The sequence below is a fragment of the Lissotriton vulgaris genome, chromosome 12 (genome assembly GCF_964263255.1).
Source record: "Lissotriton vulgaris chromosome 12, aLisVul1.2, whole genome shotgun sequence".
Classification (NCBI taxonomy): Eukaryota; Metazoa; Chordata; class Amphibia; order Caudata; family Salamandridae; genus Lissotriton; species Lissotriton vulgaris.
Window position 1 is genome coordinate 173,245,645 of NC_141700.1, and position 288,358 is coordinate 173,534,002.

Here is a 288,358-nt window from a genome sequence, read left to right on the forward strand (position 1 = left end):
TAATTCAGAGACTCTGTCCCTCACCACCCCTTGTTGTAAATATTTTTGTCCACCCTAAGCGTGGAAGGGTATTCTCAGATGTGAGACCCTTGCTCATTGCACCATCAGGATTCAAGCAAACCGGGCCGAAGACGGCTGTAATGCCAGAAACCGGTCCCCGGGAGCTTGTTTCCTTCCCAGTGTAAGAATTGGCTTTTGTAGTTTGGTTTGCCCTGTTCCCATCATGCACTGGGACAGGAACAGACTAATTTGCATACAGCCAGGTTCTGAAACTGGGATGGTGCAGTGAGCTAAAAAACGGTGTTGGATCTAGCCCTGATCTCTTGACTGGGTGAGAGCTTTCTGCTTAATTCAGAGACTCTGTCCCTCACCACCCCTTGTTGTAAATATTTTTGTCCACCCTAAGCGTGGAAGGGTATTCTCAGATGTGAGACCCTTGCTCATTGCACCATCAGGATTCAAGCAAACCGGGCCGAAGACGGCTGTAATGCCAGAAACCGGTCCCCGGGAGCTTGTTTCCTTCCCAGTGTAAGAATTGGCTTTTGTAGTTTGGTTTGCCCTGTTCCCATCATGCACTGGGACAGGAACAGACTAATTTGCATACAGCCAGGTTCTGAAACTGGGATGGTGCAGTGAGCTAAAAAACGGTGTTGGATCTAGCCCTGATCTCTTGACTGGGTGAGAGCTTTCTGCTTAATTCAGAGACTCTGTCCCTCACCACCCCTTGTTGTAAATATTTTTGTCCACCCTAAGCGTGGAAGGGTATTCTCAGATGTGAGACCCTTGCTCATTGCACCATCAGGATTCAAGCAAACCGGGCCGAAGACGGCTGTAATGCCAGAAACCGGTCCCCGGGAGCTTGTTTCCTTCCCAGTGTAAGAATTGGCTTTTGTAGTTTGGTTTGCTCTGTTCCCATCATGCACTGGGACAGGAACAGACTAATTTGCATACAGCCAGGTTCTGAAACTGGGATGGTGCAGTGAGCTAAAAAACGGTGTTGGATCTAGCCCTGATCTCTTGACTGGGTGAGAGCTTTCTGCTTAATTCAGAGACTCTGTCCCTCACCACCCCTTGTTGTAAATATTTTTGTCCACCCTAAGCGTGGAAGGGTATTCTCAGATGTGAGACCCTTGCTCATTGCACCATCAGGATTCAAGCAAACCGGGCCGAAGACGGCTGTAATGCCAGAAACCGGTCCCCGGGAGCTTGTTTCCTTCCCAGTGTAAGAATTGGCTTTTGTAGTTTGGTTTGCCCTGTTCCCATCATGCACTGGGACAGGAACAGACTAATTTGCATACAGCCAGGTTCTGAAACTGGGATGGTGCAGTGAGCTAAAAAACGGTGTTGGATCTAGCCCTGATCTCTTGACTGGGTGAGAGCTTTCTGCTTAATTCAGAGACTCTGTCCCTCACCACCCCTTGTTGTAAATATTTTTGTCCACCCTAAGCGTGGAAGGGTATTCTCAGATGTGAGACCCTTGCTCATTGCACCATCAGGATTCAAGCAAACCGGGCCGAAGACGGCTGTAATGCCAGAAACCGGTCCCCGGGAGCTTGTTTCCTTCCCAGTGTAAGAATTGGCTTTTGTAGTTTGGTTTGCCCTGTTCCCATCATGCACTGGGACAGGAACAGACTAATTTGCATACAGCCAGGTTCTGAAACTGGGATGGTGCAGTGAGCTAAAAAACGGTGTTGGATCTAGCCCTGATCTCTTGACTGGGTGAGAGCTTTCTGCTTAATTCAGAGACTCTGTCCCTCACCACCCCTTGTTGTAAATATTTTTGTCCACCCTAAGCGTGGAAGGGTATTCTCAGATGTGAGACCCTTGCTCATTGCACCATCAGGATTCAAGCAAACCGGGCCGAAGACGGCTGTAATGCCAGAAACCGGTCCCCGGGAGCTTGTTTCCTTCCCAGTGTAAGAATTGGCTTTTGTAGTTTGGTTTGCCCTGTTCCCATCATGCACTGGGACAGGAACAGACTAATTTGCATACAGCCAGGTTCTGAAACTGGGATGGTGCAGTGAGCTAAAAAACGGTGTTGGATCTAGCCCTGATCTCTTGACTGGGTGAGAGCTTTCTGCTTAATTCAGAGACTCTGTCCCTCACCACCCCTTGTTGTAAATATTTGTATCCACCCTAAGCGTGGAAGGGTATTCTCAGATGTGAGACCCTTGCTCATTGCACCATCAGGATTCAAGCAAACCGGGCCGAAGACGGCTGTAATGCCAGAAACCGGTCCCCGGGAGCTTGTTTCCTTCCCAGTGTAAGAATTGGCTTTTGTAGTTTGGTTTGCCCTGTTCCCATCATGCACTGGGACAGGAACAGACTAATTTGCATACAGCCAGGTTCTGAAACTGGGATGGTGCAGTGAGCTAAAAAACGGTGTTGGATCTAGCCCTGATCTCTTGACTGGGTGAGAGCTTTCTGCTTAATTCAGAGACTCTGTCCCTCACCACCCCTTGTTGTAAATATTTTTGTCCACCCTAAGCGTGGAAGGGTATTCTCAGATGTGAGACCCTTGCTCATTGCACCATCAGGATTCAAGCAAACCGGGCCGAAGACGGCTGTAATGCCAGAAACCGGTCCCCGGGAGCTTGTTTCCTTCCCAGTGTAAGAATTGGCTTTTGTAGTTTGGTTTGCCCTGTTCCCATCATGCACTGGGACAGGAACAGACTAATTTGCATACAGCCAGGTTCTGAAACTGGGATGGTGCAGTGAGCTAAAAAACGGTGTTGGATCTAGCCCTGATCTCTTGACTGGGTGAGAGCTTTCTGCTTAATTCAGAGACTCTGTCCCTCACCACCCCTTGTTGTAAATATTTTTGTCCACCCTAAGCGTGGAAGGGTATTCTCAGATGTGAGACCCTTGCTCATTGCACCATCAGGATTCAAGCAAACCGGGCCGAAGACGGCTGTAATGCCAGAAACCGGTCCCCGGGAGCTTGTTTCCTTCCCAGTGTAAGAATTGGCTTTTGTAGTTTGGTTTGCCCTGTTCCCATCATGCACTGGGACAGGAACAGACTAATTTGCATACAGCCAGGTTCTGAAACTGGGATGGTGCAGTGAGCTAAAAAACGGTGTTGGATCTAGCCCTGATCTCTTGACTGGGTGAGAGCTTTCTGCTTAATTCAGAGACTCTGTCCCTCACCACCCCTTGTTGTAAATATTTTTGTCCACCCTAAGCGTGGAAGGGTATTCTCAGATGTGAGACCCTTGCTCATTGCACCATCAGGATTCAAGCAAACCGGGCCGAAGACGGCTGTAATGCCAGAAACCGGTCCCCGGGAGCTTGTTTCCTTCCCAGTGTAAGAATTGGCTTTTGTAGTTTGGTTTGCCCTGTTCCCATCATGCACTGGGACAGGAACAGACTAATTTGCATACAGCCAGGTTCTGAAACTGGGATGGTGCAGTGAGCTAAAAAACGGTGTTGGATCTAGCCCTGATCTCTTGACTGGGTGAGAGCTTTCTGCTTAATTCAGAGACTCTGTCCCTCACCACCCCTTGTTGTAAATATTTTTGTCCACCCTAAGCGTGGAAGGGTATTCTCAGATGTGAGACCCTTGCTCATTGCACCATCAGGATTCAAGCAAACCGGGCCGAAGACGGCTGTAATGCCAGAAACCGGTCCCCGGGAGCTTGTTTCCTTCCCAGTGTAAGAATTGGCTTTTGTAGTTTGGTTTGCCCTGTTCCCATCATGCACTGGGACAGGAACAGACTAATTTGCATACAGCCAGGTTCTGAAACTGGGATGGTGCAGTGAGCTAAAAAACGGTGTTGGATCTAGCCCTGATCTCTTGACTGGGTGAGAGCTTTCTGCTTAATTCAGAGACTCTGTCCCTCACCACCCCTTGTTGTAAATATTTTTGTCCACCCTAAGCGTGGAAGGGTATTCTCAGATGTGAGACCCTTGCTCATTGCACCATCAGGATTCAAGCAAACCGGGCCGAAGACGGCTGTAATGCCAGAAACCGGTCCCCGGGAGCTTGTTTCCTTCCCAGTGTAAGAATTGGCTTTTGTAGTTTGGTTTGCCCTGTTCCCATCATGCACTGGGACAGGAACAGACTAATTTGCATACAGCCAGGTTCTGAAACTGGGATGGTGCAGTGAGCTAAAAAACGGTGTTGGATCTAGCCCTGATCTCTTGACTGGGTGAGAGCTTTCTGCTTAATTCAGAGACTCTGTCCCTCACCACCCCTTGTTGTAAATATTTTTGTCCACCCTAAGCGTGGAAGGGTATTCTCAGATGTGAGACCCTTGCTCATTGCACCATCAGGATTCAAGCAAACCGGGCCGAAGACGGCTGTAATGCCAGAAACCGGTCCCCGGGAGCTTGTTTCCTTCCCAGTGTAAGAATTGGCTTTTGTAGTTTGGTTTGCCCTGTTCCCATCATGCACTGGGACAGGAACAGACTAATTTGCATACAGCCAGGTTCTGAAACTGGGATGGTGCAGTGAGCTAAAAAACGGTGTTGGATCTAGCCCTGATCTCTTGACTGGGTGAGAGCTTTCTGCTTAATTCAGAGACTCTGTCCCTCACCACCCCTTGTTGTAAATATGTCCGGTTAGAAAAACACATTTTATACCCTGAGGGTACTGCCAGCGCGATGGCGGTCATATTGTCCTCATTGAGCCAAGTTTCTGTTAGAAACAGAGCATCCCACTCATGACCTTTCAGTAGCAGCCAGATGTCATCTGCATGCTTGGCTAGAGATCTACAATTCAGAAGGCCAGCTCTGAGACCTCTGCTAATAGGTGGCTTGGGTTTAGATTACCCCTCAACCCTCACATCGTCCATTGCTCCCAATGATATCCCGCAAGCCCCACATGCCTGAGGGAGGGCGGTAGTCCATAGGTCTGTCCTATGGGCGCAGCAATCAGCCGCGATGTTGAGAGCCCAAAGGTCTTCCCGCGACCACACAATCCTACCCTTAGAAGCACCCTCGCCGACAGCATGCCTGGTCGCGCACAGGCGCAGACATGCTTGCCTTAGGTGCGCCTTCGGCGAGCAAATGGCGCGCCCGCTGCGCTCGTCCGCTGCGCGTCCGGTAGATGCACATGTTAAATAGGAAGTAGGGAGGGGGGTGTGGCCTATGTGTCCCGCGGAATGGCGGCAACAAGAGAAAGTATCCCGCGGCAACGTTCGAAACGCTGCGCGGGGGTGCCCAGGGGAGAGTGAAGGTAAGTATTGTTTTAAAATCACAGCAAAATTACACTCAAAGTTTTAAAAATAGCAATGCGTCTCTCCCGGCTTCTGCCTCAGGAGGTCAAAGGTCTTCTGTTCGCGCTATTGCTCAACGCGCTTTAAATACCTTGAACAGGGGGGCGTGGCCTGATGGTAGTGGGCGTGGCCTATGTGTCTGATCTTCAATTGGCTTTGTGCTTAAATGTCTCTTCGTAACCAGTTAGTTGAACTCTACATCATAGCACATCAGATTACAGTTTAACTTGCACTGAATTGTCACAATACACTGTTTTACAAGACTTGGTTGCATCCACCTTTAACATTATCACTCTGTAGGACTTGTGTAGTAGCGCGGTTCCTCTGTTGGCACCCATTTTAATTCAAATCTCAGGCACCAATATAGGGATTTTCAATTATGGTTTCTCTGTTCACAAAGGCTGTACACAGACTGGAGTTTTGCTGAGACTCTGAGGTGCCGGCTTTGATTTTGCACTTTGATTATGTCACACGTGGCATGCACAAGCAGTTTGCTGGACCACAGTAAACACTCTGGGAGAGCGCTGTTTATCTACTGGTTATTTTTCCCCTCCTTGGCCGGTTATAGCATACTACCCAGCCCGGGTACTCACCTATGATGACCCACACACAGAGACTAGTAATAAACATCTTAATTCTTCAGCGTGTAAGCAAGAACTCAGTGTGTTCCAAACCTACAGTCACTTCGTTACCCTCCAACACTTATGTCACAGGTCTACGGAGTCCATCAGGAACTATAAGAGTTCTGTTATTTTTATTTACACAACACTAACACATGCACCCTGAGGGCTGGGCATGGCCGAGGGGATAAATAAATGGGGCATGACCACTAGGGTTTTTCTCCCATATGCAATCTTGTGAGCGGTGACTCCTTCTGTGCTGCTATATGTGGGTATTGGTGTGCGGTTCTACACTGTAGAAGGGAATGCTGTCAAAGGAGAAGAGGTTATGTGTTGATGACAAAAAATTAACAAACTCGAGTAGGTAAAGGAGTAAGTAAAGGGTTGATCTAACACCATGATATTCAAACCACTTAGCCAGCAAGGCCAGTGGAGAATAATGCAAAAGCAGCCAATATATGTCAAAGTTGTGTTTAGAAATTTGCTTAAACAAACAGATTCTGAGTGGCATCGGGGTTTAGGAGGATCACAATACAGAGAAGGTGATTTTGGTTAGCTGATGTGCTAAAGTTTGAAACTGGGGAGAGCCAGTTTCGGTGAAGAAGTATTTTGGAACCCAGTTTAGAGTATGTTTCTAGAGTTGGTTGAGTGAGTAGGATAAATATGTTTGGGGGAACAATGGTAGTCATGAATTTATTTGTGAGGGTCAGAGTAGTGTCAAAAGGGGCATGGCCTCAGATCACCTCTCTGCAATGCAACTCTGTGGCGCAAACTGGAGGTACCTGGTGGGCTAGTTGGCCCCCAGGGGCCCTCAGTATTCAAGGGAATTTAATTCACCAACAAACAACGCACCAGGAGGAGTGTTCGCAGTGTGGTGGAGAAAGGGGGCGTGGCCTTTGACTAGATTCCGGCTTTTATAAAAATATTTTTTCTTACAAAGTGGGCTCTGCTGCCCCCCCCCTTTTTTTCAGTTTTGGGACCCTGGGGACCCCATCGCCCAGGGCCTCACCCCTTTTTATTCATTAAAAAGAATATCGGGAAGGGAGCTGTGTGGCCCCCCTCCAGAGGCCAATTTCACCCTGGGGACCCCTTCCCCTGGGGCCTGGGCTGTCATTTAAAAACAAAATTATTTATTTGGAGGGGTGCCGCAAGTCCCCTCTCTTCAGGCCAATTATGGCTCCAAGGACCCCATCCTTACCTTTTTTTTTGTTTACTTTTTTTTCCACAGGGGAGGAGGCTGCTTGGCTCCCCCTACCGGGCCACTTCTGGCCCGGGGCCTCGCCACTCTGTTAGTTACTGTGGGGGAAGCACCAATGTCCCCACAGTCCCAGCTGGCTCCCTGCCTCATGCAGGAGCAGGCATTGCTTTTGCACAAGGGGGGCTGCTGACATGCAGCTCCCCTTGTGCAAAAGCATTTCTGCTTCGGTTTTTGGAAGCGAGAGCAGGAGCAGAGTTTGCTAGGTCAGGGCGGGAAGCATGCTCCCGCCCTGCCATAGCAAACAGCAATGTCACGGGGGTAGGCACCCCGGGACATTGCAGGAGCTGGTCCTGGGGGCGTGGCGGTCCCCAGGGCCATCAGGGGCTACTGAAGGGGGGCCATGCAGCTCCCTCCATTAGTTTTCTCTGCCCCGGGGAGGTAGTGGGCCCGGGGCGGGGGGTCCGTAAGGGACTCCCAAATTTGAATAAAGAGTGCTCATACATACAATAAAACAGTGCCCCGGGGAGGTGGCGGTCCCTGGGGCGGTGTGGGGGGTGGTTGAGGCCCCACACACATTCACTTTAAAGGAAGACCCGATGAGATGGTGGTCCCCGGTACTGCGGGGGCTGCATGCCCCCTGCACATAATTAGCATAGCCCTGGGGAGTTGACGGTCCCCAGGGCTGTGAAGGGCTCCTGCAGGCCCCTGATATTTCATTTAGATATTGCCCCCGGGACCTTGCCCACCCAGGGGCCTCATTAAAATGAAGCGCAGGGGCCCGCATTTTTTTTTGCAGGATCAGTGCACCCAGGTTGAATTCTGCGGCTTTTGTTTTTAAAAAAAAATGCTTTATTTTGGCCCTGGCGTTCTTGTGGGACCCCTTGAACAGGCCTCGGGGGTCAGGGTATTTCTACCCCTCCCCTTTTCTTGTTTTCACCTTTTCTTTAACTCTTTTCTTGTGACTCGGTTACCGAGTCACAACATGGCTGCCAACACATTCTGGATTAGAGTGTTAGTAGCCAATCAGAGTGTAGCTTGTGCCTGGGAGGGTACTCGAACCCTCCTCGGGCCTCAGATATTGAAACTGTTCATTTTCTAATTTCTCAAGAAGTACTGAATGGGTTTACACCATTTAAAAAAAAAAAGTCTCTCTCTGAACCAAGGGCTACCTTTTTGCCAAATGTGGTGTAATTCCATTCAGCAGTTTGGACTGCAGTCCGTTCCAATTTTTTCTATGGAAATTAACGTGGGGAAAATGTGTTTTGAGACCCCCCTTTATTCTCAGCCCCCGTTTGACAAATTACCCCATATTGACGAATATATATATATTCGGTACGTTGTCGTCTCAACAGCCAGTAACTCGGTAAAAAGACGAGGCAAACCCAGTATCTAGTGCGTGTTATTTATTTTTCAATCCAACACCGCTCTGTCATGACGCGTTTCGGCCTGATGGGGCCTTGATCACATGACATATATATATATATATATATATATATATATATATATATATATATATATATATATATATATATATATATTTATATATGTATATATATATATATATATATATATATATATATATATATATATTGAATCCACAAATGTCCGCCAGTCTCCCGGCCACACACGGCGGCGGGCTCGAGTGAGGAGGCGACCCTCGTAATATTCAAGGAAGCAACTTATAAATCACAAAGTTGACTCGAGCCCAGGTCCTTTTAGCGTGTTATTTATTCACACACAGAATGCCAAACAACACCCGGGTGTTGTTTGGCATTCTGTGTGTGAATAAATAACACGCTAAAAGGACCTGGGCTCGAGTCAACTTTGTGATTTATAAGTTGCTTCCTTGAATATATATATATATATATATATATATATATCTGGAACTTCGAAATTCGGCAAAAAGCCACATGAAGCCAAAAACGAAATGGACCCTTGTAGGTTGATTTAAACGCTTTTTATTCTGTTCTGTGCACCCTCTCGATCGCCATGACGCGTTTCGGGCCCTGGAGCCCTTGATCACATGACATGGTCAAATTACACCCAGTGATTTGTAGTGCTGGACTAGTCACATGGTTCCAAGCCTATAGAAATAAAAAAAATACTTCAGCCTGGACCGGACTGTTTGACAGACGACTTTTTCATTACATTTACATTTTAAAATCCTCATTTTCATATCAAGATGTAGATTAATCCCATGGAATGTGCAACATTTCGCAATACATATACTAAATATTTAAAATAAATATTTACACATGTGCAAAATAGCAATACACCTATATACAAGAAATCACTGCGGATCAAATATACAAAACTTTCTGTGCAATATTAGCAGAAAATAAAGTGCATCGTGCAAATTTTCCAAAGGGATCTATTGTATTATAAGGATTTAGATAATATTGCCCTAGTGGGCATTGTCAACATGATTCCGGACCACTGCTTCTACATTGCTTGGTTTTTTTCTGTTTTATCCAGACACCACGAAAAGAAATAGTGTGATTTATCCCCAATTGTGTGTTCTATACTATTGTTTTAAAATCTGGCAGTACTTGATAACATAGCATGTTTTGATGGCCCTATGCCCCTAATTCATTTGAACAATTTCACTGTCTGATCCATATACCCCGCTTCTGCTGTCATTCCAAATGTAAGCAGGTATATAGATCCTCAGTCACGTTGAGGCCATATGGTGTCTTAGTGTCTAGTTCAAGGATATAACGGGTTTCTAGTACTCGTAAGCGTGCTTCTCTATTTCCACCTCTGCGTAATGGCTGCACCAAACCTATACAACAACAATTAGTAGGGGAGGGTCCGAGGGAAAAGTTTAACGACCTTACAGGTAAATACCCCCAGTGCAGCAACCTAAAGAACAGAAGTACCTGTCAGTCGAGTGACGCCGAGGGGCTTAAACTCACGCTGGAAGAAGTGCACAGAAAAACCAGATAGGTCAGGGACTAATCATTACATTGACTATCAACAATTGGTGTTTAGAGTCCTATCAGACCACCCAGCTGGCGGAGCCTCATATTGTAGGACACTCAAACCATGATCAGTCTGCAGGCGCCCAGATGTATATTGGCAATGCATGACTTGGTCATGGTCAGAACACCGCAAATGTTAATACAAGAGGTGGTACTGGTATGTGCAGTGCAAAAAATATATAACAAGTGAAGTGACTAAAATGGCTGCCGAGGCAAACAAAGACCTTTATTAGTGGTTGCCTGGACGTCAGATTAGCACTGAATGAAGATGATTTGGAGAAAAAGTTAAGAGAGACTATGATGGCAAGACTCTCAAAAGAAGAGGATATTATCATGAAAAGAAAGGCCTTTAAGTTTCAAAGGGACAAACTTGATTATTTAAATGGCCGTATCTACACTTTCTCGAGGAAATTTGATCCTCCAACATTGAAGAAAACTCCAAAACAACCTCAGGCGAGCACAGGACAGAAAACGCCTTCAATTTCATCAACAGATGTAAGTACGATTCCGAGTAGTGACTCCGAGTTTGAACAAGGTTCGACTGCGGCGGAGGCGGGTTTTACAAAGCGGTCGTTGGGACAGGAGGTTGAGTGCCTCCAGAACGACCACTCTTATTCTACCAGTAATTTTGTTGTTTGATTGAATTCTTTTCATTTCATTTCCACACCTATATACAAGAAATCACTGCGGATCAAATATACAAAACTTTCTGTGCAATATTAGCAGAAAATAAAGTGCATCGTGCAAATTTTCCAAAGGGATCTATAATATATATATATATATATATATATATATATATATATATATATATATATATATATATATATATATATATATATATATATATATATACTGAAAAAACCATAGGTTTCAGACATGGTATAGTTAGGAATTAACATTTAAAAAACCTTAGAAATTTACTGAAAAAAAACATAGGTTTCAGGGGTGTTATAGTTAGCTGTACATTTCACTCATACAAAACCATTGAAATGGGATGTATGCTGGTGTGTAATGTTGATGTGGGTGTATAAGTATATTTGATAGTTGTCTATTGATCTTTGTCAGTATGTATGAGAGAATCTATAGGCAAGTGTTTAGATGTGTGTGTAGATCTTGGAATCACTGAGTGGGTTTTTAGAAACTTGTAATGGTGTGTCAATGTTTTCAAATATGGTATTCTATATTTTATAGTGAGTGATGAAAGGTTAAACTAGTGTATGATGAGGTGTATCAGATTGTCACATGGATGATGTCATCAGTGGTGTCATTTGAGATGTCATCAGTGATGTCACTGACCATGTCATGAATGATGTAATATATGACATCATCAGCAGTGGATTGCGAGCGCGCAAGTTATAGTTAGTAGAACTAACTATAACGGAGGAATTTCAATGGTTTTGTACGAGTGAAATGTATAGCTAACTATAACACCCCTGAAATCTATGTTTTTTTCAGTGAATTTCTAAGGTTTTTTAAAAGCTAATTCCTAACTATAACATGTCTGAAACCTTTGGTTTTTTTCAGTGAATTTCAAAGGTTTTTTTAATGACAATTTTTAAATGCAATATTAGCTATATTAATTTTTTTGATACTGATTTTCCCATTTTTTAAAAATATTTTCATATTTTATTTTTAAATTATATTATATATTTTTAATATAAATAGAAAAGAAATTAAACATTGAAACTAATGCTTTTTTATGTTTTATATATTTTGTGTGAATACATTTATATTATTTACTTTATTGTTTTTTTTTTCATTTTTTTTGGAGTCGCGCACCCAAAGCGTACCTTTCTCGATCACTGCGCGGAACCTAACTGACATTTTAGGGTTGTTGTCTAGGATCCGTGTAGGATGTGTAATGGGTGCGTGTTTTCCTGCGCAAATGCTATGCGGCCGGTACGCGACTCCAGGTGCATACGCGACACATATGTATTACTTTGCGCGGCGCTCGCTCGCTTGCGTGTGACGTCATATATGTGTTCAACGCGGTGGGTGCGCGACCCCGCAACATTTTTTAAATGTCTACAGTTATATATATATGTATTTAATTTACATTTAGGACAAGTTAAAATTGGTTGCATTAAATGCAACAAACTGCTCTGCTATGGAGAGCAGTCCATTGACCTTATCTGCAGAGCGCAGAAAAATCATCGGTGTTAAACTTTTTTTCCCCCTGAATTTCATTGTTTTGTTGCTCCAGTTCTCTTTTTTCTTTTAAAAAAAAAACAACAAAATCACAAAATCATTAAAAAAAATACAAAAATATATAAAACAAAAAAAAAGTTCTTTTCAGAACAAACTTCTCCGGTTCAAAAAGCTATATTTGTTTGATAGTGTGTGAACGTTTGGTTGAATGTATGTGTAGTGAATAATTGACTGAAATAATGCATTAGTAGTGTTTGTTGTATGTATAAGTGCAGAACTATAAGGAAGTGCTGCAGCATGACACTGTAACCTCTTTAGCTGCAGTGTGCTGTGGTACTTCCTAAGCACAGGGATGCAACATATGTCCATAAATATGCTGAAAGTCTATGCTTCCCTCTGCACTGCTACTTAAACTGCACCATGGTGCAAGGATATCTGTGTCGTGTGGAGTTTGTTTTTGTGCAGGAAGACTCACCTTTCTCCACAAAAACATTTTTCTCCTTCAATGTATGATGTGCAATGCAGCATATATTGAAAGAGAAAAAATGTGGAGAAATGAAAACAATTCTCCTTGTTGAGCCTTGTTTCACCAATTGGAGAATGGTACAGCATTCACACACATGTTCAGATTTATGTTTTCCGATAAATCAGGAGCTGTGTCTTGTTCTATGATTGTTCTGTGCAAACACGTACAGCAACACCTATAGAACACACCTTCAACGCAAAGTGGTGTGTATGATGAGGTAGTATTTACATGGAGAAGAAAAGCTACACAGAGTGCCTTTTCCTCTCCTTGTAAATATGAAAGAGTGTCTTGTGCCATCCCTATGTTACAAAAAATGACATATTGTTGGCACAGAATGCTTCTAAATTTCCCCATAAGTGCCTAATTATTATTATTATTAATTATTTTTAATAGGAAATACACATTTTAATGCCACACATAACTTCCAACCCTACCCCCATTCTGCTTAATGCCTGTTTCCATAGTAAAAGTTCATGGAACACTCAACTGAACACGCAGGTCACACGTTCAGCATACAATGTTGCAAATTCAAACAAAGTGTGCTTGACTTTTCAAAATATCAGCTTAGCCTATCTAATGTACCTGTCAAACAGTTTTTACTAACCAATAAGAAACATGCTTTGTAAACACAGAAACATCCACCCTATTGTTCAGTCTATAATTTTCTTAAACAGCCAATCATTTCTCTTCTTTTTTCAAAACTGCATCTTAGCCACCATTTTAGAAAAACCTTAGTTGTCAAACTACCTTTTTAAATGCAGACACCTTCTGAGTGCATCCAGACCTCCCTTCAAGATGCTTAGAGTGTGGAATGTGTATTTTCTGGAGCCAAAGGTATGCAGAAAACAGTTGCATTGACAGAGACCTAGCTTTGCCAAATTTAGACAATAAAATAAATGGATTGGACAGAGAGGATTAAAGTGGCACCAATTGATTCCATTGGTCAAATCTTTTTTGCAATTCCAACACCCTGACCCCATAATTGTGCACTGTGGTGGCAATGACCTAGGCACTTTGACTGGGGTAGGTCTGGAAATGCTTATGAAGGACACCTTTGGAGTATTTATGTCACTTTTCCACCAAACTGCCTTTGTCTATTCTAAATTAGGCATGCGCGGATTTTTTTTTTTATGTTTGCACGGGTTTCTGCAAGTTCACGAGGGTTTTGTACAATTTCGCAAATTGCGAAATTGTACAAAACGCGTGCGAACAGGCTGGAACGCCAGAGGGGAAAACATGGCGGCAGTCGGCTGACTGCAGCAGTGCTCTGCTCCGTCCCGGTCCCGTGAGCCTGACTTCACGTCTTCTCATTTGACTCGGCGAGTTATGCGTTGAGCAGCTTTTTTTTTCTTTTTCGTTTTACAAAAACAAACATTCTTATTTTTTGTCCGGAATATCGCCTAAACAAGCTGTTTTTTTTTTCTTACCTCGATGTGCCTGCATCAAACTACGATCTTCGGTGCTCAGGAGGGAGGGCCCGGCTGCTCCGCGGAATTGACCAGCTGTAACGGCGGAGGTGAACGCCCTTCCCGAGCAGAGCTCACACCTGTTTTGCTGCGGTGGGGGAGAGCCGCCCTGGAGCTCCGCAGAGCGAGGAGAATTCGAAGCCTCCGCAGAGACACATACACAAGCAGCTTGTGTGAAATTAACGAGTCGGCATTTGGAGCTAGTGTTTTTTCACCCATTAAGCCTGGCAGTGGTTTTCCTTTACTGCCCACAGAAGCCTTAGATGAACGTGAGGCTAACAATTCGGCTAATCGGGATGAATACCTTGATAAAGAGGTGAGAAATACCAGTAATTACCAAAAATCCTCAAGCTCAACTTTGGCACACATGAGCTCTGCAGAATCTACAAGGAGGTTAAGAGGTAAGAGCGCCCAAAGGGCTTGTTGGGGACCTGTATATCCTAAAAAAAGAGAGCTAAAAGTGCGCTTCAAGCTACTGAGGAAGGGGCTGGTAGGCAGGTTTCTGAGTTAGCTAAAAGCCCTCAAGACGGGGCAAAACTAAATTCAGATCAGGAAACGTCCTCTTACCTATCAACTGAAGTTAAAGCGAAAAGGGGGAGGAAACGGGGCAAGGCAAAGCCCCCTACAACTTCTATTCCTAAAATCACTCCATCTTTACGCTCATATTTCAAGGTAATTCCCCAAGTCCTGAAAATTGGGAAAGATCACCAGCAGGGCTCTAATACAGTCACAAGTCTTGACCCAGGTTCACAGATCATGTCTACTAATGGGCAGGTTTTGTCCCCAGCAACAGAGGCATTAGTAGCTACATCAGCTAACCCTCTAGGAAATCAGCCACAAATAGTCAATACTGACTCCTCTCATATACTACAGCTAGCAGAGAAGTCTTCCACAGTGGGAGATTGAGATGGGGATGGATTACTGGTTAAAAATCCGGCAGATCTTGGTATAAAAAACTCTGAGGAAACAAGGACAGTTGACGAAACGGCACTATTATCAGTACCGGATGGTGGTGTTAGTGACCCCACCAGCGATTCTATCAGTGTAACTACAGTTAACATGGAAGACAATTTTGAAGCTGGAATTTTTTCTGAACCCCCTTTAATAACACCCCAAGAATCAAATGGCGCTGCAGGATCATGTCCAGAAATTATCTCCGTAGCTTCGATACAACTAATGTTTGCAGCTTTATCCACTGAGATTAAGCAAGGCTTTGCTGAGTCAGCCTCTAACCTGAGGGAGATAAGGAGTTTCTGCGAGTCTCTCGATGAGAGAATAGGCCCTTTGACGCTGAGAACCCAAGCACTGGAGGAGACTGTGGGGCAAATATCGATGAGGGCGGAGGGCACCCAGGAAGACATCACAAGATTAAGAAAAGAAGATCAAGCCCTATCGGAGAGAATGGAGCTCTTAGAAAACAATGCAAGGCGTAGCAATATACGTATTCTGAATGTTCCTGAAGGAAGCGAAGGTACGGATATTAAGAGCTACATAATCACTCTACTAAAAGAAACCTTAAATCGTTCCCATTCTATTGAGGAGCTAGCAACTGATATTCAACGTATACATAGGGATCCCTTTAGGCGCAACCCACAACGGACCAAACCCAGAAAAATCCTTGTAAATTTCCATACCTACTCCTTGAAGGAGCATATCCTAAATCAAGCGCTTAAGCTTAAGTCACAATCATTTAAAGGCTTTAATTTTCAGATTCGCTCGGACCTGACCCGGTTCACCTTAGACAAACAATGGGAGTTGGGCCAGAGGATGGACGATTTCCGGAAATTTGGCGCTACTGTACAGATGGGTTTCCCCGCATCTCTTAAGATTATGCTAGACAACAAAATGCATAACATAAGATCAGTGCAGGCTGCTGATGACCTACTACTCTCTTTCGGTAGCAGGAAACAGAGAGTCTAGAGTTCAGATGTGTTGAAAACACAGTAAATAAAAAGCGCCTCTCAACTGTTCAAAAAGCCTTAAATTACCAAAATTTCCATTATTCAGTAGGGAGGATAAAAACACAACATAAGCAAATTATGAAGTGAAATCAACTCGAAAAAAAAAAAAACGGAGAAAGTTAGAGGGAAAAAGAAAAGGAAAAGAAGAAAGGGGTAAAAAGGAAAATAAAAAAAGAGGAAAGGAGAAAGGAAAAAAAAAACAAAAAAACAGAGGGCGAGTCACACTATAAATATAAGAGGCACACGGGGTCGAGATGGGAAAGAGCTAGGGGCACTTACTTCCAGAAAATCTTCCGGTTGGTGAGTACAGGGTTTTCCCAGGGTAGGAGGGGGGGGGGTGGGGAGGGCACGGGGGGGTGTGGGGGCACAATTATACTTTAAAGAACGAGCTCCAATCTTTTTATGTAATTAAGTTTTTGAATACAAGGTTTTTTACTCATCTCAAGCAAAATAACATGAACTCACATAATTTGTCACCTAAATTACTAGTCTTACTGCCAGTATCACCAAACAACCCAAACCAACATTACAATGAGTAAACTCAAATTATTATCCTGGAATGTTAATGGTCTCCGAACCAGGCCTCGTGCTAATAAAATCATGCAATATCTTCAAGATATCGAGGCGGGGATCTTTATCCTCCAGGAGACACATTTAATCGAGAGCGAGACTTTCGAGTTGGTTCGAAGGAATAGATGGATAGAATCCTCGGTTTCAACAACACAAGGATTTAATACACGGGGGGTCTCGATTCTTTTTAAGAAATCCCTAAGGGTTAATATAACACAACAGAAGGTGAATGCTGGAGGGAGATGGGTTATTGTAGCAGTAGAGTTAAGAGGAATGAAGTTAACACTAGTGGGCTATTATGGCCCAAATATTGACGATCCCTCAGTACTGAAAACCCTGTTTAACCATTTGTTAAGCTTCCCAGACCCGGTGATTATAGCCGGGGATTTCAATATAACTTTGAACCCACTTTTGGACAAATCCCCTAACAGTAGACAAAAGATTATTTCTAAATCTACAAACTGTCTTTTAGGTCTAATGAACCAGCATGGATATATTGACATCTGGAGGATCAGATAGGGTCAAAGGCAAGACTTTTCATTTAGAAATTCTAAATATAGACATAAATCTAGAATTGATTTTATTCTTACTGGTAGAGCTTTGGCCGATGACATTGCCTAAATACACTACATTCCAATACATCTTTCTGATCATTCAGCAATCGAGTTAGAATTAAAATTGGGTATGACACTGCCTACAAGAATGTGGTCCTTTGATAGGTCCTTACTCTCATCAACTGAAGATACCAAATTTTTACAGTCAGAAACACGCTACTTCTTCAACACTAACAATGGAACAGCCTCAACAGGAATTATATGGGATGCATTTAAATGTACACTAAGAGGCCTGATTAAAAACAAAGTAGCTTATAGAAGAAGGAAGTATACAGAGGAAGTAACTTCAATTGAAGAAAACATTTTGACAGTTCAGTCTGACATCGATAATACTGGTTTATTAGACAATCAGGTCATTGTCGAAAAACACGCTGAGCTAGATAGGTTAAAGAACGCATTATCGGCAATTCTAGAGAAACGTGTCTTGCAAAGATGGGAGGCAAACAAGCTCTCACATTTTCAATATGGCGAGGGGGCAGGGAAATTACTTGCCTGGAAGACAAAATCTGATTTGGTCCGAAACAACATCTCCTCTGTTACATCAGCGAGGGGTACCTTTTCCAGGGACGAAGAAATTAGAGTAGCCTTCAGAACTTTTTTTCAAGCTATATATCAAGACGATCTGGATGTAACCCAGAATGACATCACAAGTTGGTTAGGAGGTATCTCTCTGCCATCATTAACATCAGATCAGAGCCGTTCCTTGGATGAGGAAATAACCATTACAGAGGTAGAGGAGGCTATAAGGAGAGCAAAGGGTGGAAAGGGTGCAGGCACTGATGGTTTGCCGTGTGAAATATATAAAAAATTGATCACAGAGGTCTCTCCAGTGTTAGTCACCCTATTTAATCAAATTCTGAGAGACGGCGAATTTCCACCTGTATCATGGGATAATGCCTCCATAACCCTCATTTTGAAGCCTGGCAAACCCTCTTCAGATTGTAGCTCATATCGGCCTATTTCTATTCTAAATGCTGACTATAAAATCTTTGCCACTATATTGGCCAATCGGTTGGGCCGGGTAGCCCCAGATATTATAGCTTCGAACCAAAAGGGGTTTATAAAGGGGCGACAGCTGTCGGAGCTCACTTATGAACTCCTAGGCTCTATAGATATCGCTATAAAAGAGGCGATCCCCTTGGCTGTCCTTACGTTGGATGCAACCAAGGCCTTCGACAGGGTGAATTGGCTATACCTGTCGGAGGCCTTGAGGAAGTTCAACGTGGGTGATAGATTTCGAAGAACGATAAACTTGTTATATCGGTGTCCATCTGCTTCACTTTTGATAAATGGCGGTTTGACAGAGCCATTCCGGGTCACGAGAGGAACTAGGCAGGGTTGTCCCCTGTCCCCCCTCCTTTTTGATGTATACATCGAACCCTTTGCTCAAACTTTAAGAGAGAGTACACTCATTAAACCTTTTACTTTTGGTGGTTGGGAGAAAAAGGTGGCACTTTATGCGGATGACATTATGATTTTTACTTCTAGTTATGATGAGGCTTACCCAGAGATAGTCGATCTGGCTCTCAAATTTGGTAAAGTCTCAGGGTATGAGATTAATGCCTCAAAGACAGAGTCAATGTCCTGGAATATTAATATAACTGACAATAATGGGACATCCAAAACTCAAATTCGCTACTTGGGGATAAACATAATTAAAGACATCAACGCAATTGCTTCTCTAAACTTTACCAAGGTAGCTGCAGAATGCCGGAAGCTCATGAGAGACTGGTCACATCTCCCGCTCACTGTTTTGGGTAAGGTTAATCTGGTGAAGATGAGTATTTTACCGAAAATTTCTTTTCTGTTTAACTCAATTCCACTTTCTTTTGAAGTAAAATTAATTTCAAAGCTGCAGAGCGCAATTACTAGCTTTATTTGGAATAGTAAAAGTCCCAGAATCTCATGGAAAAAAATCAGAAGCCGTAGGGAGAAGGGAGGGCTGGCTGGTCCAGACCTTCAAATCTATGCATGGGCTTTCCAGCTTTCGCACACTCGTATGTTACTTAAAACTCCTACATCTACAGGGATGGGCCTTCTTTTTTCTACACTATTGGAATGCGAAAGAGTAGACCAATCTGGTTTCTTTTTTTTTTTAAAACCTTTATTTCACAGTTTCAGCAAACAGTTACGGGCCTACAACCACCTGGCCGGCCTCGGCTATGACTTAGAGAACATTAGCAAATTTACGCCCACTCAATAGCACATTGATCTAATCAGCAAGCATAGCAAGTTACACCATTACCAGAGCGTCTATTGAGTGACAGAAGGAATGAAGGTTAATTTTAAAATATATAGAATGTGAAGGATCAAAAGCCGAACAGTCTAGCAAGGGTACCGAGTGGGCAAGGCATATAACAAAGCAATCGGATAGCGAGCGTTTCCATGTTATTGGTCTAAAAGCAATCATTAGGTAGGCAAAATACTATACAAGCAACACACCAGCCCTCGCCCATCCGGCACCATAGGCAACCCCGGTACTTCCCACAGGACCGCCTGAAGCGGAGAACAGCGAGAGAGTCCCACTAACCCAGCACTTCGATCCAAGGAAACAAGAAAGAAAAGACAAAGAAAGAAGACACAAAAGAGAGAAAGGAAGAGAAAAGGTCCATAGTAACTAAGGAAAACAAAACAAGAACCCCAACCCCCCACCCTGCACCCCTGCAGAGGCTACGGCCTATCCCCCCCTAGCAGCGTGCCTGTCGCCCTCAAAACGAACCCGAAATGTAGGAAGAAGACATAAACAAGATAAGGCCATAGATCAAAGATAAAGTAAGCCCAGAAACCCCACCTCACCAACCCCCCACCCTGCACGTTCTAAGAGGCTACGGCCCCCCCCCTACTAACGTGCCTATCCCCCCAAAGAGCCCCAATGAAAGGGGAAAAAACCGGGGGGAAATCATAAATATCAATTGCCCACCCTCCCCCCCTTTCACAAAGTAGCTCAGGCTCGAAACGCAAAAAGACCCATAGATCACCAAGTAGTAAATGCGGCATATCGCAGACCAGGGAAGCATCCTTAGTTCAATAGCAGACCGGGTATCCATCATGCAATCCAAAGAAGAAAAGTTAAATTCACCCCTGGCCCACCTTGACCCTGCCATCAATGCGCAGCCCCAGACAGTTAACAACGCAGTCCAGCACCAGACAGTCAGGATAGTTAGGCAAACAAAGCAGAGCCGATGTCTTGTGAAACACCACAAGCAGGGGGCCGAGAAGACCACCATTCCAAACACGGAGGCGCTGCAGGAAGGAATCGAGCCCAGCTCCCAAGTCACGGCACAGTACAAGCAGCGTGGAGTGGACGGGCAAAGAAGCAGCACGAAGAGGACAGTCCTTCTGCTCACCAGTGTCGGGCTCCAAAGTCTCATACACACAGGCAGTCGGCTCTAGCGCGTCTCCAACACTAAGCAGGGCCTCCCGCGGAGCCATCTGTAAGCATTCGTCAGGGACATCCAGTGGCAGTGGGAAATCATGAATAGCAGCACTCTCCCTTGGACCGTCGAAGTCCTCAGTAGTCAGTAGAGCATGAATGGCGTCCAGTTTACATCCGAGCTCCCTGCCTTCCCTCATCCAGGCAAGGCGAAGAGAACCCAGGGCAGCAACAATGTCCCGAACCGTGGGTTCCATAGCGCACGGCCAGCACAGATCCACCAGTACTCAATATAGCGCCCGACCCAGCCGGTGGCAGTAGCTCACGCAATCGCGCCCGGGCAAGGAGCTGGCGGTAAAGGTAGCATACGGGTGTCAGCCACACTGTATAAACACTGGTGATCTACTGTACCGCAATGGCCGCACTCGTGTCAGTTTGTCCGTGGGCACCTGGTAGGAAGCGTATGCAGCAGACACACTGGGCTGTGCGGAATCACAGCACCACGGGCAATTCCGCCAGACACATACCAGTATTCCGAGAAGCCTGGCACCGGGGTCCGCAAAGGAAACACAGATCTGCTCCAGCGTGTGCAGCGTCTCAACCGACCCAAAATGGCGCCCCTCCGTCCTTCCAGCCGGCACAAACAAGCAGCCGAGAACAAAGGAAAAGTCTCACCGATCAATGACACAAAGTCCCCCAATGCGGCCGTTTCCTCAGCAGCGCGGGTCGATTAAAGCAACCTGTGCAGCGGTAATGCTGCCTCCCGCGAAGATGAACAACGGTTGTCCCGGCCTGCAGAGCAGCCCACTCGAGTGATCCCGGCCACCGGCAACAACTTCCGTCCCCTCGGGCAGCAGACGGGCTCAGTCTCGGTCTGGGCAAAGCGGATCGGGAAGGAGGGTTACCGGACCCATCCAGACTTGGGAGTCGCTGTAAACGGATCCCCTGGTCTTCCGACGCCGCAGCAAGTCGGCCCGAGCTTGTGCAAGCAGGGGAAGGCAGGATAGTAGCAGGATTCCCAATCTGGTTTCTTGTTTAAATTTGGAGACCCCAAATTCTTTAAGAAAATAAAATTAAAAGTGTTACAAGGGATAGCATCTACTTGGTATAAAGTGAGGCAAGCGACTAAAGTTGGCTACTATTCTGGGAGGGCTCCTATATGGAACTTGCCTGTTCCCCCTGCATGGACAACGGATGTGCTTACCATTCCGTTAATAGAAGCTGGTATCAATAGTTGGGATGACTTGTTTATGGACGGGTCCTTCCTTCCATGGGACTATTTAATTTACAAAGTAGGCCCAAGTCTTTCGAGATTTAAATATATTCAGATCTCTAGCTGGGCACAGTCATATAAGGAGCAGCCAGCACGGTTTAGTAAGCTACCTATAGGTGGTTATAGTGAATTGGTAACTTGCCTTATAGACAGCCCAGTGGCAAAGAAAGAAATTTCACTTTGGTACAATAAAATAATAGATGAAATAGATTCCAACTCCCATTTACCAACATCACTATGGGCTGAATCAATACAAGGATCGGATGTTGAAGAGCTTTGGACGGCCTCTTGTTTAACACTCTGGGACCTAGTTAAATCTGCGTGGCTTCGTAGGAACCACCTTTTTACTATACATAGGGCATACTATTCCCCGCATAGGTTGACTAAGTTTTCTCTAACAGGTCCGGTGGCATGCCCCAGATGTGGGTTAATTTCAGCAACAGACATTCATATGTTCTTCAACTGTCCTAATATATCCGCTTATTGGGAAGCCATTAGCAGCAAGTTATCACAATCTTTGGGAGAACACATCTCTATAGACCTTGCTCTTGTTATCTTTGGTCTTAAGAGTAAAGTTCGTAATGCCTCAACTAACTTGCTATTCTATGCCATTCTAGCGGCTCGTAGGGAGATATGTAGACACTGGAAAGATGCTCAACCACCCACAGTGCATGAATGGTGAGTCTCACTTCTTCAAATTTCTAAATTGGACCTCGCCAGGGCAGGAAATTCCAATAGGAGAGCTTTTTGGGCCATGCTTGGATAGAAACGATAAGCCTGGGTTTTTTTTTTTTTTCCCCCAGGTCCTATGATTAAAGCGTGCATTGCCTACCTTTGCTTCCATCACTAAGTGTCTTGGAGGTATGGGGGTCTCGATAATTCGGGCCCTATCTACTAAGGCTCACCCTTAAGCAAGATCTTGGCTGGCCTGTGTGAATGGTGCTGATGGGAATTGGTCTTCCTCCCTTCCCAATGAATTCTCCCTCCAGCTATACGCTGAGACAGCACAGAACACGACCTTACGCCTTATTGCTCTGTGGCGGTCTTTGAGTTTGATAGATTGGAGCCGTGCATGTACATGAGGATAAAAAAAAACCCCAAAAAAACCAAAAAAAACGCCTGTGAACTTGCAGAAACCCGTGCGAACACAATGTGCCCAGTAGGGTATGTGCCTCTTGTGTGAATAAAAGGTCAGAGAAAGATCAGTTCAGCAGATGAAGAGAAAGAAGCTCCTGGTCACAGGAACAGCACGGGTATTGCGCTCATGAAAGTCAAGGATGCAAAGCCTATCCAGCATCACAGCTGATTTTCCACGGTAGATTTGGGAAGAAGGCACACCTGTCCAGCCTCGACGATGCTCACGATTGTTTTTGGGCTAATGAATGAGTCACTGAATTTGAGCATCAACTAGTTCGAGCGACCATGTGTGTGTTACTATGCAATCGCCCCGAAGAGCGCAGGGGTCCCTTGAGTGAGCTGCAGACCTGTGCCCAGCCATGCAACTATTTTACAATGGCGCCAGCAAGCTGCCAGCGCCGTTGTAAAATAGTTACAAAGTTAGCTTGCACAGGAAACACTTAGATAAAATAATGCAGCACCTGCTTCGTTTTATCTAGTGGTTCCTGTGCAAGCTAACTTTGTAACTATTTTACAACGGCGCTGGCAGCTTGCTGGCGCCATTGTAAAATAGTTGCATGAGTGGGGGTTCAACTTTTGAACCCGTTACGTTTGCGGATTTTTTTTTGCGGATTTTGCTGGAAATCCGCAAAATTCGCGGATTGCGGATTTTTGGGAAATCCGCAATCCGCGAGCGTAATGGATTTCCCGCTCACCCTTATTCTAAATATGTCAAAGACAGAAATGGAACTGATCCAATCAATTTTGTCCACAAATTGAGAAAGCTAGGAAACATGTCAATAAAGCTGTTTCTGCTTATCTCAGACATTATAGAATGGGGTCCATTTACAGCAACAATCTGCGTTTTAATATGGACGGCATCTATAGGAAAGATGGTGTACATTTTACAGATGAGGGTAACAGAGTCTTCCTCAACAACTTTTGACCCTGCATTGATACATACTTGTAGGTACAAAAATCTCCCAATAAACACAACAGCTTTTTTAGAGCCACCCAAGATCTAAACACATAAGCTTGATATATATCTGAAAAATATTACTTTATTTTTTTCGAGTCGCGCCCCCAATGTGTTAGGAGTCTCGCACCCAACGCGCTAGGAGTCCTGCACCTGATGCCTTAGGAGTCGCGCACCCAACGCGTGCACACCAGGGGGCTGCGCTGAGCGCCACGCTGGATGCGTGACTCGTAATTTTACTGATTTTTTTTTAGCACCTACATCAAATTTTTATTCTCCCCTGGGGCCCCTTCCTCTGGGCCTATATACAAAGTTGGGGACCGTGGGGGGAGCCCCAATGCCCCCACAGTCCAAGCCAGTGCCCTGATTCCTTCGGGAGCCGGCATTGCTTTTCCACATGGAGAGCTGCTAACATGCAGCTCCCATGTGGAAAAGCAATCTGGTTTGCATTTTGAAAGAGAGAGCAGGTTTCCCTGCTCTCTCTTTCAAAATCCAAACCAAGTTTTCTTTGATAGGACAGGAGCCTCGGCTCCCACCGTGCCATACCAGACAGCAGTGTCCCGGGGGTGGGAACCCCACACAGGTTTTTTTGTTTAAAATAAAGCCCCGGGTGGCGTCTCTGGGACTGCTGGGGGCAGTGAGCCCCTTTGCATATATTCGAAAGAAGCCTCAGGGGGTGCCGGTCCCTGGGACTAGGCTGCCTTTGAGCCCCCCCCACCCATGAATTTTGAAGCCCTGGGCGGTGTCAGTCCCCAGGGCTGGGGGCCCCTCTGGGCCCCCATTCACATAATAATATTGCCCCGGGTGCTAATTACCAAATAATTGCGGGAGCCCGAGCTTTGTTTTTTTTATGGGCTGGATCCGCAAACCCTTTGTGCATCTTCCCGTTTAAAAAAAAATAGTGAAAAAATATTTTGGGCCAAGGGGGTCCTTGTGGGACCCCGTAAGCAGGCCGAGGGGGTCAGGAAGTTTCCACCCTTCCCCCTATTTGCATTTTGCGCACTTTTTTCAAGGATTTGGTTCTAACGAGGCACAAAATGGCTGCCAGAACTTCCTGATTTGGAGTGTTGACAGCCAATTAGCATGCAGCTCATGATCGGGAGGGTGCACGCAGGGTGCGCAGATCCACAGCGCCCATAGATATATATGTGATTTTACTTTTGATTGTCTCAGCAACTACAGAACGGATTTACACCATTTAACCAAAAAGCACAACTCTGAACCAAGGGCTACCTCTTTGCCAAATTTGGTGTAATTCCGTTCAGCAGTTCCGGCTGTAGCTGCGACTAAAGGTTCCTATGGAAAATTGCATGGGGAAAACACGTTTTGGGAACCCCTTTTTTCTCGGCCCCCACTGGATGAATCACCCCAAAACTTTCAGGATATGATCGGACCGGAGCTGGGCAAAAGTTTTGAAAGTTTCGCAAACATTCGTCAACCGGCGCCAAATTGGGAATAGAATGTTGTGGATTTCCTACGGAAAATAAGTCCTAACTATAACTACCTACTGGCGACCGCTAGTATATATGTATATATATATATATATATATATATATATATATATATATATATATATATATATATATATATATAAACCTGCATAGTTAATACATTTTGGTGGCATCATCCACTGAAGGATTGAAAATTGAAAAGGGAAAGTAAACCACAAGTACCACAGTGCAATTCGTTAACCATCAGGGCGTCCACCAGGGGACGAATATTTAAAAGGACGGTAATTGACTTGGGGTTTGCTGACCCCCATCTGATGTCATAATGGCTTACTTCCGAAGGCGGTGTATGGAGACTGAAACATGTAAGGACTGCCGAGAATTGCAATAAATGGGAATTAATCGTTGTGGAGTGTGGCTGCCTTTCTTTCATAAGGAGAGGCTCGTGGAGATGTAACACGGCGCTGGTTCAGCCGTCAGCCTGCATCACCAGCAAGTGTGCTTGTCAAATGCCCAAAAACGAACCAGCCTTGTGAAACGCCGAAAGCGAAAGGGCATAGGCACCTCCGAAGACTGTCTTCGTGCATGGTTCTCAGACTACCTTGAAAATGGGTGGCTAGAGGCGCAACAAACCCGCATAATGAAATAATTATTGTTGGTGGCATCATCCACTGGAGGATTGAAAATTGAAAAGGTAAAGTAAAACGCAAGCACCACAGTGTAATACGTTAACCATCAGGGCGTTCACCAGGGGACAAATATTTAAAAGGACGGTAATTGACTTGTGGTTTGCTGACCCCCAACTGATGTCACAACGGATTACCTCCGAAGAAGGTCTATGGAGACTGAAACATGTAAGGACTGCCGAGAATTGCAATAAATGGGAATTAATCGTTGTGGAGTGTGACTGCCTTTCATTGTTAAGGAGAGGCTTGTGGATATATATATATATTCACTGAAAAAACCATAGGTTTCACACCAGTTGTAGTTAGCTGGAAATTTTACTGACATAAAACCATTGAAATTCCCCACGTTATAGTTAGTTGGACTTACTATAACTTGCGTGCCTGCAATGCACTGCTGATGATGTCACATATGACATCACTCATGACATGGTCAGTGACATCACTCATGACATCACTGATGACACCATCCTTGTGACAGAGTGACAGACCTCCTTTCAGTGTAATGTAATGTACTATAACTGGTGTGAAACCTATGGTTTTTTCAGTGAATTTATTAGGTTTTTTAAATGCTAATTCCTAACTGTCTATAACTGGTGTGAAACCTATGTTTTTTTCAGTGAATTTCATAGGTTTTTTAAATGCTAATTCCTAACTATAACTAGTGTGAAACCTTTGTTTTTTTCAGTGAATTTCAAAGGTTTTTTAATTGCAAATTTCTATAGGTATGAAATGTAATATTTTTTATAATAAATCCTATATTGTATATTTATGTAATTCTATTTTTTTTATGTATATTGTTCATGTTTTTTTTTTTTGCCCTGGAGCGCTCCCGGTGCGCGTCCCGGTGAGCGCACCGGTAAGCGCATTCTTTCTGCTACCCATCCGACGTGCTTATGCGACGCGCGCCCGGGGCGTGTAGCGTAAGCGCGTCGGGTCATGTGACCTAAAAATAACACTTTTTATTGGCTCAGGACAGTTTTGGTTTCCAAATGATGAAAGCCCTGGTCATGTGACCTGAAAATAACACTTTTCATTGGTTCAGGACAGTTTTTATTTCCTAATGATGAAAGCCCCCACCTTTTTTCCTCATTCTCACTTTGTTCTTTGAGTGAGGAAGACCTGTTTTCATTAATTGAGAAATGACTACGGTAGCAGCAGCAGCAGGAGCATCTGCACCACCACCACCACCACCACAAGGACCACCACAACACCACATTGGTGGTCAAGAATAGGAGGAGGAGGAGGAAGAGGAGGAGGAGAGGACGTTCCTTCCTGAAGACAATCCCCCTTACAAACCAAGAGAGCACATTGTGTGGGAGTTTTTTAAATACCCAAAAGGCCAGAAGAAAGTCAATGCAGCAAAAGTGACTTGTCTTATCTGTGGCTGTGAACTTTCTAGAAGGAACCCTACAAAAAAATATTCTTTTGGTAATCACACCATGATTCGCCATATGCAACGCAAGCACCCTAACAACTATGCTGCGGGAGAGGTGAGAGAACTGGCCAGTAACCCTCCCCAATCTTCACCCAGCACCTCAAAAAGAAAGCAACCCGCTCCATCGGGACCAGAGACAAGGGAGATGGTCCCAAACATTCAACCCCAGTTTGGGCAATACAAGATCACTTGTATATTTTGTGGGAAAACCATTACCTATGGTGAGCAAAGCATAAAGCTCATCAACCGTGCTGGTGACAACTACAATTGCCCCCAAAATCCATAATTTTTTCCTGTTTTTTTTTTTGCTCCAGGTGAGCCATTTTCAATTCCTTGTTTTTTGTTTCTCCCCATAAAAATAACAAATTTTTTTTTTAATAAAAGCCCAAAAAAGTACAAAATGTTCAAAAAAACATTAAAAAAATATAAAACAACAAAAAGAAGAAAAAAGCAGTTCTCTTTAGAACGACCTCAAATTTATAAAAAAAGGCTAAATTTTTTTAAAACTCTGTCATTCTTTTTCCCCCATTGTACGATCCCTGGTCCCCTCCCCGGTGGACGTACCGGGCGCTCCCCCCGCGCAAATCGAATGTATGTGTGTATCACTACATATGATGTGTGAGTATATGTATGAGTGACTATATAGAGCTGTTGCTGAATGAGTGGATGTGTATATAGATGGTGGAATTACTGAATTGGTTGTTGTAACTAGTATGGGTATCTCCATATTTTGGAAAATGTTAGTTTCTATTTTTGAATATGTGTTTCAAGGGTTACATTACACTGAAAGGAGGTCTGTCACTCTGTCACAAGGATGGTGTCATCAGTGATGTCATGAGTGATGTCACTGACCATGTCATGAGTGATGTAATATGTGACGTCATCAGCAGTGCATTGCAGGCGCGCAAGTTATAGTGAGTCCAACTAACTATAACTTGGGAATTTCAATGGTTTTATGTCAGTAGAATTTCCAGCTAACTATAACTGGTGTGAAACCTATGGTTTTTTCAGTGAATTTAATAGGTTTTTTAAATGCTAATTTCTAACTGTCTATAACTGGTGTGAAACCTATGGTTTTTTCAGTGAATTTCATAGTTTTTTTAAATGCTAATCCCTTACTATAACTAGTGTGAAACCTTTGGTTTTTACAGTGAATTTCAAAGGTTTTTTAAAAGCAAATTTCTATAGGTATGAAATTTAATATTTTTTTATAATGAATCCTATATTGTATATTTATGTAATACTATTTTTTTTATGTATATTGTTCATGTTTTTTTTTGCCCTGGAGCGCTCCCGGTGCGCGTCCCGGTGAGCGCACCGGTAAGCGCATTCTTTCTGTGCACCCCAGGGCGCGTACCGGTGAGCGTCCCGTTAGCGCTTTTGCCGCGAATGAAAACATTATCGAGACGTATCGCGTAGCCGCGTCCGCGTGATACGCACGGCGTAAGCGCACCCGGAAGCACTCGAGCGCATACGATCGTGCTACGTACCCATCCTACGCGCTTACGCGACGTGCCTCTGGGCGCCCCCCAGGGTGCGTAGCGTAAGCGCGTCGGGTCATGTGGCCTAAAAATAACACTTTTTATTGGTTCAGGACAGTTTTGGTTTCCAAATGATGAAAGCCCTGGCCATATGACCTGAAAATAACACTTTTCATTGGTTCAGGACAGTTTTCATTTCCTAATGATGAAAGCCCCCACCTTTTTTCCTCATTCTCACTTTGTTCTTTGAGTGAGGAAGACCTGTTTTCATTCATTGAGAAATGGCTACAGTAGCAGCAGCAGCAGGAGCATCTGCACCACCACCACCACAAGGACCACCACAACACCACATTGGTGGTCAAGAAGAGGAGGAGGAGGAGGAGGAGGAGGAAGAGGAGGAGGACAGGACGTTCCTTCCTGAAGACAATCCCCCTTACAAACCAAGAGAGCACATTGTGTGGGAGTTTTTTAAATACCCAAAAGGGCAGAAGAAAGTCAATGCAGCAAAAGTGACTTGTCTGATCTGTATATATATAAAGAAAGTGGTCCTAGACACAGATTTTAAACACGGCTAGTGATGTGAGTATTACTTCTTCACAGTCAACAAATAGTCAGACTAAATCTGAACATACAAACACATGGAGATGTATTATTAGCTTAATTCAGCTCAAATTGCAACAAAAAAGCAAAAAATGCAAGAAACCCAACACATCAGTATTGCAACAAATTCTACTGCAGTTTATTTACAAATTCATAAAATTTCGGCAAAAAGAGAGAGGAAAGGAAAGGGTGGTGCTCGAGTAAAGGAAGGTGTAAGTATAGATTTAAAGTGATTCAGTGCAACAAAGAAATTATTTGTACATTGCACATATAAAGCCTACCCATTCACAATTTATATACAATATTATACAGGGGGACAGGGAGGGGCAGGTGTAGGCTTAAAAAAACAACGGGGGGATCGTCGACGTTTCGACCCAGGCGCAATAAGGGAAAGTCACGACCTCTGCTGCGGGTCTTCTTCAGGACGGTGGTGGGGACAAGGGGCGGGGAAGCACCTGTAATGGTAAGTATAAATATTTTACAATTTTTAATGTAGGGTTCCAATCTAAAAGAAGTTAAAAAAGAGGTGTTGGGTACATTACCAAATGAGCATGAAAAGGCGTCGCAATTCCAGATCAGTTGGTCGATGCACCTATGCAAGGTAAAGACAGACCCGGAAACTGTTAGCCCATCTCCAAAGGCACAGTCATCCCAAGTTGTCAAAAAAGAGGTGTTCAGCAAAATTAAGACTCACCTCTGGCTGAGAAATTTGGCACAGACTAAGGGTTCAGTCGAGTACCAGTATGTACACAATGGGCAGTCAATTCAATCGTGCTGCATAAAGGAAAAAGGAACCAATCAGTCCCATAGTACACTTAATTGCACAGCAAGTAAGTTCCATACGTAGAAAAACACACACTCACCCTAGTCCAGTAGCACGATGGACATTGTACCGGCAGTTGAGGGCGAGAGGGAACTAAGTTAAGTTCAAATGAATCCTGTGTAGGAAAAAACCAGGTATGAACCCATGTGGTAAATTCCCACCAATACACAGGTACAATGCTAGACAGTGACCGTTCAAAAGATACCCATACAATCAGTAGTTAGGGAGGGGCATCAGCATTAAGTGTAACACAAAATGACCTGTATAACAACAAATGTCCAGGTCGGAGTACACCGTTAAACAATTCCGCCTGTGCAGGATGACCTGTGTTACTTCAACCATCCAGGTCAGAGTCCAATATTGGAATTTATGTGTTTGTATGTTCAGATTTAGTTTGACTATTTGTTGACTGTGAAGAAGTAATACTCACATCACTAGCCGTGTTTAAAATCTGGGTCTAGGACCACTTTCTTTATATATATACAGTTACCCAGGTCCTATTGATTTCTTGGGTTCACCCCATTGTTTTCAATGTTGTCTGATCTGTGGCTGTGAACTCTCTAGGGGGAACCCTGCAAAAAAATATTCTTTTGGTAATCACACCATGATTCGCCATATGCAACGCAAGCACCCTAACAACTATGCTGCGGCAGAGGTGAGAGAACTGGCCAGTAACCCTCCCCAATCTTCACCCAGCACCTCAAAAAGAAAGCAACCCACTCCATCGGGACCAGAGACAAGGGAGATGGTCCCAAACATTCAACCCCAGTTTGGGCAATACAAGATCACTTGTATATTTTGTGGGAAAACCATCACCTATGGTGAGCAAAGCATAAAGCTCATCAACCGTGCTGGTGACAACCACAATTGTCCCAAAAATCCATAAGTTTTTCCTGTTTTTTTTTGCTCCAGTTGAGCCATTTTCAATTCCTTGTTTTTTGTTTCTCCCCATAAAAATAAATAAAATAGTTCATAAAAGCCAAAAAAAGTACAAAATGTTTAAAAAAACATTAAAAAAAAACAAAAAGAAAAAAAACCAATTCTCTTTAGAACTACCTCCAATTTATTAAAAAGGCAAATTTTTTTCCCCTATGGTACGCTCCCCGGTCCGCGTACCGGGTGGCCCCCACATCAAACCTATGGGGTGGAGGGGGGGTCTACTCTGCCCCCTTTTGGTCATTTCCCCCTTTGTTTTTGGAACCTCTTGTGTCTCGATCCTACCGAGACACAAGATGGATGCCGCTCCGGACTGTTTGGAATGTTAACAGACACCTAAGAGCCAATCAGGTTTCCGCGCGCGAACTCGTGTAGCGCGCTGGTTCGTGCCCCGGTGCGCGTACCAGAGCGCGCTTATAGATATATATATATTTTTTTACCTAAATTACTCAAAATCCACTGTTGCACATATCTTGAGACATAGCAAAGGCACATCAGGCTACCAGTCCCTACAATTTTGCCAAGTTTGGTGGAAATCCATTCAGCCGTTCGCGCTAAAAGTGAGGTCGACCGCCCTATGGAAATTAACATGGGGAAAACATGTTTTGGGACCCCCCTTTTTTCTCGGCCCCCGCTTGACGAATCCCCCCCAAACTTTCAGGGAAGGACCGGAGCGCTGCCAGGCAAATGTGAGTAAATGTTCAGGCAGATTCCTCAACTGGCGCCAAAGGTATTCACAAATCTTCACGTAAATCTTCTGTGGTGTTAAGCCCATTAGGATATTTACTATCCAGCTCAACAATGTATTGTGTTTCCTTCTTTCTTAGGAGTTTTTATCAGTCTCCTCCTCGCTTGAGGGGGGCCACTGCATCAATGACAAAATATGTCAGATTACTCAGATCATTATTGTGAGTAAATCTGAAGTGGCGAGCTACGGGGTATGTGCTATCATTGTTGACTATTGCTCGAAGATGCAGTAAAATTCTGACGTGCACCTGTAATTTGGTACTGCCTATGTATCGTAGGCCACCGGTGCACGTCAGAACATACACGGCAAAGTCGCTATGGCTCTGCTCTCGCTATGCTCTGATAGCTTTGCTGACTTGACTGAAGGCAGTGTTGTAATGCGTGGTATTGATACCAAATTTACACGCTCGACAAGTTGAGCATTTGAAAAAAATATTTTTCTGTTTGAGCCAGGTGCTGCCACCACCTAGCTCAGGGCTTGATTTAATTAAGCTGTTGTGCATACATCTAGCTCTTTTGGATGTTATTATTGGCATTTCTGGAAGTGTGTCACTTAGGAACCCATCAGTCATGAGAATTGCCCAATGTCTCTTGACAATCGATTTGATTTGCCTTTCTTGTTTGCTGTATGATAAGATTAAGCGAGGAGTAGCATTGTCGTTGTGGGTCTGTTGAACCTCAGATTTTAGCAGAGACTCTCTAGATCTTTCCCGACTTTGTCTCAGAGCCCTTTGTAATGTTGCATTGCTATATCCTCTAGCTTTTAGTCTAGTTATCATTACATCTGCTTCTTGTTCAAATATTTCACGAGTGCTGCTTATTCTTTTCAATCGTAACAGCTCTCCAAATGGAATATTTGCAACAACATGCTTCGGGTGTTTGCTGCTGGCATGCAATATGCTATTGCCAGCAGTGGGTTTGCGGGAAAAGTGATGTTACTATATTGTTGTTATTCACTGTGATGTGTACATCCAAAAAGTTTGCCTGCACTTTACTGATATTGGAGGTAAAGAAAAGATTCTCTTTGTTACAATTTAAGGCATTGACGAATTCTAAGGCACTTTGTTCGTCACCCTCCCATATACAGAACACATCATCTATAAATCGCATCCAGTGTTTAACACCATTAAAACCGGGTGTGCTGATGAGACCACGCTCCTCCCACCAGCCCACGTGTAAACACGCGTAGCTGGGAGAGAAGCATGATCCCATCGCAACACCCCTGACCTGTTTCCAGACCTCTTTCCCAAACATGAAGTAGTTATTATGTAAGCATCAATGTACCAACTCACACAACATCTTATTGTGACTGTAATACTCACACATTCTTCAACCCAAATAATATTGAACTGCTTCAATACCTTTGGCATGATCTATGCAAGTATATAACGACTCAATATCAAGAGTCACTAAGCACCAATTCTCCTGCCATTGAATCAAATTCAACTTATTCAAAAAGTCACCAGTGTCTTTCAAATAACTTGCTAAGCTTTTAACAATGTCTTGAAGGAAAAAGTCAATGTAACGGGAAATATTTTCCCCAATGCTGTTAATGGCCGATATAATTGATCGACCTGGTGTTGGAACTTTCATTTTATGCACCTTGGGAATCAGGTATAGTATCGGTATTACAGGATGTTCCAGGTGCAAAAAGTCAAATTCAGTTGATGAAATAGAATTCTGTCTTTTGTATGATAGTAACATTTTTTTAAGTTCCTCTTTAGCTTTTTTGTAGGCCAAGCCATTAGATCTTACATAGCAGTTGGTGTCATTTAATTGTCTCATGGCTTCTGTAATGTAGTCTTTTTTTTGCCACAAGACAATATTTCCGCCTTTACCAGACTTATTGATTACTACTTCCTGATTTTTACTTAATTTTTTCATTAACATCATGTATTGATTTAGTTCAACATTGTGCTTGTAATTTTGTGCCTGTACCTTGCGGTGTAGTTTTTTAAAATCTTCTACTACGCATTCATGATAAATGTCTACCGCGTCTTTAGGCATAACAGGCAAAAATGTGCTTACCGGCTTGAATGGACTATCGCCGGTTCCCTTCTACCGAATATCGACATCCTGTAGTTCACGCTGTGTACTTGGAATTTCTCTAGTGGTTGTATTTCTTGTGGGATTCCCAGATTCCCCTAGGTCACAAAGTGTTAATAACAATCTGGCATCTTGTGCAGCTGGGATTGTGTAATACGGCTTGTAGATGGCTCCTGGTTATTGATGCGCTCCATATATATATATATATATATATATATATATATATATATATATATATATATATATATATATATATATATATATATATATATATATATATATATATATATATATATATATATATATATATATATATATATATATATATATATGTATATATATATATATATATATATATATATATATATATATATATATATTTATTTTTTTTCATCAGGGGAAATAGTCAACATCTTTCAAAAACACTGGCACATACTCACTGCAGACAAAGTAAGAGAAACCTCTAATAACCTATAAAATATGTCCGTCTTTGGCAGATCATTTGGTCCATAGCCATTTTAAATCACTGGCTAAACCCATCAAATTGTCACAGTCAACAGGGTTCTTTCCTTGTCCTAAATGCAAGGCATGTAAATTCAGCCACAAAACAACAGAATACCCTAATCGCACAGGCGATAACAAACCCAATGTAAAAATCAAGCAGTTGCTAAATTGCAACTCAGAGTATACGGTGTATTGTCTCACCTGTCCATGTAAGCTGCGATACATCGGCAGCACCATCAAACCTGTGAAACTTAGAATTCTCGAACACATGCGGGCTATTACCAACAACGACAAATCATATCCAGTAGCCCGCCACTTTGCACAAGAACATCAGAGCAAGTGGGAGAAACTAAGTTTCTACTGCATAGACCAGGCCCCTAAACAAGAACGAGGAGGGGACAGAGACAAGTCTCTACGGATTCTAGAGTCCAAACACATCATTGGCCTTAAAACCATTACTCCTTGGGGGTTAAATAATAATGAAGAACTCTGGGTTCATTTGTGAATAGCTGAGTAATTGGGGAAGTATAGTAGACCAGAAAACTGAACAAAAGAACACTCATACTTCCCCAAGCATTCTCCATGCCTATCATCTCTTTTCTGTCGTTTTTGTCTTGCACTAGGTAAAGATTGCCCATTCAGGGCTAAATAATGAACTTTAAATGAGCTAATGTAAATACCTCATTTGTTCGGTTATAATTTTTTCATACTGTGAATATGTAAATGATGAAATATATAAAATGTGTAATAACGTTACCTGTTTTTAAATGAGCACTATGCACTTTCACGTTACCACCTTCTTTAGAGTCATTGTACTATTGGCATTCGCACGTTACAAGATGGCGCCCAAAATATTGTGGAGGAAATGTCCCTCTTCTATATCAATTGTATGTGATTAACCAATGGCTTTAAAATGGTGATTTCAATTTGACACAAACGTTACACTGACGAAGCCTGCCAAGGCGAAACGCGTCTGTAAGGGGTGAGAGCGGTTCTGGTGATTAAATTCTTGAAATCGGATACCAGTGTGCCAGCCGTCTTTTTCTGGAAACCGTATGGATGCAGAAAACGTGCAGCAATATATATATATATATATATATATATATATATATATATATATATATATATATATATATATATATATATATATATATATATATATATGTATGTATGTATGTATGTATGTATGTATGTATGTATGTATATATATATATATATATATATATATATATATATATATATACAGCACACTGGGTCCTTCCCTTCTGGGTACCTCCTCCCGTGGTCAGGTGGCACGGAATATCGGCAAACCCAAAAATGAAAATTCCCAAGTATGCCCTTAAGCAAAGCCGCGCACTCAAGGAGATTCAGTCAGGAAAGATTTATTTCCGGATAACGCTACGCGTTTAGACACCCCACGGTGTCTTGATCACATGATAACCTCTCCTAGTTTCCCAGCATGTTAAATACACAGCGAGGTTCTTAAGCAGTAAACATAGATGAGGTATGCATGAGTGGAATAATCCATGAAAAACAGTCGGCCATATTGGAATAGTACTTTTTTCTAAATACATGCCTGTGTATTAAATGACCATACAACTGTACACAAAATTGTGTTGCAAATATATAAATCAATGTACCAGGGAAATAACCCTTAAGGTGTAAGTAATATATCTCCAGCTTGTCACATAATTATACGAACAATTTAGAACCCTAGTCATGTCAATCTAGGTTACCACAGTTCATAAATAATAGCTGCGAAAATAACTTGTTGTGTTACAAGACGCTATTGCTCAAAATATAAAAGGTGTGTGGTACATAGATTCTGGGCCAAATTAAATATACAAGTAAATGAGCTCCATGAGCATCCATGCCAGATAGGCATAGAAAGAGACTATTACGTAAGAAATAAATATATTAGCGGTCTAGTGCCCAGCTATACTCTCTGTCGGCAGGTCATGTGGTGATACATACCACAATTAAACAATACATAAGGTCTAGTGCCCAATTATTGCAAGTGTTTGGTTTTACCCATAAACAAAAATTGTTCTCTCTAAAAAGTAAAGGATTAACTCCCATTGTATGGAAATACCCTCCTCAGTCATGCAAGATGGGGTAAAAAACGACTGCAAAGAAAATACTATGTATCCAACTGCTATATGATATACAGGGAGGCAGTGCCCAAAAGTGAAAGTCTTATCTTAACGAAAGTGAAGTGAATTCTTCCATCCAAATGGAGAAAGGAGGGGCCGTGGTGAAGTGTTCAAAAAGTGTGCCGTCCCCCATCCTTATATCCTGAAAGGAATATATAACAACAAACAATTAAAATGAGTTAAAACATATACTGACAGTATATCTGTACACAATTAAACTATGCAAGATTATGAAACAACTGTTCACTGTGGAGAGAATCATGGAATTGTAATATACACTTTCCACAAGTAGAAGAGACATAAGAATTCCTCATGCAACACTATTCAGTATGGAGATGAGTTGCCAGCTCTTCGTCCAGGTTGTGACCTCCGGGAATCTGGTCTCGAGCTCCATTATCCATCTGGATTCCCTCTTCCTAAGAGCCAGTTCCCTGTTGCCGCCCGTCTTCCTATATTGACTTGTTGTACTGCATAATATCTCAAAAGAGAGTTGTTAGATTGGTGGAACTCTTGGAAGTGTCTGGCAATGGGGTAGTTGGCATCTATATTGGTTATAGCTCTAAGAGGTTCTTGCACCCGTTTTTTAGCCATGCAGGTGGTGCTTCCCACATACCTGGTTTTGCAAGGGCATTCTAGAATATACACCACATAATTGGTGTTGCATGTCAGGAATTGCTTAATTTTTCTACGTTCCTGGGTACCTGGGATTACAATATCTTTGACCATAAGTCTATCTAGGTGGAAAAAGAGATGGTACCACGCGTTCTGAGAATATACATAACACCCTCCCAGGAATCCCCCAATGCCAAAATGTTGGAAGAGTGGGCACAGGACATTGAAGATGTGTTGCCCTTAAGTGCCGCCACATACCTGTTTTTCCCATACTGTTATTTCTTGCTAACTCTGTTAAATTCCTTTTAGCACAATTTCACTTACTTTGCAGGCACTTTCTTCTCTCCAAGAGCCATCTCAAAGAATTGCGATGCAATAGATTCCTTTGGTTGCTTAGAAGATGGAGTTGGTAAAGCTGATGCTTGTTCATCACTATCAGATAAAGACATGTTTCATCTGCACCAAAGGTCTGCAAATTGCAACATAAGATTATCCTAGGCATCTTTAGATGTTTCCACATTAAAGAACTGTTCTTAAACAAGGAAAGAAGACTGACCACTCCCTTCAATAATTCATAGCAATATTGTGAACCAATGAAATCTTTTAGGCTGGGTGTGTCTCGACTCTGAGGGAAGCTTGTGAACCTCACATGCGATGCTTGCGGGATCATACACTTAATAATTCACTTATATTGTTTTATATAGAGGTTATTCATTAGTTGTACGTGTATTTAATGCAAATAGTCAAGAAAGGTGTGATTGATTTATCTTTATTGTTTTTATTTCCATCTCATTGTCATTGACTGATCTCGCTAGAGGCCTTGAGAGCACATGATCCACTACTTGAAGTCTGAGAGGGCAGAACTTCCTGTTTTACCCGCACAGACCTCTTGTGAGACTGTACGTTTGTAGTGGAGTTTTTAATAGTATGTAATAGAAACACTGAAGGAAGTTTCATATAACTGTTTATATGAGAGAGACAAAAAGAAAGTGTACAAGGCAATTTTAGAAACCTACAATAACCTTTCCTACATATTTATGATCCCATGAGTATCTCGTGAGATTCTGGCCAGGAAGAGCAGAGATATTCTATATAAGACGCTTGTTTGGTTAATTTTATTGTCTTACATTGTTGTATGATGTTTAGAGTCTACTTTCTTCATTTTATGAACATATTTTATGTTTATTAACATGTACTGCTTGTTTTAGTGTATCATTTTATTATTTACAGGATAGTATTTTTTCCCACTTGAAAACTGTCCAAATTTTGCCTTCTCTTACTGACACTCATGAGACAATATATCTAACTGATTTGAGCTTTCAAATAATACCAAAAGTATTTGGTATAGGATTTGTTTGCAATTCTGAAAGAAGCTAAAAAAGTCTGAAGGACAGTGACTCGTATCTTGTATCACAATGAATTTTCACATGGCACACACAGACACTATTGTTTTTGCACCACTGGAATCTGCTGCCTTGTGTGTTCAATGCACCCAGTAAGTTGGCTACAGCAAAGTTACAGAAACATGTGGAGTTATTGTCTGGCACAAGTGGTACTGTGAAAGGTGCAGGTAGGGACTGGCTTGTGTGCTTAGACCTCTACCTTGCAAGATTGTGATAGATACATTGTTTTCTTATCCATATGTTTTCCACAGTTGACACTAGTGTGTTCTTCTGTGTATAGGGAGGGAGAACACTTTTCGTTGAGATATGTACCCAGAGTAACACTCATAGTAGGGTATCAGGAGAGACTGACTCTACTGCTGACATCTCTCAGTAAATTATCAATTTATTGTTTAAGTGAATTTGTAGAATTATTTTATACATAATTTAAAAATGTGTTTTCAAAGCAAACATAGTATGATGTGGAAATTAGGAATCTTGTTTACACTCATTTCTTCCAAAGACAATGGGGGATATGTATAATGAAGTGGCAGAGCGTGTTGTTAGCCTCCTTGGCTTAACAAATGCTCCACCATTTCGGAAACGCAAGGCTGCACCATATTTACAAGAATGTGGTGCAGCCTTGCGTTTCCCTCTGTGAGGGTTCTACGTTTAACAGCTTAGCGCCAACGCAGGCACCCTTGCACTAGAGTGCAAGGGTGTCTGTGTGCAGGGGAGGATTGGATATGTGTAGGAAGGTATCCTCTCCTGCACATACACAATCCTAAAATGCCCTTTTGTAACTTTCATGTGTACTGCTTCATTTAGCACTCATGAAAGTAAAAAATTGGCATTTTTAAAAAAGATTTGTTCATGTACAGGAAGGGACACCTTCCTGTACAGGAACAAACCATGGCATTTTGCTTTTTCCATGTGTGCTGCACAAGGCAGCACAAATGGAAAAAAGCAAAAAGGAGTAGAAATATTGCATTTCTCCTCCTTTCACCAAATAAAGCATAGGAAATTCCCAGTCTTAATTGTGGCGTTGCCTCCTATATATGCCACCCTTGTACATAGGGGGGAGCGTCAAATACAATGGGTGTAGTGGTGGAACACCCACCACAACACCCACTGCCCGCCCCTTTCATGCTAACCATAGCGTGAAAGGGGCCCTTAAGTACAAGGCAGCGTTAAGCCACGTTAAGTGGCTTAACACTGCTTGTACATAAGGTGCAGCTCCTATCACCACCAAAACATCAGCAAAAGTGACGTTGTGGTGGCAATAGGGGGTTGTACATATGCCCCAATGTGTTTTACATGACAGTGCACAAGAAAAGACTGCACTGCCAGCTAAAACATCCCTATTCAGAGATATTTAAGCATAATAGCATGTAATGATAGATCATGTAATGATGGATCTGCTTATAATATTTCCTTGTTTGATGGGTGTATATAGTTCAATGTCAACAAGTGGTGCTTTATAGTAAAATGTCAGCCTTATGAAATGACTGTTATATTGCAGTATAGAAAGCACCTTTCCTGTATACAAACTGGTAAATGTTATAAGATTACTGTCTCTTTTAGATTGTTGAGAAGAATTGCTTTATATGTTAAGGCCTTTCAGTTGGCTGTTTAGGAAGAGATGTATTTATTCACTCTCTGGTTTCTACCCACTACTGAGGACTATACCAGTTGTCTAGGCCTCGAAATACTTTAACACACCTGACTGAACACAATGTGCTATAAGAAACAAGAGACCTTTTTTGAAGTAGTGCAGATTGAGGAAGAACATCTGTAAGTATATTAAAAGATAGCACTAGAATATGTTAGAATGTTCTGAATGCAAAAGAAATATACAGAAACACAAACATTAGAATATACTAACCAAAACTGTGTACCAGCTATTACAAATGCAAGGTATTTATTCTCTTTATTGTGGGGCGGGACTGTCCTATACAATAAAGTGTTTTATTTTGATAATGGGTATGTATGGTATGGTATTGGAAGGCGCTTATCTTTGCGCTCACTGGTTTACAATGCTCTGCCGAGAACTATATCAGGTATTGTAGGTCCTCAACCGGTATTATTCTACTGAGTCACACCTATAAGAAAGGAGAGGCCTTTGAATATATACTGTACTCCAAGGCAGAACAGCTTCAGAGCCACATGTCTTATTTGATGATCATTCACAAAGAGTTCTGAAAGGCTACTATCCTGCAGTACACTTTTGATTATAAATAGTGGAGTATGTAGAAATAGTGATATCTCCTATAAAAACCTCTTAATACTGTAACAATTGTATATAGTACAGTCCACCTAATAATTCATATTTCTGTTGAAAACTCTGATCAATCATAGATGTACAACAAAGTATGGAGATAGATAGTTCTGTGTCTTATAAGAAATCTCCTCAGTATATTACAAATATGTGGAAGGATATGCACAGGCAATTTGTTGTGAATGACACCTTCTCTCACGATGATGAGAAACCATACTAGCAAGCGTAATTATTCATGTTCTCATATCTTTTCATTTATTGCCATACTCCACGTCTGCCGTCTGTCTCATATTTTGTGTCAACTCAGCTTACTGACGATGTAACCATATGTTAACATTTCCAATATTCCCTTAGTTCTTTTTAGTTTGTTCTTGAAAAATGTTCTGGAAAATTGGTTTAATTTTAACAGGAATCAACTGTAGAAGGTTCCCAAAAAATATGACCTGTTTACCACCAAACAGAACATCATAGTTAGTTCAATAATAAGAACCCTACATATTTTCAGAATTCTGGAGACTTCAAGGCAAGCATTACCAGATACATTCAGGCAACCTAATTTGTTGTCATGTTCTACAGGCAACATAAGGAGTCTGTGCAATGTGATTTGTTTAATATTGTGAACAGCTAGTCTAGTAGGTGCAGTCACAACACATGATAGATCACAACTGGTCTTCCTGTGAACAAATGCAGTTAGCACTTTAATTAGAAAACAATTTCCTGTACCTGCCTGACCACTAAAATAAAGAAGGGTAGATGTTAATCTTCTACAAGGACATTGAGACTTATCATGTAATAGTCCTAGCTCTACAGATTCTCTTTTTTGCTCAAAAAGTTGTAGCTGTTCTTCATTCAGTTGGGAGATCAAACTTTCTAAATCAATGCTCTCACTCCTTACTTGGCCCATCACATTTTCTACTTCATTTTTAGCTATGGATTGCTCATGTTCAATGATGGGCTGGCCAAGGAGATCTTGACATTTAGGCTCTGAGCTCTGGTTATCTTATTAACTATCCTTTGCAACTTCTATAACAATTGTTTCCTCATGTTGAATTTCATCATGTAACATTGTCTGATATGTGGGGAACACTTCATATTGAATACTATCTTTGACTGAATTGAATGCATCTCTGTACAGCCATGGTCACCTAGCAGTCCATTTCTGAATGCCATGGTTTAACCTTTTCGATGCGTCGGACAGCGGTGGGCATGTGTGTCAGATGGCCAGGGGCCGTCGGAACTGCGCATGCGTTGCATTCGGCCACACCCCGGCGGAATGTTCGCAGCGGAGAAAAGGTTAAAAAGTTGCAGAAGAGCTTCGTAAAAAAATGACCTTTTCTCACCTGTTTTACAGCTCAGTTTCAATGATTAATGAGACTTGATTTCGAATGTCTCACTAAACATTTGTTACAGCCAGTCAACCCAAACTTTACTTGTTCAATATTTGTATTTATGTTATTTCTGTATGTATAGTTCTGCAGTAATTCATACAAACAGATGTTTTGTAGATGGACACTCCAGTCTGTGAAACAAGTGTCCATCATATTTGTTTTAAGAAGCTTAGTGCTTTTTGGATCAAACTGAGCAAGATACTCAATTTCAGGAAATGGTTTCAACAAACGTTCCATCTTGATGCCATGCCTAAACTAGCCCTAATTATTGATTTGGACTTCCGTATAAGCTAGAAGAACTGAGCTTCAGATGATCCAATTTTTCAGTGTGAGAGCATCTTTAAACTGAAACTATAAAGCTTTTTACTTAAAGACCTTTGCTGCTGTCTCTTCCCATACATCCTTCATTTCTGTCTTTTCTAACTTTGTTATATATGTATTGACATATCGAGATACAGCATTAGAATGGCCTGCTACAAAATGAATGTCCATGTTGGCATTCCACATGTCCTGGATTGTAATCACTGATAAGCTTTGAAGCCTCAATTCATTTTAGGTTATAAGTGTTTTTAGGTAATTTCGCAGTAAGAGTGTGTCAGACTTCAGTGACACAACTGTTCACTCTTCCTTTTGAGATTACAGGGCTATAGAATCCAAACAACCCTAAGGGGCTGATGTCGACTTTGGTGTTCAAACCACCAGCCCACTGTGGTGGCGCTCGAGAGAATGCAGCCAAGCCGGTGGCATTCAGCCTGCCGCATTATGATATTCCCTTTTCACGACAATATCCCCACCATGAAAAGTTTAGCAGAAAGGCAGTTGTAATGAGGATGGAGGTGCAGGAGCGGGGATCACCTATATTGGCTGCCTCCTCCTCTCTTGCCACTAGAAGAGGAATGTTGGTGCATGAGACAGTTTGGAAGCGGTTTTCCTGCCAGCAGCGTAATCCGGTGGTCAGATCCACCAGGTAAGCAGGCCTTCAAACTGCCAAAAAATAACTGCAGTTTCCAGACCACCAGGGTCATAAACAGGCCCTTAGCGTACTATTTCCCTTTTGCTCTGTATCTTCATTGATGATATTTTCCAGATTTATGGTCTTGAAGTTGCAATACTTGTTTGCCTGAGAGTTCTGTTCTGAGGCTGTTCTGGAATGTCACAAGTTACACATTGCTCAATGAATGACAACACTGACTCATCAGTATCTTGACCTGACTTTGGTGCATCGTTCACACACAATAATATATGTATATGTGGTGCACCTCTACCTTGTATCATTCCCTCCAGAAAAATTCTACAACCTCACCTAGTGATGGGTTCTTTTTTTATAACAGATAAAATGAGCATGGCTTCAAATCTGTGTTTAAAGGTTCTACAAACATTTACAGATCAATAGAACACAATCCACCAGAAGTCATGAAATTAATCCCAGCATTAGCTTGCCTGAGAAAGTCATGAAGATCATCCCAAGCATACTCTGCACAGCTCAAAGTGACAAACCAAGTAGGTGCGCCTAGATTGCATAACATACACTTTAGCTCACCATGGTGATACACCAACATTAATTTGTACCTAGTTGGCAAGCAATGATATTCAGCAAATTACTTTCTAGTACCTCATCTTTACCATGATCTCTGTACACAAAATGTCTCTCAGTGATGTCATTACAAGTTTGTCCCTGTTCTCGTTACATGACCCACAGCATTAGATAGCACGGACAGGTCCATTTCAAACAAACTGTGGAAAATGTGTTACAGGTTTTGTCTACAGTGGGGATCTTCAGAATATAATCTACTGGATCTATATTCTGCTGCAAGAAACCATCTTCTCCTGTAAGAAACAAAATTGGAAAATGCCATACTTCTAAGCTCCTTCCAAGACACTTAACAGTTCTTTTTTTGCTTGCTTCATTTTGTCCAATTCTAAAGCCTCACCCATCATGTCTCTTGAATGTAGGGGGTGAATGCTGTAATGTTCATACATATCTTTTGCTTTACCTAAATCAACATTTTCAACCTGAACAGAATGAGCTGAGGTTGAACTTCCTTTTCTAAGGCAGGTGACATGTTCCTGTATATTATCATCCTTACAAGTCCCTCCCAATTACTAGAATTAGTGTTTCTTGTTCTTCTTGATCTACACTTATAGTGTCAATATTCTTCTTTCATATTCAAAGGCACATACACAACTTTACCTTTTAGACCTTTTAATAATTCAGTAGGAGGTAGATTATTAGTTTTGGTCTTCATTCTAGAAATGCTTGGAAGGGATGCAGTGTCTTAATCAGACTACTTTCATATGCATTCAGGTTTTGAAGTTCAGGAGGAATTGGAAAAACGTCCAATTTATTATGAACACAGCTAGCAGGCATTATATTATCATCCTGTTTGTTAATACAATACTTACAGACAATCTGCATTATGTACAAGTCAAATGAATCTTCAAAGATCAAATAAAGATCAAGTTTAAACCATTGTACTAGATCACTCTTCTGTTTTTTCGCAAATATCCATTTTTGGGGTTTGTGATTTGTAGTGAGTTTGTCTCCAACAAAACAGACTTTGTCAGGGATTTCTGCAGCTGTTGTTGCATATGCATCAATTGCCTACTTACATTTTTCTAAAACTTTTCTTGTATTTGAAGTATCAGTGTTGGTCTCTACAACCATCTCATTCTCTTCAGCTGGACTTTCCGGCCCAACGTCTGCCATTTGAATATCATCTATAACAGAACTGACTTCTGAATGACTAACTCTTAATTGCATATCATGACATTTTTTTAAGCTAAAGAGCTGGACTTTTCCCAAAATACAATCTTCTTATTAGATGACGCATTTTAGTGTGGTATACAGACAGCATACATATGTAATGAAAAGCACTCTCACAAATCTGTTGTGACAAGCAAGCCAATGAATGTCCTTGAAGGTTTGCCAGTCTCCTAACTCGACAAGGAGCAAGCCATTGCAGTTGTTTCATTTTTGTTTCACAGTTCCTGTGCTGTATTTGTTTAATAATAGGCTAAGTTTGTCAATGGACTGTTGTCTTATGTTGCATAGATTTGTACACTTCCACTCAAAAACTGGTTGTTGAGGACGTTGACCTAATACTGCTTTTGTTATTTCTTCTTCAACCTCTCTAGGCACTAATTTTTCTTTTTCTATTGGTGTAACATTATTGTTTTCATATGCACAAGCACCTTTTTTCAATTACAAACACAGTTATTTTCCTGTAAATAGCTTTCCTCATCAAAAAATGGCTCACAACTGGAAGTGGGCTTCCACTCTCCTTGAAAAATAGTGCAAAGGCTTCCACTCTCGTTGAAAAATAGTGCAAATGTTTGCTTTAGTAACTTGAACCTTTTGACAAATTTTATTTTAAGTGAATTAACCAGTTTATTTAAACATCTCATTCTCTTCAAAATGCCTTATCTGCTAAAGACTCAACACATTTTTCTGCTCTTGCAATGCTTTTCTACTTCTTACTATCTTCATGTTCCTCATTATATTTGGCATTGGTCTTCTATGGAAGAACTTTGATGGACTTATTTGAATTTCTTCTTCTTTAATCTATCCGGTTGGTCCCTTTTTTTTCTGGCATTATCTTTCTTTGAAAAAGAATACGATTTTTCTTAGATGTCCACAGATATTCGGACACCAAACCAAATCAAAAGAAGGTTGCCAAGTAAGCATGGAAGTCATAGCTACAGTAAATGAGGCAGTGGCTCCTGAACAACCCTTACTTTTGTATGAAAGACTGGGTGCTCCTTCTTGATTTGAATCTTTTTACCATATTTCTCTTCCTGCGGGTGTGTTCCATGTTTGAAGTCTTGTTTGTATTAGATTTGTTTTCTCCTCTTGTTTTTCTGCTCTAAGGTTGGCATCTTTAATCGACTTCAACACCTACACCGAAAATAAAAGAAATATGATATTCATTTCTATTTCTCAAAGAGTTTTTATTACAAAATCAAATTTTTGCAACAGCCTCCTCAGTGACAGATTCTGAAGAGGATATAGGATTTGTATTGAAGGATCCATGGAAACTTTATGCCTGGTATTATCACATTTTAGCAGGGCGCAAATTCTGTATGGTTGAGTTTAATGAGAGGGGCTCCCTTTCTTATAAGTATATACAGGGTAAATGTTTCTTTTTTTCTTACAACATAACCCCTCTTTTGAGATACGGTGAAGACTGGGTATGAAAGGCTTTACTGAGAACTCATCGCCTTCTAAAAATATTTTCTCTGAGCGAATGGAGTGTTTACTTGATTACAGTAAGGCCACTATCTGTAATGATTCCTCTGAGCAGAATAGCCAGTTTATGTAGAAGGATTGAGAGAATAGGTAGGCCCTAGAAGACCTGAGAGAGTTAGTACCCTTCTCTTTTATATCACTTTATAAACCGAAGCTGTCTATTGACATCTCTGAACAAAGCAAAGTTGTGTGTTTGGAAGGTCACAGACAAACATGGAAAGGGGCGACCATTCGGTCCCCCCAAACGTATGGTGGAGTACCCCGATCCCCCCGGGAAGCCATCTTGGGCGGGAGGCGAGTCTCGGCTGGTATGCCCGAAGCGGCGTAGCCGGGGCGCGCCTTTTCCCGCCCTGGAGTGGGTTGTCCTAGACACTGACGCGGCCGGCCACGCCCTCGGAGGCAGGCGGAGGCGGGTTTACGCCCGCCCGAAGACGGATAAAAGGAGCAACAAGCCAAGAAAGCATCCACTTGTTCCTGTGCTCTGAAGCTGCACCTCCCCGCTGCACGTGAGCTCGAGACGGAACGAAGAGCCAATTTTGAGCGTTGTAATTTTGTTCTTGTTCTTTCAGATATCTTCGTTGGAGAATGCCGGGCAAGAAGCTCGGAAAACGGGTCGGGACCGATCAGATGCTCCGCATGCTCATAAAGGAGGTAGCCGATCTGAAAAAGCAGATGGCGGTAAAGAACGGGGAGGGAGGACCGAAGCGAATCGTCGGACCAGCATTGCCGGGAGTAGTCCCTAGCGGGAGAGGCAAGAGGTCCAAGAGGGGGGCACCTGGGGGGGAGGCCCCGGTTCCCGATACACCGATAGAGGAGCCAACCCCGGTTCCGAAGGAGGTCCCCCCCGTGAACGGGGAAGATATGCCTCCCGAGTTGGCGGCACAACTGGCAGCGTGGTTAGGAAAAGAGAGTGAGGGCACCACGGCTGACGACGCCAGGGCAATAATGAGACAACTGCGGGAATCTAGAGAGGCCGCGAAAGCACCATCTTCTGTTCCCCCACAGGTTCCGGTGGGTGAGACCGCAGCGGGCACGAGTTCGGCAGCAATTACAGCACCGAGTTCAGGTAAGCGGCTACTGCCGATTGCGGGGGAGGGGTCTGTACCCTCACGAAGGGAAAAAGTGGCCCAGCATGTTCCACTTGAAATTAAGGAAAAGATTTGGGCCGATAAGTATGTGAATATGTTTTCTTTGCTTACTGACCATTACGAGATGGAGCATGTGAAGGGCCAAAAAGAGCTTATGCATCCGAGTGTTTGGCGCGCAAAAATGGCCGCCTTTAAGGTCGACGAAAACATAGATACTTGGGGCAGAGCGTTTGGCATTTTTACCTCCATTATGGGTGAGCGAAGGCCTGAGTTGTTGACGGAGTTGCCCATTTACCAAACACGTATCATGGAGTATGCTCTAGCGTACGAGGGCAATCAGTGGTTTTTTTATGACAATATTTTTCGGAAGGCTAAGGAGCACGACCCAGCTCTAACATGGGATTGTTATGACTCCATTTCTTGGCAAAAATGGAGAATTCAGGCATGTTAAAAGTACCATTGTCAGGGAGTAACGGGGGTGAGTCTTCCCGCCAATCCTCTGGGATGCCCTTTCGGACGGGGGCAGGTAACGAGCACCACTCGAAGTCGAGTGGCAACACAGGTAAAAGGGGGATTTGTTGGAATTTTAACAGGGGAAAATGTACGAGGCCCCAAAGGTCATGCAAGTTTAGACATGAATGTGGGGGGTGTGGACAGTCTTCCCATCCTGAGACCATGTGCAGAGCCAAAATGGGTGATAACGGTGGTAGGGGAAGCGCCAAACAGGTCTAAAATAGTCCGAGGGGCGCCTTTACCTACCCCGATTGATACCATGGCAATGATTCCTTGGCTCAACGAATACCCGGATCATGTCTCCGCTGGGGTGTTGTGAGACGGGTTTTCATATGGTTTCCGCATTCCAGTGGGGGATTTTCGGGGTGAAGCAAGTTGTAAGAACCAACTGTCGGTCCTGCAGCATACGGCGGTGGTACAGGTAAAAATTGGGAAAGAGGTGACTCGAGGGCGTGTTGCTGGCCCATTCGATTTTCCACCGGTTGCTAACTTTGTTTGTTCCCCATTAGGGGTGGTCCCCAAGAAGGACCCGGGTGAGTTTAGGCTAATACATAACTTGTCAGCCCCACGAGGTCTTTCCGTGAATGATGCGATAGACCCGGAAGTGTGTTCGGTGCGGTACGCATCTTTCGATGAGGCCGTCGCCATGTTGAATCGCTTGGGGCCCGGGGCGCTGATGGCAAAATCAGACATCGAGTCAGCGTTCCGGTTGCTCCCGGTACACCCAGACGATCAGCGTCTTCTTGGTTTCATATTTCAGGGTCGCTATTACATGGATAGATGTATGCCAATGGGTTGCTCTATATCTTGTGCTGGTAACTGGACATAATATCGACTACATAATATCGAATGGACAAAATATCGACGGAAAAATATCGACATTAACAAAATATCGACTATAGGAATATCGTTGAAAAAAATATCGACTGCAAAAATGACCCAAAAATATCGAATACAAAAATATCGACTCAAAAATATCGACTAGACAAAATATCGAAATATAGTGAAAGTAAAAAATATCGAGAAAATGTTAGAAAATATTAATTTTATAAAATAATATATATATTATATAAATAAATAGTACCTAATGTTTAGGAGCGGGTTGTGGGTTTATAGGGGAATAGGGTGGGAAGTAATTTAATAATAATTAATTAGTTAATATATGTTTGGTAATTGTTTTAATTAGATTTTAATTGGTAATTAATTAATATTAATTAGTTAATTGTTTAATTGATTAATTTGAATATAATTTAAATGATTAATTGATTAATTGATTATTAATAATCAATATTTTTTTAAATTATTTTGTATATGATTTTAATTGATACATTGGTTATTATTAATACTAATTAGTTATTTATTGTATTAAGAATTAGTATATTATTTACATTTATTAATTGCTAACACATTAATTATAATTAGTTAATGATGTAATTAATATATTGCATATCATTTAAATAAATTAATTGGTAATTAATTTATAATAATGACTTAATTACATTAATTGTATACATTTAAATGTAATGTGTTAATTAATGTTGATGTTAATTAATTAATTGGAATTAAACAATATTAATTAATCTAAATTATTATTATAGCTAATGTGATAATATATTTTATAATAGTTTTTAAAAAAATATTTGTTTTTTTATATATTTATGTTTAATGTTTTGTTCATTATTATTTATAGTGTTCTGGCTTTGTTTCATAGTTTTTGTTATAGGTTTATTTTTTAGGGTTCTGGGTCATTTTTCTAGTCGTGAGTAAAGGTGTATTTAGTGGGATTTGAAATTTTTTTACGTTTGTGGGTAAATGGGTATTTTTAAGGTTGAGGGTCAGTTTTCAGTTTGTGGGTAAAGGGGTATTTGTAGGGGTCAGGGTCAGTTTTCAGTTTGTGGGTAAAGGAGTTTTTGGGAGGTTCAGGGTTAGTTTTCAGGTTGTGGGTGTAGGGGTATTTGTAGGGTTCAGGGTCAGTTTTCAGTTTGTGGGTAAAGGGGTATTTGTAGGGTTCAGGGTCAGTTTTCAGTTTGTGGGAAAAGGAGTATTTGTAGGGTTCAGGGTCAGTTTTCAGTTTGTGGGTGAAGGGCTATTTGTAGGGTTCAGGGTCAGTTTTCAGTTTGTGGGTAAAGGGGTATTTGTAGGGTTCAGGGTCAGTTTTCAGTTTGTTGGGAAAGGAGTATTTGTAGGGTTCAGGGTCAGTTTTCAGTTTGTGGGTGTAGGGGTATTTGTAGGGTTCAGGGTCAGTTTTCAGTTTGTTGGGAAAGGAGTATTTGTAGGGTTCAGGGTCAGTTTTCAGTTTGTGGGAAAAGGAGTATTTGTAGGGTTCAGGGTCAGTTTTCAGTTTGTGGGTGAAGGGCTATTTGTAGGGTACAGGGTCAGTTTTCAGTTTGTGGGTAAAGGGGTATTTGTAGAGTTCAGGGTCAGTTTTCAGTTTGTTGGGAAAGGAGTATTTGTAGGGTTCAGGGTCAGTTTTCAGTTTGTGGGTGTAGGGGTATTTGTAGGGTTCAGGGTCAGTTTTCAGTTTGTTGGGAAAGGAGTATTTGTAGGGTTCAGGGTCAGTTTTCAGGTTGTGGGTGTAGGGGTATTTGTAGGGTTCAGGGTCAGTTTTCAGTTTGTGGGTAAAGGGGTATTTGTAGGGTTCAGGGTCAGTTTTCTGTTGTTGGGAAAGGAGTATTTGTAGGGTTCAGGGTCAGTTTTCAGTTTGTGGGTGTAGGGGTATTTGTAGGGTTAAGGGTCAGTTTTCAGTTTGTGGGTAAAGGGGTATTTGTAGGGTTCAGGGTCAGTTTTTAGTTTGTTGGGAAAGGAGTATTTGTAATGTTCAGGGTCAGTTTTCAGTTTGTTGGGAAAGGAGTATTTGTAGGGTTCAGGGTCAGTTTTCAGTTTGTGGGTAAAGGGGTATTTGTAGGGTTCAGGGTCAGTTTTCAGTTTGTGGGTAAAGGAGTATTTGTAGGGTTCTGGGTCAGTTTTTAGTTTGTGGGTAAAGGGGTATTTGTAGGGTTCAGGGTCAGTTTTCAGTTTGTGGGTAAAGGGGTATTTGTAGGGTTCAGGGTCAGTTTTCAGTTTGTGGGTAAGGGGTATTTGTAGGGTTCAGGGTCAGTTTTCAGTTTGTTGATAAAGGGGTATTTGTAGGGTTCTGGGTCAGTTTTGGCCTTTAGGGTGAAGGGGTCTTTTTAGTGTTTTGGGACAGTTTTGGGTATTTTAGAGTGCTGATGTATAGTTTAACTTAACAGTGAAACATTAAATTTATTACACGAAAATAGCTATTATTATAACTTTACATTAGTACCCTTTATTTAGATAAAAACAATTTATGTATTAGCATGTTTCCAGACAGTAGCTATAGTGGAGTTGGAATTCTAATTATTAATTGGTTGGTGTCCAGCATCATCAGTAATATTATCAACACTGGAGTTGGATTAATAAAAATACATTGGTTAGTCTCTACCACATTTTATGGTATTACCTTGAGTGTAGTAGGAATAGTAAAATAATTTTTGCTACTGTCCTGCAGCTTCTATCATTTTAGATTGACTGGAGTAGTAATAATACATATAAAATTGGTCAGTGTGCAGCACATTTGTATACATTTGTTCATTACTGTATTTTAATAATAAAAAAGAATGCAACATAGATGTTTTCAAATTAGTTTATTAAACAATTTTTAATTTTTTTATTGTGTACTACAATAAAATCAAACACAAATATAACATCACATTTTTTTTAACTTTTATTATTCACACAATACCATCTTTACATTTATATACATGTGGTCAATGTAAAAAATTATTTGGATTACTAGATTCTTTCAGAAAATTTTACATATTCCCATCAGTCATTTACAATTTAAAGTATTTATATAGAAATACATTAAACAATGATTTGTTATATATTTCTTACATTAATATTTAATAATGTTAATATTAAATATTAATATAATAAAATATATAATACATTTTTCTTTTTAACAAGTAACATGACTATTATTACATTTCTTAGGATAAATTGAAATACAAAAATAAATTTTCTTGGTGTATAATTCACACAATGTTGTTTTTACATAAAACATATAAATCGCTTTGGTTGTAAAGTTTATAATTGTATAGGGAAACAATATGTTTAATTATAATATCTGGTATTTATTAAATTGTAGTAAAGCAATTATATAATTTTGTTATAATTAGAAAAAATTATATAATCTTTTTTTACTAATTAATAAAAATAATAATTATTTTATTAATTATTATTATTATTAATTAATAAACATAAACATTCATTTATTATTAACAAAAATATATACATTCACAGATAAAATAGAGAATTTTTTCAGGCAATTCTTTATATACTAAATGGTTCTACTTGTTATATTAATAACAATAAATAAGTTATATTATTTATCATTATTAATTATTCCCATAAACATTTATAATGTTTTATTAAAATTATACACAAAATTATTCATATAAATATACAGAATAACTAAATATTTACATCTTTTATTCAAAGTTTTACATAATTATTTAATATTATTAATATATAATACATATTATATATTAATTTATATTAAATATATTATTTTTTTTAAATAAAGGAAAATTGTCATGAGTATAGTGCATTAATTTGTTACATTATACATGTGTATGTATTATATATTTTATATTTCACATTGTTTATTCTATTATCCCTTTACACAAATGGGTTAAGGGGACTACTTTTTTACCGCGTAAGGTTATTGCGCTCCATTCAGGACTGGAGAAGCTCGCGGTTGGGAGTTGCTTCGCGTGGAGAGAGGTAAGGTTATTTTTAACTATAAATTATAAGTAAGTGGTCATGTTTGAGGGTGTAATCAAACTCTGTAGTGTTTTTTGGTGTATGTATTATTAGTTTAAGTAGCGTTTGGGTGAAAAGTCTCCGTTATAGATGTGTCGTGCTTTTTTTCCTTCACGTCTAATTTTAAGTGTTCGGAAATGTCTTCTTACATGGTTAATGTTAATTGTTAGTATATTTACAAATGTGAAGGGGGTATTTGTGGGTGGCTTTCGTTATGTATGTTATTTTACAGGTTTCGGTTCCTCGCATGAAAACTACATGGAAGGAAGCGTGTTTTTTAACGGAGAAACAAATGTTTAAGTTATTATGCTTATATTTTGACTTTTATCTCCTATTTTTCGGGTTTGCCAGGACCGGTTTTTTAACTTTTTAAACCTTTTTCGGGTTTTTTGGAGGGTTTCGAATCGGATTGATACATTGATATGTGTGACCGTTTTTTTTAAATAGTGTGTATATAACTTTAAATCCTAACGTGTACACACTACTGTTTTCGGAATTTCCTGGAGCGTTTTTTTACGTTTTACAATTTATTTTCGGGTTTTTGAGGGTTATCCCATATTGGAATAGTAAGATATTGGATTGGATTGTATGGATTGATTTTTCCTTGATTGCGTCTCTCAAGTCCAAAAATTGTAAGTATTTATTTTACAATTTTGATTGGGTGGGAAATGTCGATTTCTAATGTTATGTGTATGATATAAAAAATTATAAACATTGCATATTTGTTACAAATTTTTTTACATAACTTTTAAAAGTTTGTCAAACAAATATGTTTTATTTATAATTCATTATATATGTTTATGACATGTGAATTTTATTAGTATTGTAAGAAGACATTCGTATATTTACTTGACATTTTTATAGAAGACTTTTTGCTATTATTGCCAGGTATTCTAAACCTCTAGTTGTAGGGTATAATGTGACTTGACTTTGAAGTAGTCGGAACATTTGTTGGGTTTGTTTAGTGAGTTTGGGCCCTATTTGTGACACTGATTGTTCCATTCTTAGTTCCTGATAGCTTTGTTCTTTTTTCAAAGCTTCAAGAAGGTTGTGGAAAGTGGGTTTGCCTCTGTTTGTAGTTGCTTGGAAAGCATTATGCCACCCTTCAACACTATTGTTGGTTTTCGCCTCTTGGTTTAAAGTACTGAGATAGACATTCCACCAAGGGATTTGGAATTTGGGCTGGCGTCGATGTCCTGATCTGTGCAACCTTCCCACCCAAGTGTCTTCAAAATAGTCTAGCAATGGTGTTAGCTTATCCTCATTCCTCTTATAATATGCGCTGTCAATTAATAAATTGTAATGTTCAGCAACATCTGTAACAGGGACGTAGGCCAGGGCTATTAACTTTTTAACTTGATAGGCAAAGGTGCTATCTGTAGAGTATAGTACACTTAAAGTAGATTTTTGGAGATGCCTCCATATACTCTGATTAAAATGATAATAGCAACCCTGGATTGCTGTGTGTGGAAATGTTCTCAAAATGCTATTTATCATAGCTAATTCGAAATCAATAATTATTTTTTCGGGAAAATAATTATTGATTTCCGTTTTGAGAACATTTAAAATTTCGGTGTAGGTTGTTTGCTGTTTGTTGGGTAGCAAACAGTAAATGAAAGGTATGTTAGAATGATGGTATAAACCGTGGATGGAATACAGTTGGTAAAAAGGTTTTGGGCAGGGTTTAAATGTTCCATCCATCATCCATTGGGGACACTGTTGGATTTTTCGTAAATTACTTGCAGTAGCAAACATTATTATTCTGTTTGTACTGCTTTCATTATCAAAAAGAATACATTTATCTTTATTGTGTGTGATGGCCATTTCGGGTGAAATAATAATTTCTTCAAAACAAGTTGGGTTGGGTTGGGTTGGGTTGTGCTAGTGAGTCGTTTGGTGCGTGCAATAGTGCGTTTCAGGGAGTCAATAGAGGGTAGTTGCCCTGAAGCATGGGCAGGGATTTTTACCAGTTCTTCTTTAAGTATTTGGGTGGTGGGTTTGTCACTTTGTGTGCTAGCACTTTTAATACTTTCTAAGGCATCTCTAATTTCAATTTCGGTGACATTTGGGGGATGATTATGTTCTCTAGTAAATAGCACATTAGTTTCCTCGGTAGTGGCCCTCCCATAACATTTGTTGGAGTAGTATTTTGTACACTTCCAAAAAACCTTTCTACCACTTTGTCTCTCCTGATTATACACATAACCCATGTAGCATAATAGCAATTTATTTTTCTGAGACATGACAAATTCTGCACCTTCAGTCATTTTGATTTACTTGTTCTAGGAAAGAGTAGAAAGAAACAAAATCAGTACACATTTTTTTACTTATGTGGTGCTAACATCATTAGTGATGCATTTATACTTACAGTTAATCAAAGTAGTAGTCACAGAAGCAGAAATGTCTTTTGAATGATGGTCTTGTATGTATGTCTTTATTTGCTGTTGGTATGAAAATATAGAAAAACAACGTTAATGTTTATATATAACAAACGTATTTCCTACTCAAAAGCAGTTGTCATTTTTGTCTACTAGTGCATTTGATGTAAGCATTACATATACTTACTTGTTTAAATAGTAGAATAGTAGTAATTGGTGGAGTTCATCAATTTAGTACAGGTATGATCTGTAGAGTAGATAGAAGAAATAAAAGCAAAATATTATAATTTTAATACTGAACCGTTTGGAAATGTAACAGATTTAAACGTATACTAACTTCTACATATGTCGTTTTATTTGTTGTAGGTAGAATAGCTGTATGATGTATTCAGAATATCTGTAGAGGAAATATAAAATAGATAAGATGTTGTTAAGAACATAGACTGTGTTATTTTCGGCAGTTTTAGAGAAATTATAAATATACTTACATTTTTTACAAGGCTATTCTTCTATATTGGTATATTTTGTGTAGGATGTTTTCATATGATATGTAGAATAGATGTATGATGTTTTCTGAATATCTGTAGAGGCAATTCAAAATAAATAACATGGTGTTAAGAATATAGTTAGCGTTTTTTGTGCCCACATTTTAGCAAATAACAATTATACTTACATTTTTCTGAAGGGTATTCTTGTGTTTTGCTATAGTTGATCTTGGATCTTTCAAATGATCTATAGGGAAGATGTAAAAAGCAAGATATGTTGTTTAAAAATGTGCATTAATGAAATTTGCCGTTTTATAACAAACACATCTATACTTACATGTGTAATTAGGGTAGTTTTATCGTTTTTGCTGTAGAAATAGCACAATTTCTGTATATCTGTAAATATAGTGTTAATGAAAAATAAATACTTTTGTAAATTAGTGTTTAAAAAAAGCAGTTGCTGTGTAACAGAGAATTATAATATACTTACTATCTGATTTTGCACATGAAGAAATATGACCATGTAATAGGAATTGTGTTGGAGTAGTTTCTATCAGAAAAGTAGGAAGACATGAAAATAAAATAAGTGTAAGACTTAAGAGATGTAAGGAAAATAGTGCACTTCTAATTTAGTTTTCTACAAAAATGCTGTGTTACTTACTTGATTAATTAGCTAGTAAGCTGGATCTTTAAAGATGTTTATTCTGCAACAAAATCTTCAAAGTGTTGGCATCTACTTTCCAGAGAGGTAGCAGCAACAAATGGTAGAATGCATGTAGCCCTTTTATAGTATATGTGTTATGTGTGCTTTGATTTGATTGGTTGTAGGATGTAAGGAAGCATAGTATAGGCTAGTTTGAATTTTTTTAAGTTAATTGGAGTGTTTGTTGATGTGAGAATGGTGGTATGTGGTTGTTCCCGCATTATAGCAGGTTCGTGTTTAAATGAAATATATTTATATGTCAAAATAAGTAATGAAAATGTTAGTTAAATGCAAAGAATAATAGAAAATGATAAAATGCATGTAATAGAATGTATAGTAAATGTGGTTTAATAGTAATTTTATGTAAGAAACAGGTATTTTATGTGAAACGTTTTTTTAGTGAGAAATGACTTTTATTGATGATAAAGATGGTATTTTAGAAAGAAAAGTGTGTAAACATGAACTCGATATTTTTTTTTTAACGATATTGTGGTAGTCTATATTTTTGTAGTCGATATTTTTGTAGTGTTAGGGCTAATTTCATGTCCAACGATATAATTGTAGTCGATATTTTTTTAAGCGATATTTATGTATTCGATATAGTTAGTACTCGATATTTTTTACTCGATATTTTTGTAGTTTGTGTAATAGGTATAGTAAGTCGATATTTTTGTCGTCGATAATTTGTCAACGATATTTTGGTAAGTCGATAATGTGTCCGTCGATAATATTTCAGTGATCCTCTTGTGCTTATTTTGAAAAGTTCAGCTGTTTTCAACAATGGGTATTCACGAGAAAGACGGGTTTTCAGCATGTTATGCATTATCTCAATGACTTTCTGTTCCTGGGGCAGCCGGAGATCCAGAATGTGGACAGGCTTTAAAGGAATTTTGTGTTCTAATGAATCATTTTGGTGTGCCATTGGCACCAGGTAAGACTGTGGGTCCCTCGACTTCACTCGAATTTCTGGGGATCGAGCTCGACTCGGTGGAAGGTTGTTTTCGGTTGCCCAAAGAAAAAGTGTTGAAATTCAGGGCATCACTTGAAACTTGTATTCGAGAGTCTAAGGTAAACCTGCATCAATTGCAACAAACGGTGGGCCAGTTGAATTTTGCCCTCACAGTAATACCAATGGCCCGCCCCTTTTCCCGCTCGATCGCACAAGCCATGGTCGGCCTTAAGGAGGGACATCACCGCACAAGGCTTTCGGCAGAGATTCGCCAGGACATGCGCATTTGGTTGGCATTCCTGGCGGATTTCAATGGTCGAATTGTCTGGAACAAGCCGGCGGTGTCCTCCGAGGAGCTGGGGCTGTGGACAGATTCGGCGGGGAGTATAGGTTTTGGCGCCATATTCGGTACGCAGTGGTCGGCTCAGAAATGGCCGTCATGGTGGCACGAGTGCGGGCTGACGAGTAACATTGCCTTCCTCGAGCTCTTCCCTATTTTGGTGGCCCTGAAAACATGGCCTGAGGGGTTCCGAGATCACTCTGTGGTATTCTGGTCGGATAACATGACCGTGGTTGAGTGTATCAATAGTCAGGCAGCACGTTGTAAATGGATTCTGAGACTGCTTAAAGAAATTGTATTGTTGAGTATGCAGTTGAATGTGCTCTTTAGGGCGCGACATGTCCCGGGGGTGCTGAACCAAGCGGCTGATGCGCTTTCTCGTTTCCGTATGCAGGCCTTCTGGGGTTTTCTGCCCACAGCGGACCCAGTGGCGGCACCCTTTCCCGAAGCTCTCTGGTCTCTCGGTGCCCCGAACTACAAAACCTCGTGGGAGAGAGTTTAGCACCCAGGACAAGGAAGGCATATGAAGGGGCGTTTCGTTCCTATCGGTCCTTTTTGGGTTCAGCTAGGTGGGAACTTTGGGGCCAGGAAGAGCTTGTCGTAAAATTTTTGCTGTCTTTACATCAGGCAGGCAAATCAGTAGCTATGGCCCAGAGGCATCGGGCCGCCATTTCCTTTATGGCAAGGGCTCATGGGATCCAGGACCCGACAGCGTCTTTCGTAGTACAGAAAGCGCTACGTGGGTGGCAACGCCTGGAGGGTCGCAGAGTAGATGAGAGACACCTGATAGGTCTGGATAGATTGGCCCTGTTATTTGCTGTACTCCCTGCGACATGTTCATCCCAGTATGAAACAGTGTTATTCCAAGCCGCTTTTGCGCTAGCATTCCATGGGGCTATGCGGGTAAGCAAACTGGTGGCGAAGAACAAGCAGGATACGGTGGGGGGACTGTGCCGTGAGCACATCCAGGTTAAGGGGGAGACGATGACTGTCTCGTTTGTCAGATCCAAGACTGATCAGGGTGCGATTGGGGACTGCACAGTCATACATAGGATTCCCGGGTCTCCCATGTGCCCTGTTGTTTGCGTAGAGGAATATTTGGCGCAGAGGGTGGCATCATGGGGGGGGACCTTGTTGAGACACGCTGACGCCACCCCACTGACGAGGTTTCAGTTCCAGCGGGTGCTTGCGATGTCAATTTCGGCCGCGGGCTTGAACCCCGGCGAGTTCGGGACCCATTCCTTTCGGATAGGGGCTGCTACTGAGGCTACAGCCAGGGGTCTGAGTGTGGAAAAAGTAAAACGTTTGGGGCGTTGGTCCTCGAATTGTTACAAAAGGTATGTGCGGTTGCACATGTTGTGAAGCTGTAATGATGTACTCACGCTTCTTGTTTTTGTTTGGTTTACAGTTTCGCAAGCTTACGAGGCGGGGCGGACTGTGCAGTCGACCCGACACCTGGGAAGCAGCGGTCAGACATCACCGGCTGCGGAAAGAGAGGTGTGGGTCGTGGGCCACTCATACGTGAGGCGTGCCGCGGACGTATTCAAAGCAGGTGACATGATTCACATGGCTGGGGAATACGGGTACAGGGTGACCTTCTACGGAAGGGGCGGGCTCTGTATTGACCAGTTTCAATCCTTTTTCGAGGGTTTGTTAGGGCGGACAAGGTCACCGCCGTCTATAATCATAGTCCATCTTGGGGGCAACGATTTGGTGGCCACTGGTAGACGACTTCTTCTCGAGGCAATACTTTCCACAGTAAGTTGGTTGGCGAGAAGAGTTCCAGGGTGCACAATTGCATGGTCCCATATGATTCCACGGAAAATGTGGCGGGGGGCGAATTCGGTTTCTGCTCTGAATCACTCAGTGAAGAAAGTAAATAACAAATTGGGTAGATTGTTTCGTTCAAGTACACTGCATTCTATTCCGCATGGTTGTATCAAGGGGGACAGTATGTACCTGGGAGATGGGGTCCACTTGTCCCGGGTGGGGAATGAGTTACTCATAGGAGACCTCATAGCTTGGCTAAAGGGTTTAAAACATGACCTTTAGGCAGGAGTTGTTGTGGGGGGTCCGGATAGCCGGTCAACTATCCGGCCTGTGGCGGTACGGTCATGATCGGTGAGCAGTAATTGGAAGATCCCTATGGGGGGGCGTCACCCATTACGGATGGGAGCGCTCGGGGGAGGTGGCCATTGGCCCCTCAACGGGGAGGCGGTCCCTTCTAAGGATGGGCCGCCGAAAGGAAAGGAAAGGCGGTCAAGGCCCCTTCCTGGATAGGAGGGGCTACGGGCCCCTCCTGGGGAATTTCCCGGGGCCAGGACACCTGCGACGGCAGGTGTGGTAAGTTGTGTGGGGTGGGGAGGGGGTTTACGCTACCTTCTAGACACCTCACACGAGTCCTCGGACGACCTTTAAATGGCGACGAGTTCATTGGGGCCCCCGTCAAGTCAAGGGAAATTGGTAGATGCACTTGAGGTACGCCTCTGTGCGGCCACCCCTCCCAAGTGGGGGGGGTATTTCTGGTTAGGGATCTGACACCGGTTACGACCTTGCCGTTGGCCCTTAAAAGTTAGGATGTACAATTTCAAGTTAAATGTTTTGTAGGATGTTAGTTCGGCTAGGAGAACCTTTGTATTAGAAATATGTTAAGGTTAGCCAAACATCGTAATGTGGAAATGAAATTGTACATAATATGAAACTGTTATTTTAATGTTTTGATTTTGTTTCATATTTTAATAAATACGGCCGGGAGGGTCACTCCCTCCCGCCTTCCAAAAGCTCAGAACCGTTTCCGGTTTCCCATCCTTGGGGATTGTGTTGAGAGGGGGTGGCGGGTATCTCAGCCATACTAGCCCCATGCTGCTAAATTTTATCAGAGTGCAGATTGAGTGTAGTAAAGTTTGATGTAAAAGTATACCTTTCTAATAGAATCATATATAGAGTGAATGGTTCACTTCTATCACAACATTCCGTCTCTACTAATAGCTCTGTACAGGTTAAAGGCTGGGTGTAAAATGTTTGAGTGAGTAATGCAGGCTTCTAAAAAATGTTCTCCGAAAGTATATGCTCTATTAATGGGTTTACAGACAGTAAGGTCTCTAATGATACTCTGAACGGAGTAAAGGGTTACTGTACAAGGTTTGAGAAAAACAGTTGGCCCTCAGCTAGCACATTTAAACATGGTAGAGATTGTCCTGTGGTAGAGTTTCATGAAATAGTAACGCTTTCTCACACAAGTCCATACCAATTGAATAATTCAGTTTTATAACAACACACCATCTCTGCTGACACCTCTGTAAACGTTAAATCATGAGTGTGAAGGGCCTCAGTGAGTAATATGTGCTGGTGCATGGAAACGCTAGGCATAGTATTGGCATATTTTAACAGGGCACATATTGTGTATGGTTTACTTTGGTGAGAGAGGAGCTCCTTTTCTTATAAGTGTAAGTATGGTAAATACTTTTTTTTAATAATGGCATAGCCTCTCTGTTGAGCCGTCTTCAAATTGAAGGCAAGGTGTGAAAGTCTTTACTAAGAAAGCCATCCCTCTCTAAAGATGTTGTGTCTGAGTGAATGGGGTGTTGTCACCGGGTAGGGGACTGTAGGTCAAAAGGAAACATTGTGATACTTTGCTTTGCTCTAGTCTCATTTATTTTATACGAACAAGGGCTATATAAGTCTTAGTGAATTCCAGGTTCTTCCTTCCTTGGGCTCTGGCTTCTTGTTGTGAGGTCTTCTTCTGGTCCTCCAAAGGCTGGGTCTCCACCCCAGGTTCACCGGTCGGCTTATGCCCCTCGGAGGAAGAGAAACCAAAGGTAACCATCTGGAAGTCGGCATAAATACAACGAGATACAGAGTCTTTGGGGGGAGGTATCAGGCAAGCAAAAAAAATAGAACTAATCAGGAGGAAAGAAACTCCTAGACCCACCACTGAGTGAACTCCTGTTAAGTCACCAGCCTTGCTAATAGGTTTTCCTTTTTAATCAGGATAAAAAATTCGGGTTCCTCCCCTTACTTCTTTCGCTCTCCCCAACTCCCTGTGATCCCTTGCATGCAAACTCGTACCTTGGTTAGCCACTCTCCTCTGGGTGCGTGGTGGGGCAAGTCGTAGGATCAGTGGCCTCCTGGTGTCTCCTCTATGTCAGGGTTCTCCGCCGGATTGAGTATCCCGGCTGGACACCGTATGTTGCCCCCCACTTGCGTCTCTCTACTCCGTCCAGGTCCCTCCTCGGCTTCAGGGCCACCCACTGCTTGCTTTTCCGGGCTCTCGAGCAGCAAAACGTATGCTGATTGGACAGGGGTCGTGTCTGTCAGAAGGGCTTGTGGACCACCTTCTTTCTGGTTGCCACACTCCGTTTTCTTAAAAGTACCGGCAGGAAATGGGGTCGGTGCAGGAAGGAACAGGGCTTCAGTCGGCATGTACCTTGGGGAGTAAGGAACCTCTTCCCTTATGTCTCCCTCCCCAGTATTTTCTTCTACCCTGTGAAAGGTCCATAGTGTACAGTAGGACCACCCTTTGTAAATATTCCTTTGAACAGAATAGACCAGAGTTTTCCAACCTTTTCTGTTGTAAGAGCTACTTTTGTTCAATGAAAATCATATTACCTTAATGGCCACTCTCTACAAGATTATCAGCAGTGATCGCCTGCTGCATTAGGAGGGTTGCCAGCAGTAATGTAAAAAAGTCTTTGCAAATTTGCAATGCATAACAACCGTAGCTGTAATGCCAGAGCATTAAGGTAACATGGTTAGTAATAAGCCTCTTGATCACCAAATGATTTATCACTCAAACGTCAACTTTAGAAACTCAACCATTGCTCTTCAAATATCAGCTCATGAGTTCTGAAAAAAAACATATTTTTGTCTCAAATACATACTTTTTAATTTTGGTTACCATATATTTATTCAACTAAAGAAAAGCTTTACATTTAATCGGTGGGACTGCACACAGGAGAGATTCCAGTAGCTCACAAGCTACTTGTTGGAGAAGCCTGGAATAGGTAGTCGATGTAGAAGGATTGAGAGAATATGTAGGCCATGTGCTAGTATATTTAAACATGCTATTCGTTCTGCATGGTAGAGCTTGTTGAAACAGTGATACTATCTCATACTACCTTGTAACAGCAGTTTCTATAAGTGACAGCCCAACAGAGAGCTAATACTTTGTATAGAAGAGCATCAAGGACTAGTACCTCCTGTGTTACATGGCTTTAAAAACAGCAAGCTGTCTGCTGATATCACTGAACAAAGTAAAGGGTGTGTGACATTCTCAGACAAACACTAGCCCCTGTGCTACTATATTTTATCAAAGGGGAGATAGGGGATAGTAATGTTTCATGTTAAAGCAAAGGTTTGTAATACAATTGTATACACAATGATTGGATCACTTCTATTAGAACATCCCCTTTCTACTGATAAGTCTATAGAGGTTAAAGGTTGGGTGTAAAAGGCTTTAGTGAGTAATCCAGCCCTGTACAAATGTGTCTCCTCTGAGAGAACATGGTGTATGAATGTGTTTACAGACATCAAAGTCTCTACTCATACCTCTAAAGAGAGTACATGTTAGTGTACATGCTTTTAGGCACACACTGGGCCCTCTCCTACTATATTTAAACAGCCACCCGTCTACAAAAACCTTTTACCTGAGTGAACCACATGTACAATTGCTTTAAGAAGCAGTACCCTTTCTAACGACAGCACTGAAGAAAACAAATTTTAACAGGCTTCAGATTAAATAAGGTACAATTTGATAGATGTTGAGTCTCTCTCATACAACTTTATGTAGCATGAATGCTTCAGTTTAATGTCATCTTGCATGCCCTATAAAACACCTCTCTCCGGGATGATACCAGAGTGTAAAACAGTTTAGTAAGAAACTCATTCCTTAAATGAAAATGTTTACTCAAATTCAGCTGCATCTATCATTCAATTAAGTTAGTACACAGTCTCTAGTGTGAAAATGTATATGTCTAACAACGCTTACTGAGCAGTAAGCTCTCTCCACACACCTTATTTCAGTACATGGTGGTAATAATGGAGTTTGAAAAATCGTCTTTTACAGAAACACATCACTACAATGTAAACCTCTATGTAAATTGTATAACAGAACCACTATGCCCTGTTTTTCCAATTATAACAGGGTATGCAATGTCTACCGGTTATTTCCATACGTTTGATTCTTATCTAAGTAGTCTATACAGGATGAATACCTAATTTTCAAAAGAACATATCCTCTTACCTGACACCTCTTTACTAACTGATACCTAGATACTATAACCTTGATTGAGAAAGTCTCTCCCTCCCTTTCAACCATCCTTTATGTTTGTGAACACACTTTCTGGCTATATTTAGGACACCCACTGTCCAAAAGTATATATAGGAAGTGCAATAATTGGATTATAGTGCAACCACTCTTTAGAGAGATACCTATATCTTAAAACAAAAGCATCTCCATAGCCACCTATGAACTTAACAATATAACAAAGATTGAATCAGCTAAGGTTCAATACCAAGCACTTAAAATGTATATATAGGTATAAAAAAAACATGTTTCAAAATTAACTAACACACTAAAATAAATAGACAGCAAATGCAAAATAATTGTTAAAATCAAAAAAAACAATAATACTATATAATTATCACAATTAATTTTTGTTATCATTTGTTCAAAATCTTTCAATACTAGAGACTTATACAAGCATATTTTAATTATCCAAATTATTTGTACGATAATAATAAGCTAATATCTTGAAAATATAAGTATCTGAACTCTCAAGCCTTGCAGTCAATCACATTGTTTTTTTAAAATATGTAGTGGGAATGTCAACTATTGGTTGACCCTAATATAACCTCACTCTTGCATTCTTCACAAAAGAAATGTATCTCTTTCATAGTACATGTGCTACATGTACCATAATCCCTTTTAATGGTCTTTGTAAGCTTTTTTTATCTTAATTATTGACATTGGCAACCTGTACTTTATTTGTATTGCATTATGGTTAACCAGTTAATGACACTTGTACTGTGGTAATATACACTCTTTTCTCTCCCTGTACTATCAAGCTTGCAAGACTCATGCGTGATAGAAAAAAGACCTCGAGCAGGGTCACTGCAAATTTTCCATGAGACTGTTGCAAGAGTCTCATGGGATCATACGAGGCTCCTACAGCCAGCTTCATCTGCAGAAGCTTGTAAATGACCTTCACAAGATTCTCGCCGGATGTCAGCAAAATTTCAAAATTATCCAATAGAAAAGCTCATACTGTTTAACAAGGGCACCATACAAACAGCAGTTGGTCACAACCTAACCTTCTTTTGTAACAGCCAAAAAGCTACCAATTACATTCAGCATTTTGCCACCCTCCCATTTTTTCTCTCCTCATATGGCACTATATTGCTCCTGAAGCTTATTAATTCTGCTGATCACTCCTCTTGTGACTGAGATTTCCATACTGCACCATGGTTTGTTTCTGGATTTTGGGACACAACTTCATCCACTGAACTAGAGAATATGTCATTAATTGCCGGATTGATAAAAATCTTGGATTTCTAAATTTGGACATTACTTGGATTACCATAGCGGTATGAAATGGCACCAATTGTTACTAATTGTTGAGAGCATTTTGGATTGCAAACACCCAGACCTGATGATAGTGCTGTGTTGTAGCAATTACCTAGACACAACCACAGGGATTGCACTTGAAATCCAAATGAAGGAGACAATATCACAATTAATGTCTCCATTTCTTCACACAGCCTTTGTCAAAGGCAAAAATGGCAGTGGTTAAAAGAGTTTGGTCCTAACATTGAGTAGTCCCCGAAGCATGTTAATAAAATGATTTCAGCATTTCTTCATGACCATGGCATGGACTCTATATATCATAACAATATCTGTTATGATATGCCAGGTGTCTGTAGGTGAGATGGAGTGCATTTCACTGCAGAAGGGAGCCAGCAATTCTTTAATAACATCAAGGAATGCATCAAGTTCTATTTGTAACTAAACACTATACATTATAAACACAAAGGCTCTTGTCAGAGCAACCCTATTCTTACATTATATGATTCATTCATGTTACAACTCCTTTTTTGTGGGATACCGACACCCACAAGACTCTCGCGAGAGCAGGAGAATCAAACGCCTGCCTCCACCCGAATATTTGTCAGACTCTCCCAAGACTCTTGCAAGCTCCAACATTTAGAGTATATCTCATGGATAACAGTTCTGTATCCTTGGGTGTAGGTAGCAGAGTGTGCAAACACATAAGCCTCTGCTCTGATACCTCTTTCTTCACCCAGGTATTCCCTACTGCTCCATACTTTTTTACGATCCAGCTAAAATCTCACACAAGCATTGGCACTCTCCTTCATTACAGTACTTATACTGTATAGTTCCCAGTAGTAGGATATGGGGAGAAAGGGGCCTCTCCACTCGGACCGTGCTTTCCACAGTATGGTAGGAGTGTATAGTAGGGTGTGAGGAGAGACTAGGCTCTTAACTGGCTCTTCTTCCCAGGGTAACAACTGTGTTTAGGAGGGTGTGAGGAGGATTGGCCTCTCTGCTGAGACCTCTACTCAAGGTGACCAGTGTGCACAGTATGTGTAAGGGGAGACTGGCCTCTCTGCTGACATCCCTCCCCAGGGTAACAAGTGTGCATAGTAGGGTGTGGGAGGGATTGGCCTCTCTGCTGAGACCTCTACCCAGGGCAACAACAATGTGTATTAGGGTGTTGGGAGGGATTCACCAGTTCACTGATACTTCTCCCCAGGGTGATAGACATGTACAGTAAGCTGTAAGTAAAGATTGTCCCCTCCGCTGAGGGTGAACAGACAAAATATCGACTCCAAAATATCGACTGGACATAATATCGACTTTTAAATATAGACAGGACAAAATATCGACTGGACAGAATAGCGACTACAAAAATATCGTTTTTAAGGTAAGTGAAGTAATATCGACTGTATAAAATATTGATAGCAAAAATATCGAATTTTTAATAATATATAATACTTTATAGTGTATTTTTATGTAATAATATGTGTGAAAAGTGTGTATTAATGTTATAAAATATTTTATTAAATGAATTTTGTTTCTATAATAATTGCGTAATGTAATTCTGTAGCGGGTTGTGGGTTTATAGGGGAATAGGGTGGGAAGTAATTTAATAATAATTAATTAATTAATATATGTTTGTAAATAGTTTTAATTAATAATTAATTGATAATTAATTAATATTAATTAGTTAATTAATTAATATAATTTAGTACATATTTTTTATTAGTAATTAATTGGTAATTAATTAATTGTAATTCGTTAATTACATTAATTAGAGTAAATTTTACATATATATAATTTTGTGTTATTGTAAAGTAATTAATTGGGGTAAAATAATATTAATTATTAAATTAATTACAGCTAATGTGCTAATATATTTACTTTATTGTTATTGTTAATTAATAATTAATTGGTAATTAAATAATATTGATTAATTTTGGGTAAAGGAGTATTTTTAGGGTTCAGGGTCAGTTTTCAGTTTTTGGGTAAAGGGGTATTTTTAGGGTTCAGGGTCAGTTTTCAGTTTTTGGGTAAAGGGGTATTTTTAGGGTTCAGGGTCAGTTTTCAGTTTTAGGGTAAAGGGGTATTTTTATGGTTCAGGGTCAGTTTTCAGTTTTAGGGTAAAGGGGTATTTTTAGGGTTCAGGGTTAGTTTTCAGTTTTTGGGTAAAGGGGTATTTTTAGGGTTCAGGGTCAGTTTTCAGTTTTTGGGTAAAGGGGTATTTTTAGGGTTTAGGGTCAGTTTTTAGTTTTTGGGTAAAGGGGTATTTTTAGGGTTCAGGGTCAGTTTTGGGTTTTTGGGTAAAGGGGTATTTTTAGGGTTTAGGGTCAGTTTTGGGTTTTTGGGTAAAGGGGTATTTTTAGGGTTCAGGGTCAGTTTTTAGTATCTTATTTAATTATAGTATGTTAATATATATATATATGTTTTAACAAATAATATTGTAAACATTTTTTTTATTACTTTCATTTATTATTTAATTATTATAAGTTAATGTAAGTATTTTTAAGTATATTTTAGTAATTACATTTTAATATTAATTTAATTTAACACTGTTTTTTATAAAGTCAATATTTTTTACAACTATATTATTGTAAACGATATTTTGTACTCGATATTTTTGTACTTACCTGTTTGTAGATACAAACTCGATATTTTGACTGTCGATATTTTGTCCACGATATTTTTGCTAGTCGATATTTTGACCCACGATATTATTTCAGTGATCCTCCGCTGAGACCTCTCTCCAGGGTGACAAGTTGTACAGTAGAGTGTGGGGAGAGAGCGGCCTCTCCACTAAGACCTCTCCCTTGGGCAAGGGATGTTCAATAGGGTATGGGGAGCTAGTGGCCTGCTCACTGACACATCTCCCCAGGGTGACGGAATGCATAGCAGGTTATGGGGAGACAATGACATCTCTGCTCATACCTCTCCTCACAGTGAGGGGTATGCACAATACAGTGTGGGGAGGAACTGGCCCCTCTGCTGACACCCCAGTCTTGTATGATGAGTGCGCGCAGTAGGGTGTGAGGAGGAACTGGCCCCTAAGTTGAGCTCTCTCTTTTGGATGATGAGTGTGCATAGAGTATGAGAACAGGATTACCTCTCTGCTCACACCTCTCCCCATGGTGGCATATGTACAACTAGGGTGTGGGGAAGAATTTACGCTATGCTGAGAAGTCTGACTTGGATGCCAAACATAGAGACAAGGGTATGGAGAGAGTCTGCCCTGTCAGCACAGACCTCTCCCCTAAGTAACATGTGCGTAGTTAACTATGGATTGAGACTGCTCTCTCTGCTCATGGATGTTTCACTGTAGAAACACCTATCTATCTGATTAACTCTGATAAGGGTAAACGATGTGTGTAGTAGAGTTTAGGAAAACAATATACCTTGAATTAACACACTCGAGATTATTTGCTTTATAATTTGAAAAACACTGCCTTCTTTACTTACAGTGTGCGAGGGACCCTCCTTTATGGAGACAGCTTTCCCCAGGGTGTAGGGTGTACATAGTAGGGGATAGGGAGAGACTAATTTCTCCACTAATACCACCCCCCACAGAATGGTAATTATGCATAGTAGCCTATGGAAAGGAACTAAACTCTCCACTGACACCCCTCTCTTGGATGACAGGTGTGCATAGTAGGATGTGTGGAGGGACTGGCCACTCCACTCAGACCTCTCCCTGAAATGACAGGTGTTCATAGTAGGGTGTAAACATATACTAACCTCTTCACTAAGACGTTTCTCTAAGATGATGGGTGTGCATAGTAGGGTGTGTGGGGGACTGGCTCTTTCCTCAGGGTATCAAGTGTACATAGTAGTGTATAGGGAGGGACTAACCCCTCACCAACAACCTCTGCAATGTAATATGCATCTATAGTTGTGTATGGAGAGGGACTAGCCTCTCAGCTGACACCCCTCTCTTGGATGGTAGGTGTGCATAGTGGGGTGTGAGGTGGAACTGGCCTCTCCTATGACACCTCTCTCTCGAGTGATGGGTGTGCATATAAGGTGTGTGGAGGGACTGGGCTCTCTGTTCAGACCCCTTTCTTAAATGACAGGTCTCTATAGTAGGGTTGGGGAGGTACTGGCCTGTCTGCTGATACCTTTCTTTCAGATGATGGATGTGTATTTTAGCATTTGTTGTGAGACTGGTGTCTCTGCTGGGACATCTCTCTGGAATGACAGGTGTGCTGGTAGAGTGAGGGGAGAAACTAGCCTCTCCAATAACACCCCTCTCTTGGATGACGTGTGCATAGTAGGGTGTAGGGAGGGACTGGCCTCTCCTTTGAAACCTCTCTCCGAGATGACAATTAAGCATACTAGGGTGTGAGGAGGGACAGGCCTCTCTGCAGAGACCCTTCACTTGGATGATGAGTGTGCGTAGTAGTGTATGTAGAAGCACTGGCCTCTCCACTGAGACCCTTCTCTTGGATCACAGGTGTGCATAATAGGGTGTGGGGATGGACTAGCTTCCCTTTCAGTCATCTCTTCTGAATAACAGTGTAAGTAGTAGAATATATGTGGAGAGATTGGCCTCCCTGCTGTAACCTCACTCTCAGATAACAAGCATAGGGTTTGCAGAGGAACTGCCCTCTCTACTGAGACCCCTCTATTGCAGGATGGCTGTGCATAGTAGGGTGTGGAGAGTCTTAACTCTCTACTCAGATCTCTCCACAAGCCAATGGGCATAAATAGACGACTCCTCTGAGAAACACATTAGTAAGACACCTTCCTAAAGTAACAAGTGTGCATTCTAGAGTGTATTCAAAGATCACCTACTCCTTTCTATTTTTCACGATCCCACAACAGTCACTCGAGATTGCAACATTTAAAAAACATAATAAACATTCTATTCATCACAGTACTTATGTCTTACACACCTCCTCTCAATAATAAGGGGCACAATGTGCATTTCTCCTAATAGAGTGTATTGACAACTCCCCTCCTCCTTTTTACTTTTCACAAACCCGTGGGAGGCCTGCGAGATCATCATTGTTTTTCTAGTATACTTTTACTTTCATCACAGCACTTACATCTTGGACACCTCCTCTCAAAATGTAGGAGGGACAAAATCCTTTTCTGCTGCCTCCTAATGTAGCTTTTATACTACATTTACACAACACTTGCAACTTTTCACAGTTAACAGGAATGGCAGCCATTTCCTCTCTAAACATCCAACAGCCAGCCAATCAGAGCTCTGTCTCCCCCAAGACCCATGGGAGCCTTTTGCTCCAGCAGAGGTGTGAAGGCTCACGGAAAAAACGGACTTCTCGACCAATCACAGGATTTTTTTTTTAATTTGTGCTATCGCAGGACTCTCGCAAGATTCTCGGGAACCTAACCGTCCAGATATATTATTATTTTTTAACCTTAATTTCTCAAAAACTACTGAACGGATTTATACCAAATCACAAAACACACAATCTGTGGGCCAATATCTAGATTCCTGCCCAATTTGGTGAAATTCCATTCAGAGGTTTTGCTGAAGCCTTGTCTAAAGAAGTATTTGAAAAATGCATGGAGATTTTGCGTTTTGGGACACTCTTTTTGTCTCGGCCCCCACTTGATGGATCACTCCGAACTTTCTATGCACACTTTAGTAAAAAAGTAGCATCTTTCAATACAGAGACGGAGCCAGCACCCCAAGGGTTTTCACTCTAGTTCATTTCAATTTGAGTGTTGCATTCATCTACGCGTTTTTGCTACTGCTCGCAGCCTTGTTCACGATAACGAACCTCATTTTATTTCACGTTTAAATACATACATATCTCCACAATACATCATCATAGAGAAAGGACAATTTGTGTTCTAAAGTAAGACAAAACATTTTAGGTAATAGGGGCGCCATCTTGGAACATTTTTTTTTTTGCACTAGTTACTCCTTAATTTAGTTGTCAATGCATTTTATCCTCATTTAAAATACATTTTACCCGGACAGTTCCATGCCAATGCACAAATAAAATCAGCAAAATGTCTTAAAAGGAAAGTCCCTATTTTTTAAAGTGCTCCTGTGCTTATTGTTCCATAGCTGCCAATTTACACCTAGAATTTCTAAGTGCACCTTATAGTACTTGTCTCTTTTACCTAAATTGCCAATGCTGATATGATTTCAATTTTTTTTTATTTAGTTTCATAATTAAAAAAAAAATGATTTCTTTAAGTGCTAGTAGTAATTCTATTTCATGTTGATTTAAAATGCTCTCTTTCTATAAAGTGCTAGTGCCTATTGGCATTCTCCTCTTTAAAATCTAACTGGCTCTCTGTAATGGCCTCCCCCATCGTGTGCCCTGGGCGATGTCACTGTATTGTGTTGGCCTCGCGCCGCCTGCTTGCGGACTTCAGGCGTTCTGTTGACAGTTGCCTATTGACAGTTATTTTGATCCCTTTCTGTGAGCTGTGGTCACACTTCTGTTGCTCCTGTGGGAACCTAATAAAATACTTCTTCTTAAATACTTATCTTGCCTCGGAGTTACTACACTCGATATTGGCGACGAGGATGGGATCCAAACCCACGCGTGAATCGGGAAAAATTAAAGGGTTCAGACACAAAATAAAAATAAGGGATGATGCTGTTCCTGTCAAACATAACATCCAAAGTGTACCCTTCAGTATTAGAGATGATTTGGAAAAAGAGCTCAAGTCTATGCATAAGAGGGGTGTGATTGAACCCATTGAATCCTCAGATTGGGCTTCATCTTTAGTGATAGCAAGGAAAAATAATAATGAACTGAGAATCTGCATTGACCTACGCAGCCTTAATAAGGTGATTTGGGTAGACTCACACCCCTTACCCAACATTACTGAAATGCTTGGTGTAGCTGCAGGGGCAAAGGTGTTCACTAAGTTAGACTTAGCCTCTGCCTACCACCAAATAGAGTTGGATAAGGATTCACTGCATTTCACAGCCTTCAACTCACCGTTGGGTATGTTTCAATTCTGTCGTATGAAAATTAGTAATGGGAGAGGCACTCCTGACAGTTTACATAGTAGACACTTCTTTATACAAATGATAAACATCAATTAATCACGCGTGCTGAGAAGGGAGACACACTGTCCAATGTGTGCCGGTGTATGAACATGAGAAATAGTCAAGCGGAATCCGAGCATAAAAGTACAATACGAAACAAGAACACCAAGAGCAGTTTAGCGGTACATTGGGAAAAAAACAGGCATACCATAGCTCAATTGAAGTTCCAGATTCTAGAAGTGGTTGCCCCATCTCCTGGCAAAACCCTTACAAAAACTCTGTTACAAAGAGAGATCTTCTGGATAAAAAAACTGCAGACTCAAGATCCCAAAGGGATCAATGATCGAGTTGATCTAACTTGTTTTCTTTGATATTTTGCGCATTTGAATACGCTGGAGGATTGTTTCTATAGCTTACTTCATTTCATTTGATTTATTGCACAGTTTTTATGATTGCTCCCATGACCTTATCAAATATAGTATTTTCACGACATTCATTTTTGTATTCACAATGTTGCACTTTCCATGTGTACTACTTCCAGTCACTACATCATAGCAACATGGCGCCTATGAGCCGTCTTTCACATCTACTTCGGTTTCGAAGTCCGTTTTCTATGATCATAAACTCACGCGTCATAAAGTACAGACAGGCGCCGTTAGATTGGTGCTCGTTTCCGGCCAAACACCGGACTCAGTGACCGGTCGAGAAGGAGAAAGAATTTCGTGTATCAAACCCCTTCAGGATTACATCAGGTATTTACGTTATACGAGGTCGCGTAGTGCATGCAGTTAGAATAGAACGCAGTAGTACTGATATCAGTTGTTCGTGTTTTGTTTTCAGCGCTACATGAGGTCAGTTAGAGTGAATTGTGAACCTTTCCGCATCACGCCGTATCAAGGAAGTGCTAGCCGGTTAGCAGGGATATAACGCTTTCACGTAAGTTAACCAGTGAACTGCACAAGTCGGTCAGTTTAAGTCTTACTAGATTTATTAACTATTTGTGCACTGAGGCTAGACTGTTACGTCTTTTCAGGTTACACCCAGGCAGTTTTTAAAGACCCGATCAGACGCAAGGGTATGTTAGTACCTCACCGATTTCGTCAGCTGTTATAACCGCATCACGCCGTGGTCTATAGCAGTAAGTGTCATCTCTGGCTCAAAAGTGTTTGCCATTCCTGTGTCTTCGCTTTAATAATCTTTTAATTAGAGCGCTTGTTTTTCCAGGCACGCTTGTATACAATTCTCACTTTCTTCGCGTTTCACGAGGTCACACCGTCTTTAAATCACGCCTTTCACGAACACAAGTGAGTGTGCAACCATGTATTGATTATGTTTGCTTTGTGATTTTATTTTGTAGGACACACAGACATTGGATAAACTTGTGTACCTGATAATTTATGTATTCAATACAGTGACATTCTATATACTCTGTACCTGGAGAGCCAGATGAAATTCATGTTACTTAGTTTTGTATCTTTTCCTTGCAGGTTTTTGTCCCTGAGGAAGGGCCTTACAAGCCCGAAATGCATTGGGCATGGCTAAAAGCGTGGACAAGAAATCTTTATTGTTCATGATGTGAAATGAACATTGATTTGTATATTCATTATCTAAAATCCATGAATCTGTGGTATTTACTGATTTTCAAGTGAATTTCATGTTTCTTGAATTTGAAATACAAGTAAAAAAATCTAATACTTGCAAACAAAAAGATTTATGAGTTTTTATGTGTTTTTCAAAAAAAGTGTGTTGAAACTATCCAACCTTTTCAGGTTGAAATCGCAACAGTGCGTAGAGGGCAAGCGGTTTCCGCTTGACTATTTCTCAATTCTGTCGTATGCCTTTCGGTCTGGCATCAGCTGCCTCAGTCTTCGAAAGAGTAATGGTCAATTTACTCAAAAACATAAAAAATTTAGTGATATTTCAGGATGATGTCCTGATATTTGCCAAAGATCAAGCTGAACATGATGTGATTTTAAACAAAATTCTCTCCATTTTTCAAGAGCCCGGAGTGGTTCTTAAATGTGAAAAATGTGTGTTCTCTAAAGACAAAGTGGAGTATTCAGGTCACACCATTTCAAGTGCCGGGGTCACACCTAAACCCAGTCTGGTAAAAGCCATTCTTGATGCGTCTTCTCCAAAAGATAAAGCGGGCGTCAAATCCTTGCTTGGTTTGACCGAATTTTATGCCCGGTTCATTCAAGATTATGCCACTAAAGTACGTCCCATCTCAAAATTACTGAAGGAGAAAAATGAGTTTGTGTGGGACACTGAGTGTGAACAAGCGTTTGTATGGCTCAAGGAACAACTGAGCACGGTCATAGCTCTGAAACCGTTTGAACCTTCTCTTCCATGTACACTGACAGTGGACGCTAGCAGTTATGGGCTGGGAGCAGTCTTGACTCAGGAAGTGGGTAATCAAGAACATACCATAGGCTTTGCATCAAGGGTACTGAGGGATGCAGAAATGCATTACTCTGTTATAGAAAAAGAACTTTTGGCATGTTGGTGGGGCATTGAAAAGTTCAGGAATTATCTGTGGGGCAAGAAATTCACTTTGCAAACCGCCCATAAACCTTTGGTTACCATTTTAGGTAATGTAAACAATAACAATGCTACGCCACGTATAGCTCGCTTGGCGTCTAAACTTCTGCAATTCAATTTTGAAATCGTACATATAGCAGGGGGGGAAAATGTGAGAGCTGATGCTTTGTCCCGCTTATCTCCTATTCCAAGTAAGTCTGTACAGGGGGATAATGATATTGAGTATGATGACAAAGAGGACTGTATAATAGCTAGTATTGAGTTGAAAAATGTGTGTTCAGTGATGGAAGGCAGATGGTATGTGGCTATGGACAGTGATGTAATTTTAAATTATGTAAAGAAATACATATTACAGGGATGGCCTAAAGAAAGGAATGTTGATGTCGAATTACAACCTTTTGCAAAGATCAATGATGAACTGACTTTAGAGGATGGGTTAGTGTTCAGATCAGACAAGTTAATACCACCTGAAGGCATTAGAGCCTCCATTCTTAATAAAGCACATGAGGGACACTTGGGAACCACTCTCACCAAACGCAGAGTGTGAGAATACTTTTGGTGGCCACATATGGACAGGGACATGGAGGTCCTTGTGTTGGAGTGCCCTATTTGTGCAACCAGTGACAAGTGCCTCCGCACATCTGTTCCTCCTCTCACCCCCATACCTCTTCCTGAAGCCCCTTGGGAAAAACTAGGGCTTGATATTCTAGGACCCTTCCACACCTTGCCTCATCAGTGCAAATTTGCCATAGTAATGATCGATTACTACACAAAATGGCCGGAAGAAAGGTTTGTAGCCAGAGCTGGCTCACAAGAGATTCTGGACTTCTTGAAAGAAGTATTCATGAGAGACGGTTTCCCCAAATCCATCGAGCACACAGGCAGCGTGTTACTCTGCTGCTTAGTACAACGCTGAGAAGATATTTACAAGCTGTATTTTGTCGAACTTGATTATTTTTAAAATTGAATTTGTATTTTAATACTCTGTACTTGCATCATTTTAAAACTCACAAAATTGCAGACAGCATACTTGTCGCTGACCCGCAATCACTTCCAGAACATTTTCGCTCTGTACCTGCCGATCTAGGGCAAGGCACCGAGCACCAGGGACTTTAGTGGCGGCCATCTTAGGTCGGGACAGAGCGGTGTGAGCGCTCTAGTCTCCGGCATAAAAGGAGCCCCCAGACAGTGTTTGCGAGCTTAGCGCGCACACAGGCAGCGTGTTACTCTGCTGCTTAGCACAACGCTTAGAAGATATTTACAAGCTGTATTTTGTCGAACGTGATTATTTTTAAAATTGAATTTGTATTTTAATACTCTGTACTTGCATCATTTTAAAACTCACGAAATTGCAGACAGCATACTTGTCGCTGACCCGCAATCACTTCCAGCACATTTTCGCTCGGTACCTGCCGATCTAGGGCAAGGCACAGAGCACCAGGGACTTTAGTGGCGGCCATCTTAGGTCGGGACAGAGCGGTGAGAGCGCTCTAGTCTCCGGCATAAAAAGAACCAGTCCCTCTCCGCGCTAGCGGACGCGCTTTGTGGACGCGCCTCGTCTGCGCCGGAGTCCAGCCTGAGTCGGCCCGTCTGTGCCCGTCCGGGCCAGGCCAGGACACAGGGCACAGATCTCTGCCCCACCCATTTCAGGTATGCTAACATGTGAGCAACTTCAGCCATGATAAATGCATAACACTGAACCCGCTATTAGCTGGAACACAAACTTGTCCCAAGTGTACTCTCTCTTTGACAAATCATCAGCCTTATCCTGATACTCCCCACGGTACCACTCACAAACCTCACTGTCTGGGAAAGAGTCCCGGTGATTTTACATTCTACCTGGTAAATTGTCGTTCTTTACCACAACATAAACTAGACATCTTCCATCTTTTAATGGAGGAAAAGCCCAGCGCGATATTTTTAACGGAGACTTGGCTACATGATGGTGCAGGTCCAGATGTTGCAACTGCCCTCACCCCGAGTTACGCTATTGCAAGGAGGGACCGTGCTGACCAACTAGGAGGGGGCATTGCTATTATCCACAGTAGAGATCTTGTGTGTAATTTTGAACCTGCAGACATTCCTAGCTGCGAAGCGGCATCATTTAAAATTACCCTCAGTCCCAACTTTACTTTCTCTGGCCTACTTATCTACAGTCCGCCAGGAAGTAATCCCTCATGGTCAGAAAACTTGGTAAACTACATCTTACCCCACCATTTGAACGCCCAAAATTTTACAGTACTTGGAGATCTAAATCTTCATTTAGAAGGCGACAATAACAAGACCTGTAAAAATCTAATTGATGACTTTATAGCCTTAGACATGACACTACGCAATAAGGGCCCCACCCACAAAGCTGGACATTTGTTAGACCCTATCATATCTAACATGAAAGAACTATTATGGCTGAACACCACTCCCATTTGCTGGTCAGACCATTTCCTCACACTTTTCTCTATCTCACTTAAACCTGCCAAACGCCCTTCCACGACTCCCTCTGAAACATTGAGGAGAAATTGGAAAACCCTAAACATGGATGATCTCAATAATGCATTGAGGAAAGACCACCCATGTTTAGATGAGGATATGGAAAGCATATCAGATGCCACACAGAAATGGCTAAACGGCGCAGTGGATGCCTGCTTGCCCCTATCCCGCTGCAAAGGGAAAGTGCACCGCCCCCCCGCCCCCTGGTATACAGAGGCCCTTAAGAAAGAAAAATCTTCATGTAAGGCCCTGGAGAGGCAGTGGCGTAAGAAATATGAACTGCATCAAAAAGAGGTTTATGGCAAGGCAAGAAATAGCTACCACTCGGCCTGCATGAAAGCCAAAGCGTGCTATGTCACTGCTACTATTAACACAGCCGTAAATAAATCCCAGACCCTCTTTAACACCGTAAAAGAGCTGGCTGGAGAGAATTCAAGGGCGGTGGTTAACCCTCTCAGTACTCAGCAGTGCCAGGATCTGGCGTCTTTTTTCGTTGAAAAGATTGAGACTATTGTCTGTAACATCAACGGAAACCGTATCAACACACACAAGCAAGACAACACCCCCCAAGTCCCCAGAGGAAGTTGTCGCCTTGAAGCTTGGCCCCCCATTACCTTGGACAAACTGAAGGAATTGCTAAAATCTATCAAATGGGGTTCCCCATGTGACCCCATTCCTATCAGTATCATTTGTCAGCTGGAGGACCCCGCCATGACCTCCATAGCAGAGATACTTAACGCCTCCATAGAACAGGCCACAGTTCCTGCTTTATGGAAACATGCTATGGTCAGTCCACTGCTCAAAAAGCCGGCCGCCGACCCCACGATATTGGCCAACTATCGCCCAATATCGTTACTTCCTGCTTTTTCCAAAATCTTGGAGAGGCACATTCATAAGGCTCTTTCAACTTATGTGGAAAACAATGACTTACTTCATTCGTCCCAATCTGGTTTCAGGAGTGGTTACTCCACCGAGACTGCCCTGCTCGGGGTCACAGAAAAGATCAGGGAGCTTATGGATGATGGCCAAACGGTAGCATTGGTCCTGTTAGACCTCAGTGCGGCCTTTGACACCATTTCTCACTCCAGACTGCTTGCCAGGTTGGAGGAGAATGGTGTCGAGGGCAGGGCACTAGAGTGGATTAGATCATACTTATCCCTCCGCACCTTTCAGATCGCCTCTTCCTCGGCATGTTCCGATGTATTCTACTCCCCCCATGGTGTACCACAGGGATCTATCCTGAGCCCACTATTTTTCAACTTGTACCTACGTCCACTTGCCGACCTTGCAGAAAATTATGGTCTTACCTTAATGACCTATGCAGACGACTCTCAAATTTTGTTTTCACTCTCTAAATCTTACCCGGCTGCTCCATCTGCACTAAAAATAGGCCTGCACGAAGTGTTTAGTTGGATGTCGGCTAACCAACTTAAACTAAATGGGGAGAAAACCGAGATCCTCCTCCTAGGGAATAGTAAAGATCTTTGGAGTGATCCTCACTGGCCAGCGTCATTAGGTAAGCTCCCGCCACCAGCTTCCCAGGTTAGAAATCTCGGGGTCATCATAGATGACAGTTTATCTATGACACAGCAAGCCAACAAAGTGGCAGGCATGTGCTTCACCATTCTTAGATGGCTACGCAAAATTGTCTGGATGTTACCACCCACCACCCAGAAGACCGTAGACAATGCCTTAGTTACATCTCGGCTTGACTACGGTAACATCCTGTACCTGGGTTCAAACAAAGCAGTAATAAGACGCTTGCAACTCGTGCAAAACGCTGCTGCCAGATTGCTTTGCAGAATTCCTAGATCTGCTAGGATCACAAAACATCTTAGGGACCTGCACTGGCTCAGGGTAGAAAATCGGATTCGCTTTAAAACCCTGAACTATCTGTTTAAAATCAAAGCTGGTACTGCCCCCAGGTACCTACAAGATCTTGCTAAGCCTTATCTCCCAAATCGCAGCCTCCGTTCATGTACAGCAGCGAACTTCGCGGTGCCTAGGTACAAAAGGGCTAGAATGGGCGGGAGATCCTTCTCATATCTGGGTCCAACTCTCTGGAACACACTGCCCGTCCATATACGCAAGGAAGAAAACCATATGAGATTCAGGAAAAGCGTAAAAACTTGGTTGTTCGACAAATAATTGCCTGCTGATTGCTTTCTCTCTAGTTGTGTCATGTGCTTTGCTATTGCCGGCGCCGGGAAACCCTTTGTGGGTAGCTGCGCGCCTTATAAGTGCTATAAAATAAATAAATAAAATAAATGAATAAATCGTTTCGGATAATGGGGTTCAATTTATCTCTGTTGAAGTGGAAGAATTCCTTAGAAAATCTTCTGTCACCCACCTCAGAAGCTCCCTGTGCCATCCCCAAACCAATGGGTTAGTTGAAAGGCTTAATAGGGTTGTGGGAGATTGTGTAAAATGGGCCATTCAACACAACAGGATGATACCCCCTACAGTAAGGACCATGTTATGGTTTTATGGACAACCCCTCACTCATCCACAGGTATTTCTCCATTTTATCTTCTCAGAGGCAGAAAACCTTGCACAGAATTTAGGCCTGCTTGGATGTCAAAATGGTTTAGATCCAACAGTACTCCCCAAGATCTGGATGAAAGAGTAAGACACAAGGTTGGTGAAACGCTGTCCAAGCAAAAAGAATATTTTGATGAAAGGAAGAGGGTTGTCAGCAGAGAATTTGCAGTAGGTGATCTTGTTCAAATAAAGAAACAGGGCCCCGCGTGATGTCACTGTATTGTGTTGGCCTCGCGCCGCCTGCACGCAGACATCAGGGGTTCTGTTGACAGTTGCGTATTGACAGTTATTTTGATCCCTTTCTGTGAGCTGTGGTCGCACTTCTGTTGCTTCTGTGGGAACCTAATAAAATACTTCTTCTTAAATACTTATCTTACCTCAGAGTTACTACACTCTCTTAAGTGTGCAGGCTCTAAAACAATTTTCAATACAGTCATGTGAGCAAAGCCTCATCCACATTAAACCCATTCGGTTCTTTGCTGTCTAGTTCAAGGATATAGTATGTTTCTAACTTTCGTACTTCCTTTTCCCTGCTCCCACCCCTCCTTTTTCTTGGTACCTGTGCTATGCAGCCTTACTGCATCAATGATGAGTCACTTTGATGTTCCTTCTCAAAGTGTCTAGCCACAGGGTAACTTCAGTCTTTGTTGATTATGGCTCTTCTATGTTGCAAGATCCTCTTGTAGCTGGCAATGTGGTACTGCCCACATAGATCTTATCATAGGGACATTTTAAAATGTACACTACAAAGCTTGTTTTACAAGTTAAAAAAACTCTTATTCCGACAGTTTTGTTAAAATCCATTTTAAGGGGGCCTCTCCAAGATGGTGACGTGAGCAGACGTGCCTGCCACGAGCTCTGTCCCTGCCTTCACAAATGCACTTGAAATAGCATCCCCCTGATCTTCATCATGCTCAAAGGGGGTCTCGCAGCACCGGTAGGCAGGCAGTGCAGGAAGGTGGGATGGATAACGCAAACCTACCAGTAATCAGCACAGCCCAGGCGGAGCGGGTGCTGGGGTATACCGCATGGGATTTGTGCGTGGCTGCTACAACATCTATTGCCTTTCCTGCGATCCCCCAGGGGCACAAGCGGAGGCGATCACGATGTGGCCTGGGGACCGGCTCCGCCTGTGGTCCGCTCTCAGGCCAAGGAGTGAGCAAGACAAAGGGGGAGTGTTGCACCCCGAGCACAAGGCCTATCTGCGGTGGCCCTGCACTGGAGCAGGGCCAAGAGCGATCCAACAGAGGAGGCCCTGTGAATTTCAAAGCCGTGGAGACTCCGACCCATGCTGTGATGAGTGAGCAGCCCCCCTGCTGCCTCCCTGTGCTTTTGCTATCCTCCTGCAGTGGCAGCTGGATCATTGACGCCCTTGAGCCTTATGGAGGGAGCATCCGATGTGGCTGCGGGCTCCGGCTCCGTGGGGTGTGAGAGCCCAGGCCAGGACCTGTCGCTCTTCAATGAGGGGGTATGCGGCAAACACTCAGAGAATCTGCAGCGCCCTCGTGCCTCAGGGCTTTCCGACCAGGGAGCCCCTGCCATATTGCCTTGCGGGGAGCTCTCCTGCACTCCAGTGACGCTGCCCTGGGCACTGGTGTTGCCTGGCCACCCCCTTGCGAGCTCTTTAGCACCTTGTCAGCACACCAGGGGCTCCCGTGGATCGGGCGTGAGACCATCCCTTGAACTGGCTTTTTGCACCTTATGAGACTCCCTGTTCTGTTCACGTCCGGCCCAGCATCCCAAGGTGGCACATCCATCCTCGTATATAGAGCCCCCCTCATGGCTAGAGGCCTACAGAGTGGAAGATAGTGAGGCCTACTTGGCCTAGGGCAGACTATCCTCCTTTTGAGCCCACTGAGACCTCTCCCTGCGGCCAGCGATCCGCCTCGGCTGGACAGCCCCATAGTTTTGGGTTTTGAAAGACCCCGGAGCTCTGCACATTACAGCGCTCTCCCCAGCATCTTCCACCGGTTGCCACTCAACATGATGTGTTAAAACAGAGATTGATAAATTGGTGTAAAGCCTTTTACAAACCGAGTATTGTCTTGTAGCCGGTACAATGAATCGAGCTTTATTGAATTCATGGTTTTAAATGAACTATTTATATCAATTGGTATAACAATAATTAATGATATATGTAATATCAACCATTGAAACCTGTAGCATAAGATCTAACGCAAGGACTAGAAGATGTCATACAGTTAAAAACAAAGATGCATTGTGTATTTATATATGTTTTAAGATGGACACCCCAGTGGTCTTGGAGCCCTAGATTGCCCCGGGGATCGCCACCCCCCTGGGCCAGCTCCAGCAATGTTCCGGGGTGCCCAGCACGGGTAGCATGACTGTTTCCATGCCCGTTGTCAAGCGAGCAGTGAAACAAACACATTCCTTTCAGATACAGGGAGCTGCTGGGTCTTAAAGCAATGCCGGCTCCCGCCAAAGGCGGGTAGCTGTCAAGGACCACTGGGCCTTCAGGCTCCCAGTATGCTCCCTGATGTTGAAAATGTGGGGGCCCTGGGTGGGACCAGGGCAGCCACACTATAGACCGGGATCAGGGGGATGGGGTCCACAGGACCGAAATAGGCCTGGGAGGGGAGCCACACGGCCCCCATCCCTTTCAATTATATAGAAAAAATTAAAGGCCAGGCCCTAGGGGATGGGGTCACCAAGGCCAAAATCGGCCCCGGTGGGGTGCTGCACAGCCCCCTTCCCTTTTCTTTATACATTTTTATAAAAAAGAGGCCGGCCCAGGGGGATGGGGGCACCAAGAACAAAATCGGCCCAGAAGGGGGACGGCACAGCCCCCCTCCCTTTTTTTATACATTTTTTTTTTTAAAGAGGCAGGCCCCTGGGGAAGGAGTCCCCGGCGCCCAAAATGATCCGGGGAAGGGGGGCTACATGGCCCCCTTACTAAAAAATAAAAAATAAATTAAAAAAAGCTGTCAACTCCCCAGATGCCCTACCCCCTTTCTCCATCCCTCCGCAAACATGCCTCCTGGCCTACTGCTGGTTGGGGGATAAAGTCTCTTCTCCGCTGATGGTCTTTAGGTGCCAATAAGATCTGTTACCTTCAGTAAGCCCTTTTCTTTATACATTTTGTTTTAAAAAGAGGCAGGTCCCGGGGGATGGAGTACCCAGCGCCCAAAATAATCCAGGGAAGGGGGGATACATGGCCCCCTTACTAAAAAAATAAAAAAAATATGAAAAAGCTGGCAACCCCCTAGAGGCCCTACCCCCTTTCTCCATCACTCTTCAAACATGCCTCTTGGCACACTGAGGTAGGGGGATAAATTATCTTCTCCGCTGAGGGTCCTTGGGTGACAACAAGATCTCCTGTTACCTCCAGTTAGCCCCACACAGTGAGAATGCTGAGAAGGGGTCGGAGGCCGCCCCCTTTCTCCACCAGTCTGCGAACGCGCCTCTCCGCACACTGCTGGTGGGAGGACGAGGTACCCTGCCTCCTGAGGACCTCAGAACTGAAGTGGACTTCCCCCAAGCAGCAGTGCACCAGGTGGGGCATTTGCAGAGGGGTGGAGAAAGGGGGCGTTTCCTCTGACAACCTCATTGCCAGTGAGGAGCTGTTTCCAGTGTCCCCCTCTGCGTGAGACAGGTCTGCGAGTATTGTGTCCCAGAATTGCGCAAAAAGGTATTTACGTAACCCGGCTACTGCCTCCCTGTGCAGTGACATGCTGTCGGCCGTGCCCATACGAGGAGTGATTTTTTTCCAGCTGGCAATAGTGGGAGGGTCGACATGTTTTCATCTTTTAGCGATCAGCCTTTTCGCTACTATGAGGCCAAGGTCGATAAATCTGGATGTCGCCTTATGTTTCTTCGGCCTAGGGTAGAAGCCCAGGATGCATGCCTCCCATCACACACGGTACACAACGTTAATGCCGAATTTTTCTTCCCGCATGGAATCACAACACGGTCATTATCACAACCGCGTTGTGATTCCGCATACAATTACTCCGCAAGCGGGAACAACGACTTGCGGAGGGGATGAGGTGCTGGATTTAAAAACCAACACCTTCTCTAGTGTCCGCACAGACTGGAGTTGGAATAGTAAATTATACTATTCCAACATCCAGCGCCCCCCCTCCGCAAGTCATTGTTCCGACTTGCGGAGTAATGGTATGCGGAATCACAACGCAAAATGAGACCTCAAATCCCAGCGTGCATTTAAAAATGAACTGCCACCAAAGGAGGAGCACTGAAAGCCCCCTATTACGGAAACACGAAGGGGAGATGCGGTAGCCACTAATCACCTCCGCTGACACGGCCTCTGAGGAGATGCAAACAGCGGCATTGAAACGCGTCAGGCCATGGACTTCAAAGGGATGTTAAGCTGCCTGCTTGGTTTGAATAGAGGTGTTACTCACCTGCAGTGCTGTGCGGCCTCAAGCTTCTGGGCATTTTTGGTTATATGTTATGCGGCTGTTCCAGGCCGCAGAGGGATCGCACTGCCCGCAACCAATGGGCATTAGGAGAGAGGAAGCTTCCTCTTTCTGAAGCTGCAGGAAACCTTTAATGAAGCTGGCAGAGTCTCATCCAAGGCTCAATAGGGGGCCGAGAAAAATTGTCCATAATTAGCTGCAGCGGAGGTAACCCACTAGAGGGCGTTAATTGGCAAAATGAGACTACAAATCCCAGCGTGCATTTAAAAATGAACTGCCACCAAAGGAGGAGCACTAAAAGCCCCCTATTACGGAAACAAGCAGGGGAGATGAGGTAGCCACTAATCACCTCCGCTGACACGGCCTCCGAGGAGATGCAAACAGCGGCATTGAAACGCGTCAGGCCATGGACTTCAAAGGAATGTTAAGCTGCCTGCTTGGTTTAAATAGAGTTGTTACTTACCTGCAGTGCTATGCGGCCTCAAGCTTCTGGGCGTTTTTGGTTACATGTTATGCGGCGGATCCAGGCCGCAGAGGGATCGCACTACCCGCAACCAATGGGCATTAGGAGAGAGGAAGTTTCCTCTTTCTGAAGCTGCAGGGAACCTTTAATGAAGCCGACAGAGTCTCATCCAAGGCTCAATAGGGGGCCGAGAAAAATTGTCCATAATTAGCTGCAGCGGAGGTAACCCACTAGAGGGCGTTAATTGGCAAAATGAGACCTCAAATCCCAGCGTGCATTTAAAAATGAACTGCCACCAAAGGAGGAGCACTGAAAGCCCCCTATTACGGAAACACGCAAGGGAGATGGGGTAGCCACTAATCACCTCCGCTGACACGGCCTCTGAGGAGATGCAAACAGCGGCATCAAAACGCGTCAGGCCATGGACTTCAAAGGGATGTTAAGCTGCCTGCTTGGTTTAAATAGAGTTGTTACTCACCTGCAGTGCTGTACGGCCTCAAGCTTCTGGGCGTTTTTAGTTACATGTTATGCGGCAGTTCCAGGCCGCAGAGGGATCGTACTGCCCGCACCCAATGGGCATTAGGAGACAGGAAGCTTCCTCTTTCTGAAGCTGCAGGGACCCTTTAATGAAGCCGGCAGAGTCTCATCCAAGGCTCAATAGGGGCCGAGAAAAATTAAATTGTCCATAATTAGCTGCAGCGGAGGTAACCCACTAGAGGGCGTTAATTGGCAAAATGAGACCTCAAATCCCAGCGTGCATTTAAAAATGAACTGCCACCAAGGGAGGAGCACTGAAAGCCCCCTTTACGGACACACGCAGGGGAGATGCGGTAGCCACTAATCACCTCCGCTGACACGGCCTCTGAGGAGATGCAAACAGCAGCATCGAAACGCGTCAGGCCATGGACTTCAAAGGGATGTAAAGCTGCCTGCTTGGTTTAAATAGAGTTGTTACTCACCTGCAGTGCTGTGCAGCCTCAAGCTTCTGGGCTTTTTTGGTTACATGTTATGCGGCGGTTGCAGGCCGCAGAGGGATCGCACTGCCCGCAACCAATGGGCATTAGGAGAGAGGAAGCTTCCTCTTTCTGAAGCTGCAGGGAACCTTTAACTACTTTACTGCTGCCGCTATTTTACCGCTGTGCGGTAAACAAAAGAACAGGGCGGGGCCGTGACGAACCCCAGCCGTCATCAGTACACGCCCACCGCGGGGCATGACGGCTGGGGTTCATCACCAGCATGGGAAGGGTTAATGAAGCCGGCAGAGTCTCAGCCAAGGCTCAATAGGGGGCTGAGAAAAATTGTCCACTATTAGCTGCAGCGGAGGTAACCCACTAGAGGGCGTTAATTGGCAAAATGAGACCTCAAATCCCAGCGTGCATTTAAAAATGAACTGCCACCAAAGGAGGAGCACTGAAAGCCCCCTATTACAGAAACACGCAGAGGAGATGCGGTAGCCACTAATCACCTCCGCTGACACGGCCTCTGAGGAGATGCAAACAGTGGCATTGAAACGCGCCAGGCCATGGACTTCAAAGGGATGTTAAGCTGCCTGCTTGGTTTAAATAGAGTTGTTACCCACCTGCAGTGCTGTGCGGCCTCAAGCTTCTGGGCGTTTTTGGTTACATATATATATATATATGAAAGAACCTTCTCCACTGGCAAGAAGAAGAGACCACAGCAGGGGAGGCAGTGGAGGCGTCCTTTATTGCAGGTAAAACCAATTACATCTCCGAGGCGAATGCATTTCGGCGATCTCTGTCGCCTTCTTCAGCGCCAAATGGTTTGAGCAGGAGCTGGGCGTTAGTCAAGGTTTTAATGCCGCTGGCCCCTCCTGCCTGATGTCAGTAACCTCCGCCCCCTCAAACAGCAATAGTTCATGTTCTTGCTTGATTGACAAGGAGGACGCCCAGTGCATCTGTACTCCAAGTCCCAGAATGCTGTGGACTGCTCTGGGAATGTTTGCGGGGTACTGGCATCAATTAGTTGCAATGCCGGCGTCTCCTCAGCTCCCCAATCCGCACCCCCACCGAGTCACAGCAAAGCATTAATATATATTATATATATATATATATATATATATATATATATATATATATATATATATATATATATACAAACACACACACGCACACATACATAAAGCGGCATGAAGTTCCAGTAATAGTGCATTGTATAAGTAAATGGTAACATAACTGTATGAAGAATTCAGTAACTGCCCAATATATACACCATGTTGTAATAACTGTCTCAAAAATGCTTTGGTGCAGAGCCCCAACACACACAGTAAATTGGTCTTTAAATCGTGCTGAGTGCAGAAAGTCTTACTGACCATAAGTGTTGAAATGTTTTCTATTTCTCCGTCCCACATCCACCACAAGCATATACGGATACAATACTTTTTGGTGAACACACTGTTGGGTTGATTGAACGTTTCCTTATAGTAGTTTGGCAGAGGAGCTGTGTAGTTTAGGGGAAACAAAAGGTTCAATTTGCCCCACCACGTGCGGCAGGAACCTCAACATTTAATTGCATCCAAACATAGGCTGCTCTGGAACAGCCTTGTTTTTCCGGCCCAACTGTGTGGAGAGGTGTAGATATCAATTTTGCAGCAAGTACAATGGCACCGATGCCCCCTGGTGTGCGGCGCCCCCTGCATCCAAATCACAACGATGCTTAATTGAAGTAATTATACAAATGGGGACAAGGGGCCCTTTCCCCTGCTTCTATTGGGGTTCATGACATCCCTGACCGTCTTTGGGCACTTTGTAGAAAACAGGAAGTTGGCAAATAGTTGGAACTGGGCACCGTTTTTCCGATGTGCTCAATTCATTCGAAAATACAGACACCAGCGCTTAGATATTGCTTGGAGCTGCTACTCAAGGGCGGTCATTGACGCCCCCTGACTGGAAATGCTGAAGATGGGAAAACCTCCGCTGTATGTTTGAGGACAGAGATGTGTGAAAGCTCAGTCTGTAAATGCAATTCTAAAGGTATAAGTGACAAATTGACAGATGACCGACCTCCATCTCCGCCTTCACAGCCATCGAGGATTTTTTTTTTTGCTGAAGTGAAATTGTACATAAATAAGTGCTGGCTGTAAATCTGCATCTTCCAATCATTCTACCCCATTAAAGCCGTAGGAATGCACGCTGCTGCACCTAAAGTGTTTGTTTTAATAAAGCTTCTGTCCAGAATAAACATGAACAATGTCTTTAATTTCTATTGTGTGGGGGGGAAAGTGATTTTGTCAGCAATAAAAATGTAACTATATTCTTAATGCTGCACTATCATATTTTAAATATCGGCTCCGTAAAAACAGACACACATCAGCCTCATTTATCTTTAGATTTTTCCTTCTGAATTTTCATAATAAATGTTTGTACTAAAACCATTTTGTTATACTTTTTTCTTGCACACACACTCACACACACACACACACACAAACATACACTCTATCTCTCTCTCTCATGGATACACACAATCCCTGTCTTTACTTTTTGACACCAAAACATCCCTGATATGAGGTTTCATCACTTAAAGCAGGACTAGAAGGATCAGCCTAGCACCAAATTTGGAACCTTCAAAAAGGCTGCCTCTGAAATACCATTCTTGTGCAACAAAAAAAACAGGTCGAGTTCGATAATCATTAGGACCAGTACAGGAGCAGGCTATAAAACACACAGGAATAAAACAGGAAATGTTACTTAAAAAAACAATGTATAATTTAGCATGACAAAGAGCAAATATTAGATAACAAAAATGTAGGTAAGCTACCGATGAAGAATGCAGGAATTTAGGGGCCAGATGTATCAAGGCTTTTGCGACTCGCAAACGGCCTTTTTGCATTTTTTCTTATGTATGAAAAAATCGCAATTTAAGGAATCGCAATAATTTGCGATTCCTTATTTTGCCATAGCATTTAAGGAATCGCAAATTTTGCGATTTCTTAAATGATATGTATGAAACATTTTTAAATTGCGAATTTGTGTTAAGAAATCGCAATTTACCACCAACTTGTAGTTGGTGGTAATTTGCGATTTCTTTTAAAAATGCCCTATTTGGCATTTGTGAGGGTGGCATGTGACACACATACATGCCCATAGGGCATGTATGTGAGCCACATGCACACACATGTAGATTTCAGGGGTGCAGCAGGGTGTCTTTGAGACACCCCTGCACCCTTGAAATAATTCTCAAATTGCGTTTAGCAAATTGCGAATTCGCAATTTGAGAATTATTGCACTATCATTCCTATGGGCCTCCTGGCCCATAGGAATGCATTGGGAATTATTCTTTATTTGCGAATTCGCAAATTGCGAATTCGCAAATAAAGAATAATAAGGAATCGCTAAAAAATAGCGATTTTGTACATACATACCGTTTTGCGAATTCTAAATAGCGATTCGCAAAAAATCGCTATTTAGGATTCGCACAACGGAATCTTGATACATCTGGCCCGAAGTGTGGAAAAATTCCCACGTGCCGACAATAGTAATGTATTGTTTTTTCAAAACATAGAATATTGTGACGACACAGTATTTATTGTTGTGATAAATGAAGTACAAAATATTTACATTTGTATAGTAGAAGAATCTTTTAAACACTAGGCTGCGTGGGCTAAGAGAAATTATAAGTCATCAATGTGTGTCACAGGGCACTCAGAAATATGCTCTATATTGAATAGTAAAGCAGCCCAGATTGTAAAGGAAAATTGTCATCATTTTGACCCTAATGAGTTATTTAACCACGGTCATCATCTGAATAGGGTCATAAGACAATCAAATGAAAGGAATCTAAAGAAAAGAAAAATAGACAACTGGTGGTCCAGATTTGGGAGGAAATTAGTAAGGAAAAGTGAAGAGTAAGTAAGGTGGGCTTGACTGTGGAACGCTTGAAAGAGACCATGGCATTCAAAAACATCCAAAGCCTATATGGCACAGTGATAAGGCAGGCCTGAGAAAAATGTGCATCAGATGCAGCCAGATACAACAAAGAAATGGCACTTAGTTCTGGAGTGAGTAAAGAACGACCTCGATTCAGGCAGGAGAGGGGCTTGTTGAGTAAATGCAAAAACTAGGCAGTAAATAATGATGATGAAAATGTAGACTAAGGAGTTTGGAATAACTGAATAGAACGTGACCAAAGCTGGGAGGGAACATACCTGTCAAGGAAATCTCCAAATCCATTTCTCCTATTTTTAGCATTACATTTGTGCAGTTTAAAAATACCATGTGGAAACTTGCCCTTCTGCAAGGTACGCTGAAATCTTCCAGCTGAACGTACCAGCTGACCTATCCTTCTGTTATTGTCCTTGTCCTCAGAAGATATAAGGATTTTTCCACTTCTAGGCTATGTTTGAGGGGGTCCTACTTAACGGAATCATCAAAAGGTAAATCTGGAGCTCCTCTTGCCCAATGCTGGTCACCTCTGGGGAAGAGGAGAACCTTGCCTAGACTTCCACTCTCATTGCTTGCCCATCCAATCCCATGCTGATCCCATGCCTTGGCTGGTAGAAGCATACATGTAGTTCTAGGATGCAGTAGAAGCACTAAGGGGTGATGTTCACCTAGCCCTGGTGTAAATTAAGTTCAGTGACCACCGGAAACAAGGTGGGGAGTTTTTGTTCATTATCATTAGCTCGATTGTGGTCACAGTAATAATTGCAAGCCATTCAATGTAACCCTCTTCAGTAGACCTGTTATGAGTACCACGCACAATCCTCTGTCTTCCAACAAACATATATAATCTTCCCACAAGTGCGTAAAAGTTTGACCTGAGATTCTGGATTGTTGAATTCCAAAGCGGTTGTGTCCACGTGGCAGAGGGCTGATATTTAACTGCCATAATCGGTGCATAAAATTCCTGAGTTGCTCAGTATGTTGTTGAAGACTCTTGCCTTAACCAGACCTGCATGAACCTTGCCCCAAAGCCTTCTAGGACAAGAAGGTCAGTGATGCATGTTTCCTCTAGCATGTGCTCAAACTTTTGCCCAGCTGAAGCTTTTCTGATTTGTCCTGTTGGTTCTGCCTTTTCGTATACAGTTGTTCTCATGAGCACAGTAAATTAGGATGCACCCTTTAAAGACGAGAAGAGAGCTTCACAGGAGAAATAGGTTCTGGTGAGTTGATTTTTGGAACAAGACCACCTACCTGGTCAGTGTGAATGCTTTCCCCAGCGCTGCTCTACCACTAAGTGCTGCCCCCTGAGCTCTGTTACAGGGTGTTTGAGGCCCTCCTCCCCCAGCAGGGGGAGATTACTCAGCCTTTCTGCTGCTCTGCCTCTCTTGCCTCTTTCCTTTTGTGCCCCTTTCCTGCTTTGCTTTGTTCTGCCCTTCTGTCACTTTTCTCCTTTTCTCCTTTTCACTTCTCACCCAGCCTTCGTTTTCACTTTTCACTTCTCACTCTTTCCTTTGATTTCCCTCGCCACTGCTGCCCCCACAGCCCCTCCCCCTTGCAGTGTGTCCTTGCCTCTCCCACCTCCCATCTGACCCGCCCCCGAGCCAAAGGCAAACACGTCTGCATCTGTCTCAACACTAGACGCAACAACATCTGCCAGCTCTCATCAACATCCAACACCCACGGCCCTCTCTCCTGTCTACACTGCTGTCACACCTTCACCCACCTCCGTACCCCAGCAGCATCTCCCAGCCTACTGGACATCATTGCTCACAAACCACTCAATTATATCCTCCTCAAAGTTTGTTCCCTACACAAACACACCATAGAAACCAGGAACCTCCTCAACAACTACTTGCACGACGTCGCCTTCCTCACCGAAACTTGGACTAACACCAACTCTGCACCCGAAATCGCCACCGTCATTCCTGATGGTTACAAGATCTGGCACAAGGACCCCCCAATCTGTCTAGAAGGAGGCATCGCTCTCATTCCCAAAAACAACCTCCGGGTGACACAACGATCCTCATGGAGCACCTCTACTTCCAGATCCAGACCAACCCCAAAACAATTCTCTGCTGAACCCTTGTCTACAGGCCACCCAGCCCGGTGCTCCATTTACCAACGCCATCACCGATCTCATCGCACCCCACGTGCTAGTATCCACAGACTATATCCTGCATGGAGAACTAAACTTCCACCTGGTTAACCACAACTCAAACCTGCCTCCCTCCTAGAGAATTTTGCCAACATAGGACTAAAACAACTAGTCACTGACCCCTGCACACAGCAGGACACAGACTCAACCCAATCTTCACCGAAGGAAACAGGGTCTCATACAGCCACACCACGGAACTCCTCTGGACAGATCACCACTGCATCCACTTCTCCTTCAAAAACACACCGTACACAAGCATGCCCACCGCCTCCCCTGCAGAAGCTGAAACAAAATCACCAATCCCCAGCTCACCTTTGCCCTTGTCAGCACCCCACCACTGACTATGTCAGACGCAAACTCAGGCACATGCAACCTCCACTTCTGGATCACGAACTGCTGTGACACACTCGCCCCAAGAAAGCCACCGGAAGACACATCAAGAAAGCAAGCTCCAAAAAATCAGACGCTCCTGCAGACAACTCGAAAAGACATGGAAGAACAACAAAACAACTGAAACATGTGCCGCCTTCAAAGTAGCTACCACTGCACACCATGAACTCATCAAATCTACAAGAAAGAAATCCCTCCAAGACAGAATCCTCACCAATGCACACAACACCAAAGAGCTCATCTCCATCATCAAGGAATTCACCAAACTCAACAGTGAAACAACAGACGTTTCACCCTCCCAAGACCTCTGCAACAGACTCAGCACATTTTTCCATCACAAGATTAAGATGATCCACAACAACTTCGACAACCGAGACCACCTCATTGCTCCAGCTCCCCTCTCATGTGACTCCACCCAACAGACCCTGCTCATATGGATCCCGCTCATGACAGAAAAAACCTTAAAGGCCATGAAAAGCATCCACTCCGGAGCATCCTCAAACCCCTGCCCACACCTCAACTTCCACAGAGCCTCCTCTGCAATCGCACCCGCACTACATCGGGCGACCAACTGCTCCTTCAAGACCGCCAACTTCCCGGATGTCTGGAAACACGCCGAAGTCAACCCCCTCCTGAAGAAACTCTTAGTGGACCCAAAGGACCTCAAGAACGTAAGGCCCATCTCCCTCCTTCCATTCGCCACCAAGATCATTGAAAAGGTCGTCAACACCCAGATACCAAACTTCATCGAAGCTATCAATGTCCTGGAAAGCTCCCAATCTGGATTCTGAAGCAACCACAGCACCAAGATTGCCCTACTTGCTACCACCAATGGCATCTGCTCCCTCCTTGATCCAGGGCGAAATAACACCCCTCATCCTCCAGGACCTCTCGGCTGCATTTGACACTGTCTCCCACTGCATCCTAGTAACCAGACTCCATGACACCGCCATTACGGCATGGCCCTCAACTGGATACAATCCTTCCCTTCCGGCAGAGTTAAGTGGGTCAGACTCCCTCCCTCCCTACCTCTCGCAACTGACAGAAAAGAACTGTGTAGTGCACCAGGGGTCATCCCTCAGCCCCACCCTCTTCAATGTCTACATTGTCCCCCTCACAATCATTGCCAGGAACCACGGGCTCAACATCGTCTCTTACGCCGATGACACCCAGCTGATGCTCTCCCTCATCAACAAACCCAACATCACCAAACACAACTTCCAAGAAGGGATTAAAGCCATCACCACAATGGATGAAGATCAGCTGCCTAAAACTCAACTCAGAAAAGACAGAAGTCCTCCTCCTTGGCTTCACCCCTCCACATGGAACAGCTCCTGGTGGCCCTCCACCCTCGGGAATCCCCCAACAGACCATGTACGTAACCTCTGCATCATAATTGACTCATCACTCACAATGAACCGCCAGATCAACGCTGTATCCTCGACCTGCTTTAACACCCTCTGCATGTTTCAAAAAACTTTCAGATGGATCCCAACCGAATCCAGAAAAATGGTCACAACCGCACTTATCAGCATCAGACTGGACCACGCCATTGCTCTCTACACCAGAATCAACAAGAAACTCCTTTGCAAACTCCAGACTGCCCAGAAAACTGATCCTGAACATCCCCATCACAGTCACATCACCCAACACCTCCCCTGGCTTCCAGCCGAAAGAAGAATAACCGTCCAACTATTCACCCACACGTACAAGGACCTTCACAACACCAGACCCGCATACCTGCACAGCCGCCTCTCCTTCCGCGCACCCAAAAGACACCTCCGATCAACCCAGCTCCCTCTGGCCACCGTCCTTTGTCTCAACAAGACCAGAACAGGAAAAAGTCCTTCTCCTACCCCACCGCCAAAGCCTGAACACCCTCACCCCCTCCAGCAATCTCCCACATTGCCCCAGTTCAGGAAGGACCTCAAGACCTGGCTCTTCAGGTGACCCCAGCACTCAATGGAGCTTTCCCCCAGCACCTTGAGACCCTCATGGGTAAGTATTTGGAAGTCAGCAGTGTAGCGGTGTGCAAAATTTGCATAATTTGCTTTGCCTAATTATGTAAAACTTTGTAATCATGTTGTGGAATGATGTGTAATTACACTATCTTTTAGCGAGAATTGCAACCTCTGTACATTTTGTATGTGAGGTTCCCCTAAAAAGTAGTGCAGAAATCACAAGCATGGCAAACAGCAGTTGCTCATGTTGTGGCCTTTTGTGTTGTTTCCATGCGCTCATGCTAAATTTTAGCTGTGAACAGCGCAGAATTACACAACATGGCATAATATAGGGGCATATTACCAAGGGCCCTTATTGCTGCTTTAGCGGGACTTTTTCCCGCTAAAGCGGCAATAATTTTATCTCCCAATTATCAAGCTGTCGCTAACACCAGTTAGCAACAGCTTGAAGGCGATAGCGAGCATTTTGGGGCCCGCTTTGCATGTCTGCGATATTTATCGCTAATGACATGCAAAGTGGGCGTGCCAAAATGTTAGCGACTGAAAACAGTCGGTAACATCGCTATCGTCTATGATCAACACAGCTAAGCGCGAATATCTCCAAAAGCTAACGCCTGACCAGACCAGTTCTTAGCCATGTTATCCAATGGGAGGTGGATAACATGGCTAAGAGCTTTGTCACGCTAATGCGTGACTATCGCTGTATTGACAGCGATAATCACGCACTTCGCCTGATTTTTATCGCTTTTGAGATAAACCTTGCTAATAGCAAGTTATCTCAGCGCTAAAAACAGGTGAAGGGCGGCAATAAAAATGTCACCGCTAACCCTACTTAGCGATAAATATCGCTGTAGGTTGGTAATATGCCCCATAGTGATTTTGCCTAACAAGCGTAATGCAAATGTACTACATTTATGTAAGATTACGTCATCGTAAGGAGAATTTTGCCTGGGCTTAATCCAAGTACAAAGAAGGTCCTTTATGCAGCTCTTGACCCACATTCCAATTTCCCCACAACAAGCAGAATAGAAACTGGCCCCTTCCTCTAGCAATATCTTTCTTTCCTGAAGCCGAAGGCACTGACCCAGTGCTTCTAGCACCTCAGTCACACGATGTGAGACTTCTTACCACTGGAAACTATTTCACCGGAAACCTCGACTTGCCTAACATTTTGTTGAAGAACCTGAAATATGGACTCTGAATAAATACATTCCAATATTTTAAAGCTTTATTGAGATTTTCTGTAGGTTGCACCATCTCTATTGTTTCGACTTTAATATTACTAGTCATGGAAAGCAGTTAATGATCACAACCAGTTCAGTAGTAATCCGTTTTAACAGTCATGCCATTTATTCACCACTCCAATGAGACAGCATTAGCTTTTATAGTTCTTTTTTTAATATATGCATTGGTTTTGCAATATAAAGTTTCATTTGAATTCTAATCTTATCTGCTTCACATCTTACATTTCCTAAGTATCACATTCAGCCTTATTCGATTCCATCTTTGCATATAGTGCAAAACTTCGAAACCAGTCCTGGCAAACCAACTATAAACAATATTAATAAAAATAATCATTCCTTAGAGTTTTGATGCTCATCTGCACAGAATGATCTGGTGCACTGTCTCTTTCAGAAACTGATCATTCTATTGGGAACAGTTTGGCTGTTTTTTTACATAGAGATTTGGGATAACTATACACCCTCAGTAACTGGCTCTTTCCTTATGTATGAGAGTCTTTTAGGCTGTGTACACTATAATTTCCTGTGCGCATTCTAACATATCAGCACCATCATTTACCCTTCTATCTACAAAAGCAACCAGTACCCCATTCCATAACTGGGCCACTAGTTGTCTTTGCAACCCTGTTCTTTTTATTTCATGCAGGGCAATACTCTAACTCCTTGGCCGTGTCTATAGCGCATATTTCTTTTTACTTTACGGTGGAAGATTTGTCATTTTCCTGTGCATGACTGTAATTGGTCTAGCCAATTCAAGGACCGGATTACGGAATCTGTTACCTGCTGTCATGCGTTTGCGGTGCGCAAACAGTCCTGGTAAGCAGCTCCCAGGCTCTAGGAGTTGTTCCATTTTGTAGGTCTGTTGTATGTGTGAGATAACCCAATTCCAGGATTACCCAATTACTCATGGGCAGTTCCAAACCATATGGAAAGAGTCTGCATCTGGCACCGACCAGGCTCTTTGTTCCTGTTTCCCTTTGAGCTCTTTTGGGAGTCAAACATGTTTCATGTAAGTTGTTGAACTGTTTGTCCTTGACCCTCATATTACGTGTCACTTTATGAGCATATTCGAAGGGCCTCTACCAATCTTGGTGGTTTAGTTGCCTGCATAATGTGCTTTCTCCTTCATCTTCACAGTTTACACTTGGTCATTGAGAGAGGTACATACAGTTCACAAGTATGTCTATTCCCTATTTAAAAGAGGAGTTGCATTACTATAAGAAATTGGGTTAATATAATGGTTGAGGGGGTGTAACCCTACTCAAGCAGGAACCACAATCCTTGTCGAGGTGAAGTCAAAAGCAAACCCTAAATTAACCAGTAATACAGTGAAAACACACCACAAAAGGAGCGTTTTTAAATAAATAGAACAAGACCAAAATGACAAAAATTAAATTCGAAGAACCGGAAATATGCAATTTAAAGTTTTTCCATGAAAATAATGCCAAAATGCACAAAGTGCCAAGTGTGGATATCTGGTCATGCCAGACCAGTACAGAGTCACAAGTTTAGGCTGACTGCGATGAAACATGGGTCGGCTACAGGGACTCAGGCCTGATGAATAAAACCTTAAGTACTAGTTGCTGAGCATTGCAAGGTCCAGCATCAAGGATGCGCCGTGCAGCAGAGGCAATGTTTTGGTTCCGAAGAATTGTGAGGCTGCAATGCATAAATCTGCTTTGTCATCAAGACGGCCGTCGACAAGGAATTTGATTTGCGAAGTTGATGCAAAGTCCTTGCATGGAGAGAACCCTTCCAGCAGCAGGGGTTATCCATCGGTTCTGCCCAGGATTGCACCGTGCAGCAGAGGAAATGTGTCAGTCGTGCTTGGTCCACAAATGGGTTGGTAGAGCACCTTTAAGCCCACTTCCGATAGCCAGGACTGAGGTGGCAGTACTTGGCATGGTAGGACTCACAGATGGCATAGTCCAGATGCTGAGTTCAGGTTCTTGTAGCCTTTTGTCTCTTAGGCTCTAGTTAGGGGGCCTCCCAACTAGCCCGTGAAGTCACTCTAGGTTCCTGGGTTCAACAGATGCAAGTCCAGTCCTTCTAACCTAAGCAAAAGGGTAGCAGGCAGCAGGTAGCAGGCAGGCCAGCACAGCAAGGCAGCTGCGCAGCAAGGTATAAGTTTAGCAGAGCAGCAGTCCAGCAGAATGGGATTCCTTTCAGCAGCACAGAGGTCTTTCGTCCTGGCAGGGTATCCACAGGTCCAGAAGTGTACTGAAGAGTTGATGTCTGAGTTCCGGTATTTATAATCAGTTCTGTCTTTGAAGTGAGAGAAGCTCCTAGATGTTTTCCTTTGAAGCCCACATGCTTTCTGCCTTCACTTCCCTAGCTCCATAGTAAATACAGGGGGGTTCCTGCACTTTGTCTGGAGGCAGGACATAGCCTATTCAAGTGTAAGTAGGGCTGTGCCCAACTCCTCCCTCCCATTATGCCAGCAATGGGCTTCCAGGCACACCTAGCCTTTCTATTGTGTGTGGCTGTTTAAGAGTAATAAACAAAACCCAACTGTTAACTACACTGAGTCATGTGGCCCAGAGGCAGGCTACAGACACTAAATGGCTAACACAGGAAAATGGCAACTATCCTAAAATGACATTTTCAATTTTCTTATTTGAAATCCAACTTTACCATAAAAGAGGATTTATTGTGCAGGCTTCTATTGCTTAGGCGTTCCTCCATGTGATAAGTCCTTATGCTTATATAGCAGAGTGTGTATTGTTCCCAGATGACATTGTGGTTGTTGAACTGTCGGCATGCAATCCGCTCTGCTAATAGCGGGAAGGCACGCATCTTTGAAAAGTTCACCTTAAAAACATATATATTTCTGAAGTATTCCAGATGCACTACTGCCATCAAATCTGTTTTCCCATTTCTCAACAGAAGCATGTCATCGGCATACAAGGAGAAAATGTGTGTCCCTTCCATTTGAGGTAAGCTTCCTGCTTTCCTCTCCTTCCTGAGGATTTCTACAAATAGCTACACAGCAATCACCAACAGCATAGGTAACTGTGGGAAGCCCTGACTGGTTCCACTTTAGACCCTGTATGCACTATATATAATCCAACCAGTCCTCACCTCGGCTGTTGTCTCTGCATACAAGCGAGACATCTATCTTATGTAATCCCCACCTATATTCAAGTTGTGGTAAGCTTTAGCAGTGTCAAAAGAACTGGAGAATGTGTTTGGCACATTACATTTGAGGTATCTATTGGCAGTGATGGACTATATGAATATAGGTGGAGGATAAGTAAGGTGGATTTCTCTCGTGTATGTAGAAAAATGTCTGGGTGGCCCATAGGGCACCCTTTCTCTCTTCTAGAGGGCTGCTTTTAGGAGGAGCACTGAAAATGTTCCGGCATTTTATGGCGCACTTTCAGTGCACCTGCTACTGGTATGTTTGCCTGTGCGCCGTGTCTATAATACAGTGCTGGTGATGCCTTCATGCAAATGAGAGAACGCCCCTTTCATGGTAGTGCTGGTGCAACTTGTACACCAGTGGTATCAGTATTAAGTATGGGCTGAAAATCCGTTCCGTTTGCGGAACTTGCAGATTTTTGGCAAACTCACGGTCCTCGAATCGCGCAAATTTGCCCAAAAATCCGCAATTCGCAAGCTGGCAGATTTTTTTGCTTGGTAGCGCTTGAAAAATACAATATCGCGCGCGGCGTTCACTTACCGTGATTCTGAGTTCGTCGAGTTGTTTTTCCTCCCGGTTTGCGTGTGCTGCGCCATTTTGAATCTTGCTGCGTGATCGCGCGAGAGATTTTCGACCGCGAGGACGTCATCGCGGCCTGCCATCTTGCACAGCGAGAGTTTCACAACGCGAGTATGTCACAAGGGCCCGCGATCACGAATCCCGGGATTAAACAATTGCGAACACGTAGATGCGGCGAGCAGATGACTTCCGGGGGGAGATTAGAACAGCTCGCATTCCCGAACTTGCAAAAATTGCAATTCTGCACAATAAATCCACTGCAGGCAGCATAAACCTTCTGAAAATGATGATTTTGATCAGAATAACTCCTCAGATTGACATTTGGCTGCACTTTTTTGGGCAAGGAGCACATTTGTGGGGGGGGGGTGGGAGGAAGGAAGTGCCCCAGAGTCTCCAACTTCCTGTTCCTGTCCAGCAGGCTCCTCCCAGTGCTTTGTCCATGTCCTGGTTACTTTTCATTTGGATCTGGAGCTGGAAGGATTACTTTTTGAGGCTGCGGCTGGATATTTGTATTTGAGGACTTTTTGGACTTTGGATCACTTTTGGATTTGAGATTTTACAAGTAAGTTGGTGTTGTTTGTTTGGGGCATTGCAGTTGCTGCAACTACAATTTTAAAACTTTTTCACAACTTTAAAAAAAATATATTGTGGGTAGCCACAGTATCCAGTAGGCCCAGGGTTAGTCGTGGGTGCATGATACAACTGTTTCTGTGACTTTTGTTGAACTTAAATCTCATTAATGTCATTGAATTTTAGCTCACTATATGTGGATTTTTATTTTTTTTATTTTGGGTCGCCTGTAAAGACACACTAGCCAGTAGGCCCAGGGGTAGTGAGTGGTGCATGGACCAAGTCTTTCTGTGGGGTGTCTTGAATTTAAACATCATTAAGGGCATGGATGGCATTGGATTGCGGTGATTTTTGTGTGTTTTTCGACTTTTTGGGGCGTTGTTGGGGCCTGGCCATGTGGATGGGGGCCATTTTGAGGCCTGCTCCAGGCAGGGCCTGGCCATGTGGCTGGGGGTCAAGGGGCCATTTTGAAGCCAGGCAGTGTGCTCAGGCCTGCACCCAGTTTGTCTTGCTTTCATCCATTATGCCCAGGGGTACTCAGTGGTGCATGAAACAACTCTCTCTGTGTGGTCTCTCTTCTATTAATGTAACCATCCATTTTTAAAAATTTTTTTTTATTAGAATTGCAATTTTTATTTTGGTTCCTTGGGTTTGTTGTAATAATAATAAATGCCTAGTTGCAAATATTAATTGAAGCACAACATATGTAACATTTATTTAACTGATGTTCCTCTGGCTTCCTTTGCTTTTAGGTGCACAAGAGAACCACATCAGTCATCGTTCATCATCAGTGCCAGGAAGAAGTCCTGCAGCTGTGTGTGCAGCACAACGTCACGTCACGCGTGGCCACAGACAACTCTGTAACTCTGCAACTCGTGCAACTGCGGCTTGCTGTTCTGACATCTGAAGAAGATGGGCCACAAGAAAGGTGTCCGTAGCTCCTCTACCAAGAAAGTTGCCCATGCCACTGCCAGTAAGAAGTAGCAGAAGAAGCAAGTTGTGCCACTTACCAAGGAGACTGGTGTGCCCACAGACACCTTTTTTGGGAGAAAAACTATGCCTGCAGCAGCGGGGTCCGCCGGGGACCAAGCTGGGAGCAGCACCTCCGCTTTTTTGGGCTCAGTGCCACCACGCCAAGTTAGGTCCAAGGTCATGAGTGCTGCAGAGGGAGCCACTTTAATTGCTCAATCACCATCGACCAGTGATGATCTTGGCTCATTGCAAGAAATTAGCATCCAATCAACGCAGGGTGTAACTCATCTGACGAGTGTTCAACACCCACAGCTGCAACGACAACCACAGGTGCAACTAGTACAAGCGCAAGTACATGCGCAAGGGGAGGCACAAGTAGACGCGCAAGTAGAGGTGCAAAGAGAGGCGCAAGGAGAGGCGCAAGGAGAGGCGCAAGGAGAGGAGCATGGAGAGGTGCATGGAGAGGCGCAACTAGAGGCGCAACTAGAGGCACATGGAGTGGCACAACTGCCCACAATGCTTGTTCTTCCAGAACATCAGGAACTCGAGATTGAAGCGGAGGTATCATCCGAGGAAGCCACTCCTCCTGATGATGATCCCTTGTCTTCCAGATCTCAAGCAAGAAAAAGGTCAAGGAGGGCTACTACAAGTTCCTCTTCAAGCCCCCTTCCTTCTGATGATCTTGATGTTGATTGGATCCCACCAATGCAGTCTCAGAGTGAGGCACGCAATGAGCCGACAAAGGTAGCTAAGCCTAAAAGCAAGGTCCCCGCAAGGCTTTCACTTATGGGTGATGACGACGAACAAGAAGTGGTGTATTCTGCTGCTGATGAACAGTCTGACGATGACCTAGTCATCACAGTCGTCACTCTAGCCCCAGCGGGCATGCAGCAGACAGACATTTTTACCCTATCCCGAATTGCTGCTGAGCGGGATGTGGGCGGCGTAGCACTGGTACCACCACCAACGCAGTTAACTACTACACCAACACAATCTACAGCTTCCATATTTTCTCGTCAGAAGGGCTGGCAGGGACCTCCATCCAGCTCAACCTCCATTACCTCAAGTAGTGGTGCTGTAAGTGCACAACAGATTCAAATTCAGCCACGCCCATCCTCCACTTCATCTGGCATTAAAACTGAAAGTAGCGGACATCTCCAGTCCCCAGTTTGGGACTTCTTTAGTGTTAGCAAAAAGGTGGAAAACATGGTCGTTTATTCGATTTGTAAAAGTGTGGTTAGTCGGGGTAAGCTTGGTGCGAACTATGGTACCGGAGGCCAGAGAGGACATCTCCAAAAACACCACACTATCATTTGGGAGGTGCACCTAAGGAAGATCCGGGAAGCCAAAAGTACAACAAATCCAAATGTATCCATTCATATTTCATCTGATGATGACGAGGTGCTGATTGTGCAGGGGGGAAGTGAAGAAGCGACAGACATTTTTTCTGGAACACCCAGTACCCCTGGCAGCAGCACACTCTACCCCTGCAACATGTATGAGGCACACTAAGAGTCTGGGAGAGACACCAATGCGAAAAAGTACATCAATGAGCCTAACTGGGTTGAAGAAGTCTGCATCATCATCATCACGTATGAAAACGGTCCAGACCACCATTAAAAGCATGTTTTGGTCAGTTGCGCCATTTGAACGCAACCACCCTACGGCACGTCTTTATTATGCAATGCTGGCTAAAATGTTAGCGCTGGACCTTCTCCCTTTTTCTTTCGTGGAAGGGGTGGGTTTTCTAGAATTTGTGGCAACAGTCATCCCTAAATGGAAGGTTCCGAGCCGGTCCTATTTTGCCAGAGTTGCGGTTCCAGCACTACATCAAGATGTGCTGGAGGTGCTTGGGGCAGCTTTGCAGAAGAGTGCTGTTCACACTATCCACCTGACAACAGACATGTGGATCAGTTGCCAAGCCCTTGATTACTTGTGCATCACTGCACACTGGGTCTCTTTTGCAGGGGTTAGAGAGAAGTTACATGCAGGTGTTGACACAGACACAGTTTTTCAAGCTTCTCGGAAACATGCAACATTAGCCATGTTTGCCATGGAGAAAACTCATACTGCACTAAACCTTTTGGATGAGTTTCAGAGTAAGGTCTATGAATGGCTGCATCCAAGAAAGCGCATGATTGGTTATGTTTCCATGGATAATGGCAGTAATATAGTTAAGGTCATGCATGAGGGTGGCTATTTCAGAGTGCAAGTCAGCAGGGAGGACTGTATTTTGGGCAAAGCTATCCCATTGTTGCGCATGCTAGAGCACCAACTGAAGGCGGTGTCTTCAACGTTCCGAGATGATACTGAAAAGCAAGACGCATATCAGTTGGTGGTGAGATTATTAAGCTGCCTAGTTAACAATGAAAGGCTTAAAAAATACATACAGAACAACATTACATTTGTGCCACTATTCTGGATCCACGGGTACAAAAAGGCCGTGGCCAGCAAAGCATTCATTCCTTTTAATGAAGCAGATGTTTTAAAGTGCAAACATTGGCTAGCTCTGTCAGCCACTCAGTTAAAAAAAGAGCAGCAGAAAATTGAAGGAACCCGCAGAAGTACTATTGAATCAGCAGGCCATCCAGCATCAAGGTCCACTTCTGAATCTGTGGCCGAAGACAGTCACTTTCTCTCACAGCCGTTAACGACACCAGCAACCGTATAATCATCCTCACCTGCACCAGGCCCAGCCATAATATTGTCGGAAGCGGATTGGCTAACTCATCAAGGGTTTGCTCGTTCCAGTGATGCAAAGGCCACAGATGGTACACAACCCTGGAGAACCTTGAGTCGATGGTGCAGGCCTATCTGGATGACCCAACAGAGGTCTTTGTTAATCAGAACCCATTGCTGTATTGGTATGGGAAAAGGCCTCTATGGCGACTGATCACCAACCTGGCTCTAAATTATTTGTCTTGCCCACTCGCAAGCATGTCTTCTGAACGTGTTTTCAGTAATGCTGGTGCCATGGAGAAGTGTGGCTCAATGGCTTGAGCGGCAGACCCTGATGCAGAGGTCTGGCCCGGGACCAGGGTTCAATTCCCGCCTCGGCGGGTCTTGGGCTCAATTTCCTCAGACCTGATAATTCTCGCATCAGGGCCTATTCTAATCATGGGCCCCACTCCGCAACTCTGGGCAATAGCTTGCTTAATCTCCACATCGGCCCCAACAGCGCTAGGATGCCTGGCTGCACCTTGGGGGTGACCAGGAGTGGGTACCTCACAGGGAAAAAGCCAGGAAGGGTTCCACAGAGGTATTCGTACAAGTGCCGGAGAGACCCCATGTGGGGTGATTCAGGCGCTATACAAGTAATACAACATTTACAACATTTACATTGTAACTTCAAAAAGGACCTGCCTCTCACCCAAAAATGTGGAGAGGTTAACAATTATCAAGATGAATCAGCACTTCATACCACCAGATTACAAAATACGTGAATGTACGCTGGAAGAAGAGGACACCGACTTAGGTGACGGAAGTTCTTCTCTGCTAGCTGACCTACTCCCGTCTCAATTCACAGAGTTTGAGGACGAGCTCTACTTCCCTGACACCGAGGCCTGAAAATGACTTCCTTTTTTTCCGTCCTGACTCCTTATTCACTTTTACTCCTGTGAGTCTTTCTTTGTTTTGCAACATTTACCACAACAAAACTCTCATCACAACAAATCCATCAGCAGCACTATCTTTGTCTTATTTCCTTATTGAAGGTGCTGCTGTCTGCAATCCTCAAGTTCACAGGTTCACAACTCAGTCATGCTCCTCTATCCTCCCCCTCCAGACTCCCCCTATCCATTTCCCTCAAGGCAGGTGGCTGGGTTACGCAGAATGAAGAAACTGTTGCTTCGTAGACGAGTCCCCTCAAAAGAAGTGGGACTGGAATTACTGACTATATGCTGATTGCTGACAGTTACTTCTGACATTGATTGACACACACGAGAGGCTGCCCTGTGGGCCTCCACTTTAAGAACAACAAGATGCGGACAAAAAGTGGAACAGGCAATGAATATTGAGATGGCATGCACTGCAGTGGACAGCAGCACTGGCTGTATGGCTCTGATAAAAGCAATTGCTGTTTGTTTGTTGTGCATGAAATGAATCATCATATGTCTTCTGTTATTATTCAATCTTTTACACACTAAATGTAACTCAAGTCTACTCTGTTTTTTTTTTACCTTGTTTAATTAAAATTCTTCTACTGCAGGGGCCACTATGTTGCATTTTTTAATATGCAAAATGTCCTTGGACTCACTGTGTGAGTAGACTGCGACTGCATGAACAACATTGAGTTTGCAAATATACCATGATGATGATGAGTCTTGATGATCAAAGTTACATAATATCTTTTTTCTTTACAGTCACTCACTGGGATGGATGGATCATCATCGTCGGTTTACGGAATAACTATGGCCATTTCATGAGTGGCAAACAGGTAAACCAGTCAACAAAAACTACAGCAGAACTACATGTCTGTCTAGTTGTGGTATGGAGTGGTCGAGCCAGTGCAGTGTTGTTATGCCAGAGTCCAGACAGCAGTTCATGTAAAATTGTGGCTATGTGGCTTGCTGCATACAATTAGATATGCTGTGTCTGTCTGTGTCAAAGAGGTATGCTACATCAGGTTGCTTCACTCAGTGGTGCCTGCCTTGACCAACTGCATGGCCCTGGCCTGCTGTCTGCTAATTACTATCCTTGAAAACTAGGAGACTAAGAGTACGCACTTTAGAAATGATGATACTTGTATGTAATACTGTCGCCTCTGAAACTGAAAGTGTTATTTTTGCACTACAGCACAACGTACCTTATATTTTTTTCTCTGTGGTGTTTTAATTTCACTTCATGTTTTTCCATCAACAATTACAGGCCGGGTTTTACCAAGTGTGATGGGAAAAACGATTAACTCAGGCTTACCATTAGTGATCCGCAACTCCGCATCCGCCAGGCAGGCAGTGTGTTGTAAGCAAACCTCAGTTAGGCCTACTTAGTGCAAGGGGTTCGCCCTTCTCTGCACAGAGTCCCCAGACCATAGGAAGAAGTTGGCAATGAAACTGGAAAATACAAAAGCAAAGTTTATTAAACCTTTAAAGGTGGTACTACAGTCCACACAACACCCTTCAGTATTGTATCGAGTAGCACACCGAACCTAAGCACATGGCCCCTTTTATACACAATAAGGGGGCTCAAAAGAAGGCGGTACAGAATACAAGAGCAGTTTCATGACTATACAAGGACATATTGGAAGGCACAATCGATAGATGGGCGGAGTTAACAGTCTTCAGTAACTGGTAAACACATTCCTATCTGGAACCAATTAGTAACGGTCGTTGACCCTACTGAGCATGTCTGGACATGCTGGAAACGGGGATTACTAAATATAGCCTGTTGCTGGGCAGACTTCAGGCGTAGTTAACAAGAAGGTAGGACATAGCACATGACGAGCACATGGCAATGTATGGTATCCAAAATGGCTGTTACAAATACAAAATGGAGTTGGCACATTTGTTACGATAATAGTCAAACAAAGCATGTCTTCTGCTAATGCTTAACCTAATCACCGTTGATTTACAACAAGTGGACAGTGTGTCTGGTCACCAAGATTGATTGACGGAGCCTCAGATGGAATGGAGGAGTACAGCGAAGAAGAGGAATGGCTGGATGCATGCAACCTCCCAAATTGAACAGGACAACTACAACATACAGTTACAGTATCCTCTTCACTTCTCCTTATCTTTTAATTAATGTTATTGTTGTTAACTTCTATGAGTTTGACTCTGTGCATTTGTTTGCTCTCTGCTTCAAATTCATCCCTCCAGCTATTTGATAAGTTTTTATTTGCTATTTTGAAGACTAATTTAATGTACTACTAAGTGTTTATTCTCTCTGAGGGCACATAGGCAAGTGAAATTGTGTAATTAATGTACTGTCACATTGTTTCTTCATAGTTAGTAAGTTGTAGTACTACTTTTCAGTAATCTAACCATCCATTTAGCAAACAACTTCATGCATGCAGTAGTGCATGCACTTCCTTTATGTCCCTTAAAAGATTTATGGATATCTTTGTATCCAAAGATTTCTTTTTTCTTCATTTGTTGTTTGTACAGCCATGCTGTGTTTTTTTCCTCTCTCCACAAAACCTTCCCAAAAACCCCCATTCCCATCCAATTTTCAAACCCTAAACCTCTTCCCCCGGGCTGTGTGGTTTTCATTGAGGTGTGACTAAATGAAAACAATAATTCCACACACTTGCTGGGGAGAATAAGGACAAAGCAACAGAAAATACATTTCAAGGATGGTGAATGAATCCGAGGATATGTTCTTACTGTGTACTGTACTATCTATCGTACAGTTCTAAAGCTACGCTTGGGCCACTCAATGTTTCATTTCCTTTTTTTTCATATGCTGCTTCTGCCAGTGTTTAGTGTACCACTACTACTACCACCACCGCAACAATGACATTTCATCTGTCCCGGATTCAACCTTAATCGCCATTTGCCATGCACCCAGCTCTGTGCCTTGCCCTATTCTCAAACATGAATCACAGGTAAGATAAGCATTTTGGGGGAGGAAGAATAAAGGAGTAGGAGGAGAGGAGAGACTGACTAGTTCTTAGTAAAGTACTAGGAACACTGAATTCACTAACTCTGTCAGTGGCATTAAAAATATGGGCGATTAGACGATTTGAATCAACCAGCCAGTTAAGTTTCAGGGAAACAAACGTACAGTTGAGTTACCCCCCCCCCGCCTCCCCCACAAAACAGTATAACGTGTATGCTATGCTTAAGTTGAAAAAAAAAACTATTTACACCCTAACAAAAATAAACTAACCCACAAGACACGACCCACCCCCTCCCTAACCCCAACCAATGTCCATGAAATGTCCTGAAGAAAAGTTCCAAAACTCCAACGCCCAATTCCCACCCCCCCCCCCCCAAAGTCTTTAAAAAAGGGGCAAGGGACAGTGTCCTTTGGCAAGGTGGTCCCGACACTCCCTGCGGAGGTCCTTGAGCAGGGTTTTCAGTCTCTCCACCTCCTGCTCAAGGTTGGACACCCTGAGGGTCAAGCAGACGAGCCTTGCACCTGCTGTGGGGGGCAGCTGATTTTTTTTGCTGCTTGGCGGTGGCGGGTGGCTGCAGTACCACCGCTTCATACTGCTGAAGGCTTGCGCTGACTGGATGCCCAGGGTGAGCGGAGGAGGATGCAGCTGTCGTGGATGTTGTAGATATCGACTGAGACTGCATGTCCTCCTCCTCCTGGGCCACCAGCCACCGATATTCGGCGATAATCGCCTCCAGCTTCCGTTGCCGTGCCCGTCTAGCCAGCTCCTTCCGTGTTAGTTTGGAAGGAGCATCTATATGAAGAAAGAAAAACGTACTGTAACCAATGCTCTTTAAGATGAACACAAAATAATTTGGCAGAAAGTTGTGTCACAGTAGCACTAGCAACTTGCAATCACAGTACATAACATTTGTGGCCTGTATCTATCTAACCTCCCACTTCGTCGGCCTCTGCTCTAACATTAGTGGCAGTTTCAGGAATTCTACTAGCACTATATGGACTCACTACATTAGACTCAGACAGTGCACCAGTCTTCTTCTTCTCTCTTGTTTAGCAAAATTGGTACGTAAACTTGTGGAAGCCGGCATAATTCCAGCGCAGTCAACTTGCACCCGAGTACGAGTACCATGATCCAGGCATCCATCCATTCAAAGTAAATGTCAATCATTCTTCTTAATGTCTCAACTGGACAAACCTTACTTTTCTCAAGGAAAAACAACCTTTTTATTTTATTTAGGAAACCGCCAGCTATGCATCCATTTTTTTTTTTTAAATCTGTTTTATTGAAACTCTTGGTATACAGGTACATTTCTTTATGTGCATAATTCAAAGGGGAAACAACAATTGGAGTGGTTCGTACAGTATCAGAGCGAATGCAGTCGACGGTTGAAATTCCAATAATTGCACATATATATAAAGAACTCCACCTGCCGTCTTATGGGTGGACACTGCATGCATCAGACCATTCATTCCATTGTCTTACCACAGTGTAACTCACAGTGCCGTTCCTACCAGGACATCCAACCTTGCCCGCCCAGATGGGTAGCCTGGTGACCAGCCGTCCCCCCGGCGTCCGCAGCCTTCTGGTCAGCAATGAAGTGTGATGTCCCCCAACAGTATGAATAACCATCCAGGCCCGGCTCCGGGCGGCATGTGCGTGTGCTGTGGACGACTAGATTGTTCAGGATGTCGGTGCCATGGGGTGGAAGGTTGCGGCAGTGGCATGCACATGTGCTGCACTCCTGTGTTTAGTCTCTGTATGCTAGAAGTGAAGGTGCGAGTAGGAAAGGCAGATCTGGTGTGGTCAACTGGGGGGCGACCTCTGCCGTGGGTGTCGCTGTTCCGATCTAGGGAAGAACAGGAAAGAAAGCGTGGGTGTAATGAACCCAAACTCGGGGAGGGGGTGCTGCAGTGTGGGCCCTGTCTCGTTGGTTTCGGGCGGAGTGGTCTCGTAGGGTGCCGCCCAGTGGTGCTCACGGGAAGGTGTTACTAGTGGTGCGTGATAACTCTGAATCCCGGGGTGTGAGTGCATCAGCGGAGTCGCCTGTGTGTGTAGCCCCTGTTGACCGGCGGGGGGGGGGGGGGGGGTAAGAGTGGAGCGGGCGGGGAAGCGGGGGGGGGGAACAAGGGAGGAGGGAGGGGGCGAGCGGGGGGGGAGGGGGAGGGCGGTGGGTCACGGGGGTGGTATTTCTTGTTTGTCTGCGCGTGGCCCTTGTTTCTCCCCTTTCTCACTACTCTCCCTCTACATCACCCCTTTATCATGGCAGGCCCTGGTGAAAGCTCGAAGGAAACCCTCCCATATCTGGGCTATCGGTATGGCCCTCCGCCCCGCCGTCTCCTCCCTACGTAGTACCGTGCCCTCTGCAGTCGCCCAGTAGGTGAGGGAGGCACTCCAGTGTTTTGTCAGCGGTGGTGCTGCGGTTTACCGCCAGCTATGCATCCATGCTTGACTCGCATTTGAATTTGAACCAAAGGATATATTGCGCACACATACAGTTTCTGTTTCACCCACCCAGGCAGTCTTCTTTCCTTTCTCCTTCCACCCATCCTTGCTTCAGCTTTCAACCGGCCATGCATAATATTCCCAGCTACCTCGGCAGCATTCAAAAACACGTATAATTCTTTGCCAGTCATGACTTTTAACTCGCTTGTCCTTCCTTACACCCTTCTTTCCCTTTTCGTTCATCCCATTCATCAAGTTAATCTCTGATCTGACTTGGCTTCTCGATAAAACTTTCACAGCTGAGTGGAAGTCAAATTTAGAGGAGGCCATTGGTTACTCGTCAACTCCCGCCGCTTATGCTATTGCTAATGAGAAGTCAAGGGTGAATGTCTCCTACCTGGTTGAGAAAACCTTAGGGGCATATTATCAAGGACCGGCGTTAAAATTATCGCCATTTTATCGGCAGGAAACTGCTGATAAAATGGCGATAATTGGCTTGATTATACACCCTTGTTAATTCCCATAGAAGCCCATGTTAACACAAGAACAAGAGCTCCGATGGGAATTAACAAGGGCATATTATCAACCCTATTATCTCCGTTTATCAGCAGTTTCCCACCGATAAAACGGAAATCAAATATTTAAAAAAAACAATAACAAATTATTTCAGGAAAATAGACAACAATTGCACTAAATTTATTGACCCATATCTGATGTGGTCCACTAGGATATAGTATTGCTGGATTCGCAGACCGTCTACTTGGAAAGTTATGTAACTCACTAAACCAATCACATAAAGGTTCTACTAGGACTGGCAGGCAGCACTCGGCAGCACGCGAAGTGACAGACACAGTCCATCATGATCACCACCACTATCTCTTCTTAGTGGTAGGAGTACAAAGGAAGGACTGGACTTCAGTCTCTAATGTCTAGCATTACGCAGTTCTGTAAAGTACACTGATACATAATCATCACCCAGGCCAAATGAGCACAAAATTGAAAACAAGTAAGCATAGTAGCACCGCCAGTGAGCAGGCGAGCACCTGCAATCACAGAAGCTTTTGAAACATAATTTACCTGCAATGTAATCTCTAGTGTCTAGCATTTCACAGTTTTGTAAAGTACACTCATACATAATCACTGAGGCCAAATGAGCATAAAATTGAAAACAAGTAAGCATAGTAGCACCGCCACTGAGCAGGCGAGCAGTGCACCTGCAATCACAGAAGCTTTTGATACATAATTTACCTGCAATGTAATCGGTAGCATTCTTGCTCTTCAGAAAAAACAAACTTTTGCAATATGATAACATAGAGCAGGAGAAAGTAGTGATTAAATAGCTACTACTACTCACCAAGCCCAGGGATCTTGACGCTTAGCAGGTTGAGCAGGTCATGTTCCCGGTCCAGGACGTCGGACCACCGGTGCGTCGCCTTGTTGTAGGTATGCCGGACCCCAGACTCCCGATACATGGCCCGGCACACCTTGCCCCATAGCTTGCTACGCTCCCTGAGCCCTTACCTAGCACCGGGCCTGCCGCCTGCCGCAACGCTCTTGGGGAGGTGGCGCTGGATATAGAAAATCAGTGCAGCCACCTCCACCGCGCAGAAGATCTCCTGGGCTACTACTTGCTCCCCCCTTAATCGCTCGCAAGAGAGCCGGGTATAGGGTGCGGGACCCTTCCCCTTGATGTTCCTCCGGCTCCCTTTGCCATGGTCCTGGACAGGAAAGTTAAATAAAAAATAAGAAAGAATAGGGAAAAAGTAAATAAAATAAAAGAGGTAAAAAAAGTAGTTTCTAAAGTAACGAAAAGTTGAAAAAAACATAAAATATAGATGTAGAAAAATAGAGGTATAGACAATGAGTAAAAAAGATTTTAAAAAGTTCAAAGAAACAAAGGATTGCAAAGATTAGGAGAGGATTGAAAAAGCATACCTAGAACCATAGCAATGAATGAAAAACAAGATGGCCGCTCCCATTGAGGACCGCGTGGGTAAGTTTGCGTGATATTTCCCCCGCGAGCACGCAAAAACAGACACGAACACGCAATCACGCCCCGCGCACAAGGCGGTTCAGAAAAGGGGGTGGTGATGGACAGAGTATCTGAATTAAACAGAACACTCGTACCCAGTCAACAGATCAGGGCTTGATCCATCACCGTTTTTTAGCTCACTGCACCATGCCAGCTCAGAACCTGGCTATATGCAAATTAGTCTGTCCCTGGCCCAGTGCATCATGGGAACATTGCAGACCAAACTACCAAGCCAATTCTTATACTGGAAAGGAAACAAGCTTCCGGGGACCGGTTTCTGGCATTACAGCCGTCTTCGGCCCGGCTTGCTTGAATCCTGATGGTGCAATGAGCAAGGGACTCACATCTGAGTATACCCTTCCACGCTTATGGTGGACAAAACAATTCAGAAAAGGGGGTGGTGATGGACAGAGTATCTGAATTAAACAGAACCCTCGTACCCAGTCAACAGATCAGGGCTTGATCCATCACCGTTTTTAGCTCACTGCACCATCCCAGCTCAGAACCTGGCTATATGCAAATTAGTCTGTCCCTCGCCCAGTGCATCATGGGAACAGGGCAAACAAACTACCAAGCCAATTCTTATACTGGAAAGGAAACAAGCTTCCGGGGAACGGTTTCTGGCATTACAGCCGTCTTCGGCCTGGCTTACTTGAATCCTGATGGTGCAGTGAGCAAGGGACTCACATCTGAGTATACCCTTCCACGCTTATGGTGGACAAAACGATTCAGAAAAGGGGGTGGTGATGGACAGAGTATCTTAATTAAACAGAACACTCGTACCCAGTCAACAGATCAGGGCTTGATCCATCACTGTTTGTTAGCTCACTGCACCATAACAGCTCAGAACCTGGCTATATTCAAATTAGTCTGTCCCTGGCCCAGTGCATCATGGGAACAGGGCAGACCAAACTACCAAGCCAATTCTTATACTGGAAAGGAAACAAGCTTCCGGGGACCGGTTTCTGGCATTACAGCAGTCTTCGGCCCGGCTTGCTTGAATCCTGATGGTGCAGTGAGCAAGGGACTCACATCTGAGTATACCCTTCCACGCTTATGGTGGACAAAACGATTCAGAAAAGGGGGTGGTGATGGACAGAGTATCTGAATTAAACAGAACACTCGTACCCAGTCAACAGATCAGGGCTTGATCCATCACCGTTTTTTAGCTCACTGCACCATCCCAGCTCAGAACCTGGCTATATGCAAATTAGTCTGTCCCTGGCTCAGTGCATCATGGGAACAGGGCAGACCAAACTACCAAGCCAATTCTTATACTGGAAAGGAAACAAGCTTCCGGGGACTGGTTTCTGGCATTACAGCCGTCTTCGGCCCGGCTTGCTTGAATCCTGATGGTGCAGTGAGCAAGGGACTCGCATCTGAGTATACCCTTCCACGCTTATGGTGGACAAAACGATTCAGAAAAGGGGGTGGTGATGGACAGAGTATCTGAATTAAACAAAACACGCGTACCCAGTCAACAGATCAGGGCTTGATCCATCACCGTTTTTTAGCTCACTGCACCATCCCAGCTCAGAACCTGGCTATATGCAAATTAGTCTGTCCCTGGCCCAGTGCATCATGGGAACAGGGCACACCAAACTACCAAGCCAATTCTTATACTTGAAAGGAAACAAGCTTCCGGGGACCGGTTTCTGGCATTACAGCCGTCTTCGGCCCGGCTTGCTTGAATCCTGATGGTGCAGTGAGCAAGGGACTCACATCTGAGTATACCCTTCCACGCTTATGGTGGACAAAACGATTCAGAAAAAGGGGTGGTGATGGACAGAGTATCTGAATTAAACAGAACACTCGTACCCAGTCAACAGATCAGGGCTTGATCCATCACCGCTTTTTAGCTCAATGCACCATCCCAGCTCAGAACTTGGCTATATGCAAATTAGTCTGTCCCTGGCCCAGTGCATCATGGGAACAGGGCAGACCAAACTACCAAGCCAATTCTTATACTGGAAAGGAAACAAGCTTCCGGGGACCAGGTTGCACAAGGCGAGCATGCAACTAGCGCTCGGAAACGGTAATAAGCAACGCGAACACTGAAAACAAGATGGCGGCGCCCATGTACGACCGCATGGGTAACTTCACGGTCGGCACGCTGAAAAACCCCAGGCGAACACCATAGCACCCCACAAACACTCAAAAATAATAAAATCTGCAAATTCGCACAAATTCGCAGATTTGGAGGACCGCCAATTTGCTTTCATGATAATTCGCGTACCGCGAATTTGAAAATTTCGCCCATACTTAATCAGTATTACAGAAGGTGACGCAAAAGCGTCTGCTGCATCTTCTGTAATATCATTGTACTCGGGAGGTGCACAAAGTGGGCCCACATGCCTGTTGCCCTTCTGGGACACATTGTATAATATGGCCCCAGGAAGTGTGCTAGAACTGAAGATGGTCTGGCAGACTCAGCAAAAGTATTTACAACAAGTGATCTAGTAACGTTTGTGCCCTGATTACCCTAATATTCAATTTCTACATTGTAGACCTACCGATAGACCTAAATAAAATAAATGGTCATCTACTGGTGCAAGGTGGAAAACAACTATTGAGTCTTCTTTGTGCAGATGATGTAGTTCTGATTAGTAAAACTCAAATTGCCTGCAAAGATTATTGACTGTTCTACTTGATTATATCGAAACAAATGAGATGAAAATCAACCTGAACAAGACAAAGGGCATCTTTGGTAAAAAAATTAAGGACAATTTGGCTCATGGTTACCTGGGTATTTTATTTGGTAACTGTGGCAGCTTTTTGGCACATAATTTGCTCAAAGAGGTAGCATGTATCAAAAGTATACTAAAATGTATTTCAAACTTAGTAGACCTAAGGAAAAAAACTCTTGCTATTTGATTTGGTCATAAATAGCAAAAAATATTTCAAGAAAGCTTTGCAAAACTTGCAAATTATGAAACTTTGGTTGTGACCTGTAACTTTTAATGAATGAAAAAAACTACTAAATAAAAACCTATTAGTGTCATCTCATCCCAAATATAAATAAACTTTTTGTATGCGGTCTCAGGATTGGATGATCCTCAGTAGTTATCATTTACCAATCTGGCAGAATTACCATTATAAACGTTTTTCAACATTTCTCAAATACAAGTTGATAAATCAATCAGGATTTATAAAGCGTGACTAATCACTCATGTGGGTATCTCGGCACTTAGGCGATTGCTGCAGGGGGCTCAGTTGCACAGCCAGGTCTTCAGTCCTATTCTGAATTCCAACAGAGATGATTAGGTCTGTAAGTGAAGAGGGAGGTTGTTCCCGGGCTTTGCCACTAAGTAGGAGCGGAGTGTCCTCCACTGCTGCTGCTGGGTGGAGTTAGAGTTGGAGGGTGGATTTGGAGTTGGAGGTTGGAGTTGGAGGGTGGAGTTGGAGTGTAGAGTTGGAGTTGGAGGATGGATTTGGAGTTGGAGGGTGGATTTGGAGTTGGAGGGTATATTTGGAATTGGAGGGTGGATTCAAGGTAGAGGGAGATGGAGCGTAACTGTCTGGAGGGAAGGTGGAAGTTCAGTTGATAATTGATGTAAGCTGTTCCCTGGTTGTGGTGGGCTTTGAAGGTGTGGATCAACATCTTGAACTGGCATCTCTTCTAAATGGGGAGCCAGTGGAGCCTCTTGAAGTGGCATGAGTCTGCATAGGGAGGGCTACGATGAATCTGGCTGGGGATTTTTTTATTGTTTGCAGTCTTCTGAGAAGGTGAGTGGGGATTCCTACGTAGAGTGTGTTGCCGTAGTGCAGTCGACTGGTGACCAGAGGTTATATGACGGTATGCCTGGTGTCGATGGCGAGCCACTTGAAAATCTTTTGGAACATGTGAATGGTGAGAAAGCAGGTGGATGAGACTGCATTGATCTGTCTATTCATGGGGAGCTTGCTGTCCGGGATGATGTCAAGAGTGCAGGCACAGTCAATCGGAATGGGTGAGGGTCCTAGTTTAGGGGGCCACCAGGCATCATTTCTTGGGGAGGTCTTGTTCCCAAAGATAAGCACTTCTGTCTGTGTTGAGTTGTAGGCAGTAGTTTCTCATCCAGTTGGTGATGCTCGTCATTCATCTGTGGAAGTTGGTTAGCGTGGCAGAGGAGTCTTCTGATAGTGAGAGGATGAGATGGGTATCATCATCAAAGTCTTTGTTTCGGTTTTGCAATACCATAAAAGAGACAAACACATGAATCTCGGATGACGATGTTCAGGATAAAAAAGAACTATAAAATGCTCCCTGTACCATCTTTGGGACTAAAAAGAGGAATACAAATTAACACATTCTTAATACAAATAAACATGCACAAAAAAAAAAACATACACAAATTTCAATGTTAGATAAATGTTACCTATCAGTACAGGGCTAAAGTGCGAGTGCGTTACTAAACATAATTAATGTCTTATTTTGCTGAGGAGTGCTACCCGTTTACACAACTATAAAATGATATAAGATGGACTGTGATCAGCCAAGTGTCCTTACCACCAAGAGGGGGTGACCTCTCGAAACTACTAAACAAAGAGGAACTTAAATGGATTTTGCGTACTCACAGTCTGAATTCAGGACTGAACCAGCAGGAGGATTGGACTAATCTGACATAATCTGTTAAATAATTGTGTTAATTATGTCCCTCAATCTGTATATTTTGTGGGTTAATTATGTCCATAAATCTGAATATTTTGTGGGTTTTAAAATCCTATTGCTTATCTTCCAAACTACCTCTATTCTTTCTCAATCTCCATGTTGCCTAGCTCCCTAGGTGCATACTGACCCACTCCCAATATGGCCGCTGCTTAGTCCTACAACTATTTTTTTGATGGCATGTGACTCAAACATTAGCCAATCACGTGCAATAATATAACAAGGTCTTCCGGGTCTGTAACTGAAACGGCCAGGGAAGTTATTCGAGTCCATTGAGAAGGTGAGCTTTTTGCACTTGCCAGGCTTTATAGACGTACTGAACCCAAGTGGGTTTAGCTTCTAATCCCCCATGTCTTGTTGCAGGCTCCTTCCCCCACGCGACCGAGCAACCAGCTGGCGCGCCGCTAAGCACTACCTGCCGTTCCGCGGGTAAGCTTGTGTTTCCTTTTATAACAATAATGCCATGCATGTTCCTTCACTGTACTGATAGATTTTCGTGCATGTTTCCTTTTTAGGAGACTGATCCCCTTTCATTTTACCCCACGGAACTCTACACCTTGCTAGTTCCACCTTGGGTAAGATACCAACTTTTGCCACAGCGTAACTCGCTGTAACCGAGCGGTAATTACAATTTTTAACGGACTGCCTTTGTTATCCCTTGGTGCTTATTCTACGCCCTTACAAACCTGGCCCATACCCTTTGTGGCCAGCCCTTGGTAAGCCCCTAGTATCTGCAGCATGCTCGTACTTCTCACCTTGCGGTCACGGGCATCGATCACCATTAACTTCACCATTATTTCATAGTGTTTGTGGCATGTACGTATCGCGTTCATGGGACTCGGCCATTCCACCTCTAGTCTTACCTTGGTCGCACAATGCGTCGTTATAACCGCAACAACGTTCAGTACTGTACCATTCAATACACCATTAGACTTCACCAAGTGTTGCACTATTCCCGCAGGTTATCATGGTATATAGCACTGTACCTGCCCGCACATGTGCCCGATTCCGGTAATTTTTCACCATTAGTCTCACCATCACTTCAATGTGTTTTGTGGCATGCACGTATCGCCTTCACGGGACCCGGTCGTACTACCATCATTCCATCAGTCCTTCTACCATTGCGTCGTTTATCGTCTGCAATTACGATTATAAAATCACGAAATCATCATCACCATCATGGCTTCTAATAGCAACAGTCCTTTCACTGTCTTGTGAAAGATAATGATGGCACTTTTAAGTTCTCTCACAAATGCGCCTCCTTTACTCTATACTGTACTGTGTTTGATTTCTCCATTTTCTTTGTCCTCTTTAGGCTATCATGGCTTGTATAAATTTAGGCAATATCTTGTCCTGATGATGATCCCTGTGATTCAGTAAATGGGATCGAAACGCCGTCGACTTTTAAAACACCATATACTGTAAAATGTACAAATTGCCATGTTCGGCAAGTAATGGTGTTTAATGGAATTTCTGTCATTGAGAATTTTACAGGAAATAACAGCTTTTGCCTAAGAAATCTGTCCTATTCTCTGACTATCTTCCTCTCTATGCCAAATTGTATATGTTTGCGTACAGGCGTATGCCCCTCTCTATTGAAATGTTGAAGGTATCCCTTCAGAATATTCATTGTTAAAAGTAAAAATTGGACCTCTGTCCGGCTGGACAAGTCACTATTTAATATAGTTTCCATTGTGTCTATATTCATTGCGTTCTACTATTTTTCTTGTGCTTGGGACCACTGTTGCTTTCATAAATATGTTCTCCGAGGTCCTGTGCTGACTCGAAGGGGTGCCCTTGTTGTTATATATAACCCGTTTACACAACAACAGACATTTTGAAAACCTGTGCCCCAAATGACCAATAAAAAGTGGATACAAATTTAAAATAGTGACATAAAAACCAATTTCTACAAGACAACATACCCGACTGGACTGATCTATATGATATCAATTTGATTTTTTTGTGCCAGTCGGGGAGGTAGATACAATCCTCCTTCTAATGGCCCAAAACTGGCCCAGGAATTTTGCCGTTGCACAAGCATAGAATGGTCTTGCATCTGTCTTTAAAATGTGTAGGTGTCTTTGTGGCTATATGTCCCAAGTTGTCTACATACCGGTGTTAGCCATTTCCTTCTAGGTCTGGCATAGGTGGCACAAGCAAAAAAGACATGGCCTATTGATTGGTAAGGGCATGGACAGGAGAGACAACCCTTGGGCTGTGATGAATATGTCAGCCAGGAATTCATAAAAGCATTAATGGGTAAACAGCCATGTCTGAACTCGGTGTACAATTTCCTGTCTGCCGGTACTTTGATAAAATCAAGATAGCTTTCTAGCCGGCTGATGGATTTTATGTTGGTAAAAGCATCAGTTAAACAGCCATGCTGAATTTTTAGAAAGTTCTTCTGTTCTAACCATGCCCAATACTGAGATTTAAGTTGATCCCTGGAAAATGTAGGCGAGAGACCTTCTTGCTCCTTAGGCAGGCATATGCCTGCCCGGATGGTATCTATATGTTTAATCCATCCAATGTTATGGTATTTATCCAAAGCAGAAACTTCAGTAAAAGCGTCGGCATAGGACGCCAGAACTGGGGTTGTAACCATTCTATGCCAAAAGAGCAATGGGCGTAGGCTCACTTGGTCACTTATAGACTTGATACCCAAGTCAAGGTTCAAGGGAAGAAGAGGAGTGCTTTGGGGGAGTGATACCAAGCTCCTAAGGAACTTGTTTTCCACTGATGAAAGAGTATTAACATTAACCCCTTCGATGCTGGTGACAGAACCATTCCGTCATCAGCCACGGTTGAGCTGTGCTGATGACGGAATGGTTCCATCACGACCGCACCCTTTTCTGGAATGTCCAGTACCGGGGAAGAATCTGCGCCGCACAGAAGCGGTTAATGAAACCCCACAGTTCTGCCCTGTATAGCACACTACTTACTACCTTGCAACTATACAACTTGAGTGCGGGGACTACAGGCTTGGTCTAGGAGAGGCAATGGTCCAGCCGCAAAGCAGCCCCAGTTTACTGGTAAAATTTCAGGGACACCTTCCCTAGGTGTTTCCTCCAGGCCATTCCCTCAGACAACTGGATTCCCTAGTAGTCAAATGAACCAACTCACTCAAGCGGAACATTATCTAGGAGCAAGTTACCTTTAAAGGATATGTGGGGATTTAGCATTGTCCGCTTAGTTTTAGTAGTGTTGATGACCAAACCCCTCGCATCACAAAAGGCCTTAAAATGATTCAAAGGTTTTTGTAGGCCCATGGGGGTTTTGGACACCAAGGGGCAGATTTCCGAGTTCTGGCGCATCTCTGTAAATCTAGCAAAAAAGGGGAGTTAGGCCCAAGGGACCAAGAGTAAGCAGGGCCAAATAGAATTTAAACACAAAAAATTAGCCTACCCTTAATATATTTTGGTTCTTGCAATTACTAAAGGCAAAAATGATAAACACGTTTCTTCTGTTTACCATGGAAATGTAATTAGCAATCCATTCATTATTATTATTTTTTGAAAATTTATTCATATGTGGAAACGGTTAACATTGTCATTTCAACTTTAACCCACATAGCAAAATACTGTGATTAATTAAGGACAAACTATATCATTAAAGGACATAAATGATAATCCTAAACAATTTTCATACAAAAGTGAAGTGATATTTGTCAAAACAAATGTACAAATTGATCAAAAAGTTAATTCAACATGACATGGAAGAATAATTTTCAACATCATTCGTCACATCAATACATTTTAAACAGTAAAGTTTTTCGAACAAAACAAGACCAGTTTGTCGGTTTCATGTAAGTATAAATCTCTGCGCCTCGGTGTACTACGAGGCTTGTGCCGACGCGTTTCGAGTCCAGGTATTAAATCACCAAACTCTCTTCAGGGTTTTATTATTCTGGTCTATAAATAAAATGTTTTGACAACATTGTGAGTTTTAAAAGAATAACCTCTCTCTATTTAAAATAACTGCACTTTATTCCCTCATGTCTCATTGTACCTGAATGACTGGTTTGCCATATCTCGTCTTTTTAAATGTTCCGCTGTTTTTCTAATGTATTTTGTAGCGCAGGGGCCATCCACCCGTCGCCTGCAGGGGAACACATTTTACTGGTGTCAATGTGTCATCAAAGACTGTATCCTTCGGTTGTAACTTGTAAAACCTAGTCATCTAGACCAATGCAAGACTCTCAGTAAAAGAGGCCACATACCTAGGGAGGGGCGGAGTTCGTGTAGTCAGGTTTGATTTCGTTTTGCTAGCGCTGGGGAACGTGGACTTTCAGGGGGCTTCTATTTCTGAAATAAAGCGTGTAACACTCACCGAAATTTGATGATTATGTTCCCAAAAATTAATCCCCACTCGCAGACGCCATGTCTCCCTCACTCACTACTTTCTCCTTTCTCTGGCGTCATGTGACCCATCTAGTGGCCTAATCCCGCCCCAATGTATTGTGGGTTATGTAGTCCCTCATTATACTAGCATGACTGTGTTTGCACGCACTGGTCGATTAAAAACACAGGGTAGGACTGGTTAATGTGGCTAAATCAGCCTGGAGCCAAAATGTTATTCTGAGATCAGGCCGCATGGTTTTTAATTTACAAAACTTTATGCTGGAAACACATCTCATTATAATGAGATGTGTTTCCAGCATAATGAGATGTGTTTCCAGCATAAAGTTTTGTAAAGTAAAAACCATGCGACCTGATCTCAGAATAACATTTTGGCTCCAGGCCGATTTAGCCACATTAACCAGTCCTACCCTGTGTTTTTAATCGACCAGTGCGTGCAAACACAGTCATGCTAGTCGCCTGGTATAATGAGGGACTAGATAACCCACAATACATTGGGGCGGGATTAGGCCACTAGATGGGTCACATGACGCCAGAGAAAGGAGAAAGTAGCGAGTGAGGGAGACATGGCGTCTGCGAGAGGGGATTAATTTTTGGGAACATAATCATCAAATTTCGGTGAGTGTTACACGCTCGACAGTAGTTTAAATAAGTGAAATGTCTGAGCGAGGGGAGATTTATGGCCACCCTGTTACTTTGTTACAGAACGCTATTGATGGATAGTTTGTGCGTTTAAATCGCACTGCACCGTAAAGCTGGTGGGATTCAACGAGCAACTAATAGCTCATCAAGGTAGTGTTTAACTTTATTTTCAACTCATACACTATTGTTTCATGATTGTAATCAGTCCCTGTAGGTAAACTAAAAACGCTTTATTTCAGAAAGAGAAGCCCCCTGAAAGTTAACGTTCCCCAGCGCTAACAAAACGAAATCAAACCTGACTACACGAACTCCGCCCCACCCTAGGTATGTGGCCTCTTTTACTGAGTCTTGCATTGGTCTAGATGACTAGGTTTTACAAGTTACAACCGAAGGATACAGTCTTTGATGACACATTGACACCAGTAAAATGTGTTCCCCTGCAGGTGCCGGGCGGATGGCCCCTGCGCTCCAAAATACATTAGAAAAACAGCGGAACATTTAAAAAGACGAGATATGGCAAACCAGTCATTCAGGTACAATGAGACATGAGGGAATAAAGTGCAGTTAATTTAAATAGAGAGAGGTTATTCTTTTAAAACTCACAATGTTGTCAAAACATTTCATTTATAGATCAGAATAATAAAGCCCTGAAGAGAGTTTGGTGATTTAATACCTGGACTCGAAACGCGTCGGCACAAGCCTCGTAGTACACCGAGGCGCAGAGATTTATACTCACATGAAACCGACAAACTGGTCTTGTTTTGTTCGAAAAACTTTACTGTTTAAAATGTATTGATGTGACGAATGATGTTGAAAATGATTCTTCCATGTCATGTTGAATTACCTTTTTGATCAATTTGTACATTTGTTTTGACAAATATCACTTCACTTTTGTATGAAAATTGTTTATGATTATGATTTATGTCCTTTAATGATATAATTTGTCCTTAATTAATCACAGTATTTTGCTATGTGGGTTAAAGTTGAAATGACAATGTTAACCTTTTTCCACATATGAATACATTTTCAAAAAATAATAATAATGAATGGATTGATAATTAAATTTCCATGGTAAACAGAAGAAACGTGCATCTCTGTAAATCAGCAGGGATGCGCCAGAACAGATGCGACACGCAAAACCACCCGTGCGCCACCACTGATGTGCCGCATTTACAATGCAGCGCGTCGTGGTGCATGGATGGTCAGATTTGTGTCGCATCCCCCGGTGTAAAGGGGGCGCATTGCTGGAGTCGCATCGCAAGCGCAATGCGGCACCAGCAAGGTTTGTTGGCGCCCTATGCCTAACATGCTGTGTCACTCCTTATGCCTGCTTCAAGCAGGTGCCGGGGTTTGACCCAGCATGGCCGTAAAAGTGATTCATGAACCTAACGCAGGTTTCTTGTGGCGCAGGGCTTTACAACATGACGCATCTCCCTAGATGCCTCACGTTGTAAATATGGCGCAACATGGCGCATGGTTTATGCCGCCTCTGCGTCACAGAGGTGACACAACGGCGGCCTAAATGTGTCACAAGGGTCTTGTAAATCTGCCCGCAAAAAGGGTGTTGTCTGCAAACAATAAGATATCTATTTTGTGGTTTGCCAACGAGGGAGCATTGGCCGGGATGGAACACAGGAGATCGGCCCCCTGGTTTACATATAGGGAAAAGAGAGTGTGGGCCAGGACACAGCCTTGGCGTACCTCCGCCAGATCCTAAATGGCCCCGTGGTTTGGCCCTGGTTTCCCCACCTTACACAGGCAAAATTATCCTCATGCAGTCTGGTAAGTGGTTCTAAAATTTCCAGAGGCATACCCATGTCCCAGAGAACTTGCCACAGTAAATTCCTGGGGACTAGGTCGAAAGCTGTTTTAAGATCTATAAAGGCAAGATATAAGCTGCCTTTACCCAGCACAACTACCTTCCAATACAGCAAGACCAGGTGAAAAGCCTGATCGATGGTGCAGGTCTTCCGCCTGAAGCCCACCTGGAAGGGAGAGCAGATGTCATTCTCATCCATCCAGGTCTGGATTTTAGCAAGGGGCAACCAGCAGAAGACCTTCTGGGCACAATCTATCAGGCTAATTGGGAGTTAGTTGTCGGGCTTCGACCTGTCCCCTTTCTTAAAAATGGGTATTGCCTCTGCCCCCTTCCAGATGTCTGGGATGCCCCCCCCGCCAGCAATATCATTGGCCAATTTCGTGAAATAAGTTGCCCAGTTGTCTCTATCAGCTCATAAGAGGTCACCAGGGATGCCAGCTAGACCTGGTGCTTTTGCAGGGATAATAACATTTAAAGAGCGCATTATCTCTTCCCTAGTGAATGTAAGGGTACATGTAGGAATACCTATATCGTGGAACATCTGGGGACTGTCATTGGTGAAACCATGAAAGTATAACTCGCTAAAATGAATATGCCATTCTGTAGCCGGAATGTTGTTAGCCAAAGGAGGTGAGCATTCGAAATTGATTTTAGACACAAGGGACTAAAACTTCCGACTGTCAGGATGCCCACTCACCTCTCCTAGCTCTTTCCATCTCTTCTCATCCCACTCTTTTTTGGCTTTACCCTGCGCCTGTTTATACTCCTTCCTGGCATTACAAATGCTATTTGGCTCTCTATTCTTAATAGCAACAGTAAGTCTCCCTCTCAAGACCCTGCACTCTTTATTATACCATGAATATCTTCCCAATGCCCTTCCCTGTGATAACCTGGTCTTATTAATCGGGGCATGGAAAAAGCAGGCCAGACAATCAAAGAATTCCCGAGGGAGATAGGTATCATCCACATAGGATTTAATGTCAGTCCATGTAGTGTGAGGACATTGACCAAGGGAGTCATATAGGTGTTAAATAGGGTATGGTTGAGAGACAAACCTTGAAGGATGCCACAGATGGTGTTCTTGGTTTCCGAGTTTAAGGGAGGGAGGTGGATCCTCTGGGTTCTTAAGGTGAGGACGGAGGCGATCCACTTGAGGGCATCTCCTTGGATTCCAATATTGTTAAGCCTTTTGATCAGGGTGTGCTGTGATACTGTATTGAATGCTGTTGAGAGGTTGAGAAGGATCAGATCTGCCATTTTTCCTTGGTTGAAGAGGTATTTTATGTCATCTGTGGCTATGATCAGAGTGGGTTTGGTGCTGTGGATGGTGCGGAATTCAGATTGGGATATTTCCAGAAGACTGTTTTTATCCAGGTGTTCTGTGAGTTGGCGGTTGATGGCCTTTTCCAGGACTTTGGCACGAAAGGGGAGCAGAGAGATGGGGCGGTCGTTCTTAAGGTCGTTGATGTTGGTGAATGGTTTCTTTAGTAGGGTCTTGTCTTCTACATGTTTCCATGCTACAGGGAAGGTGGTGTAGAGATGGATGCATTGAAGATGTCGGTGATCTCGCTGCTCATCATCTTACTTCTGAGGTTGAAGATGTGGTAGGTGCAGGGGCCCATGGGGGCTACTGTATGGACGGAGTACATGATAGCTGTGGTGTCTTGTCCCAGGTGGTAAGCCTGTAGCTTTGTTTCTCATTTGTGAAGGGGAAATGGCTGAGGACATCAGTGGGTTGGGGTTCAAGGTTTCTGTAGATGGTGGAGATCTTGTCATGGAAGAAGTCTGAAAGGGAGTCGCAGAGTTCCTGTGTAGGGATGATGAAAGTTTTGGTGGCTGTGGGGCAGGAGTACTTTGTGATGTTGTTGCTGTGGTTGAAGCTTGCTTCAATGTTAACAGCCAGGGTGCTTTTGTTGTCTTTTTCAGGAGTTGGTGGGATTGTTTGATGGATGTTTTGAATGTTTCTCAGTCTGTTGGCTCCCTGCTGGAGCACCATTTACTTTCGTGCTGTTTGCATGTGCACTTCATGGTTCTTAGTTCTGCTTGCCTGGAGGAATTTTTGAGCTTGGCAGGTCTGCTGGGGTGACTCTGTTTCAGAGGTTTCTCTAAATCTGACTTGAACCCCCCCTCCTGTGGAATAAACCCTTTGATTACACAAATTGCAGTCTGGGGCAACCAAAGTATAGAAAGCATCTTACATATTATTTGTGTATGTCCAGCCTCTGCAACCTAACCGAAAAGTTTGCTGTGACCAAAATTCAATCAGAGAGGAATCTGAACCTGTTGAGAAATGGGATTTGATTAATTAAATGGAGAGAACATGCAATTAAATGTAAGCTTTGTAAAATCCATGACCCTATTGGTTATTGTGCCCTTTCCTCATTAGTTATAAATGTTTATGCAGCTTATTCATATGGTTTAATGTTTAAATTGCTCCTGCTCTTCTCCATAGTGTGCATCCCCTGATATTTACTCATACCGTCCTGCACCACCCTTTTTCTCTTTCCAGCATGAACATTCCATTACCAGCACCTCGTTGTACCCAATTAAACATTTTCCAACTTCCACTCCCCAGGACAGGTAAACAAGGGCTTTGCATCCAATGAGCTTCAAACTGGTTTTATAAATCATAACATCACTCATCAACTTCTAAAGAGAAGTAGCTGGTTCAGGGGTAGGCAGGACCTCCTTCTTGCTCAGGGACGCTTTCATCCAACTTAGCTGATTCTCACATTTTGATAGCCGGTGTACATATCACAATTAACAGGCAATTGAGTTGAAACGTCCTTTTGAGCCAATGCCCCAATTTATGTCATTCAGAGTATACCTTTCTACAGTTTCAGGTCTTCACAGGTCCTCTGCTAATCTTGGTGTGACTTTGGGGACCTCGGTCTCTTCCGCCACAGAAATGACAACATCAGAACCATTGACTATTAGGTCAGTGGGTGAACTGACCACACCAATATTCACTCCATTTGTCTTCAGGGCAGTTTTTGCCTTCACCATTAACCACATGCGCGCTGCTCTTATTCTGCTGGTATGCTGACTTTTTAAAAAACCCATTGTTCATGACGAGCTGGGCTCGTCATCAGTGTTTGAGGAGGCTACACCATGACGAGCCCAGCTCGTCATCAGCCTCGAAGGGGTTAATGCTCTTTCTGCTAATTTCCTCTTGAGCATCTCTGGGCTACCTCTCATTTGCTGCCCTGCTGCCTCTACTTTGGGGCTGGGGTTTACTCCAGGTTCCAGTGATACTGAACAGCACAGTGGGAGTCATTATTTTTGGCAGGACAATTATTAGTCTTACCTCTCATATAGAATAAAGTTGGTTTTTATTTTCTATGTTGGATGTTTTGCAAAATTTCTATTCTGTAGTCTTCTGATGATGGAAAGCACATTAGTGCAATCATCGCAATAATCCCAAATAGCAGTTCAAAATACTAAACACCAACTCACTTTAACCATTTTCCCACATTGTATGTGTGCTGTTAAGTGCAGCACACATGCAAAGACGGAAAAGGAAGGAGAAATGAAAGCATTTCTCCGTCCTTGTGCCTACTTGAAAAGGGCGCAGTTTTCTGACGCTAAACCCAATGTAGTTTATTTAGTAAATTGGGCTTTGTGTTAGAACCCATGGTGGTTGCATGGGAACTGATAATTAAACAAGAAGAATCCTACTCGGGGTGTACACCTCAGGAAGTGGGGGACACCCAGTGTTGTGTTTAATACCCCTCACACACCAACAGGCCCCTTGGTGTCATGCTTCATCATCGGGGTCTTCGCACCCCGCTAGAGGGATGCGGCGTGCTACGACCAGCGACTGCGCGGGAGCACTAGAGTGGTTGACTATGTGTGGTGTGTGTTATGTGCTTGTGCTGGGGTATATGGGAGAATGTGAGTGAAGGGTGTGGTGAGGATTAAAAAGACACCTGGCCAGTAGGTTTGTGAGAAAAATTTTTATTCGAAAACTCTGGCTGGTGCTATTAAAAAGGTGCAAGGCGAGGTTAGTAGTCTTGATTATGGACTCTACCTCTGGTGTGCGTCAACATGTTTCGGAACTCAGTGTTCCTTCTTCAGGACGGGTGCACAACTTCCCAACCCTACTCACGTGTTTTTTAATAAAAAATGTTGTTTTCTAAACTTTAGAAAAAAGTGAAAATTATTTACAGTGAGAAACTAGGCTATGGTGTGCCTACAGCGGTTTGTCCGGATCATGCAGTTGCATGCCTCATTTACTGTCATGTTTTGCCTCACGAGCATGTCCAGAACGCCAATTTAGGTAGGTGGACTCCTAATAAAGTCCGCCAAAATAGGCCTCTTTCCTCCCTGCAATACTCCGCTGACCAGCGGAGTATTGCAGGGAGGAAAGAGGCCTATTTTGGCGGACTTTATTAGGAGTCCACCTACCTACCCTGGCGTTCTGGACATGCTTGTGAGGCAAAACATGACAGTCTAAATGAGACATGCAACTGCATGATCCGGACAAACCGCTGTAGGCACACCATAGCCTAGTTTCTCACTGTAAATAATTTTCACTTTTTTCTAAAGTTTAGAAAACAACATTTTTTATTAAAAAACACGTGAGTAGGGTTGGGAAGTTGTGCACCCGTCCTGAAGAAGGAACACTGAGTTCCGAAACATGTTGACGCACACCAGAGGTAGAGTCCATAATCAAGACTACTAACCTCGCCTTGCACCTTTTTAATAGCACCAGCCAGAGTTTTCGAATAAAATTTTTTCTCACAAACCTACTGGCCAGGTGTCTTTTTAATCCTCACCACACCCTTCACTCACATTCTCCCATATACCCCAGCACAAGCACATAACACACACCACACATAGTCAACCACTCTAGTGCTCCCGCGCAGTCGCTGGTCGTAGCACGCCGCATCCCTCTAGCGGGGTGCGAAGACCCCGATGATGAAGCATGACACCAAGGGGCCTGTTGGTGTGTGAGGGGTATTAAACACAACACTGGGTGTCCCCCACTTCCTGAGGTGTACACCCCGAGTAGGATTCTTCTTGTTTAATTATCAGTGCCCGTGGAGTGAGAATCCTATCTCTATACTCTACCTCCCTCTGTTGATATTTGTGGTTGCATGGGAACGCCTAAGCACCAGCCTTGGTATGTGTCCATGGCGCAAAGTAATGCAAAGCAGCGCTGTGCACTGCTTTGCATTACTTTTACATTATTTTCACGGCTGAACAAGTTTAGCGCTGGAATGTAAATTGGGAAAGAAAGTTTTTGCGCCGATTTGCGTTACTTTTGTGATGCAAACACGGTCCAAAACGTAGTAAATCTACCCCTAAGTATCAGCGCTTGGCCACAGGTGTTAGTGTGAAGCGTGTGCAGTTTCGCCTTTGATCCTGCAAGGTGGTTCCTACAACCTTGCGGTTCTTAGAAAAACCTTTACTTCCTTACAGAAGAAAAGAAGGTATGAAAGAAGAAGAAAGCAAGAAAGAAGGAATGAATGAAAGAATGTAAGAAAAAATTAAAAGCAAGAATGAAAGAAAAAAGATATGAAAGAAAAAAGGAAAGTGATAAAGAATGAGTGAAAAAGGAAAGAAAGGAATGAATGACTATAAGAAAAAAGTAAAGAAGGAATTTATTTATTTTATTTTTGCAATTTTTAAAGCGCACAAATACCCATACGGGTGTCTCGGCGCTGGTGATCTCAGAACTCACTGCAGAATGACGGAGAGTTAGGAGGAAGAGAAGAGCCATGTTTTAAGGCTTTTTCGAAATTTAAGAAGCGTGGGAGCGGATTTGATATGGAGTGGGAGAGTGTTCCACAGTTTAGCTGTAGCTGTGGTGAAGCATCTGTCTCCCCAGGTGGCCTTTCTTGTGCGTGGTACGTTCAGCAAGAGGGCTGCAGAGGATCGTAGCGTCCTGCGTTGCTCCACTGGGCGAAGAGCTTCTTTTAGGAACTGTGGTCCTGTATTATTTAGGGTCTTATAGGCTATACATAGGGCCTTAAATTTGATTCTACTCCTGATTGGAAGCCAATGGAGCTTTTTGATGTGGTGGGAAGTGGAAGTGAATTTAGGAATAGAGAGTACGGTTCTAGCCGCCGTGTTTTGCACGGTCTGCAACTTGTTAAGAACCCCTTCCTGAGCATTCAGAAGGAGTGAGTTGCAGTAGTCTGTTCTTGAAAAGACTAATGTGCTGATGAGTGTTTTGCCGGCTGATTGGGGTAGGTAAGGCAGAAGTTTTTTGATTTTTTTTGAGGGTGAAAAAGGCGGAAGATACGACAGCATTAGCATGATGGTGAAAAGTCAGCTTATTGTCGAAGATGACTCCTAGGTTACGGACTTTTACCACAGGTTGGGGGGGGGAGCCCAACTCAGGTGGCCACCACTGCGGGGACCATGCTGGCTGCAAGCTCCCGAATGTCATCACCTCCGTTTTATCGGAGTTAAGTTTGAGGCAGTTTGATGACATCCAGGAGCTTATCGCCTTCATTCCCTCCTGAAAGTTGGATGCGACGCTGGCTCCGTTGTTGTGCACCGATAGAACTAGTTGCGTGTCATCGTCGTACGTGGTAAGGGCTATTCCAAAGGTTTTTATTACTCTCGCTAAGTCCGATACGTAGATATTGAAAAGCGTCGGACTTAGCGAGGAGCCCTGAGGAACACCACAGGGGAGAGAGAAAGTCAGAGAAGTGAAATTGCCTACCTTAACAGTCTGAGGACGATTGGCAAGGAATGAGGCAATTAGATCTTTGGCTGTGCCTCCTATTCCCAGGGCCGAGACACGGTCGATCAGAGTGACATGATCGACCGTGTCAAATGCGGCGGAGAGATCTAGGAGTATCAGGACAGCCGCCCCTCCCGTGTCCATGGTTGTTCTGATTTCGTCTGCAGCTTTCAGGAGTGCTGTTTCCGTCCCATGTCCTTGTCTAAAACCAAACTGGGTGTCATCAAGCAAGTTGTTGTCATTAATGAATTTCGAGAGTTGGATGTTCATGGACTTCTCGAAAATCTTTGCTGGGAATGGGAGGCAGGCGATGGGTCTGTAGCTTGCAGGGAGGAGTGGGTCCAGAGTATGTTTTTTCAATAGTGGCTTAATTATAGCTTCTTTCCAGACTGCTGGATATATGCCTGTTGAGAACATGGCATTGCAAATGGTAGACAATGCGGGGGAGATTGCTTCAGGGATGAGATTCAGAATGGAAGGAGGGCAGGGATCAAGAGGAGATCCGGATTTAGTGCTAGCTGCCAGGCGTTGAATGTGATCCTGGTCTACGGAAGTGAAAGATGATAAGTAGGCCGAGTATCCGTGAGGAATGCCACTGGGGAGGCTGGGGGGGCGGAGTGGGAAAAAGTGTAAAAAATGGAACTGACTTTTTCCTTGAAAAAACTGGCCGAGGCATCTGCCAGTGACTGAGAGCCTTCTATGCGAGGCGTGGGAGGATTAGATAGAGTATTGACTACCCGAAATAGTTCTCCTGTCGAATTTTTTGCCTGATCGATTTGAGTGGTAAAATAGTGACTTTTCTCGGTGGTTATCAGTCTTTTATAGGTGGAGAGGGCATTTTTATAGTTCAGTTTGTCTGCAATACTATAATTGCGACGCCAGTGTCTTTCAAGGTTCCTGCAGTATTGTTTTTGCATGCGTAGGGCTTCAGTGAACCATGGGGCTGAAGATATTTTCCTGTTCCGGTGTGAACTTTTAGTCGGAGCTAGCTTATTACATGCCATGTCTAAGTTTGTCAGGTAGTTGGAGGATGCTTTAGTAGGATCTTGCTCGTTGGGAATATGGTTATCCTGCATTATTTCAGCTAGTAGAGTTAGATTGATATTTTTCCAATCTCTGTAAGATGAAGGAGATGGTGAAGTAGAATTTGGTTTAACAGGGTTTGTTTGAACTGTGAAGCAGATGGCTGAGTGGTCAGTCCAGATGAGTGGAATTATTTGAGTGACATTTATAAGGGGACTGTTGGTGAAGATGCCGTCTAATGTATGACCTGCCTGGTGTGTAGGGGAGGTTATTATTTGTTTTAGGCCTGCAGCTGAAAGGTCTGTGAGAAGCTGTGTAGTATCATGGTTGTTCAGAGTCTCTAGGTGAAAATTAAAGTCACCTAGTAGCGTAAAATGCGGGGTGTCTGCAGCCGCTTCAATTAGACTGCCTATATTGGCTAAAAACTTTGCTCTTGACCCTGGAGGGCGATAAATCAGCATGCCCTTGAAAGAAGATTTAGCCGAGAGGCCTAGTGTAAAGATCAGGGACTCGTATTCTGGGCAGGTAAATGGTTTCGTAGTGAGTTTAAAGAGGTCTTTGTAAATTATGGCAATAGGGAGAGAACACCCCTGAGCACAACGTTGTAAGGACCAAAAGGTCTGATTCAATAAACATAAAGTAATCAATAGTTCATGTTGAGGATAAAGCTCCAGTTATCCATATTTATTTGTACATGTGGATGAGAAGAACTCTTTTTGAAGCAAGTATCAACGAATGTAATCCACATGAATGAATTAAGGTATGTTCAATTTCACACCTCCCAATGCATTTCAGGCGGAGCCCATCGTCAGGGGATTACCCTTTCATTGGTTTACTGTCTCCCAATGCATTTCGGGCAGAGCCCATCGTCAGGGGATTACTCTTTCATTGGTTTACTGTCTCTCTGTAAATTAACTGCCCCGCGGGGCATGTAATTTACAGAGAGACAGTAAACCAATGAAAGAGTAATCCCCTGACGATGGGCTCCGCCCGAAATGCATTGGGAGGTGTGAAATTGAACATACCTTAATTCATTCATGTGGATTACATTCGTTGATACTTGCTTCAAAAAGAGTTCTTCTCATCTACATGTACAAATAAATATGGATAACTGGAGCCTTATCCTCAACATGAACTATTGATTACTTTATGTTTATTGAATCAGACCTTTTGGTCCTTACAACGTTGTGCTCAGGGGTGTTCTCTCCCTAGGCGGGGGAGCCTTCTCTCAGCTATTCCCTTTACACTGCCTGGCCAGACAGTGGTTCCCCTAGCAGCACACGACAATTCTTCATAATCCTCCAGCTTGGATCACTTTTTGCTGTGCGAGATCCTTTCTCAATTTAAATTATGGCAATGCCACCACCTCTTTTTTTTGGCCTATCTAATCTGCATACATTGTAGTTGGTGGGGGTGGCTTCTCTAAAGTCGGGTCCCGAGGCATCATCGCCCCAAGTCTCAGTAATGAACAGGAGGTCCAGTTTGTGCGCGTCAATAAAGTCGGCAATTTCTAATTTATGTTTGGGGAGAGATCTGGCGTTTATTAGCGCTGCTTGGATCAATAAAGGGTAATTTGTAGATGATTTCGCAGTAGGTTTATTGCAAGTGGGACACCGAAGTGGGCCGAAGATGTGGTTGGAATAGGCTAAGTTCGGTGGTACGTGGGGTTGATTAGCAAAGTGCCTAAGTTTTAGTAGGTCGGCAGAAGAATAGGTCAATCTCACCGCTTTAGAGGGTGGCCGTGATGTTGAACCTGCATGGGGGTTGGCCGTTGGCCCGTCCTCGGCGCGGACGAGCGCAGATGAGCTTGCCTTATGCGCGCCTTCCGCGCGCAATCGTCGCGCCCGCTGCGCTCGTCCGCTGCGCTTCCGGTTGCAGCACATGATTTATTGGACTGCAAATGACATTGGAGGGGGTGTGGTCAGCGCGAGTGGGCGTGTCCGCCGAATGGGAAGGCGGCGTTGCCCTGGCAGCAGTGTGCCGCGTCAGCCCAGAATCGGCTTGGCGGTGTGCTGCTCAATCAAGGTAAACACAGGGAATTTAGCAGTTAAAAACAAATTATACACAGCTAAGAATGCTAACTCCCGGCTTTCCGCCTCAGGAGTGGAGTTCTGAGAACGCTCGCTCGTATTCAGCGTGCGTTCTATATAGAGGCAGGGGGCGTGGTCAGCGCGAGTGGGCGTGTCCGCCGGATGGGAAGGCGGCGTTGCCCTGGCAGCAGTGTGCCGCGTCAGCCCAGAATCGGCTTGGCGGTGTGCTGCTCAATCAAGGTAAACACAGGGAATTTAGCAGTTAAAAACAAATTATACACAGCTAAGAATGCTAACTCCCGGCTTTCCGCCTCAGGAGTGGAGTTCTGAGAACGCTCGTAAAAGAATGAAAGGAAAGAAAGAAACAAAGAAACAAAGAATCAAAGGAGGACGGAAAGAAAGAAAGAACAAAAGAAAGAAGGCAATAAAAAGTGTCACACGTGCTGCAAATTAAACACTATTAAGGCTGGTTTCCTTCCTTGACAAAGTTTATTAAAGAACCATTTGTGAAATTGAGTCTAGAATAAATGTGTTCTGATGTATTTTCCCCTTGTGAATTCTCATGTATAATATTGAAGCTTTTGATAACTAAACACAGAATAGTTTCAAATGGATGCATTCTTTTTTTTTTTATGTTCAGAAAGGTTTTATTAAGTTTTAAGACAAAATGAAAATAACAAGTACAATACAAAAAAGAGGAAGGAATTTACAAGCGTAAGCGATCAATAATGAATATGAAATGCATTAAACCAAAATACGCAATATAAATATATAATAATAAAAGAACAAGGGAGAGGAGGAAGGGAGGGAGAGGGGAAGGAGAGCACATATCATAGGGTCATAAAGTCAAAAACTACAGAGTTACAATTCAGCTGTAATGTAAAAATAGAACATAAGAAAATATTTACCAATATCATTGCAAAACATATGAATCAATAGGAGACCAAAACGACTGAAATGATTGTGAATTATGAGTAACGCCTTTAAGGTGATAGCTGTGCACCTCTTCTCGTAAAGGTAATCCACGACCACCAAGCATGGACTGAAAGAGAAGAAGCATCTTTCCAATAGAAGGTAATAGATTTTAAGGCAGCTGTTATCAGAAAATTAAATAATTTTGCCTCTGACTCAGAAAGGGGATAAGTTAGGGCAATCGATTTGCAAATTAATAAATTAAAGGAAATATCATCTTGTAAAGGTAACATTTTTAAAATTACACTCCAGACTTCCAACCAAAATTTCATAATAACTGGACAGTCAAATAACATATGGCGAAGTGAACCAGGGCTAGCATTGCAGTGCCAACAAACATCAGAAAGCAACAGTTTAGCATTAAATAGACGTGATGGAGTCCACAAAGTATTAAATAATATGTAGGCATTGGTTTGATAAAGGGACACTGGGAGCCAGCCAGAGATACTGTCAAGCCATATAGAGGACCATGAGTCATCTGACAGGGAGATAGAAAGTTCATTGTTCCAGAACGATGAAATAATCTGAACATTGGAGCCCTGTAAGGTGGAATTTTATAAAAAACAGAGACAGCTTTAGGGGACGATGTTGCAGCTGTAAGGTAAACCAATAGGTCATTGTGGTAGAAGAGGGAATACCATTGGGAAAGGAGTCCAAAATAGAGTTACACAAGAATTGATATTTTAAAAGGTCACTAGCTGGAAGACCAAACTTTAACTGTAGCTGTTCAAAGGGAATAAAAGCATTACCATTAAAGACATCCTTAAGATATAAAATTCCCTTTGAAATCCAAGAGGACCAAAAGGTAATGTTTCTGTTCAATTTAAGTAATGCACTGTGCCATAAAGACAAGTGGATTGTGGAGAGTAGGGGCAATTCAAAATTAGAATCTAAATCATTAATTATCAATCTGGAGGACTTAATGATAGAGGAAAGATGAACCACTTTCGCTGTGGAAGACATTGACATCAATGAAGGCAAAGAAAAGGGCCGTACAATGGAGGCTTCAATATCCAACCAAATAGGAGGTTTTACCATATGTGAAGTATGAAACCAAAGGGTACTCTGCTTTAAAATAAAAGCTTTATGGTAAAGGTGAAAGTCTGGCAGGGAAAAACCAGCCTGGGCCTTAGGAATTTTCAACTTTTTATAAGCAATACGAGGGACTTTGTTAGACCAAAGGAATTTAGATAAGAGTGTGTCAATAGATTTATAAAAACTAAGAGGAAATTGGGTGGGGATCATTGCTAAAGAGTAGAAAACTTTAGGCGCTATATTCATTTTTACAAATGGATGCATTCTGATATGTTGTGAAATGCAGTATATGGTGGAGACCGCATGGATGGTACCCCCAGTCTATCTGCCGCCCCAGAGACTATCCCCCTGAGCCTCAACACAGGAGAAGAGGAAAAAGCCATCCATGAAACTTCAAAGAACAAAGCACCAGGCCCTGATGGGGTGCCGGACGATTTTTATACATTTTCCCCCGGTATTTGGGCAGGCGTTCTGACCAGCGTATTTAACGCGGCCACCAGTAGCTTTCATCCATCTTCCTGGGCAACCTCCATCATTGTCCCAATCTTCAAGAAAGGTAACCAGGATGACCCAGGCTGTTATAGGCCCATATCTCTCCTGGACTCTGCAGTTCAGATCTTAGGCAGAGTCTTGTTAACCAAGCTGAGGGAGAGTATAGAGAAATGCGGTGGGCTAGCCGATATCCAATATGGGTTCAGGGAAAAGAGGGGCACAGTGGAAAAGTGTTCCAACTCACACCTTCTGATCTCCAAATATACGGTCGCCAAGGAGGAGTCCTTATTTCTAGCATTTATGGACCTCTCCTCAGCCTTCGATCTGGTGAACAGATCTAAGCTCTGGGCCATGCTACTGAAGATTGGGATAGATGGGGCACTGGTCAGATTCATGGCCTCTTTACATCAGGATTTGTCTGCTAAGGTCAGGGTCACCAGGGAGGGAAGATGTAGTGCCCATTTTAAGTCCATGCGAGGTGTACGGCAGGGCTGCATACTAGCCCCTCTACTGTTCACCATATATATCAACAGCCTGGGGAAGTGCTTGGAGGAGACTGGGGGTGACGTCCCGCGTGTAGGAGAAGCTAAGATCCCTGCACTCCTGTACGCGGACGATGCAGTCCTTATAGCCCGCACTGGTAATGCCCTGCAGAGTTTGCTGCATGCATTTGGTACCTTCATGGATGACCTGGATATGAAGGTCAATGCTGGCAAATCGCACACAATGATAGTAGGAGCACATAGGCGTAAAAGTATGATTAAAACCTTCAGATGTAAAGGCCAAGAGGTCTCCAGAATGGCCGTTTTCCCTACCTGGGGGTGCTCTTCGACGAGAGGGGGTCTTGGGGCCCACAGGTTAGGGCAAAAAGCCTATCGGTGACCAGGTCATCGGCAGCCCTCATGGCCTTTTCTAAAAGATTGGGGGCCAGGCCAATGGAGGCCCTACTGAAGGTTTACAGCTCAAAATGCTTGTCAATTGCCATGTACGGTGCCCCAATTTGGGATTATGCACAACTGGAACCTATTCAGAGAGCTGAAAACAGGTTCTTACGCTCATTACTGTCATTCCCCCCATCAACCCCAACTTACTCCATCCACTCGGAGGTGGGTATGCATTACATAACAGACAGGCTTAACCTGGCTCCGCTGCTTTTTTGGTTAAAGACGTGGCTTAACAAGGAGGTAACCCTGAACCATTCTATCACGGAGGATGTTATGTCACTGGAGCACTACAAAAATATCCCTTGGTTGGACTATCTGAGGAAGTCTTTTCACCGGCTAGGAAGATCGGAACTTTTTGAATCCCCTCTATGTATAAGAAACAAGGATGTAGTTTTGATCAAGAGGCAGTTCTTGTCCCTGGCAAGATCTAACCGAGAGGAAAAAGAACTTCAGAAGCCCTCGGTGAGATCTCATTATTTAACAAAATGCTCTACTGCCATGGAACCTTATCTTACTATAGTCACAAGACCCTTTCATAGGTTCCTCCTGACAAAACTTAGATTTAATTTGATTCCTTACCAACTGGGAAATTATCCATCCTGGGCCAAGCCAGAGTCAGCCCCCCTTGCTCCTGTGACAACCACTCAATTCAGGGCACCACGCATTTTGTCTTGTTTTGCACATTGTTCTCAGTGCCCCGAAAGAAATACTTGCTCCCAATTTTAAGGGAGGCGGGTTTTAAACAAGTTAAACCGGCACTCCTTTATCTACAGTCTATGAGTACCATCCGCATAATATTCTGTATGGGAAGTTTCTTGGCCGCAGCACTGCACATCAAAGATAAACATGTATACATCGACAGTATCCAATGATTTCCCTTTACTGTAGATCACATTGTCAATTTGCACTGCCTTCTGCTACTGCAGATATTTTCTTAATCAACTGCTTTTTTTATTTAAGGTTGTATTGTAATGCTTTTGGATATGTATTTTAATCTTTTTAAACATGATTGGAGCTGAAGTAACTTGTAAATGTACTTAGATTTTTTTTGCATGGAATGTCTTTTTATGATTTTCTTTTAAAATCGAATAAAAGTATTTTGACTGACTGACTGATTGACAAAGAATGAGTGAAAAAGGAAAGAGGAATGAATGACTGTAAGAAAAAAGTAAAGAAGGAATAAAAGAATGAAAGGAAAGAAAGAAACAAAGAAACAAAGAATCAAAGGAGGAAGGAAAGAAAGAAAGAACAAAAGAAAGAAGGCAATAAAAAGTTTCACATGTGCTGCAAATTAAACACTATTAAGGCGGGTTCCCTTCCTTGACAAAGTTTATTAAAGAACCATTGGTGAAATTGAGTCTAGAATAAATGTGTTCTGAAGAATTTCCCCCTTGTGAATTCTCATGTATAATATTGAAGCTTTCGATAACTAAACACAGAATAGTTTCAAATGGATGCATTCTGATATGTTGTGAAATGTCAGCAGTCAAATAGTAAACAAAGGACACTCTAAATGGAATTTACAACAGCACTGGCAGGAGACAGGAACTGATAAAGTGTCGAAAGTGGCCTGTGCTCTCATCTGGTAATAGCATCCTGATGCCACATCAGACTCTAAACACAAAGGCAACATCAAAGTAATACATTAAAAAATCTTTGGCACGAAAGGAACTAGCTTGTCAGTGGATGTGCACCTTGTGAAAGAGGAATATGCAATTTATCAAAAGGAAGTTAACCCGTGGCTGCAGTGGGTTGATCCCATGCTTTAAGCTGTATGCTGAAGTGGGCGGAAGCAAAATGTAAATGACACACCGAAAGACCAATGGATGAAGAAAGTTGGCTGAAAGCTCCTGTAAATAAATATATTGTTCACATGTTTTTTGAAAAATCAAAAGGTCTTGGCTAATGCCAGACCTAAAAATAGATTGGCAAGCATACATATCATCTATGAGACCATGGCAAAGGTATACTTAAGACACCAAGAGCAGCAATCTTATGAAGGGGGTTTGTGTGACATCACCATTCAATCTGCAATGTATTGTTGTTGGCAATCGCAATTAAAGACAAATGCATATAATATGCACTTCATGCATATTTTTACCATAAAATCATTCTTCCTAGTTTTCCTACTATAGACCAAGGGGCAGGTTTATCATAGTATTGTGTTGCCCTTGTGTCACACAAGGTAGGTCAAGTGCAATGCAGCTCTAAAGTCAGAGTTTCCAAACAATGCAAGGCCACTTTGCGTGGCTCTGCGATGCTTGGTACATTTTGAGTAACGTAATGCAGCACAAAATGTAAATTGATACTTGTATAGCGCACTACTCACGCGCAAGGGTCTCAAGGAGCTTGTACGAATACCCCTGTGGAAACCATCCTGGCTTTCCCTGTGAGGCGTCCACTCCTGGGCACCCCCAAGGTGGAGGCCAGGCATCCTTAGCGTTGTGGAGATTAAGCAAGTTATTGCCCAGAGTTGCAGAGTGGGACTCCATGATTGGAATAGGCACCGAGGCGAGAATTATCAGGTCAGTGGAATTTTAAGCCCAAGACCCGCCGAGGCAGGGAATTGAACCCTGGTTCCGGGCTAGACCTCTGCATCAGGGTCTGCCGCTCTAATCATTGAGCCACACTTCTCCACAAAGCAATGCCATGAGTTACCCTGTTCTATGGAGGCATTTCATGGGTGGAGCAGGGTTGATCCTTCTCATCCAACCATGGAGGTATACAACCGTTACAACACAACTTTTACAACACACTACCATTACAACGCTACTTTTACAACGCAGGATCCATTACAACGCATGCATTTACAACGTATGACATTACATAGCAGATGCTATTACAACGCATGCCATTACAACGTAAGTATAGGTAAGTATATAATTTTATTTAACATTATTTAATTTATTTAATTAATATTAAAAATAAATAAATATATTAATTTATGTATTTTTATAAAATAAATTAAATATATTAATTTAAGTAATTTTAAAAAATAAGTATGAGTATAGGGTATTTTTAGGGTTCAGGGCTATGTTTGGGTTATGGGGTACAGGGGTATTTTTAGGGTTCAGGGCTAGGCTTGGGTTATGGGGTACAGGGGTATTTTTAGGGTTCAGGGCTAGGTTTGGGTAATGGGGTACAGGGGTATTTTTAGGGTTCAGGGCTAGGTTTGGGTTATGGGGTACAGGGGTATTTTAAGGGTTCTGGGCTAGGTTTGAGTTATGGGGTACAGGGGTATTTTTAGGGTTCAGGGCTAGGTTTGGGTTATGGGGTACAGGGGTATTTTTAGGGTTCAGGGCTAGGTTTGGGTAATGGGGTACAGGGGTATTTTTAGGGTTCAGGGCTAGGTTTGGGTTATGGGGTACAGGTTTTTTTTTAGGGTTCAGGGCTAGGTTTGGGTAATGGGGTACAGGGGTATTTTTAGGGTTCAGGGCTAGGTTTGGGTTATGGGGTACAAGGGAATTTTTAGGGTTCAGGGCTAGGTTTGGGTAATGGGGTACAGGGGTATTTTTAGGGTTCAGGGCTAGGTTTGGGTTATGGGGTAGTTGGGTATTTTTAGGGTTCAGGGCTAGGTTTGAGTAATGGGGTACAGGGGTATTTTTAAGGTTCAGGCTAGGTGTGGGTTATGGGGTACAGGGGTATTTTTAGGGTTCAGGGCTAGGTTTGGGTTATGGGGTACAAGGGTATTTTAAGTGTTCAGTTTTTTAAAAAACGACTTTAAAAAAATTAAATTAATTAAATTAAATTAATTACAATTTATAAAAAAAAGATATGCTTACCTATACTTACGTTGTAATGGCATGCGTTGTAATAGCATCTGCTATGTATTGACATGCGTTGTAAAGGCATGCGTTGTAAAGGATCCTGCGTTGTAAAAATCGCGTTGTAATGGTATGCGATGTAAAAGTATGCGTTGTAACGTCATACATCCAACCATGGATTATGGTGCATTCCCAGATTTACCAAGAGTGGTAGATCCATGACCGCATCAACATGCTCAGCCTTCTCATCAGAGAAGTAACAAGGAGAAATTGGTTTATTTTGTCTTGTTTTTTCCTCTTTCTACATGTGCTGCTCTCTGCAGCACACATCGAAAAAGGAAAAAGCCTCAGATCAGTGCTTTTGTGCAGGAAGGTGTTCCTTCCTGCACAAAAACAGTTCTGCCTACAACTCAGGCACCCTTGCACAATGTTGCAAGGGTGTCTGCGTTGGCGCAAGAAGCATATTGTGCGCCAGCGCAAGGAGAGAGGACAGGAAAGCACCATATATTGTTAAATATGCACATTCCTGCCCTCTCCCTTTTACGCAGCACAGCAAGGCGTCTTGCTGCACTGTATCGCATGAAGTTTGATAAATCTGGGCACAAGTGTTAATATTAATTTCTCTTGTTAGAAAATAGCATTGGTTAAAAATACGAAATACTTGGAAACATTGAACATTATTACAAATACATAAGATGGCTCTAAACACCTAAGTAGCATAACAATAGCAGCACGGAGACTTCAATATACAAACATAATTTCGGCTGGACACAATAGTGTTAGAAGCAAGAGATCTCATTTTTGGAGCCATTATAATTTCACTCTCATATACAAACCTATTACATTTATTCGGACAGTTGAAACATGACCTGCTAATTTCAGTTAAATGGTAATTATATCTCACATTTTCTTGAGATATAAATTTCACTGAAAAATTACAGTAGAAATCTCATAGTCTTGGAACATTAATAAAATAGAAATGCAAATTATAATTACCAGTCTAGATGGAGTGGCTTTGTGCAACAGGTCATTTGTGTAACAGAAAACTGAAGAGACAAGTGAAGCACAAATGATCCAGTTCTGATTAAATCCCATATTACGTTCCAAAGATGGCTTTATTGTTTGCGTGTGGGCATTTGGGACCATCAAATCCATAAGTCTGTGACTAAACGTACCAGAATTGTAAACGGCTTCCTCTTGTTCTAGTAGTTATTGTTATGGATAGTGTTAATATGCAGACTGAAAGGTTGATGGGGTATGAATTCTGGGTAGGAATTTTGATTTTGTGGTTCTGGGAATTGGGATCATGATTGTTGGTATTTGTTGCTTGCTGGGGGCTAAAAACCTACTAGAAAGCGGATTTGAATGGTGAGAATGTGAGCAGTAAGGCACTAGGCATGAGTGTCATTTGTGGGGAAGGATGTTGATGCTTGGTAGGGGTGTGATATGGTGGGTGAGTTGGGCAGGACACAAGGCAGTGGGTTGATCAGCAGGGTGAGAAGGTGGTAAAGCATCAGCTATAGATATGACTTGGTAGCTGGCAGAGACAGGACACTAGGTACTGTTGTGAGTTTGATGGTCAGTGAGTAAAGAAGCTGAAAAGTTCTGTAGTTGTTAAGGCAGAGAAGGCAAGATCACCAAATAAGATTGTGATGTGCATGATATAGATGCATGTCATCAGAGAGAGGCTTGATTTGTCAAGTACGTTACAAAAGTTGGGGTGTACCCATTAGAGTCACTGGGACCTGGGTGCAGTACGGTACATAGAGAGAATGGTCCCAGTACGCAGTATCTAGTCAGAACAAGGAATAACAATACAGGTATATATATAAATACAGAAACACAAATGCATATATTTAGTTAGCACACTCTTATTTAATTGCAATGTGCATGGAGGTGCAATATGTCATATATACATTACATTTTTATATTAGGAGTACATTAGTGCCCCAGGGAGTGGAGGGGTGGGATGGGGTGATAAGTGAGATAAGGAAATGTGCGAGGTTTAACACAATAACAAATGCTAGTCCTAAACTTGAAAATAAATAGGTTATTCAACCCTGGCCTCACCATAGAGCCAGCTGAAACAAGAGCAATCATTGTTCATAACATCTTTAATCGAAACCATGCTCCATGTGCTTGTATAGATATCCTGAGTGCAGGTTGCGCAAGCTGGTAGGGTGTTAGGTTTGTCGACGTTTCCACCCCAAACATAAAATTAGGTATCCGTAGGACCTTAAAGTGGGGTCTTCATCAGGACGTGGGCGGTGTGGTGGGGCAGGAGTATCTGTTATAATGAAGTGTAGTGAGTAACCTAATATAAAGCAGCATAGTTAATTAAAAGTGTAGGAAGCGCCGAAAGGCATTTACCATGGGATAAGACATCAATGGTTGGGCCGTCCGGCTCCAATCAAGGGAGAACACAAGTCAATCTGTAAGACTTAGTAAGCAGAGCGGGCGAGTGTAAGGTCATAGAACATCTATGTGGGAGATCAATTATTAAGTGCAACAATTCGTGGTTGTCAATAACTCTCTCATAAATTAGGGCGATATAGTGATCAAAAAGCTTGGTTCACGGTGTAATGACAGGCCGCCATGTAGGTCAGCGAGTTACTAGAAGAAATGAATACATAAAACGGAGGGAGCAACATTAATGATTGACAGGGGGTTAATGGGTGAAATACCATGTTACTAACACCGCGAGTACTCCCTTGAGTTTCACGATGTGTTCGTATCGTTAACGATGTGGGTAGGGAAATGAGAAAGCCGCTGCAGGGGTCGGCAAAGTCTGAAAAGAAAGGGGCACGTGGGTTTGAGTGCGTCATAAAGCCTAGCTTATGGACATAGTCGGCCGCACTGCCCCTGTTCAGGATAAAGAGGCCGAGTGATAAATACCTCTGGCAAACAGCCGCCAATGATTCTCAAAGGGTCCTGTGCTTTCACCGAAGAATCAGTCACACGAGCCGCGGGCCGTAAGATTTTAAAAGGGACGCACGCTGCACGCATGCACATTGTCTGACGCGTGATGCGTGGGTGGCCATGGTGAAAAGACTAGATAGGTCATAACTCATGAAAAGATACAAATGTACGCCCCACATGGAATGAATAGATGTTAATAACACGCAGCTCACCATGTAAAGTATAATATAATACGGGCAAAAATGAATAAGTAGGCCATCGTTAAGATTGTAACTGTGACATAGCCAGATATACTTGCTTGGCAATATGAGCGCGCACCTCTCGAGCACGAGGGTGAAGGCGTTCTCTCTAAAGACAGTTATTTTATATAAAAAAATTAGACATACAGCATGCGCTCATGATCGTGTGCACGGCCAGACAAGTACCTCTCAGGCACGAGGGTATAGTTGTCCACCGTATTCTACATAGAGTTTGAAGTGTTTGTGTGTGTGATTGGAGGTTGTATCTGGTAATTGTAAAATAGCTGAAAAAGGGGGGGCTTCAAGTGAGATATGTATTCTCTCGGCTCAGTGTTGCTAATTGGGCATGACCGCTGTCCAATTCATTCAGTCCATTATTGATGGAGTCAAATATTGCCATCTACTTCGATTCCCGAATGTTCGAAATCATGTTTATATGTCCGCCCCTTGGGCCAAGTATTATTTTTTCCAGGACAATCCATTGCAAACTGTCAGGGGTATTCCCAAGACTTTTGCAGTGTTCCACCATGGGTGCACCTTGTACCTCACAACGTATCCGACTGCAATGTTGCATTATTCTTGTTTTTACTTTTGTTGGGTCTGACCTACATATACAAGGTCACACGGACTCCGGATCACATAAATAACGTTGGTAGTGTTGCAATTCGTGTAGGATTTTAGGACAAATGTTCGTTGGTTATGTACGAATTCTTTAGATTGTATCGTAGTGGTGCAGGCTTTGCATGATCCGCATATGTGGTGCCTCAGGATGGGGCCAAAGTTCCACATGGATAGTACAGTAGATGGTTCAGGTGATTCAAGAAAAGAGTGGACAACCAGGTACCTAATATTCTTCGCTCTTCTGAAGGAGGGAAGGGGAAGGGAACTCTGCTGTATGTCGTCTGCTATCAGGCCCCAATATTTATTTATGATCTTCTTGACAGCGTTACTTCTGGTAGAGAATGTTGTCACATATACCATCCATTCACAGGTTGGGTCAATTCTGTCCCTTGGTTGTAAAAGGCTCTCACTTGGGTTGTACCATGCCCGCTTACCTGCTCGCTTAATCAGCCTGGCTGGGTAGCCCTGTTCCAATAGGCGGTCTGTTAATTCTTGAGACTCAGTGATATAGTCTATCTTCATTGAGCAGTTCCTGCGGAGAAGCAGGAACTGCCCAAATGGTAAGTTGTCTCTTAATCCCCTTGGATGGTGGCTATCGTATTGCAGGAGGGAGTTCCGTTCAGCCGGTTTTCTGTACAGGGTCGAGTGGAGCAAGTTATTCTCTGTAAAGATTGTGATAGCCAAGAAAGCAATCTGTTTGTGGCTTGATTATAGAGTGAACTGGATATCAGGGGTCCTCTCATTCAACCAGGTATGAAAACATGTTAGGTTTAATGCGGTTCCAGTCCAGATTAAGAGGACATCATCTATATACCGAACTCATAAGTCCATGTTGGTACTATATGGATTCTGTTCACTGAATATGTACCTCCTCTCAAAGTCGTCCATGAATATAATCGCCAAATCTGGGGCAAAAGTTGATATGGTGGGTGAGATGGGCAGGACACAAGGCAGTGGGTTGATCAGCAGGGTGAGAAGGAGGTAAAGCATCAGCTATAGACATGACTTGGTAGCTGGCAGAGACAGGACTCTAGGTACTGTTGTGAGTTTGATGTTCAGTGAGTAAAGAAGCTGATTAGTTCTGTAGTTGTTAAGGCAGAGAAGGCAAGATCAACAAGTAAGATTGTGATGTGCATGATATAGATGCATGTCATCAGAGAGAGGGTTGATTTATCAATTAGGCTGTTGAAGTGGAGAGACAGCTGTTAGATGTGTTATTTAGATGAGGAAGAGGGATATGAGGTATTGCATGATTCAGAATGTGGGACATCAGGTCACAAGGTCATTTTTGGTGGTTGTGGAAAGCAGAACATTAGTTAGAACAATGGAGAGACAGTCGCTATACAATTACCCATGCTTTGTCTTGATAAATCAGGTATGTATTCTCGATGAAGCAGAGGTGACTGTAGGATGCTGAAGATGATGATGTCAGAGCAGATGAGTCATCCAACGAGGTAAGTGGCTGAACAAATAGAAGGAATCAGAAGGATGGAGCTGAGTTTATATACCTGTGTGTGACTAGTTGTCACTGCCTGCATATGTGCGTATGTCTGTGTGTATTTGTGGTAAAACCTGTCAGATCTTTGGTACCTTTCAGGCAAGAGCCCTGGATTCTGGCAATTAGACCATTGGTCCTCTGTCAGTTGGCAGTCAGCTGACATGGGAAGGGATCCCCTGCCATACGGTAGCCGCAAATGGCTTACTTTTAGAACTGCTGGTTTGAAAAAAATTCCATATTCATGAGGTGGGCCTGTCTGACCTGAAGTTGACATCCCCAGCATAAGGCACGCAAGCTTGGCATAAAATGGAAACTCATACAATTAGGGTGGGCACTGCTGCCACATGGTACATACAACTGTTTTCTGATGGCCTCTATTGGCTTCTATTAGGCATCCTTGGTATAAGCTGATGATTGCTGACAAATGGTGGCCACTCCTGTACCTGTCGCAGATTGTATGACTTTAAAATGCATGTCTTCACCACAAATCCTTTGCCATGCAATACCCTTACAACACAAAGCCTTTACCACGCATGCCTTTACCATGAATATGCCTTATGCCTGTTTACAATGCAAGTAAGGTGTATTTAAGGCAAGTTAAACCAATCTATCTGTCTGCTGTCTATCTATCTATCTATCTATCTATCTATCTATCTATCTATCTATCTATCTATCTATCTATCTATCTATATATATATATATATATATATATATATATATATATATATATATATATATATTTAAATATATAGATTCACTGAAAAAAACATAGGTTTATGGCACGTTATAGTTAGAAATTAGCATTTAAAAAAACCTTAGAAATCATCAGTGATATCATCAGTGATTTCACTGACCATTTTATGAGTGATGTAATATGTGACGTCATCAGCAGTGCATTGCGGGGCGTGAGTTATAGTTAGCTGAACTAACTATATCGGGGGAATTTCTTTGGTTTTGTACGAGTGAAATGTCAAACTAACCTTATGGCATGTATCAGAAGTGCTTCAAGGCGCGCCTCCTTCTACAGCTCAGCAGCATCCCGGGCCCAGTCACGTGGGTGCGGCAATGTTGGAAGGGGTATGCACAACGCTAGTGTCATTCACATGTATGCAGCACACAGATGAAGTCCTACGGCAACAATAGTGCTTTTTGGCAGTGAAGCGGTGTTCCTGTTGGCTTGTGGATGGGAGCGGATGATGGAGGGGTCCGAGCCCTCTTAGAGTGCGACAGCCATCTTGACGCTCCAAGCCAGGCAGCTCTATGAAGGAAAATTCTCCTTCAAAAAATTCTAATCAAACCAGTCTTTTCCGAGTAACTTCTATGATGTTTAGCACATTCCATCATGTGAAAAAGTCAAGCAAGTTACCAAGAAACCACTTTAAAATCTTCAAAAATATGTAGCATACCCTTATTTAAAAAGGTATGGAAATAGTATTGGTGTAACCTATCCCTCATTTAACAACCATTTTGCTGCAACTCAGTTTCAAGAAAGACCATTACCTCGAGAAACAAAGTCAAACAAATATGTTGTGCTTTTTATGATTGTATAAATGCCAACAAATGTATATTAACATAGCCAACCTTTTCTACCCAGTTCACAGTCGAGGAGACATAATCTCTTTCATCAAAGAAAGATATACACTGATATATCCTTCTGCCTTCCTCATGCAATAACATTACAAGTATTGAGATAAAAATGCATTTTATGCGCACCATGAAATTTAGAAATGTTAAGGGCATTGTTTAGGGTTGGATTGTAAACCACAGATTTATTAAGGAAGATCTAAATCTGGGAAAAATCCACCACTGGAGATTTCTTTTGTAGTTCTCCTCCAGAATTATATTTTCCACCAGGAAACCAAAGTGTATATCAGACCATAACACAGCATTATTGCTGCTGCGACAGTCAACACTGGTCATGAAAGACCCGGGCATCTTTCCAGGTCATTGACTAAGCAACAGGGCATGGTTTGTAAAAAGGGACATGAACTTTAAGGACTGGTGTAGTGCGAGGCAGCAGGGCTACAGTGCAAGGAGAAGACAGATCCGTGATGCATCTGTCAGCATATAGGTGACACAGTGCTGGCGTCATGTCGCAAGCGCGATGCAACTGCAGCACTGCTCAGGGGCGGCCCATACCTATAGTGCTGCATCACTCCTTACACCTGGTACTAGCAGGCGTAAGGTTTTGACGCCACAGGACGTAAAAGTAACTCAGTGAAACCTTGTAGATTTCATCGCGTCACTTCTACGGGGCTTCCTTGCGACAGAACGCCCACACTTCATACATTACACCTGACGCAGGTGTAATGTAGCGCAGGGCTTTGCAACGTGACGCATCTCACTAGATGCGTCACGTTGTAAATCTGTCACATGGTAGCGCATTGTTTACGACCGCTGCCTCACAGAAGTGATGCAACGGTGTCGTAAAAATGTCGGAAGGGCCTTGTAAATCTTCCCCCAAGTGTGCATACGTATGTTTAGGGGTATTGAGTCGCTGCAAGCACCGACTCGAACTAGTGCAGGTCAGCCTGACTATGTGAAGTTGTTGAGGGAAAACAAATCCAGGACTTTAATCAGATATATCAAAATCATATATATTCTACTCTGAGAATCAATAAGAATCTACAGGTGGGTAATAGAGCACCTTTCCTAAACCAGGGGTTAATATGGGATTTATATTTGAAAACACTACTAACTTTTATCATGCAGAAGTATGCCAGGAGGACAGGCTTACCCACACAAATCACCTGGATCTCCGGGAACACTTTATTTTCAGGTATGTTAGCGTTTGTACAGGAATTGTGGTTACTTTCTGTACATAAATAATTCCTGATCTAAATGTATCTTATTTTGGAATGTAGTTCCCACCTCTTCTTTTTATCAGGAAAGCAGAGCCAGCTTTGCAAGGAGGGTGCACATCTAATGTTGCATACATTGCATTTACACAAACACAATAACAATAGTTATATACACAATACTAAATTTAAAAAAGCTGCTATCCATATATACACACAACTGAATGCTTGAGCGGGTGAGGAACAAAAGTCCGTCGTTATTGATAATTAGCACTGTGGTGCGCACAATCTTTCATAATACGGCATCACAGCCCTTGGGATGGCAAATGTGCCAGATGCACATGGAAGCAACGACAGTGCTCTGGTGCCACTGCACCTGCTGCAGCTATTACGACTATGCCCCTGTTCCTAGCGCCCCCAGCGCCGTAGCCTGGGGTATAACTTTCCAAATGTTTCCCTCACAGACAGGTCTGGTTCAGTTTTGTGGAGGTGTGTATTAAACAAGGTGAGTGTATCACCTCTGGTGAGTTTTAGATTTTTTAACTTGAGACAACCGTTCCCACAACAGAACAACAGAATTGTGACATAGCCCCACGTAATAAAATACGTTTTATTGCATAATTGGAAAAAAATTCCGACCACCTAAATAATGTTCTCGAAGAGGCCTTTCACAGTGCAGGGTGTTTGTCTTCTCTAGGTACTAAGATGTGTGTGTTTCACTTCTCAGAAAAAGACTGCCCAATCAGTCTCACTAGTGGGGGCATAACCACACACATACAGGTATGTGCTCAGATGCTTGAGCAGAAAACATTCTTTGTATGATAAACTTTAAAACATAGGGGTATATTACCAAGAGCCTTATCGCCGCTTTAAAGGCACTTTTTGCTGCTAAAGCGGCGATATTTTTATCATCCTATCAGTAAGCTATCGCTAACAGCAGTTAGAGACAGCTTTCTGACAAAAGCAACCGGTTTGGGTGCCGCTTTGCATGTCAGCGATATTTATCGCTAATGACAAGTAAAGTAGGCGTTCCCGACCAACAGACCTGAGGAACAACCGCTAACAGGCCTATCGCCTAATAGCAAAGAGGCCCTGGCCCCGGTTAGCGACGTAAAAAGTTGCGCTAACCGGGATCATCGCCGTTTTCTTAACACCTGCTAATATCAGGAGTTAGCAATACCTAACATGGGAGGATTATGCTGATACGACCACAGGGCCGTATCAGCAAGGTTTTCCACCTTCCCCATGCAACATCGCTGGTTTTCTCGCAATGTTGGCCCTTTCCTCCCGCTATTGGTGGAATATATATCACCATGGCGCTAATTGTTGCTCATACAGCGTTAGCGTGGTGATATATTCCAGCGATAGATGGCGATGGAAATATTTGTGCTAAGCGCGGTCTGCAATATTTTTTGCAGCTTCTTGCTAATATGCCCCATAGTTTATTGTATTGCTTGCTTTGAGATAGTATTGCTAAGGTTTATAGGTATGTTTTAAGTGTATGTTTTCATCTGTTTGTGTTACTATTTGCCTATCTGTGTTAGAATATAGGTATATGTACCTACATTTCTGTTTAATAAAACTAGGTATAGCTTCATGTAACTTTAGAGCTTTAGAAAAGGGTGATCTGCTTCAGTGTGTGCCCATCTCTGCATTCGGTTGATTTGTTGAGTGTTGATCTGCTTGTGTGAGGCTGTGGGTAACATGGAGTTCTGTGTTAGAATCTCTGACATGATGTGATAGAAATTCTGGGTGTCTGGATTTCTGAGTACAGGTGATCTGTGGATGTAGTTTTGTGGTCAAAAATATGCATGGGACTCTATTTCTGTGTTTGACTCTAATTCAATATATATTGTTAATTGTGCATATGAGTAACATAATGTTGTGGATCAGGGTGATTTGTGGGCCTTTGTATATTATATATGTGGGCGTGTGGTAGGGCTTGATCCATGTGTATATGAAGGGAGATTTATACATGAACAGATTTTTATAGGAGTGTGAGAATATGCTCTGGAATAGGTGGATAGCTCTGGGCATGTGGATCACTTGTTCTTCATGACTTGTGTGTGCATATGTGTGTGTATTGGGTATTTGTGTATCTCGCATTTACAAGCTGGCAATTTGATTTCTATGCATAGCTAGCATTTCTAGAGCTTGTATTCATTCACCTTGAAGTTTCATAGCGATAATACTCAGAGAGAAAAAGAGCCCTGTGAGAACTAACCTAGGAAAGTTATGGTGGAAATAACTGAGGGGCATATTTTCAACAACTAGCGATATTTATCGCTAAAAAGGCTTAGTTACAATTTTTCTATCGCCGTGCATCGCCGGATTTTATTGCAGAGATAACGTGCTATTAGCAACGTTTATCTCAAATGCCATAAAATATCCAGCGATAGCGGCTTAATGTGTGAATATCGCGGGAAATGCAGCGATATTCAGGCATTACCGCCAATAGGGCGTTCGTTTTCAGTGATATTCGCGCTTAGCGCACATTTTTTCATTGCTACACCTGCGTTGATAATAGACGGCAGCGATGTTAGCGACTGCTTTCAGTCGCTAAAAGGTTGGGTACTCCCACTTTGCATGTCATTAGCGATAAATTTTGCTGACATGCAAAGCGGGCCCCAAACCGTTCGCTATCGCCTACAAGCTGACGCTAACTGCTGTTAGCGACAGCTTGCTAATAGGGCGATGAAATTATCACCGCTTCTTGGCCGAAAAAGGCTGCAAAAGCGGCGATAATTTCATATCGCCCGCCTTGCTAATATGCCCCTGAGTTTTTATGAAAGGAAACTTCCTGCTTGTACCAACAATTAGGTGCCAATTCAGAAAGGGGGTCTAGTGCTTTTACAGAGTAACTAGATACAAGGCACACAAGTAAATAAACGCGCAGATCATTGACGCTTTGTTGAGATATACAGAGGAAATTTGCTGTTCAGAAACGGCGGCAAAAACGCGTCAAACGACTTGTGGCCCAAGCAAAATGGCGTAAAAACAACACTCTGCAGGTCAGGCAGCCAGAGGATGCCACTAATGGGTAGGACACATGGCTGTGATTGAGACCTCATAACCAGCGAGGGTGCCTTCTTTTGGAGACGTCTCAGCTACTTTACGGGGTAACACACATACCTTAATATCAGGAGTTGTCTTCATTTTCAGAATTGATACCTTCTGTGAGCATTTATGTTTTTGTTTGAAAGTGAAATGTGTTTGTTGCGACCGTGAGAATGTGTGCGGCATCTGCATTCCCACGTATGTGTGTGTCTTGGTCTGTAAGGTGTCCTTATGGCATGAAACATTCTTACATTTGACAGGTGTTTATGAGAATATGAATATTTATGATGTTTGTTTGTTTCTGCTCTTGAAAAACATAACACTTGTTTTTTTTTTCCTGATAATTCTTATGCATGTGGATCCGCTTGCGTAATGTAGAACTTGAGGATCTTAACCCCTTGGATGCTCGTGAAGGAACCATTCCGTCACGAGCCACGGTGGTGCTGTGCTGGTGACGAAATGGTTCCGTCGCGGCCCGGCCACTGCGGGCCGTGATTTCGCGCCTGCACTGAGCATTTTATTAGGCGGGTGGGGCTGTGACGGAGCCATTCCGTAACAAGCACAGCGCCACCGCGGCTCATGACGGAGTGGTTCCGTCACGAGCATGGCGGCACCGCGCGCCCCCCCTCCCCCCTATCACCGCAGCGGAATTACCACCGCGGCCAAGGTGTTAATGTCTGGTGAACTTTAAAAAAGCGTTTTTTCTTTTCTATCTCTGCAAGATTGCCACTAGATTTGATGTGTATTTCTGGTATCTGACTCCCTATGAAGGGTTGTTTTAATAATTTATGCCAATGATTCAAAGAATTTCAAGAGTTGTATGGTGGCACTTAAAGCCAACCTGAAAAATCATTTTATTTTCAATAGAAACAACAAGCCCCCTTACAGAGACTGCGGATCAGTACCTGGAGAAAACAATGCTTCTTAGAACACCCCTGGGCTCACATTATAGAAAGGATGCGTTGCCCCTGTGAGCATCATTGTGCTTCTTTAAGAAGGTGCAGCATGTGCAAACAGGTACAGTACGCCATATTACACTTAGGACCACATGTACAAAGCTTTTTTGAATTCATAAACGGGCTGATTTACAAATTCATCCCGTTTGCGAATGCAAAAAGTAATTTTGACATGTACCAAACCCAAATAGTGATTAGATAACCTGTTATCGAATCACAATTTGGGTTTGCGATTTTGTATTAGGAACTGAGGTGTTGAAGGTGTCCCTTCCTAATGCCAAATCGTAGTGATATGTATGAGTGTTTTGCGACCGAAATACAGTTGCAAAACATTCACATTTTTCTACCATAACCCATTTGCCAAATGGGAAGGGGTGTATTTGTGAATGTTTGTAAAAGCATTTTTAAAGAACAGGTAGTGGCCCCATGGTCTATTACCTAGTCTAAAAATGAAAAGAAAACTTTTTATTTTTGTAACGCATCCCGTTTTCCTTGAAGGTAAACAGGCTGCATTTTAAAAAAAAGATTGCTTTATTTCAAAGCAATCATGGACAGTAGTCTGCTGACCCCAGCAGGCCACCATCCCTGTGATTTCAGCGATACCCAATGGGTCGCAAACTGAGACCTACTGCATTAATATTCATAAGGTGAGTCTATCTGCGAACCACTGGGACTCGCAAAGTAAAATCAAAATAGTTTCATACATTTGAAATAGCGATTTCATAATTGCAATCACATTTTCATACATGCGGCCCATAATGTGCTGCACACAGTGCAGCTGTGAACGTGTGCTGCCCTTGGGGCAACGTATTAGAGGAAGGTGAAATGGGACTTTGCAACAACTGCTCTGCCTCTCAAAGTGCAGGCTGCATGCAGTCTGCATTTCAAAGGGGCTGAAGAGAGACACCAATGGAAGTGGGTGTAGTGAGTGACTGCTCCTCCCTACAAGGAGATATCTGGGGGTCTACGCAATCCTCTTTTCCCCCTTTCGGGGTTCACTGTTGACAGGTGCACTGACTGTGAGCTAACTTTTTGTGGCACACAGTCAGTCTGCGACCTGATGGCCCACTTCCATAATATGGCAGAGGCACAAATTATTTCTCTAATTTGCATGGGGCCACACCCCCATACAAATGAGGGAACATCCCCTTAAGGTAGCTCTGCGCTGTATGATCGCTAGCACTTTCTATATTTCAGAAGGGGTCACATAGTATCTTTGGTCCATTCTGTAATACCACAGTGCCCCCAGGGTATACAGTGGCCCAGGGGTGGAACGGCCAATACACCCCTGGGGCACTTATGGCAATCCGGCCCCAGGTGGCAACAAACGGATGCACTGTTTGCATGTGTTATTAACTGAAAGACACATAAGTGGTGTGCTTTGGAATGTGAAATTCCATTTTTATGAGAAACAAGTATTTACACTCCATCATTCTTTCAAAAGCATATTGTTTCAAACATATCTATCACAGTGCATCCCTTTCCTCATCTCCCTGAATAGACTTTACACAATCAAATTATACATTAAATCACATCCTGTTTTCTTCAAGTATCTCTTATAGCAGATTATGGTTTTGGAGGACTAATTCAGTTTCCATTCCATAGCAGGCATTTTGTATTAAAATATATGTTTGCACCTGAATAGGTTGTGTCCTGAGCCCACAAAAAGGGCCGTATACCCCGCTGTAGTGTGTCTGGAGCAAGGACAGGAAGGGAGGACTTCTGTGCACTTCAAAGACCTTTCTTTGACGTCTCCCCCACTTCAAAGGCACAACTGGAAATAAGTACTGGACCTCTGACTCCACCACTTCAGTACACTTCTGGAACTGTGAAGACTCTTCCAGGAAGAAGGACTGCTGTACTGCTGAAGAACTGACATTCTGCTGTATTGCTGCTTTATTGGACTTCTGTCTTGCTCTGCCGTCCTGCTGCCCTGCTGTTCCCTTGTCGGGGTGAGCAAGACTGGATCTGCATCACTTGAACCCAGAGTCACTCCAAGAGCCAACTGGCTGGCCTCCTGATCAGACATAAAAGATTTCCAACTTACCTGGCATCTGTGAGTCTGCCCTTCCAAGTGGTACCCGTCCAAACCTGCAGAGGGTAGTTTTTATTTTCCTGAAAATTTGTGTTTGGCTAATACATTTAAGTCACCTATCCATCTTGTTTCCAAATTACCTGTGTCCAAGTGGATTACAGGTATTTGAATCAGGCTTGAAGAACTCTCAAATATCATCTTGGTACCAATGTTACTACTGCTGAGCAAATTCAAGAAAATTGTGAGTTTTTCAGGTATGCCTTGAAGGGCTTATGTTATACAGCATCACTGAACCAAGAAACAATGTGATTTCTATGGCATAGGAAAGTGTCTTGTCTGCAAAGGGGAAATATAATATAAAAGTGGCCCTCCAACTGCAGGGAGCCTGGGCCAATTGAAACCTGTTGCAATGGACTGTCTGGTATACTTCTTGGGCCAGCAGGAGCTCCGGAAACTCCACATAGGGAGAACTACAAAGATCTCACCAGACCTTATATTCAGTACCATTTATTGAAAGGCCTGTTTTCCTGACTGAACCTTTGTCTTCTAGTTTCTTTCCTTCTCAAAGGTCACCTGCAGTGTATACCCAGATAGATGCAAGATTTTTGATTACAGCCTTCAGCCTCAGCAAACTGCACAGGATTTTGCTCCTTCTGAATATTCTGCATAGTTAACCACACTGCCTCACCCTAGTGTTTAGTGCCATTCAACCATGTGCATTTGTGAGTCTGGATCATCCGAACCTTGAATCAAACTGATGTCCCAAACAGGCACATTTTATTAAGATTTCTACATTCTACTGTTGAGTTCCTTTGAAATGGTTACTTGCAGTGGTTTCTGTGGGAACATCTGAACCTATTTGTTAGAATATGATCTAAACTTTCCTTTTTCACGGCTTGTGTTGTTTTGACAACACATTTGTAATCATTTATTTAAACTAGTTTGGACTTTGAAGATATTTACTTTTTAACTTCAAATTTTGTATGAAGTGCTGTCTCACCATACACAATTCACATATCTTTGGAGAGTAGTCTTCAGCTCAGCCAAGTTCCCAGTTGGAGACCTAGGAGATACTCCTAGTGGAAATGTTAATTTACTCTTGAGGCTCCTTTTTATCAGATTGTGTGGGAGTCACAGCTCACAATCAAGACTGTAAAATGTTTTCCCTTTATTCTGCCCAGCATCGTCCCAACACTGTGCTACCATGTTGTGCACCAAGACTAATATAACTGTGCCCATGTCAATATGTTTGAATGTAAGTTAAGATGAATCTCTTATTTTCCTGCTAATCAAAACCTGCCATCTTAAAGATGGAAAACCGCAATTTTTGTTGTTTCAACTTTCATGGGTCCAAGGTGGCGGTCATAGAATCTTGAATTTGGAGGAGTAGCGCATGTATTGTCTTTTTGGAGGCAATGCATGCACCTACGCTTTGGAGAGCTGTATACTTTATTTTCTGGAGTGCAGTCACTTTATTTGGGGGGGTGGTCATTTAAATCTTTATAATTGCATAGATACAGTTTATTTACATTGCTGACTTTTAGAACAGGCTATCCTAAACTGCACTACATGTGCTAGTACTCAGTAGCACCAAGCTGTTGAGTCATGAGTGGTTCCACCTCTTCCAGAAGATGTCAGGAGCAATGAGCCTTCTTTTGTCTAGCAGGGCCGCCTTCTTTAAATGAACTCTTCCTAGGTCCACAAATGTTCTGAGGTGGTGGTGGTAAAGTGCAAGCCTTATTCTGTGTTAGCTACTCATTCTTGACTACTTTCTTACCCAATGCACATCACAGTTTGAAGACGTCCTCTTTGTCTTACAGTAATATTACCAAGGAGTCCCTGTTTAAAAATGGCAGGATCCTTCAGCCACCAGGCAAGCCTTTCTTCACTTCCCTAGCCACTCCCCTAGTTAGATGATCTCTTCCCCCACCTGACAAGTTCCAAGTTGTGTTTCTCTCTGACTGTCCTGGAGGGCCCTGTGGTTAAATTGGAGAGGGTCTCTTTGTTGTCTCCAAGAAGTGTATAGGCTGCCCTGTGTCCTGCCAGGTGTTTCTGTCCCCTCCTAATTAGCTAATTCCTGAAAAGCGACCTGTAGTTAATACCACCCTGCTCTTCCCATGCTCACATGCAGCCTATTTTCTTCTGAGGCAAGTTTGCTACCTTCCCTAGCCAAAGATTTCTATTCTAGTCTTATTGGTAGTTATAACTAGTTTTAAGCCTGTTCTAACAGCCTAAAGTACATTTTTATAAAGTTATCTCTTACCATTAAAGTGGGGATTCCTCTGCCTGTAGTGATGGTTAGGGGAAAGTGAAGCAACTTCATAAACCAGAATAAAAGGAGCTGATTTTGCACGGAAAAAAGCAGGCCCTGCAAAAAGTCCAAAGTGAAGAAGGAAACCCTCTCCGCCTGCACAATCACTCACAGGGAAGACACCACCAAATTATTTCATGAGAGCACACTGCACAGAGGAAGAGACCTTGCATATGCACAAAGATAGGCCTTTATAATATCACAACATATAAAACGAGGCGTCTTTCTTTGCCAAGACGTTAGGTGCAGCGCCAGATAAGACATACCCAGTAAACAAAATATGTGGCAAATGCATTTCAACTTTATTGAGTATTTTTCTGGTTCATGTGACACTGTTCTATATACATATAATCCAATGAAATGAAGCAGCCCACAACTACATTTGATGCCCACCAAAAAACAAAAGGAAAAAAATATATAATGAAATGAAATGCAAAATAAATACATTTTATTCTAAATCTGCACTAAGATGAGTCTTGAGTATTTAGCAAGACAAGTAAAATCATTGACATATTTGGAGCTTCCACGATCGCTCACTAAGGAGAATCACAAGTAAGCATGGGCGGAAAATCCGTTCCGCTCGCGGATTTTGCGGATTTTCGGTAAATTCGCAATCCGCGAACTCTCAAGCGAATTTGCTTGGTGATACAATATTGCGGCGTGCGGCGTTCACTTACCGTCAATCAGCGTTTGCCGAGTTGTTTTTCTCGATATTTTGCGAGTGCTGCGCCATTTTGGATCTTGCTGCGGGATCCCGCCGGAGTTTGGCGACGCATCGCGAGAGTTCGCAATTGCGAACATGTAGATGCGGCGGGCAGCAACAATCTAGCACTCGTGAAATTACAAAATTTGCAATTCTGCACAAGAAATCCACCAGCATAAACCTTCTGAAAATGATGATTTTTATCAGAATAACTCCTCAGGTTGACATTTGCCTGCACTTTTTTGGATTTGAGGCCTTTTTGACTTTCTTTGGATCACTTTTGGATTAGAAATCAACTTTCACAAGTAAGTTTGTTTGGGGCATTACAGTTGCTGTTCTGCAGAAAAAACGAGTTTTGCAAAACTGAAAGCACTCTGCAGGTGCAAAAGTTCACTCATCATTAGTAACCATTCCCTGTAGTGCTTCCTGAGGGGCCCCTCCAGAGTTCAGTTGCCTATGTTTGTTTGGGCATTACAGTTGCTGTTCTGCAGAAAACCGAGTTTTGCAAAACTGAAAGCACTCAGCAGGTGCAAAGGTTCAAACTCATCATTAGTAACCATTCCCTGTAGTGCTTCCTGAGGGGCCCCTCCAGAGTTCAGTTGCCTACTTGCAACTATTCTATGACCCTGCTCTGACCCTCACAGCAGGCTCATAGAATAGCTACAAGTAGGCCACAAAGGTCCTGGGAAAAAAAATTGCACTGCAACAGAAAGCAAATTACAGATGAGGAAGCAGGTGCCAGACAGGAAGTTTAAATTCAGTGACACATTAATCAACCCCAAATTAATTCATGTCAGTTGAAGCAGGGCAGGTGTGCTTGCTTTCCCCCCCCTTAATCTACAGTGATGAATCAGAGGGTGGCAGTGATGTACCAGAGGGTGACATGGGTGAATCAGAGGGTGGCAGTGGTGAAACAGAGGGTGCTGTGAACCTGTGATGATGAACCAGACGTAGAAACAACAAAGTCGCGACCGTTGCGAGCCGACAAGTAAGTTCGCAATTGCGAACTGGTACAAAACCCTCGCGAACTGGCAGAAACCCTTGCGAACACAAAAAAAAATCTGCAAATTTGCGAGAGTTTGCGGATTTTGCGGATTGCGAGTTCGCAAATACGCAAATTCGCGAACGCCAGATTCGCAAAATTCGCCCATGCTTAATCACAAGACTGGAGTTTGAGCTCGTTGACAAGCATGAGGGAAAATCATTATTCAGTGAGGGCTCCTCCCCTGACCCCATGCTCGGGCCTGCCACACATGTCATATGCCAGGAGAGAGCTGGAGGGTGAACTGCAGCTCCGGGCTACCGGTTCCCGATGGCCTTTTCCTTGCACACTGAACCAGACCCTAGATTCTTGGAGGGGTTGACCCATACAGCAAAAGCTGCTAGGGGATCCGCAGCTGTCACCGCCACTGACATTGCCACCAACGCTTGAATGCATTGCTGTTCTTGCCATCTTGCCTCCGATCACCACCACTGTTTAATGCTCGCTTGTAGAGATGGGTGTGTAACAGGTGTACAGCAGGGCGGCGGGGCAAGGGCATGGTTGGGTTGGTGTCTGTCCATGCTGGTAAAACTTGTGTGCTGGATTGGTGTTGGAAGGCCCCCTGATCTGTACCGCCAACATTTCTTGGCCTGCTGAAAGGTTGAGCTTTCTACCCCATTCTTGTCCTTGACATTGGCCCTGCCTGGCCTCTAATAAACCAAAAATCAAGCAGACTCTGCGTCTATATCCTGCAGCTGCAGCCTTTTGAGTCCTACGCCATCCACAGCACTTTTCTCAGCCTTTCTCAGTCTTTGTGTGGGTGGAGGGGGTGGCTTAAGCAAGACCAGGGGAGGAAGTAAGTATATAACTGGACAACTGTTGCATGCTGCATTGCTACACTCTCAAATGTATACTATTGGACCTGTCATCACTCACTGTCCTTGATTGTTATTCCACACTGGTCACATGCACAGCTTGATTTCTCCAAATCTATTTTCTTGCATTGTGGCACCAGGAGGCTGAGCTATTGCGTGGAGGGAGCCATGTAGAGATGTACTCCATTGGGGGTCCTTGTCAATAATTGAAGTTCCACCACAACAGAACCACAATGGGGCCCTCATTGGCAAGCGCAGGTGCACTGGGGATGCTAACAACACTCGCTCCTTCAAAACCAATGTTGATTGTTTTGATGCCCCAGAGAGTAATTGGGGTTGTAGACACAGAAATTGAGTTAACTAAGAGGAGACTCTCTATCAGCACCAGAAAGCTTGCACATCACTGCCTGGTCCAAGTAAGGTTGCAGCTACTGAGAGCACCCATGAGACAGAGGAAGAGGTAGTGCTTGGTGAGTTCAGCGAGGCCACCGTCCAGACTCCTGGCAACTCGCTCTTGAGAGACATGTAGGAAGACTTCCAGCAAGTTGCCAAAAGAGCGAAAAGGATTGTACAAAAGAAACAAGCAAAGAATTGCACCTTTTATAACTCACCACCCACCTCCAAAGTACCTACAAACCTCAACTGCACAGCGGATGGCACAGTCCGAAACACAACACCTGGTTGGGTGGTCGACTTGGTGGAAAAACTAGCTGAAAGGATCAAAGGGATCCTTAGAATTGAATTTGCACCCATTCTGGCTTAATTGACACCGATTGAACAAACACTCAAATATATCACCAAACCTTTGCCACCACTGTCACCTCAGCCACTGAAAGAGGAGATAATGCACAACCCCCATCAACTGTTGAACCAGGGTATGTTTCGATGAAGGAAACCAATGTGAGTGCAACTACCAATGTGATAAGGACACCCAGAAGCACCAGCACAAGGAAACCTGGGGATACCCCAGAGACGAGCCAACATGCAATACAAAATTGTCAACAGGGAGGGCTCCACTGAGTGCAATTGGAATGTGGACCCCACAGAGAGAAACCTGAACCATCCTATTATAAACCTACCCCCTTCAGCATGCCCTTATGTTGCACTCTCGACAGGAGTACTGGGATTGGATGATGAGCGGATAGAAAGCTGGCTAATAAGTGCCTGAACTGGCTCACCAAGAATAGGAACTTCCCTGCCTCCCTCGTCCACAATGTACTTTTCCTTCACAGAGTACTGTGGATTGGGAGGAGTCGGAAGGACCACGCAGGGACTGTATCATTATCAACTTCAAAGACAAATTCAAAGACTCCACACTGGTTCGAGAACTAATATGTGATGCAGCACACATGCGAGAGGGCCACACTAACATTAATCTTCTTCCTGTGGGGTAGTTTTAAAAGCTGATATCATGTTTAGGTTGGGTTGCCCCTGCTCCTCCTCCAAATGCTTCACTCACAACACACATGCCCACGTGTACCCAACATTGTCCTACTCAGAGCTGTGTATAACCAGTATGATGCTCTTGACCAAGTACATTGAATAGCTAATAATCAGGTCACACAGTGTCTGAAACGCATCAAGTATGCCATAGTCAGGCAGACCCTCTCTTACTATTGTCAAATACAACAAGGGAACAATCAAGGTAAATAAGGACCTTGGGTATCAGTTATAAACATAAAATGTGGTCCTTAAACAATCAGATATTTCTTCAAGATATATATAAAGACTGAAATCAAGGCTATATTTCACATGTCCGCCAGACAGTAATTTAATAATGCGAACAATTGGACAACCGTAGTTGAGAACATCAATGTAGTGGGACACAATCCTGTATCCTATATGAAACATGACAGGTACACAACATACAAAAAGACATTTCAGGCAAGACAGGTATAGTTGTCAAATTGCAAATTCGTTCAAGCTTAGTATAAACAGTCAGTGCACTTGTTTTACACAGTGGTTTAATGCGGAAAGCTGTCTAACATGGGTCGACGACGTATCTTGCTGAAAGGACTGAAACGTCGTTGACCCATGTTAGACAGCTGCTCCATGTAAGGACCACTGTTTATGTTTATGACCCTCTCTTACTAGTCAATAAAATAAGCACCTCACACCTATGGGAGGCCCTTCAGCAGATCTGATTCCTAATTTAATGGGTGACTACTCCCCACCTTTTCTCTGGCTTCATAGCTTAATTGGCTGTAATGGCCTGTAAGGTTCAGCCATCTTACCCCTTTAAATATGCCACCAGAAAGGCCTAGGACTCAGCCGCAAGACATTCAGTGGAATAAAAAATAAGCAAACGGGGTCCACAGCATATTTATTTGTTAAAATGATAGTTAAGAGACTCAGCTGTCACATGGTTTAGGTTCCATCCACTCTATGGGTTGATGGGTTGCACTGATGAGCAGAGTTAACCAAATGCTTTGGGGAAATGAAGGAGGACTTTGTTGCAAATAAAAAGTAGAATAAGGACAAAACTGTATTTCATTGGATTTTTCGGCTGGATTGAAACAGGGCATCTTTCTTAAGGGTCATATTTATCAAGTACCTGAGTCGCCCTTGCACCAAGCAATGGGGTGCAGGACGACACAACTACTAAGGAAGAAAGATCAACCCACACAAGTCCACCTTGTGTGGCCTTGCAAGAATTGATAAATCTAGGGTAATGCAATGTAGTGCAGATTGCTGCGTTGCGTTACTCAGCCCCAGAAAAAGGCACTTCATGGGTGAAGCATGGGTGTTCCCTTTGGGTGAAGCATGGGTGTTCTCATGCATTCACCCATGAATTTTGGTGCATTGCTAGATTTACCATTACTGGTACACCTGGAAATGCATCAAAATGCTACGCCTCCCTGGGTGAGGTATAATGAGGAGAAATATCTTTATTTCTGCTTGTTTCTTCCTCTTTCTGTGTGTGCTGCATTCTGCAAAACACATAAAAGGAGGAAAATGCTTCGGAGAATTGGTTTGTGCAGGAAGGTTTACCTTCCTGCACAAAAACAATCATGATTGCACCATTGTGTAAGGGTGCCTGCCTTGGCACTAGGCAGTACGTTGTGCTCCAATGAAGGGAAAAGACAGGAGTGTACAATATAATGATAAATACGGCACATTCCTGCCTTTTCCCTATCATGCAGCGCGGCAAGGTGACTAGCTTCGCTGCGTGATATTTATAAATAAATGTGCCTCTATGTATTTATCCAGAACAGTTGTAGAAACATCTATAACAAGTCAAACACTATTCCACATCAGTATACATCCAGCTATTTGTTGTTTCTAACTGATATAAGACAACTCTAGAAAAAATATATTTTTCAAGATGTTGACCTTATTTACCTACATGCCAATTTGCACATAGGATAACTGGAGCTGAAGGTAGAACCACATCCTCCCTGACACATGACTGTTAACTGGGAGGACAAGTGCTCTAGGATGAGAAGTGAATGTCCATTGCTTCGATGGTAGAGCAAATGTTTCCACAAGTATAAATAAAAAATCTGTGCCTCCCGCAAATGCCTCAGAAAACATGAATGAAGATAATATATTTATAGTATTTAACAATTTATTATAGTGCTCTGCACCAAAGGAGATTACACAAAACTCAATTACTCTTACCTAAAAGAAGAAAACATTTAAAACGATTGGATGTAGTAGAGGATGAGTATTGCTCTTCAATTGAGCCTATAGAAAGCATCACTGGTTGGAATTACATTTTGGATGTTGGTAGCAGGTTGTAGGAGAGAAGGGAATATTGGCTTTAGAAGAGCTGGCAAAGGTATCTTTTAATGTTCTCTGAAATTGAAAAGAGTGGGATTTGTTCAAATGCCAAGAAGAAGACACATTTTTCCAGTAGTTGTGACTCTAGGGAAGGAGTGCCCTCGGGCATAGGAAGTTCTGAATCTTTATATTAACACTTTTTCGGGCTTTCAGGTACTCAGGCATCTTTATTCATTTATTTATTTTATTTCTTTTAGACATTTATAGAGCGCACTGTTACCCGGAGGTGTCCTGGTGCTGATGAAATGCTCCAAAAGGGTATGAGCCGAACGAGATTACTGAGTGAACAACCAAGTCTTGATGCCTTTCCTGAAGGTCATAAGATCCGTGGTGTTTCTCAAGGCAAAGGGCAAGGCGTTCCAGGCCTTTGTGGCCCCCAACACAAAACTCCTACCCCCCATCGTGCTTTCTTTATGCCAGGAACTATGACCAGGCACGAGCTCGATGATCTTAACTGTCTGAGGGGGTAATACTATTGAAAATAATCTTTCAGACAGGCCGGTCCAAGGCCTTGAAGGGCCTTAAAAACCAGACACAAGGCCTTAAAAGCAATCCACTTCCGCACTGGCAACCAATGTATTTTCGTGAGTTCACATGACACGGAGGCATACTTCGGAATGCCCGTCTGGAGTCTGGCTGCTGCATTTTGCAGGACCTGCATCTTGTTAAGAAGTCCCTGTTGGGCATTCAACAACAAGCTATTGCAGTAATCCAGCCGGGGTAGAACCGGGTCTGTAACCACTGTCTTTTTACTGCTTTCAGGGAGAAAAGGAAGTATCTTCCGCAACATTTTCAGAAGAAAATAAATTGAAGATGTTAAAGCATTGACCTGGGGCCTAAATGTGAGTTGGTCATCTATTTGAAACCCTAGGTACTTCACCTTTGCCACAGTAAGAGGGGGGATACCCATCTCTTCTGGCCACCATTGCGGGCTCCGAAAGTCATTACTGAGGCCAAAAACCATAACTTCAGTTTTTGCTGTGTTCAGCTTCAGGCAATTTTCGCCCATCCACCTTCCCACCGCCAACATACATTCCTGAAAATGTAAAGCCACTCCATCTTCCTTTCCTGGCAGCACTGACACCACAATTTGTGTGTCGTCTGCAATGGAGATTAGATTAAAGCCGAAGGACTTAATAATTGGAGCCAAGGAGGAGACATATATATTGAACAGAGTGGGGCTTAGGGAGGAGCCCTGAGGAACCCCACAAGGTAGAACAAAAGATTTAGATACGTACTCCCCCATCGCCACACTCTGTTCTCTGTTAGTCAAAAACCCATTCAACAGGTCTCCTGCTTTCCCCTGCACCCCACAGTCCTTCAACCGGTCCATCAAAATTCCATGATGGACCGTGTCGAAGGCTGCGGAAAGGTGCAAAAGGACCAGTGCAGCTCTACCCCCTGGGTCCATTACTCCTCTAATTTCCTCAGTTGCCTTTATTAGGGCCGACTCAGTACTATGGTTCACTCTGAACCTGTGTTGGGAGAGGTCCAGGGCACAAGTTGTCCCCAAAAACACACTGAGTTGATGATTCATCATCTTTTCAATTAGTTTGACTGGGAGTGGGAGCCTTGAGATGGGACAATAGTTGTTGGGATCCGTTGTATCTAGATTTGACTTTTATAACAATGGAAGGATCGATGCACGTTTCCAGCAAGAGGGAAACTGCCCGGTTGCGACCATATTGTTGAAGATCGTTGTTAATGTTCCCGTAATAGGACCAGGCCCAAGCTTGGCTACCATTGCTAGACATGGGTCATATGGGGACCCTGATTTTAACCTGTAAAGCACTTTTTTACCCTCTTCCGTGCTTACTGGTGTGAACTCTTCTAGAATATCTTTCCGTGGATCGTCCCTAAGGATCTGATTTCGTGCCAATGGCCACCTCCTAGTTGAGCCCGAAAAAGCTTTAAAAACCGTCTCAACTCTAATCCTGAAAAATGTGGCCAGGGCCTCACACAGATCTTGGCTGGGCTGCGGCCCTGCCACTTTTGGAGATACAAGACTAGAAAGTGTCCTGAATAGTTCTTTTGAACAGTTACTAGCCTGATTGATTGGTTCATAAAATAATCTTGTTTTGCTTGGGCAATCAACTTGTTACATTCAAGAAGCCCATATTTTAGGTTCCTCTTGTCCCTTTCCTTATAGCCTTTGCGCCATTCCCGGTCTAGCTTTTTACACCCTATTTTCGCTAATCTGAGATCCTCAGAAAACCAGGGAGCTGAAGGGATCTCCCTCTGCCTGCAACCTTTTTTCAAAGGCACTAGAGTCATACTTGCATGTTCCAGCTAGCTGGTATATGCTAGAGCGACTTCCTCCACATCTAGTGGAGGCTCCTCTTTCGATGCCACAAGGAGATCCTTCAAATCTCCTCCTGCAACTTATTCCAGGCTCTACTAGTGTTTATTTGTTTTTTGGAACTGTACTCTATGTTCGTAAGCTTCCTAACTACTATGCTAGGCTCTACTATCACGTGGTCAGACCATGCCACTGGCCATGTTTCCACAACCACTACTGATGGATGGTTGGAAAATAAACCATCCAACCTATGGCCAGCACAGTGGGTGGGTCCCACCACCAGTTGTTTAAGATCAGCTGCTTCCATCAAGTCTAGTAAGGCCATTGTCTCAGGGTCTCCACCATCCTCCAAGTAAAAATTGAAGTCCCCTAGTATAGCAAAGGTCTCCTCACACATACCTACTTCTAATAAACTCCCCATAGCAGCCAAAAACGTATTTTTTGCCCCAGGGGGCCTATATAGAAGTGTTCCTTTGAAAGAATGGTGGTTCAGAAACGTTAAATTGAAAGATAGAGCTTCACAGGCATCCATCAACATGGGCTTAAAGATGGCCTTAATGTCACTTTGATAGATCACAGCTAGACCGCCTCCCCTTTTCCCCTTCCTATCCTGCCTGTGGCAAAGATATCCAGAGGGAGTGGCCTTCACTACGTCTGGCCCAGATGCAGCGTCCATCCAGGTTTCCGTAATGAATGCTATATGTATATCTTTATCTATTAATAGCTCTGCACATTCCATACTGTGCTTCACCAGGGACCTAGTAATGATGGATACACATTTGACATTTTGCACCTCCTCCTTTCTGGCCCCCATATCCCCCATCCCTTTTTGCTGACTAGAGGTAATTCGCAATCTAGGTAGAACTGTCTTACAACCCAGGCATGTCCTGACATTATGGGATAGCTCGATTTTAAGATCTAAACATGGACAGTCTGCCCCTCCGCCTGTTCCTTTGAGCCCCAGTAGTATTCCCCTGTCATACCTAATTCGGAGACCCGCACCTGTCTTGGTCCGACCAGGGGTCCTGGCGCCGAGCGCGGGCCTTGCGCGGATGGGCGCAGACGGGCTTACTTTTGGCGCGCCACCGGTGCGTCCGCTGCGCGTCCTTGCCAGCCCGGAATTTATGGTTCGTGTGTCCCAAAAACTAGAGCCTTGACCTTCGCGGGTGCCAAAATGGCGGACCACCGTTGTCCAGCGTAGTTACCTCCCAACAATACCACTTTTCCCCAGCACTGGCCCATTAATCGTAATTATCACCTCACTTCACCAACCATTTAGTTAAAAACCTGAGCAGTTAAAATGGTGCAAATGCGTGAATCAGCAGAATTTAAAAGCAGTGTGCAGTAACGCGATCTAACAGCCCCTCTCCCGGCTGAAGCCTCAGGAGATTTCAAGGCTGCGCATCCTCGCCAGCCCGTAATTTATGGTTCCTGAGTCCCAAAAACTAGAGCCCTGACCTTCGCGGGTGCCAAAATGGCAGACCTCCGTTGTCCAGCGTAACTTTAGCTGCCTGAGCCAGAAAACAAGATCAGATCAGATCAGATAAATATGTGGGATTCTTAGGTGAAATTATTAGTTGTTTTTGGTGGGGAATCATCCCTCCATAGAGGAAGAGGGCAGATGTGTAATTGTTTCAGTTCAGTTCAATAAACGTTATTATGACCTCAAAAGTACAATCACAATGCATATAAATACATTTAAAATTACATCAAAAGTCAATTACATATGATTAAAATGAGATGGAGAAACCAATAATGGAAATTGTTTCTGATGGAGCATATCTTGTCCTAAAAAAGTGGGGGAATTCCTCACAGTTAGTGGGCAAGGGTGAGAGTTTGGATTGCAGGCGAGGGTGTGTACTTTTTAAAATCTGTACGACAAAGGCCTGAGAAGAGTTAGGCAAAGTGCTAATTTCTGGTAATGTTAGATTCATTATTTACAGTGGCTTGTTTGTATTTGTCGCCGTTTTTTCAGTTTGATTTAGAGTATAGTATGTTTAGATATTCACCATTGATTTTCTACGCCTTTTATTACTGAAGAATTTTTAACGTTTTCTTTAGTTGGAGCGGGGGTCACTGAGTGACTCTCATGTGGTTCATATTATTATATTTCCTGATAGTGTTGATAATGTCAGCTGGAGATTTTTAAGGTTGATGCGTAGGCAAGAATGTGGAATGGAGAAGGAATGTTGCCTGATCAGTAAATTGGCGAGGAGCCTGTGCTGTTGTGTGGATAGGCAAATATGAGATTGAGGCGTTTGCGTTTGAAGGGTTTAGCCTGGACTGCGGGTGGAGGTATGGCCAATTTAAGAACGTTTCTGGTGAAAGAGTGTAAGAAAGTTGCGCCATCATTGCTGGCACAACGCATTAACTACCTTAGTGAAAGACCCAATGTGTCTGCCATTGCGATATGTAGAATCTAAGAACGAGGGGGCATATTCTCAAGGACTGGTGTTAAAATTATCGCCGTTTTATCGGCAGGAAACTGCCGATAAAACGGGGATAATGGGCTTGATAATACGCCCTTGTTAATTCCCATAGAAGCTCATGTTCAGATGTTAACATGGGCTTCTATGGGATTTAACAAGGGCGTATTATCAAGCCCATTATCGCTGTTTTATCGGCAATTTCCTGCCGATAAAACAGCGATAATTTTAACACTGGTCCTTGATAATATGCCCCGCGATTTCACTGAAAGGAAGTGATAAACAACTGTAAACTCTCAAAGCCTCACCTCGACTACACCTTTAATTTCAGTTGGGCTAGTAACAAGAGTCGCGCAATAAACATACCACGCAGTGTGTCAGCGTAAAAGGCCATTTTATTAGACCAGGCTGCGTAATCTATACATAACAATAAACATCAACAGGTAAATAACATCAAACCCCCACTCACACTCCCCCTCTCATTCAATTCACCCGTTCCACCTCATCACAAACCCCTACATGCCCCATACCATACCTTATTCATGCCCAGCAATCACTTGTCATCCAGCCCGCTCCTTGTGTCCTTCCAGTCATGCCTCTATCCGCCATTCGAACCCCCCCCAAGGGATGGGTGTACCCGCTCTTGACCCCCCTGTCCCTTCAAAGTACCGCCTAGAGCAGCTCTGGCCTAAACTGGCAACGCCGTAGACCGACCCAAACCACACCTCCAACTGCCGGGTGGGTGGGAGGCCTTTCTTTCTACCTTCCGGATGGTGCCAGGCGCAGGAAGAGGAAGTTCCTTTCCTCCCCTGCGCCTTATACCCACCCCCTAAACTCCTCCCCTTCCCCTGCCTGTCTTATCCTGCGCGAAAGACCCCGGGGGAAGACTAGTCTGCGACTGTGCTTCCCCCAGGGCCCGGAATTGCGCAATAAACAGACCACGCAGTGTGTCAGCGTAAAAGGCCATTTTATTAGACCAGGCTGCGTAATCTATACATAACAATAAACATCAACAGGTAAATAACATCAAACCCCCACTCACACTCCCCTCTCATTCGTTTCACCCGTTCCACCTCATCACAAACCCCTACATGCCCCATACCATACCATATTCATGCCCAGCAATCACTTGTCATCCAACCCGCTCCTTGTGTCCTTCCAGTCATGCCTCTATTCGCCATTCGAACCCCCCCAAGGGATGGGCGTGCCAGCTCTAGACCCCCATGTCCCTTCAAAGTACCGCCAACCAGGGAATCCCCTGTAGGGCGGTTCCCTGCCCCACCCCCCTACCCAGTTCTGTCAGCCCGCACCAAGCACACCCGCACTCACTCCCTGCAACACCAGATGGCCTCGTTCCACAACTTGCTCACTACATCTCTCATCTCCATCATGTAATAGGCATTTCCCAACTGTGAAAAGTGTACTCCTTCGTCCCTAAAAACTAAAGGTTCCTCCAATCAAATCCCTCCGTGTGCGATAACTTTGACGTCCTTGTCTCCACAGAGCAGTCTCATCGCCCTATTGAGTTTCCTTCGTGCCTTTTCAATTGCCCCATGCTTCATTGCCCCTCTCCACATTTCCTGGGGACCAACTCCGTCCAGGCAATGCAGGTCCCTGCACGCCTAGACTTCAACACCTCCAGGTCCCTCTGCATAAGCTGTAAAAGCGCCAAACCTGACGGCTGTACCAAGTCATTTTCTCCTAGATGTATTATCAACAAATCCCGGCATCCTCTTTGCGGGATCATCTTCGCGAGCCAGGGCAGTAGTGCCCCCCATCGCATGCCACCTTTGCCCCACCATTGTACCTCATGCAAGTGTCCTTTCAGTCCCAGGTTACGGCCATAAACCTGTTGCCCCACATATTTGGACGCCCAATGCACGAAGGAGTGCCCAACAATCCATGTCACCATCTTAGTCCCCGGTCCACCCACGCAACCTACGAAGAAAAAGATGTTAGAACAAGAACAGCAAAAACCACGAATCAACCAACTGCCTACCTGGGACCATCTCATTTCCTCACATGTGGAGAAGTGTGGCTGAAAGGTTAGAGTGGCAAACCCTGATGCAGAGGTCTAGCCTGGGACCAGGGTTCAATTCTCCGCCTCGGCATGTCTTGGGCTCAAATTTCCACAGACCTGATAATTCTCGCTTTGGTGCCTATTCCAATCATTGAGTCCCACTCTGCAACTCTGGGCAATAGCTTGCTTAATCTCCACAACGGCCCCCACAATGCTAAGGATGCCTGGCCACCACCTTGGGGGCGCCCAGGAGTGGACGCCTCACAGGGAAAGCCAGGATGGGTTCCATAGCAGTATTCGTACAAGCGCCTTGAGACCATTGCGGGTGACTAGTGCGCTATACAAGTATCAATTTACATTTACATACCTCTCACAACAACGTGACTTCCACCGCCCAATCCGCCTAATCCTGTCCCAGGACCACCCCAACCTGGCCGCAGCTGTCGCAGCCCCAATTCTAAAGGAGTGAGTCCCGAAACCAGACGCATCCAGACCCAATCATCGCAAAGCCTTGCGCAACACCGCCAATAATCGGCCCGCCGTCATTCGCGCGCCTGATGCATGACAAAAAATGTCCCCTTCCGCCATACTTCTTGTCCTCAGGAAAGTCCGCCATTCAACCACCGGACATACCGCCCCACCCTCTGTCTCATTCAGCCACACCCACTTACCCCTGCCCAACTGATCAGTCTTTGAGCACCCCAACCAAATACCCAGGCGACCTCCATCCACCTGAATCTCCTCAAACAACCTGCCAGCCATTCTCCTTGTACCCAACAACTCAGACACCCTGAACGCCCCAAAAAACATCCACACCATACACAAACGGAAAAGGCCAGCCTCAAAAAGGTTGTAACAACATTCCGGCAACACCCCAACCAGCCGGACCAATAACTCAAAAGTAACTGCCTCCCGCAGCCTGCCCCCCCCACTCCTACATTCCCTGCCCCAACCCCGCAGCATCCTGCTCACGATCACATCTTTAGTCGGATCAAAACCCAGAAACAAAGCACAATAAAAGGAGATCCCTGCCAATTTACCAGAAATCGTAGCCGCATTCAAACCCTTGTCAATACAATCCAGCACAAAACTTCTCAGCCCTTGTTCCACCTCAGACTCAACACCCACAACACAATCCAGATTCCAAACCATGAAAGCACTAAATTCAGACCATACCAAACGATACGTCCTCCTTGTGGTCTCTGCAACAGAACCCTCCACCAGGCCAATCATCGTCACTCCCCCAAGGCCCAGATGCCGGCCGGCAGCTCGGTCTTGCATGTATCCGCTCCCGGTGTCAGGTGCCGGAACCGCTGCCACTGCGAACGAGACAAAGCATCCGCAATGTCATTATTCGCCAGTAGGGACATGCTTCGCCCGAAAAACCACATTCAGCCGCAGACAGGCCAACATGAACCTCCGCAGCAGCCGCAGCACTCTCAAGTCCCTAGCTCTCTGATGATTCACCAGCTCCACAACCGTCATGTTGTCCACGTGGAAGAGCACTGACCTGTTCCGAAATTCCTCCCCCCACACTTCCAGTGCCACCAGTAAAGGAAAGAATTCCAAGAAAGCAATGCTCTTCCCTTGTTTGAGCCATTGAGCCGGCCAGCTCTCAGCACACCACCTTCCGTCCCAGAAAACACCAAACCCCGCTGACCCAGCTGCATCAGAGTAAATTTGGCATTGCCAGACCGCCCTCTCCTCATCAAATTTCAGAGACACACCATTAAAGTCTTTAGGAATGCAATCCAGGTCCTCAAGTCGGCCCTCACCCCCATTGAAATCCTGACTCTGTGATATGGAAGCGCTGCCCCCGACATGGCCATGCCGAGCCGCCTACAGAACGTCTGCCCTGCTCTCACTACTCTACACGCAAAGTTAAGGAAACCCAGAAGTTTTTGAACCGCTCGCAAAGGAATCCGCTTCTCTTCAACCGCCCATTCCAAGCATGCAATTATTTCCGCCACTTTGGCCGCAGGGAGGCGCACCAGCCACTGCACCGAGTCCAGCTCGATCCCCAGGAACGTCAGGCAACAGCTGGGACCAGCCGTCTTCTCCGGTGCCAGAGGCACACCAAACTGAAGGGCCATCCCCTGGAATCGCGACAGGGCCCTGCCGCAATCCCTGGAATCCGCCCTCCCCAGGAAGAGGAAATCATCCAAGTAGTGGGTGACCTCACGGCACCCACTGACTCGCACCATGACCCTCTGCAGGAAGGTGCTAAATAGCTCAAACAGAGCGCAGGAGATGGCGCAACCCATGGGCAAAACCTTGTCCACGTATATGGCCCCCCCAAACTGCATTCCCAAGAGCGAGTAATCCGCCGGATGAATGGGCAGTAAACAGAAAGCTGACTTGATGTCGCATTTCGCCAATTCAGCCCCCGCCCCACACACCCTCACCAGATGGATCGCATCGTACACCGACGCATAGAGCACTCTAGAATCTGGGGGGGGGGGCGGGGGCAGGCAGTAGCCAAGAAACTCAGCCCCCGGGGGGAAGAAACCCCCATGGCCAAACCCAGGGGCCCACCCAGCCACCCCACCCCACCCCACTATAGGCAACAGGACAGCCAGGCCACCCCAGCCTCCTGAGTCCCCGGCCGCCTCCCGCCCCGCCGGGGCAGGGGTGGCCACCCTGGAGCTGGTGGACAGGTCGATGGGGGCATCATCCCATTGCCCCCCATCCACAGTCACAGCCTCCTCATTGCTGCCCTTCCCAGGAGAGGGGTCCTCTGCCTGCCTCTCTGCCTTAGTGTCTCTGGCCTCACCCCCTTCTCCCACAGTCAGCAAAGGGGGCCGCATATGGCTATCCCCCTGTTCCACCCCATCCCCCGCACCAATCAGCGCGTGTTCAGGCCCCAGCAGCTGGCCTGGAGGGGCCACGCCCCTCACTGCAGCCCCGGAGGCCCCAGGCAGGAACTCGATCGGAGGGAAGGCCCGCCGGGGCAGGCTCTTACGCTTCCCGCCCCTCGCCGGGTCCCTGGGCGCTCCGCCCCCCTCCGATCAACCGCCTGCCCGTGTGTGTCTGGCTCGAGCTCCTGGCATGCCACTACTGCAGCTTTGACCCCGGCCGAGGCTGGGCGCATGCCCCTCGTGGCCCCCACCCACGCTTGGCCCAACACACCTGGCTGTAGCAAGTCCTCACGGCCAGTCCGCGCAAGCAGCAACAAAACCGCCCGGACCTCCTCGGACGACACGCCCGACATCGTGCTGGAGCTCACGCTTCCGGCGTGACAGGAAAAACGGCTGCTGTGGAAACAGCCCCCGACGACAATGTACAGGCCTAAAGCCCAATATCTCTGGCTAAACTATGTATAATCGTCCCTACGCTGAGCTCCCTTTCTTTCTACCCTCCCGATGGTGCCAGGCGCAGGAAGAGGAAGTTCCCTTCCTCCCCTGCGCCTTATACCCACCCCCTAAACTCCTCCCCTTCCCCTGCCTGTCCTATCCTGCACGAAACACCCCGGGGGAAGACTAGTCTGCGACTGTGCTTCCCCCGGGGCACGGCATTACCAGACTCATCGGAATTAAAAAGTCCATAGAAAACCCTTGGATCTGTTGTTTTTCACCAGTCTGAGGTTGCCCAATTCATGGTAAGGCTTCAGTGAAACTTTAGGGAAAATGAGAAAATAACTTGCTGAATTAGAGCTCACTGTTTGGGATTCTGCTCGTTATTCCTCATTCTGATGGAATCCCCTAATAGCACCTCCACGCAGAGTAACCTGGGCCTCTGTCACTGTTAAGACCGGGAATGGGAGGGGGCAGAGTTACCACACCAGATGTGGTGGAATCTAGTGGAGGCAGAAACATTACGGTCTCATTTAATTGCCTGCAAAAACAACTTTGGAGACCTTGTGCATATACTACTCGTTCTGGCTGCCATGTCCCCCTACAGCGAAGGGCACATTCACTGCCAGCCCAACCCATTTTTATGTCTAGTGCCCAGCGTTAGGCTGGGGCACATTGAATAGGCAGGTTTGGCCCTTGCCTTGGCACTGCCTCTACTACATTGTACTCAGGTGGATAAAATATAAGCAGACGTGCGCTCCTGCCTCATGTAACCAGGACTTCCGGGACCTAACGCAGGTCGCTGCTAAGGAAACAGACAGCCAATAATGTCACCTACGTATAAGATCATCTGCATTTCGATCGGGACAAACAACACCTAGAGAATCTATTATTCATCGAGTGTAGCCAATATATAATTTAAAACAGTGGGTTTTGTCTGTCAAATAAGGTTAGGTCAGCATAATTTTCTGCCTATTACTAATATCTATAACATCTCTGCCTTCGTCAGCCCTTTCTAAATATGCAATCATTTACTGCGTTTGACTATGTGTGTGCGCTCCCAATTTCCAATATTCAACCACTACAAATTTTATGCTGACATCAATGGCAAACCATTAAAGGCAGTATTTCATTATTGGTTTTTTCATCCAAAAAGTTATTTACAATCCTATACATACCAAGCACTAATATTAAAGGAAGTCATTTAAATGAGGTGCTATCTGCTTTAACAATGTGTCTGTCACAGACCGAGATTGTGTTTAAAGATTTTTATCAAGGAATGGTTGTTTGCTGAGGTTATGTTTTGTCCATGAAATATGCATTTCATATCTCTTTCATTTCATTAACATAATTTAATTTGTGCTTTGCATTTTGTGCATAATACATATTTGATTTACAAAACAAATATTTCCATTAGAAAATGAATTTCATGCAGGCAAAAAAGCAGAACCAAATGATGTATTGAAGGAAAATAAGAAGAAATGAAATGCATTTTCTCAGTCTATTAAAAAATCCATGGCATTGACAGAAAGTGCACTTAGTGGTACATTTAAAAAATAGCACATATGTCAATGTATTAACAAACAGAATTGGAAATACACATATTTCTCTATATCAAGCCAAGAATCTCTTTATTTTATTTGAGTTGAGTTAAAAGCCGAACTGCAATTTAATTTGTGTTTCATGATGTGGTAGCTGGGGCCACTGCAGACGGACAGGCAGGATGGATTGAACGTCCCTTGCAATTCTGACCCTTAAAAACGAGTTTGTTGATAGGGAGTGATATAGCGCAAACTGAAAATGTGGTTTTTCTTGTGTTGAACAGATTGTTATCATAAATTGTAAAACCCTAGTACAAAGCACTGTCTGAAAATATTAGAAGCCTTTCAGGCGTATTTTTGTCCTAGGGATTGGGGTGTGACGTGCTAACTGAGCTGTATATATGTTGATATGTCTACTGAGACTGTGGTAGATTTGTGATGTGGAAAGATATGTCTTCTTAAGGCAAATATGTGCACATGATTGACAAGTCTGGATCTACTCCGGGATGGACAAGGAACCAAAAACAGCAGTGGCAGAAATGTTTAAACCAGCCTCGCTCTGTAGGTTGCAGCGACTAAAATAGTGCCAATGGTGGAATGGTGGATGGGGGGGGGGGGGGGAGGGGGTTTTACAGTTGGGTCATGGTAGCCCATCCAGTTCTGAAAGCAGCCCCAAGGCCTGCGGCCACTGGGGAAATGTCAGAGTGGCATAGTGGCCAGTTTGTCCATGAATTGGCTACTCGGGCACAGGGGAAATCCACATTTGTCTGAAGGTCAGAGGGCGTGGATCCTCAGCCTGTCAAGCCTTGACAGGAGGACTGAGGAAGCACCAACCAATGATGCATGGTCACACACATGATTTGCTGTTTTGGAGAAACGATGCTCCTTCGTATAAGCCTAAAGTACTCAAATATTCCATTGCATTTTTTCAGAACTACGTCTTTTTGCCACTATAATTTGAAAACAAATTGTAATGTGGCATAAATTGATTAGCCCCACAGAAGTGGTGCAATATTGGGATGGTATTAAAACATTTTCCTGGCTCCCAGCTGAGCACTGATTTATAACCGAAAGCACATATGATCTGGAATTAACAGTATAAGAAACATAGTTTGAGCAAACGTCTCTTTTTCAGGTGGATCAGTCAGATACACGTACATCCTGGTCAGCATGGGTTTGCTTGACAAGACTACTATGGAACAAAAAGCAGATGGCGTGAACGGTCTTTCAATAGTAACTCAGAGGTATAAGGTAATATCATGAAATAATCACACGCCATGCCGCCATATAGAGCAAAAAAACACTTTATTAGGATGGGGTTGTAAAACAGTTAATCAAACTTTAACATAACATTCACATAACGTCAACACATCTCTAATACGTCATTCGTTTTTTCACATAACAATTCTCACTTCGTACCAAACTTTCACCCCAATGCCCCATACCTTGCTTCATTCATTCCACTTTCTCTCCACTGACCTCCTGCCAATTCCCAATCTCTCTCTCACTTCCCCTACCAAACATCCTCCAAGGAAACCTCTTTGTCCTGTTCAAAGACTCCTGGACACTTTCTTCCTTTCCTTGTGCCCCTTTTCTTCCCCTAAGCAGTGGCTACGCCAGCATTTGGCTTCCCACCCCCCTAAATACTGGTTGTATGACAGAGGCACAAATGGCTAAACCACGTGTGCCTCTACCACACATCCCAAACTACAAATGTGTCTTAACCACGCATTACTATACCACATATACCTTTACCATTCTTTCATGGTAAATGCATGAATGGCAAAGGGGTACGCATGGCTAAGGTTTGCACTAATCCGACCCCTGCCCCAAGTTACAATCCCCCTACCTCCCTCCCTTCCCCAAGGCCCAAAACCTTCCCACCCAACCCCCTCCAACCCCGCGCTGTACCTAAAACCACCCCAACCCCTATCACTGCACTTAGTCCTAAAATCCTAAGCCCTAATTAAAAAAAACACCCAGACACTCTCTCAAGCCCTAAAAACGAACCCACTTTTTCTTAAGCCCTAAAAACTAACTACCCCGACTACCCATTCCCCTCCCCTGCCCTGAGGTCTAAACCCTGCCTCTTTTCATACACCACCATCACCCTCACCCCCTCCACACCCACGCTGTCCCTAAAACTACCCCATACCCTTCCACTTCCCTTAGGCCTAACACTCTAGCCACTAATAAAAAAAACTACCCTGACCCCCCAGTCCTGAAAACTACCCGACCTTCCCGCCCTGAAAACTACTCCAACCTCCTGCCCTGAAAACTATGCGACCGCTCTGCCCAGAAAACTACCCGACGCCTCCAACCCTGAAAACTACCCCCCTAACCCATACAAACTCAGCCCCAGCCCCACTTACCTCACCCTGTCCTCTGGCTCTCTTCCTGGTGTGCCCTGCTTCTGCCGAGCAGCAGCCAGCAGATAGACTGCGCACTGCCTTAACCACGCATATGCGTGGTTAAGGCATATGCGTTGTTAAGGTAAGCGAGGTAGCGCTTGCGTAGCCAGAACATGTATGACTGTGGCTGCAGTGTTCCGACTGTTTCCCCTAAATATCACCTGCACTCACTGATCAAAGCAATCCTCCCACCAATTCTCCAACTTATGTGGGGTGGGTGGGTTGTCCTCCTTCATTCCCCTATCTCCCGGAGGTGCTCAGGAGCCAGGAAGAGGCTGGACTCGCTAATCCTGACTCCTTTATATTATCCCTAACGGCCACTCCTTCCCCTAAACGCTACATATCCTCTGTCCTGGCCTGCTCTTCACAAATTTCCCCGGGAGCAGACAAGTCTGTTCCAGTCAGTTCCCCTGGGTCCCTTCGTCATGAAATAATCACATGCTATACCACCATATAGCATAAAAGGTCATTTTATTATGATGGAGTTACAAAACAGTTAATCAAACTTTAAAGCAATAGTAACATAATGTCAAAATGTCTCTAATATGTCATCCCCTTCTTCACTGAAAAATTCTCATTTCTCATCAAACTTTCACCCCAATGCCCCATAGCTTCCCCTTTCAATCACTGACCTCTTTCCTTTCCCCAATCGCTCTCTCACTTCCCCTATCAAACCTCCTGCAATTAAACCTCTTTTTCCTGTTCTAAGAATCTCACACACCGTCTTCCTTGATCTTCAAGCCGCGTCTTATGGCTCAGTGGACTAATGCATCCAAGGCAGGGGCCTGTGTTCAACCTCATGGTCACAGATTCAAATCCCAGTGGGTTCACTCAGCCTTTCATCCATCTAAGATTGATAAAACGAGTACCATTGAGATGGGTAACGATAAACATCTGTTATTCAGCACCAAGATACCCTGTTCGGGGTGAATGTGTGGTTTACAAATACACATGTTATATGTGCTCCTCCTTTTCTCTCCCAAGATTGGTTGATACACCTGCATGTGACTCTCCATCCCCCGAAGGAACCCTGTCCGGGAAAACCCCATAGGGCATTTTACTTTACATCAAATCTTCTCATTCCACAGCTTACTCACCAAATCTCTCATCTCCATTTATAGTACGCATTGCACAGCTTGGAAAAATGACATTGATCCTCATCTTTGATATCCCCGTGGGCTGTCTCCCTAATGTCGCTGGCCATGAAAACACCCTCTTCGCCCTGTTGAGCTTCCTCAAATCCTTGTCAATGGCTGAATGTTTCATTGCACTCCTTCTCTGTCTATGACACAAAAACTCTGTCCATACCAAACATGTCCCTGAAAACTTCCTGTCGATCGACTCTAAGTCCTGCTGCATATGTTGCAGCAAAGTCAACCCTGACAACTGGACTAGATATTTCTCCCCCAAATGCACTAGGAGCATATCTGGGCAACGTCTTTGCAGGACCAGCTTCGACAACAATGGAAATAAATTGCCCATCGCATCCTACCTTTCCCCAACCATAGTACCTCATGCCTGCTGCTGGGTAAACCCAGGCTTTGTCCATACATTTGCTGGTCCGCAATGTACAAAAGTGTGTCCAACTATACATGCCAACAAAAAAAAAAACAGGTGATGGACAGAATGTGGATCAATGTCACACATTCACCCCAGTCCAAAGATCTGGGCCCAAATCCATCGTTTTTTTGCACTCCACACCACCCTGGGTTAGACAATGGCGATATGCAAATCAGCTCTGACCCTGTGCCCCATGGGAACAGTCCAGTCCGAACTACAAAAGCCATGTCCTTCCCAGAACGGAATCAAGCATCCGAGGACCGGACCGGTTTCGAGGTAACACCTCTCATCAGCCCGGCTAGCTTGACTCCAGTGGTGTGGAGTGCCTGGGACCCACGTCTGAGCATCCCCAGCACACTTATGGCGGCAATTGCAAACAAAACAGGTGATGGACAGAATGTGGATCAATGTCACACATTCACCCCAGTCCAAAGATCTGGGCCCAAATCCATCGTTTTTTTGCACTCCACACCACCCTGGGTTAGACAATGGCGATATGCAAATCAGCTCTGACCCTGTGCCCCATGGGAACAGTCCAGTCTGAACTACAAAAGCCATGTCCTTCCCAGAACAGAATCAAGCATCCGAGGACCGGACCGGTTTCGAGGTAACACCTCTCATCAGCCCGGCTAGCTTGACTCCAGTGGTGTGGAGTGCCTGGGACCCACGTCTGAGCATCCCCAGCGCACTTATGGCGGCAATTGCAAACAAAACAGGTGATGGACAGAATGTGGATCAATGTCACACATTCACCCCAGTCCAAAGATCTGGGCCCAAATCCATCGTTTTTTTGCACTCCACACCACCCTGGGTTAGACAATGGCGATATGCAAATCAGCTCTGACCCTGTGCCCCATGGGAACAGTCCAGTCCGAACTACAAAAGCCATGTCCTTCCCAGAACGGAATCAAGCATCCGAGGACCGGACCGGTTTCGAGGTAACACCTCTCATCAGCCCGGCTAGCTTGACTCCAGTGGTGTGGAGTGCCTGGGACCCACGTCTGAGCATCCCCAGCGCACTTATGGCGGCAATTGCAAACAAAACAGGTGATGGACAGAATGTGGATCAATGTCACACATTCACCCCAGTCCAAAGATCTGGGCCCAAATCCATCGTTTTTTTGCACTCCACACCACCCTGGGTTAGACAATGGCGATATGCAAATCAGCTCTGACCCTGTGCCCCATGGGAACAGTCCAGTCCGAACTACAAAAGCCATGTCCTTCCCAGAACGGAATCAAGCATCCGAGGACCGGGGGGGGGGCGCTAGAGGGCGCACTGCGGAATGGCCGCACTGTCGTGAGGCTCCCGCTGCCCGGAGCTATTATCCGCCTAGGTATCCTGATTACCATCGCTGCGCCCTGAACTGACCCCACGGATCGGTTGGGATATCGGCTGTCCACCCACGGTCCAACTCCTGAGCCATTCGAAGGTTGCTGGCCGAAGTTACGAGGGTCCCAAGTTTCTCCGACTCGCGCTCTGGAAGTCTGATGCCCTCTTGCCCGGCGTCACTGTTCATGCCAGTCCGGGGCTCTGCACGTGGGGAGTAGGCCTAGCTCCGCCCTTTTCCGCCAGGTTCGTGCGCTGGCCGGGCGAGACGCTTGGCTCATCCCTGTTGTCGGACTTATCTCTCGGCTCTCCCATCTGCCTGTCCAGATACCATCGCCCACGGAGGCGCAACGGATTTTCTACTTGGATTCTGAGGGTTCGCCCCCTTGGGCTGGGATCGAAGACGGCCATTACTCGTCGTTGGGTGTGGCGGGGCATGTTGGCCTGCTCGTGCCCCCGCGATTCGAGCTGCTTTATGCTTGGCCGGGTCCCTTGTCCGACCTGTATCCTGTCTCCCATTTGCCTCGTTCCCCTACTGTACCACCGACATGGGGAAACCGGACACTAAACAGTCCAAATTGTCCTTTGACTCTGGAGGGGCCAGGCGTGGGGCGCGTTTGCTCCAGGAAGCTGGGCCTTCGCGGTCCCCCCCCCCCGAATGTCGCTGAGAGTGTCCCGCACCCACCTCCACCGGACTTCGCCCAAATGATGCAGGAGATGAGGCAGGGGTTCGCCACTATAGTGGACAAAGTGGACAAGATATCGTCGCGCATGGATGCGGTCGTTCAGAAATTGGACGTGCATGAGGAGCGCTTGACGGCGGCAGAACAGCGCATTTCGGACCATGATGACACGGCGGCCACCCATACCACCCAACTGGCGAGAATGGACAATATCTTGCGTGTCATTGCCGCCAAGAACGAAGAGTTGGAAGCGAGGAGTAGGCGCAACAACGTGCGCATAGTAGGTGTACCGGAGTCCACGAATGTGGGCAAAATGGAGACTTATGTGGAGAGGCTACTGGTGGGCGCCATTGGGACGGAAGTTTTCTCGTCCCAGTTCATCGTCGAGAGGGCGCATCGGACATTGGGACCTCGTCCGGCCTCTGGGGCTGCACCGCGTCCCATCATTGCGCGCCTTTTGAATTATCGTGATCGAGACGCTGCTCTTCAGGCTGCCCGCACTAACAGGGCTCTCTCCTTCGAAGGGGTGTCTTTCACCATGTACCCCGACTTCACACCGATGGTGCAGGACCAGCGTCGGAAGTTCTTGGGGGTGAAAAGGAAGCTTCGGGACCTTCAAGTGGACTACGCCTTGCTTTATCCGGCTAAACTTAGAGTGACGCATCAGGCTAAACAACATTTTTTCACCAACCCACAGCATGCTGAGGACTTTGCGAAGCGCCTCCAGCGCGAGCGAGCTGCTGCGGATCGAGGTGACGATCGAGATCCGGAGGGTGAACATTCGGCGGCTGAGGAGGAGGTCGCCTGATTCTGGTGACTTTGGACTTTGTCTCTCTTCTTCCCGGTTTTTGGAGTATTGTGGACGTGTATCTTTTGCATTGAGACCTGCTGGCTTCCTTCTCAGTGTTTGAGGCCTAGCTATTGTCCGTTTTGGATTTTTTGCTGATGCGTGGGTCGTGTTTGTATTGTGATGAATGAGTGCGTTTTGCTATCTTTGTGGGGTTGGGGTGGCACCGCAGGATGGTGATGTGTGATGTCGCGCTCTGGGCACCCACCCCCCCGCGCTGCGCCTGGGGCCGCCTGATACTCGTTGGCGCGGACACTGGCGTGGCGTGAGGGAGTGGCGTCGTGCACCTCTGGAAGGTTCCCCGGAGGGTGTGCCCCATGTTTACCTTTTGTTTGGATTCTAGTCCTCTGTTGGTTGACTGGATGTGTGTTGGGGGATGGGGGGGGGGGGGTGTGCGTGGCCTGATGGTTGGGGTGGTGTCAGGTGGGTGGATGGGGTGGGGATGAAGCTGTCCATGTCTGTTTGCCTGGGACTTTTGGTTCGATTTGAGAGCTGCTACTGTTGTTTGAGTGCATGGAACTGTCGTGGCGCCCGCTATCCAGGCTGTTTCACTTTCCTATCTGATGGGATTGGTTCTGGGTTCCGTGCTCCCGTCCATTTTGGGCCCGAGAGCGACGGCCGCCATTTTAGGATGCCACGTGACGGGGCGCACTCTGCGAGCGTAGCACGTGTGCGAGTTGTGGGCCGCGTGGGATGGCTTGGCGGCGCGCGGCGCGCAGTCTGTCCTGAGTGCTTGCTGCATGGATGGGTCGGTTGGGGGGGAGTTGTTGTGTTCTTGTTTGGTTGTTTCGGAGATGACTGGGAAATATGTGGAGTGTATGTGGGGGTCTGTCCGTGCCCTGGGGCGTGGACCCGTCGCTGGCTGTTGCTGGTAGTTGGATGCCCTGTATTTGGTTATTGGGTCCCGTGGGGCCCTGACTCTGTGTGATGTCGACTGCTGTTGTAGATCAGATCTCGATTTTGTCCTGGAATGTACGGGGCCTTAATGATGCCAGGAAGTGTCGCAGTGTGATCCAGTATTTGGACAGGCATGCTATTCATGTTGCTTTTCTCCAGGAGACGCATCTGCGCCCCGCTCCCTCCCCCACTTTCGGCGGGAGGTGGGCTGCGGCCAGGGGGTTTGCTTCATATTCTTCTTATGCTCGTGGGGTTGTCATCCTTGTTAAAAGGTCGCTTGCATTTCAGGAACTTGGATCTCTGGGGGACCCTGAGGGGCGCTATGTGCTGCTGTGGGGACGGCTTGGGCAGAACACTATACTGTTTGTTAATTGCTATGCTCCCAATGTTGATACGCCAATCTTTTTTGTCACTCTGTGGGGTCATGTCCTTGCAGTGGATGCTACTCACATTGTGTGGGGGGGGTGATTTTAATTTTGCATTTCAGGCCCAGTTGGACAGGTCGGAGGGTAGCCCTCAGTACAATGTACAGGCTAGGGATGTGCTGCGGGGGATAGTGGAGGAGGCTGGGATGGTTGACAGCTGGAGGTACACCCACCCTGCCACTAGGGAGGGCACTCATTACACCACACATGCTCGCTCATGGGCAAGACTGGACTATGTGTTTCTCTCTAGAGGGTTGATGGCTGGCCTAAGGGAGGCTACACATTTGGCTCGAACGTATTCAGATCACTGTCCGGTGAAGGTTGATTTATCCGTCCCCGGGTTACATAGGCCGCGCCCGCCTTGGCGTTTGTTTCCGACTGCTTTGCTTGACCCGGTGTTCAAGGAGGAACTCGGTGCGGAGGTGGAGGCGTTCTTCCCTAGAAACAAGGGCTCTGTGGAAAGCATTGAGGTCATTTGGGAGGCATTCAAGGTTACGATCCGGGGTGTCACTATTTCTAAAAGTTGTGGAGTACTCCGTTTGATTGTTCGGACCATCGAGAGATTGGAGGCTGATTTGCGAGACTTGGAGCGCAGGATGCAGGTGAATTCGGACCCCGTTCTTTTGGCCCAGTTCCGCACTAAGCTCTCCGAGTACGAGGAGGAGGCTGCTCGAGAGGCTAAGCATAGGGGGAAATACTGGACGGCGAGGCGATACTGCGAGGGGGAGCGACCCGGTAAGGTCCTCGCTGCCCTTACTAGACATCCTAGGCATGGGTCGGACGTGTTGGAATTGGTGTCTCCGGATGGCACTCGATGTCGAGACACTTCGGAGATTCAGCGCACTTTTATTGATCACTATGCACACCTTTACACGACACAGCAGACGGGTGAGACTCGATACGGTGGCTTCCTCGATGAGTTGGCGCTTTGTTGGCTATCGGATGGTCATCGGGAGTTCTTAGGCAGGCCCCTAGAGGTGGAGGAGGTCAGGAATGCCATCATGTCTCTTTCTAATGGGAAGGCCGCCGGGCTGGATGGCCTTCCTGCTGAATTTTATAAATGTTATGTTGACATCATGGCCCCTGTGCTCCGTGAGGTGTTTGAGGAGTCTCTGGAGGAGGGACGCCTACCGGGCTCCATGCGGGAGGTCGCCATCACGTCGCTGCTTAAGCCGGGTAAGGATCCACTGGATGTGGGCTCCTACAGGCCCCTCTCATTGCTCAACTGCGATGTTAAAATTCTCGCGAAGGTCTTGGCGGTGAGATTAGCCGAACTCATGCCCATTATCGTGTTGCCTGATCAGTCGGGATTTGTGCCCGGCCGCGCTACCTCTCACAATCTTCGCACTTTGTTTTCGCTTGTGTCGACCATTGATCCCACTGTTCCGGTTGCCGCTATCTTTCTTGATGCCACTAAGGCGTTTGACTCTGTAGAGTGGGGCTACCTTCTTGATGTTCTTTGTCGGATGGGTTTCCCCAGGATTTTCATCTCTTGGGTTAAGCTTTTATATACTGATCCGATGACGAGGGTAGTAGTGAATGGGGTGCTGTCCCCCTCGTTCCCTCTCACGAGAGGGACCCGACAGGGTTGCCCCCTCTCACCCCTCTTGTTTGCTATCGCCATCGAGCCGCTAGCCTGTAGGAATCGTCAGTTTCATCAGCAGAGTGCCTTTAATTGTCTTCAGCGGCAGGTCGGCATTTCTTTATACGCCGATGATGTCACACTCTATGTCAAGGACCCTGAGAACAACCTTAATTCGCTCCTGCGGGAGCTGGTCGCTTTTGGAGGTGTCTCCGGGGTTCATATCAACTGGCGGAAATCTCAATTTTTCCCCCTCACAGCTGCGGTGGCCAGGTTTCCCCTTGACTACCCTCTGGAATGGTGTGACTCGGAGTTGCGATATCTCGGTATTGTCATATCCTTGGACAGGGGAGACGCGGTTCGGCTCAACTATGGTGTGGCCATTACTAAACTGGCGGATGATGTCACCAGGTGGATGTCTTTGCCTCTCTCCATGGCGGCAGGGCGTCTCTTATCAAGATGGTAGTCCTGCCCCGCTTTCTTTATCTCTTTCAAAACCTCCCGTATCATCCTGGTGCTTATTTCTTTCGTAGACTTCGTTCCGAGCTTCTGCGATTGTTCTGGGGGGGCAAGCAGCCACGGGTGGCCTGGGCTACCCTTACGTTGCCTTATGCTGATGGCGGTTTCGACGTCCCTGACTTTGAACTTTATTATCTCAGCGCTCAGGCGCATTATGCCTATCACTGGATGCGCCCCACGCCGTTCATGCCCCAGATTGCTGCTGAGCATTGGGTCGCCCACCCGCTCCCACTGGAGGGGATGGTTTTGGGCAAGGTGTCAGATGTGGAAACGCCTCGCACGACGGTGACGTGCACGGTGGATGCTTGGAAGCGGATGGCTCATTTGCTAGGAGTTTCCTTTCTCTACTCGCCTGCCTTGCCTCTGTCTTATCATCCGGATTTGTCGCTGTTGTTGGAGACGGGGTTTCAGAGAATGTGCAAGCGGCTAGGTATCCTTACGTGGGGCGACTTGTTTCACGAAGGTGCCTTCCGTACGCAGGCTCATTTCTTCGGTTCGGCTGCTTGCTCCCCTCTAGACCTGTTCTACTTTGTCCGCCTGCGGCAGGGCATGCGTGCTCTGCTACCAGACTACCCTTCGGAGCCTGGGGTTACCCTCCCCCTCTACGTGCTGCTGGTTTCAGATGGGCGACACCTGGTGTCGAAGTTATACGGGGCTATTCGCCGACAGCGATCGGTCCCGACCAATCGGGTGCGCGAGCAGTGGGTTGCCGAATTGGGTGCTCCTATTACAGACGAGCAGTGGAAATATTGTTGCGGGCTCACGGCCAATGTCTCTTCTAGTTGTCGCCTTAAAATTATCCATTACAAGTTTGTTCAGAGGTACTACTATACCCCGGCGAGGAAACTACGGTTTCATTTGGCGGAGGATGACAGGTGTGTTAGGTGTCGGGCGGAAGGCGCTGACTTTTTGCATTTGGCTTGGAGCTGTGCGGGGGTTTTGGAATATTGGACTCAGGTTCATGAAGCCCTGCAGGTTATGGCGGAGGACGGGGTGGCGTTTGACCCCTTAGTGATGTTACTTGGCTTCTCTAAGGACGTACCTGCCTCTCACCGTAGATTTGTTGACGTGGCCCTGTTGCTGGCTAAGCGTAGGGTTGCTTGTTGCTGGGGTCGTGGGAGGGTGCCGCGCTTTCAAGACTGGGTGACTGACCTCATTTACTGTCAGGATCAGTACAATATCTATTCTGACTTGATGCCTGTTCGATGCAGACCAAAGGATTTTTGGAGTCCGCTCCAGGTGTACCTCCTGACCAGGGCTGAGCGGGACTCTGATTCTGAACCTGAGGACCGCGAGGGGATAGGTTAATGACATCATGATGGGCTGGGTTTTACACAACACCTGCTGTTCTTCCGATATCGAGGGGGGGGCTGACTGTCTCCTTTTCCTGCGAGCTATTGGGGGGTGGGAGTCTCCCTTCGGACTGGTATTTTATCGGGAACTCAGATTGTATCCCTGTGCGGCACCTTTATTTCCTGTGTTCCTCATATTTGTGTTCCCTCTGGCTCACGTGCTCTCCGCTAATGTACTGTATTCATATTGCATTGTCTTATTGGCTCGCCTGCCCATGCTGGATCATTGTATTCTAGCCTCTACTGCACATTTCGTTATTGCTCCTTGTATTGACTGGTGCCCTGCCCTGTACTTCCTCGTGTCTCCTTGTTTATTTTTGTATGCTTTCTAGGCACTGACGTACCACTGCAATGGCCGAATGTGACTGTATGTTTTGAATGTACACTTCCCTTGTACCTGTTTGTCTCCAAATAAAGGTTTAAAAAAAAAAAAGCATCCGAGGACCGGACCGGTTTCGAGGTAACACCTCTCATCAGCCCGGCTAGCTTGACTCCAGTGGTGTGGAGTGCCTGGGACCCACGTCTGAGCATCCCCAGCGCACTTATGGCGGCAATTGCAAACAAAACAGGTGATGGACAGAATGTGGATCAATGTCACACATTCACCCCAGTCCAAAGATCTGGGCCCAAATCCATAGTTTTATACATGCCAGCAACTTACTCCTCCCAGGACCGCTCACGCACCCTGCAGGAAAAAGAAAGCGTTAGGGTTGACCGCACTCCCCACCCCTTCCATCATGCAGAAATCCCTAATTTTCACAAGTAGCGCGCTCAACACCTAGATCTTTACCTGCCTATCTGTCAGATCTGGCTCGATCCCATCAGAAATGCACTGCTGCACTCCTTGCTCCAATACAAAGGAGTATGTCCTGAAACTGTCCAGATTCCTCCACAGCTTATACAAAGTCATGCTCAATACTGCCAACAGCTGTAAAGCAGATACCCTTCTGCCCAGATCATGACATAATATAGTCTCCTGCCTGCGCCCTGACCAACCCTGAAACCTATGCCACTCATTCACTGGGCACACCACAGAAATGCTTACCTCCTGCAGCCATGCAGACTTGCCCCTCCCTGTCTGATCTATTTTGAATCTTGTCAGCCAAATTCCCATTCACCCCTGCTCCAAACGTATTTCCCCATGTAGCGCCCCTAAGTACTGTGCAGACCCTAATAAATCAGACACTCGGAACGCATCAAAAAGCATTCAAATCATGCAAAACCTGAAAATAGCCACTTCAAAACCATCATAACAACAATTGGGCAAAACATCAAAAAGACCCTTCAACAGGTCAAACATGATAGCATCGCGTAATATGGGCTCCCACACCCTGCTCCCTACCTCACCCTTTCAGAATCCTCCCCAAAATCTCATTCCTGCTGAGGTCAAAATCCCAATACAATTTTCCATTAAAAAAATGCCTGCCAACTTGACTGCAATTGTCACAGGGGATGGACCTTTGTCAATTAATGACATAAAAAAATAACCCTCTCCCTTCAATGTAACTGTGATCCTGTATCATCACACTTTGAGGGCATCCCTCAAATTTCCCCAACCTCATTCCATGCCACGCGGTGGCTCCTTTTGGTAGGCTCAGCTAACGACCTCTCGACCAGCTCAATCCCTCTCACTCTCCCCACGCCCAAATGTCTGCAGGTAAACGGCGTCTTGTTGTCCTCTGCTCCTGGTGCCAATCGGCAGAATCAGTGCCACAGTGAATGAGATAATGAGTCCACTGAATCATTATTCACAGCTGACACATGTTTTGCCTTGAAAGCAATGTTCAAACGCAAACAGCCTGCATTACATTGTCTCAACAGTCGCAAACCTCTCAGATCCCTTGCTCTTTATCTGTTCACGAAGTCCTCCCTATATTTTTAAGGCTACCAACACCAGGACAAATTCCAGAAAGGCTGTGGTCGTTCTCTGCTGCGACCAATGTGGTGACCTCTTCTCAACACACCACTCACCTTCCCAGAACAGACGAAAACCTTGTGTCCCCATCATATCAAAAAAAGATATATGTTACAACCCAATCAGCAGATGACACAATAGGTACTACAGTCCACAGGTGGCCAGGCCCAGGGAGACACTTCTGCACAATATATTAGGGAAATTATGAGCAGTTAAATCTGTCAGTTGGGGAAAGCCAATCTAACTAGATGGAGAAGTGTGGCTCACGGTGTAGAGCAGGCAGACCCGGAAGCTGAGGTCAGACCCGGGACCAGGGTTCAATTCCCGACGCGGCAGGGTCTTGAGCTCAAATGTCCACGGACTCGATAATTCTCGCTTCTGTGCCTTCTCTAATCATGGGTTCTCACTCTGCAACTCTGGGCATTAAGCTTGCTTAATCTCCACAACGGCCCCCTGCGGCGGGATGCCTGGCTTTCACCTTGGGGATGCCCTGTAGGGGCTATCTCACAGGGAAAAGCCAGGATGGGTTCCCAAGGCAAGCGCCGGGAAACCTCCGGGTAGCTGTGCGCTTAATAAATGCAATAATATTAATAATAATAATAACTATGTTTAAAGGGGAAGAACAGTACGTTTACTCCGGTGCCGTACAGGTAAAGTGCATAGAGTTCTTAAGCTAGCAAAAATAGCCTCTAGAACAAGGTGAAAAATCTGGTGCGACTATGCAGAAAAGGCAGATTTCATACAGGAATGTTGTTAGCTAACTATCTGTTAATGCTGCTTTCATCGATGCACTGCTGTACTTGTTTTTTTATAGTAATTGGCGGCCATACAGGCATTCAGATTATGCTGTTTAGTCGGTACCCTGCTTTGTTCCCTTTGCTTAATCTTCTAGCCCAGTCTTTTTACCCATATTTATGAGGTTTTACCTAAGGTTTCTCAAGCAGATAGGACAGCTCTGAGTGTACTGAGGGAGGTAGCAGGATAAAGGTTAGGACCTTCGATCTCTGACACAAGGCACCCAATGCCAGTAAAAGAGCAGTCTGAGAAACACCACATTCATCAGCTTTCAGAAGAGAAGGTGATTTAACATTGATTTCAGTGTTGGGCTGTTTGCACTTCAGCAACAAAAGCCCTAGGGGATCTGCCTTGTGCTTGTGTTACTCAGTATTGGTTGGCAGAGCAAATAAGATTTGGCTGAAAGATGTACACAGGTGCCCATGTAATCTGGGGACAACTTCTGCATAGTGTAGAGGACCCTACATGAGATGCTGCCTTCAATTAGAAAACAGGTACTTTTTTAAAAAGGCCTGTCTGGACACTGCACAAGATGACCACTGATCCTTAGAGCTCCATGTGGCTGTGGCGCTTCGTGACCCTGAATAAAGGTTTGGTCTTGCTCTTTCCGACTCTGCAGATGGTTCTGCATGACAGATTATAACCGCTTCCAGAATATAGGCACACTTTTCTTGATGAGGCAACAGTGACCTGCTATGCCGTGTGAACTGTTATACGGTGTGAGGCCCCAAATTTACTGCTATGTAACACACCACGCTTCAATCATGTACGCCCCAGGCCATCTGCTACCAGCTCAATAAGGCACAAGCTTCATCTCTTCAAGTAAAGGGCAAATATTTATGACAAAAATCACCATTTTACTTGTTTGCAAGTTGTGCTCAATGTGACATTCTTGGCTTAAAGTGTATATATTGAAAAGCACCATACAGCCCCCATTCGCAAGAAAACTGTATATTCAACTGAGGCATGGCTCCCTACCGATAGGGGCACTAACATCCAGATGGTCACACTCGATGGAGGCCAATTGCCCTGCTTGCAACCATTGGAGGGAAGACTTTGTGCATATATTTTTCTTCTTCCCCGCATACAGTGGAATTCGGAAATGCTGGATCCTTCCACTGTGTAAAAATCTGGGTTTTAGACAATGTGCTCAAGCTTTCAGAGTTTTAACCTACGATACTGCCCCTCCCATTGTTATTGCTGTTTTCCGTTTTTTATATGGTATGTGGCGGAGAAGAACCCTTTTTTTAGCATGAAATAATGTCTCATTTCTACTTATACACTTATTCTTTGATAACTCTTTGTTTAATACCTTTTTAAATCAACTGTAGTTGTGATTTTACTGTTGTGCCTGTATATATTTTATTGCACTTTTATGGTTTTCTGGCCGAAATAAAGTTATCAAATGAAAATGAATGAATGAAATGAAATGCACAATTTCTATTGGGATAGTAACGTCTTTTTTCTGATACCATTTATTATAAAATAACTTTTCTGCCTTTCTTTTCAATATACATAAAAATATTTACCACTTATCTAATTAATTTGCCTGTCTGGCCTCATATGTTGAGAACTCGTAAGCTTCAGAACATTGGCGAGTCATCTTCATCCTGAAAGACTGCATCTCCCTTCCGTGACTGGCACACTAATACAACAAAAGAATTTCTGCCACCAACTGTCACAATGGAAAATGCTCCAGAATTCTTAAGAGACAGCTCTTCTTCCTCCTGTGTCACAGGCGCTATTCTGAAACAATAATTCAACATTTCCTCAGTTAAACTTCCAAAAAAAGATCTTGACTTACCTTCAAAATCACCCACATATCTGACTCTAGTCAACGTCCTGGAGGCATTACAAGCCTTAAAGCCTTTTATGATGGATACCAATTTTTCACTACAACGTATTGAGGAGAAATGGTCCCTTCATAAAAAGCGTATCAGAACCCTGAAACAAAAAGTTAGCAACCTTGAAGACTATTCCTGTCAACTCTCAAATCTCCACAGGCAGAGCTTAACTGAAAAGACTTACTGAAAATTTAGAATACAGGAATAGGAGAAAAAACCTTCATCTTTTGGGATCCCAGCGGGTTCAGAAGGCTCTAACATTATTGCCTTTCTGCAAACAGTGATACCTTCAATTATTCATTTGCCTTCCGCTTCTCCTCTCTCTAACAAGCGTGTGCACCATTTAGGTCCATGGACTTTAACAAGCCCTCATGCTCGTCCCACAAGAGTAATCATTCTTTTTCTTCAATTCACCGAGCTGATGCAGAATATATCTGAAGCCAAGAAGGCAGGCCGTCTTCAATGGTCAGGTCACCAGGTATTATTTACACAAGACTTTTCTCTTTCTGCAACAGCCCATCAGAAACAATTTCTGGATCTATGTCCACAGATCAAAACCTTGAATATTAGATACAGTTTACTCCATCCGTGCCTCTTCAAAATCACATTCAAGGGTAAACCCTAACCTGCAGACTTATAAATTGTCATTAACCAATACACAAATGAAGCAATAGAACGAGGGGGTTCATCAATCACTTGAGAATTTTGTTAATGTTACCTTTTTTCATACCAGCTTATTGGTTATCATTATTTTAATGTATCCTACATTAACTTCTTTCCCGTTATTTGTTCTTCATTTTCAGATAAAGCACCTTTTGTGGAATCCTAATGTACCTCCCCCAACTGTTATATTTCATATTGGTACCCTGATATAGGTCTAGGGAACATCGTACACTTTCCCTACATCATCTCTCGCCATTTAATATATGAACGAGCGTTATAAGGACATATCTCCAAAGAAGGACAGACTGCCTTGTATGGACATAACACCTTATAAGACTGTAGCCTTTTATGGACTAAGCCTTTCACCTAGTTCCATGCCGAGGGTGGGTTTTTCCCAATCGATATTGCTAAGACGTCATCCTTAGCACATATGAATGATTTATGAGTACACGCTACAGAAAGTCCACTACACTTCTCCCATCGACGCACAATGTTTAATCGACAACGTCATCCTCGTGCTGAACAATGGGAAACATACACACATAGACTGTATAAATACAGCACCTCTTACTATCAGTTGTCAGGAGGGAACCGAGACTTCAAGGCCGACACACTGACCAGTGACGCTGTGGCTCCGGCATGCCATCGCTCCAGCTGACAGTGGTCTGACAATCCCTTGCGAGGTGTCCAACTCAAGTTCAGGACGAGGTCCGACACTCTCACTATTCAGGTATGGGAATTCAATTAAATCCTAGTGGGATTCTTGGTACTTAGACTTAGTTTCCTAGACTTAAGCTCTTTCGCACCTACTCACATGCTAGGTCCACTTAGGTACATCTAGACAGGCATCTTAGGAGTACGCACTTTATTTTATAAATGCATTTCATATTCATGTTTGTGTTCATTACTTTTTCTAAATGGTAGAACAATACTATTTCTTTTTATTCACTGTACTGCTGGTTCCATATCTCTACTACTGTGTTACAGTTGTAGCAACACACTTATTTTACATGAGAAGAAGTACGGTACAAGAAATTCTTATTGTAGACACGCTTAACCGTTTCTTCTGTGTATCCCTCTGAGTGCAAAACAAGCAAGCACGAGTGACTGGGTGAAAAGTAGTATATTGTTTTCACGATTCTGAGGTTATTATGTTCTGAAATTGCAAAAACGCATCTCTCTGATAACAAGAGATTCTAGTAGCACTACGAGCTAGCTAATGCGAAAACATAGGTTGACATATTCGGTGGGGGTGTACAGACTCCGCTTTCCACCAAGCCCACAGTATAGGTTATCAGTAAACAGCGTAGGTCTTGCATGAAAGGGTATTATCGTAACTACACTTCACAACTACATCCCCTCCAAATCATCCCAATAGTATCCCTTCATGTCTTTACTGGTATGTCTGGTTTTGTTTTCAAATCTAATGCCTCATACAAGTATGTGATTGCTGTTGTCGGTTATGCCATTTGGTCTATCAGAACTGTTTGCATGTTTTGTATATAATGGGCCTCACTTCTATTTGTTTTAATATCTAATGTCTTTTATTTTTGTGCCGAAGTCACACTTGCCTGTCTCTCTCAGGTGCTCCATTATACCTCTACACTTTGGGGTATCTCCATTTTCTTTTTTGTCCTTTCAGCAGTCGTAGAATCTGGTCCCTAGATTGCCATCCATGCATATACAATTGTTAGAGGTTTTCTTCTGCTTTTCTATCACTATTATCTTTCTTTCCCTTTTCTTTGCTTCCGCTAACTTGATATACCTTGTATGTTCCTTGATACAGCAGTTGCACATGCATTTTTATTGAAATGCACCTTAGAACAGTTACATGGAATGTCAAGCGGCTCAAAACCCTCCATTAAAAGCCAGCGTGTTTTATCTCACCTAGCTCGATTGAAATATCACATAGCTCTGTTACAGGAGACGTATACTAATGATCCAGGGGCCGCTAAGCCAAAAACAAATGGGTTGATGACATCTTTTTTCTCCCTCTACCACAAACAAAGACAGGGATATTATTCTCTGACACAAATCTCTCAAACTCACCACATTTCGACAACATCAAGAAAGAAAGGGTTGCTGGGTACTTTTGTTACACTTACAATTGATAACACTACTGTTACTAGGCTAAATCTCTACGGCCAACTCACCCAGATCCAGATTTCTTGTGGGATCTCTCACATACTGTCCCTGAGGATGCCTCAGAAAATATCATAGTAGGAGGTGATTGCAATCAACTCTTTGACCCTTTTTGGGACCGTTGTTCCATTTCACAATTTGATCCCCATGCCTCCACAAATCTTTCAAAAACATAATTTCTCAGCACTCTTTCTCAGATTCATGGCAATTATACAACCATGACCTCCAGGGATACTCTTTTTACTTAGCCCTCACCATTCTCAGTCTAGAATTGATTGTATCTTTCTGAGTAATGGTTTACTGCAGCATACGGCTAACTCTGAGATTGGTTCTATCCTGATATTAGACCACGCACCAGTGATCACCGACTTAGACATCCTAGGTAGCAGCTCTAAAACGTACTCCTGGAGGTCTAATAATTCTTTATTTTAGAGATGCCTTATTTATTGCCACCTATACTGCATCTGTTGAGGAATACTTCCACATTAACAACACCAATCAACTAACATTTCACTCTGTCTTGGATGCATTTAAAGCAGCCTTAAGGGGTTTCATCATAGGTTATGTTCACTCTAAAAAGAAGTCTGCACTCCAAAAATCTGCTTCCATTCTTACACATATAAAATCTCTTGTATATGATTACTGTGCTCAGAAAACTAGTAGGACACACTTTGAAGCGTTGGTCACAGCTACATTTGAATTTAACAAATATACAACCCAGCAAGCCTGTGGTACACTTTTAAAAGGAAACGCCAGATATTACTGGGGTAATAATAGAAATGCAAAAGAGAAAAAAACAACTATTAAATCCAATACTGACAGCTACAGTGTAATACACTTTCGAGACACAGATATTGCAAGATGTTTTGCTTCTTATTCTAAGGACCTTTATACTCTAAAACATATACCATCAGAAGACTATCTTAATAATTATTTTTCCAACTTAAACACAGATAGATGCCCCAGGTATGACCTCTTATTTCTGGACCAACCGTTTCAACTTGCACAACTCTTTACAGCCTTACAGGCACTACCCAAGGGCAACGGACCAGGCTCAGATAGCTTCACAGTCAGATTTTATCTTACATTTGCTGCTTTCCTTTTCCCCAAACACTTTAAACTACTTAATCATTTCATAACGTCACGTCCTGCTTCTGATTCTTTTGCAGAAGCCATGATAAATCTAATTCCTAAAAATGGATATGGACCTGACTCAATGCAAATACTACAGACCCATTTCCTTCATCATCACAGATTGTGCAATTTATGTAAAAATCTTACCAATTTGTTCACTTCGTCATATGTCTGATCTTATAGACATACATCAATCTGGATTTATTCCCAATACGAATGTAGCAAAAAACTCTCGGACATTTCTAAACATTATTAACAAAGCCTCTAAAATCAAGGTTCTCTTGGCGACTTTACCATTTGATGCAGAAAAGGCCCTCAATAAGGTTCATTGGAGTTTTTATCAAAGGGCTTGAAATGGCATGGTCTTGGCCCTAATTCTCATCATCCTATATCCATACTTTACTCCTTACCCTACTAGCGGGTAAAACAAATGGTATTCAATCTTTTTTTTCTTCTTAATAGGGCTACTCACCAGGGATGCCCATTATCTCCCCTATTATGCTTCTTAGCTCTCAAACCTTTCCTTCACCAAATAAGGACTTCAGTGTGATTTACAGGTTTTAAAATCAAAAACACACACATTACATTTACAGCAAATGTGGATGATATTCTTTCATTATGTCCCATCCTGACCTCTCACTTTCTGCCTTTTTTCACAAACTCCATTTATATTTTGCTGTATAAGGCTATAAGCTTAATGTAGGGCAAACTGAAGTTCTACCACTTAATACACACTGTACTGGGTCGGTCTTCACAGACGCAGGCTTATCCCAGAATTCTTCCAAAATTAAATGTCTGAGTATATGGTACTGCAATACTCTTAAAGACACACTTAAGACTAATTCAGATGTTTTATCTGAAAAGCTTTTAATACTTTCTCAGAAATGGTCTCTGTTATATCTCTCCTGATGGGGTCACCTAGATACCATCAAGATGATGCTTCTTCCTATTATTAACTTCTTTTTTCATGAGGCTTCCTATTAGGATACTCAAGTTCTTATTTGGCTCAATAGATAACACATTGTCCAAATTCCTATGGCAGGGCAAACCATCTTGAATTGAAGGACTGGGTTTTTCTAAGACCCAGCGGTGCCAGGGGACAACACCTGAAACCTTCGTGAGTAACCTGTTCCGGCGTACCAATGACAGAGACACGGGACACTTCCTTCGGCGTCAAAGATTCGAGGTTTATTACTGCAGGGAACACAGAAGTCACGAGAAGTACATAACGTAGGTTAACGGAGCCTGATTCGAATTGCTACTGTGGGTCGCTCCTTTTATACACATTTCTCTCATAGGTTAACATGATACACAAAGGTTTACAACTTGGTTCTCATCATAAGCACCAGAAGAGGTTGCTTTCATGTATTCAGGGCCCGGAACATAAGTACGGAAACATTTGGTGGTTCCCAACTGTAAAAACCCATCTTCCCACCATTAGTACATTCCAATTGGCAGTAAACAGATCGAAGAAGGAGCAGGGACAGGTGCAGAAGAAGGCAGAAACAGTGGGAAGATCGGAAAGGATGTAAAGGGGGGTGGTATCGGGAAACACGAGCTGCAGGCATCAAAGGGACGCGCCTAATGAGATGTACGGCTAAGACAATAGACCGGCACGGCAAGATGAGCCTCGAGCGAGGCCATCTGCCTTACAGTATCATCTCCCTCATCATAAAGACACTTTCAAAGGAAACGTGTCTTCCGCAAGAGTCTTGGGAATCCCAGGGTCGCGAAGCGGACAGCGTCCGTTCGCTGGCTACTTGAGGGCAAGAGACAAAATGGATGCCGCATCTAAAATGGAACTCGTGGGCTCGGATGTAGAAACCCACGAAACAAACGAACGGTTTAGGTTAACACAGCAAAACTGCGTACACCCACTAAACTCGTCATTTGCGGTTCATAGATACCAGACTCGACCATATTCGTGCGAGTCGAAAACACCACTTACGATCGTCATGGAACCTCAGACGCTCCTTTTGCCCTCATGTAGGCAAGCACTAGTCAGAATCATATTCGATATTCATCAGACCATCTAGATGTTGCTGCAACATAATTCTATCCATCTGAGCTCCTTTGGTAACAGGCGGCTGTCTTATACACGTCGTAGCACAGAGGCCACATAAGGCAGGACCACACTGCACACAAAGGCAACACGTGAACAGAAATGCTACAACGACTCCGATGATCATCAGAATCTTCCAACCCCAGGTCGACATTAGGCCCCAAAACCACCCAAGTAGCGTCCAATCCCCTACGTCCACGTGTATGGACTCAGAGATCCTATGCAACTTTGAGATGGCTTGATAGACAGTCGGAGCGTTATCTGGAATGAAAATACAGCAGCTCGAATGGATCACCTTACATACTCCACCTCGATCTGCTAAAACAACGTCTAAAACCATACGGTTTTGTAACGTCATGAGCCTATCCGCCTGAAGTTCTGCGGTGATATTACCAAGGGCACTGGCAGTGATATTAGCTGTCGATTCCACTACTCGGGTCAACTGTCTCAGGTTCCTACTATTGACCATAGGCCCCCAAAACGGAAAGAAACCTTTGAAAAAGTCTCCTGCCTCTTGACCGGCAGTGTCCTCTTCGCTAATCACGCCCCTCACAATTCTAGTCCTGTGGTACTCTGCATCTACGGTGAACGTCGGAGGCAACAAATTTGCAATTTAACATGTGCCCGCAAAGTCGGAGGGCAACCATGTATACCCACGATCATGGCAGACAAAGTACGTACCCTTGGCAGTCAGAAACAAAGGGGACGAGAGCATCGGCAAGACATACGTCTCGGAGCAAGCACTCTCTCCAAGATGAGCTCTCGGTCTTCGGCCACGACCTTTTAGACAGAAATTACCAAGGTGGGGTACGATCCATATCGGAGACGAGCTTCTAAGCTGTCTTTCACCCACGAGCGCACTATACTCAGCCTCACTCAGGTCCCTATAGGCTCGCACCTCTTCCTCTGGGATGAGCGACGGCTCATAGATATCCCTATCTAAATCAGCGATCGCTATAGCCAAAGGCTTGTGATAAGGACCAGGACCAAAGTGGGAAGGACGTGGCTCTCGACTGGGGTAGGAATCTAGTGCACTTCGAAACATTGTTTGAAATGCTCGAGCTGAACCCTGGGAACTATAAGGAAGGACCAGGTATGGAATTCCCTTATCCGTGGTATGCGGCATTAACCCACACACCCAACAATTAGTAGTATTAACCACTAACTGATGCTGATGTAGGAGCTGAATGAAGGAATTATTTCTGAATTCCGCACGTCTAGCCTGCTCGTGTTGGGGTAGAATATGGAAGGAATGAGGGGACACAGTGGTGGTAGATTTAGGTTCAGAAGTAGGAGTAGGTATGGCAGAAGGTAGGAAGTACTGTATCATATAATACACCCCACCCACCAATAACGAGGAAACAATTAGAAACAGAAGGAGCACCTGAAACATAAAGCATTTGGTACGAGTAATTTGTTGGAGTTTGAATCTTTGCGCCTGAGCTTTTTCCAAATCCACAAGCTTTGAAAACGCCATCCTCTAAAACCGTCCGCAACGTTTCTTGGCGCACTTTGTTCTGTGTAGCAGTAGTCAATCCCTAGGAGTTCCCAGGAACCGACGGTCTTCGACCTAGTGTCAAGACCTACTAACCAGAAGGAAGTACACGCGCGGCCCTACGGTACACCTGGATGCAAGGTATCTTAATTCACAAATATGTACAAAGTCTCTCAGCTGTGGAAGCAAAAACACAGATGTGGAAAAAACTCAATATTTACAAAATCACAGTTGTACGAGTGTTTAGACTGATCGTGGCAATGGGGTAACGTAAATGTCGAGGAACAAAAGCACATTTTATTTGTCCTTGGTATTAGATCGCAAAAAGTATCGGCTCTTTCCAGGACGTGTCTGTTCGTCAAACAATGGATCCGATGAGGGAACAGAGTTCTGTTGATCAGTCAATTTTTCAGATCTTGAGCTTTGTGGTGACAAATGTTCAACAATGTCGTTCTGCTGCACTGAGGATTCTCCGACAGGCTGAGCGTCGCTAAAAGGTACAAAGGTCTGCAATCTTTCAGTTTCAGACGAAGCAATGCCCTTCCTCACCCACGAGTCCGCTGATAAAGGTATAGGTACCTTTTTGGTGTGGGTGGCATGCACCCAGTTCTTCCGGCCTTCCAGACGGACAGCAGTTCTCGTGGCAAGGAGGCCTTGGTAGGGTCCAGTAAAACGAGGTTCGAGATTTCGTTTTCTTCCAAAGTTCCTCGTCACCACCCAGTCTCCGGGCTGGAGCTGGTGGCCTGGACCCTCCGTCTGCGTCGGCAGTGCTTCAAAGACCTGTTGGTGAATTAACCTCAGTTTAGCAGTCAGATCATGAAGATAATCAATCAACATTGGGTACTCAAGATCAGAAAACACACTCGGTCTAGGGACCCCCCAAACATTCGCAGGACGGCCGAACACTATTTCATAGGGACTGAGCCCTACTCGGGAGTGTACAGTCGCCCTTGTTGACAACAAAGCTAGAGGCAAAGCGTCAGGCCACGAAAGACCAGTCGTAGCCTGAATCTTCGTTAATTTCAGTTTGAGGGTGCCATTGTACCCTTCAACCAAACCTGCTGACTGGGAATGGTTGGCGCTGTGGAATTTCTGTGTAATTCCAAGGCCCTTACACACACTCTTCATCACACTCCCCACGAACTCACTTCCGTTATCCGACCATACAATCCGCGGCATTCCATACCGAGGAAAGTATTCCTTCAGTAGGATTTTCGCAGTGGACAAAGCCGTATTGTCTTTGAGAGGGTAGGCTTCAATCCATCGGGAGAACGCGCAAACCACAACTAAAACGTATTTCAGGTTATTGCATCGCTCCATATGGATGAAGTCTAGCTGGATCACTTCAAAGGGACATGAAGGTGGAGCAAAATGGCCAGGAGGTGTAGGGGTTCCCTTACCAGGATTGTACATCATACATATCATACAATTCTTCACCAATCTCTCCGCACACTTCGTGATACCATCATTCTTCCATACAGGGGACAACAACTTACAAATACCTTTCGCACTAATATGTGCTAACCCGTGTGCCATCGTCACAACAGCTAACACATACGCATCTGGCAACATCCATCTCTTATGCTCCGACAAATCAATCCAGCAGCCATTCGCATCCAACTTTCCCGTACTCTCTTTCCACTTCGTCTTTTCAGTCTCAGTGGCCTCATCCTGTATCGCTTTCACACTCTCGATAGTATCCACACACATACCAGTCTCTGTAGGCCACCTAACCGAACTCGTCACATACATTCTGGTGCTAAGGTTTCGGGCAGTCTCCTTAGCAGTTTCATCCGCAAACGCATTACCACGACCAACATCATCCGTCACCTTACGATGCGCACTACATTTGACAATCGCCACCTGCTTAGGTAACGTAAGTGCATCCAAAAGATCGTTCACAAGCTGTCCATGCTGAATCTTAGTACCATGCGATGTCATAAAACCTCTTTCTCTCCACAATCGCCCAAAGCTATGCGCGACACCAAAAGCATATTGGCTGTCGGTAAACACATTCACCCATTTCCCTTTCGACAACACACACGCTCTAGTCAAAGCAATCAGTTCTGCAGCTTGGGCAGAATTCTGATTCAATCTCGCAGTTTCCACAACAGTATGAAAAGTTACCACAGCATACGCAGTCGTCACATCACCATTCGGTAATTTAAAACATGAACCATCCACATACAAGGTCCCATCGGGATCTTCCAAAGGAGTGTTTTTAAGGTCCACACGACCTTTTGTTTCCTCCTCAGTCCGTAAGTAACAGTCGTGAGGTGTTACTTCATCTGACTCCAGACTAATTGGCAACAAAGTCGCCGGGTTCAGGACATTACAACGTCTTATCTGAATGTGACTTGCCAACAGCGTCAACTCATACCCAGACAACCTTGCACTCGTCAAGTGCTGAGTTTTTGTACGATTCAACAGAGTATCAACTGCGTGCGGAACCATCACCGTAAGCATATTATCCATGACCAATCCTGCAGATTGTCGGATGGACACCGCAGCTGCCGCTGTTGCTCTCAAACAACTCGGCAATGCTCTAGCTACCGGGTCCAAGGTCGAGGAAAAATATGCACATGGACGCTGCTTACCACCAAAAGGTTGCGTCAAAACACTCAACGCACAGCCTTCTCTCTCGTGAACGTATAATGTAAACGGCTTGCTGTAGTCAGGGGTACCTAACACAGGAGCCGAACACAACGCGTCACGTAGTTCAGAAAAACTTTTCTGACATTCTTCCGTCCATGGTAAAGGAGTTGGAACATCCTTGCACGTAAGAGCCACCAATGGTTTCGCTAGCAATGAAAAATTTGGAATCCATTGCCTGCAGTATGACGTGATACCTAAAAAGGCACGTACATCTCTCTGAGTTGTTGGCACAGTCATTCGGGCAATCGCTGCAATTCTCTCTGGGGTCAACCTTCTTCCCTCCTTTGACAATAAGTGACCTAGATAGGTTACTTCTTGACAACAATATTGAAGTTTAGAAGGAGACACCTTGTGATGTAAGTCACAGAGATGCTGCAACAACGATACCGTAGCAATTTTGCAAATGTCCTGAGTATCTGCAGCCACCAATAAGTCATCAACATATTGGATCAAGGCTGCACCAGCCGGCAACACAAACGCATCTAGTTGGCCCTTCAAGGCTTGACTGTATATCGATGGACTCTCACGGTAGCCCTGAGGAGCACGTTTAAACCGGAAGCTGCGGCCACCAAGAGAGAAACCGAAAAGGTCTCTACTCTCTTCAGCAATCGGAATGCTGAAGAACGCATTCTTCAGATCGATCACTGAAAACCAAGATGCAGAGGCTGGAATCAGAGTCAGTAGCGCCGTGATGTCAGGCACAACAGGGAACTGAGGAATCACAATTTTATTTACTTCCCGTAAATCGATAACAAAACGATAAACAGGTGGTTTCGAAGGGTCAGTACGTTTCAGAATGGGCAGTACAGGGCTGTTGCACACGTTTCCCCGAGTCTCCTCAATAACATCTTTCTCAATTAGGTCATAGATGATCGCTAACAATGCTCGTTCACCATCAAGGGAGATACGATACTGGGGAATACGTGGCAATCGCACATTAGATTTCAAGTGGACAACATAAGGGGAGATGTCAAGCAGGCCCACGTCATTGGGACCTGTTGCCCACAAAGATGCAGGAAGAGAACTCAATTCCGGTGGAAGCTTATCGAGAGACAAGTACATTGGAGAGATCACTCTCTCACCCAAAGTAAGCTTCACTCCCGCAGGAGAACAATACAAAGTCGCATATAGACGTTTTAGCAAATCCAGACCCAAGAGATTTTCACCACAACCAGTGGTCAAAATCAGCGGAGCTTCCAGCTCACGAGGCCCAATTGTAAGTGGCAAAGGGCACGAAACCGGATTGCTAACAGGGGCGCCAGAGAATCCAACGGAAACATTTGTTAAGCCAGACAAAGGTGCGCCAGGGAGTTTCGAATGCATGATGGAACTTTTCGCTGCACCAGTGTCCAACAGAAAAGGCTCAACGACGCCCGAGGTGGCAACTGCGACGTAAGGCCCTCTCTGATCAACCGGAACTGATACTACCCCCTCTCCTTGTCTATGGCTGTCCTAGTAATTACCGTCGTTAGCATCCTGATCGACGTAATAATCATCCACATTGTACTGAGCAGATCGCCCTTGCGACGATCCGCGCTGATCAAAACAATTATTGGAGTCAGAAGTGTTAGTGGAGCGATCGTTTTGAGCACCGCGACCTCTACCACGTGATGTCTGTTGAGAACCACCACGACCTACTCTAGACGAATTACCACTATTACGCTCATTTAGAACTGGACAATTGAATTTTAAATGTCCCTCGTTCCTACAATAGGCACACTGATTGTACCCTAACGAAGATCTCTGCGAAGAGGAATCATTTCTTGATTGTGACCTATTAGACTGAGACTGCGATCTATTACGCTGTTGCGAGTCATTCTGATTCGAACGCGGAGGATACGCCTGTTGCAACAACACTTTAGTTTTGAGCTCTTTCGTTTTCTTGTCAGCACGATCATTCTCCTCTTTCTCCCTATTCTCATAATATTGGGCCGTAGCCAATATTTGAGCAGAAGTAGAAACAGCCCACGCACTTTCTGAATTACACAATTTGTTGCTTAAGTCAGGCAGTAAATTGGAAACAAACTTATCCACAAACAATCGCTGACCTCCTTCAGTACCCATGTCTTCACCACTATGGTCAATGAAAGCCTCCTCAAATCTCGTAAAGAAATCAGAGACGCTCTCATCCTTCTTTTGTTTGCAAGCCGACAACTTGTCCCAATTTACCTTCATAGCTGGCATAAGCGTTTTCATCAGGGTAATTATTCTCTGAGGGAGATCGGCAATTAACTGTTCAGGTTTAGCCCCACCAACTTGCAAGGCGTCTGCCGCTACAAGAGCAGCCCAATCACCACCTAATTCTACCGCATGGTTTTCTTGACGGATCTTTGCCCAAACCGGTTGCGGAACTACGTTACCGAACAACATATCGATGTCGGCAAGATTCATTATCGTAGCATCCACTAACTGAGATAATTCTTTATAATACCCTGCAGGATTTTTGCGAGGGTCAGGCAAAGATTGCTTCACTTGCAGAACTTCCGATCGTTTCCACGGGAGATGAATCCACACCCACCGAAAGTGCGGCAAGACTGCAGGATTTTGAGTAGCATCACCTGGCATCCACACCGGTGGAACTTCGCGCATGGGATACTGACCAGGCGCTGCAAGCGGTCCCTCAATGTCCTCCACAAACAATGCTCGAGGCATCGTAGAAGGACGAAAAGACAATAATTGCTCAACAGCGCGCCGAACATTAGAGTCTACTATCATTCCGCTCGAAAACTGGAGCTGCAGATTAGTCAAAGCAGTCAATACATCATCAGATGCATCAGCCGATATTTGGTCACGTAAAACCTTACACATTTCTTCAAAAACGTATCTTTGTGTTGGTATATTGAATTGACAAAACGTATCAAGCACTGAACGTGGAGGATTTCTAAGGGGGTATTTCATCCAAGCCATCGCCATATTATACAGTGCAGCACGTTCCCGATTACCGGGAAGCTGACTACGTCTTTGAGGACCGTCCGAACCAGCGGACTCAAGAATAGGTCCAAGAGAATTAAAGAAGTTAGCAGCTACAGAGGGGGTACGACGTCGAACAGACGGAGACAAAGAGTAACCCAACGGGGTAACAAGAGAAGTACCAAAAGCAGAAGAGACAGGAGAAGTAACCAGAACAGCAGGAGCAGTGGGAACAGCGAGAGTGGGAGTATGGGGAAGTACAAGTGGAGGAGCAGTAGGAACTGAAGTAGGCAAGGGAGCAGGAACAGTCGGAAGAACGGGTACAGGTTGGGGAACAGGTACGGGAGCAGGTACAGGGGGAACCACAGGAACTGTGGTACCCTGTGCGTACGGAGGTGGCGATTTCAAAAGATAGGACAGTACTGGGTCCTCAACTAATTCCTCTTTCTTATCCGACTCCGTTGGCAAAGCGGGGTAACATTTATCTATAGACATACGCTGAAGCCTATCGAAAACTTCCTTTTCCTTTTCCTCCTTATCTCGCTGAAACTGTTCTGCTTTCTTCACTATGGCAGCAACTCCATCTCTCTGGTTACGTTTTGTCTGTCTGATTTCTTTCTGTTTGGCTTCTTTGCGCCATAACCGAAAGGCATCAAACATGGCCGGCCTTGATTTTTTCTTAAACAATTTAGCCTCAAGGTTATCTAAAATCGGGGTCTCGAAACTACCATGAGGTGGCCAACTAAGGACACCGTCCTTTCTAGTATAGCGAATCCAATATTCATTAAAGGTAATCGGACCTAACCCATGCTTGCTATATAGCTCGTAAGTTGGAGTTCCAACTGGAGGTATCGGACACGAGTCCTCCAGTCGGGAATCCGCACCTCAACGACCAAAACAACTGAACAAAGTACTACGGCCAGGCATCTTGCACACTAGCCGAGTTTCACAAACTTCAAGGGTTATGGGATTTACCAAGTCCCCGCAAAGAGCAAAAACCCTTGGTTTTTGGCGACTGCAGACGTCAAATATCACCACAAAGAACCAAGTACTAAGAACCACAAATGCAATGGAACCATGCAACAACTAAGCACCCACATCTAAGGACTCTGGGAGCGACCCACAAATACTTAACTCAAAGATCGATGGCGTCACCAGGAAGGCCCGTCAATCGTCTCGCTGTACCAAGGTCTACGCCAGGCGCCAAAACAGGTCTACAGTCAGGGCAGCAGTCCGTCGCAGCCGTCAGGAGGCGGGAATCTTCGCGGGAAAAGTCGTCGGGCCACTTGTTTCGACAACAGGATCGATGAAGCGGGGTGCACCTTCCCTCTGAGATTTCACACGAAGTTCCTCACGATCGTCGGGCTTGGACCGGTACCACTGATGCAGCCCCACGTTGGGCGCCAACTGAAGGACTGGGTTTTTCTAAGACCCAGCGGTGCCAGGGGACAACACCTGAAACCTTCGTGAGTAACCTGTTCCGGCGTACCAATGACAGAGACACGGGACACTTCCTTCGGCGTCAAAGATTCGAGGTTTATTACTGCAGGGAACACAGAAGTCACGAGAAGTACATAACCTAGGTTCACGGAGCCTGATTCGAATTGCTACTGTGGGTCGCTCCTTTTATACACATTTCTCTCATAGGTTAACATGATACACAAAGGTTTACAACTTGGTTCCCATCATAAGCACCAGAAGAGGTTGCTTTCATGTATTCAGGGCCCGGAACATAAGTACGGAAACATTTGGTGGTTCCCAACTGTAAAAACCCATCTTCCCACCATTAGTACATTCCAATTGGCAGTAAACAGATCGAAGAAGGAGCAGGGACAGGTGCAGAGGAAGGCAGAAACAGTGGGAAGATCGGAAAGGGTGTAAAGGGGGGTGGTATCGGGAAACACGAGCTGCAGGCATCAAAGGGACGCGCCTAATGAGATGTACGGCTAAGACAATAGACCGGCACGGCAAGATGAGCCTCGAGCGAGGCCATCTGCCTTACAGTATCATCCCCCTCATCATAAAGACACTTTCAAAGGAAACGTGTCTTCCGCAAGAGTCTTGGGAATCCCAGGGTCGCGAAGCGGACAGCGTCCGTTCGCTGGCTACTTGAGGGCAAGAGACAAAATGGATGCCGCATCTAAAATGGAACTCGTGGGCTCGGATGTAGAAACCCACGAAACAAACGAACGGTTTAGGTTAACACAGCGAAACTGCGTACACCCACTAAACTCGTCATTTGCGGTTCATAGATACCAGACTCGACCATATTCGTGCGAGTCGAAAACACCACTTACGATCGTCATGGAACCTCAGAATCTCTCTCTTGAAATTAAAGCTTCCCACATCCTTGGGTGGAGTAAATTTGCCTGACTTTTTAAAGTACCACAGGGCTTTTGGCATTAAGCAATTACAACCCTACATGTCTACTGACTCATGTTCCTCATGAACTGTGGCTTTATCTGGAAAACACATTTATTTCTCCTTTTTCTTGTCCAATCCCCAAGAATTGTAGTTACCTAGCACAGTCTCTCATGCTTTTACTGAACTGAAACCATATTTTTCCTCACACCTCACCCCAATAGCTACTTCCTCAAAAGTCATATCTAGCATAACAATTTACTTAAGAAACAAGGTATGACTGTGTTGGAATGCTTGGATGAACAAAGGTATACTCTTCATTTCACAGTTATATCAGTTAAAATCCTGTATCCCTTTTTCTAATCTTTAATCACCATTCAATCTTTCCCCTTGCATGCTACTCCAGTATCACATTCTTTGCACTTTGGTTCTCTATGTTCTTAAACAATTTATATCCCCTGGTGCACCACTTCCTACATCCTCTTCCCACCCACCCTAAAGCAGCATGCATATTTAAACTTCTAAGAACGTGTGGTCAAACTAGGGTCAAAACATCTATTGAGACACTGTGAGAACTGGACCTCAATATTGTTTTGCCAATCTCTCTATGGGATACACTTTGAGTAAGATACATTCCACTGAACATACAGCCAGTCTCACTCAGACTTTATATTTCTTTTATAACATACTTTTTTACACTCCTGTTTGTCTTTATAAATGTAAACTTATACAACATGACACTTGATGGAGATGCCCTACCCAATAGGGCACTGATTTTCATGTTTTTTTTCTTGCCCAACTCTGTCCACTTTTTGGCATTGGAGCTCTCACCCAGCTCTACCTACCACTTTCATATGATTTACTGTTTTTGGTTAGCTTCCACTGAAATCTGAAGAACATATGGAATGCTTGAAAACTGGCAAATCTTTTGTTTTCTATAGCAATTTTTGTTATTACCTCTAATTGGAAATCTTAAGATAATATCATTCTTATAAGGTGATGAAATTCAACCTGTCACCATCAAAGCTTCTCCTTCTTTCTTCTTCTAGTCTCTTTCTGTTTTCCTACTTCTCTTTCTTGTTCCCTTTTCAAAACTCATGGAATTACCTTACATTGTCATTCCAGTTCAACTCATTTATTTTTCTAGTGTGGAACACATATACTTTATCACTTAACTGGTCTAGGTCACAATTTCACATCTTCCCATATGAAATGTATTCTAATGTATGTTGTTCTTTGCTCAAAAAGCTATTTTTAAATATTTATCTGTTAAAATATTAATATCATAGGCAGCATGGATATTTGGGTATCTGTGCCCTTTTATAAGTATTTCCACTTCGTTTATTTTTTATATGATATCAACACTAAAAACGAAGCCATATACTTTGCTTTTACATCTCAGATTGTTGAAAGTCACTCAAAGGAATAGTCTTGGTATCAGGCCCATCCTTAGTAGTGCAAGGGAGTTGGAGGTAGACCCTTTTCTTCCACTTGCTGATTACGCCTTATGCTGACCTCAAGGTGCTCAGCATCTTCAGATCAATTGCAATTCTACCTGCAGGAGAAAAAAGGTCGGAGAAATTGATCAGCAGTCAACTTGCCCATTTCCTATAGTCAAAGAATTTCCTTCATGATGTGCAATTTGGCTTCTGTGCCGGGTACAGCAAAAGAGTCTGCCTTGCTTCAGGTCCTTGAATTCATAACACTCTTTTAGAATGCTTGTGGAGAAGGTTAGTCCTTCTGAATTTATCTTCAGCATTCAATACGGTCTCTTAATCTATTCTTCTAAACAGGCTGAAGAGTATTGGAGTTCAAGGACAGGCATTGGCCTGGCATACCACATCTTGAAGGCAGGTCTCAAGAGGTATTTCTTTCCCTACCACATCTTGAAGGCAGGTCTCAAGAGGTATTTCTTTCCCTTTTTACCTCAGCCACAAAATCGCTCGCGCGTGGGGGAGCCTCAGGGCTCAGCCATGAATCCTACCCTTTTCAATGTAAACCTGGAGCCTTTGGCAAACCTTGTGGAATCTTGTGGCCTGCAGGGGATTCCTTGTTCTAATGATACCCAGCTCTTCTTGTTCTTTCAGGAGAATGATGTAGGGTCTTTCAGTTCTTATAAGTTGTGTTTGAAATCTGTCTGTGAGTGTATGAATAACAATTGGCTTAATTAAAATCCAACACTCCAACAAAACGGAAATTCTTTTTTTTTTACACCAGTCATTATCAAGCCCCCCCTAACTGGTGGCCTTCAAGTTCGGTGTCTGTTTTATCCTCAAGTGTGATAAACGTAGGTTTCAAATTTGACCTCGCCTGTCTTTTGACCTGCAGGTTAAAGTGACATTTGTAAGTTCTTTTGCAACTATGAAATCTCTCAGAAGGATGTTACATCTGGTACCAGAAGTCACTGATATGACCACTGTCCATTCTTTGGTTACTTCTATGCTAGACTAGGTGAACAGTTTATATATGGGCCTGCCTTCCTACTTGCTGCAACATACAAAATGAGGCAGGTCACCTTATCCTAAAAGTTCCGGCACGTCTGTCAGTGTCTGCCTACTTGCGCCAACTGCACTGGCCTCCTATTGCTAACCGTATAAAATTCATGGCACTCATTTTTGCAAATAGAGTCTTTGAGTAGAAAGGCCCCAGGCTCCTAAGAAGCATGCTTAAGGCCTACTGTCATTGTAGATCCTTGAGATCTAATGATATAAAGCGTCTGAAAACTCCCGGGGTTTGCAAGGGCAGAAGAGGGGAAAGATTGATTGTGTTTCCAACTGCAAAACACTGAAACTCCCTTCCGATTGCACTTCTTTTTCCTCTTATGTATATGTTTCTCAGAAAGCTTGAAGTCAGTCAGTTTCAACACTTAGGTTCAGTGTTTTGTGCTCTGAATGTTGTTCTTTCATTACCTTGCTGCTAGCGCCGGGACACGTCTTTGGAAGCAGTTGCATGCTTTATAAATCCTATCACATTGTATTGTATTGTATTCATAAGATTTCTATTTTAGTATAATTCAGACAGAGATATTTATCTATATACAGACACAGAAATAGACATTTTGGGATAGTCTGTATTGCCCTGTGGTACCTAGATTTGCTTTCTATGTATAGGTGAATCTGGATTTCACTCAAATACATCTAGAGGTGAAGTGCTGCTGAATAACCTGTTGTGGGGGCACCTATATATTGAACAGTTAAAAGGTTTGTGGAGAATAGGAGATACATCTTTGGTAGGCTACACAAAACTTAACTTTGCATTGAGGGAATTCATCTGACTCTTCTTTTATGTGTTGCCTGTGTTTGTGGAGGAATGGTTGTACACTGGTTAAGGTACTTTAAGAAATTTCCACCCAAGTTGTTGACATTCAGTCTGAATGTAATTGCCCACATTTTCATAGGTGGCCTTGTGCTAATCTCTCAGTTATGTGGATAATAGGAGATACATCTTTGGTAGGCTACACAAATCTTTGCATTGAGGGAATTCCTCTGACCCTTCTTTTATGTGTTGCCTGTGTTTGTGAAGGAATGGTTGAACACTGGTTAGGGTACTTTAAGAAATTTCCACCCAAGTTGTTGACATTCGGTCTGAATGTAATTGCCCACATTTTCATAGGTGAACTTGTGCTAAAGAAGGAGTGATTTACAAATATCATTGTCAAGTGTGATATGGAGTTCCACTATAATATAGGCCACTGTGGCTTATTTTCCCATCATTGGATATACATTTGATTGGTGAAGAAAATATTTTATTTCCCTTATGTCTGTGATTGCCTAAACACTTTTTTTTCTATGTTTTTGCTGGAATTTTAGATATGTATTGTAAAAACTTTAAGTATTAGTTGGGGTGCATGGCAGTCCACCACAAGTAATAAAGTCACTAACCTGTTAGGTTCAGGCAAAGGTTTCAGTAATTTAAACCTGAGCTCATCCCCCGATAGCTATGGCACAGAGCAGACAGGCTTACCTTAGAGAAATTGGTAAAGCATCTAGAAGTACAAAAACCCTTACAAATTCAAAAACACAATACAATAAAAAAACCCAATCCAATTAAAATATAGAGTAACATTTGATAAACAAAATACAAGTTTAAAAAGATTTAAGGCAAAAACCACCAAGAAAAAGTAAAGTGCCAATCAGTAGTTACTGTTCATGATTTGTTGGGGCCTAGATGCAATTTAAAGCAAACCAAGATGGAGCACTGATAGGATACATTAAGCTGGTTCATCCTAATAGAGATTTTACCTTTTGATTTATTCACTGAAACGTAAGTTGAAATCCTTCAGCAGGTCAACCTGCTGTTCCTATCTGAAGATGAGATCCACAAGTCCAGATACCTTTTCACCAAGGGCCGCTGAGATGGATATACTGCTGTGAAGAAGCTCCAAGCAGGAGAAACCTGTTTCTTCAGCCCAGCGAAGGCATGCCTTGCCTGGATCAGCCTAGGTAGTTGGTACGGGTCCTCCACAGCTGAAAGTCCCACAGCTTTTCAAAGATTGTAGGAGAAGTCCAGTTAGACATAGCCCAGAGTCACAGAACTTTAAGAACAGCATTTAGGGTTTAAGACTCGCTCCAATCCAATAGTGGCCACCAGAAAGGTCTAGTAGAGGTCAAGTTGTCACTGGCTAGGTAGGCACTTCAGGAAAAAGGCCTCTTTCAAATTGCTGTGTCCCTGTAGCCACACAGGAGATCAGCAATTGATCCTTGCAGTACCCTTCTTTGCCCTGGGCACAAGTGTGAGCAGGTTCAATACATTATGTCTCACCTATCTCAAACATTGGACGCTGTCCTTCTTTTGTTCTTCAACTGACTCATAAAGAGTTCTGAGGAGGGTGTCTTTGGGTACCACATTTATTGGTGGCAAAAGCAAGTGGGTGGGGGTGACTCCTGGCTTTTCCATACCCAGTGAGGTAAACATTTCCCGTGGGCAACCATACCAACTTTTTCAGCTGCTTCTGTTTGCTGTACTGCAAACAATTCCACAGTGTGCCTTAATCCTAAAATCCAAAATGGGGGGAACTCTACCTTCCCTTTGCAAAGTTCCTTAAATGCAAGATGGAGAAACCCTTTCTACCTTGTCCTGAGTCTGTGAGCCCACCCAGAGGTGTGCTCCTCAGGGAAATGAGTAGCCCTCTTCATTTGTGGTCACTCAAAATTGGTTCTTGGGGTAGGCTGTCTCCCACTGTGTTTGGAGCTAGCCTGGCTGGGGGACAACGCTTTGCCTACCTCAGGTCTCACCCTACATTTACTTATGAAAGGGCATGCCTTTTGCAAGGTAATGAAGTACCTGTTTTTCCTACCAGGGGAAGAAAATTGCCTCCCCACTTTAGGCCATTGTTTCTTCTCTGAGAGCAGGTTTAACACCTCATTATGGCCAAGCACTAGCTGGGCAACTGCTTTCATAGTAATGAATGCAAATTGCCTTCAGGAGTTTCAAGTAGAAAAAGGTTAACCTTCTAAAAGTTACTTTCCCTAAATATTTATTACAATTCCAACTTTATCATTAGATTGAATTTGTAATAAATTAAAAAATTAAGGCTGAATAATTTTTCGATCTAGTCCAAAAACAGAGATAGCAGAATTAATATTTTAATTTGTATTCTATTATTCTCACAGGACAGCCCAAGCCTTTCACAATGAAAATAGCTTTTGGGGGGTCTTGTCAATGCAGGGACATAATAACATTACATTTCTACATGTGCCACTTTTAATTACCATACTCCCTAGCTTATGGGCTACAAGGAGCACAAAGGGATGACTTAATATCTAAAAAGAAGATTTTTCCTCCTGTCAAAAGGGTTGTTATGACCAGTCGAGCTACAGATATAAACTGTACTAGTATGAATCCAACAGTAAGACTGAATCCATGTTTCCTTCTCTCACTAGTGGGTGGCAAAAGAAGGTCTACAGTTTATGGTGTACATTTAACTTTCCATGCCATGGATAAGGTTCCAAGCAGTTTACTATGGCCTTAAAGAGAGATAAATCTGGCAGCCAAGGATTAACCAATTTTCACAAATCATAGGGGGTCAAGCAACATACACTGGGCACTGGACAGCAGTATCCTATTGTGCAGAGTCTAAAAGTCAGCAATACAATGCAGGGAAGTATGGAGTTGGAAAAGCAAAAAAGGGGATTTTCTCACAGTTATTTTTGCTGGTAAATAACTGCAATCTTTTGAACTATGTATTTTCCTGGAGAGGGTAATGATTTCAGATTTTTTTAGGAAAAGATAATATTTACCTACCAATTAAATTAATTTCCGAGATTAGTGTATGGGATACCAGTGCTTGGGGAATCTTCCTGATGCAAGATGCTAAGCAAGGATAGACTGCTAATTTTAATGATTTTAGAGAATCCCTTGCCACCATTGGTGGGAAATAAGTGAATTGTATGATTCTGTATATTATGGACTTTCACATGTTCAGCACCTGAGTAGTCTTTGTGTTCCAGAGCTGCACCCGTATCTTTTGGACAGCAAGCTGACAGACCCCATCGACCTTGCTAAGGAGGCGGACCGCTCAACCAGTACCAGGGTCCACAGAGGAATTGTGGGTACCACAGCCAAAGATGGGCAGGGTCCCCAGCAGAAGAGTGGGAGGGACAAGGGTCACCAAAAGGAGTTCTCTCAAGGGCCCCAAAATAAATCCCAGGGACAGGAATCCTAACCCCCCAAACCTAGACAGCCATGGCCCCCTAGGGGCAGGGGGGACAACCGAGACCCCAGGGACAACAGAGGTCCCCCTACCTGCTTTCACAGCAATGAGGTGGGACATGCTATCAACCGGTGCCCCAAGAGGCCCCCAGCACCCACTGGTGCTCCAGCCCCAGGGTTAGCAAGTGTAACTTTGGGGGGATTTGATTTCTAGTGGGGAGGAGGGGCTAGCAGTTATGTCCCTTGTCTCTTTAGGAGACCAAGAGATGGTCCAGGAAGCCTTACTGCCCCTGAACACTAAGAAATACGGGCAGAAGGTGACCATCAATGGGAGGGAGATAGAGGCTCTGAGAGACACAGGAGCCCGCGTGGCAGATTAGATTAAATACCTTTATTTTTTCTAAACTGTTGTGGAGTCAGTTTGTGGTGTTTTCACTGTGTTACTGTGAGTGTTGGTGCAAATACTTTACACATTTCTTTTGGATAAGCCTGACTGCTCGTGCCAAGCTACCAAGGGGGTGAGCAGAGGTTATCTAAAGAGTATTTCCACCTTACGCTGACTAGAAGCAATGGTCCCTATTTGGACAGTGGCACCTACCTCTGGCAACTAGAGACCCCTAGTTCTAACAATTATCAATTAGTTGAAGAATATATACAGATCCTTATAATGTTGTTGAGTGGCATGTGGGACTCTGTTTTTACACTTGTGTGTTAGTTGGCTAACACTGCTAAAAACTACCCTCAACTGATTGATAGCTTTGTTGATGTGAATGAAATAGTATCCACTTTTTACCCTTATGATCATTTTGAAATACCATTTTCTGTGTATTTTGCACATTTAGTGCACATACGTTTGTTGACTGGAATTCCTCTCTCTTGCTTTCTCTTGAAAGGAAAGAAAGAGTGTTACTGGACCACCTATAGACCATGATGATCAGATTTGCTTTTTATATTTTTGATAAAGCCAATCTTTTAAGTATTCGAGCAATAATGACGATGAATTTTTGTAAGAAATCTATTGGGTTTGAGTTGTCCTTTCTTGAGCTTGGACTCATTCACTTTGTGAGCCATCTGAGCTGTTTCTGCTCTGCTTCGGTCTTAATGTTCAACACTTTGGGCCAGATGTAGGTCATCTCAATTTACCTATTCCTAAATACCGAATTTTACTGATTCAGTATTTAAGAATAGGTAAATGGGATGTAGCTAATTTTTCGTTAAAAATTACCGAATCGGTATTTACCGATTCGCTAATTGCCATTCATTCCTATGGGCCTGGAGGGTCATAGAAATGAATGTCAATTACCGAATCGGTAAATAGCAATGCGGTAAAAGGTGGAAACATTGAAGGGTGGCAGGGTGTCACTTTGACACCCTGTTGCACCCCTCAATTGTGTATGGGTGCACATGTTGCAGACATACATGCCCTAAGGGCATGTATGTCTGCCACATGGCACTGTTGTAAAAGCAAAAAAATGCTTTTTCAAAGGTTTTCATTATTTACCACCAACTTCTAGTTGGTGGTAAATAACGAATCCTTAACTGAGGAATGCACTAACTTGAGTGCGCCCTACATCCTGGATTCTGTAATTTACTGAATCGGTATGTTAAGAATTAGGTATTTTACCAAATCCTTAAATTACCAATTAGGTAAAATACCGATTCCTACAAAAATGCCACCTACATCTAAAAAGCCCAATACCGGTCGGTAGCGGCCGAAATTCGGAAATTTCGGCCGTTACCGACCGGTATTGGGTGACCTACATGTGGCCCTTTGTATTGAAACAATGGAAAATAATGCCTGAGTGGTTTGATCACAACTGTGGTTGCAAAAGTCGTTTTCTATGCTTATGTAATGTACAAGTAGTACTCTTGGAATGTCAACTTTGAGGCATCAACTTAACTGATTAAAATCATGAGCATTCAAATTGTATTCTAATTATTTTCTTTATCCCTTATTGTCTCTATCTACTTGGAGGTTGAAACGTCTTTTGGCAAGTTTTCTGAGCCCTGGATTGTACAAGATTCACGTTGTGTCTTGGGTCTCTGTGTATGCCTATGCTACTAAATCGGATGGATCAAGTTATCAATAGAAGTACCCAAATCGTCCATGTGCCATAAATCCCTCAGAGCATGTGGCACCTGTTCATGTCAATTGATTCATGCGTGTCGAAGTATTATTTGGGAGCTGATTGTGAAAGGGGATGGGTTATTACAAAAAGAATGCCTTAATTCAATTTCTTGTGTTCAGATGACAGCAATCTCTGGATGAGGTCTGATTCTAATCTTTGTTCCTCTATAGATTCTGTTGCTCTATATGGTAATTTCCCTTTATTCAAGACAATCAGCAAGAAGGCACAAGTAGGATCACAATTGTCTTTAAACTTTGAGATGAATGAACATTACCAGAGGGTAAAATGCCAGTGCTGTCACCATAGATTTTTAGCGACTTAGACCTAGTATGCTAGACAAGTGTTAGACAGTGTTGGCATATCTATCATTAGGTATGTCATTATTTGACGGCCTGCATTCCCTGCCATCCCTTCAACCACAAGTTGCTTTAACCAAATATCTGTAACAATTAAGACATTATTTCAATCCCATTACTTTGACCTACCTTTCCAATATCATTTAAACAACTGTGTTAGACATGAAAAAGAAAATATCCTTTTCTTTGATCACATCGCTTTTACTTTGTCCTTGACTTGTTATGTTATGTTATCAGAAGCTTGTAAAGCGCACAGTCACCAAAGGTTTCATGGCGCTAATGCTGTATGATTGTGTAGCGTACAGGATGTTAGTAAGCTTGTTTGAACAGCCAGGTTTTCAAGGCCTTTCTAAAGCACAGTAGATTGTCGCAACTCCTGATTGACAATGGAAGAGAATTCCAGCATTTGGGGGCTAAGTAAGAAAACCTGTCACCTTCATGTCTCTTGAGTTTGATGGCTGGGGTGGACAGTAGGTATAGGTGGGAGGAGTGCAAGTTACGTCTGAGGGCATACTTTATGACCATGTCATTGATGAACTTAGGGCTCTTGCAGTGCAGCGCCTTGAAAGCAAGACAGTTAACTTTAAATGCAGCCCGTTGCTCCACCGGTAACCAATGGAGTTTTTGCAAACAAGGTCTAGCTGACTGCAATCTTGGCTGTTTGTAGATTAGTCTTGCCGCTTGGTTCTGGACTATTTGAAGACAGTTGAGCAAGCATAGTGGCAGGCCTATGTAAAGAGCATTTGAAAAGTCAAGGCGGGATAGGACCAATGCTAGCACTGCCTGAACAAGGGCAGCGTGGGTCAGCAGGTGGGAGATCTTTCTAATTTTTCGCAGTTGGAAGAGACTAGTGGATATGACCAAACCCACTTGGCCTCTAAGAGAAAGATCAGCGTTTATAATGACCCCTAGACTTTTCACAAAGGACGAAGGGGTGGGGGAAGGACCAAATTCCCTTGGCCAGAAGTGTGGGCCCCAGCTGATCTCACTTTTCCCAGGCAATACAAGCTCAGTCTTGCCTGGGTTAAGCTTTAGATGATTACGGTCCATCCAATGTTGGATATAAAGCATCGTGGTTTAAAATTTCTTGGCAGAATTAGAAGAATCCAGAGAAAAAATCAGCTGGAGATCGTCGGCGTAATTGAAGACAGTGACCTTCCTGTTCTTTAGTGAATGGATCAATGGCCTAAGGTAGAGGTTAAACAGCAAAAGGGAAAGGGAGGAACCCTGTGAACACGTATCCTACTGCAAATAATATTAAAGACATTTTATTGACTTACAATAAAACAGGGAAACTAATCTTAGCCTAACAAACATTAAGGGGCATATTTACAATTACTGGCGCATCCCTGCAAATTAGCAGGGATGCGCCAGTAATTGTACGCCATGCCTCCGCCACCCATGATGCGCCGCATTTACAATGCCTGAGAACAAATAAGGGTTTGGCTTAAGTGCAGTAAGGCTGCGCCACATCTATAAAAAACAAACATAAAAAACAAAACAAATGCCAATACTGCTCACACAATTTTGTCATAGAATCTGCCAGTTGAGTTCCTGATTCTCAACTTGAAAGACCACTCTTTTAGTCCTGCAATATGTCTCAAAACATTAATTTATTTCTTTTCTACAAACAATTTTTTGGGGGGATTTTTTCGTTTTGTTCTGTCAACATAAAGCGTTCGTGGATCACAATTTGAAACAATTCTAATAGTTCTTGGAAAACGCTAGAAGGGAAATCTAAGTCTTTAGAAGAGAGAAGTGAATATATACAGTTTGGTGTGGAAAGGATCGTGTAGGCAAAAACAACAGGGGGACACACTCCATATATTTCAAACACTTATTCATCAAACTAACAAAGCATTACTCATCCCACACTTATTCATCAAACTAGCAAGTAATCAACACATACAAGGAGGTGGGGGGAACAGAGAAGTATGTGAAAAAAATGTGAAAGTCAAAAAACGTGGAAGGAGCTGTATTGGTTATCCTTATTAATAAGGCCCTCTCAATTCGAAACGCGTCGACCTTCTTGTATTGACATACCTGTGTATGACCTACTTGTATAGACATACTTGTGCATATTGACTTGATGACTGCATGTTGTGCATTTGATTCATTTAACTGCATTCAAATTCGACTACTATTTGGTTTTCAAAAGAGAAATTCAGTTCCCTAGGCCCACCCTAGTTGTAAATATATTGAGAGGGCCTTATTAATAAGGATAACCAATTCAGCTTCTTCCACGTTTTTTGACTTTCACATTTTTTTCACATACTTCTCTGTTCCCCCACCACCTTGTATGTGTTGATGTCTTGCTAGTTTGATGAATAAGTGTGGGATGAGTGATGCTTTGTTAGTTTGATGAATAAGTGTTTGAAATATATGGAATGTGTCCCCCTGTTGTTTTTGCCTACACGATCCTTTCCACACCAAACTGTATATATTCACTTCTCTTTTCTAAAGACTTAGATTTCGCTTCTAGCGTTTTCCAAGAACTAATAGAATTGTTTCAAATTGTGATCCACAAACGCTTTATGTTGACAGAACAAAACGAAAAAATCCCCCCAAAAAATTGTTTGTAGAAAAGAAATAAATTTATTTTTTGAGACATATTGCAGGACTAAAAGAGTGGTCTTTCAAGTTGAGAATCAGGTACTCAACTGGCAGATTCTATGACAAAATTGTGTGAGCAGTATTGGCATTTACAATGCGGCGCACCATGGGGCAAAAAACGGCACGCATCTGTGCCATAAACGTGTCGCATTGCTGGAGTTGCATCGTATGCGCGACTCAACTCCAGCAATGCTCTAGGGTGCCCATTCTACTAATGCTGCTTCAAGCCTTACGCCTGCTTTAAGTAGGCGCAGGATTTTGACGTAGCATTGGCCTAAAAGTGACTGAGTGAAATCTTGTAGATTTCACTCAGCCACTTTTAGGAGGCGTTCCTGCGCAGGAACGCCCCCCCTCCTGCGCTGGAACGCCTCCCTAAGGCGCAGGGCTTTACAACGTGATGCATCTCCCAGATGCATCACGTTGTAAATAGCCCTCACCATGGCGCATCTTTTGCGCCGCTGCTGCGTCACAAAAGTGATGCAACGGCGGAGCAAAAGAGGCGCAAGGGGCTTGTAAATCTGCCCCTAAATATTTAAATATACTGATTTCACTAAATTAAATGTTTAGTTATACTGCAACCATTCAATGCAGTCCAACAATAAAGTAACAAATGTAGTGTACCCTACACCTAACTTTAACAATAAAAATAACCGTAGGTCCAACTCTAATTAATGATAAATAGCCAGTTATATTCTTATTGTTTAAATAAAAATAAAGTGGGAAAAAAACTTAGAATTCTAACTCCCATCCTTAACCCTAACTCTAAGCTAAATCCGTAAATATATATACTTTTTTAATAGTCATTAAATGAAAATAAATTAAAGCACTATAGGGTGCCACATTACTAACATATATAAAATGTCATTATCTCAATAGTAACTAAAATGATTAAATACATTTGAACTAGCCAACTATGAACCAATATTAACATACATATTTAAGTAACTTTTAAATTACTTGGTTGCATACAGTATATGTAAAGTTAATGAACATCCTTAGTAAAGACAGTCCCAGTAATAGAATTGGTTGAATCAATAACAGAGATGCAATGATAAGTAGTATCAATGGCAAGAGACTATTTCTCCTTATTGAATACATGGTGATGGTAAAATGGGTCGGAAAGGTTTGTCTATTGTCATTTGGTTGATTGATGGGGGAATATTTCTCTTTAGTTATGCATTACTGGCACGTGTCAAGAACTGTGTGATTCTGTATGTGAGCCGGAAGGACATCAGTTTTCTATTTAATATTTTGCCAGAACTTTGAGCCTGATGTACAACCCTAAATTGTGGTCTCAAATGAGCAATCGGCCCGTATGCAACCGCAATTTAGTGCATGGCCATGTACAACCCTCATTTTGCATACTGGTAAATTTTGCCGATTCGCAAAATGAGGTTTAGGACTCGCAATTAGGAAGGGGTGGGCCAAGGGCGTCCCTTCCCTATAGTGCCTCGCATTTGTATGTATGAATGTATTGCAACTGCAATTGCGCTCTCAAAACACTCATAATTTACCATCTACTTCAAGTAGGTGGTAAATCAGAGAAGGTAGAAAAAATCCATGCCACCTTCTCTAGCAGTACCAGGACAGATAAAAACAATGTAGATAACCCAGATTCCCTCTCTCACAAATCTCTTTTTACCAACTTCAGGACCCCCAATAAACAGGAACTAATGAAAATCATAAATAGCATTTGCTCAGGCTCCCCCATGGACGCTTGTCCACCAGAACAGTATAAAGCAGTCATGGAAAACCTACTATTGGATCAAATACGCAACATGATTACTCTATCATTCCAGGAAGGTCATGTCCCGAAAAACTGGAAATCTGCCCAGGTAATACCATTGAAAAAGAAACCTAACATTCCCATTACTCAACTTCAAAACTTAAGGCCAATTTCACTTCTCCCTTTCTGTGCCAAAATCATAGAAAAAGTGGCCATCTTCAACTTATGGAATTCTTAGAGAAGGAATCGCTTCTCCACCCTTCTCAGTCAGGGTTCCGATCGGGACATTCAACCGAATCAGCGGTTCTATATTCTACCGAACAGATTCGGAAGATAGTGGATGAGGGAGAGACAGCAGCGTTGGTCCTATTGGACTTGAGTGCAGCGTTTGATACCGTGCTGCACTCAACGCTGCTGTCTCGGCTCTCAGACATGGGAGTAAAAGGCCCAGCTCTCACCTGGTTCCAGTCTTACCTCACTGACAGAACTTTCCAACTTCACTGCCCACCCTTTAAGTCATCTCCTCGCAATGTGAGCCATGGGGTTCCACAGGGCTCTAGCTTGAGCCCTACTCTATTCAACATATACATGGAGCCCCTGGCACACATTGCGGAGGAATTTGGGGTGGGCATTGTCAGTTATGCCGACGACACCCAGTTGGTGTTCAAAATAACGCCAGACAATAGAGACTCAGCTGCCAACTTCTCTAACTGTATGCTATCAATAGCGACATGGATGAACACCAACTGTCTCCGTTTAAACGGAGATAAAACTGAGGTATTGATAGTAGGGAAAAATGCCTCTGTTTGGTCACAAGCTTGGTGGCCGAGCGAACTAGGAGAACTACCGCTGCCTGTGGAGACAGTGAAAAACCTCAGAGTCATGCTTGACGCCGACCTCTCTGGCAAAGCCCAGGTGAACAAAGTTACTAGCAAATGCTATGGCACCTTAAAGGTACTCCGTAAAGTACTTGATCTTCTGCCGACCGAAGCGAGAAAAACCATTGTCCATGCATTAATATCTCCTCATTTGGACTATGGCAACGTTCTCCTACTCTGTGTAAATCAAAAGGGGCTGCACCAGCTACAATGCATTCAGAACTCAGCAGCACGACTGGTGCTTGGTCTCCCTCGAAGATCATCTACTAAACATGCGCTTGCCAAGCTTCACTGGCTCCCTATCAAAGAGAGAATAATATTCAAGACTCTTTGCTATGCACACCGCATTGCCCCAACAAAGGCCCTGGCTATCTGAGAGATCTTATTACCATCCATATGCCGATCAGAGACCTAAGATCATCGGGCAGGATGCTATTTAAAATCCCCCGCATCACAAAAGCTAAGATGGGCGGAAAATCCTTCCACTACCTGGCCAGCAAATTCTGGAATGCTCTACCTATCCACCTGCCGATGGAGCCATCTGAAGTGAGTTTTAGAGCTAAACTTAAAACTCACTTATTTCCCAGATACTAAACCTCAGCTCCCTGGGTTCTTGCTCTTTGATAGGTTTGCATTTGCAGTCAGCGCGGGGACACACAGTCTTGTGCAGCCAGGCGCCTAATAAATGCTTATTATTATTATTATTATTTGCAAACTTGCAAGGGGTCTCCAGGGGACCCCTTCCCCTTTGTGAATGGGTCAAAAAATATTTTTAAGGAACCACTGCCTGCCTTTAACAAATGAAACTGAAAAGTTTCATTTTCTATTTTTTTAATGCATCCCGTTTTCCTTTAAAGAAAACAGTCTGCATTTAAAAAAAAATGCTTTATTTAAAAGCAGTCACAAACATGGTGGTCTGCTGACCCCAGCAGGCCACCATCCCTGTGAGTGCTAGCCATTCCAAATGGGTTGGTAAATTGCACCTGCCTCAATATTATTATTGAGGCATGCAATTTGCAACCCCAGTAGGAATCGCAAAAAGTGTCTGAGACACTGCTGTACATCCCAATTTACGAGTCACATATTGTGAGTTGCACATACAACACAATTTCTGCTTGAAAACATTTAACGTCAAATTAAGCAAATGTTTCCAATAATATTCTTTAATGTAAGTGCTTTAGTATTTGGGATATGGTATTTGATACAGATCATAAGTATTCTGGGCATAGAAGTCTTCACTACCTGTGATTAATACTGTGGTGGCTTTGACAGAACATGATCAGATAAACAGTCATTTTAAATGTAATACTTGTTGAATAGTTCTTGTCATGGATATTAGACATATTAAACATAGTAGTCTTCAGCATCACTAAATGTGTGAAAAAATACATCGGAGATCCCTGTGGCAAATAACCCATGGCTTCCCATTACGGAGGAAAAATTACTGCATTGCACAATTGCAGCGTATTCCATGACTAAATTTGGGGATTTGTTTTCCGAGGGGACACATCTTTTCTAGTACTGAGGGTGGACAGTTTAGTGAGGCAACATTCATGGACCAATTTGTCTTTGCTCGAAAAGGGCGATCTGTGCCAAGATTTCAGAGCACCCGCTGGAGCCTGAGTCCCTCCCTCCACTTACCCTTCTAATCACAAGTCTGGGGGAGAACACTTCATTTCAAGATTGTATAAAAGATGTATGTATTAATCCCTAGTAGGGACATAAAAATACAGAAGGCATGAGAGCGAGATTTTGGGCATCCAATTCAGGATTCGCACTGGTCCTTCTGTTGTGAACAAACCAAGGAAGTCTCCTTAAACAGCAGACATAAGCTTATACATTTCAAATATTTGTGGAGGGCATATATGACCCCAGCTAAGCTACATGCTATTGACTCAAATCGCTCGCACTATTGCCTCAAGTGTGGTGGCCAGCAGGCCGACTTTGCCCACCTGACGTGGAATTTTGCTAAGATTGGGGATTTTTTTAGATCCATATTTGAGACTATAACACTAATAATTCACTTGGAAGTGTCCACTATGCCGGAGATTGCTTTTCTGGGATACATGGCGGGCTTCCGAAGAAGGTCTGTAAATTCACAGCCATTGCCCTTCAGCTTGCAAGGAGGGAGATCACAATTAAATGGGGTAGTAGAGCCTTGCCCACAGTCAGGGACTGGCTCCATAGTCTTACATTCTGTAATACCAATAGTGAGCTATATGCTAGCACTCAACCTCTTGTCTCCCGCCCGAAAGATATTTGGGAGCCAATAACTTACTTATTGGAAACTAGCACCGCCTCTGTTACAAAACCACCCGATGGGATAGTCCCCACGTGAGTGGGGTAATTACAACACATTTCACTTTATCAGGTCGCTGTGATTCATTGCTGTATCCCTGGGTGGCCCGTGTTTTGTAGCCGCTTGTGGTTAATCTTTTCTGGGTGGGCCAAGTGAGGTCATTCCAAATTTTGTTGTGCAATATACCCTGAGAGATTGCTCTGTTATGTACTTGTGCACGTCTAAATTGGAATTGCCATACTGTTCCTATTTATGGCTGTTTCAAAATTGTAGTGCTTAACCATGCTGGGTTGTAAACTATGAGAAAATGGAAAAATAAAGAAGAAAAAAAAAATGTGTGATAAAATATTATGGATTTATTGATGCTGTGAATATTGTAAAAAGACTTCATTACTCAGTGAAGTGTTTCAGTCAGTTATATTTTCTACCAATTGCTGCCTAACAAAATATCCAATACTGTTTTTCTCTCTCATGATTAGGAATATTTTTGGTACAGGAATCCACTGTCCATAGTTCTAAGCAGTGACTAGATACGTAAACGCCTTGCAATTTGTGTATCCAGGTTTCCATTTCTTCAGTGAATTTTTGTTGGTTTTCCTAGTTGCTCATGTACTTGCTCCATTCCTGTTTCTCGTTTTCTGAGGATATTTAATAGTACTTTGCATGACAGCAAGTTCTGAGTTTCTAATAGAAGTTCTATAACTGTCAGGTGGAAGTGATAATCTGAAGCAATGCAGAAATAATAATTGTGCCAAGCAGTGGGGGAGGCACTGTAGCAAAACGATTTTCGAGTGGTATTATTTAAAATGGCACTTTTCTTTTTCTGAAGTTTTTCAATTGCCTTTTTCGTTTGTGATTATCAAAACGGAACAAACATCTCCAATGAATTTGGCTTTGCAAAGCTTGCTATTGTTACAAATATTGCTACTCTATCTCTGCTCACTTTACCTGCTTGGAATTTTCCAGATTAATGAATTATCTAGCACTATTCTGCCTCATCTCTGCATTGTTCATCATATTTGCCATAATCATCCCACAGCCCTGATCCTCTTTGACCCCACACTTCCCACTCACCCTGCCTCTCACTCCAACTCCTACTCCATTTTCACTGTCTTTATGCCCATCCACACTAACACTTGTTCCACTACTCATACCTTGTTTTCTAACACACATTTACCGCACTATGGGCCAGATGTAGGTAGCCAAATACCGGTCGGTAACGGCCGAAAATACAAAATTTCGGCCGTTACCGATTCGGTAACTTTTCCGAATCGGTAATTTTTCCGAATCGGTAAATATTCCGAATCGGTAACTTTTCTGAATCGGTAAATTTACCGAATCGGTAAAGTCACCAAATCGGTAAATAAGAAATGGAAAAATAAGACTCTTGAGGTGTAGGTGAACCCTAAAATACCGAATTAGCATGAAATTCGGTATTTAGCATGGATTGAAAGCAGGTGGTAAACAGGTGCATGCTATAAAATAGGGCCCCAAAGTGCAACAGTGTAACCAGAATGGCAGCATTCTACATCATAGCAAGGCGGCTAGGGCTACAGGCAGCAGGAGAGAGGGAATGGAGAAGGGAGGAGCAAGTGTACAGACAGAGGATAACACTCTTCCAACTGACTGAGCGAGAGATACTGCAAAGGTACAGGCTACAACCCCAAACCATCCTGGACCTGATCAGGGACCTGCACCCACTCCTGGAGCACCCAACACCAAGGGTGCACGCCATCTCACCCCATGTGCAGGTGCTCTGTAGCATACACCTGCTTGCATCTGGGAGTTGCCAGAGTGTGGTTGCTGCGGTAGGTGGGGTGTCCCAGAGCTGCCTGTCCCGTTTCTTCAGGAAGTTCCTGGATGCCATGATGCAGAGAATGGAGCATTAAATCAGCTTCCCGGAAACTGATGCGGAACTGCTCAGGACCAAGACTGACTTTTACCTAATGGCACATTTCCCACACATCATTGGCTGTATTGATGGCACCCACATCCCAATATGCCCACCTGCTGCCATATAGTACATTTACAGGAACAGGAAGTCATCCCACACAATAAATGTACAAGTAATCTGTGATGCCAAGTGCATTATCACGGACATAGTGGCCAGGTACCCAGGAAGCACCCACGACTCCTACATCTTCCAAAACAGTGGTATCTACACCTGCCTGACAGCGGGGGAATTTGGCGAAGGATACCTGCTAGGTAAATTATTGTGTGACACTCCCTTGATAGATAATGCAGACGTATGTTTATGTGTGCCTGTGAGTAATGGTTTTCTCATTTCACATTAGGGGATAAGGCATATGCCCTCCGTTCCTTCGTCCTGACACCCTACCTCAACCCCACAACCCCCATCCAGAGACTATACAATGTGGCACATAAATCAACAAGGAACATCGTGGAGTGCACCTTTGGCCTTCTGAAGAGCAGGTTCTGCTGCCTGCACAAAAGTGGAGGGGCACAGCAGCACTCACCAGTCATCTGATGTAAGATCATTGCAACTTGTGCAATGTTGCACAACCTTGCTACTAAGAAGGGCACCGAGGTGGAATTGAGCGACTATGAAGACCATGATGATGACCATGCAATACCTGCACCCAACACAGTAGGAGTTCCAACACCATCAGATGGCAGACAGAGACGGGCAGAGATCACACACAATTACTTTTGAGTAAGTAAGGAGACACAGCAAGGGGGTCAATGCAATAAACGTAGTTTAATTGGCACTACGGTAAATTTCTGAAGACAAATTTGTTAAATCCAAATTGTGCCTAGCCCAACTGGGCGGACAGGGGTCACCTCACCCTCACATGTCCACTCAAAATTTGGCAGCCTTATTGCCTGCACCCACACAGTACACTGCGTGATGCCTGTGGTTGGGTCAGATCATTGTCTGCTGAGCCGGCGCCTGTACTCTGGCGTCTGCTGCTCCTCCGAATTTCCTGGATAGGGGTGCTGCTCCTGCTACTGGTGTTGTCTGTGTCTCCTAAACCTTCACCTCCTGTGGTGGCTGACTGGTTAGTCAGCAGCACTTCCATTGCTGTAGTGACTCTCCCCATCCCCCTTGTGAGATCTGTGCAGCAGTGCACCAGCCCCTTCTGCATTGCAACAGAACGGCAACACACCAGTGAAGTCGCTGTTGCCAGACGGTGCATGGCCCTTGTCTGTTGTTGCATACACTGCCTCTCCCTGCACCTTTGTGCGCGGTCCTCATGGAGTTAGTCACAAAGTGACATCACACGCTGTGACATGTCCTTCACCCCATCGGCCAAGTCCCTCATGCTGTCCGCCATTGATGTGATCCCCCGGTTCATGTTCTCAATGTTTTTATTAATTTGGCACATTTGTCTGTGCACTGCACTAATTGATTTCGCCTGCAGGCGCTGCACCTTCACCATTGCTGTTTCAAGGCCACAGAAGACACAGTCACCATGCCCATTCAAGCTTGCCTCCCGGACCCTACAGCGTCTTGTGCCTCTGGATACAGTGACAGGAGTAGACGGAAGAACAGCTGTATTTGCCTCCATTGACTCCATTGGGATCTCACCCTCCCTTTCCTCATCAGAGGATGTTTGTAGGATTCTTAGCGGGGGAACATCATGCCTCTTGGGCCTGCAGATTTCTGACACCACTGAGCCTGCTGGTGTGGAAAGTTGTTGTGGCCCATGTTGTGGGGAGTCAAGGAGCAGAGGTGATGATGGCAATTTCATGGTGGCTGCCTCTGGTGTGGCAGCTGCATGTGTGCAGGGTGCTGGAGGTGTTGCAGTGCTAGGCCCTGCATCCCTGGCTTCTTCCTCACTCCTCTCCCTTTGGGGTGCCCTCTTCTCCCTCTCCTGCATTGTCTTGCGCAAAGTCTCTCCTGTGGACAGATATGGACAGTGGCTTAGTGGTGCTTTCACCGTGTATTTCTATATTAAATCACAAATCATTTGCACTATTTCATGGTCCTCCCCTGTCTCTAATTGTATTGTGTGGCATGCCTGACATTCTTTCATGTTGCCTGCTCTGATGTGAATTCTTATGACTACCACACCCATAATGCATTGCAGGTGTATACAGAAGCCTGTATTGGAGCCACATTGGGGGAGGGAGACAGGCAAGGGGTGAGAAATGATGGACATGTCCCTTACCTTTCTTTGATAAAGCTCGGGCTGAGCTGTCAGCATCACCGATTCCCAAAACGCTCTCTGGCTCCAGTGTGGACTCCACGAGCTCTTCCAGATCCGTGAGAGCAGGTGCCCTGTTCTTTCCTCCACCTGTAGCATTGGCCTCTTTCCTTATTGCCACCAATTTCTTTTCGGTAATGATCCTCAGATCATACAATCTTTTCTTTAGATCGTCCACTTCCCTGGTTGTCACTCCAATGGCGTTCACCTTGGACTGGATCCCCAGCCAGGTATTCCTCTTCACAGCCTCTGCTACCTGCAGAGACTGCTTTCCGAAAAGCTGGGAGTGGTGCTTTACCACCTCCTCCACCAGCACCTGAAGTTCACCTGTGCTGAACTTCATCTTCCTCTTCCTCTCTGCACCTTCCCTCTGGGAGTCTTGGGAATCCATCTTTCACTCCTGCACAGCTCAGCTTCACAACAGCCTGTCAGTGTGTAACTGCTCTCTTGGGTGATCAGTTACTCTGCACCTGCATGGGTGTGGCCACTTCCTGGTTGTGGGGTGGGGTTGATGCACAGGATTGGTTGATTCCTCTGTTGGTTGGCTATGGGGTGGGGTGGAGGCACGTGATTGGTTGGTAGCTCAACTGCTTGCTTTTTTGTATCCCCGATTCGGTATTCACTAATTTGTTATTTACCGATTCGGTTAATACCGATTCGGTAAATCCCATTCATTCCTATAGGCATCCAGGCCCATAGGAATGAATGGGATTTACTGAATCGGTATTTGCCGAATCAGTAAATACCGAATCGGTAAATACCGAATCTGGGATTCCGATTTTTATCAATTCGGTATTTTTTACCGATTTCTTTCCTACATCTCGTTTCCCATTTCTAAAATACTGAATCGGTAAAATCCGGTATTTTAGTATCGGTAAAAATTAGTTACCTACATCTGGCCCCCAATCACTTAAAATGTCACACTTGTCAATTGCACGTTTCACCATGTTGCTTACAGACAGGGAACCCTCCATCCCCCACATATTCCCTTGCTTCACCAGTTGCCCCACCTCTCACTCTATCACATACATCCGCTCTGTCCACCTATTACTTTGATATTTACAACTACTGCTTCAACTGTTTCCTCTCCTTACATCAGCTTGTGCCTACTCTCAGTGTACTACTTACATTAACTCAGTGCATCTCTCTCTCCATCATTGTTGTCATTTCAATATACCGTAAACACACATTTCTACCCAACAGCTGACTCCTCCTCTCTAAACCAACCCCTCTACCTTTTCATCTGCCTTAATTTAATCTCTGGTATCATTTCATCCTGCCACTGATTCTACCCCTTACACCTATTTACTTCTACTCCCACACTCAACTTGCATCTGTTCATTTCTATAACATCACTACTCTCTCCAGTGCTTACATTCACTATCTTCACAACTTGCTCCACTGTAAAAACACTCACCCCACCGCACACGAGCCTACTCATACAGGATCACTCACTCACTGACTATAGATTTTAGATTTATTTATTTGAGTGATCGGTCTTTTAAAAACAAAAACCATTACACCAATGACATTTATAATAGTACTAGTGCATACTTATATAAACACGTAAAATCATTAGTAGAATTTTTACACGGTTGATCTAAAACATACTACTATACATCAATGTTTTAAAATTTTTGTTTAAAATGGAGATTTGGGAGTTCTTGTCTTTATGACAGTCGATTGCGATCTCTACGGAGTTTCAGCCAATTTCCTTTCAATACACATTTAAAAGTTTCACCCCCCTGCATACTAGAGGGATTGAGGCCCCGTCAAGCCAGGTGATTACGGCTTCCCTGCACGTTCATATGTTCGTACTATTCAGTAGGGCTTTTATTAGTGACTTCCGTTCTTTCAGTACCTCACTGACTGACTACACCATCCATTCCACCCCTCATGCTCCCTCCCCGTAAATATTATCCTGCAAGATAATGCTCTTATCGACGATACCATCCCTGCTCAATCAGCATGTTTATCTATCAAAACTAAAGAAATATCAATGAAGAGATCTATATGTTCAGCATAAACAACAACCCTCCCAGGGACATATGCCATCATAAGCAAATCTCAACACCAAGAAAAGAAACCATGAAATGAAACTAGTACCATATTTAATAATCATAATGTGTGGGCTGGAATGATAGCATCACTCTTCTAGCTGCCTAAATTACTAGTACTATGGGTATCGGTAATTTGAGATATGTGGAAATATTGTGATATTCCTAATTGTTCCATGAGCTGCCCCTAGGAACAGACAAACTACAGATATCTGACTTGCTGCAGCCAAAAACCACAGTAATTTTACATTTCTTGGACATTTCCTACCCAGCAATTTCACACACTTTTTGCTTGTGACATGTCCAGGGGAGGGGGGACTACCAGGAAAAGTGTTTTACTGTAAAATCTATAAGTCCCAATTCAGCCGGAAACTCTCTCGCCAGCAGAATTGGCAATAACTTGGACCTCGTAATGACAGCCTTGTGCCCAGACACTATTCCATTCTGACAGAGCACAGACTATTCAAGGGAAGAGTTAGCCTTAATGTCATTTACAATCCACATATTATACTCACCAATTCACACTTTATTGTGTGATTAAATAAAATCTTTACAATAATAAAATCATGCAATATTCTGGCTGATGAAACACTAATACATAAAATCAGATAATTAGCTGCTATAATACATGCACGGGCAGTTCAGGGCCATGTTTTAGCAGCTTAGAGTCTTCTGCTGGTGGAGCTATAAAGTGCTTGAAGTGCATGTTCTCTGAGTAAGAAATGGCTCTGATGGTATAACATTGGACTGCGGCGGAGGCAAAGAAGGGGTGATTTGGTGGTCTGGCCCCTGAAATACATGCAAGGAGAGATTGGCAACCAGGTTTCAGAGGCTTGCTCTGCCTGTTCGTGCACAGGCTTTTATCAATTGCTAGCCAGTTGCAGGGTCGACCATCTTTGCAGGAGAATAGCTGTCTTTATTTGCCTCTTCCATGGAGGATTGTGTGAAACTGACGTATTTTCCAAATTTTGCCAGTTTAATCTGCTTCGTAATAGTCAACACCAGGGTTTTGGCCTCATTATCCGTTCAGATGCTGTGGTAGAGAAAAAGTTGTTTTAACAGTCTGCGGCATGGTAGAAGAGTTGACGGGCAATAACAATAGGTGGTTGAAAGACTCGTACTTCTAGGCGCATAGTCTACAGTTGACATTTTTGAGGAGTGGCAGCCAACTGAGATTCACCCCTTTAGTTTGGAGTGCCATTAGCCTTGCAAGCGTAATTTGTTTGAGACAGACTTTACTAAGAGCGGTTGAGGTCTGAGGTAATCCGGCTGTGCAATAACATATGATTGCCTCAACGCATGTAATAGCCTTGATTTATTGAGTTTATCTACATCACTTGCCTTTGATAGTGTTTTTGTTTGTTTTTTCAGCATGTTTTTGAAAGTGGCACATGAAGGATGTAGATTGTTTAGTACCACCTGATCAATTTGGAGTGACAATTGAGCGTTGGAGGTATTGCAACCAGGGGGTTCCTTCTAGGGCAAAGATGTGCATGGAGGATGGCTTTCTTAATTTTTTCAGGCAGCGCTTTTTTAACCCTATAGTAATCTTTTATATAGGATGCCATGCTAGCTCATGCTCGGGCCTCTAATCCGAATTCCAGCCATACCAGGTTGCTCTGAAGATGTGATGGTAGTCTAAATATTCGTTAGTATGCTTGTGAGCTGGTATTTGTCCATGGTGTTAACTACCTGTCCCAGATAGACTTTGTGCCAAATTGAATTGCTGGTAGAAGGGTTGCTGCTAGTACTCATCTTATAAGGCCAGTGGAAGGGCTTTCCAAGAGTTATTCTGTTTGCAGGCACTAATTGTTATTGACTCGGCCTTTGCGGCACTGTGCCTCAAGTGCATTTTGAGTCCTCCTTCTGATGATATACAAACACACAGATCATTGTAAGCATCAGCTGTTTTGATTTTTCGTGGACCCAGGCTTCAGCTTAAATATGTCTTATTGTTTGGGTTGCCAAAGACTAAGACTTTGGCCTTAGAGGCATTTGCGACCATCTTGATGGCCAAGTTGTATTTGTGCAGGGCGTTGAGGTCTCTCTGTACGCCTATTAAGAATTATGCCATCAGCATATGGTAGAATTGTAACCTTGGTACTTCAAATTTTGTGTGGGGATGAGGTTTGCTTGTATCAGGGCTGTCCCCATATCAGCAGTGAACAGATTAAATAGTAGGGGTGCAGGCACACAGCCTTGCTTAAGGCAGTTGTACATCTTGATCGTCCTGGTGACCGCTGTCAGAGTTAGATTGACCCTAACCCAAGTAGAAGTAAATACAGATATGATGGCTTGGAGCAAATTGTTTGGGATGCTTCACCTTCTGAGATGTCTCCATAGGCTGTTCCTATTTACCTGGTCAAAGGTGGCTGAGTAATCCACAAAACAGACAAAGAGCGGTAGTTGCTTCTTGCTCTTTGCCCAATGGCTTAGTTGGGAAAGGGCCACAATGTTGTCCTGTATAGAGGAATTTACCCTGAAACATGTTTGCCTGAATGGAATTATGTCCTTCACTTCATCCCAGCACTCCAGTTTTTTCATGAGGGCGGAGGAATAGACCTTGGCTTCAATATCCACAGGGGCAATGAGGTGGTAGTTAGATGGATCTATCCTGTTACCCTTCTTATACATGGTGTTCAAGATAAAGCCCCTCCAGCTCTCCAGGACCTGCATGGTCAATAGACAAGATAGGTAGAGTGGAGATAATATTGCTGACCACAGGTCGGGATCTCCTTTGAAGACCCGTGTTAATATATGATTTGGGCGGGGTGCTCCTGAGGATCTAACTTTCTTTGTTTTTAGAAATGCCATCTTCAGTTAGCAGTGCCCCAAGGTACTGGATAACAGGGCAGTAGCTATGAGCATCTAAATCTTTATGTGTTGCAGTTTTAGATGTATACAGGTTTTCTTCATGCAGGATCCACTGTGTTTTGGAGATGGTGTTAATTCCAATTGTAGCTGGGCTTGTTTTGTTCTTGAGACACCTCCATAGGTCAGCGTGGCCCATTTGCCCATCAGTGAATATACGTGCATACATTCCCTTTCCATCTGTTCCTGTTTTGCAACCCAGGCCATCTGTTTATGCTGTTTATTTAGGATCTGCAATCTTGTTTTCAGTTGGGCTTTTGTTGTTTTGCGTTCTTTTTGGCAGGCTTTTTGAAGCCTATGTATCTTCAGTTTACTAACAGTAACAATGTTTTTATTATTATTATTATTTTTTTAGAAAGATTGGCAAATGCACTGTGAGGAAGTAAATGATTGCCAAACACTTGAGGTATTTCATTAAGAATTGTGTCCCAATTTGCCAAGAGAATTTTACCACTTGCGATCTTAAAGTGCGGGCCCCTGGAAGATTCCCATGCTTTGAAGTTTTTTAAACTCATTGGTCCCGATTTTATCCTTCTAATCAGATGACCGCATCCCTCTACAGTTGAGTCAGCTATTATCTTCAGGTATTTGTGCCTGAGGGAGCTGAATTTTAAGGAAGTAACTAGAGGGAAATGGTCACTTTCAGGGCAAGTCGGGATTTTAAGCTAACTAGGACATGTAGGATGTTTGCTGTGATGAACACATAGTCCAATGTACTTAGCACCTTAAATGTTTCTTGAATTTATGTGTTGAAGATGTATTTTCGATTGTGTGCTGAATCGATTTTAGACTATGGGTTTGGAAGAGCGTATCAAGCGAACAAGCGAACTGTTAGCATGGGTCGCTTTGGCTAGGTTTGTCAGGTCAGTTCCCAGTTGTCACCGATTAAAGTTGCCACATATGATAACCTCCTGGGTTGGGTTTTCATAGAGCATGGATTCAAGGGAATAACGGAGTTGGATCAACCTGTCTGTAGGTCCAGCTCAGAAACAATTGAAATATACATTAACAAGCAAGCTCTTCAGGTGTTGCTCATTTATTCGCAGGCCTTCCAGGATTCCGAGTTGGAACATTTCATCTTGCGGTTTGAGGGTTTTTACTTTCAAATCCAGCCACAGGCTTACGTAGACTGAGAGGCCACCTGAAGGCCTCCCAATTATATTAGCTCTTGTGGATGCTTGGTGGATTTCGTTATATCGGGGGGTTGTGGTGGGGCTGGTTGCCCATGTTTCCTGGAAGCAGAGGAGATCGGTGGTCTGAATCAATGTCATTGTGGTTGGAGATTTAAGTTGCTTTGTTAATACTGCTACGTTCTGTGATAAGAGGTTTATATTTGGAATCCTTTTAGGTTTAGCCTTAGGTAGGGAACTGTCAGGGCTAGGAGTAATTTCCTGTGTTACTCGAAGTGTAGTTGATAGTCAGCTCCAATCATTTTCTTGTTTTATTTTGTGTGGGTGCTCTAGGGATATTCTCATTGTTGGACCTCCTTGGTTGGAATAGGAGCATGATATTCTCTGTTTATTGTACAACCAGTAAGTTGAGAATTTCCTGCCCCCTCTGAGAATGCTGAAAGGATGAGCCTGTGGCCTTGGCTGCTCTCCTAATTCCTTCAATGGGTGAGGATATTTGGGAGCCAGAGGTTTCATTATCACTACCCCTCACTCTTCGAAAGTTGTCTTACTGTTCACGATATCTGCTACTAGTGTCGGAGATTTAAGTGTTAATTTTGTTGATTCTATCCCATTCAAGCCATTTATCAATGTTTTAAAATTTGACTCCCAGAATATCTTCTGTGGTTATGTATGAATTTCAACAACTTCAGCAAATTAGATCTATTTAGGATGTCATGTTGGCCCTCAAGGAGTAATGCAGAGCAAGAATCAATCTAGCTAGTGTTCGATCGCTTCTGGACTCAGTATATATACTGTTGCTGCTAACAGAACTGATGGTGTGGTTGTTCTGAGGTTTTTCTTCCAAGAGCCGGTTGGGGCTAGTTTGAAAATGGGCCCAGTTAACTGGCTCTTGGGTCTTTTGTGGCACTATTGAGATACTTGGCTGGATTTTGGGCCCTGGCCCAAGACGGACATTTATTGACTGGGTAGCCCTTAGCTGGGCTTGTGACATAGAGAAGGCATCAGGTGTCTCTTGATGGTACAATGGATTTGCAGGGTGCTCTGGAACTGAATGAGGCAATGTGCTGAGTGCTGGGTGTTGGTTTCTGCCCTGCCCACCTGCTACCTACTTTGAGGTTAAGGTTCCTCAGAATATAGGGTACAGGCTAAGTTAGTTGTCACGTGTCAGGTTTGTCCGAGTTTGGAGCTCAATATTTTGTGAGACTAGCTGGCGTTGTTTTATAGCTTTGTTTTGTGCCTTTTAAATCTTTTTCTTGAATTTTGGAGAATGGTCTGATCCATGGATCGCTCAGCTGAGTTGCTATGTTTTCGGTGTCACATGAAATGTGGGTATGGTTGGTAGCCAATGTAAGGTTATTTCAATCAATTGGGTTTGCCCTAGGTGGTCCGTCACTAGTTGTGGGAGCTTCAGTGACAGAGGTAGTCAGATTGTCCAACTGAGTTGCTGTGCCTTAGTTTTCACATAAACATTGGCTAAGGTTGGTAGCCATTGTGAGGTTTTTGAAATCAATTGGGTTTGCCCTAGGTGGTCCTTCTCTAGTTGTGGGAGAATCAGTGATAGAGGTAGATGGAGATGGGCCTTCATGACTGAGCTGCTTGGGTTGCTCCCTAGTTGCTGGTTCGCCTGGTGGTAAACTGCATGATGTGTATCAGGCATAATTATTGGGGTGGTTAAGACTTGGTGTGAGGTTTGGGTCTTGATTTAACTGGCCATTGGAAAGCCTATTTCCAGTCCATCATCATTGGCGCTAGGACCTCCGACAGGCGCCTAATTTTTCTAAACTTGGTTGGCACGAAAATATGCTTGCGCACATCACTATTATACTGGAAGGTTGATCACCTAGTTCCAGGGTGTCTAATTTACACTCCAGCTTGGTTATTGATGTTGCTAAGGTATTAATCAAATGCAGTTGATGCTCCCGGTTGTCTGACTGCCAGTCAGGGTGCTTATTATGGTGACCAGAGTGTAGTTAATTGAGGCCAGTAGATTGTCCTGATTGATAGAGGAGACTAAAAAGCAGAGTGGTCTGTTTTTGTGTAACTGTTCTGTGTCTTTGTTTGAAAATCTGCACAAATGTTAATCTATCATTTTGCTGCTTGGGAACTTTACTACTTGCTCCACCATTGGGGCTTGAGGTGGCGGCGCCTTGTTGAGTACAACTGCCCAAGTAATTACAGTTCTCAAAGGGCTCTGACCATGCCAGCATACTCCTTTCCAAGTCCAGTCCTCCCTCTGTTGTACTCTGTGGGTGGGCATGAGCTCTACTAGGCTTGGGGTTTCCTCCTGTAACTAGCGCTTTTGTTTGACATGAGATGGAGGGAGCGGCTGAGAGACAATGCAACTGGGAGGCTACAGAAAAGACTTGATTTCTAGAAGTGATAATACTGATGTCAGTTGGGAGACTTGTTCCCACTTTTGAGTGAGGTGGAGCTCAGGTCCCTGTTGTTGATCTAGGGCTTAATTCCAATGATGCACTTAGTATGTTTTGTAATGACCATTCAATTATTGAATTGCTCCTTCTCGGAAAGGGACAGGAGGGGTTGTGTGTAACAGGTGAGGTATGGGTGTAAATGAGTAAATGGGGGATTCTGTAGTTGCTGCTATTTGTGAATTGGAGGATGAGACTTGAGAATAGCTATCCTTTTGAAAAAAATAACTTTTTTGACGTTGCTTTACTAAGGGGCTGGTTGTAGTAGATGGTGGAATTTCCACGTACAGCTTTAATACATGTTCATCCTTCTTTCAGCTGCCCCCTGTCCAGGTCCCCCTAGGGTTGGGCTATCCACTCAGAATGGTTGGTGCGGCTGGTGGCATCAGAGCTAAAGCTGCAACAGCATGGGATTTAACAAGTGCGAAACCTGTCTTTTTTGCCATGGCACTGGTGCGTCGATGAAGGTAGAGTTTATGTGACAGTTACCAACCAGCTAGAAACAGATTGTATGCTCTGCTTCACTTGCTCTGGGTGAGTTGGTCTCCATGTTGGGTCGCAGTGATGTTGGCGTCATAGGATGGCGCCCCTTGTGCCTTTACCCCACCAAATGTCAGTGCTTGTTCTTTGTTCCTACAGCCTTTAGCCCACCTTTAGCCTTCCTGCTGATGTCCTGGTGGCAGGCACAAGTTTTTGAACTTGGTGAAGGGTGTGGGTAATAACTGCTGCTGTGGACGTCTTCATTCATATTGGTAGCTGTAGCTGTTTTTGTTGTAGTTGCTCTTCTTGTTGCGGCGGTGGTAAATTGAGCACTACAGTAAGGGGGGACATGGTGGGGAAGCACACAGAGTGACACAAGCCACACTGGGACATAGCCCGGCCACCTCTGCACTGCACTGGTTCAACTCTAGCGGCTGCTCTAACGCCACAAATATGCTCTCCACTGGCCAGTCTAGTTTTCCTTCAAAGTGAGCTGCTTGTCTTTTGACTTTCTCAACCTCCTGAAGACTCAAATGGTTGCCACTAGTCACCACTGGTCTTGTGCAGACTGGGCACCTTGTATAGATATGTTACATAGACTAGAACTTTCTTGGATTAGAACAGTTGTACCACAGTTCCACACTTACACCACAGTTCCAGTTGAATTTCTTTCTAATGTTTCCCCATTTTTACTTTTTGCCCAGTTTCCTTCAGTGAGGGCTGCTAAAAAAATAAAAATGCATTTATTGATAGAAACAGTTGAGTGCCACAGATGCTTACTGTTGGCTGTTGGTGGGTGTGGAGAGTAGTATCAGTGCAGTACAAGCTGCCAGGCCAACGTGTGAATGCCTGGGCCGCAGCGCAGCATGGTGTTGTGCGCGTGATGCTGAGCGGACGGGCTGGCAGTAAGCTGGCAGGTGGGCTGACTGGGCTGATGTAGCAGAGTAGGGGCAAAACCGGAATTGGAGTAGGCTACTCCTTACCTGCAGCAGTGTTGATGGTAATGCCGCCAATGCCGCTAGCAGTACCGCTGCTGATGTCTCAACCTCCTCAGGTTGCCTCAAGCATAGGGTGACCAGATTCCCAAAACAAAAAAACGGGAAAGGTCATAAGAATAAAAGTAGGACTACAGTTTACACTGGTGGCTGGCTGGATATTGGTGCAGGCAGTGACCTCTGACTCCAGTGAGCAGGGTCATTCTGGCAGTTTGGAAACGCTGTTGCCCCAATGACTGGCATAATAACATTCTTGCTGCATTATAGAAAGAGAAGGGACATCCTGGGAGAAAATGTCTCTCTTTAAAGGATTTCCCTTCCCACAAAAACCTCATCTGGAGTGATGTCACCCCCGAACATCTCCAGTAGTGAGAAGTGAGCATGCGCACATCTTTTTTAACACCAATGCATACTCAGCCACTACTCAAAAACAGGGACATTTCTGTGCTTATCCCAGCCACTATCCAAAAACTGGGACATTTACTCAGTTTGGAGCAAAGTGTTGGAGCACTAGAACACTTCACAAAAAACCAGGACCGTCTGGGAAAAACAGGGACGTCTGGTCTCCCTACTCAAGCATCCCCTCCATGCTTCAGCGGCCGTCAGCATGGGCCTCGCTTTCGGATCCTCTTCTCTCCTTCCTGGATCCCTGGCTCTGCTCTGCAACGCGGCGTCTGGCGTTTGACATTTGACATCAGCAGTATCATAAAGGGCCAACAATTTGTGGTATCGAGTCATCAATACACACAGAACATCAAGCTACCATGTTGTAATTATATAAAGATTTTCACTCCTCCCCCCTTATCCTATATGGTATTTCCATACCCCCCTTTGATCCTCCTCTTATTATTGCCAAGCAGTAGAATCTTTACCCCCGAGCATTCCATGCTGGTCAGTTAGAGATTTGAGAGAAATTCTGACAGAAGAAAGCAACAACATACCATTCATGGGCACCATCAACGACAACCCGTGGCTCATGAAATCATACACATATTGTTCCACTGCAGCTCAAAAAGTACCAAATCTACATTTTTGATTCTCATTAATTATTTTTCCATGGTCAAAATGGAAATGTTTAGCAATCTCACCTTTGGATTTCGCCAATGACCTAACTTTTGATCTTCACAGTCTACATTCCTCCTTTTGTCTTTTGCCTCTTCAACATTATTGGAAACATGCAGTTCTCATTTTCCTTCTATTGTTTCTATCGCAACCTACATATATATAGGTGGAAAGGGTATTTTTAGGGCTTAGGGTGGGTAAGAGTATTGGGTTGTAAGGATATTTTTGAGGTTCATGGTGGATAAGGGTATTGGGTTGTAAGGGTGTTTTTAGGGCTTAGCAGTGGGTAAGTGTATTGGGTGGAAATTGTATTCTGGGGTTTTAGGGGTGGGTAAGGGTATTTGGTTTTAAGGGTGTTTTAGTATTTAGGGGTGGTTAGGGGTATAGGGTGGTACAGGTATTTGAGGAGTTAAGGGTGGGTAGGGTTGTAGAGTGATATGAGTATTTTTGGGGCTAAAGGTGGGTAACGTTTTTGCGTAGTAAGGGTGTTTTTAGCGCCTCAACTGCGGCAACGGGAGCACAGAAGGGGTAAAGGTTTTGGGGTTATTAAGGGTATTGAGGTGGAAGGGAATTTTGGGGTTCTATGGGTGGGTAAGGATATTGAGTTGTAAGGGTGTTTTTAGGTATATAAGGTGGGTGGACGTTTAGGGTGGTAAATGTATTTTAGGCTTTAGAGTTTGGTAGGGGCATTGTGCGAGTAGGGTATTTTTAGGTTTCAGGGTGAGTAGGAGCATAGGGTGGTAAGGGTAGTTAATAAAGGAGGGGATTGGGTTAACAAACGTAATTTATTTTAAAAAAAATGGTTGCTTACGGTGTGACCCCAAAAAGTGAAAAACAATTATATATATATATATATATATATATATATATATATATATATATATATATATATATATATATACATATATATATATATATATTCACTGAAAAAACCATAGGTTATAGACCATATATAGTTAGGAATTTGCATTTACAAAACCTTGAAAATTCACTGAAAAAACCATAGGTTATAGACCATATATAGTTAGGGATTAGCATTTACAAAACCTTATTTTACTTGCACAAAACCATTGAAATTCTATATATAGTTAGTTGCACTAACTATATATCGCGTACCCGCAATCCACTGCTAATGATGTCACATATTACATCATTCATGACATGGTCAGTGACATCACTGATGACATCACTGATGACATCTCAAATGACATCACTGATGACATCACTGATGACATCTCAAATGACATCACTGATGACATCACTGATGACAACACCCAGTGACTGTATGTTTCTGTAAAGTTAAAATATGTCTTACATATTGAAAAATGAGTGGATGTATAAGTGTCTGGATGAAGGATTTAGTAGGTGCATGACTGACTGTATGAGAGAATGATTAAATGTGTCTCACTGAGTGCATGGGTTAGTGACTAAACTGTCTTAATTTGTGCATCATTATATATGTTGTTCTGAAAACTGCTGCATGTTTAAATCAGTAGCTATATGTGTAACTATATGGGTTATTGAATGGTTGCCCAAGTATTTGTATGGGAGACTGAGTATGTGTGTGGGTGGCTGGGAGGTGTATGACTCTGTGCATAGATGTGTGAGCAGTTGATTCACTAAATGTATGGGTTCAAAAGTGCATGTGGAAACAGCTGTATGGACAGTTGACTGTGTGCATGAGTGTATTGGTTAGTGAATGGATATCTCAGTGCTACATGTCAAAGTAAGTACATATGTAAAACACAGTCCATGTGAGAGTTGACATATATAAATAACTGTGCATAAGAGCCAGTGAATGTGTGAGTGGCTGTATGGATCATTGTGAACTTGTATCAGGGATTGTATAAGACAGTAAATATGTGTTAGTATATGTTTGAATAAGTAAGGTGTGTATAACTGTATAGTTGAGGAAATGGAGGTGTGATTGATTGTTTGCATAACTGACTAGGTGTGTGAGTAACTCCATGGATAAGTGACAGTCTGTGAGTGTCTGTTTATACTGATTGTATCTAAGGTTATATTAGAGTCTGAAGATGTTCATTGTATTATCACATAAATGATATCATCAGTGATGTGATCAGTGATGTCATTTGAGATGTCATCAGTGATGTCATCAGTGATGTCATTTGAGATGTCATCAGTGATGTCATCAGTGATGTCACTGACCATGTCATGAATGATGTAATATGTGACATCATTAGCAGTGGATTGCGGGTACGCGATATATAGTTAGTGCAACTAACTATATATGGAATTTCAATGGTTTTGTGCAAGTAAAATAAGGTTTTGTAAATGCTAATCCCTAACTATATATGGTCTATAACCTATGGTTTTTTCAGTGAATTTTCAAGGTTTTGTAAATGCAAATTCCTAACTATATATGGTCTATAACCTATGGTTTTTTCAGTGAATTTCATTGGTTTTTTAAAAGCTAATATCTATAGCTGTAAAATATATTCTTTATTACGTGACGTATCACATAGCCCGTGAGACGCCTCATGACGCATTGCATAACCGTGACGTATCGTCTCTGCAGCGCAAACAAAACCCGTAACGTAAGCGCGCCGGAGCACGCTTACAGATATATATATATTTTTTTAACCTTAATTAGACAAAATCCACACGTGCACATATCTTGAGGCCTTGCAAAGGCACATCAAACAAACAGTCCCTACAATTTTGCCAAGTTTGGTGGAAATCTACTCCTTTAAATTTTATTTTACTGTTTCTCTTGATTTTCCCCTTGTTACGCTTACCGGAACGCTACCCGGTATGCAAACAAACGCTCCAAAAACACAATATGTCAGACTCCCGTTACGCTGCCGGTTAGCTGCCCGGTTTTTTTGCCCCGTGGGGAACTTTAATAGCCCCCTCATCAATCCTAGGGGTTCAGGAGGGGTCTACCTTACCCCTTTCCTTCATTTACACCTTTTTTTTTCCACCTCTTGTCTCTCGATCCCACCAAGAGACAAGATGGCGGCCGCTCCGGACTGTTTAGAATGTTAACAGCCAATCAGCTTCTCCTCAGACTCCCGTTACGCTGCCGGTTAGCTGCCCAGTTAGCTGCCCGGTTCGCGTACCGGGACAGGCCTCTACGGCGAAAAATCGCATTTTTTTTTTTGCCCCGCGGGGCACTTTAATATCCCCCTTATCAATCCTAGGGGGTCAGGAGGGGTCTACCTTGCCCCCTTTCCTTCATTTCCCCCTTCATTTTTCACCACCTCTTGTCTCTCGATCCTACAGAGAGACAAGATGGCAGCCGCTCCGGACTGTTTACAATGTTGACAGCCAATCAGCTACTCCTCAGACTCCCGTTACGCTGCCGGTTAGCTGCCCGGTTAGCTGCCCGGTTCGCGTACCAAGACGCGTCTCTACGGCGAAAAAATCGGATTTTTTTTTTTTTTTTTGCCCCGCGTGGCTCTATAATATCCCCCTCATCAATCCTAGGGGGTCAGAAGGGGTCTACCTTGCCCCCTTTCCTTCATTTCCCCCTTTGTTTTGGCCTCCTCTTGTCTCTCGATCCTACCGAGAGACAAGATGGCGGCCGCTCCGGACTGTTTAGAATGTTGACAGACACCGGAGAGCCAATCAGCTTCGCTTCGCAAAGCTCCGTTACGCGAAAAGTACGCGAACCGGAGCGCTGCCCGGAGCGCTGTTACAGATATATATCTTGTTTTGAACGTTAATTTCTCAAAATCCACTGGAGCACATATATTGAGACCTAGCAAAGGCACATCGGGCTAACAGTCCCTACAATTTTGCCAAGTTTCGTGCAAATCCATTCAGCCGTTCGAGCTAAAAGTGAGGCCAACCGCCCTATGGAAATTAACATGGGAAAAACGCGTTTTGGGACCCCCCTTTTTTCTCGGCCCCCCTTGACGAACCCCCCCCAAATTTTCAGGGGCTGCTCAGAAACAAAATGTGCCATTTTCCTGAAAATTTCAGCCAATTCCGTCCACAAACGCAAAAGTTATTAGACATAGAATTTTCAAAAATCCCATAGAGAAAAAATCCTAACTATATATACCTACTGGCTATCGCCAGTAGGTAATATATATATATATATATATATATATATATATATATATATATATATATATATATATATATATATATATATATATATATATATTTGTATACGTATATTTGTATGTCATTATTTAGAATTTAATATCCCGTTCACAGTCTTTTTTTCTTTAATTTGCCCTCGTGCTTTATTGTCCATTCCACCTTTGATTGAGTGTTGTCCGATCCTGATGAGTCAAGGACTTTGTACTCATTCAGACTATCCTGCTTGTGCAGTTTTCTTGTCTAATGTTCTTTGCAGATCTTCACCAATTTTTTGTTGCTCACTGCTTTTTGGGTAATATCCTCCTGATTATCTTTCTTTGCTTGCATTTTTGCAGTTTTATTCTTGGTTGATCCGCAATGAGTTCTAATCCTCTATGCATCCACATATGTTTCATGTGCAGTGTCCTCGCCATCATCCAAGCTTATTTTTGTCCCATGAAATTGACTGTCATTATTTGTAGCTCATTGCTCCCAACTTTAAGATCGTCATGGCACTTAGTTTACCATTTCAATGCTCCATGCCTGTCTTTGCAGTCCTTCAATATGATTTCTTGTTCTCACAGTTTTTTCCCCATATGTTCCATAGAGTGTCATCTGTGTCACATAGCATCCTTTCTGACAGATGAATGTAGAATTCCTCATCTCCATTGAGGCTGCATGGATATTTTGTTTTAAATCTGATTATCATTCTGGATTCAAGTCTCCTTAGCTTCAGGGTTCTGTTTCCTCCTCTCTCGTTTTTCGGAACAGTTACTAGGCCAAAATATTTGGTGTCTTGCCATTTTTTATTAGGATGTGCATTTAGATGTTTTGCAAAAGCATAGTTCATGTCTCCATTTAGAATGGCTCTAAGATACTCCAAAACTTTATTTTTGAGGAGACATATGGTACTCCCTATATAGCGAAGTCCAGAGTGGCATTCAATCACATATACTACATATGTAGAGTCACATGTGATTTTTTCATTGATGTAAAAGGTTTTTCCCATGAAATCCTTGACCTCTTTCATGTTTTTACCAATCTTACACACTTTACATTTGGTGTAGTGTGTGAACCCTTCTTGTTGTTCCATTAGACAGTTTTTCTCGGTGTTTGATACAAAGTGGCTTTTGACCAATTTGTTCCTCAACGAAGGGGCTTTTCGATATGTTACACTTGGTTTTTCACCTATATTTTCACCAATTTCCAGATCTTTTCTTAAGATGTTCCAAAATTTTTTAAGAATATTGACAATTTTGTAGTTCTCCTTGCTGTATATAAGTATGACTCTTATTGTCTTGTCTTCTTTTTCTTTCATTTCTTTCGTAACAAGAGTGGTGATACGTGCCAGCGATCTGACCCGCTCTTGGCCTTGTTTCACATCTCGATGTTTGTAGCCTCCTTGTAAGAATCTTTTCTCCGTTTCCTGAATTTCTTCTGTCTCCTCCTTATGAATTCCCCATATGGGATACTCTTTTTCAGTTATTGGGGGTGGAAGCTGGTTCCATGCAGTATGCTATTGGTTGCTGTTGGCTTTCTATAGATTTTGGTCTTGATTTGATTATTGTCTATATATACTGTAACATCTAAGAATTGAATTTCCTCCTTGCTGATGTTGAATGTAAATTATAGGTCCACATCATTGGGGTTCAGAATGTTCATATATTCAGTAAATTCTTCCTGACTACCGTTCTAAATCAGGAAGAGGTCATCTATGAAGCGTAAGCAGAGTGCTGTTTTTGCTGTATATTCTTCATTTTCCTCTCTCCAAGCTCTGATTTTCTCCCACCAACCCATGGTGAGGTTGGCATAGCTCGGAGAGAAAGAAACCCTCATAGCGGTTCCGCAAATTTGGTAGAATACCTGATGGTTAAAAAGGTAGATGTTGTTTTCTCAAGCATACTTCTATCATCTCCAGTAGCATTCTAGTGTGTTTTAATTGTTGGATATTTCTTTGATTCAGGAAATACGTGATGTCCTCGAGGCCAACTTCATGGCTTATAGAGGTATATAGGGATACCACATCAATTGTAGCTAGATGGAACCCTTCTTGCCATCCTATGTTTGCTAGTATCCTCATAAAGTCTCCAGTATCTTTTATATAGGAACTCAGATTCATGGCTATCTGTGGCAGAAAAAAATAATCATACTCTGAGAGATTCTGATATTGTGAATTGCAGCTCGAAATGATTGGTCTCCCTGGAGGATCTATTAGGGGGTTGTGTACCTTCGGTAAAAAGTACATGGTGGGCATTACCGGGCTGTCATTCTTTAGGAAGAACACTTCTTCATCTGTAAGTAATCCCTCATGGTGCCAATTGTTGATTTTGAATTCTAATTCCAATATAAGGTCATTGATTGGATTAATTGTTAGTTTGACATCGTTTTTTTCTTCATTTAGTTGTCTCATGGCTTCTCTGATGTAGTCCGTTTTGTTCAATAGTACTACATTTCCCCCCTTTTCTGCAGGCTTTATTATTAGATCTACATTTTTCCTTAGGCGCTCCAATGCCTGTCTTTCCATCTTTGTTAGATTTTCTCTTCTATTGTTGTTGCTAATTTTTTCCATTGATTCAAGATCATTGCCCACCAGGTCATGGAATACATCAATCCTGTTGCCTGGACTTAAAGTGGGGCAGAATTGAGTTGAGGGATTGCCTTTAAAAATCCTTCATGATGATGCAGGTAATGTGCATATTTGGCCTTTCCAAATAACTTTTGGAAAGGCCAGATTTACTATTTCCACTAAAACCATTGCAACAGTAAGGACAATGTTGGCCATTAGAGGAGTCAGACTTATTAGTCTGACTTCAAATGAAGGAACAGTACGGAAAGCATTGGACTTTGGAAGGGTCAGCTTTACTAGATCCACTTCAACTTCAAAGTATGGAATGAGTTGGACTTTGGCGGGGGGAGATTTACTATTCCCACTTCAGCCTGAACAACAGTAGGGAAAGAGCTCAACTTTGAAGGGGTCAGATTGACTCTTTCCACTCCAACCTAAGCAACAATAGGGAAAATCTTTGACTTTGTATATTTAGATTGACTATTCACACTCCAATCTGATGAACAATGGTAAAACTATGAGACTTTGAAGGGCTGAAAGTCACTGTTCCTACTCCAACCTAAGAAACTGTAGCATTTTGAGCATGTCCATGGGCAAAGAAGATTCTATAATTTGCAAGGAGCCGCAACCCAATGCAAACGAGGAACGTGTTCATGCTGCAAGTGGTAACACACGTTCTACGTAACAAAATAGGTCTTAGAGTCCCTTTTGTGATATGTCTGTGCTCTCAATGCTGGGTGCACTACCTGAATGGCCGTTTGTGCAAGAAGCACTGATTTATCAATCTGATCCAGAAATTAATAGACCAATACTTGCTGTGTTACTTATGTTATTTACAGGCAAGTTCCCTGAGAGGAGCAATATGTTGTGTACCCAACACAGGGACTTTCTCCTCCCTTCCAGATATGCCAGCTTGAAATATACAGGCCAAAGAGATGTTGAGATTTGGATGCCGCATAGTAGATCCTGATAAATTGCCCTTTGAGCCTGAGTCAAACAATTATGAGGATTCTAGGCCAGACAACGTCATATGAGCAATTAATTTCTTCTTCTTGGCATTTGGTAGTATCAATGCACATACTGATGTTAACGTACCTTACTAATAATTATATTTCCAAATAAATTAGCAAAATGGGCTAAGGCATCAATATGCCTTTCAACTCCCCATTTAGAAGAGATTTTGTTATGTGTGTGCTTTGTTTGAGCCGGTGGTTGCAAGTGGGGCCCACTGCGCTCATTTTTGTGGAACATCACTTATTTTTCCTAACAGATTTTGATCTGTAGAAAGAGATAGGAAAATACAAAAGGAGAAAGAAGGAGAAAAAGGAAGATGGAAAAAAGTTACAAAGGAAGAACGTAGAGATTAAAAAGAACCTGAAAGAGTGAGATAAAAAGGCAGGTGGATTTTGGTAGGAGATTAAAGTGGAATGAGCTGGAATGCAGTCTACATTGCCTTGGTATTTGATCCCCAACGTTTGATGCTGTGGGCCCAACGCTTATTTTTTTACAAATGAAGAACTGTAAAGAACCACGCAGCTCAGTTTGCACTATAAGAATGTTCTCCTTAGTAAATGGAGACGGAACTCCCTAACATCCAGAAGTGGCACATTTGAGGAGAAAAACAACATTGAGTGTGGAGGTTTTCATGAAAAACTTTTTAACAAACAGTATGGCAACAGTAGAGGAAAACATGCACATAAATAGGATACTTAATGGATTCTTATGCTTATATTTTTAGTAACATACGTGTATAGAGGTTTTTTTATATCCTATTCTGTATAAATAAATAAAATGAATTTAGTTGCGCGCACTGCATCCCCAAATGCTATGCAGTGCAGGCAACGAAATTTGTTTTGTTTATTTATATGTTTACTTACCTGTAGTCCTCCGTAATCCATAGATTACTACCCCCCACCCTGCCTCTCCCCCTCCCCACATCAGCGCCCGGCAGCTTCTCCCACCACCGAACGCTACTGCCTAAGCTGAAGTGCTGCTTAGGGGATTGGCCTGCAGTGGTTGTCTGACTTCCAAAGAAAGGAGAAATGACTTTGTGTGCTTTATTCAACTTGTAAGGATCTCCAAGGGCTTAAGAAAAGACCTTGCCTCCTGCTGAAGTCTCAGGGACAACAGACTTCAACCATCAGCTCCCCAAGACTTCTTTGGAAGTGCCTGCTGTTGTTTTGAGCCTTCTGAGGGACTGCGTGTCGCAAGGAGTTGGAAGTAGCGACTCAAGAGGAAGAAGCGTGTCGCCGTCACAGCCGCTGATGTCGCATCACGGAGATGACGCCGCTGTAGCTGTCGCATTGCACCGTATCACAAGAAGCGCCTCGCATACACGGAGAAGCGTGCCGCCGTCACAACCGCGGTTAACGCATCACGGAACAAGGATGTCGCTGCTGCAGCTGACACATTGAGCCGAGACCTCTTGCAACATCGGAGGAGCGTGTTGCATCCCGAAGGAAGCGCCATCTCTATTTCTTTGCACCGGATCTCTGCCACATCTCTATCTCTGCAACACTTTCTTTGTAGAAGCATGATGCATCGTAACGTACATTGACTCAAAGTGTTGCATTTTAAGATCTAAAGAGAACTACGCTAACCCTACCATTTTAAGTACAGTATTGTGGATTTTTGTCGTTTGTGGTCTTGTTTTAAATCTATATAAAGAATACTTATTTTTTTAATATACAACTTGTGTGGTGGCCATCTGTAGTGTTGTCACTTGATTATTGTATGTAATGACAAATGCTTTACACACTGCCTCTGAAATGAGCCTGTCTGCTCATGCCAAGCTACCAAGGGGGTGAGCAGGGGTTATTTTAGGAGTGTACCCCCTTACCCTGACTAGAGGTAAGTGTCCCTATTTGTCACAATTACCTACCTGTGCCAACTATAGACCCCCAAATCTAACAAGGATATATCACAAACACATATAGACAGACACACATAGAGACAGAGTATCTTTGTTTGTGTTAGCCTAAATGTTCAAAAGGTAAGTGTTTAAAACAGCCTAGATCAACTATGCTCATCCTGTTTACGCTGAGGGGGCTGTGAGGGAATGATTGGTGATGTGGTCTGAAAACACAGGCAGTACCTCATTGTTCCACATTTGCAACTCGGCTCTGAGCTGCTGTTTAGGGCAAATATGATGTCATCGAAACAGCTATCCTAAAACCCCAAAGTGCACTTCAGTTTTACTCAGTATACCCTTATCTGCACATCTAAATCAGTACCTAGAGACAGAGCTTAATATGAGTCGGTGGTTGCAGGTGGGGCAACCAGAACTTATTTTTGGTGATCAGCACTTATTTTCCTCATCAGACACTTCCTGAGAGCCAGAGGGAAAAGCACAGAAAGTGGAAAGAAGGAGAAAGAGAAAGATGGAAAAACCTTTACAACGGGAGAAGGCAGGAACCTGCAGAAGGGAGATAAAATGCATAGGGAGTATCTGGCAGTGGATTACAGAGGCCCAGGTGGATTCAGAAGTGCTGACATTTAACAGCGGCGGCCGAGGGCTTCTGAGCACAGTTTTGGCCCCCGGAACTCATACTTTTGCAAATTAAGAACTGCCCAGAGTCTGATATTACTCTTGGCACACCTGCCCTATGCTTGTATTTGACATATTTTAAATGTGCAAAGGACAACCCGAAGTCTGGTAGTGCTAGCACTGCCCACCTACCTTAATGCACATCTCGGGCTCGCTGAAAATCACTCCTGGGCCTCTATAGGCACATGGGCAGTGAGGAAGTGCTCATATCTGCTGAAATCGAATATAAGTCCATGTTCTCAGGCGGAACTGGATTTTGTTAGCTTAAAAACACAGATGGCAGCAGATAATACCCAACTGCGTCCCTGAACCCCCACAGTGATTTCTTGGGAGTGGGACTCTCTTTGCCCATGGCCTGTTGTTACACCTGTAAACTCCACTCTGAATTGCTGATACCGACTGTCCTGATGATTATAGAGGGGATTATTTTCCATTTCCAGCCCCATCAAGATTATTGAATCACTTGTAATAAAGTATTTAAGTACCAACTGCAGCCCCAATGTCAAAAGCTCTCCTCCTGGTGGAGGGGGGCATACTACTTAAATACCAGGTTCCACATCTGGTCCAGCAACAGCACCATTAGAATGTGAAGGAACTGAACTCAGCAATGTCGCTGTTTCTGCTCCACCAGGGGTGTAGCTTCCATTGGTGCAGCAGGTGCAGGGGCACTGGGACCCTGAGGTCTGAGGGGCCCACTGAACCCTAATTAATGCTGGATTTTATAAGTCAAACAGCAGCTATGGGGCCCATATACTTCTTTGCTCTAAGGCCCATAACACACTGGCTAAACTGCAGTGCTCCACAGCAGGGGCGGCTCTAGGCTCATGGTGGCCCTGGGCAGGGAGCGTAGGTAGGGGTCCGGAAGAGGGGGTCCGGGTGGGGCGTAGCGCGGAGGCCAGTGAAGAGGGGGAGGGGGGGGATCTTGGTGTTTGGAAGTGGAACAGAGCCGGAGGCTGCCAAATCCCTGCCAGGGGCGCCACACAAATATGTATCCTTCCTCAGAGGATTATTATATTAATGATATATATTGGCGTGGCAGCCCCAGGGGTTTGGTGGCCCTGTGCAGGTGCACAGCTTGCACATGCCTAAGGCCGCCCCTGTCCCACAGCCACACGCGGCGTGGGACCACTATCAAAATGAGGAGGGCCAATATTAGACTACAGGTAACATTTCTGAAACCATTATTATCCCACAGACAACAAACAAAAACTCGCCGCCGTTGGAAAGGCAACTTGTTTGCTAGCAGTGGTGCTGAAAAGAAATCCCCCTCTCGCTGCAGAACAATTTCATAATAATAAAAGTTATGGATTTCTTGCTCAAGTGTTCCCTGCTAGCTGCAAAGCACCCTTCCCGTGTTTCTGCTTATCAGCCGAGCCAACAATGCACAGGAAGGATACTCTCAAAGCGTCATGCAGCATTTTTTCATTTTTTTTTGTTAATATGGAGTTTCTGCTGAAATGCTTCTCCAATTATCCCAGAGATGCCTGTGCTTGGGTAGGCTGCCACATATCTGTCTCTGAAGCCAGCGCTGCTCAGCATTTAACCAGGATCAATGCCATGTTGTTGCTTCCTTGCGAATGTTAGTTAGCAGATGTCACCCGAACTCCGATGAAAACTTCAAACAAAAGCGAACCAGATGTGAGTTTTGAAACTTATATTGTTTTCTTTATTGGGCAAATTATTCACTGCAGCTTGAAATTAATAATCAGCGACACTGGTGGTTTCCTTAAACAGCTAAAGATTTCTTAGGCGCAGAAGTGTGCGATTTCACGTCGGCGATGCCTTTGCAGAATAACAATGGAGTGGTTTATTTTCTAATATTTGGACGCTTTTCAACGACGAAAGCAAGACAACACAGAGCTCGGGTCGAGGAAGCCGCTGACACATTTTTCGGGCTATACATCTGTGTCTGATAAACGCTCAAAGCACCGCAAAGCCCTCCTAGAATGCTGATCGCGTTCATATTCAGACAACATTGTGAAACACAGTAAATTCTTGCGCCTAAATTGATTGCACAGTCAATAATGAAACAATAAATTGCTTTTTTTGCCATATAATTTATACATCGCCTGCCCACGTAGCAGGAGGAGAGGCACTGTTGGGATTCACATGTAGCAGCAAACAGAAGTCTTGTTTGACCCTGCTAGCACAAAATTCATGCGTCTTACCCTGGGACCTAGACTTTCTTTTTTTTAAAAAAAAGCAGCATATGGGCGGCCTTGGACTGCCGTTAGTTTATTGTCACTGCATGATAACATTTAATGGAAATAAAAGAAGCGGGCCAAAGAATTTTAATTATTTCTGTGATAAAGTTATATGTTCGGCCTTGGAAAAGTGAAGATAATGCCGGGATTCATTATTATTCTCAGTGTGTTTAAGCAGACGACGCAGAGTGCAAACAAAAGCAGATGAAATTTGAAAAGTATTATCAATACCGCAGATAGCAGATGCCCTTTCCAATCAGAACAAGCATATCTGGCATAGCAACTTTATGGTTGAGTAGCTTATTCATTTCTATTAGAAGGTTGTACGTTTCTAAAATATGTAGATGCTATCGGGAAAACCAACCAACCAGCAGGGTCATTTTGCTTGTTTTGCTAAATTTATTATTTCATGTTTGCCGGCTTGATGTGAGAAGCATTAGCATAGACGTGAAGGCTCATTGTGTCGGATTCTGTCTTTTCTGTGACCTTTGCTTTGCTTCACAGTGTCTTTTAAATAAAACGGAGCATATTTTTTTTTTCTTTTGTGCAGAAGACTCGCACTAAGGTACGGGTTTATATGCCAAGCGAACAAATTATTTCCAATTTTTGCAATGTTTAACCACAGTTTAGTGACATCCCTGTTCAATACGGAAGCCTTATTAGGGTGGTATATCCGAGAATAAACATTTTATTTGAACTGTGAGGCCACGTCCCTTTCCATGGTTTGTTCTACGCACGCCTTTACGGTGTCTGGAATTAAATATTTGGTTAAAGGAAGCCATCATTCAAGTCAGTGAAACATGAAATCAAAGGAGAAATTATCAAGACACAGAACTTCAAAAAATAAATTAAATGCATTCACAGCGCGTGTTTGAATAGCTGCAGGAAAACCAGTGCGTCTTAGGACCAGGACAAGATTAGGAAATGAAATGTTAAGAGTTAGATAAATGTGCCCAAGGTCACACACGTGATGATTATGTGAGAATTATTGGTGGTGGTAATTCTCAGCTTGGCCAAGTGTAACGCTTGTCTGGTGGTATTGCAAAATATGCTTTACCACAACGGTATGGAAATCCTGTCAGGGGTAGATAGCACTAGGGCTAAATATTGCTTGGTGATAAAAAAATAGCTGGAAGAATACAGGGGCATATTATCAAGGGGGTTTATCTTCGCTTTTTTGCCTTTAAAAGCCAAGAAAGCGGAGATAAAATTATCTCCCTATTACCTAGCTATCGCTAACACCAGTTAGTGACAGCTAGTAGGAGATAGCGACCATCTTGGGCCCCACTTTGCATGTCAGTGATATTTATCACTAATGACATGCAAAGTGGGCGTGCCAAGATGTTAGCGACTGGAAACAGTCGCTAACATCGCTATCTCCTATTACCAACTTTTGGAGATATTCGCGCTAAGCGCGAATATCTCCAAAAGCTAACACCTCCCCTGAGCAGTTCTTAGCCATGTTATCCAATGGGAGGTGGATAACATGGCTAAGAGCATTAGCTCAGTAATGCATGAATATCGCTGACTTTTAAGCGATATTCATGCATTGCGGACAATTTTTATCGCATTTGCGATAAACCTTGGTAATACCAAGGTTTATCTGCGATAAAAATCGCCGCAGCTCAGCGGTAAATTTTTGTCTCTAACCAAGCAATAGCGATAATTATCGCTATTGCTTGGTAATATGCCCCACAATTATCTAGGCATCGAACAGCTAAACAATCATTGGCAAGAAGGTATTTACCTCCGGGCAGTAAAATTCCACCTACCTCAAAAATTTATAGAAACTAACTTTAGGGGCAGGGAAAGAAGCTCTACAAAATAAAACACACTGATGCAATTACCTTTATGTTGACTGACCATGCTTTATTTTGGGAAGACTAGGGGGCATATGTACAAGCCCCTATCGCCACGGGAACGTCACTTTTTGTGACGTTCCTGTTGCGATAGGGTCATTGCCTTATGTACAATACAGCTTTAAGCCACTTAACGTGGCTTAACACCGCCTTGTACATAAGGCCCCCTTTCATGCTATGTTTAGAGTGAGAGGGGCATGCAGTGGGTGTTGTGGTGGGCGTTCCACCGCAACACCCATTGTATTTGACGCTGCCCCCTATGTACAAGGGTGGCGTACACAGAAAGTAGCGCCAAAATGAAGACTTGGAAAATCCTGGTCTTAAGTTGGCGAAACGAGGGGAAATTCATTATTTCTCCTCGTTTTTGCTTTTTCCATGTGTGCTGCCTTGTGCAGCACACATGGAACAAGCAAAATGCCATGGTTTGTTTATGTACAGGAAGGTGCCCTGTCGTACAGATTTTGCAGTGACGTTCTTGAGTGTACTTGCCATCTCAAGTACATTGGCAGTACTAAGTTGCCAGTGTTCAATCGCATCTTGCAACATCTGCGTGTGAATATCAATTCTGACTCTAACTACCCAGTTGCCCTGCACTTTGAAGCCATTCATTCTAACAAAGTCTGTAACCTAAGCTATTTTGTAATAGGAGCTGTCCCTCCATCAGTTCGAGGGGGTAACCTGGAAAGACAGTTACGTCAGTTGGAGTCTTTCTTCATTCTTTCACTAGATACTAGAATACCAAATGGACTTAAAACCAGTGAAGATCTCCATAATTTTCTATAAATATCTTTTCTGGTTAATGTTATTGCTTCCTTTGTGAGTAACTGTTCTGCTAGCTATATTTATCTGGTTATCACTAATGAATAATAATGGTTTAAATTCTCTAATAATGTGACTAGCATTGAACTGAATCTCAGCTAAGTGTCTATTTTTTGCCCCATTGATATCGATTTTGATACAGTTATCCTGCTTATTTTTGCACTTCTCATTGGCAGCTTTACTAATAATATTAGTACTTTATTGCAAATTGCTTACACTATTTCAGCCATCTTTTGCACTAGCCCCACCGTTTGTAGGGTTTTTTTTTATCTCTATTTATTGTGGTGTTTTTAAGTATCACTATTTGCACAATACCTGACATTTGTCTTTTAGGATCACTTTTTGTACTTATTTATTTATCAGCAGCCTTACATGTATTTATGCTTAAATGCTTTTGTAGTAGCCCATTGTTTGTATTAATCTATATAATTGCTTATTTAACTCTATTTATATAGTCAATAGAGAACCGTCATATTGAGGTTCTGTAAATTACGAATTAGTTCGTGCTCTGCCTCCATTTTGTGATCGCTGCCATTTTAGGTTGCCCTCACTCAGGCAGCTCGGCGAACGCGATGTTTTTGTCATTTCTGCTTTACGTGTCAGGTGGCTTCCTCGCCTATGTTTACTAACGAGTGTCAGGGTCTGGCCGAGTACACCAATTCCTGTCTGAGCTGATTAATCCCCGTCCGGACTATATGTCATTTCGCACCATTGTTTCCTTTAAGTTATCTTATCTGCTGTCCTTCGCTACATGTCTCATGCATTCTCCTGTTTCTCGACTGTCCTTCTACAACATGCAGCTGTGTTTTCTCTGCTTGTAAATCGAATTGTGTGGATTCGCTTGTGATTTACTTAAGGGGGCGAATGACCAACAGAACCAGGAACCTGAGTTGCTTTTGGTTATAAAACATTGCCGATAACGTTTACCTATAGCTCATGCTCTTGTGTGATTGCATTTTGCATTGTGTTGTATCGTATATAAACCTGTGCACCACGGAGTTAAGTGGCAGTCTCTTTTGAACCTCGTTGTACTGACGACTTCTAAGACCACTGTACTAGCTGCAGCTAATAAATACCATCTTCTACGCCAGACGAAGAGTCCATGTCTCTGTTTTGACAAGGCAGGTGAATCCCGGGGATTTAGGCGTACCCTGCGCCTCCGGGCGTTAAGGCTGCGGTTATCCAACTGGCGCCCAACGTGTGGCGACTTCAGCGGCAGCGGTTGAGCCCGAGGGTCATGAGGAGCCCCGCAAGAAAACTCCGGAGGAAGCGCACCACGTGATCGACCCCTGTATGTCGGAAGTGGACCGAAGGTCTTTGACGGCGCGGCTACTCCTCTCCGACGGCTGCTGACGACTGCTGCCCTGACTGTCGCACTGCCTTGGACCCTTCTGAAGTTTTGGTAGAGCGAGACGATAGACGAACCTTTGCTGGTGTAGAACGATTCTTAGTAAAGTATTTGGTGGGTCGCTCCCACAGACCTTTGTTTTGTTTTGTTTTTAGTCTCTATTCAGATATTGCAATAGCTGAAGCCAAGGGGTAAGTACGATTGTACTGTCTCACTGATCTATACCCCTTGTTGTTTGTGATCAGTCTAGAGAAGTGACGATGCCTGGGCTGAGTAAGTTCAAGAGATTCTGTTGTTTGGGTTGTACGAGGGATTCCCAGTTGGAGGAATCATGTCCGATCCCTCCGGTTGGAACTCCCACTTATGAGCTCTATTCGAAACATGGCATTGGTCCCATTACCTTTAACAAGACATGGGTCCGATATATGAAAAATAGTGGAGATTTGAGAATGGTAGCTTTGATCCTGCTATATTAGATAATTTAGAAACAATTTTGTTTAGAAGAAAAGCCCGGCCGGCTATGTTTGACTCCTTTCGCCTTTGGGGTAAAGAAGCCAAACAGAAAGAAATTAAGCACGCGGAAAAGGATAAGAAGGGCACAAGACATGTCGCACCTACAGGCTGCCCAACAGTTTAAGGACAACGAAGTAGACGATGCGAAGGAGGTATCAGAGAGACAACATCGTATGGCAATAGATAGATGCTATCGGATGTTGCCTACTTCCTCTTCAGATAAAAGTAAAGAATTAGAAGAAGATTCCCTAATGTCTTGCTTATTGAATTCACCTCCGCCCTATGTTCAGAATGCGAATGCATCTCCGTTACCCCCTCCCGTTCCTCAACAAGTGGTTGCTCAATTACCAATTGTCCAGCAACCGGCTCAGCCCCTTAATGCTTCTTTGCCTTCTTCTGCTCCGCCCTCGCAGCTTGTACTTCAGCCCCCCCCTTCTCCAGCTCCCACTCTTCAGTCTGCTACGTTTCAGTCTCCGTTGCCTTCTACATCTGTAGTACCTCCTATCCTCTCGAGGGATTCTCCTATTTCACAGAGGAGGATAGCAGATGCTGTTTCAAGTTTCTTTTCTCCTTTTGTTAGGTCTATAAAAATGTCTCCAGCTTTCTCTAGACGACAATCTCGTTGTCAACTTCCTCTTGCGGACGAGAAAGTAGTTTTGGGTTCTCTCACTCGTAAATGGATTGAGCATGGACCAGAATATAGTACTGATGATATTATGAGTTGTTTTCATCAATGGGGGGGAGCCCACACAGAGATATGTTTTCAACATTATGTGTCAAACTCTTATTAGAGGTTGGGAAGATATGGAGTTAGATACAGTTCCTTCGGACCTCCTGAAATTACAAGCTGATTTTGATAAGGGTTTTATTGTAGGACACCGAGTTGAAGAAGCAGTTAATAGACTCATTGCGTTTAGGACAATGTTTCTGTCCCTGTCCTTTTCCGAGGCTGACCCCGCCAATAAACAGGGTAGCAAGAATTATCCGATGCGTGAAGTTCCTCCCGTATGGAGAGAAGCGGTGGTTGGTCCACCTCCTGTCCCTGCTCATTTCCAGCGTATATGGGTTCACGAACCCTGGAAAAGGTCTGAAGTGTTGGTGCTTAAGCAAACTCTTCCCGACCCCCGTAAAAATCCTGCTGGATATTACAAAGAATTGTCCCAAACAGTTGACGCCTGTATTATGAATTTGGCCGACATTGATATGTTATTTGGAAATGTTGTTCCACAAGGTATATGGGCACGGATTCGTAGGGAAAATCATTTGGATGAATTGGGTGGTGATTGGGCTGCTATTAGAGCTGCGGATGGGAATCAGGTGGGTGGTTCAAAACCCGCGGATTTGATTACGGCTCTTCCAGGTAGAATAATTGAATTGATGAAGACAATGATGCCTGCAGTGCGAGTAAATTGGGATAAGCTGGCTGCATGCAAGCAAAAGAAAGATGAAAGTGTTTCGGATTTCTTCACACGCTTTGAAGAAACATTTATAGACCACAGTGGTCAGGACTTTATTTATTTATTTATTTATGTATTATGAAGCTTATAGAGCGCGCGGCTACCTCCAGCGGGGGTGTCCCGGCGCTAAGACTACATGTTTATCCCAGAGAGGGTGCCTAGTTCATGTCCATCCGAAAGAAGAGCAAGGGCTGCAGGGGACCTTGCTAGTTAGTGTTTGGAAAACAGCCAAGTTTTCAGTTTGCGACGGAAGACTTGCTCAGATTCGATGAACCTAAGGTCTAAAGGTAGGCTATTCCAGAGCTTGGCGGCAGTAATGGTGTAGGACTTGAGTGTCGAAGGTGGACAGCGATTGTTTGTGGACAAGTTTGTATATAATTTGCTTCCCCAATTATTGAATAAATTAAAGAGTTCTGAAAGTGCATGGGCTGTCTCTTCTCCTGCTAAAATATTGGCTACTGCACAGTATTAAGAGAATAGGGATAAGGAGGAGAAAGAGAAGCAAGAGAAGAAATATAAAGATTTGAAAACTAAAGTTCTTTTACAGCAGGCGTATCCACCTCGCCCGAATCAGCATCAGCAAAACCCTCAGTTTCAGCAGTCTCCAAACTTTCAGAGACTGTTGCAAAAGCCTGAGTATTTCACACCGCGACCTTCATTAGGTCCTAATCATGTAGGGAAGAAGGACATTTCAAGAATAGTTGTCCGGTCTTATTACAGCGTAATAATGGGATGTCTGCTCCCCGAGGTCGTGGTAATTTTCAGACAGGATCTAGAGATAGAGGACGAGGTGCTTCCTCTCAGGAGCAGCGTTCTCTTGCCCCATCTACTTCGAATTACTTTGATCAGCAGACAGTTCCGTCTACGCAGGATTACAATGATGATTATTACGTTGAAGAGAGGGCCGACAATTTTCAGACAGAATAGGACAGCCATGGACGCAGTGAGGGAGTTGTGTCGATTCCAGTAGATCAAAATGGGCCGTATGTCACTGTCAATGCAATGGGTGTTTCAGAACAGTTTCTTTTTCATACTGGTGCGATGAGAAGTTCTATCATTTATTCTAAACTCCCTGGGGCACCTTTGTCTGGCTTAATAAATACCTCTGTGGGATTTTCTGGCGCTCCAGTCCGTAATCCGGTTTCTTGCCCCTTACCTGTTTCGATTGGTCCTTATGATTTGGAAGATCCACTTATCTTGACAACTGGTTGTGGTGAGAATTTACTGGGTTTGGATTTGTTGAAAAGACTGCATGCAACATTGTATTGTTCCCCTTCTGGTGTGCATCTTACGTTGGGAAAGAGATTGATATCCCCCATGTATTTGTCTCAGGACCAGTTTCCACCTGAGTTACTTTCTCTCCCAGAAAGCCTTTGGGCCACGGGCCCGAATGACGTGGGTCGTCTTGCGATTCCACCGTATGTTGTCACAGTTACAGATAATGTTAGAATGCCACGCATTCCCCAATATCGTATTTCTAGTGATGGAGAAAGAGCATTGTTGGCTATTGTTGATGATTTCATTCAGAAAGGTGTGGTCAAAGAGACTAGAGGCAATGTTTGTAATAGTCCTGTTCTTCCGATCCTTAAGAGGACGGATCCTTCACAGCCTCCTGTCTATAGATTTGTTATTGACCTAAGGGAAGTCAATAAAATAGTGGTACAACAGTTCCCTGTTGTTCCAGACATTACAGCTTTATTGACCATGATTCCTGCTTCAGCGGCTTGGTTCTCGGTGATAGACCTTAAGAACGCTTTCTTTAGCATTCCCTTTGCTGAATAAAGTAGGGATATCTTTGATTTCTCTTTGGGTGGCCGAAGCTTCCGATTTAAGAGAGCTCCTCAAGGTTATTGTGAAAGTCCCTCTATTTATAGCAAAGCTCTTAAATGTCAACTTGATACTTTCTCTTTACCTCCAGGTGCTACGCTTGTTCAGTATGTGGATGATTTATTGGTGGCTGCTGATACGGAAGATGTGTGTAGGAATGTGACTGTTGCATTGTTGCATCATTTGGCTGTTCTGAATCATAAAGTATCGCCCTCCAAGTTGCAGTATGTCCGACAAGAAGTGACCTATTTAGGTCATCTCTTGTCGAAGGAGGGAAGGCGATTGACCCCAGAACGTACTCCTGCTGTTTCACAGATGTCTGTACCCACCACACAGAGAGAAGTACGTGCCTTTTTGGGTATCACTTCCTACTATAGACAATGGGTTCCCAATTTTTCACTTTTGGCGAAACCATTGGTGGCACTAACGTTGAAAGATACGCCCCATCCGCTCCCTTGGACGGATGAATGTCAGAAAAGTTTTGTTGATTTACGTACTGCTCTGTGTTCCGCCCCAGTGTTGGGTACCCCAGATTATAGTAAGACCTTTACATTGTACGTTCACGAGAGAGAAGGTTGCGCGTTGTCAGTCTTGACACAGCAATTCAGAGATATGCAAAGGCCATGTGCCTATTTCTCCACTACATTAGATCCAGTAGCTAAAGCTTTGCCCAGTTGTCTCAGAGCTACAGCAGCTGCCGCACTTTCTATTAGACAGTCTGCCGGATTAGTATTGGATAACACACTTATTGTTATGGTTCCACATGCAGTGGATACTTTGTTAAACAGAACCAAGACGCAGCATCTCACGAGTGTGTAACGACCTGGCGTTCCCGGGATCGGGGACAGACACCCACAGAACACAAAACCACTTCTTGTGAGTTTAAGGATTTATTGTATAAGGTAAAGTAACAGGTAGAAAACAAACAGAAATGATAAGTAGAATGCACCAGTTCTGTATACGTTACCCCAATCACAGCGCTGGTGTTATGTACCGTCCTCCGCAAGTACAACGGTCCCGTTGTACACCAACGGAGGGCACTGTGCTAAAAGCGGCCGACAATGCCGTTCGATAGCTGTGAGGGGTTATGATCTCTACCGTTGGGGTAGCAGACGTGGGGAAGGTGGGAGTCGCCCAGCCGGGTTCTCTACCACTCCTTCCTAGGGGATACGGGGAGCAGCCGCTCTACCCGTATCTCGATAAGGCGTTTCTCGCTGCTATCACCCAAGAACCAAAAGCGAGAGGTGGTCGAGAGCAGCCGCTCGATCAGACCTACCTCTGGATGCTAGGGCCGTGGAGACGTGGCAAACTCCTCCTGGAGTGCGTCTCAACACTAATCCCTGACTAGTACGAGGATGGGGGCTGGGAGCCACGGCTCACACCAACCTCCGTTACTTGGTCTTCGATAAGACCCTTGGACCGAGCTGGGAGCAGCCGCTCCAACCAGCCACAACTCTGGATCCTGAGCGAGCCTCGCTGACTCGTCCGAGTCAGAGGGCGCTAGCGCGTTTACAGACCACTGTTCCGTTAGTAACTGAGACACGGGGCGTTCCTACCTCCGTTCTCCCGAAGATCTATGGTTGGTACAATGGTCTCTGCTCACGGAGCGCTCGGCTTCAGGATGCGTCAGCTTAGGAGTCTGAATATCCGACACAGCGTCCATTCCATTTCCGCCTTATATAGGCGGACCTTCGTGTATGCAACACGTGCTATGGTTGTTGCGTAATCTCGCCGCGCTAGGCTTCCTGGGATTCGTAGTCCGCTCTGCCAGCGGTGCTCGACAACGGCGAAGGCAGGACGAGGGGAGGAATTCATGACAGTACATCCCCCTTCCATCTCACCGCCCACCAGGGCCAGCACAAGAAGGAAATTTGCGATGGAAAGCCGACACCAAGCGGGGCGCGTGAACCCCCGCAGCCGGCTCCCAAGACTGCTCTTCCGGGCCGTACCCTTTCCAATCCACTAGGTACCACAATTTGCCCTGTCGCCATTTGGAGTCCAGGATGCCTGCCACCTCGGACTCAATCTCCGAATCCACCATCACAGGCACCGGCGTCACCCGCTTGGGCGAGGATGAGGGCTTCAATAAAGAAACGTGGAACACCGGATGGATCCGCAAGGACTGGGGAAAGCACACCCTCACATTCACCGGGCCGAGGCATTTGGTGATTCGGTAGGGACCCATGAATTTGGGATGGAACATGCTACTTTTCCGAAACCTGATGTTCCGTGTAGAGATCCAGACGTAGTCACCTACTCTGTATACCGGCCCAGGTCTTCTCCTTCGATCTGCCGAAGTCTTGTATCTCACCTTCGCATCCTCAAGAAATGCACGAGATTTTACCAACGTGTTCTTGATGTGAGCCACCCTTTCGGCCGTTGCTGGTGGATTACTCTCCCTGATCGGATGGACAAAGGGCAAAAACCGTGGGTGATGCCCATAGTTGCCATAGAAGGGAGAGGTCTTGGTGGAACAATGCGTGGCGTTATTGTAGGCGATCTCCGCAATCCATAGCAAGTCCACCCATTCCACCTTCCCTTGATCGACAAAACAGCGCAGGTATTGCATGAGGGACTGGTTCAGACGTTCCGTTTGCCCGTCCGTCTGGGGGTGATAGCTCCTAGATAGGGCCGATCTGACGTGCAACGCCTAACACCAGGTTTTCCAGAACTGGGCGGTGAACTGCGAACCCCTGTCGGACACGATCACCTTGGGCAGGCCATGTAGCCTCACTATGTTCTGTAGCAGCAACAACGCCAATTCGCCCGCCGATGGGACTTGGTGGCAAGCAATGAAGTGTCCCATCTTGGTGAGGTAGTCCACCACCACCAATATCGCCGTTTTCCCTTGATCCATTGGTAGACCCACTATGAAGTCGAGAGAGATGTTCTCCCACGGCCTGGTGGGTGTGGGTTGGGGTTGGAGAAGCCCTTGTGTTCGGCTGTGGTCAGCTTTCATGGTAGCACATACAGAACATGCCACACCCCACCTTCGTACATCGGCTCTCATGGCCGGCCACCAAAAGTGACGACCCACATATGCCACCGTTTTCTCAAATCCCAGATGACCCCCACACGGGGATACGTGACACCACTCATAGGCCTGTCTCTGGAGCCGAGGCGTGGGTAACAGCAGACAGCGGCCCCTTACGGGTATGCCATCAGACACCCTCCACTCACCGTGACTACGGAGCCACCTCTGCCACGCGAAGGTGCGAATCCCCCTCTGGATGTCTCTGAGGAACGTATCGGGCTGAATCACCCCCACTACCACATGTGGCGGAATGATAGAGTGTTCTGTGATGGGTGCGGTCTCCCTGGTGTCCGGTTTTCGTGACAATGCGTCCGCTTTCCTGTTCTCGGTTCCAGGCCTGTAGGTGATGTGAAAGTGGAATCCAGAGAAAAAGATCATCCACCGCAGCTGCCTAGGAGAAAGGTGTCGAGCTGCGGTCATGAACTGCAGGTTCCGGTGGTCTGTATACACAGTGACGACGTGCCTAGCCCCCATCAACAGATGTCTCCACTCAGTGAACGCATCTTTGATCGCCAGAAGTTCTTTCTCCGCAATATGATAATTGCGCTCCGCGTCGTTGAGTTTCCGTGACATGTATGCCACTGGGTGGAGTACGCCTGTCCCGGAATTTCTTTGTGACAGTATGGCGCCCAGAGCCACGTCAGAGGCGTTAGCCTCCACCACATAGGGAAGTTCCGGATCGGGGTGAGCCAACACCGGGGCAGTACCGAAGGCCTTCTTCAGTGCCTCGAAGGCGTTCTGCGCATCCCCGTTCCACTCGAACTTCTGTGATTTCCATAGAAGCTGAGTGATTGGGGCGACCAATCCGGAAAACCCCTCAATGAACCGCCTATAGAAATTGGCGAAGCCTATGAAACTCTGGACGTCCTTCACGTTCTGTGGCACCGGCCATTCTTCCACAGCTCTGATCTTTCGCTCCGCCATTTCCTGTCCTCCTGGGCTCAGCATCACCCCAAGGAATTCCACGGATGAGACGTGGAAGTCGCATTTCCTGAGTTTACAGTATAGCATGTTCTCTCTTAGTTTCTGCAGAACTGCTGAGACGTGACGCACGTGATAAACTTCTGTGTCGGAGTATATGAGGATATCATCGATTTATACGACGACGTATACATCCAACACATCCCGGAACACTTCATTCAAGAAGAACTGGAAGGCAGCTGGGGCGGTGCATAGCCCGAACGGCATGACGAGGTACTCAAAAAGGCCGAACGGGGTCTTGAAGGCCGTTTTCCACTCGTCGCCGTCCCTCATGCGCACAAGGTGGTAAGCCCCCTTCAGATCCAGCTTAGTGGACACCTTAGCTTTCTGTACCTGTTCCAGGAGAACGCTGATGAGGGGAAGGGGATACCGGTTCTTAATGGTAATAGCGTTCAAGGCCCTAAAGTCCACGCAGGCCCTCAATTCGCCGTTGGTCTTTGGAATAAAAAAGAGGGGCGATGCTGCCGGTGACTTGGATGGCCTGATGAACCCTAACTCCAGGAGTTTGTCCAGATACGAACGCAGATGCAGGTTTTCGGGCTCTGTGAGGGCATACAGCCTGCCGCTGGAGACGCATGCTCCTGGTACCAGGTCGATCTGGCAATCATAAATCCTATGGGGCGGGAGCACCTCCGCCTTTACTTCATCAAAAACGTCTTCGTATCCTCGATATACGCTAGGAAGCGTCACCGCTTTCTCGGCTGCAGTGGCCACTGTATGACTTCCGGTCCGTGGGGTGACATGCATTTCCTGTCGCACCCCGCATCGTTGTATGCAATACGGTGAAGACATTTCGATTTGATGCGTTGTCCAATCCACCGACGGGTTGTGTTTTTGGAGCCATGGCAGTCCCAATATGACTCCATACTGCGGTGCTCTGATAATGCTAAAATCGATGGTTTCAGCATGCCATCTGCCGAACCTTACCGGCATTTCACCCGTATGATGTCCGATGGGTCCGGTCACCAGACGTCTTCCGTCCACTGCATAGACGTCTTCCAGCTTTCCTTTGGGAATGAGAGTGATCCCCAGTCTCTGTGCCTCATTGTAATCCATGAAGAGGCCTGTGGCCCCCGAATCCACCATGGCCACCACGGGGAGCCATTGATCCTGAACCCCGATGTGTACCGTGATGAACAAATGTTGTTTTCCTCTTTGGTCGGAACTAGACATGGAAGGAATGTAATTGTGACTCCAAGAGGCCCCTTCCGTTTTCCTGGAGTCCATCAGTTTTCCGCCGGTACGTCTACCACAGCCGTCACAGGCCTGGTGGTCCGGTATCGACTGGTCTTAGGTTTGGCAGGACACTCACGGACGTAGTGTCCTTTCTTGCCGCAGTACAGGCAAAGACCCTGTTTTCTGCGTGACTCCTTCTCTGCTGTAGTAAGACTGGATCTTATAGCTCCGATATCCATGGGCTCAGACTTGGCAGCGGAGCTGGCTTCAGGGTTCCCCATGGAGAGGTAAGAAGGCAAAGCCTTGCCTTTCTTCTTATGGTCACCTTTTCTCTCGCCCAGCCGGTGGTCCAAACGTAGGACCAAACTGATGAGACCCTCACACGTCTTGGGCTGGGGATCGATTTGAGCCACCACGTCTTTGAGCTCATCGCACAGTCCTTGGTGAAAAAACGCTGTTTGTTTGGCAACAGGCCACTTTGTTTCAGCCACCAGCCGGCGAAATGTATTGAGGTATTGCAACAAGTCGTTATTGCCCTGTTTCAGTTCTAGCATCTCGCGATCCGCCGTGTACGAGTCTGCCCTACGGTCGAAGACTCGAAGAAATTCCTCACGAAAGGCTCCCCAGTCACACAATATGGGGTCGTCCCTGCTCACCAAGGGAACCGCCCATTGCGCCGCATCACCGGCCAAATATGACAAGAGAAAAGCCACCCTGGCTTGGCTTGTGGGAAAGGCCCTTGGTTTGCAGGATAGATGCAACGCTATCTGCGTGAGGAACACCTGTACCGTGTTGGGGTCTCCGCTGTACCTCTCCGGTGCAGCCAATGGTATTGTGACAGGCATCTCAACAACAACCGCAGGGGCAGCGGTTGTGGAGGTAGGACCAGGTGACAAAGGGTCTCTCTGCATACCGTCAAGTCGTGCCCTTACATCTGCAGATTCCTGCCTTGATGCTGCTAGTTCAATCTGTATTGTAGCCAACGCTGCTAATACATCCTCCAATGTGGCCATGTCTGTCACCCGACCGGGGGATAGTTATGGGAAATAGGTCGGATATTCTGTAACGACCTGGCGTTCCCGGGATTGGGGACAGACACCCACAGAACACAAAACCACTTCTTGTGAGTTTAAGGATTTATTGTATAAGGTAAAGTAACGGGTAGAAAACAAACAGAAATGATAAGTAGAATGCACCAGTTCTGTATACGTTACCCCAATCACAGCGCTGGTGTTATGTACCGTCCTCCGCAAGTACAACGGTCCCGTTGTACGCCAACGGAGGGCACTGTGCTAAAAGCGGCCGACAATGCCGTTCGATAGCTGTGAGGGGTTATGATCTCTACCGTTGGGGTAGGAGACGTGGGGAAGGTGGGAGTCGCCCAGCCGGGTTCTCTACCACTCCTTCCTAGGGGATACGGGGAGCAGCCGCTCTACCCGTATCTCGATCAGGCGTTTCTCGCTGCTATCACCCAAGAACCAAAAGCGAGAGGTGGTCGAGAGCAGCCGCTCGATCAGACCTACCTCTGGATGCTGGGGCCGTGGAGACGCGGCAAACTCCTCCTGGAGTGTGTCTCAACACTAATCCCTGACTAGTACGAGGACATGGGCTGGGAGCCACGGCTCACACCAACCTCCGTTACTTGGTCTTCGATAAGACCCTTGGACCGAGCTGGGAGCAGCCGCTCCAACCAGCCACAACTCTGGATCCTGAGCGAGCCTCGCTGACTCGTCCGAGTCAGAGGACGCTAGCGCGTCTACAGACCACTGTTCCGTTAGTAACTGAGACACGGGGTGTTCCTACCTCCGTTCTCCCGAAGATCTATGGTTGGTACAATGGTCTCTGCTCACGGAGCGCTCGGCTTCAGGATGCGCCGGCTTAGGAGTCTGAATATCCGACACAGCGTCCATTCCATTTCCGCCTTATATAGGCGGACCTTCGTGTATGCAACACGTGCTATGGTTGTTGCGTAATCTCGCCGCGCTAGGCTTCCTGGGATTCGTAGTCTGCTCTGCCAGCAGTGCTCGACAACAGCGAAGGCAGGACGAGGGGAGGAATTCATGACAGAGTGCTCGTTTGTCTGGTTACGAGCTGACATGTTTAGCGAGCCATATACATATCAAAAGATGTAACACGTTAAATCCAGCTACACTGTTGCCACTCCCAGATGAGAAAGACGATCAGGAAAAGCATGATTGTTTTCTTTGAACAGAAGAAGAAACGAAGAGGAGGATTGATTTAAAGGACACTCCGCTCAAGGACCCGGACGCGATCCTATGGGTGGACGGTTCTTGTTTTAAGCTTCCAAATGAAGAAACCACTTCTGCCTATGCTGTCACCAGCTTATGCACAATTGTTGAGATGGCACTTATTGGACATAATTCAGCCCAAGCAGCTGAATTGATAGCTTTGACTAGAGCGTGTGTGCTGTCGCAGGGAAAGAGAGTGAATGTGTACACGGATAGTCAGTACGCCTTCTGTGTTGCGCATAGTTTCGGAAAGTTGTGGAGGGAGAGAGGATTCTTTACCTCCCACGGAACAAAGATTCAGCATGGTCAGTTAGTGACTGATCTTCTTGAGTCACTTACTTTACCAACACAGATAGCGATCATAAAATGCAGCGCGCACAAGAAAATCACAGATGATGTGGGTCGTGGAAATGCGTTTGCAGATGAGGTAGCGAAAACTACAGCTAGAAACATTACTAGTCGAATGTATGTGGCAGGCCCTGCAAATTGGGTGAGGGAAATTGGAATGTGTGAAGACACGATTGAGACTGTGAAAACGATTCAGGGAGAAGCGACAGAGAAAGAATTGAGTACGTGGAAAGAAAGGACGGGAATGTTAGATTCGACGGGTTGTTGGACAGAATTGTCGAAACATCAGCGATGGTTGCTACCGGACGCTAATGTGTTGCCGGTCGTGACTATGGCTCATGGCCCAGCTCACATTAGTGCAAAGGGCATATGTAAGCTTTTGGCTCCGGTATGGCAGAATGAAAGAATTCCGAAATGTGCAGAAAATGTGGTTAACATTGCATTGTTTGTTTAATGCATAACCCAGGAAAGGGCACCCCAACCCCAGCAGGCCATTTTGCTCCCCGTCATAACCTTTTGAGGTGTTGCAGATCGATTACATTCACATGGATCGCTGCAACAACCTTAACTATGTTCTGGTGGTGGTCTGTGCCTTTTCCCGTTGGATAGAGGCCTACCCTTTGAAAGATAACACTGCTCTGTCAACTGCTAAAGTATTGATTAAGGAATTCTTTCCTAGATTTGGTTTGCCGCGCATTATCTTGAGTGAAAATGGAAGTGAATTTGTGGGCCAGATAATGCAGAAAGTATGTTCTGGTCTTGGAATTAAACAAAAATTCCATGCGGCAAACCATCCACAGTCAGCGGGTTTGGTTGAGTGTTACAATGGTATGCTCAAGCTTAAGCTGGCCAAGATTCAAGCCAGTACAGGTCTTGCTTGGCCCGATGCCTTGCCCTTAGCTCTCTTGTCAACCAGAACTACTGTGCACTCTCGTATACGACTTAGCCCATATGAGGTAGTATTTGGACGCCCATCTAATGTTTGGGGCGTCCCCCACCCCAAAAGATACTCAGACATACCATATCCTCTGTTAATTGACTATTTACACGATTTGACTACTAAATTAAGTGTTATTCGTCAACAGGTGCAAAGTGTTCTGCCGGAGGCCTCCACGGACCCAGGGCACACCATCTTGCCCGGTGACTGAGTCTGTGTGAAGAATTTTCAACGGACTAAGAATTTGGAGCCTCGTTGGTCTACGCCTACGCAAGTTCTGCTTGTCACTCGCACGGCTGTAAAGGTGGTTGGCAAACAAAACTGGGTGCATGAAGTGCACTGTAAAAAGGTGCCACTTCCATTACCCTTTGATCAGTGGATTCGCAGTGGTGTAAGAGAATCGGACACTGCAGCAGTTTCTTGTTTTGTTCCATTCAGTGACGCTCAGATTTATGGAACTCAGTCTGAAAAAGCAGATGACGACATTCTTCAAGCTGCTGTGCCTGTGCATCGTCGAATAGACACTATGAATCCAGAAACATTGTTTAAAGGCCAGACCGTGCCGAGCAAAACACGCTACAACTTAAGACCAAGACCCAACGAACTGAACTAAATACTTTTCTTGAACATTTCTTTTTTTTGATTAAAGACACTCCTATTTGGCCTTTTTTTGCCCTTTTGTGATATTAGTATTAGATGTGCCATCTGTCTCCGTCGCAGGATCACGGTAGGAGACTCAGACTGTAAACTGATTTTGTACTTTTAGTAAGTGGCTAGTGCCTCAGGATATACAGAAGTGATTAGCTGAGTGATTAAGGAAGAGTGCTGTGAGCGACATTTTTTTAGATAAAGATGGATGGTACAATAAATGTAGGTAGGGAAAATAGGAAGCAAGAAATGAGATCAAAATATTGTAAATTATTGCGTAGTCGATTTGGCGCAACTTTGTGTATTCTTATGTTTTTGTGTATTTTATTAGCCTGCACAGGATGGATTGTACATACTTTGCAATCAAGAAATGTTGCTAATTCTACAACTTCTTTGCCTTCTCGTCTTTCTGTCTTTTCACACAAAATGCATACTTTACCCCCTCATGAACAGACAAGGAGAGCCGAGTATATGAATAATACGTTTATTCAGTTGTTGCACCAACATCAGTTGGCCATTAATATGACTGATTGTTGGGTGTGCGGACTCATGCCACACAATACACAAAAGGAAATGCCATATTTGGTTCTTCCTTTCACATACGAAGGTTCAGCTTGGGCCTATTTGACAATGTTATCAGCCGCATACCACAACAGACTTAGAAGCCCTGTGAGAACTTCTGGGAATGGATTAGATTTTAGCCACAGCTCCTTGATCAAAAGTATAGTGGTAATGGCCAAGATTTTAGAGAAGAGTAAGATTCCATTAGATGAAAAGAAAGCTTATGATGGATGGAATGTTAACCACTATGTCTCCATTCTCAATGACAAAACTAGAAAAAGCGAGTCTTCCCCAGTGTGGACTGTGCCCCATAAAGGTAATCTTTGTCTCCAAATCAACAGCAAGAAAGTTGACGACAACCAGAAATGTACATACACATATATTTTCTCATCCCCCGATTTTCCTCCGCTAGGTCCGTCTCAAGGAACATATTTTGTTTGTAACGATCGAGCTTATACTTGGTTACCTTCCAACTTTTCTGGAACCTGCTACATATATTTCCTCCTTCCCCCTACATATACGGCTTCGTCAGACCATCATAGAGTTAGACATAGCAGAGGCGTATTCGTTGCCAAAGACACGGCAGAACAAGAGAGAGGAGATTTCCTTAAAGGATTACTTCCCTTTTGGGGCCCAATGGTCAACATCAGACACATTAGGCAACTGGTTCGAGTGGTTGAGACCACTATTAATGTTACTGCAGGTGCGATAGGTAACATTACAGCAGAACGTCAAGCTGACCGTCTTATGACGCTGCAAAATCGAATTGCGTTAGACGTGATCTTAGCAGACCGAGGAGGTGTCTGTAAATTGATCGGATCTAGTTGCTGCATTAATATTCCAGATGACGCTCCAGCAGTATACCAAGCCATTTGTCTCCGAGTCGATTCATCAGGACGAAGGAGATTGGTCTTTTATGGGATGGTTTTGGGGAATATTGTCAACTTGGGGATGGAAGATTTTAACGTTCCTTGGAGCAAATTTAGCCGTCATATTCTCCTATTGCTTATGCGTTCAGTGTGATCCTGCAGTTTGTGGCCTGTTGGCTACTTTATGTGTTCCACGATCTGCCGCTCAGAAGACAGAGAATATTAGAATGATGGTGCAGCAACAGCTTGAAGATCTCATGAACATCAGTGTTGATTCTGACTCAGATTAGCATGAGTTGGTTTGTTTTTGCCTGAGTAATGGCAAAAGGAGGGGCTGAGGTTCTGTAAATTACGAATTTGTTCGTGCTCAGCCCCCATTTTGTGATTGCCGCCATTTTAGGTTGCCCTCACTCAGGCAGCTCGACGAACGCAATGTTTTTGTCGTTTCTGCTTTACGTGTCAGGTGGCTTCCTCGCCTATGTTTACTAACGAGTGTCAGGGTCTGGAAGAGTACACTAATTCCTGTCTGAGCTGATTAATCCCCGTCCGGACTATATGTCATTTCACACCATTGTTTCCTTTAAGATATCTTATCTGCTGTCCTTCGCTACATGTCTCATGCATTCTCCTGTTTCTCGACTGTCCTTCTACAACATGCAGCTGTGTTTTCTCTGCTTGTGAATCGAATTGTGTGGATTCGCTTGCGATTTACTTAAGGGGTCGAATGACAAACAGAACCGGGAAACTGAGTTGCTTTTGGTTTTAAAACATTGTCTATAATGTTTACCTATAGCTCATGCTCTTGTGTGATTGCATTTTGCATTGTGTTGTATCGTATATAAACCTGTGCGCCACGGAGTTAAGTGGCAGTCTCTTTTGAACCTCGTTGTACTGACTACTTCTAAGGCCACTGTACTAGCTGCAGCTAATAAATACCATCTTCTACGCCAGACGAAGAGTCCGTGTCTCTGTTTTGACAAGGCAGGTGAATCCCGGGGATTTAGGCGTACCCTGCGCCGCCGGGCCTTAAGGCTGCGGTTCTCCAACATGGCACTATCAGGCACTTGCCATTATCTCAGCCAAGATTGGTTTACAGAATATTCAGTCCTGCATAATTTTTACTGTTACTCTTTTGTCATTCAAGAGGAAAACTTTACCGTATGGATTTAATTATTTACCTACTTTACGAACTTAATGGTAGGGACTGCTTTTAAACAACATTCAATCTTGTTTGTCTTTAATAAGTCTCTTTTCTTACTCAGTGCTACTTTGCCGACATTGTGTGTTTTCTATGTCTATTGCACATCATCGCCATTTCTCTTCGTCTGATTGGATACACTTTATTTAAAAATGGTGGTCCGGTATCAGCGCGTCATGTGAACAAGATCGCGGAGGCGATCGAAACGCGTCTGAGAAGGACACTTGTCTGAATTACTATGGGTGAAAAAATTACAACATGGCACTTTGAAACCCGTCTTTGTATCTCTTTTGAAACTAACTCTGTTGTGGTCTGTACCTGCTTGCATTCCTTTGTCGAAACTGAAGGGCCAGGACTTTGTTCTGATATGTACATATGGGGAGAGAGAGAACATATGTGTGCGAGTCTGATTTTATTTTAAGTGATCCAAAATTTGATTTTTCGAAAAAATAATAAATAGAATTTTAAAGAATGTATTTAAAAGTTGTAGACGTTTTAAAAAATATCCAAATATTTAACTTAATTAAATATATAACTTTAAACAAGATTGACTAAATTAATAACTAAGAATACATTTTTACTGGGTTAATATTTGCTAACTTATTTTTTAAGGTTACATATTTCTAAATTAAATCAATATATTTCAATAATTATATTAGTTCATATTTAATCTGATTAAAGCACTGTAAAATATTGTTCTATGAGTTCCAGGTTATTAATAAATATTTAAAGTTAGTTTACAATCATATTATACTTTTTTTTAGAATAAACCTTTGCTACACTTCTCTATACTTTAATAAACCTTTGCTACACTTCCCTATACTTTCCGATACGGACAGCTCAAACAACGGGTGAAACGTTACTGGTAGAAACCTCACTATCATACATTCTGTTCTTGGCTGCTGTTTTTCTTTGATGTCATATCTTACCCACAAGGCCTGTGGAAAGAAATTGAGAAGAATAAACATAATCAACACTCACCTAGACTTTGGAATATGTTATTGGTATATATAAACAGTGTGTACTGGACTTCTTAGGGTGCTTCAATAATTCTTTTCTACAAGTTTGCCATTCTGAGACTTCTGTTCCAGGTCGGCCTCTTCACCCTTGGTGGCAGGGTGAACGTACCAGGAAAACACCAACCTTTGGACAACTACCATCAATACTAATTCAATATCACATTCCCCTGACTGAGCTGCATCTGAATGTTCAGACACTGTAGCATAGCCATGACTTAGGTGAAATTCTCCACTCAAAAATGGTGAAAACTAAAAAAGTGGAGAGTTAGACCTCGTGAAGGAGCAATTATACACATGAGTAAAGACAGTTATGTATATTTACCTTTGTAACTTGGGCTCCAAGTCTTTACTTTGTTCAAGTCTTTGGGTATGGCCATTATAAGGGAAGGCAAGAGGGAAAATACATCCACAACCTTGCTTTTTGTACCAATTGCTCAAGCTTACAACACTTGAGCATGAATAGATCTTAAAAAAACATACGGCACAGTTGCAACCCTGTCGTTACATCTGCATACGTTGGATAAGGGGAGGAATACATTAATTTTGCATTGCTAAATGAAATATTAGAAGTAGAAGTAAGCAATTGAAGATCTAACTACATGAAATATGGACAGGAACTGACCTAAAGCAAATGTGTTTTTATTAGTACACAATTTTAACTTTTATTTTTAAATTTTGGGATTCTGATTTTGATTGTTAGAACTGGCATCCTTTGCATGATTTTCGCCTAACTTTTTAACTTCAGGACATAGTTTTTGCTGGCTTTAGAAATTTTTGCACTTTACTACTGCTAACCAATGCTAAAGTGCTTGCACTTTCTCCTTAAACATGGTAGATTTGTCTTATCCCCAATTGGCACATTTAATTTACTTGTAAGGCCCTAGTAAAGTGGCACTACCTGTGCCCTGGGCCTATAGACTAAATGCTACTAATGCGCCTGAGTCACTGATTATGTCACCTATTTAAGTAACACTTTAAACCTGTCTCAGGCCTGCCATTGCAGCCTGTTTGTGCAGTTTTAAACTTTCGATCTGGCAAAATACACCTACTTGCCAGGCCCAAACCTTCCTTTTTATTAATATATGTAGGCCGTCCCTAGGGTAGGCGCGGAACGGCCCAGTAGGCAGGTTGCAATATATTTAAACAGTAGCACATGTACTTTTAAATTGCACATGTCCTGGAAGTAAAAAACTCTTACATTTATTTTTCACTACTGCAAGGCCTACCTCTCCCATAGGATAATATTGGGGTTCACTTATTTCATCTGATAAGCAGTAACTTCCAAATAGGAAGAGGTAACTCTTTAATGTTTGTTGTCTTTGGAATTGCAATGAAAAATCCTAACTAATGGTGAAGTCATATTTTGGAGTACTATTTCGAAAGTGCCACTTTTAGAAAGTTAGCATTTTCATGCCTTAGCCATGTGGTGCCTGCAGCCTGTCTCTGTATCACATGACTTGGTGTAGTTGACAGTTGGGCTTTGTGTGTTCCCTCAAGACAGCCACATACATGTCCCTTGTCACTAGTCAGGAGACAGGGTATAAAAGCCAGGGCACCTGTGTACTTCAAAGGCGAGCTTCTAGAAGCTTCACCCACTTCAAAGTCAAAACTGGGAATAAGTATGGACCTCAGACACCAACTCTTTAGTACACTTTTGAATCTGTAGATACTCTGCCAGGAAGAAGGACTGCTGTGCTGCTGAAAGGACTACCACTCTGCTGCCCGCTGTGCTGACCTGATGCCTACTGCCCTCGTGCCTGAGTGAGAAGGACTAGACCTGCATCGGTTGAACCCAGGACCCAGAACAACTCCAAGGGTTAATTGGCTGGCCTCATGACTCGAGCTTCAAGGCAAAAGGCTCCAACAGGGGTGGTCAATGAGGTGGAAGAAGATACACAAACTTCTCGGATTCTTCATACAGTGGGAGCAGTGACAACGAGACAGCCGGCAACTACCATATTCAAGATCAATGGTACCAACCCTCACAGGATCCTCCGAACAGACAACAACAGCCTTTTTTAGAGGACAGTACGTGGAGACCCCCCCGGGGGAGAGGTGGAGGATGGAACAAACAACCGACCAGAGGTCACAACCCTCAGAATTGGGACGACACGAGGCAGCAAGGCTACAACAACAAGCAAGTGAGATTCCAGCAGGACAACCACGGAGAAATCAGTACCCGGAGGAAAACTTATCGCTGGTAAACAGAGGGAGTCCCATTATGAATTTATCCAAACAGACACTATCACAAGATGAAATCAGGGTCCTGAGTAAGGGCCTCACTTTTGTTCCTACATCACATGGCAATTTGTTCAATATCAAAACTGAACTAGCCAAATTCTTCCGCAAGATTCGTTTGAAGAACTTCTTCCTACATAAACCACCGAGTACAACTAGAGCCTTCACGAATCTATAACCACCTTCTACCTTCACACCCCACACCGCCATGATTAACCATCGGATCTTAACCTATGAGAGCCTTGTCTTGAAGGATGTACTCAAGATGTGTGAGAAAAAAACATATGTGAAGCATAACATCTCAAAGAACGAACGCGCCGCCCTTGATGGATTGAAGAACAACAAATCACTAGTCATCAAGCCAGAGGACAAAGGGGGAGCAATAGTCATCATTGATGTTGCTGACTACAAACAAGAGATATATTCACAATTGAGAGATGACGTTAGCTATCGGCCGATAGCAACGAATCCGACAAATGAGATCAGACTCCAGATCCTTGCCATCACGGAAAAAGGGAAAGAAGCTGGCTTTCTAACAGAAAAAGAATACCTATATCTGAATGTTAATCAGCCACGCATTCCGACCATCTATGTCCTACCCAAGGTCCATAAGAACCCAACAAAACCTCCGGGACGACCGATTATATCGGGATGTGGGTCCCTCTTGGAGCCCCTCTGCAAGTACATTGATGTCTTCTTGAAACCGTTGGTAGAAACGACTCCCACCTATCTGAGAGACACCATGCAGATGATTAATCTGGTAGACCAACGACCTTTTGACAAAAACAACCAATTACTGGTTACAATGGACATTGTGTCCCTTTACACAAGCATTCCTCAAGAACCAGCACTGGCAACAACACGAAGAGTCTTGGCATCACGACCACAACCGCAGAAGTCCCTACGGAGTTCTTAATTGATCTATTAGAGATTGCGATGACGAAGAACTTTTTTATATTTCAGAATAACTTTTTCATGCATAGTAAAGGAGTAGCTATGGGGGCAGCTTTTGCCCCGGACCTGGCAATTCTATACATGAATGAGTACGAACAACATTGCATTCTCTCCCCCCAGAATCCCTACCTCAACAAAATTTCTGAATACGCCGTTACATAGATGATATTTTCATCATATGGACAGGACAACAACAAGAACTTGAAGCATTCACTCAATGGCTTAACACCCAATCACATGACATCAAGTTTACAAGTAATTGCAGTAACAAGTCGATTGACTTTTTGGACATCAGCATCAAAGAAAGTGAGGGGATCCTCTACACCACTTTGTATAGAAAACCGACCGAAAGAAATACACTGCTCAAGTACTCAAGTCACCACACCCGGGCCTTATGGGACAATTTACCCTTTGGCCAGTTCCTCAGGATTCGGAGGAACTGCACCTTGAAGGAAGATTACTTTTCGGAATCAGATGAACTCATCTCCCGACTGCTGGAAAGAGGCTACCCCAAAAGGCTCGTAAAGAGGGCACGCAAGAGGGCGTGGTTCAGTAATAGAGAAACCTTGCTTGTACCTAAAAATCGACAGTCTTTGGAAGACAGAATGATCTGTGTCACCACTTATTGCAGCAAGAGCAATGAGATACGCAAGATTGTTAATAAACATTGGAATGTTGTATCAGATGCAATTGAAATGCCCAATTTGCCAATGCACGCTTTCAAAAAAGCGAAGAGTGTCAGAGACTACGTAGTCTGCTCCATGCTGGATAGCCCACCGGCTCCCACCATACAAACAATGTGGAACTTGCCCATCACACTCGGCAACTACAAATGCAGCAACTGCAAAGCTTGTGCATTATGTCTAGAAACTAAGACAATCACGCATAACAACCTGACCGTTACCCTAAAATCATTTACGAACTGTAACAGCGATGGAGTCATTTATGCAATTTTCTGTCCTTGTGGGTTCATCTACATAGGCCAAACTAAGCAAAAAATCAAGAACCGTGTGCTGCAACATTGCAGTAGAATAAGATGCCAAACACCCGGGGCCCCTTTGGTAGAACATTTCGTAGCGAACACTCACACACCAGAATCTTTGAAGTGGGTAGTCATTGAGAAAATTACACTAGGCCCACGAGGGGGGGACCTAAATTCTGTTCTGAATTTAAGAGAATGCAAATGGATGCAGTCTTTTGACTCTGTCCAGAATGGTTTAAATGAACTGGAGACCACATTTGCCCAGATGGCCTTGATTGACACTGATTGACCCTGAATGTTAACTTCCACATAACAGGTGTTGATCCATTGGTATACACCGCCATAACCTTTACTGAACAGAATACTAATGCATATTTGCCATGTGCTCCTGTATATATGTATGCCTTTGTGCGCAATAATCACTCTCCAAATGCAACCGATATGTATACAGTTAAAATCTACAACTATTTTTGTGATCCTATGTATATATGTGTATTTTTGTGCAGTGGACATTCCTAAACTTTGATTCTGAAACATTGAAACTGTTTACTTTGTCATCGAGATGCAGAGAGACGACCCTCTCTCTCCTATTACTTTCCCTGAACGCAATGCGGTTTCTTCTCTGATAATTGGGCTTTGACGTTACTAATTGAACAAAATGAGATCGTTTTACAGGCTCCCTAAGGCCCAACACCTAGTACACGGGACCTTTTGCCTCACTCCCTAAGACCAAGTCGAATACTCTCTGGTGATTGGCTGTCTAGCAACGAGCCTCCAAGTAGTATCCAGCGTCTGCACCTTGAGGCAGCTTAGACACCCATCGGCTGCCGTCAGAGTGAGATGCATTCACGCACTTCTTGGTTGAGATTAGGTAAGACACGAATCCCTTTTCCTCCTGATTTAACTCTAAGCCGCCCCATTTCACTCCCACTGTCGCGGGGATTATTAACTTTAACATTTAAAGTTTTCCCATTATCAGGCGCGATACGATTCACGTAGTGAGTCTGCTCCCAACGGCAATAGCCAGCTTCTAATGCCCTGTGGTTCAAAAACTATATCTGCCATAAATTATTAGCGCGAGCTTCAAAAACTGTATCTGTCATAAATTATTAGGGCGAGCTGCACTGACGAGAAACCGGATTTCGTCCGAGTCACTCGCCTTCCAACCCAGAGGTCACAAGCGCTTCTAGACTTAACACACATGATTGGGCTGCAGACCATGCCCGTTTTTACTTCAATATTTGGCCTCTCACTGTCTATATTAATTACTGGCGTGGTCCTCATCCCAAGCACGTTGCGGGCAGGACCATTCCTTTGTAATTTCTATCCAATACAACTGACTGACCCATGTCATTGCTCCATTCTCTAGAACCATCGGGTCAGTGAGTCTTTCCTCGCACCCCCACGACCAGCGGTGGACAGACAACAACTTTGAAATACACAGATTAATTATCTGGAAAGCAACTACGTCCCAGTAAGTGCCCCCATGGTATTCTCATCGCTCATTAGGGAGTCAAGGAACCCCCTTGCACATCCTATTGTAACCTTGATCCTTTTAAACAATTGAAGGCTACATCCCACAACGTAGGAACCCAGGAAGGTCCTATCTTAACGGCCATTGAACTGGCCCCACGTAAAGTATGTACTTTATTCTCATTCCAGTCCTAGTGCACAACTGTTCCTCTTCAGTGGGTAGATACATTCATTTTAATTGTATTATTTATAGGCGCTCCTGCTCCTTTTGTCCTGAAGAAGACCCCATCATGAGGTTCCCAACAACCCTTATAACCAGGGGTCGAAACGTAGACAACTAGCCCACGGCATTTCTCTGAGCATAGGAGGAACCAATGGATTAATACAGATCCTATGCTTAAGAGTAGTATGGAACTACTGATCTAAACCAGACTGTAAAGGCTGCATTGAATTTTACTGTGATTGTTTCATGGTCACAACACCTTTACCCAGTCCCCACTTTTATCCCATCACACCCATCCCCTCTAACTACCTCCTTTTCCTGTTCACTAAAGAGCGCGTTGATACACCAGAATGTAATTGGCTCTTGATACGATGAGCACACTTGTTTTTTTCAATTTGTCTTTTCTAATTCATCCTTGATCAAATGAAGTAATTGATATGTTCCTAGTTTTGATTTCTTTAATTCTGATACTCAGTGACTGATACCAAGTATCCTACTTATGACGTGCTTCAATAAAATATGCACTGCACTTATGGACTGCTTACGACACCGCTACCTTCCCGGAGAGCTGGAAGCACGCCGAACTCAGCGCTCTACTAAAGAAGCCATCAGCCGACCCCACCGACCTCAAGAACTACCGCCCCATCTCGCTGCTCCCGTTTCCTGCAAAAGTCATCGAGAAGACCGTCAACAAGCAGCTGGCCGCCTTCCTCGAGACGAACGGATCCCTCGACCTCTCGCAGTCTGGCTTCCGGGCCAACCACAGCACCGAGACCGCCCTGATCGCAGCCACCGATGACATCCGAGCTCTGCTTGACAACGGAGAAACAGCGGCCCTCATCCTCCTAGACCTCTCCGCGGCCTTCGACACTGTCTGCCACCGTACACTAGTGCAGCGACTCAGCAACGTCGGAATCCAGGAGAAGGCACTGGAGTGGATCATCTCCTTCCTCACCGGAAGGACACAGAGAGTCCGCCTCCCCCCGTTCAGATCTGAAGCCACCAAAGTCATCTGCGGCGTTCCTCAAGGCTCCTTGCTCAGCCCAACCCTCTTCAACGTCTACATGAGCCCCCTCGCAGACATCGCACACCAGCACAACCTCAACATCATCTCCTACGCCGACGACACCCAGCTGATTCTCTCCCTCACCAACGACCCCGCCACCGCCAGAGCCAACCTTCACGAAGGGATGAAAGAGGTAGCCGAATGGATGAAGAACAGCCGCCTGAAACTGAACTCGGACAAGACGGAAGTCCTCATCCTGGGATCCTCACCCTCCGCCTGGGACGACTCCTGGTGGCCCCCCGCCCTAGGCAGCGCAACCAAACCAACAGACCACGCACGCAACCGGGGCTTCATCCTGGACTCCTCCCTCTCCATGACCAGACAAGTCAACGCCGTCTCCTCGTCGTGCTTCAACATCCTGTGCATGCTACGTAAGATCTTCCGGTGGATCCCCACCGAGACCAGGAAGACGGTCACCCAGGCCCTCGTCACCAGCCGTCTGGACTACGGCAACTCCCTCTACGCCGGAACCACCGCCAAACTCCAGAAGAGACTCCAGCGGATCCAGAACGCCTCAGCACGACTCATCCTGGACATCCCCCGTCGCAGCCACATCTCCGGACACCTGAGAGACCTGCACTGGCTCCCGGTCAACAAGAGAATCACCTTCCGACTCCTCACCCATGCACACAAAGCCCTACACAACCAAGGCCCAGGATACCTCAACAGCCGCCTCAACTTCTACGCTCCCAAACGCCAGCTTCGATCGACCGGCCACGCCTTTGCAGCCGTCCCCCGCATCCGAAGAGCCACCACAGGGGGACGGTCCTTCTCCTACCTCGCCGCCAAGACTTGGAACTCCCTCCCGACCCACCTCCGCCTGACCCAGGACCACCTCGCCTTCAGGAAGCAACTCAAGACCTGGCTGTTCGTGCAGTAGCGGACCCCCCTCTCCTAGCGCCTTGAGACCCTCTGGGTGAGTAGTGCACTATATAAATGCTTTGATTGATTGATGATTTAAGTTACATAATCTTGATTTGTGATATTTGTCGACATTTGATGCCTATGAAAGCAATAGACTCCGACCACCTTCATACGTACCTGCTCAATCCCAACACCAGCACTCTATCCTGCCAGGTGGTGCCACCCCAGTCCTGGACCCTTGGACATGGGCCTAAGGTGTTTTGCCAGCCTCTGTGGTTCCAGCAGAACAGCCGCATCTTCTCTGCTGTGGATCTCGCCGTCACAAAGACCAGCCTCATATCATATAGCAGCTCACCACCTAATCTAAACTGCCACTGTGCAATGCACCTTTGCTGCAAGCCCTCGCATTTCTTGTCAATGGCAGCCTCCACGACGATGCTGGACTCCACATAGCAGCCTCACAACCCCTCAGAACTGACACATCGCCCCGACTGTGTGAAACATCCTTGAAGTTGGACCTTGCATTTCAACCCCTCGTTGACAGGATCCTAAACGACAATGCAAAACCTTGCACCCAAGCCTCGCCGCATCTTTGACACAGATGCTTTCACCTCTCCACAAAAAAGGATTTAAGGTCTTTTGTTCAGTGGACTAAGTGGGTCCCTGTATCCGACCTCTGCTCCATCGCTGTCAGCCTGAACTTGTGACTATGTCCTGGTCCTGCATGACCAGATAACCACAGATGGTACTTTTTACCTTTTGGCTATCTTTTCACTAGAATCTTTAAACTTGCATATCCCTGCTGCTAATGATTGGGGTTTTGTCGTTTTGGTTCTGTTTTATTTATTTAAAAACTACTCTATTTTTCTAATTTGTTTTGGGGTCCTTTTTGTGTTTTTTTCTTTTTATCATTGTTTGAAGTGTTGCACAAATACTTTACACATTGTCTCTAAGTTAAGCCTGACTGCTCTGTGCAATGCTACCAGAGGTTGTGCACAGTTTAATTTAGGGTTGGCTTGTGCCTCAGAGGATTTTGGTCACTGCTCACACCCCGGTCAGCCAACAACCCAGTATCTTACATGATATATTTGAAAAGTATAAATCAGACCCAAATTGATGAGCATCAGAAGGACTAGGTATTGTTTCTTGTTCAGTAATAAAAGGGAGCATGGCAGAGTTAAGGTGCATAACCAATATAATAAAAGGTCTCAACAGGTACAAAATGAGGTGCATTTTACAGCTGAATGTTTTTTTGCTTTAAAAGCAGGAGGTCAGTACTGAGTTGGCCATGGATGCTGGAGGCCAGTATTTAGGTGGGGTATGTGGGAGAAGTGTGAAATCTGTGTGTGAGGGCCTCAGTGCTAATTGCAAGTGTTCCTCTAGGTCAGGGTAGGGGTACATTGCCAGGACTATTTGTGTCACCTAGTATTACACATAGGGATCTAGACTGTTACTGGAAGAGTAAAAAATGCTCATGGTTAATATTGAGATACCTTTGAAAAAAGTATATTGCTCTATGTGATGGAAATCAGGGTGTGCTACAGGTCAGCATTAAGGTCCACTTGCCAAACTGCTGTGCATGGGTCTCAGGTCAAAAATGACTGAGGATGCTGTAAGTTGGATGAGAGGTGCTTTTGAAGAACAGTGTGTTGTACCCATTCCTGGGATAACAGGGGCTCTCCAGATCAGGGATGGTGTGAATTGACAGATAGGGAGTGGATTCGAGCAATGATTTACCAAGTTAGCCGAGTTTTTGAGTCTGGGTTTGGTACTGGAAAAACAAGGGTTGCTTTATATTATGATTGAGGTTATTTGGAGTGTATGTGTAGGGCTGGCAAATCAGTGAGCAATTCTCAGGAATGAAATAGCAGAGGGTACCACCAATCAGTTTCACTGTATGTGTTTTTTGTGTGTGGGAAACTAGCCTGTCGGGCCCATTGGGCAATTTTCTGCAGTCCAGTCCACAGAGGTGAACAAAATTCACTAAGGTTTCTCTTCTCAACTTTGGCAGTTAGACAGAACCACCAGTTCAACCCCGTAGAAAAAACTTGAAGCAGTTTCTAAAACAGTACAAAGAGCCCCAGCATTAAAAAATAAAGAATGTAAGGGTCCAAACGGAAAGAAGTAACAAGACAAGACGTCACTAAAAAATACTTTAAACTGGTAGGAATAGGTTCAAAAGTTATAGCAAAAATTGTACTGATTAAAACGGGTGCAAACCAGAACTACGAAAAAATGAATCTAACAAAAGCAAATAGTCAGCCAAGGACAGTAGTGCATTGGGATTATTTATTGAAGTGGAAGTAGCCAGCCAATGGGTACTTCACACCAGATAGATGGCATGAAAAAAGTTACCTTAATTTGATTCACTTCGCTTCTACGTAGGGGATGTATAGAACACATCCAAAAGGTTTGTCAATTTGTAATAAGTTGCAGGGCAAATTCAACAGTACTCAGCTTTATTAGCAAAGTGGTTCAAGGAGAGCCCCAAAACAGGTCTGTCCTAGCACCTTGAAGATCAAAAAGACTTCACTGGCACACATCAGATTAAAGCTCATGTGTCTTAAGACTAACTTTCCACCTAGGTAAAGGTTATGTGTGACCAGTGCCCTCACAGTGGACCCAAGTCCTTCGCAGTTTTACAACAGACAGGTCATTGAAGCAGACCCCTTTCTGCAAGCAGTATTCCCTGAAGAGATAATTCCAAATAGCCACATGAACTAGGTTAGGAAACTGTTTATAGAAGAAAGAATTGGACCACAGATTCAACCCATGGCAAGGAATAATTCCCTGCAATTGTCCCCTGTAGTCACCATAAAGTTTTCTTGCAGGATGATTTCTCATACTTCTGTGAATCCAAGCAAGTTCAGAGGTACCAGTAGGTAAAGCAAAGCTGTATAAAAGTGGAATATGCATACCAGTGGTAGATACATCTAAAAGAGTGCTACAGGTACCACACACTCCACTGATGTGTGCTTGTGCATAGTAGGACCAACATTCCCCAAGAGTGTTTTTATTTTATAACCCAACCTCCCAACATTACCCACTCCTGATTAGTATGATAGTGAATTTAATTCGAAGGGTTTCCAGCACTGTCTCCCTATAATATTTTCTAAGCTCTGCTCCCACCACCAAACATATCTATTGTTGCTACCTTTTACTACTTTTACTAAACATATACAACAGGAAGGTGCATCCATCTTGTTAACAGATGCGTTCTTCAAAGTAAATTCTCACAACAAGGGTAATCCAGATAACCCAGGCAATTTTGCCTCTTGTCTTCATTCTTGGATCACACGCAGTTTTGAGTGCAGCTACTATACATCAGAGCTATAACAAAGCAAAGCTTCAGTGCTACTATATTGGTGGTTTTTCAAATCATGTTTACATGTGACAGACAGAAGGTGCACTACCCTCTTACTCCCCATGGTTAGCGATATATTGTGTATGAATTTGATGAGTCAAATGAGGAAAGAACCAGCACACTGGGCTGGCTTAACAAGTAGAAATGTTTACATTTGTACTCATGTTTCCCTCTTTCCACGTGTGTGCAGCACACATGGAATGAGGAAAATGCCTCCTTTGATTGTGTTTGTGCTGGGAGGTGTCCCTTCCTGTAGAAAAACAATAATGCCAACAACACAGACTCCCTTACACCATGGTGCAAGGGTGCCTGGGTTACCGCTTAGCTGCAGTTTGTGTGCCGGCAAAGAGGACAGGAATGTGCCGTATTTTGTTGATATGGTTATTCTTCCCCTCTTCTTTTGATGTAGGGCAGCCCCGATAGAATGCTTGCTGTGCTGCTCTACACCAAAATGTTGTAAATATGCCCCCAAGTATCTCTTTTTCTTAGAGTTACTGATTCCCTTACAATTGTTTCCTTTATCAAACTTTACCATAATAGAGCTGGGTTTTCTAATTTTAGAATTAGATTTGAATACCCCATGGAAGACTAAACATATTAGATGATCTCTTGCACCAGTATTTCCCCCCTATGTCGCTGTTGTGTGCTGGGACCAGAATGATGAGCTTTTTGTGTACAGTTGAATAGAGTGGAGATAAGTTGGATATTACTTCAAGGAATTCATGGACCTTCTGCAGAAGGGAACCCGGAAGTAATTCATGTTAAGTAACCCGTAAGTAATTCATGTTTTGTGTACAGTTGAATACAGTGGAGATAAGTTGAGTGGAGATAAGTTGAATTTTACTTCAAGGAATTCATGGACCTTCTGCAGAAGGGAACCCGTAAGTAATTCATGTTCTTAACACAGTTAGGCTAGGGATGCTGGCATTTGCCAAGATTTACGCCACAGTTTTCCTCTGATGGGGACCTTATACAAACAAATCAAGAGATTTCAATGTGCAGCCAAAATTCATCCTGAGTTCCACATCTATGAGTCCTCTTCAGATAATGGTTTGGGTGCAGGCTACAGCCTAGCATGGTTGCTTTCTTCTTCCCAGACTGTCAAAGATCAGTAGGAATGTCTTCCATGTAGCATTACTTTTATGACTTTACATTAACCTGCAGATAAAATGTATACATTTCAGGACTTGATTTCCAAACCCAATCTAGTTTCTCCAGAGTTGTCTGTGGCCAGCAGTTCCCTGTTGGGCCCAAAATATTTTAGCAAGCAGTCCCCTAAGCAACCACAGGTGCGAATGTCGTTGTGAAGCAGGTGAAGAAACTGACTACACAGATTCTAAAAACAAAAGTCCTTGAAATTGAGATTAAAGTCAAGGGATGAGCGAACACTCAAAAATGTATCCAAAAATGGTTTATGCAGCAATTGGAGGGCGTGCCTTCATCTTCACCTAAGCAGTTCTGAAAGGCAAAAAGAATCGACAAATATTTTCTTAAAGGGGAAGAAACTTGACATTTGAGGATAAACTCAAACAAATGTCTTAAAAGTTAGCACACACCTCACTCCAACTGTATAATTGATATGGGGTCAGATGCACAACCGCTTGGATTTGCAACTCACAATTTGCGAGTCGCAAATTACAATGTACGTACTCTACTGGTCCCCAAATTGTGAGGTGCAAATGACTTGCATTGCAATTTAGCAAGGACGCTAATTGCGTCTGTAAGCGCTTGCGGATAGCGACCGTGGCTAAAGAGCCTGTTTTGAATTTGCAAATAACGAATGTGGCAGAAAAAGCCATTTTGTGGTTGCAAATAGTAACTGCGATAAAAAAAATAGCAGAAACACTTCCTGGGAGAGCAGAAAGACTCCAAAACAGGAAGTGGTGTCCCTGCAGGATCCTGAATAGAATTGATAGCACATGGTCCAAGTCTAGTGAGAAGGCAGTAATGGAACGTCTGCGCAAATTGAACTTCTTGAAAAGGAAATGGACATACTGATGAAAGAATGCTGTAATGACCACAAGCTGCTGTTTGGGAGGGCATCTCACAGTGTCCCGGAGTCGGACAAAAGAAAAATCAAGAGAGCGATGCAGCTGTACATAAATGCCCTAGGTGTGGCTGACTGGTCCCTGGAAAAGGTGGTACGACCTGCGCTCCAGGGTCAAGGAGAGGGTGGCAGCATGGCTGTGTGAAGTCCAAGGGACAGGAGGAGGCCCATTGATTGTCTCGGAAGGTTTTGCAGCAGAGGCCATGGTGGAGAGTACCCTGAAGAGAGAGACAGTGGTGGGATTTGGGTCCCTCGACACATCTCTACCTGCACAACACCCTGGTAAGTGTGAAATGTGTACCATGGCAGCATTTAAGACAAAAGCCTGCTCCCCACATGCATGCCATGCACCCACAGCCAACTACATCTACATGAACCAAACGTCACAGTTGGGGCATTATAGGAAACGTAGTCAGTGACATAAACGGTGCAGTTAAGGACTAACATGAGCTGAATAACATAGTACCATCACTGAGATAGTGAGTAACATATTCTTTCTTTATTTTCATATTTGCAATATAGATACACCTCTGGGAGAGAGCAAAGGGCGGATGAAACTAATGAAGTCCAGGATCAGGGCCAAATGGATTGGGGAACAACAAGGGAGCCAAGTTGTTCTAATGTCCTGGCTTCTGCTACATCATGGTCACCACAGGCTCCTTTGAATTACATCTCAGCATCACAGCAGCCAGCACAATCTCACTGCACTCCGGTCACCAGGATCCGGCTGCTGCCTCTGACACAGCAGTCCAGTAGGCGGCTGGAAGGTAGGCTGCACACTCTCTCCCATACTGGAGCAGCCACTCAGGTGGTGTTTGCTGGACTGGAACAAGCCATGCTAAAGTTTCAGTGCCTGCAGCAAAAACTAAAAGGTCAATCGAAACCAAGCTTAGCCAAGGATTTTTAAATATCACCCAACTGATGGACCGTATTGAGGGAAAATGTGATGCCCTTACTGGGGCTATTGGGCAGTTTTGCACAGAATTGTCTGAGGAGAGAGGGCAGCAAAGGAGAATGGAGCTTAGCCAGGTACACAGAATTGACTCTATGACTAGAGCAATCAGTAGGCTGGCACAGGCAACCATACAACACACCAAGCACACCCTGGGTCTGCAGAACGAGATGAGCCACTACAGTGGGGATGTCGCACAAGGGCTGCACCAGATAACAGCTGCAGTGGAGGCTACCTAACAAACATGTTTGCTAGTGGAGGAGCAACAGAGACAGCAGACAATGAGGTGTCCAGCTGCTGTAGATCTTCTGCTGCAGAAACACCAATGCAGCAGAGATGCAGCAGCCGCCAGCCTGTAATCCCACCTTCCAAATACCCCCATGATGGACGTAGAGGCAAGAAAGGCCATGTTTGCATCAATGTGCCCAGTTTATTTTCCTTTGTTGATGCAGTAACTACATGACAGATATACCTTTCTTTTGGTTATGTGGATGGAGATGGACAGGCTGCCCAACAATGTTTTTTGCATGCTTTCAAAATAAAGGGAGTTTTACATTGTGAAAATCACATTTCGTATTGTCATTTGTTGAGGGTAGATTGTTAATGGGTAGGACTACCTCGCAAAAATAATGTCTGGCTTTGTGGTCCCTGCCCCTTCTCCTTTCTGCTGCTGAGCTTCCCTCATTTGACTGTTGGGCAGGTGGGTCAGGGTCATCATACTCCTAGTCAGATTCAGACACCTCCATGGGCAAGCCAACCCTGCAGGCAATGTTGTGGAGTATGGCACAGGTTGCTAATATTTTGCAGACAGTCTCAGTGTATACTGCAAGGGTCCGCCACTCTTGCGAAGGCACCGGAATTTCAATTTTAGGATGTCAAATGTGTGCTCATATCACAGACCTGGTGCACCTGTGTGCCATGTTGGTTGTAGGCAGACAGGTACGGTGTGAGTATCCCTGTCCGCAGGGCAGGTGCACTGTCACCTGGTGAGATATATATGATGGTGAGACAACATGCAGACAGACATTAAAGTGCCAATACATCTCACTGGGTATATTACATTTCAGTACCTAGTAGATACTGATAGAGCGCGGGCTCACCTGCTCGTTTTACCATACTCACCTGGGCCCATAAGCACATACACACTTTGAACAGGTAAACCTACGCTTAATCAGAATTTTAATTAACCATTTAGGACCTATACCATTTGTCTTACCAATCCTTATCACGGGTACCTAGAGTCCTAAGGGATCAAGGGTGTTAGCATAATAGGCAGTAAATAAACATTTGCACTCATAAAAATAACCACAGACTCAGAAAAGATTTAAACACTGTATCTATATTAATTCTCAAATGTCAGAGTCCATACCAATTCAATCAAAGCTCGTTCAATTAGGAAGAATATAATCATAGCAAGATGATGTGAAAATATTATGAGACTTTCTTTAAGCATTGAAACATAGGAAGGGTAAGAAAAGGGTAACAGTACAATGACATACCCACATGGATTTATAATTACCTAGAATGGTGTGAAGACCAACCCTGGCCACGGCCTTGGATAAAGGACAGGATCCCCAATAGTTTAGGTGCCAACAGGATAGAACAGGTGCAGACCAGAATTAGGACAATTACGGACCAAATTGGATCAGGACACGACCACCGCAGGTCAGGACCTGCACCCACAGCTAAAGTGTAACGCCAGTGTCGCAAACCTCTCTGCATCTAACAGTCGGACCCAGATTGGGTTATCGAACCTTCTCCCACCGAACCCCGAATGGGTTATCAAACTCCTTCCCAGAACCCTGATTGGGTTATCTAATCTTCTGACAGAGTGCTCCGCCAGCACCTCTGCTCTCGATCGCCTATTGAGTGCGTTGTGTCAGTGACAGGTCAGCTATTTGGACAAGTCGGACAATCTAGCTAGCTAAGCCTACCTTAGATATACCATTTTCCAGGACAGTGTACCACCCTCCAATGTTGCAAGTTTCTGTATTCCCTCAATTTGATTGGTCGAAAGACGAGGAGAGGTCATCACACCATACCAGTTATGAGGTCACTTTATTCAATAATGAAAATTATCTTTCCCGCCCATAACTTTATTTTCCCATGCATTTTATTCCACCCAACAATGAATGTTCTAATAGTAAATACAATGTTAAACAATTTGTCAATTTGTCTTCCTCTTGGAAGTTCATGAGGTCGGGTTCCCAGGTGCATTGCAGGCAAGACGGTCACTGGCACACATTCAATGCCATGGCTTGTGGACTCGGATATTTCTACACATGCGCATTCGTGGGACCCAAGATGGAGCAACATTGTACTTGATTGGTCCAAACACGAGCTAATAGCAAAGTCAAAAAGTATAGATTTAGAACAAAGAATAAATGAATGCACTGTAGACCACTTATCTCTACTCTATTCCCATTTCTTTATTTTAACTACAGGATTAGGAAATAACCAGAACGAACAATTTAATAAAAGCAGCAATGCAAGCATTAGCATGTGAAAACATAGAGCAGCCATCTTTAAGTCTAGTGCGCAGAAGCAAAGTTTCCCCACCAAGCAAAGAATACGTCACGTCAAGTGAGTGTGACAGACGCATGCGTTGAAAAGTTCCAGCGTTCCGACGGCTATTTTAAGATACTCGAGTTACGGTAAGTAGAAAGCACATTCAAAAGCTTCCCCTAGATACTAGAAATGTCGTGTGGTGTATTGTTAGTAAGACGAAACATGTTTATTAGAGTATTATATATTATTTCGAGAGGGTTGAATCTGAGCAAGT